General features: G+C 44.2%; 1 protein-coding gene across 2 annotated transcripts; it reads right to left on the bottom strand.

The window, feature by feature from the left end:
- Positions 1 to 71,241: 71,241 nt before the first annotated feature.
- On the bottom strand, positions 71,242 to 195,409 carry TRIM36 (tripartite motif containing 36). Of its 2 annotated transcripts, none has more exons than XM_040421641.1 (10): positions 195,185 to 195,409; positions 127,933 to 128,167; positions 109,860 to 110,185; positions 96,836 to 96,982; positions 93,807 to 93,902; positions 92,069 to 92,322; positions 90,728 to 90,849; positions 84,242 to 84,532; positions 82,270 to 82,567; positions 71,242 to 71,888 (listed from the first exon to the last, which is right to left on the bottom strand). In XM_040421641.1, exons 1-10 carry the CDS (start codon positions 195,254 to 195,256, stop codon positions 71,534 to 71,536), a joined length of 2,196 nt encoding a protein of 731 aa, XP_040277575.1. In that variant the 5' UTR covers positions 195,257 to 195,409; the 3' UTR covers positions 71,242 to 71,533. The 2 variants fall into 2 exon arrangements, with proteins under 2 accessions (XP_040277575.1, XP_040277576.1); XM_040421642.1 differs by lacking the exon at positions 195,185 to 195,409 and adding an exon at positions 152,653 to 152,866.
- Between the last annotated feature and the right edge of the window lie 33,397 nt (positions 195,410 to 228,806).

Consider the following 228,806-nt stretch of genomic DNA (forward strand, 5'->3'; position numbering starts at 1 on the left):
TTACTAATCTATATTCTTCTGGGAAAAAGGCCTGGAGAATGGAATGCCCGATGATTCAATTGGACGAGTTGGATAATATATTGGTGAATGTAAGTGAAAAAGAGGAGTTGTCCAGCCTTTCTTTGTGGAATTCCAAAATCACTTTATTGAATATCAAATATTAAAAACATCCAACACCTTTATAGGAGATTCAGTGTATTTTTAGCGGTCATGAGTAAGGGCTAAAATTGTTTTTCTGCCCGAAAACACATAGACTGATGCAACCTGTACTTGGATGTTTTTAATATTTGATATTTAATAAAGTGCTTTTGGAATTCCACAAAGAAAGGCTGGACAGCTCCTCTTTTTCACTTTTCCTCATTGCTCCCAGTCCGGGTGAGGGAGCGGTTCCGTGCCCTAAAGGTTGGAATTTCCAGGCAGGTGAGAGCTGCTCTAATTATACTTTATTTTTGAAAGGATTGTTCCTAACTCGGTGAGCAATCCTCCTGCACTATAATTTTCCTGCAAACTGGTGATATAATGGCGCATGTGTCTTTGCGTCCCATGGAGGACGAACAAGAAAGATTCCAAAAAATGTATGCTATCTTTGAAAAACCACAGCAGGACATCCAGGACAGCTTGAATTCAAATACACTTATGTCTACACTGGAGAAACTATTACTAAAAGAGCTCCATACATGGTGGGATTACACCTCATTGCAGAAATATATTGAAAAACATATGATCCCAAGGGGCTTACGCTTAAAGAAGAAACCTTCTACAATTTACTCTGATGTGTTTTTAGAAGAATGGGAATCCATCTTATCCAGCTGCTCACTAAAATTGATGGACTTGATGATCCGCAATGAAAGACAAACACTGGAAGATCTCAGAAAGGAGATCAAAATCACACAGGTCTCACTTCTTGATTATGTCAATAGCCCTGAATTCCTAAAGTTTGATGACAAATTAAAAGAGGATCTCAAACAAACTGAAGATGCACTCATCCAAATGAAGCAGTCTAAATTTAACCGTGATCTGCTGGATTATAGCCGCAAAGAAGTTTACACTTGGGCAGAAATGAGAGCACATACACCGCACTCAATATTAAGAGGCTCACGTTCCAAAAAAGCTAATCGCGGCAAGGTTTCCTTCAGCTCTACGGAGGCTGACTCTTTGGAGTCAGAGTGTGATGTGGATCAACCACAGGTGAAGAAAACTATAAATCCCTCTGCACAAGAGCCTATTTCACACAAGCAGACGGCAAAAAACGCAGGGCGGGCCGAAGACACCATAAATCGCCGCTACCCCGCGAGATTCAATAGGGGAAAAATGAATTACAAATAATGAATTTATCTGCTAGCATATTGTCACAACATGAGTTGAATGTATCGGAGGGAGGATTGACATTCTCGTCAACTTTACAGCAACATATTCAATTGTTTTAGATTTAGTATTCACAAATGGGAATTTGGTATATGATATTACTGTAGAGGAAAGCTTGGGATCTAGTGATCACCAGTCAGTGTGGTTTACTATAAGTACCGTGACTGAGTCACACCACACAAAAACAAAAGTTTTAGATTTTAGAAAAACTGACTTTTCTAAATTTAGATTAGTGGTATACGAGGCCCTATCAGATTGGAACAGTTTCATTGGAGTCCAGGAGAAATGGGACTACTTAAAAGTGGCTCTATTGAAGGCAACAGAAAATTGCATTAGGCTTGTCAGTAAAAGCAAAAAAAAAGGAAGAGACCACTGTGGTACTCAGCAGAAGTGGCCAAAATCATTAAAAACAAAAAGATAGCATTTAGGAATTATAAAAAAAAAAAAACAAGGATGACAGGCAAATTTATAAGATTAGGCAGAGAGAGGCCAAACAAGTTATAAGAGCTTCTAAAGCACAGGCAGAAGAGAAATTAGCTCAGTCAGGGAAAAAAGGCGATAAGTAGGGATGAGCGAACCCGGACTGTATAGTTCGGGTTCGTACCGAATTTTGGGGTGTCCGTGACACGGACCCGAACCCGAACATTTTCGTAAAAGTCCGGGTTCGGTGTTCGGCGCTTTCTTGGCGCTTTTTGAAAGGCTGCAAGGCAGCCAATCACCAAGCGTCATACTACTTGCCCCAAGAGGCCATCACAGCCTTGCCTACTATTGGCATGGCTGTGATTGGCCAGTGCAGCATGTGACCCAGCCTCTATATAAGCTTGGGTCACGTAGCGCTGCACGTCACTCTGCTGATTCAAGCATAGGGAGAGGTTGCAGCTGCGACGTTAGGGCGAGATTAGGCAGATTAACTCCTCCAAAAGACTTCATTCTGTGATCGATCTGCAGCTGTGGATCATTGAAGTGCTATTATTGACTTGCTCACTTTTTTGAGGCTGCCCAGAGCGTTTTTAGATCACTTTTTTTCTGGGGTGATCGGCGGCCATTTTGTGACTTGTGGTGCGCCAGCACGAGCTATCACCAAGTGTATTTAACCATCGATAGTGTGGTTATTTTGTGCTATATCCTACATCAGCTGCAGGCTGAGCCTGTGTCACCGAAGTGCATTTAACCATCAACAGTCTGGTTATTTTTTGGCCATATACTACATCAGCTGCAGGCTGAGCCTGTTTCACCCAAGTGCATTTAACCATCAACAGTCTGATTATTTTTTGGCCATATACTACATCAGCTGCAGGCTGAGCCTGTGTCACCCAAGTGCATTTAACCATCAATAGTGTGGTTATTTTTTGGCCATATATTACATCAGGGGCAAGTTGAGCCTGTCACCCAGCGCCTAAAAAATAGACCTGACATTTCTATTCAACCAAATCTGCACAGTTTTAGCTGGTCAAGTTATTTGTAGTGACCGTCAAAGCAGACTTTTTGTTCTGGGTTGAAAAAGCATTCCCAAATTTGCCATTCTGAAAATAACTAGTTTGTGGTATTTCAGGCCTACTTGAAATCTATCCCAAAAAGAAAATCTTACATTGAAGTTATTGATAGTGTCATTCAGAAAAACCTAAGACACACGCTAGCGTGCTGATAGAAGTGTCATTCTGTGATTAAACCTATAACTGTCACACAGCGCAAAAAAAAAACAGGTCTCACATCTCTATTCAACCAAATCTGCACAGTTTTAGCTGGTCAAGTTATTTGTAGTGACCGTCAAAGCAGACTTTTTGTTCTGGGTTGAAAAAGCATTCCCAAATTTGCCATTCTGAAAATAACTAGTTTGTGGTATTTCAGGCCTACTTGAAATCTATCCCAAAAAGAAAATCTTACATTGAAGTTATTGATAGTGTCATTCAGAAAAACCTAAGACACACGCTAGCGTGCTGATAGAAGTGTCATTCTGTGATTAAACCTATAACTGTCACACAGCGAAAAAAAAAACAGGTCTCACATCTCTATTCAACCAAATCTGCACAGTTTTAGCTGGTCAAGTTATTTGTAGTGACCGTCAAAGCAGACTTTTTGTTCTGGGTTGAAAAAGCATTCCCAAATTTGCCATTCTGAAAATAACTAGTTTGTGGTATTTCAGGCCTACTTGAAATCTATCCCAAAAAGAAAATCTTACATTGAAGTTATTGATAGTGTCATTCAGAAAAACCTAAGACACACGCTAGCGTGCTGATAGAAGTGTCATTCTGTGATTAAACCTATAACTGTCACACAGCGCAAAAAAAAACAGGTCTCACATCTCTATTCAACCAAATCTGCACAGTTTTAGCTGGTCAAGTTATTTGTAGTGACCGTCAAATCAGACTTTTTGTTCTGGGTTGAAAAAGCATTCCCAAATTTGCCATTCTGAAAATAACTAGTTTGTGGTATTTCAGGCCTACTTGAAATCTATCCCAAAAAGAAAATCTTACATTGAAGTTATTGATAGTGTCATTCAGAAAAACCTAAGACACACGCTAGCGTGCTGATAGAAGTGTCATTCTGTGATTAAACCTATAACTGTCACACAGCGCAAAAAAAAACAGGTCTCACATCTCTATTCAACCAAATCTGCACAGTTTTAGCTGGTCAAGTTATTTGTAGTGACCGTCAAAGCAGACTTTTTGTTCTGGGTTGAAAAAGCATTCCCAAATTTGCCATTCTGAAAATAACTAGTTTGTGGTATTTCAGGCCTACTTGAAATCTATCCCAAAAAGAAAATCTTACATTGAAGTTATTGATAGTGTCATTCAGAAAAACCTAAGACACTTGCTAGCGTGCTGATAGAAGTGTCATTCTGTGATTAAACCTATAACTGTCACACAGCGCAAAAAAAAACAGGTCTCACATCTCTATTCAACCAAATCTGCACAGTTTTAGCTGGTCAAGTTATTTGTAGTGACCGTCAAAGCAGACTTTTTGTTCTAGGTTGAAAAAGCATTCCCAAATTTGCTATTCTGAAAATAACTAGTTTGTGGTATTTGAGGCCTACTTGAAATCTATCCCAAAAAGAAAATCTTACATTGAAGTTATTGATAGTGTCATTCAGAAAAACCTAAGACACACGCTAGCGTGCTGATAGAAGTGTCATTCTGTGATTAAACCTATAACTCCAAGAGAAGATACAAGCGGCACTTCTGCTTTCAGCGGTGCGGTGCGCGCGTCCCGGGAGGAAGATCCACAGATAATGGTATAGTAAGGACCAGCACTCGCTTCAGTAATAATTTCAAATAGATTTAATGGTCACATACAAATGATAAGTGACGCGTGCGTTTCGGCTACTGTGAGCCTTTGTCAAAACATAGTGTGTACAAGTTACAGACAATTTAAATAGACCGCGATAGAGCAGGAAATGACATCAGGTTACCATGGCAACATTGTAAACAAAGGACACAACAATGCAGAGATAGTGATAGAACAGGTGGATGAGCAGCTGACATTAATTGCTTGATAGGGCACCAGGCTAGGCACTGCTGTAAGCTGTGAATCATATAATGCTGGGGATGTAATATAACATGCTGGATGCTAGTTATTATAACAAACTAATTCAGAGAAAAAAAGAGAAAAAAGAGCATAATTAATTCACAGTACACCATGCTTTACACTGCCACATTTTGCTAAACCTTGTTATATGATGCAAAATACTGAATGCAGCGGTGCTGCTATTATGCGTGGTAAACTTACGCTCTGATCAAGCACTGAATGATATATTTCCAAAGATATAATATAACATGCTGGATGCTAGTTACTATAGCAAACTAATTCAAAAGAAAAAAGAGGAAAAAGAACATAATTAATGCACAGTACACCATGCTTTACACTGCCACATTTTGCTAAACCTTGTGATATAATGCAAAATACTGAATGCAGCGGTGCTGCTATTATGCGTGGTACACTTACGCCCTGATCAAGCACTAAATGATATAGATTGGAGTCAAGTTCTCTGTGGAAGAAAGAAAGAGGGAACATGTTGAGAGAGTCACTGCACAATAAAGTTTATAAAAAACTGTTTAAGTCATAATCACGATTTAATCCCTTTGGTTCTAGGGTTTGGAGGCGATGGATCCAGAAGGCTTCTCTTTTTTTGAGCATTTTACACCTGTCTCCTCCTCTCCTGGGCAGTGATACGTGCTCTATAATCTGGAAGCGTAGCTGGGAAATGGCATGTCGGTGTTCCTCAAAATGATGTGGGATGGGGAGTAGTAAATTTTTCTTTCTAATAGTAGATTTGTGTTTACAGAAACGGTCTTTCATCCTCATGGAGGTCTCACCGACATACACAAGACCACAGGGACACTTCAGGAGATAGACAACGAAATTACTATTACAAGTAAAGAAGCCATTTATTTTAAATTTTTCCCCTGTGTATGGGTGGGTGAAGTGTTCCCCTTTAATGACACTAGAGCAGTGTATACATTGAAGGCATGGGTATGTCCCATTCTTGGGTGTTGAGAGGGTGGCCTGGCGCTGGGTATGTCTGTCACTACCTACATCAGCCCTGACTAGGATGTCTCGGATGTTTTTGCACCTTTTGTAGCATATCATAGGGGGAGATTGAAATTCCGTGACATTGGGGTAGGCTCTGCTGAGAATACTCCAATGTTTGTTGAGGATAGTCCTGCATTTGTTGACCCAGGGGTGGTATTTCACCACAAAAGGGACCCGTGGCGGTTTAACACTAGTAGTGGTACTGTCTTTAGGCGGTTTCGCCTGTTGTGTATTTAACAGATCTCGCGGATAGCCTCTGTCACGGAATTTGTCTAACATTTCCTCCTGACGCGCCGTTCTCATGTCGGTGTCAGACACTATCCTATTCACTCTCTGTAGTTGTGAATAGGGAAGTGATTTTTTGACTGCAGGTGGATGGTTGCTGGTGAAGTGCAGCAGACTGTTGCGGTCAGTATCCTTGGTGTACAGGTCTGTATGTATCTGTCCCTTCTCATCTTTTATGACCCAAGTGTCAAGGAAATTAATTTTAGACATATCTGAATGCATGGTGAACTGCAGTTCCTTCCACACAGAGTTGATGTAATGCATGAATTGTTCGAGGGTTCGAATGTCGCCCCGCCACACGCAAAATATGTCATCGATAAATCGTCTCCAGAAAATGCAGTGGTCCTTATATAAAGTGTCATCATATATATATTCTTTTTCGAACCATGACATATAACAGTTTGCATAAGGCGGTGCGGCATTCGAACCCATCGCGGTCCCCCGCTGCTGGCGAAAAAAAGTGTCCTGAAATAGGAAGTAATTTTCATGCAGTATGGTGGTGAGCAAACTTAGGAAAAAGTTTTTTTCATTGTCATTATAGGTGGATAATGCCAACAACCATTCAACTGCCCTAATGCCTTTCACATGTTCAATGGATGTATAGAGGCTACATACATCAAATGTAGCCAATATATCACTTTCCAAGAGTTGGAGATCACGTATTTGTCTCAGGAAATCATTGGTGTCAAGTAGATATGATGGTGCTTTTTTGGTAAGTGGAGTAAGTGCTTTTTCTAGAATAATAGCTGGGGCTGACAAGATGGAATCTGTGAGTGCTACAATAGGGCGTCCTGGGGGGCTGGTGAGGGATTTGTGCACCTTTGGTAATGTGTAGAATACAGGTGTGGTGGGGTGTTGATGTATAATGTATTCCCCCATTTTCACATCAATGGTATTGTTTTTAATGTAGTCATTAGTGATTGCCTGTAGCTTAGCTTTAATAGTATATACAGGGTCAGAGGTCAATGACTGATATGTATCAACATCAGATAACTGTTGCAAAATCTCCCCCACATAGTACTCTCTATCCAGCACGACCAGGGCTCCCCCTTTGTCTGCAGGTTTCACTATTATAGATTTATCCTCCAACAATTGTACAAGAGCATCTCTTTCTAGAGGTGATAGATTTTGTGACATATGATAATCCCCTGTCCGGAGACCATGCATATTCTTGGAGATGTCACGTTGTACCAGAGATATAAACGTTTCAATGGGATGGTACGTTTTTGGTGGTTGAAATCTACTTTTGGTCCTTAAACCAAATTGTTGCAAGGATAGTTTTGAAACGTCCATTGTCTCATTGGTACACTGTGATCCTGTCTCAGTAGCAAAGTGCGCTTTGAGCCGCAGGTTACGAAAAAACCTTTGGCAGTCCATTTCCAGTTCAAATGTGTCTAAATGTCCAGTGGGGCTGAAGGATAAACCCTTCTGCAGCACTTGCATTTGAAGTGGACTTAAAATATTAGACGAAATGTTCAGGACTAAAGATGTGTCTGTACCTGTGAGCGCGTGGTCCTCGGTGCGTCGATTCCTCCTATGATGGCGTCCTGCCCTTCTGGTGTTCTTTTTGCTGCTTGGGTTTTCTTTCTCCCTAAAAAAGGAGCGCGGCGGGCACCAGGAGTATAGTCGCTGCCAGATCCAGAAGACTGGGAGTCCCATCGGCGTGTTGTATTCCTTGTAAGTGGTGTTGCGGTTCCAGATAAGTCCTGCCATCTGTAGACCCTTTTGGACTGATAATCTTCAAAGTCCCTGATGAACTTATTGCGTTTGGTCACCTCAATGTCTTTCCTGAGGTCGCCACAGACCTTATCCACTTTGGACTTGATGGCTGTGAGTTCATCAATGGACAAGGTGTCCTTTAATTGGGATTCGATGGAGGAGATCTTCTCTCTGCTTTCCGCTAAAGCCTGGGTCAGATATTCAATAGTCAGGACCATAAGGTCCGCAGAACATTTATTCAGAATGTTCGCAAATTGGGTGCAATAGTTTATATTGTCACAAAAAAATGTTGGTCTGAGGTTTACTCTGAGGCCTCGTGGGATGCGTTGAAGTCTGCAGTATTCAGCCAGCGTAGTAGTGTGCAGCTCCCAAGCTGTCTGTTTCCTTGCTTCCTTCTCCCACTCGCGTCCCTTGTACTCAGCTGATGGTACCTTCAGAAAGTCGGCATTCGCGGTAATCCCGGACACTATTTCTCGTGCCCGTTCTTCGGTGTATGCGAAGTTGGAGGTATTCATCGGGTTAGTATTGCAGGTGCTCGCTCAGTAAAGTAGCGATAGATCCAAGAGAAGATACAAGCGGCACTTCTGCTTTCAGCGGTGCGGTGCGCGCGTCCCGGGAGGAAGATCCACAGATAATGGTATAGTAAGGACCAGCACTCGCTTCAGTAATAATTTCAAATAGATTTAATGGTCACATACAAATGATAAGTGACGCGTGCGTTTCGGCTACTGTGAGCCTTTGTCAAAACATAGTGTGTACAAGTTACAGACAATTTAAATAGACCGCGATAGAGCAGGAAATGACATCAGGTTACCATGGCAACATTGTAAACAAAGGACACAACAATGCAGAGATAGTGATAGAACAGGTGGATGAGCAGCTGACATTAATTGCTTGATAGGGCACCAGGCTAGGCACTGCTGTAAGCTGTGAATCATATAATGCTGGGGATGTAATATAACATGCTGGATGCTAGTTACTATAACTAGCATCCAGCATGTTATATTACATCCCCAGCATTATATGATTCACAGCTTACAGCAGTGCCTAGCCTGGTGCCCTATCAAGCAATTAATGTCAGCTGCTCATCCACCTGTTCTATCACTATCTCTGCATTGTTGTGTCCTTTGTTTACAATGTTGCCATGGTAACCTGATGTCATTTCCTGCTCTATCGCGGTCTATTTAAATTGTCTGTAACTTGTACACACTATGTTTTGACAAAGGCTCACAGTAGCCGAAACGCACGCGTCACTTATCATTTGTATGTGACCATTAAATCTATTTGAAATTATTACTGAAGCGAGTGCTGGTCCTTACTAAACCTATAACTGTCACACAGCGCAAAAAAAAATACGCCTCACATCTCTATTCAACCAAATCTGCACAGTTTTAGCTGGTCAAGTTATTTGTAGTGACCGTCAAAGCAGACTTTTTGTTCTGGGTTGAAAAAGCATTCCCAAATTTGCCATTCTGAAAATAACTAGTTTGTGGTATTTCAGGCCTACTTGAAATCTATCCCAAAAAGAAAATCTTACATTGAAGTTATTGATAGTGTCATTCAGAAAAACCTAAGACACACGCTAGCGTGCTGATAGATGTGTCATTCTGTGATTAAACCTATAACTGTCACACAGCGCAAAAAAAAACACGCCTCACATCTCTATTCAACCAAATCTGCACAGTTTTAGCTGGTCAAGTTATTTGTAGTGACCGTCAAAGCAGACTTTTTGTTCTGGGTTGAAAAAGCATTCCCAAATTTGCCATTCTGAAAATAACTAGTTTGTGGTATTTCAGGCCTACTTGAAATCTATCCCAAAAAGAAAATCTTACATTGAAGTTATTGATAGTGTCATTCAGAAAAACCTAAGACACACGCTAGCGTGCTGATAGATGTGTCATTCTGTGATTAAACCTATAACTGTCACACAGCGCAAAAAAAAACACGCCTCACATCTCTATTCAACCAAATCTGCACAGTTTTAGCTGGTCAAGTTATTTGTAGTGACCGTCAAAGCAGACTTTTTGTTCTGGGTTGAAAAAGCATTCCCAAATTTGCCATTCTGAAAATAACTAGTTTGTGGTATTTCAGGCCTACTTGAAATCTATCCCAAAAAGAAAATCTTACATTGAAGTTATTGATAGTGTCATTCAGAAAAACCTAAGACACACGCTAGCGTGCTGATAGAAGTGTCATTCTGTGATTAAACCTATAACTGTCACACAGCGCAAAAAAAAACAGGTCTCACATCTCTATTCAACCAAATCTGCACTGTTTTAGCTGGTCAAGTTATTTGTAGTGACCGTAAAAGCACACTTTTTTTTCTGGGTTGAAAAAGCATTCCCAAATTTGCCATTCTCAAAATTGTGGTGAACGGGAACAATGAGGAAAACATCTAATAAGGGACGCGGACGTGGACATGGTCGTGGTGGTGTTAGTGGACCCTCTGGTGCTGGGAGAGGACGTGGCCGTTCTGCCACAGCCACACGTCCTAGTGAACCAACTACCTCAGGTCCCAGTAGCCAGCAGAATTTACAGCGATATTTGGTGGGGCCCAATGCCATTCTAAGGATGGTAAGACCTGAGCAGGTACAGGCATTAGTCAATTGGGTGGCCGACAGTGGATCCAGCACGTTCACATTATCTCCCACACAGTCTTCTGCAGAAAGCGCACAGATGGCGCATGAAAACCAAGCCCATCGGTCTGTCACATCACCCCCATGCATATCAGGGAAACTGTCTGAGCCTCAAGTTATGCAGCAGTCTCTTATGCTGTTTGAAGACTCTGCTGCCAGGGTTTCCCAAGGGCATCCACCTAGCCCTTCCCCAGGGGTGGAAGAGATATTATGCACTAACGCACAACCACTTATTTTTCCTGATGATGAGGACATGGGAATACCACCTCAGCACGTCTCTGATGATGACGAAACACAGGTGCCAACTGCTGCGTCTTTCTGCAGTGTGCAGACTGAACAGGAGGTCAGGGATCAAGACTGGGTGGAAGACGATGCAGGGGACGATGAGGTCCTAGACCCCACATGGAATGAAGGTCGTGCCACTGACTTTCACAGTTCGGAGGAAGAGGCAGTGGTGAGACCGAGCCAACAGCGTAGCAAAAGAGGGAGCAGTGGGCAAAATCAGAACACCCGCCGCCAAGAGACTCCGCCTGCTACTGACCGCCGCCATCTGGGACCGAGCACCCCAAAGGCAGCTTCAAGGAGTTCCCTGGCATGGCACTTCTTCAAACAATGTGCTGACGACAAGACCCGAGTGGTTTGCACGCTGTGCCATCAGAGCCTGAAGCGAGGCATTAACGTTCTGAACCTTAGCACAACCTGCATGACCAGGCACCTGCATGCAAAGCATGAACTGCAGTGGAGTAAACACCTTAAAAACAAGGAAGTCACTCAGGCTCCCCCTGCTACCTCTTCTGCTGCTGCCGCCTCGGCCTCTTCTGCTGCTGCTGCCGCCGCCTCGGCCTCTTCCTCTGCCTCTGGAGGAACGTTGGCACCTGCGGCCCAGCAAACATGGGATGTACCACCAACACCACCACCTGCGTCACCAAGCATCTCAACCATGTCACACGGCAGCGTTCAGCTCTCCATCTCACAAACATTTGAGAGAAAGCGTAAATTCCCACCTAGCCACCCTCGATCCCTGGCCCTGAATGCCAGCATTTCTAAACTACTGGCCTATGAAATGCTGTCATTTAGGCTGGTGGACACACACAGCTTCAAACAGCTCATGTCACTTGCTGTCCCACAGTATGTTGTTCCCAGCCGCCACTACTTCTCCAAGAGAGCCGTGCCTTCCCTGCACAAACAAGTGTCCGATAAAATCAAGTGTGCACTGCGCAACGCCATCTGTGGCAAGGTCCACCTAACCACAGATACGTGGACCAGTAAGCACGGCCAGGGACGCTATATCTCCCTAACTGCACACTGGGTAAATGTAGTGGCGGCTGGGCCCCAGGCGGAGAGCTGTTTGGCGCACTTCCTTCCGCCGCCAAGGATCGCAGGGCAACATTCTTTGCCTTCTGTCTCCTCCTCCTCCTACTCAGCTTCCTCCTCCTCTTCTTCCACCTGCTCATCCAGGCAGCCACACACCTTCACCACCAACTTCAGCACAGCACGGGGTAAACGTCAGCAGGCCATTCTGAAACTCATATGTTTGGGGGACAGGCCCCACACCGCACAGGAGTTGTGGCGGGGTATAGAACAACAGACCGACGAGTGGTTGCTGCCGGTGAGCCTCAAGCCCGGCCTGGTGGTGTGCGATAATGGGCGAAATCTCGTTGCAGCTCTTGGCCTACCTGGATTGACGCACATCCCTTGCCTGGCGCATGTGCTGAATTTGGTGGTGCAGAAGTTCATTCGCAACTACCCCGACATGTCAGAGCTGCTGCATAAAGTGCGGGCCGTCTGTTCGCGCTTCCGGCGTTCACACCCTGCCGCTGCTTGCCTGTCTGCGCTACAGCGTAACTTCGGCCTTCCCGCTCACCGCCTCATATGCGACGTACCCACCAGGTGGAACTCCACCTTGCATATGCTGGACAGACTGTGCGAGCAGCAGTAGGCCATAGTGGAATTTCAGCTGCAGCACGCACGGGTCAGTCACACTGCGGATCAGACACACTTCACCACCAATGACTGGACCTGTGTGCCCTGTTGCGTTGTTTCGAGTACTCCACCAACATGGCCAGTGGCGATGACGCCGTTATCAGCGTTACAATACCACTTCTATGTCTCCTTGAGAAAACACTTAGGGCGATGATGGAAGAGGAGGTGGCCCAGGAGGAAGAGGAGGAAGAGGGGTCATTTTTAGCACTTTCAGGCCAGTCTCTTCGATGTGACTCAGAGGGAGTTTTTTTGCAACACCAGAGGCCAGGTACAAATGTGGCCAGACAGGGCCCACTACTGGAGGACGAGGAGGACGAGGATGAGGAGGAGGTGGAGGAGGATGAGGATGAAGCATGTTCACAGCGGGGTGGCACCCAAAGCAGCTCGGGCCCATCACTGGTGCGTGGCTGGGGGGAAACTCAGGACGATGACGATACGCCTCCCACAGAGGACAGCTTGTCCTTACCTCTGGGCAGCCTGGCACACATGAGCGACTACATGCTGCAGTGCCTGTGCAACGACAGCAGAGTTGCCCACATTTTAACGTGTGCAGACTACTGGGTTTCCACCCTGCTGGATCCCCGGTACAAAGACAATGTGCCCACCTTACTTCCTACACTGGAGCGTGATAGGAAGATGCGCGAGTACAAGCGCACGTTGGTAGACGCGCTACTGAGAGCATTCCCAAATGTCACAGGGGAACCAGTGGAAGCCCAAGGCGAAGGCAGAGGAGGAGCAAGAGGTCGCCAACGCAGCTGTGTCACGCCCAGCTCCTCTGAGGGCAGGGTTAGCATGGCAGAGATGTGGAAAAGTTTTGTCAACAAGCCACAGCTAAGTGCACCACCACCTGATACGGAACGTGTTAGCAGGAGGCAACATTTCACTAACATGGTGGAACAGTACCTGTGCACACCCCTCCACGTACTGACTGATGGTTTGGCCCCATTCAACTTCTGGGTCTCCAAATTGTCCACGTGGCCAGAGCTAGCCTTTTATGCCTTGGAGGTGCTGGCCTGCCCGGCGGCCAGCGTTTTGTCTGAACGTGTATTCAGCACGGCAGGGGGCGTCATTACAGACAAACGCAGCCGCCTGTCTACAGCTAATGTGGACAAGTTGACGTTCATAAAAATGAACCAGGCATGGATCCCACAGGACCTGTCCATCCCTTGTGCAGATTAGATATTAACTACCTCCCCTTAACAATATATTATTCTACTCCAGGGCACTTCCTCATTCAATAATATTTTTAATTTCATTTTACCATTATATTGCGGGGCAACCCAAAGTTGAATGAACCTCTCCTCTGTCTGGGTGCCGGGGCCTAAATGTGTGACAGTGGCCTGTTCCAGTGGTGGGTGACGTGAAGCCTGATTCTCTGCTATGACATGAATACAGATTCTGCGCTGACATAAGGCCAGATTCTCTGTTACGGGACCGCTCTCCTCTGTCTGGGTGCCGGGGCCTAAATGTGTGACAGTGGCCTGTTCCAGTGGTGGGTGACGTGAAGCCTGATTCTCTGCTATGACATGAAGACAGATTCTGCGCTGACATAAGGCCAGATTCTCTGTTACGGGACCTCTCTCCTCTGCCTGGGTGCCTGGGCCTAAATGTGTGACAGTGGCCTGTTCCAGTGGTGGGTGACGTGATGCCTGATTCTCTGCTATGACATGAAGACAGATTCTGCGCTGACATAAGGCCAGATTCTCTGTTACGGGACCGCTCTCCTCTGCCTGGGTGCCTGGGCCTAAATGTGTGACAGTGGCCTGTTCCAGTGGTGGCTGACGTGAAGCCTGATTCTCTGCTATGACATGAATACAGATTCTGCGCTGACATAAGGCCAGATTCTCTGTTACGGGACCGCTCTCCTCTGTCTGGGTGCCGGGGCCTAAATGTGTGACAGTGGCCTGTTCCAGTGGTGGGTGACGTGAAGCCTGATTCTCTGCTATGACATGAAGACAGATTCTGCGCTGACATAAGGCCAGATTCTCTGTTACGGGACCTCTCTCCTCTGCCTGGGCCTAAATGTGTGACAGTGGCCTGTTCCAGTGGTGGGTGACGTGATGCCTGATTCTCTGCTATGACATGAAGACAGATTCTGCGCTGACATAAGGCCAGATTCTCTGTTACGGGACCTCTCTCCTCTGCCTGGGTGCCTGGGCCTAAATGTGTGACAGTGGCCTGTTCCAGTGGTGTGTGACGTGATGCCTGATTCTCTGCTATGACATGAAGACAGATTCTGCGCTGACATAAGGCCAGATTCTCTGTTACGGGACCTCTCTCCTCTGCCTGGGTGCCTGGGCCTAAATGTGTGACAGTGGCCTGTTCCAGTGGTGGGTGACGTGAAGCCTGATTCTCTGGTATGACATGAATACAGATTCTGCGCTGACATAAGGCCAGATTCTCTGTTACGGGACCGCTCTCCTCTGTCTGGGTGCCGGGGCCTAAATGTGTGACAGTGGCCTGTTCCAGTGGTGGGTGACGTGAAGCCTGATTCTCTGCTATGACATGAAGACAGATTCTGCGCTGACATAAGGCCAGATTCTCTGTTACGGGACCTCTCTCCTCTGCCTGGGTGCCTGGGCCTAAATGTGTGACAGTGGCCTGTTCCAGTGGTGGGTGACGTGAAGCCTGATTCTCTGCTATGACATGAATACAGATTCTGCGCTGACATAAGGCCAGATTCTCTGTTACGGGACCGCTCTCCTCTGTCTGGGTGCCGGGGCCTAAATGTGTGACAGTGGCCTGTTCCAGTGGTGGGTGACGTGAAGCCTGATTCTCTGCTATGACATGAAGACAGATTCTGCGCTGACATAAGGCCAGATTCTCTGTTACGGGACCTCTCTCCTCTGCCTGGGTGCCTGGGCCTAAATGTGTGACAGTGGCCTGTTCCAGTGGTGGGTGACGTGAAGCCTGATTCTCTGCTATGACATGAATACAGATTCTGCGCTGACATAAGGCCAGATTCTCTGTTACGGGACCTCTCTCCTCTGCCTGGGTCTAAATGTGTGACAGTGGCCTGTTCCAGTGGTGGGTAACGTGATGCCTGATTCTCTGCTATGACATGAAGACAGATTCTGCGCTGACATAAGGCCAGATTCTCTGTTATGGGACCGCTCTCCTCTGTCTGGGTGCCGAGGCCTAAATGTGTGACAGTGGCCTGTTCCAGTGGTGGGTGACGTGAAGCCTGATTCTCTGCTATGACATGAAGACTGATTCTGCACTGACATGAAGCCAGATTCTCTGCTATGGCATGAAGAGACTGATTCTCTGCTGACATGAAGCCAGATTCTTTGCTATGGCATGAAGAGACTGATTCTCTGCTGACGTGAAGCCAGATTCTCTGCTATGGGACCTCTGTCCAATTGATATTGGTTCATTTTTATTTATTTTTTTTTCATTTTAATTCATTTCCCTATCCACATTTGTTTGCAGGGGATTTACCTACATGTTGCTGCCTTTTGCAGCCCTCTAGCTCTTTCCTGGGCTGTTTTACAGCCTTTTTAGTGCCCAAAAGTCCGGGTCCCCATTGACTTCAATGGGGTTCGGGTTCGGGACGAAGTTCGGATCGGGTTCGGATCCCGAACCCGAACATTTCCGGGAAGTTCGGCCGAACTTCTCGAACCCGAACATCCAGGTGTTCGCTCAACTCTAGCGATAAGGCATTCTTCAGATACATAAATGAAAAAAGGAAACTAAAACAAGGAATTACCAAATTAAAAACAAAAGAAGGAAGGTATATGGAAGAAGATAAAGAACTAGCTAACTGACTCAATGAATACTTCTGTTCAGTTTTTACAAAGGAAAATGAAGGAAAAGGACCTCAGTTAGGAAAGAAGACTAATGAATCTTTTGATGCATGTGTCTTTACAGAGGAAGAGGTTCTAAGTCAGCTGTCTAAAATTAATACAAATAAGTCACAGGGGCCTGATGGGATACACCCAAAGCTATTAAAAGAGCTCAGCGGTGAACTAGCAAAACCATTAACAGATGTATTTAACCAATCACTGGCAACAGGAGTCGTCCCAGAAGATTGGAAATTAGCAAATGTTGTGCCCATTCAGAAGAAAGGTAGTAGGGAGGAATCGGGAAACTATAGGCCAGTAAGCCTGACATCAATAGTGGGGAAATTAATGGAAACCATACTTAAGGAGAGGATTGTGGAACATCTAAAATCCCATGGATTGAAAGATGAAAAACAGCATGGGTTTACTTCAGGGAGATCATGTCAAACTAATCTTATCGATTTTTTTGATTGGGTGACTAAAATAATAGATGGAGGAGGTGCCGTAGACATCGCTTATCTAGACTTCAGTAAGGCTTTTGATACTGTCCCACACAGAAGGCTTATCAATAAATTGCAGTCTTTGGGCTTGGACTCCCATAATGTTGAATGGATTAGGCAGTGGCTGAGGGACAGGCAACAGAAGGTTGTAGTCAATGGAGTATATTCAGACCAAGGTCTTGTTACCAGTGGGGTACCTCAGGGATCTGTTCTGGGACCCATATTGTTTAATATCTTTATCAGCAAAATTGCAGAAGGCCTCGATGGTAAGGGGTGTCTTTTTGCTGATGACACAAAGATTTGTAACAGGGTTGATGTTCCTGGAGAGATACACCAAATGGAAAAGGATTTAGGAAAACTAGAGGAATGGTCAAAAATCTGGCAACTAAAATGTAATGTTGATAAGTGCAAGATAATGCACCTGGGGCGTAAAAACCCAAGAGCAGAATATAAAATCAGTGATACAGTCCTAACCTCAGTATCTGAGGAAAGGGATTTAGGGGTCATTATTTCAGAAGACTTAAAGGTAGGCAGACAATGTCATAGAGCAGCAGGAAATGCTAGCAGAATGCTTGGGTGTATAGGGAGAGGAATTACCAGTAGAAAGAGGAAGGTGCTCATGCCGCTGTACAGAGCACTAGTGAGACCTCATTTGGAGTATTGTGCGCAGTACTGGAGACCATATCTCCAGAAGGATATTGATACTTTGGAAAGAGTTCAGAGAAGAGCTACTAAACTGGTACATGGATTGCAGGATAAAACTTACCAGGAAAGATTAAAGGAACTTAACATGTATAGCTTGGAAGAAAGATGAGACAGAGGGGATATGATAGAAACTTTTAAATACATAAAGGGAATCAACAAGGTAAAAGAGGAGAGAATATTTAATAGAAGAAAAACTGCTACAAGAGGACATAGTATAAAATTAGAGGGGCAAAGGTTTAAAAGTAATATCAGGAATTATTACTTTACTGAGAGAGTAGTGGATGCATGGAATAGCCTTCCTGCAGAAGTGGTAGCTGCAAATACAGTGAAGGAGTTTAAGCATGCATGGGATAGGCATAAGGCCATCCTTCATATAAGATAGGGCTGGGGGCTATCCATAGTTTTCAGTATATTGGGCAGACTAGATGGGCCAAATGGTTCTTATCTGCCGACACATTCGATGTTTCTATGTTTAACTCCCATATGGAGAACACAAGTGATGCGGTGATGCGGAGGCCGGCCTGATTGCCTCCAATACAGAAATTAATGTCAGTGATGATAATATGCACAATGCTCTTGCTAATAAGCATGATACAGTGAATATGTCATTTATAGAGATGATACATGTGTATGATTTGCAGAAATTAGAGAATATGAGTTCTCCTCTATATTTGACTCATTGCTCACAGAACTTTAATCCCTCCAACTGGGATTTTTATCCAATCCAGTCAAGATCACTTGAGCTGGACAGGTTCCAAGAATTGGTTGAGAGGGATTTAGTTTTGCTGAACAATAAGATTACTTCCCAGAATAAAGACCCTAGATTTAACAATTTATCCAAAAATGAATCTGCAGCACTTCGTGGATTAGGTGACAGGGCTGACATCGTGGTTAAACAGGCTGATAAGGGGGGAGCGGTGGTTATCCTAGATAGCGAAATATACAGGCTTTTGATTAATCAGATGTTACAAGATGAAAGGATATATAGGGCTCTGCCTGGTAACCCGCTCCCCTCTTTTCAAGCAGAACTTAGGGAATTGCTATTTCGAGGGTTAAATATTGGTGCTCTCAATCAAAAAGAATATGATTACATCTACGCTGAACACCCTGTTATCCCTATTTTACACGCCCTTCCCAAAGTGCACAAACAGACCTTTCCTCCACCACTTAGACCCATTGTATCAGGTATAGGGTCGTATTCTGAGCGCCTATGTCAATGGGTGGACTCATTATTGCAACCACTAATTCCCCTCATTCCAGGTTTCCTGAGGGATACTAAATCAGTTTTACAAGCAGTAAAGGAGTTGGAGTGGTCTGAACAATATTCATGGGTAACGGCAGATGTTATTGCACTATATCCCAGCATTCCACACAGTCTAGTCATTACCTCTTTGATATGGTTTTTGGAAAACTTTGGGAATTTCACTGACCAATTAATAGAATATGTGGTGGCTGTGGTGGACTTCCTCCTTGGGCGGAACTTTTTTATGTTTGATGAAATGCTTTTTCTTTAGACATCGGGGGTGTCGATGGGGGCCAAGTTCTCTCCCTCCATAGCTAATATATTTACGGCATTGTGGGAGAGAAACGTTCTCCTCATCGACACCAACCCGTTTGTAGATAGCATTAGGTGGTAAGGCTGTTACATCGATGACCTGATTTTTATCTGGTCCGATGATGTGGCGGCCATACCCCCTTTCTCCAACTATCTCAACACACGTGTGAACAGTATCCAATTTACTGTTCACCACGATACCTCTAACGTAGTGTTTTTGGATCTCCGCCTAAGGGGGGACTCCTCCACAGCCTCCATATATACAAGTACATATAGGAAACCCACAGCACGTAACACATTACTACATGCCATGTCATGTCATCCTATCCATACAGTTAGAAATTCATTAGAGCCAGGAGAAATTGTAGCCAAAGAGCAACTTATGAAATTGAGGCTCAAGACATTATCAACAGATTGTCTTGTAGAGCATATTCCAAACAGATGATGATAAAACACAATAAAGAGGTTCTAAATATGAATAGGGACAAACTGATCTTAGCTGGCCCCAAGAAAACTAATGTAAAAAGAATGGAGATGAATTGTGATACAAACTACACAAATAAGAATGTCTTTGTTACACAATTCAGCAGTGAGTACACACAGATCTGCAACATTATTAAAAAACATTTTCCAGTGCTAGCATGTGATAAAAACTGGATGGTAGTAGCACAAAATGGTGTAAAATGTGCGGCAGGTAAAGCCCCCACTGTAGTCAACACAGTGGGCCCGAGTCTTTTTCAAAAAAATAAAAAAAACTTTGACATCACAAAGTACTTGGTTATCAACCAAAGGTAACTATAAATGTGGGCACTCTGTGTACTTGCTGCAAATATATGAAAACTTCCAGATCATTTTAATCCTGTGTTAATGGCCAGAGCTTTGTGATGAAATCATTCTTAAATTGTAATACAACTTATGCCAATTATCTGATCACCTGTACCAAGTGTATGTTACAATATGTGGGTTGTACGACGAATGCTATTAAGACACGGATAAGGAAACATATCTCAGATGTGCCACACCATGAAAGCCGCAATATTTCAGCGGCAAGTCTTCACTTCGCGATAGTTCATGGTGGTGACACCACAGATATTACAATGTATTGAAAGGGTCAATAAACCAGCAAGAGGAGGTGACCGCAAAAGGAAACTTTTAAATAGAGAATCCTACTGGATTTTCCAGTTAGAAAGTCACCAACCTCAAGGGTTAAACAAAAGATTACACCTGATCTTACAATACTAACATTTGGTTTCCCATATCTTCAAGCTAGTTATGATGATATTTTAAGCTTGTTTTACCGTCATGCACCTTTGCAGAAGTGATGAGCCACATGACCCTTTGATTGGCCCAGGTGTGGCTTTCTCCTCCTATAAAGGTGAAGATTTAGTGTATTTTTAGCGTTCATGAGTAAGGGCTAAAATAGTTTTTCTGCCCGAAACGCGTAGACTGATGAAGCCTGTACTTGGATGTTTTTAATATTTGATATTCAATAAAGTACTTTTGGAATTCCACAAAGAAAGGCTGGACAACTCCTCTTTTTCACTTATCCTCATTGCTCCCAGTCCGGGTGAGGGAGCGGTTCCGTGCCCTAAAGGTTGGAATTTCCAGGCAGGTGAGAGCTGCTCTAATTATGCTTTATTTTTGAATGGATTGGTGAATGTAGGACTAGTTACTCACAATTTTAATCACATATTCGTTCTGTAACGGGGAGCCTGCGACGCGCGTCCCCTTCGCAGCACCGCTGGCATCCCGTGCTTGTGAGGGAGCGGGGAATCGGTTGGCGTCCTCGTCTCCACAACAACCAGGAGGCGGGGAGGATCCGGCCGCGCACGCCTCGTCAGCGCGGCCGGCCTCCTCCATGCCCTAGGCAATGAACAGCAGGGGATCTGAGTGCCGGTGAAAATGAATCGGCACTCAGCTGTGTGGCGTGCAATGCGAGTCACGTGACGCTGGCCACGTCACGTGACTCACCTGTAGGGGCTATTTACACAGGTTGCATGTGATTGGTCTTTCTACCCTCACCTGCGTAGTTGGATTCCCTATTGTGTTTTGACCTCAGCTAGTTTTTGACCTCGACCTTGCTACTTCCTTGGATTTGACGTTACCTCTTGGCTTCTGACTTTGGATTGTTTTTGACCTTGCTTTGCCTTCTCCCCGTGTACTGCATGACCTCCTGGCCTTGACCCTTGCTTCCTTTACTCTGTTATGTTTTTGCTCTCTTCAGTAGGCCCCTGCACGTACCCAGGCGAGGGAGCGCCGCAAAGTTATACGCCGTCAGTTAGGACGGGCGTACAAGTAGGCAGGGATAGAGGTGTGGGTGGAATTCAGGGCTGCACTCTTCCCTTCCACGTAACAGGTTCAATTTAATATTTTACACAGTATTTATGTTACACCCTTATTGCTTAAAAATCAGGGTCTTAGAAACACTTCTAATTGTCTACGGTGTGATTCTTCTGAGGCTGATCATTTACATATGTTCTGGACTTATGTACAACTTAAAGAATACTGGGGAGCAATACATAATTATGTTGCCCAAAAGCTGAAAGTGGTGATCCCATTCATGGTACGGTCTTGGATCCTAAGTGATCTTACTGAGGTTGGGTGCCATAAGTATAAACAGATTCTTTTGGTTAAAATTATGTTCTTGGCAAGGCTTCTGATTGCACGGGCTTGGTTCTCAGTTAATACTCCAAGTTTGAACACATGGTTGAATCTCGCTAATAAGATTAAAAGGTATGAATTTATTTTATATAAACAAAGAAATTAAGAGGATAAAAGGTTAAAGATATGGGGAGAATGTCATTTTTTCCTGCCTCAACCTTCTCATTAATCCCCTCCCGGCCTTTTGTCGGGGGGGGGGGGGGAGATGCATTGCAACGGGGTGGGAGGTTGGGAGGAACCGGGGGGGTTGAAGGAAATGGTAATCATAATTTTGATCTGTTATTTTTTATGGAAATATTGATGTTTAAATTAAAATTTAAAAAATAAATAAGTATATTGGTGTTTATGGAGAGGGAAAGCCCTATAAAGGACCAAACTGCCCATTGAATGGGATGGAAGTTGCTAGTTTGACCTGCCTCTCTCCCCTTCAAGAAACCTATGGTTGTGAGTGAAAGCATTTACATTAAAAACTCCCCCGGTGGGCCCCTAGTCTCCCACCCCCTGCACAAGTGGCACATAACACAGTAGACTTACTGCACTACATACATGTATTCAATGTACAGCACCTCAATCAGCCCATGTTCGTATAAAAAACTTGATAGATTATTAAAGAAACTCCCCAATTTATTATTATTATAGACACGATGAGAGCTGCGATGACTTCTAGGTATAGAGTAAAGCTGCCAGTGTCCTCTTTTCCCCAGGACCTACCTTCTCAGAGTTGCTGCAGGGACCCCCATATTCAATCATCTGGTAGCATCTTGCTGCTGTTTAGGCAGGTGATATTTGAATGTATCCGTATGGTGGGCCCTAGGCAACCCAGTCCAACACTGAGGGTGAGGGTGTAATAGCAGCCGTTACCAATGTGGTGTACTCTGAATGGGCGCCAAGTAATAATTTTCAATATGGCGAAAATATCTGGCTTTCTGCAGGGTCCCCTGGTGATCTCAGCTGATTTTCATTGCTTTCAACAGCCCCACACACATAAATTATCTGATCAGAAAGGTGCCGTTATTTTCAAAAGGAGAAACATAAAAGATGTTATTGCAGATGCCAACTGTATTTTAATCACAGCATCAATTTATTTTTTTGCTGCCTTTCAGATACATTTATACATACTACAAGCAGCTGACCGTACGCAGACTTATGGGGGGACTTTTATCAATAATAGAGTAATTTGTTTAAAAAAAATACTAATGTTACAAATCAAAAGTGGTGATTTGTTTCACCTCATATATCAAAAGGTAAACGCCACTTTTAAAATAAGACTTTTTTTAAAAATATAAACTTGATTATTCGCCTATTTCTCTTGATTTGTGACATTTTAATGCCAATAGCACTAAAATGCAACTTTTTTTTAACAGAAATGCGCCATTTCAGACAACCCTACCAGACGACACTTGCGACTTTTGAAACATGTCCAGTTGTAAATTGCGACTTTTGTCTAAGACTCGGGGCGTTTTTGTTATTGTTTTGTTTTTGTTGGATGTCAATTTAACCCTGTTGTTTAGCCCATTTACTTTAGATAAAATGCGTCCTGTTTTAATACTTCCGTATCATTTTTTTTTTTCTTTTCATGAGGGTCCATTCACACATCCGTATATGCGAATTGCGGATCCACAAAACACGGACACCGACAATGTGCGTTCCGCATTTTGCAGATCGCACATCGCTGACACTGTCATAGAACGGAAGTGTGGAACGGAAGTGCGTATATGGAAGTGCAGATGCCGACAGCACATTCCAGCCCTATTGAAAATGAATGGGTCCGCACCTGTTCCGCAAAATTGCGGAATGGATGCGGACCCTTTATGCGACTTTTTTTTTTTTACACAAAACACCACCACATATGCTGGCTTAATTGTCCGCAACAATTTGAGCCGTTTCTGCAGATAAGAGAATGATAAATGAGGCGTAATATGCACCAGATTGATGCCCCGTCCACTTTGACATTTATAACTCATTTCTGGTGTGATGCATTCTTTATGGTGAAAATTCTGGAGAAAACAGTTGCTATATTTGGCTCAAATCAAAATGCCATTCTTTATGGTGTATTTTACACCATAATTTTGGCACAACATGCTTAGTATATGTCCCCCATGCTATTACACTCTCAATGGATCAATGGCTCATAATATAAATGTAATGGAAAAAGGGAATCCAGCTTCTTATGGAATAAAAAAGGTTCTTTATTGGCTCATCATATAAAATCCACCAAAGTCACAGGAAAATGACATCAAAGTGACGCGTTTCGGGCTACAAAATCCAGCCCTTCATCAAGACATAACAAATGTATTAAAACCATTCCTTTTATACAGCACAGGGTCCAACCTATTCTAATTAGCAAGGTGTCCGCACCCGGAACCTAGAATGAGAACCATTCCGTGATCCAGGGGAGGAGATCCAGCATCACAGGTGATGCATACATATACATGATAAGAACATCTTAATTGTATTGCAGAGTAAGATCATGTTTTCTGTTTAATCCTTTTCACATGCAGGTATCAAGTGAAAACATCCAGAAAGTTTCCCTGCTAAGGAGTTTTTGTCTGCGATCCCCTCCTCTCATAGGCAATGACACCACTTCAATCTCCTGTGCACAAAACGCAGATGCGTCTCCTTTGTGAACAGTGGCGAAGTGGAAAGTCGCTGCCGATACATTACGAGTCTGAAAATAAGGGATGTCACTAAGATGTTTTCTAATACATATTTTTAACTCTTTCATAGTGCATCCAACATACTGAAGTTTACATATTTTACATGTGATAACATACACAACAAATTCCGTGTTACAATTAATATATTGTTTTAAAGTTTGTCTGTTATTATTCACTGTGGATGTAACCTCCTTAGTAACGTACATATATCGGCAGCATATACATCTCCTACTTCCACATTTATAGTTACCAGTGGTTTTTGGCCAGGAGCATGCCCGAGGGGTAGTGTCAGTAAACAAACTGGGACTAAGTTTTTGTCCCACCGTGGGTGCTTTTTTAGATATACACCTGATGCCTGCAGATACCACATCCCTCCATTCCTCATCATAATTGAGGACAGGGAGATGTTTTCGGATAAATTTGCATATGTGTGGATATTCTCTACTGTAATTAGTGATAAAAGCAGTAGTTTTTTTATCCTCCTGAGCAGAAATTGGTTCTTCACTTTTTTGACATCTATAGGATTTTTTCATAGTCTGAGGAAAGATCAAAGACTCCCTATTTTTTAATCTGGCAAATTTGATGCCTTTATTAATATTTTGAAGTGTGTAGCCTCTATTAAGAAGTCTGTGTGTAATGATCTCTGTTTCTCTTGAGAACAGCCCCTCTTGTGGAGCAATTGCATCTTGCTCTGATCATTTCCCCCTTTGGTATGCTATTTATGACATGCGGTGGGTGGCAGGAGGAATGGTATTCCTAGATGTCTTTTTTCTAAAAGTACAGGTAGTGACCAATCCCTCAGAAATGTCCGATTCCAAATGTAAATCAAGAAAGTCAATTTTAGCTGGATCGCTAACATAAGTAGGTTTAATGGAATCTGTACACACTTCAAAATATTAATAAAGGCATCGAATTTGCCAGATTAAAAAATAGGGAGTCTTTGAAACTTTCCTCAGACTATAAAAAAAATCCTATAGATGTCAAAAATCTCAATAGAGGCTACACACTTCAAAATATTAATAAAGGCATCGAATTTGTCAGATTAAAAAATAGGGAGTCTTTGATTTTCCTCAGACTATTAAAAAAATCCTATAGATGTCAAAAAAGTGAAGAGCCAAATTCTGCCCAGGAGGATAAAAAAAAACTACTGCTTTTATCCCTAATTGCAGTAGAGAATATCCACACATATCAAATTTATCCGAAAACATCTCCCTGTCCTCAATTATGATGAGGAATGGAGGGATGTGGTATCTGCAGGCATCAGGTGTATATCTAAAAAAGCACCCACGGTGGCACAAAAACTTAGTCCCAGTCCGTTTACTGACACTACGCCTCGGGCATGCTCCTGGCCAAAAACCACTGGTAACTATAAATGTGGAAGTAGGAGATGTATATGCTGCCGATATATGTACGTTACTAAGGAGGTTACATCTACAGTGAATAATAACAGACAAACTTTAAAACAATATATTAATTGTAACACAGAATTTGTTGTGTATGTTATCACATGTAAAATATGTAAACTTCAGTATGTTGGATGCACTATGAAAGAGTTAAAAATATGTATTAGAAAACATCTTAGTGACATCTCTTATTTTCAGACTCGTAATGTATCGGCAGCGACTTTCCACTTCGCCACTGTTCACAAAGGAAACGCATCTGCGTTTTGTGCACAGGGGATTGAAGTGGTGTCATTGCCTATGAGAGAGGGGATCGCAGACAAAAACTCCTTAGCAGGGAAACTTTCTGGATGTTTTCACTTGATACCTGCATGCCAAAAGGATTAAACAGAAAACAAGATCTTACTCTGCAATACAATTAAGATGTTCTTATCATGTATATGTATGCATCACCTGTGATGCTGGATCTCCTCCCCTGGATCACGGAATGGTTCTCAATCTAGGTTCCAGGTGCGGACACCTTGCTAATTAGAATAGGTTGGACCCTGTGCTGTATAAAAGGAATGGTTTTAATACATTTGTTATGTCTTGATGAAGGGTTGGATTTTGTAGCCTGAAACGCGTCACTTTGATGTCATTTTCCTGTGACTTTGGTGGATTTTATATGATGAGCCAATAAAGAACCTTTTTTATTCCATGAGAAGCTGGATTCCCTTTTTCCATTGGATATTCTATAAGGTCCAGTTCTGGTCTCTTTTCCGTGCTTCTTGGATTTAAGGTAGAGGTGAGAGCTGCAGCCACGTAAACTATTGTTTGGATAATATAAATGTACTATGCATACTGAATGTAACGGACCGTTTCAGCAGACAAGGGGTTAAAATCCGTTTAGGCGATATGCCCCTTTCTGAGAGACAGGCCCAGCTACTGCAGAACACCAACCTCCCGAACTGGATACAAAATAGCACTCCAAACTGGAACCTCATGAATAGCTGCTAGCAGGCGAACAGGAATCAGTCTCTAACAGCATACAGCGGATCCCCCCAATAACGAGACAAGGCTCCGTGTTGAGGGTCAAGCAGTGGTCTGAGGTGCTGGCACACCCAGCCTGGTTTTTATTACAGTTGTTTGCAAATACAGGGCCGCCCACAGGGAGGTATAAAACAACCAAGCCCATCTGGTGTACACGCCCCTAGGGGACCAGAATGAAGACTGTGACACAGGACAGATATGCAGCACTGTAGGATACACAGAGACAATACATCCCCACAATGCATCATGGTTTCCTCCTCTCTGCCCTGGAGACACCCGAGGCGTAATCCAATTATCTCTCAAGACAAAGAGAAATCACCAATACACATGTGAGAACAACAGGACAGACATCACCATTCAAACACACAATGGGACAATGGCACAATAGAAACACACCCAGCATATTCCTCCCAAGCTGACAAGTTACACTTATTATAAATTGTTACAACTTTGTGAGTTTACATTGGCCATACATATAACTTACATCAATTTAAACAGTATAACTTGGGGACAAACCCATCCAAAATTCACTTGAATAGGTTCAGGGGTTTAAAAGTTAGTATGGGCCATAATCCTGAGGCAAGAGGCTGATAAACAGGCCTCTCCAAAACCTAGTGGTGAGGTTGGTTTCGCCACACATCTCCCCACCCCAGGGAAGACTAACCAGATACCTGACCTCACGCCGGTCGGTACCTGAGTTAGTCTGGCAGCCCACCCACAACCCAATACTGGACCTGTTGCATTTGGTAGCCTGTCTCTGTCCAATGAGTCCACCAAGGTTATGTTGGAAGCTGGTACTCCCGGTCTCTGTGTTGCTCCCTGGCTTAGAGTCTGGTTGTTGGAGGGGGAGACCGACTGTCTCTACCCCCTGTGCTGTAGGTGCAGAGACCACGGTCCCATCTGCACTGTTGTGGGGGTTACTGTCTCCCCCTGGTGCGTTAAGCTGCCGCTGGGGAGAGGGGGTAACAAGCTCCTCTCCCATACATACTTCCAGCCGCTGGGGAGGGCGACCGACCGTCTCCGCTCCCAATACAGTGTCCTGCTGCTGGGGAAAGGAGACTGGGCTCTCTATTCCCTGCTGGACACTCTGCCGCTGGGGAATGGAGACTGGGCTCCCAATTCCCAAAAAATCACTCTGCTGCTGGGGGGCAGGAACAACTACCTCTGCCCCCTGTAACTCAGCCTGCCGCTGGGGAGGGAGGACGCTGCTCTCCTCTCCCTGCATTTCACACTGCCTTCCCGGCATATCACTCTGCTGCTGGGGGGCAGGAACAAATACCTCTGCCCCCTGTAACTCAGCCTGCCGCTGGGGAGGGAGGACGCTGCTCTCCTCTCCCTGCACTTCACACTGCCGCTGGGGAATGGAGACTGGGCTCCCAATTCCCAAAAAATCACTCTGCTGCTGGGGGGCAGGAACAACTACCTCTGCCCCCTGTAACTCAGCCTGCCGCTGGGGAGGGAGGACGCTGCTCTCCTCTCCCTGCATTTCACACTGCCTTCCCGGCATATCACTCTGCTGCTGGGGGGCAGGAACAACTACCTCTGCCCCCTGTAACTCAGCCTGCCGCTGGGGAGGGAGGACGCTGCTCTCCTCTCCCTGCACTTCACACTGCCGCTGGGGAATGGAGACTGGGCTCCCAATTCCCTGCAATTCACACTGCCGCTGGGGAATGGAGACTGGGCTCCCGATTCCCTGCTGGACACTCTGCCGCTGGGGAGGGGAGACTGAGCTCCCTCTGTCCCGCAACTGTAATTTCCGATGGAGGTCCACCCAACGTGGCAGCTGACCGTCACCTTCTGCCCGGGATAGTAGGGTCTTGAACACTAGACTCCTCACGAACTTCACATATTTCTCAGCTGGATTGGGTCTGAAGAAGTTCAGCCGCAACCACATCATACGGTCAAATTCCTCCACAGAGTATCTGTACTCCACTGCTGGTTCCATCCTGGTGCTTTTAGGGTCGCTGTACTGAGACATGCGTTGCCCTTAAGTTATAAAATCCAAAGAAATGGTGTCTCCTGTAGCTGTCCTTCTGGCTGTAGGAACGATCCCGCTGCTTGCCACCAATGTAACGGACCGTTTAAGCAGACAAGGGGTTAAAATCCGTTTAGGCGATATGCCCCTTTCTGAGAGACAGGCCCAGCTACTGCAGAACACCAACCTCCCGAACTGGATACAAAATAGCACTCCAAACTGGAACCTCACGAATAGCTGCTAGCAGGCGAACAGGAATCAGCTTACACTCCTGGCAATCAGTCTCTAACAGCATACAGCGGATCCCCCCAATAATGAGACAAGGCTCCGTGTTGAGGGTCAAGCAGTGGTCTGAGGTGCTGGCACACCCAGCCTGGTTTTTATTACAGTTGTTTGCAAATACAGGGCCGCCCACAGGGAGGCATAAAACAACCAAGCCCATCTGGTGTACACGCCCCTAGGGGACCAGAATGAAGACTGTGACATAGGACAGATATGCAGCACTGTAGGATACACAGAGACAATACATCCCCACAATGCATCATGGTTTCCTCCTCTCTGCCCTGGAGACACCCGAGGCGTGATCCAATTATCTCTCAAGACAAAGAGAAATCACCAATACACATGTGAGAACAACAGGACAGACATCACCATTTAAACACACAATGGGACAATGGCACAATAGAAACACACCCAGCATATTCCTCCCAAGCTGACAAGTTACACTTATTATAAATTGTTACAACTTTGTGAGTTTACATTGGCCATACATATAACTTACATCAATTTAAACAGTATAACTTGGGGACAAACCTATCCAAAATTCACTTGAATAGGTTCAGGGGTTTAAAAGTTAGTATGGGCCATAATCCTGAGGCAAGAGGCTGATAAACAGGCCTCTCCAAAACCCAGTGGCGAGGTTGGTTTCGCCACACTGAAAATAGAACATATTGAACATGGAGAACATGGGACAAAATATTGTATGTAAGGGGTATGTCTTTAGGATTTCAACAGTAGTTGCTCCTCTCATTACTGTTACGGTTTCAATAATGACCCCCAGGTCTACTGCAGATAATAATATAATAAGATCACTCTGGTTGCCATGTTTCCTCTTGATGGCCACGTCCTCAATTTAGCATCATGACTTTTAGCTTTCACACCTTTCTAATGAATACTAATGAAAACATCTCCCAGCTCAAATACCTGCCCAGAAACATTTAAAAGGAACCTGTAACCATGAAAATGCAGAGCAAACTGCAATCTGGCAGACTGTTACAGAGCAGGGGGAGCAGAGCAGATTGAGATATAGTTTTGCAGGAAAAGATTCAGTAAAATGTGTATTCATTTAAACCTTGTGGGCATTCCTAGTCACTGAATAATTCTCTATCAGTCACTGAGCAGGACTGCCCACATGACTCCTAATCATAGAAAGAACAGAGGTTTAAATGAATAAATTACAAATTTTACTGAATCTTTTCCCATAAAACTATATATCAATCTGCTCAGCTCCTCCTGCTCTATAACATGCTACTTGGAGCTCAAACAACTGTTTAACTTTGTTTGGGTAAAAGTTATAGCGTTTACAAACTATGGTACAAAAATGTGAATTTCCGCTTTTTGAAGCAGCTTTGACTTTCTGAGCACCTGTTATGTTTCCTGAGGTTCTACAAGGCCCAGACAGTAGAAAAACCTCACAAATGACCCCATTTCGGAAAGTAGACACCCTAAGGTATTCGCTGATGGGCATAGTGAGTTCATAGAACTTTTTATTTTTTGTCACAAGTTAGTTGAAAATGATGATTTTTTTCTTTTATTTTTTTTTCTTACAAAGTCTCATATTCCACTAACTTGTGACAAAAAATAAAAACTTCCATGAACTCACTATGCCCATCACGAAATACCTGGGGGTGTCTTCTTTCCAAAATGGGGTCACTTGTGGGGTAGTTATACTGCCCTGGCATTCTAGGGGCCCTAATGTGTGGTAAGTAGGTAAATGACCTGTGAAATCCGAAAGGTGCTCTTTGGAATGTGGGCCCCTTTGCCCACCTAGGCTGCAAAAAAGTGTCACACATGTGGTATCGCCGTATTCAGGAGACGTTGGGCAATATGTTTTGGGGTGTCTTTTTACATATACTCATGCTGGGTGAGAGAAATATCTCGGCAAAAGACAACTTTTCCCATTTTGTATACAAAGTTGGCATTTGACCAAGATATTTATCTCACCCAGCATGGGTATATGTAAAATGACACCCCAAAACACATTGCCCAACTTCTCCTGAGTACGGCGATACCAGATGTGTGACACTTTTTTGCAGCCTAGATGCGCAAAGGGGCCCATATTCCTTTTATGAGGGCATTTTTAGACATTTGGATCCCAGACTTCTTCTCACGCTTTAGGGCCCCTAAAATGCCAGGGCAGTATAAATACCCCACATGTGACCCCATTTTGGAAAGAAGACACCCAAAGGTATTCAATGAGGGGCATGGCGAGTTCATAGAATTTTTTTTTTTTTGGCACAAGTTAGCGGAAATTGATTTATTTATTTTTTTTCTCACAAAGTCTCCCTTTCCGCTAACTTGGGACAAAAATTTCAATCTTTCATGGACTCAATATGCCCCTCAGCGAATACCTTGGGGTGTCTTCTTTCCGAAATGGGATCACATGTGGGGTATTTATACTGCCCTGGCATTCTAGGGGCCCTAAAGCGTGAGAAGAAGTCTGGAATATAAATGTCTAAAAAATTTTATGCATTTGGATTCCGTGAGGGGTATGGTGAGTTCATGTGAGATTTTATTTTTTGACACAAGTTAGTGGAATATGAGACTTTGTAAGAATAAAACTAATAATTTCCGCTAACTTGGGCCAAAAAAATGTCTGAATGGAGCCTTACAGGGGGGTGATCAATGACAGGGGGGTGATCAGGGAGTCTATATGGGGTGATCACCCCCTGTCATTTATTACCCCCCTGTAAGGCTCCATTCAGACGTCCATATGTGTTTTGCGGATCCGATCCATGTATCAGTGGATCCGTAAAAATCATACGGACGTCTGAATGGAGCCTTACAAGGGGGTGATCAATGACAGGGGGGTGATCAGGGAGTCTATATGGGGTGATCACCCCCCTGTAAGGCTCCATTCAGACGTCTGCATGTGTTTTGCGGATCCGATCCATGTATCCGTGGATCCGTAAAAAACATACAGACATCTGAATGCAGCCTTACAGGGGGGTGATCAATGACAGGGGGGTGATCAATGACAGGGGGGTGATCAGGGAGTCTATATGGGGTGATCACCCCTGTCATTGATCACCCCCCTGTAAGGCTCCATTCAGACGTCCGTATGTGTTTTGCGGATCCGATCCATGTATCAGTGGATCCGTAAAAATCATACGGACGTCTGAATGGAGCCTTACAGGGGGTGATCAATGACAGGGGGGTGATCAATGACAGGGGGGTGATCAGGGAGTCTATATGGGGTGATCAGGGGTTAATAAGGGGTTAATAAGTGACGGGGGGGTGTAGTGTAGTGTGGTGCTTGGTGCTACTTATTACTGAGCTACCTGTGTCCTCTGGTGGTCGATCCAAACAAAAGGGACCACCAGAGGACCAGGTAGCAGTTATATTAGACGCTGTTATCAAAACAGCGTCTAATATACCTGTTAGGGGTTAAAAAATCGCATCTCCATCCTGCCAGCGAACGATCGCCGCTGGCAGGCTGGAGATCCACTCGCTTACCTTCTGATCCTGTGAACGCGCGCGCCTGTGTGCGCGCGTTCACAGGAAATCTCGCGTCTCGCGAGATGACGCATATATGCGTGACTGTGCGCAGGGCTGCCGCCTCCGGAACGCGATCCTGCGTTAAGCGGTCCGGAGGCGGTTAAACACAAAGGAGGGAAATAAATGAGACAGACTAGGGAAATTGAAGTGTGGAAAAGAGCTGTTAGCAAGGAGGTAGATGTTTTCTTTGTGTGAGTTACTGCTAGGTCAGTCTTACTTGTCGATGAGATAACCAGGGCTCCCATATTACCTGGAATGGTGGTGAGTCTATCATTTATCATAATCCTTCCTAGCTTATTGTTAACCTAAACCAAGGCAACTGAAAGAAATGTCCAGTTCCTGTCTACTGCTGGTTTGGCATCCAGTAAATAGTTTAATGTTCTCCTCCTTTAGGTATTTCTTGGAATGGGATCATTCAAGTAGGCTTGTGTTTCATGAGGTTAGCATTGGTGACAGAAAGCATATGATGTTATATACAAGGATCTAGCATCTACAAATAGTTTGGACTGTCCTACTCAGTATGTTACAATATAGCCCTACTTCCACATCATTTAAAACACATTGGGGAAGCTTCAAGGAACATCTGCAACATTTTGGTGGGAGACAGGTACAACCTAAGTAAAACATTTAAATTTTAATTTTTTTTTGCTGCTGTGAGATCCACCTGCACCAAATCTTAAATCTCTACGCTCGCCCATGTCAACCTTCCAATTACACATGTAAATCAACATGCAAAGATGTAAGATGAGATAGTCATCCAAAGAAGGTACTATACCTGTCCATCCACCATCAGATCTAATTTGGATTCAAATGAGCTTCTTGCTGTAATGCTAATATCATCTGTTTTGACATTTCGATGGTTTTAATTCCAAGTTGATAAAGTAATCTACTCGCCTACTCTTATAAACCCATTATTGATTCACCAACTGAATTGGGTAGGAGGCAGGCCTGGCATTAAGTCAGGATTTCAAAATACGTGGGCAGCTGGTATATCAGTATATTCTAGAGGGTACAGTATCTCACAAAAGTGAGTACAACCCTCACATTTGGAGTGTACTCACTTTTGTTGCCAGTGGTTTAGACATTAATGATTGTGTGTTGAGTTATTTTGAGGGCACACCAAATGTATACTGTTATACAAGCTGTACAATGACTACTTTACATTGTATCAAAAGTGTCATATCTTCAGAATAAAATATTTACAAAAATGTGAGGGGTGTACTCACTTTTGTGAAATACTGTATATAGAATCAATCTATACCATAAAGAAAGAGAGTGAGAAAGTGTGGCGTGCAGGTGAGCCCATCCCCAGAGGCTCTACTAGTTCCAGGATTAGGATGTCAGTGGTGGTGTGGCTATGAGGGGTGTCACGGTGCTCCTACATGACATGGCGCTCCAAGGTCAGGCTGCATAGCAGCTCATACAGAATCACAGAAGCTCTTGGCTCCAGAAGGTATTAGGGACCACTGGCAGGTGAACTGGGTTCTCTCCTCTATTAATGCTGTGCTTAACTCTCCCTCTGGTCTGGTATCTGGTAGAGACCTCTTTCAACTGGGCTACATGCCAATCATGGCAGGCTCAGTGCCCGGTGGGCTTCTGACCGGACTTTGATAGACTGTCGGGTCTCAGTTGCAACTCTTACAACCCCTGGGTTAGGGATGACTTGACTCGGCTGCGGATTGCCTGCAGTGCTCCCTATTGGGTTTCTAGGTCAGGTGTGTACTGCACTACTTCTCTAGGTTCTGGCTAGGACCAACACTCTATAACTCCCAACTCATTCTGAGCAGGCAAGACACGCCTCCCCTTGGAAGATCTGGGCAGGCCCACTCCTCCAAGGAGGAGGAGAGAATGGAATCGTTAGTTCCATTGTACCTATAGCTCACTGCCAGACACACTGCCAACTGCTAGTAAAGCAGGAACAGTGCATAAAATATAATATATAACAGTTACATAGCACTTTCCAAACAGACCTGGAAACAAAAGGCATAGTGGTGTCACACATTGTTTAGGCATCAGAGACAGTAGCAGGGTGTAGGAATGGTAGTGCCCGCTCTGGAGTACTACAAAAGCAGCAGACATCAGATAAGTAGGCATTTCTTGGGTGGAGGTCTATTTGAAAGTTAAGGCATAGGGGAATATGAGATGTTGAGTGGACCTGCCCATGAAATCTTGTCAGATCCAAATTGTCAGGCAGAGGGGTAATAACAACACGCTGAAGTCCAAAAATCCAGATGTCAAATGCAAAATAGCAGGGTATATGGGAATAGACACCTTAAACACATGCAACTGTGGCCAGCAGTTGCCTGTTTAAATAGGGTTATCCACTGATCACATGAGATGTCCAAATCACATAGGCCGTGACGTCATGACACTGGACGTCCTGGCATTACTCCTGATTGGCTGCACTCCAGCACAGTAATGCTGCCGGCAATACTGCTCGCTGGAGGCCGTGCCTGGCGGCTATGTTAGGGATAGAACAGAGTTGCTGCCAGTGCTGCAAGCTTTCAGGATAGGTCAACAGTGTCAGGTCAGTGGGGGTACAACTCCTGGTACCTCCACTGATTATCTGTTTGAAGTGATTGGTGCCCTCTGGCGAGTGCTGCATCCTCTTCCTAAGCCAGTGACATCACTGTCATCTGTCACATGACCTAGGCACAGCTCAGTCCCGTTCAAGTGAATGGAGCTGACTTGCAATACCAAGCACAGCTGCTATACAATGGGCGGTGTTGTGCTTCGTAAGCTGCAAGGAGGCTGCAGCGCTCGCTGGAGAACCACAGCCTCTACAAAGAGCTGATTGTGGGAGTCCCAGGAGTTGGACCCCCACAGATCTGATACTGATGATCTATCCTGAGAAAATTTTATAGAATTCAGCCCCAATCCTGAAATTACTGTTAATTTAAAATAATGTATAGTGTCACACACATAATACCCGATGTTCATCCTGGCCATAGGGCCCTCATTGAATACTTTCAGCAATGAAAAAGAATTTGGGCCAAAGACCCACCTTCGCATGAATTGCTATGTATAAATAAAAAACTATAGCAGTTATTTATGACATGGCTACAGGCTAGGAGGAACCAGTAAAAAAAAAAATTACTTCTCAAAAATGTAATTACAGCAACTACAGTGGCTGTAAATTTCCTGGCTGTGCACATTACTTGAAGAATTATTTTCCTTAAAAATTGAGATCTAATAAAGATAATACAAAGTCTGCACATCTATGAGATGCAATCTTTCAAAGTGGTATCCAAAGTGATATTTTCTTCTGTAGCAAAAAAACAAGTACAGTATATCATTTACAGTCACTGATTAAATTTATAGATGTACATCTACCACAGAGCCTACATTTGAATTATAATGGATCCTCCAAAGCAATATCAATGAAGCAGTAAATGTGTTTGTCTAGCCAGTTATTTGATGACAAGTCATTTCCAATGAAAATATATCCAAGATCATAGGGACCAAATTCTGAAAATTCGGCTCAAGATGCATATGATGTTCATAGAAGTGCTGAATTTCAGCATCGTTCTCTTTTTAAATTGCATATTTTTATTAAACATTTATTGATACAAAATCAAGAAAAGCAACACCCACCCTGCAAAGACATCCTTAACCCTCACACATACAAAAAAAAAAAATTACACTAATTAAATTCAAGTAAGCAAGTCCATGGGTAAAATATGCTTGTCGCTTTGCCATTATGTAGAGTTCTAAAGATCAAGGAGTTAAAGCCACCTGGAGCAAAATGCATTTATAATGGGTAACAATCTATGCAGAGATCAGTAAAATAAGATCCACATTGAAGCATCCATATAGCACCTATTAATATACCCAAAGGTTAGGTTCACACTGCATATGGGCATTATTTTTTGTGGACCATTCATTCCACTGACTATACGCCCCATAAGTACACAATTCCATGCCTGTACAGATGCATACGTCTGCTGTCCAATTGAAGCTCTGCTTTCCAAGCTCATCAGATACACTGAGCAGGTGATAGGTCAGTGAGCTGATTTTACGCTTGCGCAATGGCTATTTTGCCGTTTCCCAAACTACCATTTTTATTTAGTTTCACACTAATGACAAGTACAGTTGCAAGAAAAAGTATGTGAACCCTTTGGAATTATATGGATTTCTGCACAAATTGGTCATAAAACGTGATCTGATCTTCATCTAAGTCACAACAATAGACAATCACAGTCTGCTTAAACTAATAACACACAAAGAATTAAATGTTAACATGTTTTTATTGAACACACCATGTAAACATTTACAGTGCAGGTGGAAAAAGTATGTGAACCCCTAGACTAATGACATCTCCAAGAGCTAATTGGAGTGAGGTGTCAGCCAACTGGAGTCCAATCAATGAGATGAGATTGGAGGTGTTGGTTACAGCTGCCCTGCCCTATAAAAAACACACACCAGTTCTGGGTTTGCTTTTCACAAGAAGCATTGCCTGATGTGAATGATGCCTCACACAAAAGAGCTCTCAGAAGACCTACAATTAAGAATTGTTGACTTGCATAAAACTGGAAAGGGTTATAAAAGTATCTCCAAAAGCCTTCCTGTTCATCAGTCCACGGTAAGAAAAATTGTCTGTAAATAGAGAAAGTTCAGCACTGCTGCTACTCTCCCTAGGAGTGGCCGTCCTGTAAATATGATTGCAAGAGCACAGCTCAGACTGCTCAATAAGGTGAAGAAGAATCCTAGAGTGTCAGCTAAAGACTTACAAAAGTCTCTGGCATATGCTAACATCCCTGTTAGCGAATCTACGATACGTAAAACACTAAACAAGAGTGGATTTCATGGGAGGATACCACAGAGGAAGCCACTGATGTCCAAAAAAAACATTGCTGCCTGTTTACAGTTTGCACAAGAGCACCTGAATGTTCCACAGCAGTACTGGCAAAATATTCTGTGGACAGATGAAACCAAAGTTGAGTTGTTTGGAAGAAACACACAGCACTATGTGTGGAAAAAAAGAGGCACAGCACACCAACATCAAAACCTCATCCCAACTGTGAAGTATGGTGGTGGGGGCATCATGGTTTGGGGCTGCTTTGCTGCATCAGGGCCTGGACGGATTGCTATCATCGAAGGAAAAATGAATTCCCAAATTTCTCAAGACATTTTGCAGGAGAACTTAACCTCTTAAGGACATAGGGCGTACAGGTACGCCCTTGTGCCCTGGTACTTAAGGACTGTGTATTTTCGCCCTGTGTATTTTCGATCACTGCCGTGCGGCTGGCAGTGATCGGAAGCCGGTGCCTGCTCAAATCATTGAGCAGGCACCTAGGCTAAATGCGCGGGGGGGTCCCGTGACCCCCCCATGTCGGCGATCGCGGCAAACCGCAGGTCAATTCAGACCTGCGGTTTGCTGCGATTTCTGCATTTTCTGATCCCCGCGGTCCCTGACCGTGGGGATCAGAAACTTTATATGCCTAAAATAAAGTTTTATTCACCCCCCCCTGCACCCCCGAATGATTTTATGGTGGCGGGAGGTGCAGGGGGAGGGTTGCGGGCGGTGGGGGCGGTGCGGGAGGCGGGCGGCAGGCGGGATCGCGATCCCCCGCCCGCCTCCCCTGGTATAATCGTTGGCTTCTAGTGGGTATACCAGGGTGCCAGCACATTGCTGGCACCCTGGCATAAACGGCTGACATCTGTGATGCGATGTCAGCCGTTTAACCCTTTCCATACAGCGGTCCGTACGGACCGCTGTATGGAAAAGGTTAACAGCGCAGGGAGCTCCCTCCCTCTCCCATCGGGGGGCTGCTGTGCCTTTGCAGCCCCCCGATGGGGAGGGAGAGAGCCCCCAGACAGCCCCCCGACAGATCCCCTCCTTACCCTTCCCCTCCTTACCAGTACTGAGCAGACGGGGAAGGTTCCCATGGCAACAGGACGCCGTCTCAGGCGTCCTGCTGTCCATGGTGCTGAACAGATCTGTGCTAAAAGGCATAGATCTGTTCAAAGTGTAAAATACAGTACAGTACAATATATATTGTACTGTACTGTATTATACAGACATCAGACCCACTGGATCTTCAAGAACCAAGTGGGTCTGGGTCAAAAAAAATGTGAATAAAAGTGAAAAAAAAGTAAAAATCAAAAAACACATTTATCACTGATTAAAAAAGAAAAAAATAAAATTCCCTACACATGTTTGGTATCGCCGCGTCCGTAACGACCTGATCTATAAAACGTTCATGTTACTTTACCCGAACGGTGAACGCCATAAAAATAAAAAATAAAAAACTATGATGAAATTGAAATTTTGCCCACCTTACTTCCCAAAAAAGGTAATAAAAGTGATCAAAAAAGTCGCATGTACGCCAAAATTGTAACAATCAAACCGTCATCTCATCCCGCAAAAATCATACCCTACCCAAGTTAATCGCCCAAAAACTGAAAAAACTATGGTTCTTAGACTATGGAGACACTAAAACATTTTTTTGTTTTAAAAATGAAATCATTGTGTAAAACTTACATAAATAAAAAAAATTGTATACATATTAGGTATCGCCGCGTCCGTGACAACCTGCTCTATAAAATTACCACATGGTCTAACCTGTCAGATGAATGTTGTAAATAACAAAAAAAAAAACGGTGCCAAAAAAGCTATTTCTTGTTACTTTGCCGCAAAAAATGTGTAATATAGAGCAACCAAAAATCATATGTACCCTAAACTAGTACCAACAAAACTGCCAACCTATCCCATAGTTTCTAAAATGGGGTCACTTTTTTGGAGTTTCTACTCTAGGGGTGCATCAGGGGGGCTTCAAATAGGACATGATGTAAAAAACAAAGTCCAGCAAAATCTGCCTTCCAAAAACCGTATGGCATTCCTTTCCTTCTGCGCCCTGCCATGTGCCCGTACAGCAGTTTACGACCACATATGGGGTGTTTCTGTAAACTACAGAATTAGGGCCATAAATAATGAGTTTTGTTTGGCTGTTAACCCTTGCTTTGTAGCTGGAAAAAAAATATTAAAATGGAAAATCTGCCAAAAATGAGAAATTTTGAAATTGTATCTCTATTTTCCATTAAATCTTGTGCAACACCTAAAGGGTTAACAAAGTTTGTAAAATCAGTTTTAAATACCTTGAGGGGTGTAGTTTCTTAGATGGGATCACTTTTATGGAGTTTATAATCTAGGGGTGCATCAAGGGGGCTTCAAATGGGACATGGTGTCAAAAAAACAGTCCAGCAAAATCAGCCCTCCAAAAACCAAACGGCGCACCTTTCCCTCTACACCCCGCTGTGTGGCCGTACAGTAGTTTACGGCCACATATGGGGTGTTTCTGTAAACAGCAGAGTCAGGGCAATAAAGATACAGTCTTGTTTGGCTGTTAACCCTTGCTTTGTTAGTGGAAAAAATGGGTTAAAATGGAAAATTAGGCAAAAAAATGAAATTCTCAAATTTCATCGCCATTTGCCAATAACTCTTGTGCAACACCTAAAGGGTTAACAACGTATGCAAAATCAGTTTTGAATACCTTGAGGGGTGTAGTTTCTTAGATGGGGTCATTTTTGGGTGGTTTCTACTATGTAAGCCTCGCAAAGTGACTTGAGACCTGAACTGGTCCCTAAAAATTGAGTTTTTGTAAATTTCTGAAAAATTTCAAGATTTGCTTCTAAACTTCTAAGCCTTATAACATCCCCAAAAAATAAAATATCATTCCCAAAACAATTCAAACATGAAGTAGACATATGGGGAATGTAAAGTCATCACAATTTTTGGGGGTATTACTATGTATTACAGAAGTAGAGAAACTGAAACTTTGAAATTTGCAAATTTTTCCAAATTTTTGTTAAATTAGGTATTTTTTGGTGCAAAAAAAATAATTTTTTTGACTTCATTTTACCAGTGTCATGAAGTACAATATGTGACGAAAAAACAATCTCAGAACGGCCTGGATAAGTCAAAGCGTTTTAAAGTTATCAGCACTTAAAGGGACTCTGGTCAGATTTGCAAAAAATGGCCTGGTCCTAAGGTGTAAAAAGGCTGTGTCCTTAAGGGGTTAAGGCCATCTGTCCACCAGCTGAAGTTCAACAGAAGATAGGTGTTGCAACAGGACAACGACCCAAATCATAGAAGTAAATCAACAACAGAATGGCTTAAACAGAAGAAAATACACCTTCTGGAGTGGCCCAGTTAGAGTCCTGACCTCAACCCGATAGAGATGCTGTGGCATGACCTCAAGAAAGCGATTCACACCAGACATCCCAAGAATATTGCTGAACTGAAACAGTTCTGTAAAGAGGAATAGTCAAGAATTACTCCTGACCGTTGTGCACGTCTGATCTGCAACTACAGGAAACGTTTGGTTGAAGTTATTGCTGCCAAAGGAGGTTCAACCAGTTATTAAATCCAAGGGTTCACATACTTTTTCCACCTGCACTGTGAATGTTTACATGGTGTGTTCAATAAAAACATGGTAACATTTAATTCTTTGTGTGTTATTAGTTTAAGCAGACTGTGATTGTCTATTGTTGTGACTTAGATGAAGATCAGATCACATTTTATGACCCATTTGTGCAGAAATCCATATCATTCCAAAGAGTTCACATACTTTTTCTTGCAACTGTATGTATTTGGATTGTTAAATGTGCCTAAAGCTGTGATTTCTAAGTGGTTTTTTTTTTGTAAGACAATGTGAAGGGAAGACATGCTACAGGGCTTCAGTAACAGAATTTGGCAGCATATTTTTAGACCACCTTGGAGCTGGTATAGTTTTTAACTGCTAGATGCACCAAAATCTAAGAGTGCAACAAAGAAGGTGCAAAGTAAGACGAGACAAAGGGTTGGTGGAAAAGTTAACTTGCCGGTGGTCATATCTAGCATGTTGCAAATGACATTTGCTGAAGTGAGAAAACCCCTTTACCCCACAGAATTGCCTTTTTTCCAGTTGCTACCTCTTCCAGCTTATTCATCCGCATGCTGGTTAACTTTTATAATAGACAAACAATATAAAAAGACCAATCTTGTTGCCTTCCCGGTAGCTATACAAATCTTGCTTCCCAAATGATCATCAAATTGTCTTGGTCATGAGATACCAGAAGCCCTTAATGAAGGGCAGAATGTATAGCTAGAATGAGTACCAGGGTAAGTACCTAAAAATGAAGGCAGAAGGAAGAGGATATGCATAATCAGGTGAGAAGACAAAAACTGGTTCTCATTTAGGCCAGGTTTACCCCTGAATCACTGAAAAAAGGTGAACCACAATAATATGCGACTGACCATACTGGCTAGACGCTGATGTTAAAAGCTGAGACTTTAGCCAATATCTTTCAGTCAGGAACATATCAGAGCCCTGCGCACCCCGTCAAGGTATCTCAGTGTGGCGTGGGTCCTACCGATAAACTACCTATCGCGTGTGAACACAGTCTGATAGGTGCTAAGGACCCGGTTTACCAGTGGTATTTGGCAATATGTTCTGCAGTGATTTTTGCTGCAGTTTTATTTATTTTTTTGGTGGGGGTGGTGGGATGGCTTTAGTTAAAAGTCTATATTGAAATATAGGAATGTATATACACACATTGTTTTGGCATGTGTTCTGTTAGTAGCAATTGGTCAGTAACATATTGTATTAAATATCATTATGACATTTGGGAAATTACATTTTTCAAATGTTTTTCTCTATAGGCTTCACTATAGAAAACTCTGGAAAAATGCTTTAAACACACAATTTGCAAAGGTGACATTAAAAAAAGAATATATTTTACATCCATTTCCCTCTATGGGCTGTAACATTCACTCATGTACGTGTGAGAGGGGTTCCTCAAAATGGCACCACCTTCCTGAGCAGTCCCTAAATGGGCTCTGCGAGTTTAAAAAAAACTTGTTAAAATTGTAAAAGAAGTTATTCTCATTGGTTCAAGCCTCCTCTGCTCCAGCGCTGCCACTCCAATCCTCCATCTTTTCAAATTTTCAAATTACACCACTGGAAAATGAAAAAGGACACCTAGAAGGAGTTAATATAAAAAGTCTATTTTACAATATGGCAATACTGGAGGGTGTTACATGTAGTGATCAAAGTTCCAAGATCCTTACTTTACATGATGCTCCACAGACTTTTTTGTCTGACATCACTGTTGTTCATCTTCTCCCATACAGGGCTGTTGATTGGGTATTGTTGTAGAAGTGTTCACTCTGCCTACTAGATGAAGGTGTGCACCCTTTGTGCATTTAACAGACTTTGAAAAACGCAGAATAGTGAGACTTCAAGAAGCTAAATGGTCCATCTATTAAATTTCAGAAAGAGTCGGACAGTGGTCATTCACACACATAGAAATGTCTCTGGACAGTCAAGACAGACAGCTACAAGCCAAGATTGCCATGTAAAAAGAGCTGCTTTATCTCAAAGGACAGACATAGCATTACAAATTGGTTCTATAGGGGCCCTACAGTGACTGATCATAAAAAAACTGGCTACTTGAAGCAGTACTGCATTTACACACTCCACTAGCTCATTTGCCACTAACCTTTCATCGTCGCCTTGAGTGCCTGCACTGGTGCTGCCAGAGAGCCCATTAGAGGCATCAATGGCAAACAAGTGTTTAGTGATGAAAGCAAGTTCTGCCTTGGTACTAATGATGGCCGCATCAGTGCTCACAGTAGAGCTGGAGAGCAGCTACTGTCATCATGCATAGTGCTAGACACCTAAGGCCAACACCAGATGTCATGGTGAGTAGGAAACACTGACCAATTTTTGGTATGTCCAGGAGATTGTGGAACCAGTCCAGTCCTGCAGCTTTTTTTGACTATGTGCTGACCCAACAAGACAACACGTTGCCCAAACTACAGAACATACACTTCAGGGTATTCACTAGCTCCCCTGGCCAGCTCAATCACAAGATCTCTCCTTGATCGAGAATGTCTGGGACTAGATGGGGCGACTGATCTCCCATGCACACCAGACAACAATCAGCTTATCTGAACTATGGGTCTAAGTTGAAAGAGCTTGGAATGACATACCACAGGAGGATATAAAGCCTCTGTATGACTGTTACCATGCCAGACTGGCAGTCTGTATCACAGTATGAGAGATACCACCCAGTCTTAATGTGACCCAGCCTCAACATATACCCTGCTGCAGAACCTGAAATAAAGGGTGCACCAACCTAGTTGTGTGATCATTGACCAAGCACCACTGGCAGTTTATGGTTTTCAATCTCAGCTCAATCAAATTAAAGAGAATATGTCACCACGATATTGGACTACTAGGATACAAAAGGAAAAAGAATCCAAAGTTTCTAAGATCCACAACTTTTATTTGAAATCCATAAAATGCAAAAGGGGGCAGGATTAAAAGTCCATAATATCGCTTATGCGTTTCGCACAGAAGTGTCCTTAATCATACTATATGGATACGATGGACAGACCATAAAAGTACAATGGACCAACACACAGACAACAGGACCTCATGATATGTATGCAAATATAAAGTGAAAATAAATCAATTATACAAGTTGTATATATAATTAGCATTATTAATTCCTAATAAAAATGCTTGAGATGATTTCTCCAACTTAATCCCATAGGATGACGGGTATAAAATATGAATCCAAAAAGCCTCTCTTGTAAATAGTGAACGCCACCAGTTCCCACTTATATCAGGTTTGTTAACTCTCTCAATACCGCTGAATAGAAAAAAAAAAGGGCCTTCATACTGTTCTACAAAATGTTTGGCAGCTCCCAAAGCATTGGATTGTTTTTAGTAATATATCCAATATGCATAAACTGTGCGGTTCTTCACTTTCCTTGTAGTACATCCCAGGTATGAAAGATTACATTTAGTACATTCAATGATATATGCAGCATTTGTGGTACTACAATGAATGAAAGATTTTAAAATGTTGCTTTGCTTTGTGATGATAATATGTGGGTGACCCACAAAACTACAGGATTTTAGATTCTGACCCCAAATTCATGATAGTGGACATCATCCGCAGATGTCTCAGGGAAGCTATGGCCGCTGGTGTTATCGATGGGGGTCTTTGTGAGTTTCTTGAGGTAGCACATCCGGTCACTCCTGTGATTTATGTGCTGCCCAAGATTCACAAGACCCTCATCGATCCCCCGGGACGACCCATTGTCTCGGGCTCTGACTCTATCTTCAGCGGCATAGCCATCTTTTTAGATAAAGTCCTGCGAGATTTTTCTACAGGGGGATCTTCCTATATACGAGATACATCTGACTTTCTGGTCAAACTTCAAGATGTTGATTTGACACAGGTGTCTCCAGTTGTACTTGCATCATTTGATGTGACTTCATTATACACATCAATTGTGCATGAAAGGGGTATCAAAGCCGTTGAACGAATGTTGATGACATCAACCTATACTCCTCAAGCCTCTGAATTTATAATTGACTTGCTCAGAATTGTGTTACATTATAACTATTTTCTTTTCAGAGATGTATTTTATTTGCAAGAACGCGGTGTGGCTATGGGGTCTCACGTGGCCCCCACGTACGCAAATATTTTTATGCGGTGCTATGAGGAGGATGTCGTCTATTTGTCCCACCACTTCAGCCATGTGCTGGGGTGGTGGAGATACATCGACGACATCTTCCTCATATGGACAGGTTCAGAGACTGACTTGATGAACTTTCAGGGCTTTCTGAACAGCCATGATCCGGATTTACAATTTACCCTCGTTTATTCTAGAACTGAGATCCAGTTTCTGGATATCCGAGTGATGTTTAATGAGGGCATGTTGTATACTGAACTATACACAAAACCTACCGATACCAACACTTTTCTGTGCTATAACAGCTCCCACCCTAGGAGAATGATCCAGTCGTTGCATTTCTCCCAATTTCTCCGGGTCAAACGTGTTGTATCAGATGAGGCCAAGCTGGATGCGACCCTTGATTCCATGGCCAATAGGTTTCAAGCAAGGGGTTACCCCAAACGACTATTGAGGGAACACATGGACAGGGTTCGCACTTTAGACAGGACTGAGTTGCTGACTCAGCGGAGAACTGTCCGCAACAGGGACAGGATTCCGTTAGTCCCAGTATACACTGAACTCAGCCCCTCTATAAATAGGATCCTCAACAAACATTGGGGTCTGCTTGGCACATGTTTCAAAGATATCCCTGAGTTTTCATGTCCACCTTTATCATCTTACCGTCGATCCAGAAACTTTCGGGATCAATTGGTCAAAGCCGATATTGGCCCCAAGGGATCCCTGAGACAAACCAAGTTGACGCAGTCCGGCCAGGGCTGTTTTCCTTGTCTGAACTGCGTCAACTGCAAGTACATTCGCAAAGGGAGGAATTTTGTACATCCTACCACTGGCGCAACCTACAGTATTTTATTTAATCTAACCTGTGATTCAAACCATGTCGTCTATGTATTATCCTGCCCATGTAATTTGCTTTATGCGGGCGAGACGACAACTGAATTGAAGACTCGCCTCAATAATCACCGCCTCAGTATCCGGAAAAAACGGTTGGATTTGCCGGTATCCAAGCATTTTACTGAGGCCAAACACAGAGAAGGTGATTTGAGGTGCTGGATCCTTGATCACATACCCTAGCCCAGACGGGGTGGTGACAGGTCCAGGATACTCAAGCGTAGAGAGCTCAGCTGGATCCACAAGTTGGACAGCTTGAAACCCAAGGGTTTAAATGTCGATTTTAATTTTGGGGATGTCTTATGAGGGTTGGTTTGCCCCTGATGTCTAGCGGGATGTTGTTCCGCTACTTGTGTACATACTTGGAGAGTTATACAGCTCAATTTATTCTAGCTTTAACATTTTTTTCTTCTTTTTTTAGATCACCTACACTCAGCACCGTGGGGGATGGAACATACGGATGGTGTGCATGCAGTATACCTCAGGAGGGAGCCACTCGACTGTATTTTGTATTTTGTTTTTTTATGATGGCATCTTTTATCTATGTTTTTGCCAGGTATGGCAGGCACCGCAGGATTGGTTTTTGTGGTACAATAGCCCCTGTTGGTGTAATGTGTTCATGATATTCATTTCATTTTATTACCCTGTGGCATCTAAGTACCTAGATGAGGAGATCCCTCTTGGGCTATAAGGTGGCTTGACACCTCTGGTGAGAACCCTGCAGGTACTGCGGATCTCGCAGTTGCGGTGGATCTTTACCTGGGTTGGGCATGCAGGCACCCGATTCTATGGGAGCTTTGTGCCCTTTTCAGGCCACTGATGCCCGATTTTGTTCTAGGTTTGATGTGGTACACAGAGGTACGATCCATGGGCAAGTTTCCAATTACCAAGATGGCGCTTTCTAGCTAGGCCCTTCATTGGACATGCGCATCATTGCGGCTGACTGGAGTGACGTCTGCATGACGTACGGTTGCCGGCCTGCTGTGATGATGTGTCGCGCTTCCTGTATGTCCAATACCTGCTATTGGTGCCTGGCCACGCCTGTGCAATGGGATGTCCACAACGCCGACATGGCGATATTGAATGATCCTCCCTGCTGGTTCGGTATGTCTGCGGCACCACCGCCTTGCTCCTCCCCTTGCATTATTTACACTTATGTATAATCAGTGTGGACGCATTGTCTGATCAAATTTATTGTATTTGATTTACACATTTTGTATCACGTCTTTGATGTATATAGCATGCATGGTCATGCTTCTTAACTTATGATTCATTTAATGCACTATGAGACACTGTATTTATTCAATATATTGTTGTTATGATTTGTAACACACCCACCGGGTGATATGTGATCACATGACTTGTATGTTGATTGATTCCCCTATATAATTGTCACCATTTGAGTTGTATTTTTGCTTGAAGAAGGCTCATGCTTGGAGCCGAAACGTTGCACCACCTGGGTGAATAAAGGGTTCACTTGCTTTTACCTACCGGAGTGCCGCTCTTTTTTCTGGATCCATTTATTGGGGCTATAAGTCTATTCCCCTTGGGACGTGCACCCGTACCTCCTCCTTTGTGCCAGTGGCGTCATTTTTCTTTCTATATATATATATATTTAGCAAATTGACATGCATTGCATCGACTGCCACCACACGGAAAAAATCCTTTAATAGACTACCATGTTTTTTGTTGATGATATAGTTTTGAACTGGCTGGATGACAAAATATTACCCAAACTTTTACCTTTTTTTGCAACACATATGCATCCTTCATCAAGAATAGAACAAAGTTTCTCATTCTGATATAATATGGGTATTTATCAAAAATACTATTAATGTGTTTGAATTGATTACTGTATGCTATGAAAAACACTAATTTAGTGCGTTCCTGAGCATACGTAATTTATTTTCATTAAAAAGAAGGGACTGTCTATAGTCATATGACTGTTTGACAATATACTGTATTTATCCCTATTGAGCATCCAGTGTTTATAGCCTAGTTTCTTCAATCTATTTGAAGTTTCAAAAATTTCATTCTCAAAATTAGATTTAACTGAGCACTTACTTTTTATTCTCATAAGCTCTGCTACCATTACTACTTTAGTGCATTGGGGATGACTTGAGGTTCTTCACACAATTGACTACAAGATTTCTCAAATGCCTTTCCCGCTCTCTGGAACTTATTACCCCAAAACATCAGACTATTCCTCAACATCTGAACCTTCAAAAGTAATCTGAAAACCCACCTCCTCAGGAAATCCTACCACCTGCAATATGCATGCTGCCAACACACAACCAGATGATCAGCTTTTACCCTCACCTCCTGTGCCATTTCCCTTATAGAATTATAAGCTCTTGTGGGCAGTGTCCTCTGTCCCTCTGTACCAGTCTGTTACTAGTTTCTTGTATTGTATTTGTATTTGTTATATTACATATGTGTAATCCTCTTTTGATATACAGCGCCATGAAATTAATGGAGCTTTCAAATAAATAAATAATAATATAGAATGGTATTGTCTGCCTGCAGCTTTCTGTATATTGAAGTGCGAATAAATCCACTCGCTTCATCTCCGGTTAGGGTCAAATCCAGAAAGCATATTTTATTTTCCTGACTGATGTAAAAGTGATGGTACGGGCATCACATCACAACGTCAAATGAATAGCATGTAAACAATGTAGTGCCAGTACCGCACTATACAGTAGCATCACCAAAAGGATTGCACGCAGAAAAAATATATTTATACTCCCAGAATGACGTGGGGAGATTTTCGACCCCACAGGTGTCCCTTCAATTTGAATAAAGAAGACCCCCATCAAGCATAAGAAAGTGACAAATGTTCTTCAGAATATCCTCTACATCTATTAAAATGAGATTATGTGGGATATATGAGTAGAGACTACTTACGGTATTCTGCAGTATTGAGAGAGTTAACAAACCTGATAGAGGTGGGAACTGGCAGCGTTCACCATTTACAAGAGAGGCTTCTTGGATTTATATTTTAAGTACCCGACATCCTATGGGATTCAATTGGAGAAATGATCTGATGTATTTTTATTAGGAATTAATAATGTAGATATGCAGCTTGTATAATTGATCTATTTTCACCTTATATTTGCATACATATCATGAGGTCACTTCCTGTTGTTTTTGTGATTGGTCCATTGTACTTTTAAAATCACAGCCTGTCCGTCGTATCCATATGCTATGATTAGGCACACTTCTGCGTGAAACACGTAAGCTATTATGGACTTTTAACAATGCATCCTTTTGCCTTTTACAGATTTCAAATTAAAGTTGCGGAGTCTGCAATAATAACTATGACCAGTAGGTGGAACCAGAGAATGAAAAATTCACCAGTATTTGTACTCTGCAGATGCCGACCTTTATACTGAGGAGAGGCAGGATTACTGCAGCTCAGCTCCAGTTCAAGACATAACAGTCCAGGACAGATTTTTATTCACTGGAAGAAAACTGTGCAGGTTCCTAAAATGACTGCAAGCACTGGTCTTGAATACTGTAAGGAATTTTTAGAGAAAGGGTCATAGAAAATTGTATAACTTTTTTTAATTTTTCAACAAATAATCTTTATTTGCGGAAATCGGAATTGCCCTTTAAAATATAATATGGAAACCATGTACATGTTAATATTAAAAGCTAGTAATAAGGTCAAGAACAAATGTGAAAAGAGTAAATTTAAAAGGAATAAATAAATCAAAATCTATACTACAGTGACTTGCACACTACGATATGAAAAATTGCATAGGGGCCTATACTGCATCTCTGTGTGCCTCTGATTTCTTATAAAGGAACAGATTGCTTTTTTTTCTTTGGATTCATACATAAAACTGTGGCATGATGCAACTTGTGCAGGTCTTCTTCCTTGAAGCATTTCTGCTAGAGGAGAGTAAGGTGAGGGGGGTCTCCACTTTGTTTGTTGTTGTCGTCCCTGTGTCCCTTTTTCCTCTCTGTGTTTTTTCCTCTCCTGCTGAATACCTGTTTTGACCCTTGTGTTGTTAATGTCTGGCGTATGTAGTGTTGCTGCCAAACCCGCTATTACCACTGGTCACCTGCTTGCCAGAGGAAGTGTCTAGCATCAGCTTGGGCCCATGAAAGGTCTGATGCAGATATGCAGGAAGTGAGATGGCACTGAACATTGCAGAGGCATTGCTGCGTCAGGGGGAACTAATAGGAGGGCATATTAAGTGGAGAAAATATAGAGTGAGTTAGATTGTGGGTGACAGCATGTAGTGTCAGAGGAATCTACTACATGTGCCCCAGAGCAGCAGGCCTATGTGCAGCCACCGGGAGGCAAGCTGGTAGGCTGATGGCAGAGACTGAAGTACATTGGGAGCAACACTACATACTCCTGATCATCTTGGACTGAGAGTAAACTTGGGGACAGTCGATGTGAAAAATGGATAGCCCCAAGGCCTACTGTAGGGTCTAGTAATCCAAGTGTAGTAAAGTGAATGGATTGGTGGGTGAAAGGGGGACTATGACAAGAATACTATTCCTCTGCATGTGCACCACAGTGAAACAATCAAGAGTTAACATTGAATTCTGCAAATATCCTGCATTCTGTGTTCAAGGTTATCGTTATATTATTGCTGCAGTTTCTTTTATTTCAATACAAGCAACAAGCATAGACAAGTATTATTACATTTTTCTTAGTTCCAAACATCTACCCTTTTCCCTTCCACCAACAACCATCTGGACCTGTAGGTGAGAGACCTCACAACATAAAAAAACTGAAACAATAGGAAAAACAGAAAGACAGTGTTCCTAAAGTAAGTTGGGATATTACATATTTTTCCCCATTCCCAGTAGCTTATTGTACCATGGCATCCAGTCTATACTGAGAATTTTTGAGTAGTACTCCACCCAAATAAGTTATTAGTATCCAGTCAGAAAGAAAGGAGAAGCAATTTAAACGTCACCCAAACTTTGACAATTATTTTATTGTGATTATTTTTTTTGTGTCATCTTCCAGAATACATAAAATAGTGCTGGCATGCATTTTTAGATAGCTCTTCTGACTCCTCATATTACTGAATAGGAAAAGGGGAGAAGGCAGCTTATCTCCCCCAAGTAAACAATAGGCTTGGGCATGCTAAAATTCAACAGCCCTATGCTTCTTCAGGACATCCCCACATAAATGAGATGGTTTACGGGTCCAGCCGATGTTAAAGTGTATGAGTGCCTTAAATTGCACTCCATCTATTCTCTACACACTCGAACACATCCTGCCAATTCACCCTACTGGAAAATGAAAAAAAAAAAAAAAAAAAAAAAAAAAAGAACACCAGGAAAACTTAAAAGGGTTTTTATGGGATTTTAATATGGACGTCATATCCACAGAACAGGTCATCAATTTCAGATCGGCTGGGGAGCAGACAGCCGACACCCCAACGACCAGCTGGTGGAAGGGAAGGCACAATCCGTGCGAGCGCCCCATTCATTACTCTGCTAGATTTATATTAAGCTGTCAGCTCAAGAGTGTCTTTTCTGCTGCAGCTCAGGAGGTGTGTCCATGCTCTCCCCATCACAGTGCAGGGGGTTTGTCCATGCTCTCCCTATCACAGCTCAGGAGGTGTGTCCATGCTCTCCCTATCACAGCTCAGGAGGTGTGTCCATGCTCTCCCTATCACAGCTCAGGAGGTGTGTCCATGCTCTCCCTATCACAGCTCAGGAGGTGTGTCCATGCTCTCCCTATCACAGCTCAGGAGGTGTGTCCATGCTCTCCCTATCACAGCTCAGGAGGTGTGTCCATGCTCTCCCTATCCCAGCTCAGGAGGTGTGTCCATGCTCTCCCTATCACAGCTCAGGAGGTGTGTCCATGCTCTCCCTATCACAGCTCAGGAGGTGTGTCCATGCTCTCCCTATCACAGCTCAGGAGGTGTGTCCATGCTCTCCCAATCATAATGATTCTATATAATATGAGTTTCACTTTTTGAACTGAATTACTGAAATAAATGAACTTCAGCATAAGAACAGTGAATCTTGAATTGTCACCTCAGTACGTGGTCACAGCAGCTGACAGTTTTAAAAATGGCAAGAATGAATTCTTAGAACTAAATAACATTACCTCCTTCAGGAATGAGCCTTTTATTCACCTTTGTGACCGTGCCTAATTTTGCAAATCTGACGTGTCATTTTATGTGGTAATAACTTTCGAATGCTTACTTATCCATGCAATGCTGAGTTTGTTTGTTTTTGTGAAAAAAATCACAAAAGTGATAAATTTGGGTTGATATGTTTTACCTTTATTTAACAAATAACTCAGAAAATTTTGAAAAATTAGCAAAAAGACAGAAGATTTATCACAAAGCAGTTATTAATTAACATTCACCATTTGTCTACTTTATGTAGCCATTATTTTGTGTCACTTTATTTTTTTAGGACGTTAAAAGACTTAGCATTTTAGAAGAAAAAATTTGGTCCTGAAGTCTTTGAGGGGCTTATATAATAGAAACCACACATAACTTACCCCATTTTAGAAACTATATCCCTCAAAATATTTAAAACTCATTTTATAAACTTTGTCAAGCCTTTAAGTGTTCCACAAAAATTAAAACCAAATGGAGATGAAATAAAAAAAAAAAATAATTTGTGCATTTTCCATTTTAATACATATGTAGTCAACTACTGCATGGGCACACCGCAGGGCTCAGAAGAAGATTATTATTATATTCATATTACTTATTTTCATTGAGGTACTCCAAGATAGCATCTCTTGGAAAACCGTCAAACTGTTTACCCACTACAGATGTTAAACTTACTGGCCTATAGTTTCCAGGCTCTGTTTTTAGACCCTTTTTTGAATATTGTCACATTTTCTATGCGTCAATCCTATGAAACACTCCCTGCCAGTATAGAGTCCTTAAATATCAGAAATAAGGGTCTGGCTATGACATTACTTAATCTTAGGATACGGGGGTGTATGCCATCTGGTCCTGGCGATTTGTCTATTTTAATCTTTTTAAGACGCCGCTGTACTTCTTCCTGGGTCAGACAGGGTACTTTTAATAGGGAATTTACTTTTACATTCTGCATTTCATCTGACAGTTTATTTTCTTCACTGAATACAGTGGAGAATTTTTTATTTTTTTTTAATAGCTTTGCTTTCTCCTCATTGCTCTCTGCAACTCCCCCTTATTACTCTGTAGAGGGCCGACACCTTCAGATTTATACTTTTTACCATTTATGTAATTGAAGAACATTTTAGGGTTAGTTTTGCTCGTTGGCAATTAATCTCTCGGTCTCTAGTTTGGCTGCTTAGTGTTCAGTTTTCCTTGTGTTCAGTTTTTTTGTTTTTACCCCCATAGACTTTATGTAGAATTTAGTGGAAAGAAGTGAAAAGCTAAATGTTAACTTTTTCACAAATTTGTCATTTAGAGGATATATTTTTTAGATGCAGACCAACAGAGTGGCGAAAAGCACCTCAATATTTATAAATCAAGCTCTCCCGAATTCAGAAATACCCCCAAAGTGGCCCAAATCTGCTTTCTGGACACATGGCAGGGACTGGAATTAAAGTGTCATGAAAGGGTAGGGAACAGGGCAGCCATGTACTCCGCCTGCACCACCTGTCCCTACCTACTTGCACTATCCGTCCTAAGTGACGGCCCACAACTGGACGACAGTCCCTTCTTATCTAAACCAGGACTGGATCAGGATCCAAAATGAGATACAAATACAAAGTGAAACCAGAACACCAGAGACAAAGTCAGCAGGCAAAGGCCAGATCACAAACTAGCAGAGTCAAATACCAAGAGGTCAAGTCAGAGGCAACATCAGTAATCAGAGGCAATATCAAAGTCAGCAGTCAAAGGTCAGTGATCCAAAGTAGCAAACACACAACTAGCTAGTAAGGCTTAGAAAGCCAATCACAGGAACCAGCTGCCTGTTTAAATAGCCCACCTCAGGAGGGATGCGACGCTGGCCAGGGCCTGACTGGTCAAGCATCCCCACTGTCAGCGGGGCTGGTTGCTGTAGCAACAGAACGCTACCTGGTGGCCAGACTCACCATGGGGGCGTAGACAGGTAAGTGCGTGACTTAAAGGAGCAATCTAAGGCTTGTTTCACACGGGCGTTGCGGGAAAATGTGCGGGTGCGTTGTGGGAACACCCGTGATTTGTCCGCGCGAGTGCAAAACATTGTAATGCGTTTTGCATGCGCGTGAGAAAAATCGCGCATGTTTGGTACCCAAACCTGAATTTCTTCACAGAAGTTCGGGCTTGGGATCGGTGTTCTGTAGATTGTATTATTTTCCCTTAGAACATGGTTATAAGGGAAAATAATAGCATTCTGAATACAGAATGCAAAGTAAAACAGCGCTGGAGGGGTTAAAAAAATAATAATAATTTAACTCACCTTAGTCCACTTGATCGCGGCCCGGCATCTCTTGAATAGGACCTGTGGTGAGCATTAAATACAGTTACAGGACCTTTGATGACGTCACTCCGGTCATCACATGATCCATCACCATGGTAAAAGATCATGTGATGACAGGAGTGACGTCATCAAAGGTCCTGTAACTGTATTTAATGCTCACCACAGGTCCTATTCAACAAAGGAAACAGAAGGAAATGCCAGCTACGCGATCAAGTGGACTAAGGTGAGTTAAATTTAATTTATTTTTTAACCCCTTCAGCCCTATTTTACTTTGCATTCTGTATTCAGAATGCTATTATTTTCCCTTATAACCATGTTATAAGGGAAAATAATAATGATCGGGTCTCCATCCCGATCGTCTCCTAGCAACCGTGCGTGAAAATTGCACCGCATCCGCACTTGCTTGCGATTTTCACGCAACCCCATTCACTTCTATGGGGCCTGCATTGTGTGAAAAACGCAGAATATAGAGCATGCTGCGATTTTCACGCAACGCATAAGTGATGCGTGAAAATCACCGCTCATCTGAACAGCCCCATAGAAATGAATGGGTCGGTATTCAGTGCGGGTGCAATGCGTTCACCTCACGCATCGCATCCGCGCGGAATACTCGCCCGTGTGAAAGGGGCCTAAGGTTTTCAAGGCCAATTTTTCCATGGCTAGTTCTACAACGCCATTTAATGCTTGAAGAGGACAAGATACCCCAGAACCATGGAAAATCCCCAGAAGTAACCCCATTTTGGAAACTAAACTCCTTAAAGAATTTATTTAGGTGTGCGATAAGATTTTTGACCCCATAGTATTATGCATTTTGTGGAAAGGAGTGAAAAAAACAAATTTAATATTTTTTTTTTCAAAGGCGTCAATTATAATAGGAGTTCAGAAAACCCCTCAAAGTGGACTAAATCTGTTGCCTGGACACATGGCAATGCCTGAAATTGAGGGAGCAGTCTAAAGCTTTATGTGGCCAATTTTTCCATGGCTAGTTCTAAAACTGGATTTGATGCTTGAAGAGGCCCTGAGCCCTCAAAACCATGTAACAACCCCAGAAGTGACCCCATTTGGGAAGTTACACACCTCAAAGAATTTATTTAGGAGTATGATATTTTTCACCCCATAGTATTTTTGCAGAATTCTGTGGAAAGCAGGAGACGAAAAACTGAAATTAGACTAAGGCCTCATGCACACGACCGTTGTGTGCATCCGTGGCCGTTGTGCCGTTTTCCGTTTTTTTTCGCGGACCCATTGACTTTCAATGGGTCCGTGGAAACAACGGAAAATGCACCGTTTGGCAGCCGCATCCGTGAGCCGTGTTTCCTGGCCGTGAAAAAAATATGACCTGTCCTATTTTTTTCACGGCCAACGGTTCACGGACCCATTCAAGTCAATGGGTCCGTGAAAGAACACGGATGCACACAAGATTGGCATCCGTGTCCGTGATCCGTGGCCGTAGTTTAGTTTTTATACAGACGGATCCGAAGATCCGTCTGCATAAAGCTTTTTCAAAGCTGAGTTTTCACTTCGTGAAAACTCTGAACCGACAGTATATTCTAACACAGAAGCGTTCCCATGGTGATGGGGACGCTTCTAGTTAGAATACACTACAAACTGTGTACAAGACTGCCCCCTGCTGCCTGGCAGCACCCGATCTCTTACAGGGGGCCGTGATCAGCACAATTAACCCCTTCAGGTGCGGCACCTGAAAGGGTTAATTGTACTATCATATCCCCCTGTAAGAGATCAGGGCTGCCAGGCAGCAGGGGGCAGACCCTCCCCCCCCTCCCCAGTTTGAATATCATTGGTGGCCAGTGCGGCCCCCCCCCTCCCTCTATTGTAATAATTCGTTGGTGGCACAGTGTGCCCCCCCCTTCCTCCCTCTATTGTAATAATTCGTTGGTGGCACAGTGTGCGCCCCCCCCCCCTTCCTCCCTCTATTGTAATAAATCGTTGGTGGCACAGTGTGCGCCCCCCCCCCCCTTCCTCCCTCTATTGTAATAAATCGTTGGTGGCACAGTGTGCGCCCCCCATTGCTTCCCCCCCCCTCCCTCTATAGCATTAACAACGTTGGTGGCCAGTGTGCGGCCTCCCATCTCCCCCCCCCCCCCCCATCATTGGTGGCAGCGGAGTTCCGATCGGAGTCCCAGTTTAATCGCTGGGGCTCCGATCGGTAACCATGGCAACCAGGACGCTACTACAGTCCTCGTTGCCATGGTTACTTAGCAATAGTACAATAGTTGAAGAGTCATACTTACCTGCTGCTGCGATGTTCTTGTCCGGCCGGGAGCTCCACCTACTGGTAAGTGACAGTGACAGGTCTGTGCGGCGCATTGCTAAATGAACCGTCACTTACCAGTAGGAGGAGCTCCCGACCGGACACGAACATCACAGCTCCCAGGTAAGTATGAATCTTGTACTATTGCTAGTAACCCGCTGCCACCAATGATCGGGGGGGGGGGGGGGCGCAAGATGGGAGGCCGCACACTGGCCACCAATGTTGTTAATGCTATAGAGGGAGGGGGGCCAATAATTGCCACCAACGATTTATTACAATAGAGGGAGGAAGGGGGGGGGGGGGGCGCACACTGTGCCACCAACGAATTATTACAATAGAGGGAGGAAGGGGGGGGGCACACTGTGCCACCAACGAATTATTACAATAGAGGGAGGAAGGGGGGGGCACACTGTGCCACCAACGAATTATTACAATAGAGGGGGGAAGGGGGGGGGGGGCGCACTGGCCACCAATGATATTCAAACTGGGGGGGGGGGGGGGGGGGTCTGCCCCCTGCTGCCTGGCAGCCCTGATCTCTTACAGGGGGATATGATAGTACAATTAACCCCTTCAGGTGCGGCACCTGAGGGGTTAATTGTGCTGATCACGGCCCCCTGTAAGAGATCGGATGCTGCTAGGCAGCAGGGGGCAGTCATGTACACAGTTTGTACACAGTTTGTAGTATATTCTAACTAGAAGCGTCCCCATCACCATGGGAACGCCTCTGTGTTAGAATATACTGTCGGAAATGAGGTTTCACGATCTAACTCATATCCGACAGTATATTCTAACATAGAGGCGTTCCCATGGTGATGGGGACGCTTCAAGTTAAAATATACCATCGGATTGGAGAAAACTCCGATCTGATGGTATAAAAGGGACTCCGGACTTTACATTGAAAGTCAATGGGGACGGATCCGTTTGAAATGGCACCATATTGTGTCAACGTCAAACGGATCCGTCCCCATTGACTTGCATTGTAATTCAGGACGGATCCGTTTGGCTCCGCACGGCCAGGCGGACACCAAAATGACTTTTTTTTTCATGTCCGTGGATCCGCCAAAAATCAAGGAAGACCCACGGACGAAAAAACGGTCACGGATCACGGACCTACGGACCCTGTTTTTGCGGACCGTGAAAAAAAACGTTCGTGTGCATGAGGCCTAAGGCCTCATGCACACGACCGTTGTGTGCATCCGTGGCCGTTGTGCCGTTTTCCGTTTTTTTTCGCGGACCCATTGACTTTCAATGGGTCCGTGGAAAAAACGGAAAATGCACCGTTTGGCAGCCGCATCCGTGAGCCGTGTTTCCTGGCCGTGAAAAAAATATGACCTGTCCTATTTTTTTCACGGCCAACGGTTCACGGACCCATTCAAGTCAATGGGTCCGTGAAAGAACACGGATGCACACAAGATTGGCATCCGTGTCCGTGATCCGTGGCCGTAGGTTAGTTTTTATACAGACGGATCCGAAGATCCGTCTGCATAAAAGCTTTTTCAAAGCTGAGTTTTCACTTCGTGAAAACTCAGAACCGACAGTATATTCTAACACAGAAGCGTTCCCATGGTGATGGGGACGCTTCTAGTTAGAATACACTACAAACTGTGTACAAGACTGCCCCCTGCTGCCTGGCAGCACCCGATCTCTTACAGGGGGCCGTGATCAGCACAATTAACCCCTTCAGGTGCGGCACCTGAAGGGGTTAATTGTGCTGATCACGGCCCCCTGTAAGAGATCAGGGCTGCCAGGCAGCAGGGGGCAGACCCCCCCCCCCGGGCAGGCCCTCCCCCCCCCCCTCCCCAGTTTGAATATCATTGGTGGCCAGTGCGGCCCCCCCCCCTCCCTCTATTGTAATAATTCGTTGGTGGCACAGTGTGCGCCCCCCCCCCTCCCTCCCGCTATTGTAATAATTCGTTGGTGGCACAGTGTGCGCCCCCCATCGGCCCCCCCCTCCCTCTATAGCATTAACAACATTGGTGGCCAGTGTGCGGCCTCCCATCTCTCCCCCCCCCCCCCCCCCCATCATTGGTGGCAGAGGAGTTCCGATCGGAGACCCAGTTTAATCGCTGGGGCTCCGATCGGTAACCATGGCAACCGGGACGCTACTACAGTCCTGGTTGCCATGGTTACGTAGCAATAGTACAATAGTAGAAGATTCATACTTACCTGCTCCAGGCTGCTGCTGCGATGTTAGTGTCCGGCCGGGAGCTCCACCTACTGGTAAGTGACAGGTCTGTGCGGCGCATTGCTAAATGAACTGTCACTTACTAGTAGGAGGAGCTCCCGGCCGGACACGAACCTCGCAGCTCCCAGGTAAGTATGAATCTTTACTATTGTACTATTGCTAGTAACCCGCTGCCACCAATGATCGGGGGGGGGGGGGGGGGGGGGGGGGGAAGATGGGAGGCCGCACACTAGCCACCAATGTTGTTAATGCTATAGAGGGAGGGGGGGCCAATGGGGGGCGCACACTGTGCCACCAACGATTTATTACAATAGAGGGAGGAAGGGGGGGGGCACACTGTGCCACCAACGAATTATTACAATAGAGGGAGGAGGGGGGGGGGGGGCCGCACTGGCCACCAATGATATTCAAACTGGGGAGGAGGGGGGGGTCTGCCCCCTGCTGCCTGGCAGCCCTGATCTCTTACAGGGGGATATGATAGTACAATTAACCCCTTCAGGTGCGGCACCTAAGGGGTTAATTGTGCTGATCACGGCCCCCTGTAAGAGATCGGATGCTGCTAGGCAGCAGGGGGCAGTCATGTACACAGTTTGTAGTATATTCTAACTAGAAGCGTCCCCATCACCATGGGAACGCCTCTGTGTTAGAATATACTGTCGGAAATGAGGTTTCACGATCTCACTCATATCCGACAGTATATTCTAACATAGAGGCGTTCCCATGGTGATGGGGACGCTTCAAGTTAAAATATACCATCGGATTGGAGAAAACTCCGATCTGATGGTATAAAGGGACTCCAGACTTTACATTGAAAGTCAATGGGGACGGATCCGTTTGAAATGGCACCATATTGTGTCAACGTCAAACGGATCCGTCCCCATTGACTTGCATTGTAATTCAGGACGGATCCGTTTGGCTCCGCACGGCCAGGCGGACACCAAAACGACTTTTTTTTCATGTCCGTGGATCCTCCAAAAATCAAGGAAGACCCACGGACGAAAAAACGGTCACGGATCACGGGAAAACGGAACCCCGTTTTGCGGACCGCAAAAAAATACGGTCGTGTGCATGAGGCCTTACTGGTAATTGTTTCCTTGAATCCACCATGATGGCATACAAGGAGATTGACCTCTGTAGGGGCAGGAACAGAGAATTAAAATTTGCCGCTCCCACTATTTTCAAAATCACTACAGCGAACTGGAGCTAAACAGAATGAGTTCATTTCCTATCATTAGTTTTTTTTTGGGCGGGATTATAAATGATGCGAATTACCAGTAATTCTAATTCCGGTTTTCCATTTCATCCACCATTACGGCATACAAGGAGAACTAACAAGTTACTTATTAACCGCCTCCGGACCGCCTAACGCAAGATTGCGTTCCGGAGGCGGTCGATTCATTCCTCCTGGACGCGCCAGCGCGTCATCTCGCGAGACGCGAGATTACGCTCACAGCCTGCCCGCACATGCGCATCGCGGGCCGGCAAAAGTTAGAGGACAAGTTCGTCATCAGCCTGCCAGCCAATGATCGTCGCTGGCAGGCTGATGATTTTCAAAAAAAAACAAAATCAGAAGCCAGTTAACACATTATATTTAAAAATATAATGTCTTAAATGGCTTCTGTGCTCCTCTTTTCGTCGGTTGGTCCCAGCAGAGGAGCACACATCACTGTGAGTACACACCAACACTACACTTAGCCCCAGATCACCCCAATTAACCCCTTGATCACCCCTGTCAATCACCTAGTGAAAGGGAAAAAAGTGATCAATGTAAACGGTCACTTTTTTTTCCCACTAGTATTGACGTTTAGGTTTAGGATAGTTTAGGCCCCTTTGTTAGGTAGTTAGCGTCGGTTAGCTCCCAGCCCACCGCAGTCACTGATTCGCTGATTAGCGTATCGCTAATCAGCATTGGAACTTTTATAGTATCTGTAAGTGATCAGAACTGATCACAGTCAGATCTATAATAGTATTAGTGTCACCTTAGTTCGCCCTCCACCCAAAACGCCTGATTGGTCGCCCACACGTGCGTTCACCCACGCCCGCCCCGCCGCAGTGACAATTTTTTTATTTTTTTTGATCACTGCACAATCACTTTACAAGCACTGCGGCGATAAAAAAAATCAGTTTTGATATTTTTTATCAATCGCAGCGGCTTCCGGTACTTCGCTAGCCTCCCATTTGTAAGACAGGCTTGCTTTTTTTCTTGGGTAGTCTCAGGGAATACCCCCTAAATTTAGTTGACCAAATGGCAAACAAGGGGTATTCTTCTGAATAGGCCTACAGGATTCTGACCCAGTCGGATGAGGAATGGGAACCCTCATCTGACTAATCCAGCGGGTCAGAATACGAACCTGTAGAAAGCAGTGGCAGTCTGACCCAAAGTTTGGACGAGGAGGTTGAGGTCCCTGATACCACCAGGCGTACCCGGCCCCATGTTGCTAGACCACAGGTTGCGCAGGATCCGCTTCAATGGCAGCAGAGTGGGGCTGGCGCTGTCGGATTACGTGGTGAGGCATACACCAGCAGCGCAGCCCATCCTGGACCTAGTACCAGCACTGCCGTACAACATGGTGAAGTGGCGAGCACCAGAAGGGCAGTTGAAGCTGGTACGGTGGCACGTGCATTAGTTCCCCTATCGCAGCCACCGCACAGACAGGCCTGTAGAGCCCCTGAGGTGCTGGCAAACCCTGATTGGCAGCCCCCAACTTCAGCCGCACCTGTAGTTCCCCCTTTCACCGCCCAGTCTGGAGTTCGGGTTGAGACAGCTCAGATCGGATCTGGGGTTTTTTGAGCGGTTCTTGACTGCGGAGCTCTTGGACTAAGGCCTCTTTCACACTTGCGTTGTCTGGATCCGTCGTGTACTCCATTTGCCGGAAGTGCCCGCCGTATCCGTAACACCGCAAGTGAACTGAAAGCATTTGAAGACTGATCAGTCTTCAAAATGCGTTCAGTGTTAGTATGGCAGCCAGGACGCTATTAAAGTTCTGGTTGCCATAGTAGTAGTGGGGAGCGGGGGAGCAGTATACTTACCGTCCGTGCGGCTCCCGGGGCCCTCCAGAATGACGTCAGAGCGCCCCATGCGCATGGATCGCCCTGACGTCACTCTGAAGCGCCCCGGGAGCCGCACGGACGGTAAGTATACTGCTCCCCACTACACTTTACCATTGGCAAACAGGACTTTAGCGTCCTGGCAGCCATGGTAACCATTTAGAAAAAAATAAACGTCGGATCCGGTAATGCGCCGAAACAACGTTTAGCTTAAGGCCGGATCCGGATTAATGCCTTTCAATGGGCATTAATTCCGGATCCGGCCTTGCGGCAAGTGTTCAGGATTTTTGACCGGAGCAAAAAGCGCAGCATGCTGCAGTATTTTCTCCGGCCAAAAAACGTTTGAACTGAAGACATCCTGAACTGATTTCTCTCCATTCAGAATGCATGGGGATAATCCTGATGAGGATTCTTCCAGCATAGAGCCCCGACGACGGAACTCTATGCCGGAACAGAACAACGCAAGTGTGAAAGAGCCCTTAGTCGTGGCAGAAACAAATCGGTATGCCTCTCAATTTATAGCCGCCAACCCAGGAAGCTTTTATGCCCAGTCTTTCCGGAGGAAACCCGTCCAAGTTTCCGAATTGAAAACTTTTCTGTCCCTTCTCCTCAACATGGGCCTGACAAAAAAAACTTGAATTGCGGTCATATTGGTCCACGAACCCAATTCATCACATGCCCATGTTCTCTGCTGCCATGTCCAGGACACGATTTGAGACCATCCTGCATTTTCTGCACTTTAGCGACAACAGCACCTCTCGTCCCAGAGGCCACCCAGCTTTTGACCAGCTCCACAAAATTCGGCCCCTCATAGACCACCTTAACACCAAACTTGCAGATTTGTATACCCCTGAGCAAAACATCTGCATAGACTAGTTCCTTATACATTTTACCGGGCGCCTTGGCTTCAAACAATACATCCCAAGCAAGCGCGCCCGGTATGGGGTCAAATTGTATAAGCTCTGTGAAAGGGCCACCGGCTATAGGCACAAATTTCGTGTCTGAGGGTAAAGATCAGACCCTGGAGCCGGTCGGTTGCCCCGACTACCTGGGGAGCAGTGGGAAGACAGTCTGGGACTTGGTGTCACCCTTATTAGGCAAGGGGTACCATCTTTATGTGGACAATTTTTACACAAGTGTGACCCACTTCAGGCATTTGTTCCTAGAACAGATTGGCTGCTGTGGCACCGCGCGACCTAGTCGCCGGGGCTTCCCCCAACGGCTCGTTAACACCTGTCTTGCAAGGGGGGAGAGGGCTGCCTTGTGTAATGAAGAACTGCTCGCGGTGAAATGGAGAGACAAGCGTGACGTTTACATGCTCTCCTCCATTCACGCAGACACGACAATACAAATAGAACGGGCAACCAGTGTCATTGAAAAGCCCCTCAGTCCACGACTATAATTTGCTCATGGGAGGGGTGGACTTCAATGACCAGATGTTGGCTCCTTATTTAGTTTCCAGACGCTGGTACAAGAAGGCGTCTGTATATTTGATTCAATTGGCTGCCTATAATAGTTTTGTTCTCTACAGTAAGGCTGGGAGAACAGGATCCTTCCTCAAATTTCAGGAAGAGATCATCGAGAACCTCCTGTATCCAGGAGGTTCCGTGGCCCCATCCACCAGTGTAGTGAGCCATCTACACGAGCGACATTTCCCCAGTGTCGTTTCTGGTACCTCAACCCAAGCACCACCCTGAAAAAGATGTCGTGTCTGTAGCAGGAGTGGAATAAGGCGTGACACCCGCTATTTCTGTTCTGACTGCCCTGACCACCCTACCCTATGCTTAGGGGAGTGTTTCCAGAAGTACCACACACAGGTACACTTAGCATAGGGATTGCGTTACACAGGACCGGCACACAGGGCTATTAGGGCCCTTTCACTCACAGCTGCTGCAAACCTCTCCTTTCACCTGGGACAAAGTGCATAATGTACTTCGCCACATCTCTGGGCAATTTGCGCTTTGCACATTGTCCCATGGGGAAGGAGAGGGTTTGTCCTATAAAAGGTAAAAAAAAACAAAAAAAAAAATCACCGGTAAGCAAAAAAAAGTTAATGTTCTGTTCAAAAAGTTAAATAAAGTTTATAAAAGTTAATGTTCAAATGTTATATAAAGTTAATGTTAATAAATTTATTGCGTTGCGGCCTGTTTTTTTTTTTTTTTTACCTTCTAGGTGTACCAACCGATGAAAAAGCTGCAGCACTGATGTGCATTCTGACAGAAGCATTGCACTGCTGTCAGATTACACAAAAGTCTGTGTATGCGGCGCTGCAAGACGAGATTTCTCTGCAGTAAAAAAAAAAAGATACGTTTGCCGAGGCATATGAGCTGAGGGGCGGTGTTCATATCCTTTGGCAAACACTTTGTATATTAAAAAAATAAATAAAAAAAATCCTGGCAATGATTTATTCATCCACATCGATTGATTTGAATGGAGAAAATCGGGTTTGCCAGGGCATACGAGCTAAGTGGGTTTGGATGTTGGGCAGAGCTCCTATGTCCTGAAAGACGCCTTACCCCTCTTTTTTTATGCGAATGAAGAAATCTGTGCCATTCATTTTTTCTTTCAGCCCAGAGGCTGAACGGAAAAAAATAAATCTCATTACCCGTATGCTCAATATAAAGAATAGCAGAAACTCCTAATGCTGGCCATAGTTGTAATTATTGCGAAGACCCTCAAATGCCAGGGCAGTACAAACACCCCACAAATGACCCCATTTTGGAAAGAAGACACCCGAAGGTATTCGCTGAGGGGCATATTGAGTCCATGAAAGATTGAAATTTTTGTCCCAAGTTAGCAGAAAGGGAGACTTTGAGGAAGGAAAAAAAAAAATATATAAAAATAAAAAAATTCTGCTAACTTGTGCAAAAAAAATAAATCTTCTATGAACTCACCATGCCCCTCATGGAATACCTTGGGGTGTCTTCTTTCGAAAATGGGGTCACATGGGGGGTATTTATACTGCCCTGGCATTTTAGGGGCCCTAAAGCGTGAGAAGAAGTCTGGAATCCAAATGTCTAAAAATGCCCTCCTAAAAAGGAATTTGGGCCCCTTTGCCCACCTAGGCTGCAAAAAAGTGTCACATGTGGTATCGCCGTACTCAGGAGAAGTAGGGCAATGTGTTTTGGGGTGTCTTTACATATACCCATGCTGGGTGAGAGAAATATCTGTTAAATGACAACTTTGTATAAAGAAAATGGGAAAAGTTGTCTTTTAGAGAGATATTTCTCTCACCCAGCATGGGTATATGTAAAAAGACACCCCAAAACACATTGCCCTACTTCTCCTGAGTACGGCAATACCACATGTGTGACACTTTTTTGCAGCCTAGGTGCGCAAAGGGGCCCAAATTCTAAAGAGCACCTTTAGGATTTCACAGGGCATTTTAACACATTTGGATTTCAAACTACTTCTCACGCATTAGGGCCCCTAAAATGCCAGGGCAGTATAACTACCCAACAATTGACCCCATTTTGGAAAGAAGACACCAAGGTATTTCGTGATGGGCATAGTGAGTTCATGGAAGTTTTTATTTTTTGTCACAAGTTAGAGGAATGAGACTTTGTAAGAAAAATTTTTAAAAAAAAAACATCATTTTCCACTAACTTGTGACAAAAAATAAAAAGTTCTATGAACTCACCATGCCCATCAGCAAATACCTTAGGGTGTCTACTTTCCAAAATGGGGTCATTTGTGGGGTTTTTCTACTGTCTGGGCATTGTAGAACCTCAGGAAACATGACAGGTGCTCAGAAAGTCAGAGCTGCTTCAAAATGCAGAAATTCACATTTTTGTACCATAGTTTGTAAACGCTATAACTTTTACCCAAACCAATAAATATACACTTATTGCATTTTTTTTTAATCAAAAACATGTAGAACAATAAATTTAGAGAAAAATGTATATAGAAATGTAGTTTTTAAAAAAAAAAATTTACAACTGAAAGTGAAAAAAGGTCATTTTTTTTGCAAAAATTTCGGTAAATTTCGATTAATAAACAAAAAAAAGTTAAAATGTCAGCAGCAATGAAATACCACCAAATGAAAGCTATTAGTGAGAAGAAAAGGAGGTAAAATTCATTTGGGTGGTAAGTTGTATGACCGCGCAATAAACCGTGAAAGTAGTGTAGTGCAGAATTGTATAAAGTGGTCTGGTCATTAAGGGTGTTTAAGCTAGGGGAGCTGAGGTGGTTAAGGGCTAATTGCTTGCAGAACCTTGTGCCCAAATTTTAGGTCTGCGTAAGTCGACAAATCTATTCTATAATGTCTCACAAAAAGTATTAATCTTCGACCATTTGGCTGCTATGCAAATTTGATGAGAAGCACCCGCTTTTTCCACCCAAGAAGATACTATTGCACGGGTGGAACATCTACTGATGGATGCTTTAGATGGAAGATACTATCTGTTGTGGCCTGAAAACTAAATCAAAAGCTTATCATCTTTCTTGAAATTCCTGGTGACCTTTACCTACTGTAGAATGGCCCTTCTCACATCGAGGGAATGGAATTCTTCCTCTGAGGTTTTTTGGGTTGTTACAAAAATTAGGGTAACACTATGGCTGCTTTCAGACAAGCTAGTTGCACACTCCAGACTCAGAGCATGAGTATAAGACAGCTCCCGTTCTGAACTCCAAGCACTGCTGGGGTCGCGTAGCATTATATTAATTTATGATGCTATGCAACCCTTGCAGTTCTGGAATGTACTGGCTAACACTGACAGCCTTATGTCAGTTACCCAATACATTCCAGGCCTCTAAGGGTTACATAGCATCCCTAATCTTGTATTTCTCCCAACCTTGTGGTTGATGTAACGGCTATGAGAAAAGCAGCCTTGTAAGATACGTGCTTCAGTGATTAATCTAGGATAGGTTCCAATGGGGCTTTTGAAATTCCTTTGAGCACTGTATTCCTCCCACAAGATTTAATAGATGGTCTCAATTTAGATGCTGCCTTTATATCCATAGGTGACCTGCAAAATTGGCGTCATAAAAACACTAAGAGGGAGGGGATTTGTGAAAACTGATGCAAAAACTGGTTTAGTCACCCATAGCAGATTTCACCTTTTGTTTTTTAAGAGCTCCTTTCTAAAATGAAAAGGTGGAATCTGAGACAGCATTCATTTACACCAGTTTTGATAGATCCACCCTTAAAAGGAGTTCTCCGGGAACTAAAAAGATAAAAATACTTAAATATTACTTTAGTATAAATATATTCCCAAATACATTTCATTAGTTATAATGGCTCATTTTGTCTAGGGAGCAATCATTAGGATAAATAAAATAGCCGCTGTTCTATTAGTACACACAAAACCTGTCCTAATCACACAGGAGGACAAGTTACTTCACGACACTAAGCTAAAGAGCTGCCTCCTCCTCCTCCCTGCTCGGCTTGTCAGGGATTATGATCCTGAATACAGATAAGATCTTCAGCTGAATCTCTGTAGGAACGGAGTTCATAAGGAGATGTGAAGTACAGAGAGGACAGAATGTGGGGCTGTGGTAATGGAGACTGCATACAAGAGCTGCTGCTCATTATCTACACTCCTACTTCCTCTCTGTACTTCATGTCTCCTCCATTCCTACAGAGATTCATCTGAAGAGCATATTAAACTGTATTCAAGATTATAATCCTTGACAAGTGAGAGGAAGATGGTGCAGCTCTTTAACTTGTCCTTCTGTGCTATTAGGACGGCGGCCATTTTATTTCTCCTAACTATTGCTCCCCAGACAAAACAAGCCATTATAACTAATGAAGGGTATTTGGTAATATATTTATAATGAAGTAATATTTTAATTTTCTTAATTCCCAGAGAGCCCCTTTGAAGAGGTTATCCCATGATTAATGTAAAGAATTAAATCAGACATCATGACAATTTATAAAAAAAAAAAAAAAAAGCTAGAACCAGCCCTGTACCTCACATGGATCCAGAGATCTCCCAATTCATTGCTGTGCTAGATTTATATCAAGCTGGTAGCTCAAAGGGAGTGTTCTTTCTGCTGCAGCTCAGGGGAGCAAAAGATGCAAGGCCACGTTTGTGTGTAGCACATGGATCTCGGGTGCAATAGATGTAAACGGCTCAGTGAACAATTTCAAAATTGAAACCCGAATCTAAATTTGCTTTTTTGCTATGATTCCTGAAGTTTTTTTTTTTTTAAACAAAAGTTCATATGCCTACAGTGACTAAACCAATGAGGATTTCCAGAATTTAGACCTTATAGAATCTTGATCTTTTTAGCACATGGAACAAAGAGGGCCTTCCAGACACTTCAATAACCCTTTCAAAAACTAACCCAGTTAGTTGCACCTCTCTTGGTACATTCTGTGAAGAGTCATTCCCACATCAGTGATTTCCAGCCAAAAGCAGGGTTGGAGCCTCCACAAACATAAGGTCTAAGGCAGGGATGGGAAAACTGTGGCTCTCCAGCTGTTTTAAAACTAAAAATTCCATCATGCCCTGCTGTAGGCTGATAGCAGTGGTCAGACTGGGCATACTGGGATTTGTAGTTTTACAACAGCTGGAGAGCCGCAGTTTGCCCATCCCTGGTCTAAGGGAAAGATCTGCACCTGGTTTTGGCAAAAAAATATAAATAAAAATCACTGATGGAAATCACTGACTAAAAACACTGACTGTGTGAAGGAGGCATTCGGCTGGATTGTCCACGTAGCAGGCATACAAAAAAGGCTTCACCTGTACCGAGAGACCACAGCAATTCATGATAAACTATTCATGCTATTTTGCCACAGAACACTACCACTTTCTTGGCGGTGTCACTGAAGGTCTGTCCAGGCTGGCCCCCTTTAGGAGGTATTTTATGGTGTTGGTGCATCAATATTAGTATAATTTTTTTTATTCTTTAACACATTGTAATGAAATGAAATTTTACTGTTGGACCTGACAGTGAATATAGCTCAGGTGTTCACGCTAACCACCCATTTCTTGAGAAAAGAGTTTACTTTTTCATTCCGATAGCATCTTTTACCAGAAACCCAATTAAAGCCTAAAGAGAACACAGACACCAAAAACAGCTACATAAAGCATTGCACCTCTACACATGGGGACAAGACAATTGCACAGTCTCATAATAAATTACCAGGATGTCAATCTGATTGGTGAGAACTCTGCTGTGTATTTATCAAAATGACAGCTTTCTGACACTCGCAAAACCGGCACAATAACGTTATAAATGAGCGAGACAATACACTTAAAAAAGCAGTTTTTAATACTTTACTTAAAAACACGAGAAACATTTTGTTTAATTTCTTTCTCAGAGGTCTTAACAGTAAAAGCTCTCGTGAGGAAATCAAGAGCTACATAATGTATATATTATTCCTTTACAATAGTACCCAAAGTCTAGCAGCATAATTGCACGTCTACCGTTGCATAGTACACAGAAAAACCTATGCTATAAAGTGCCTTTAACCAAGGAAATCAGCTACCCCAACTACATGCATTTAACAGTTAGCTGGCAATGCAGACATCCAACCCATACATTGCATGTGATGTTTGGTTGTGTACAGCTTCCGTGCAAGTCAGCATTCACAAATCCATTTAATCACTTTACTTTAATCCTAGTAATAAACAATATGTGAACAATTATACAGTAATATGTGGAATAAGAGTGTAGATCAGTGCACAAGAGTGAAAACAGAGCTAAGGCAAGACAGATGAGCAATTTCAGTGAGGGAAACTCGCTGCGTGTGGTGGTGCCATTTCCCGTTCTGACCTCTGCCCAGACAGGATCACACAGCGTTATAATGATTTATAAGGGTAAGTCTTCATGCACACGAACGGAGCGGACAGCCATTAATATAACTGCCTATTCTTGTCCGTTTTTTTGCGGACCATGGAACAGAGCAACGGATGCGGATAGCACATGGAGTGCGGTCCGCTTCTTTTGAGGCCCCATTGAAGTGAATGGGTTCGCAAAGCTGCAAATACTGCCAAAATCATGATAATGCTGTGCGATCCTGTCAGAGGAGCAGAGGTCAGAACGGGAATTCGCACCTCCACACGCAGTGAGTTTCTCACATTGAACTTGCTCGTCTGTGTCTGGCTTAAACATAAAAAGGCCAAAAAGGTTAGTGTTAAATACCCCTACAAGGAGTTCACATGTAGTTTTAGAGAACCACCAAGGCAACCATAGGGATGTATTAAGGCTTATTTGTAACGTAGTGCAAAGGAAAGGAAAAATCAACTAGTGTCCCACAGGAAGCAAATCGATGACTATCCTTTCAATGTTGTTAGAGAGACTGGCTGAAGATGTTGCCCATTGCAATCATGCATTTGAAGGTGTTACAAGAAATTTGGTAACCCTGTGGTTATTGTAAGCTTTACTACATGTCCACATCTCTCCAATCTGTCATTTGGAAAATGCTATGAAAGGCACTGTATCAGATCAGAAAATGCGCTATTGCAGCCAGGTGCCCATCCTCATCGATGGGCTCTGCATCTCGACAGAGGTAAGGTTTTTCCTGAACCACAATGGCAACCTCAAACTTCAGTAGTTCTCATTTAAACCTCAGGAAACTACATTTTTCACAGTTTTGTACTCAACCTTAAAAGCCTTTTACTTTGACAAAATGCAACTTGTAAGATGGGGTCAATATTCAATGTAAAGAAATATAGCCCCTTTACTTAAAGGGTAGCTTTGTGGATCTAACCGAGTATAACAACATATATCCTATTTTGTAAGTACAGTGATAGGATGGTGTTCAGTGTGTGTTTAGTGACTAATTCTACATAAAAGACATTCACATCATAAATAGAATATAAAACAAGACAGTGCGTTTCCGGAAACATTCTAGTGAGTAGCGTTCAAGTCAGTAATTCCCTGCACACTAAAAACAGTGAAATAAATACAACACATTCATCGCACCTGCAGATCCCCACCAGCGAATACTTAGAAAACCCCTTCTGTCGATGAGGGCGCATCTTCTGAATGCACATATAGATTATATATAATAAAACATGCAATATTGGCTACAGACACTTGAAAATGGTTCCCATTAAGAGCATTTTTTTCAATAATTCATGTAAAATATTCTAGAATCAAATCTATTCAAGATATTAAAATCTGATATTTCATTCTTAGAAAAAGCGCCCTTTAAGGGGAGTCATTTTAAAAAGGGACAAACACTAAGGTCTCTTTCACGCGAGCGAGTTTACCACGCGGGTGCAATGCGTGATGTGAACGCATAGCACCAGCACTGAATCCGGACACATTCATTTTAATGGGTCTGTGTAAGAGTTATTTTTTTTTTCACGCATCAGTTCTGCATTGCGTCAAATGCAGCATGTTCTATATTCTAGCAGGTGTGGATGCAGTGCGTTATTCACTGATGGTTGCTAAGAGATGTTGCTTGTAAACCATCAGTTTATCACGCGCGTGAAAAACGCATGGAAACGCATTGCACCTGCACGGAAAAAAAATGAACGCAATCGCAGACAAAACTGACTGAATTTGCAAAATGGTGCGAGTTTCACTGAACGCAGCCTGAAAGCATCCAGAGCCAATCCGTCACGCTCGTGTGAAAGAAGCCTAAGAAACATATATACCGGGTTTGAAGGCCTATTCCAGAGGCATTCAAGTAAAACACAGACAGTAGAATGACATTTAAAATGATCAGCATGAGGTGCGCACAATGCACCAGTATAACCTTTGCGTCTGAGAAATCGGCTGCATAATAAATGAATGACAATTGGTTTCTCAGTCATTATATTTCGTTAGAATACTCCAAGTGTTTTGCAGTAAATACTTCCTCCAAACTAACTGCTCCACCGCCCATCAATGCAAAGGCTGGATACATTGTCCCGATGCAGTCCACTTCTCTCTCATAGAGACATCTCATGGTGTTGGCATCGTAGAACCCCACTATGCCTTTTTCATAGTCCAGACAAATGCCTAAGCGGGACGGGAGAGGGAGGACACGCTCTCCACAAGTGGTGGAAATATTAGATGCCTTGGGGATGAAAAATTTTCTCATTCCTATGGTAGCCAAGGTGAAAGGCTGCGATGAATCAAAGGCAACATCTTCACTTCCACTGTCATGACCACTGTCTTGATCATATCTGGAAAAGAACACATTAGATACATAAATACATAAAAGGGCATAAACGCTTCCATTATTAAGAACATGCTGTCACCATCTGTAAATAGTAGTTTTCAGTTGCATCAATAGCAGTTGTCGATCAAACATTGGTGGCACCTCCCAGTCAGCCGTTTAGAGGTGCCACAACACCTTGGTTTACCAGGCACAGGTGATAAGTACTTTTAGTACCGGCTGGATTGCAGCTTAGACCTGGCATGGGATAAAACTGCAATACCAGGGACAGCCACTACTAAAAGTATGGAGCTACGTATGTAGTGTTCACCAGAGCTGTAGTTGAGAGCAAGACCCACCTCCCCTCATGGATATAATATGATGGGCCACAAATTTTATAGATTTTCTGGTACCTAAAGGGGCATAATATTTGCAAAGACAGGTGCACTTTGCGGTCTTACTAACCCTCATACTGATGTTAAAATTGAGAGATTAGCCAACATATCCTACTGTGGAGGACATGTCTGAGCCCGAGCACCGCGCCAAGGTTTCTCAAGTAGCTCTGTCCTCCACAGTAAGATATGTTGGCCAATGTCTCAATATTAACATGAGTATGGGGGTTAGTAAGTCCACAGAGTGCACCTGTCTTTGCAAATATTATATTGCTATATTGGTTATCACATCCACATAATTGCCATCTTGTGTAGAATGTTTATTGTGGTACTTGTGGTCCGCTGCAGGCATCCTCCACTGTATGCATTTTTTGCTAGGGATCACAATTAGCAACAGGCCACAAGTGCAGGATTTGCTCCCCTGCATATGGGTTTGAGCACTTCCTGCCTGTTTACCACCACACCATTTTTTATTTTATTTGTTTGTACCTAAAGTGGTAGCCTGCGTTCATTATATTTATGACCTATCTTCCTAGCACCCCATGTTTGAAGAGGGTCGTGGCACCTGTGCAAGCACTTTGTCCCCTTCAGTATTTACCTTCATTCCATATACTTTTTAGCATCGGTGTATGGTAATTACAGCTTACTTTCCCATTAAAGTGAATGGGACAAAAAGTTGTAATCCTCTTTCACGGCCACCACACTATAGAACGCATGCAGCTCACTGAAGAGGACGCAGTGCTCGAACAAGCACGCAACCCATTCAAACATCTTCGTTAGGGGAGTATCCGGACACCCACTTTAAATATTGATCAGTATCAGCTGTTTTAAGGGGCCGTAACGCTTGGGTAAGCCATTATATTTATCAGTCACGTGGCCTTCATGCAGCTCAGTCACATGTGAATGGGATTACGCTGCAATACGAGGCACAGCAGCTATAGTGTACAGAGCTGTGCCATGTATACAATGAAGAGGTCGCTTGTCACAGTCCCTTCAAACAGCTGATCAAGGAGGGTGCTAGGGTACTTATCCTAAAAATGGTAATCAATCTCAAAGTGTACCTGCAGTTTCAAATAATCTTTTCGAAAAAGTAAATTAGCAATAACATCTTTTCTGTCCATTATATAAATTGCATCTGGCATATTTTACCAGTTTGCTCCTCTGCAATCTGTCTGCAAGGGGGCATTCTCAACCGTATTTTCGGTCCGCATCCGATGCACATTTTTTGCGGATCGAATGTGAACCTACTCATTTTAATCTGGCCGCAAAAGAAGCAAACGCCACACAGTGCGCTGTTAACATCAGTTTGCTCATTCAATGGCCCCGCAAAAAGAAAAAATAGAAAATAGAACGTACCCTATTCTTGTCCGTTTGCGGACAAGAATAAGCATTTCTAAGAAAGGGCGAGACATGCTATTCCACATAATGTGGAATGTACACGACCGGTATCCACGTTCTGTAGATTCTGCAATTTTTTTTAAATTCCATTTCCTGAATGTTATTATGGGGGTGGCCATCTTTTCTGAGCGGATACTCAAAAGGTATCTGTCAGCAGATTTGTACCTATGACACTGGCTGACCTGTTACATGGGCTCTTGGCAGCTGAAGGCATCTGTGTTGGTCCCATGTTCAGATGTGCCGCATTACTGAGAAAAATTGTGTTTTAATATATGTAAATGAGCCTCTAGGAGCAACGGGGGCGTTACCATTACACCTACAGGCTCTGCTCTCTCTGCAACTGCTGCACCCTCTGCACTTTGACAGGGCCAGGGAGTGTAATTGTGAACACGCGGCCAACACAGATGCCTTCAGACGCCAAGTGCACATGTAACAGGTCAGCCAGTTTCATAGGTACAAATCTGCTGACAGATGCCCTTTAACAGCATTTCTAGATCTGCTTTACAGCAGCCACCATGGTACATAGTCAAAATGGACAAGCGGGGACCTCACAGATTTTTATGGGAGTGTTTTCTAGTTTTTATGGGACTGCATTAGACCCGCAGAGGGTCAGCCAGATAATAGCTAACAAGCATTCGTAGGAACGCTCGTTAGTGATAGTCTGTGAAAAAATGTCGCCGATTTCCAGATGAACTAGCAAATCTTGGGGACTATCACCTCGACTTGAGATGGAACCAATTTGGATTTTAATAGAATTGCAATCGCGAAAAAAGGAGATTTTTGTGAAACTCACCTGTAAAATCTTTTTCTCGTAATTTCCATTGGGGGACACAGACCATGGGTATAGCTTAGAGATAATACTAGGAGGGACACTATGCAAAAAAAGAAGCTCCTCCTCCTCGGGCTATACCCCCAGGCACCTCCAGGAGAACTTCAGTCGTTGCAAAAGCAGTAGGAGAAGGAGAACGGAAACAAAACACTATGGAAACCATCACACAGCACACCATAAGGCGTAAACCAAAAAAGGGGCGGGAGCTGTGTCCCCCAATGGAAATTACGAGAAAAAGATTTTACAGGTGAGTTTCACAAAAATCTCCTTTTCTCGTTCATTCCATTGGGGGACACAGACCATGGGACGTCCCAAAGCAGTCCATGGGGTGGGAAAAAAGAACAAATCCAACACCGCCAGGAATAAACGTCCAGTAGTCAAACCGGAACCACAGCCTGCAATACCCTGCGCCCAAGAGCAGCATCAGCCGAGGCCAGAGGGTGTAACTGATAAAACTTTGTGAAAGTATGTAAGGGCGACCAAGTGGCCGCCTTACACAACTGGGAAACGGATGCGCGATTGCGTCTAGCCCAGGAAGCTCCCATTGCCCTTGTGGAGTGAGCGGTAATCCGCGACGGCGGACCATGGCCACGAGCGCGATATGCCGCAGCAATAGCGGAACGGATCCACCGCGCCACGGTGACCTTGGAAGCCGCCAGGCCCTTACGGGACCCTTCAGGAATCACAAAGAGAGAGTCTGAACGCCGGAAGGAAGCGGAAGCCCCCAGGTACACCTTCAGGGCCCTGACGACGTCCAGGGAGTGGAGAGCGCATTGCTTGGGGTTCACCGGAGAAGGACAAAAAGAGGGCAGGACAAGATCCTCGTTAAGGTGGAAGGGAGAAACCACCTTGGGCAAAAAAGAAGGCACCGGTCTGAGGACCACCTTATCCTGGTGAAAGACCAGAAAAGGTTCCCGGCAGGAAAGTGCGGCCAGCTCCGAAACGCGCCTGATGGAGGTTATGGCCACCAGAAAAACTACCTTTCAGGTGAGTAAAACCAGAGAGACCTCCCTCAGAGGTTCAAAAGGCGCCGCCTGAAGGGCGCGCAGAACCAAGTTGAGATCCCAGGGGGGCAAGGGAGGCACATACGGGGGAACAGAATGCGCCACCCCCTGCAGGAAGGTTTTTACAGGTCTCAAAAAGGCAATGGACCTCTGAAAAAAGATAGCCAAAGCAGAAACCTGACCCTTCAAAGAACTGAGCGACAGACCCATGTCGAGGCCGGACTGGAGAAAGGACAGCACCACTGGGACAGAGAAACGTGGGGGCGAGTAGCCCGATTTCTCACAAAAAACCAGGAAGGCCTTCCAGGTGCGATAATAGATTCGTGAAGAAGCCGGCTTCCGAGCCCTGATCATGGTTCTCACCACCGCATCAGAGAAGCCTCTCTTCCTCAGGATGGCGGTCTCAACAGCCACGCCGTTAAACGCAGCTGCCGTGAATTCTGGTGGAAGAGCGGCCCCTGAGACAAGAGATCCTCTCTGTCGGGCAGAGGCCACGGAACGTCCGCCAACATACGAGCGACGCTGGAGAACCAGGCGCGGCGCGGCCAATCCGGAGCGACGAGAATGGTTGGTATCCCCTCCGCCTCGATCTTGCGCAGCACCTTCGGCAACAGAGGAATCGGAGGGAAGACGTAAAGGGGGCTGAACCGCTGCCATGGAAATACCAGCGCGTCCACCCCGCCCGCCCGTGGGTCTCGAGCGCGGGCAAGATACACCGGCACCTTGTGGTTGAGCCGGGAAGCCATCAAATCTACGTCCGGACGGCCCCATCGGTGGCAGATGTCCTCGAACACCTCCGGATGGAGAGACCACTCTCCCGGATCCACCTTGGTGCGACTCAGAAAATCCACCGTCCAATTGTCGACTCCCGGGATGTACACTGCCGACAATACTGGAACATGAGACTCCGCCCATAAGAGGATCCTCGCTACTTCCCGCATTACTGCCCGACTGCGAGTCCCGCCCTGATGGTTGACATAAGCCACAGCCGTGGCATTGTCCGACTGAACCCGCACCGGGCGAGTCGCAAGGAGAGGAGTCCAATGGGAGAGGGAGTGGAAAATCGCCCTCAATTCCAAAACGTTTATCGGGAGACGGGATTCCTCCGTCGACCAGACACCCTGAACTGTGAGGTTCCGGAGAACACCTCCCCAACAGATGAGGCTGGCGTCGGTGGTGACTATCGTCCAGGAGAACGGAAGGAAGGACTTTCCTGACGATAGGTTCAGGGGAGACTGCCACCAAGGGAGAGACGCTCGAACTTGCCGGGACAGACGTACAGGAGTGTCTAGACCCCGAGGGTTCTTGTTCCAGAGGGCAAGGATCATCTGTTGTAGCGGACGAGTGTGAAATTGGGCGTACGGAATCGCCTCGAAAGAGGAAACCATAAGGCCCAGCACCCGCATGCACTCCCGAATGGTGGGACGTGGAGAGCGTAGAAGGAGCACCACTGCCAGACGAATCTGGGAAGCCTTGGAATCTGGAAGAAACACCCGAGAAATCGAGGTGTCCAAGATCATCCCCAGGAACGAGAGTCTCTGGGAGGGGTGCAGAGAGGACTTGGGGAGATTGATCAGCCATCCGAACCATTCCAGGGATTGAACAGTGATTCGGACGCTGTCCTCGGCCTGTGGAAGAGACGGAGCTTTTATCAAGATGTCGTCTGGGTATGGTAACAAAGAGATGCCCCTGGTGCGAAGAAAGGCCATGAGAGGCGCCAGAATCTTCGTAAAAACTCGAGGGGCGGTTGCCAACCCAAAAGGTAGGGCGACGAACTGGTAATGACGCCCCCCTATGGCAAAGCGCAGAAAGCGATGGTGGGACTCTGCAATAGGGACGTGCAAGTAGGCGTCTTGAATGTCCACAGACGCGAGAAATTCTCCTGGAAGCAGAGAAGCAATAACGGAGCGAAGGGACTCCATGCGAAACTTCCGCACCCGTAGAAACTTGTTGAGAAGTTTTAGATCCAAGATTGGACGCACTGACCCCTCCTTCTTTGGAACAACGAACAGGTTTGAGTAAAAACCTGTCCCTTGCTCTTCTGAGGGAACGGGGGAAATGACACCACGGTCCAGAAGAGAGGAGACCGCAAAAAAGAGGTCCGAGGCCCTGGCTGGATCCCCCGGAACGCGAGAAGGGAAAAAACGTTCCGGCGGGCTGGACGCGAACTCCAACTTGTAGCCGGACGTCACCACTTCCAGAGCCCAGGCGTCCTGAACGTGAGCCCTCCAGACCTGTTGAAAGGAGAGCAGACGGCCCCCCACCACGAGCGATGGGGGCAGTCCTTCATGCGGAGGGTTGCTTGGGAGCAGGAGGACGGGCTGACTGCGCCCGAGGCCGCCAAGAGGGCTGGGGCTTGAAGAAAGGCTTCTTGCGGGAGTCCTGGGATCCCCCTGCTGATGAGAGAAGCGACGAAAGGACTGGCCCCGGAAACCTGAAGGCCGAGACCGAAAGGGACGCTTGGTCCTGGGCTGGGGTAGATGAGTGCTCTTGCCCCCTGTTGAGGCAGAAATGAATTCATCTAGTTGAGCCCCAAAGAGCCTGGGCCCTTCAAAGGGAAGGTTAGCGAGGGAACGCTTGGATGAGGCATCAGCATCCCACACCTTCAGCCAGACCTCCCTGCGCTGAATGACAGAGAGGGCCGAAATACGGGCAAAGAGGGAGCCGATGTCCATTGAAGCCTCACAGAGATATTTTGACGCTTGAGACATCTGGATGATAAAATCCAGAGTATCTGCAGAGGCGCCCTGCTCTGACAGATCCTAGTGGTGACGCTGCAACCACGTTGTAAGGGCTCTGGCGACCCAAGCCGACGCAAAGGCCGGTCGCAGGGAAGCGCCCGCCAGCGAGAAGATGGACTTGGAAAGTGAATCCAAACGTCTGTCCACCGCATCCTGCAGAGAGGAACCGTCTAGGACGGGAAGGGCCGTGTTCTTGGCTAACCTGGCCACCGGAGGATCTACCTTAGGGGAAGAAGTCCACTTTTCCACTGTGTCAGCTGGAAAAGGATAAAGCGTATCCATACGCTTGGTGGCCGAAAATTTTTGATTAGGTCGATCCAAAGCTTTTGATAGGACCGCAGTGAATTCCTCATGAATAGGGAACACGGCGGACTCCTGTTTCTTGGGTGGAAAAAGGGAGAACTCCCGACTAGTGGAGGGAGGAGAATCCCCTTGTATATTAAAAGTGTCATGGACAGCTGCCACCAACTCGGTTACCATGGTGGAAAGCTTAGGCAGGGGTTCCCGCTCCGTGACTTCGTCCGATCCGGACAATTCCCCATCGGATTTGCGCTCCCTGCGAGGGGGAGAGTCAACCGGGCATGCCTCAAGGCGAGGGGGAGAAGCGGAGTCATCCGAGGAGGAATGCTGCCGCTCACGCTGCCTTTTAGAAGTCAGACGCCCTCTGTGAGAGTCACTGAGAGGGGATGGAGTGGTGGATGCCACTGGAGTAGTAGCCGCCATGCGCTCCATGAAGGACATGGCTGCCTTGGCAACTAAGGCCAGATCAGCTGCCGCATTAGACATGGCGGAGGCCCAGGCGGGTACCGCTGGATCCGCAGGGGCAGAGGGAGGACCGGGCTGAGCAAGAGAAGGAGGCTGATCCTGTCCAGGAGCAGGGCATGAGTCACAGGAACCAGTGACAGAAAAAGGCCTAAGGCATATTTTACATGACTCCAGTGGAGCCTGAGATGAAGCCTTGGAAGGCTTAGGGGCCCCAGGTTTAGGCATGATGGTATTCCAAAAAAGATTTCCTACCAGGTTGCTGCAATTCCTACCACCCAGGCAACAGCAGAAGTCTCCGGTCACCGAGAACTGAGGAGCTGCACGGCCGCAATCCAGCAGAGTCTCCGGCGTAGGGAGAGACAGAGCTGGACGCCGAGGCTCCGCCCCCTTGGACGCGTCATTGCGGCGTGAAATAAGCGCGCGCATATCAAAATACACCCCTTCGCCAGATACGGCGCAACGGGGGTTAATATCGGGAGGAGCAGGCCGGCGGGAGCTGCAGAGAGCGCAGCGGCCATAAAATAAAATACACTCCTTCAGTGCCAAGATTGCCGCCGATGCGGCCATAGTCTGAGCTGCAGGCAGGTAGGGAAACGCAACCTGTTCCCAGAGTCAGTGTAATCACCAGCCCTCCCCAGAAGGCCCCCTCCCAACGGGAAAAAATGCCCCCAGCCGGTCCTTCTCTAGCTCACCTCAGGTCACAGAGCGCCAGACAGACGACATGAATGGGTTGGGGGGAGGGGGGGAAGGAGGGAGATTGAAGCAGGCAATACTTATCTGCACAGCATGCTCCCTCGATGTCCAGACCAGCAGGGATTCACCTCTTCAGATGTCTGACTCCAATCAAGGAGAGCAGTGCTCTGGTGGAGGGTAGGCAGCAGGTGTCCCAGCAGCTGGTGGGATGCCAGAGCTAACATGTCGAGCCTGGATCCACTTTTCTTCTGTGGGGGAATGGGAGGTAGCCAGGAACCTTCAGAAGACCGTGGCAGACCCTCCACAGGGGCCAGGAAAGCGCAATGCTGACCTGCGTCCCCATCTGAAACCAGAAAAAAATAAACAGGAGAAGAATAAATGTCAACCTCCTTGAACGGACACTAAGCAAAGACTGAAGTTCTCCTGGAGGTGCCTGGGGGTATAGCCCGAGGAGGAGGAGCTTCTTTTTTTGCATAGTGTCCCTCCTAGTAATATCTCTAAACTATACCCATGGTCTGTGTCCCCCAATGGAATGAACGAGAAATAATAATCTGAGCGCTCCAACATGAAAGTTCATATAATCAGTGATTGATCGCGTCACTGCCTTTGCCCTTTTCCCGGTTCAACTACATCCCGGTCACGTGTGTAGGATATTTGGTGAAGACCGCGTATACCAATGGCACCCTCTAATACAGGCGAAGCGCACTCCCAGACTCCACGTAGGACGCCGAGGCCTAGTCCGGGTAAGGCTATAATCGATCTACAACTGCAAGAGCTACGTAGGGGAGAACAAAAAAGAGGCAAGCGATTTTTAGGTGCCGAATAGGTCACAGGATGCCGCGTTAAGGCACAAACTACCCGAAAACTTTCACCCTGCATGCAAGTTCTCTGACAGACTCCCTCTGACACAGTATTAATCTACCGGAGGGTTCTCTGTATTTTTAATCGAACATTTTAATCTTTATACTAGTATCTACTAGTGTTTGTTATTGGAACTATAAATTCGGATCAGCTACAACACGAAAATTTGCTAGCGAATGTCATGTCAATCGAGATTATATCACTTTCCTCAATAAAAGGTCTATGTGCTAGATTGATTTACATAGAATTATTTGCCAGCAGCAGAGCGCGATTATATAAATCATTTTGCCTGCATAAAAAAAATGCGATTGGGGATGAAAGTTTTCTTGAAAGTTTTCTTGAAAATAGTTACTGGATGGCTCCACCGGGTGCGTACTATTTTGTACACTACTTTTCTGCTAATTATTGGACACCTAGAGCTTCTTCCTTTTCCATTTGAGATTGCTTATATTCATTTTATTTATTGGTTTTATATTGTCGTACTAATTTGCATATTTTTATCCTGTGATTTTACTAATGATATATCCAATACATTGATAATCCTTCATTATCTGTGTCCATTATTTTAAGCATTATATGACTCCAAATGAGAGAGTGCCTGCTATTATATTTGTCAAGATTTCTTATTATTGACTGGGTGAGTCATAGCAGCTGCACCTCAAGCCACTGTGGTACCCGGTGGAGCCGTCCAATAACTAATTTCATGAACGAGCAAACGTTCATCCCCAATCGCACTTTTTTTATGCAGGCAAAAAAATGTATATAATCACACTCTGCTGCTGGCAAATAATTCTGTATGGGGACGAGCGATGGCATTAGTGATCGCTCCTCCACATACTGTGGAGGTGATCAGTGCATGTAATAGCAGCTGTCTCCTTCACTGACGAGCAGGCGGTTGTCAGGAAGAAAGGTTTCCTTTCTGATAGACCTGCAGATGATGAGGCCGACTATTAACACAGCTCATACTCTGACCAGTGCAGAGGTCAGGAGGGATCAGATTAGCTGTGATATCACCTACTGTAAATGGAAGATGCTGTGTTATCTATAAATATAGAGGTGATAAATCTAAGCCAGTCTGTAATAAGGGGATAACTGCAGTAAAATGATGTGTACAGACCAAAAAGCAGAGCCTACTATTAAGTTAAGGCTTTCACATTAACGGTTTGAATTTTAAATCCATCTCTAACTTAAAAACCTGATTTAAACAATGTCATTTTCTGACGACACATTTTCTTTAAAGGGAACCTGTCACATTAAATACAGTATGTCTAAGCTGCAGGCAGCATGTTAGAGCAGGAGGAGCTGAGCAGATTGATGTATAGTTTTATGGGAAAGATTCAGTATTTGTATTTCATTAATTTACATTTCTGCTCCGAGGTTTGAAGTCCAAGAGGCGTCCTATCAGTGATTGACAGCTATCTCTGTATACACAGTCATAGAGGGGAGGCTGTCATCACTGATAGGATCGTCAGAATGAGCAGGGATATAAATGAATAAATTAAGTTTTACTATATCTTTTCCCATAAAACTATCACTCTGCTCCTCCTGCTCTATAACATGCTGTCTGCAGCTTACATTGCATTTTCATGGAGACAGGTTCCCTTTAATACTCATAAAACAAAAGCTTAAAATATTTTTTGAATGACCATCAAATCGATGCTAAAAGAATCCATTGGCTAAAATAAAAAACACAAAAATTAGCATTTGGCACTGTCTTCTATGTTACCTTGGACTACTAATGTCTCGAGGGTTATGGAGCCATTCTTGCAGCTTGATATCCGATGCAACTCCAACTTTCACCATGTAGGAATAGGATTCGACAGAGAAAGCCCAGAAATGCCTGCCCTTTGTGATGCCAGCATCACCAATTATGTAATCCAGGCACGTGTAACATCCTACTTGAACACGCTCTGCCCCGAGCAGCAGGGAATGGCCAGCTACACTTTCCACAATGTTCTTTTTGCTGTTAAGCATGAGATGCTCCTTGTTAAATCCACACTTCTCATCAAACAGAAAGCTAAACACTGCAAGAAAAGCAAAGGAATGGGCCGGTCACAAAGCATACAGGTTTAAGGAGGAGAAGCAGGCCCGAAAATCATTTCTGCTGGGCTCGTGTCAAGGTAAACAACATTTATCACAGAAGAAAAGCATCCCATGAAGAGAAAGACTAATACTGTATTAAACAGCAAAATTTCTTCCTAATTCTTATGTAAGGTCATACTGAGACGTGATAGATTTCTTATTTTATTTTTTCCAGTGCGGAATGCAAAAAGCAAAATCTGCAACAAAATCCACATGTAATACATATTTGCCTCAAACTTTATATGGATGTGTCACCATTTATGACCAGGCATCGGAATGGCTACATTTACATTGCTATTTAATCACTTCATTACTGGGAAATTTCCTCATTTTTTACTCCTGGTATTTCCAGAGCCAGAACTTTATTTTTCCATTCACATACCTGTATAAAGGCTTGCTATTTTGCTGGTTAACGCTGTACTTTTAACGGCACCATTTAACCCCTTCCCGACATCCACCATACATGTACGGCGGATGCCGGGTCTTTAAAGATGGTACCCGCTCCAGAGCAGAGCAAGCGCCATAGCCACCAGATGGCTGCTGTTTCATACAACAGACACCAGCAGCTAATGTCCAGGATCAGCAGTTATGCCGACCGCGGACATTTAACCCCTCAGATGAGATGCTGTGGTCAAATGTGACCACGGTATCAGAGTGCTACAACCCGGAAGCACATGCTTCTAGGTCAGGGACGCTTCCCCCCCCCCCCCCCCCCAAGAGAGATCATGGAAAGCATCTTTAGCTAATAATGAGCCTGTACTTACCAAGGTTTGAAATAAAAAGAAAAAATTATACAAATTCTAGATTGCCTCCCTTTCCCCAAAATAAAGATAATAAACAATTTAAAACAACATCATACTATTAAAACTTAAATAGGAGTTTAAGCATTTATGGGATAGGCATAAGGCCATCCTTCATATAAGATCTTTCAGCGCGGGTGCAATGCGTTTTGATTAGTTTTTCCAAGCGCATGATAAAACAATGAAGGTTTACAAACCTCTCCTAGCAACCATCAGTGAATAACGCATCACATCCGCACTTGCTTCCGGATGCAATGCATATTTCACTGAAGCCCTATTCACTTCTATGGGGCCAGGGCTGCGTGAAAAACACAGAATAAAGAACATGATGCGATTCTCATGCAACGCAGAACTGATGCGTGAAAGAAAATGCTCATGTACACAGACCCATTGAAATGAATGGGTCAGGATTCAGTGCGGGTGCAATGTGTTCACATCACGCATCGCACCCGCGCAGAAAACTCGCTTGTGTGAAAGGGGCCTAACTATTGAACAACAGCTGCAATCCACAAGAACTGAAAACATTTATTTGGGCTGCAGCTGTAGTTCAATAGTCAAAATCAGTCGTGCTACAAAACGTCAGTGTAGCCCTAGCCGAATAGATCAGGGTACTGAACAGAGGATCTCCTCTGACATCCACATGCCCCAAAAGATCACCCAGAAAGGGGTCCTTCATAAATGTGAAGCCACATCCAGACGTGCGCTACAATAAATAACTAAATCTCCTACAGGAAGAAGTTTTTGATTAAAATCTTTTTCATGCTCTACCGTACAATACTTCTGTATACCTATGCTTTGAGAAAACACATGGGTTACCTGGGGCAGGGGGTGTCTGGAGAATGACTTCTTTGCTATGGGAGCTGCACATAGAGCCCTTAAGGCTCTGTACCCGGAAACAGTAGGAGCTGTTGAGGTCTAGATCAGGGATTATTTTACTAGTACTTGCTGCTTCGATTTCATTCCATGAAGGATCTTCATTTTTGTCAAGCTTCCGGTACTCAAGAATATAGCTATCCGCAAGCCCGGAATCGTTGGGCTGATTCCAACTAATCTTTGCACTGTTATATACCTTGCTCTGATCCATATTAATTTCAGGTACATCTAGAGCTAAGTATATAGAGAGACAAAAGTTAATATATGGGACAAAGGATAAAAGTAACAATTCTGATTATATTAATGAAAAAAAGAGCATTATTTCCACATATTACAGAAACCAATTACTAATATGGACCACATTCATTACTATCAGGGATCTTGAGTTAGACTAGAAAAAATAAAAATCATTGGTGAACTATTGTGGTGATTGATATAAAGCATGTGCTGCTTTACAACAGTTGTAAGATTAAAACAATGCAGTGGTGTAGAACACTGTGCCTTGAGTAACATGCATAGGAAGTCTGCTGGGGTAGTGAAATAATACTGCGAATCCGTATGACAAGCACATGACAGGCGTCTTTCTTAGAATCACTGCACACTTCACTTATTTGGGAAGTCACGGGGCCAACAGAGTTGTTGCAATACCAAATTTTTGATTCGATTTAGAGACCATTAAAAAAGTATTGCGATACTCTATACCATGCGAAAAAATAAAACAAAAAAGGCACGTGCATTCCGCATTTTTAAAAAAAATGGCGAATCGCGCAGTTTATTTTTTCTGTTCCGGCGTTCACCGCATAGATTTTTTAAAATATTTTTATAGTTTGGACTTTTCGGTCGTGGCGATGTCATATGTTTATATATTTTATATGTGAAATTGGGAAAGGGGACGATTCATACTTAATATTTTGGTGTTTTTTGTTTTTTTTTACACTTTTTATTTAATAACCATTTCCCCCCTTAGGGGCTAGAACCTGGGACCTTTTCATCCCTCGTCCTATTCACCCTGATAGAGCTTTATTAGGGTGAATAGGATATCACACTGTCCATGCTGTCCTGTGCTTTGTGCACATGGAGCAGACTATGGCAGCCAGGGCTTCACCAAGGAAAAGTCCCATCATTGGTGGCGTAGTGTGCCCTCCCCTCCTCCGCCCCTCTCTCCGTTCATTGGTGGCAGCGGCACAGGGGGGGAGGGAGAGACTGCTTCCTTCTCCCCTGTGCTGCTGAGAACATGAGCGCACTGTTTGGCTGCCCAGTAGTCCAGCGGATCTTCAATGTGGGGTGGCAGGGTACTGTTCAAGTATGCCACCACCTGCTGGTTTAGGTCCTGCTCCAGGTCTAGCTGCTGCTGGTGAGCGGTTTCTTCACTAGGCGGGTGAAAAAAACTCTAGACTCAAGTTGCTGCTGATGGAGCCGATGGAGCCACAGCAGCCATGCCAGAGGAACGCGAGCGCAGAGGGCCCCCCCGGTCAGACCTGTGAGAGGATGGACGATGGCGCAGATAGGCAGCGGCCAACTCACTACATAGTATGTCTCTATAGTAGTTCAGATTGTCCTCCCTCTCAGCGTGTGTAAAAAAGGCCACCATTTTGGATCGGTAGCAAGGCTCCAACAAGGTGTAGAGCCAGAAGTCATCCCTCTTCCGAATGGTGACAATTCGGCTGTCACTGCGCAAGAGAGCATGCAGCAGGCCATTTGTGCAAGTGACTCGGAGGGACTCCCTGCCTCCATCTCCACTGCATACTGCCACAGTGTGTCTGGGTCCTCTGCCTAGTCTTTCTCATCGCCCTGTAGCTCCTCTGACTGCTGCTTCTCTCCTGTCACCAGTGTGTAAAAACCACCCATTTCGCTACACATTGCTTGTGCTCCAATGTCGTCCTCCTCCAGTTCAGCCTCCACAGGGCTCATGTGGCCGTGAGATCTAAGCGCCACGTCTCCAGTCCCCCGACCAGCCAGATTTACCAGAATCTGTTCCAGGACATGAAGCAGTGGAATGACGTTCATCCCATAGTCCTGACAAATAACGTGGCCTCCTCAAAGGGCCTGAGCAAACGGCAGGCGTCACGCATGAGCTGCCACTGGCTGACTTCAATGATCCACTTGGATCACCAATATAGTTTATGGACTGCTCGTATAGTCAGTCCAACATATGGAGTGTGGAATTCCAACGGTTGGAAACGTCACATATCAGCCTATGTTGGTGGATGCCGTCCTGCAGCTGAAGGAGGGTGTGCTTTGCAGTGTACAAGTGGCTGAAGTGCATGCAAATTTTCCTAGCTATTTTTAGGATGTCTTGCAGATGGGTGGAAGACTTCAGGAACCGCTTGACAATCAGATTGAACATGTGTGCCATGCAGGGCGCATGGCTCAGCCCTCCGACACCATGTTCTTCCCGTTGTCTGTCACCATGGTTCAGATTTTGAGTTGTCGTGGAGAAAGCCAGGATTCGATTTCTTGATGGACATGGAGCAGTTCCTCCCCTGCGTGACTCAGTTCGCCCAGGCAAACGAGGTGCAGAACAGAGTGACACCGCTGTGCCCTGCACATGTGGTATGCTGGAGGGGCACTGAATTGTCCCTGCAGTGGAGGCTGAGGAGGCACAGGTGAACACAGTGGCAGGACCAACGGCGTGACAACGTGGAAGCGGCGTCACCTGGCCAAGTTGCTGGTGTGGCTGTGCAGGAACCACATTCACTCAGTGGGCCGTAAAGGACATGTATTGTCCCTGACCGTAGTTACAGCTCCACACGTCGGCGCTGCCGTGCACTTTGGCAGACAGACAGGCTCAAGGACTGGCCCACCTTCTGTTCTACATGTGGGTGCAGGGCTGGTACTGCCTTTTTGGCAAAGAAATGACGTCTTGGGACTCTCCACCGCAGCTCTGCACAAGCCATCAGTTCTCTAAAAGTTGCAGAATCCACCACTTGGAGAGGGAGGGACTGCAGCACCAGCAACTTGGCCAGGAGCACATTCAGCTTCTGTGCCGTTGGAGGAGTGCATGCATACTGTTTTTTGGAAATTGCTTGGGTGATCGATTGCTGACAGAATGACTGATGAGGAATAGGAGCATCAGCAGATGATGGGAAGGACAGACAGTTCCCTTCAGATGAGGTGGTGGAGCCTTGACTACCTGAAACCAGGTGTGTGCCACTGGGTGATGCAGCGGTTGCTGCGGCAGGCTGGACCACCACATCGGAGCCACGGTTCTCCCAGGCCACTTTATGGTGACACTGCATATGTTGATGCAGGGCTGTGGTGCCAACATTGGCACCCTGGCCACGCTTCACCTTCTGCCCACAGATTCTACATATGTCCATGTTCACATCCTCCGGCTGCTTAAAACACTTCCACACCACTGAGTTAGGGATTTTACCCCCAACACTACGCACTGACTGCTACCGCCACTGATTCCGTGAACCCGTGCACCGCTACTTTCGGGGCAGGTAGGCTCCTGCGAAGCGGGTGGTCTGCTCCGGGCACGTTTGGCTATCGACCTCCTACTGCTGCCATCCTGCCGACTCCCGGCCATGCTAGCGACTTGCTGGCTCCGCCGCTGCCTCACGGGCAAGCTGCCACCCTCTTCTCCCGATAAAGCCCCCAATTCACCCGGCTCCCAAGTGCGATCAGCTACATCATCATCAAATATTGTCTGCACGTCACTGAGGTCTTCCTCAACGGTCTCTGGGTCAGAATCTCACCGCTCGCAACACCAGCTCCCACTCCAATCACCTCATCACCGCTTGCCCGCCTAGCGGAGGAAGCGGCGGATGTCTCCTCCAGATCTTTGCTGGGCAGTAGCTGCTGACTGTCCTCAAGTAGCTCATCCTCTCTGTATAGTGGAGCTGAGCCCACAGAAAAGGACAGAGGCAGGTTGAGGACAGGTGAGGGCACAGGGCCTGCTCCTGGGCCATGCCAACTAAGGGTTGTGTCTGACGAACCCACGACTTTTGGCTTGGGGTGTCTGATGTCACGGGATGAAGTGGATGACTGACTCAACCATTTAAGAAACGCTGGGTTGCTGGTCAAGACACGACCACTAGATGACACTGCGCGCTCAGGCCTCACTGCGACTCCTGCTGCCACACCCCCTTACTCTGCTGCGACCTGTGCCAGAAACATTTAGACCTCTACCATTGTGCTGGGCCTGGCACTTCTGTCTGACATACTGTTAGATCAAATAAATAAAAAGAAAAATTAACAACCCAAAAAGTCTGTAATTTTCTTACTTCACCACACAACGGCAAATACTTTTTTTGTGCCACTAATACATGCAAAAAAAGGGCTTTAGAACATATAACTGCACCGCTGACCAGCAAATAGACTCTTATATATTTTTTTCCACTTATACATGACACTAAACGCTTTAGAACACAACTTCACCGCTGAACGGCAAATAAAAAAAAGGTTTGTGCCACTAATACACACCAGAAAAGGGCTGTAATTTTCACACTTAACCACACAAAGGCTTATAAGCCTTTTTTTCCCCCCACTAATTCAAGCCAAAAAATCCTGAACATATAAACTGCACAAGGGCAAATAAGACAAATATTTCCTTGTAATAAACCCTGGTAATGACTGTATCAAACAGCACTTGCACCCTAATAAGAACGGTTTGCTGAAATTACTCAGCTGTATAATGGCAAATTGAATCCCCAGTCAGTGCAGCAAGGTGTAATAGGATTGTTCCTATTACCCAGGCTGTAACCTTTCCTACTGAACCCTGTTCTACATAAATGCTGTGGAATGATTCCTCCCTTTCCTTTCCCTACACCTTGAATAATCTTTCCCTGAACTTGTAAGTCGTCTTTTTTTGCACAATGAAGTCTTTTCTAACACTGTCCCTAGCGCCTGCTAACGTCTCTCCCTAAACTAAGTACACTGGAAAATGGCAGAATCCAAGATGGCTGAGGCTATTTATAGGGCTGTGACATTACAGGGCTGGCTGGCGATTGGCTGCATGCATGGCATTATGGGTGATCCCGCTTTCCCAGAGTTCCTTGCTCCATGTCCTCACACGTGCAGCAGCCATTTTAGGGAAAAATGCAATTGGTTACCACGAAGCGTGAGGAAATTCAGAGCGAATCAAATTTTTTCTGAAATTTGCATTAAATTCCACTTCGTCAACTTCAATTCGCTCATCTCTAGTTAAACCATCCCGTAATTAAACACAGACTTGATATTTAAGCATTTTTAAGGAGTCTAAATGCAAGATATTCCAGGAATTACAATAAATTTGTGCCACCTGCTGATTCCATTGAACAGCCTTTCTGGGTCCACCTCAGAAAATGTGCCATGGTGGTCACACAGGCTCCGCCTTGCCCCCATCTCTGCTTTCTGTATGTGTAAAGATTTCAGTTCTGGTGAGCCAGCGTCTTAACAGTTTCTCAGACTCCATGCTAAGGAAGTACAATTAAGGCTACTTTCACACTAGCGTTCGGGGCTCCGCTTGTGAGCTCCGTTTGAAGAGGCTCACAAGCGGCACCGAACGCATCCGTACTGCCCTAATGCATTCTGAGTGGACGCGGATCCTCTCAGAATGCATCAGTCTGGCAGCGTTCAGCCTCTGCTCAGCAAGCGGACACCTGAACGCTGCTTGCAGCGTGCGGAGGCAAGCGGATCCGTCCAGACTTACAATGTAAGTCAATGGGGACGGATCCGTTTGAAGTTGACACAGTATGGCTTAAATTTTCAAACGGATCCGTCCCCTATTGACTTTCAATGTAAAGTCTGGACGGATCCGTCTGAAGCTACTTTCACACTTAGAATTTTTTCTACAATATAATGCAGATGGATCCGTTCTGAACGGATCCCAAGTCTGCATTATATGAGCGGATGCGTCTGGGCAGACATCAGACGGACCCGCTCTGAACGGTAGAGTGAAAGTAGCCTAAACCAACGCCGTCTCACTCTTTCTTGGGCTGTATTCAAAAAACTTCATAAAAAATGTAGCAGTTTTTGCTGTAATTATGGGAATCGAGTGAAACACGCAATGTGTGAACACAGCCAGAGAAAGTAGGACAGTATTACTGTAATTATGCTTGCTCAGAATCTTCTGAGAAGAGACGATGCTGCAGTGTCAGAAGCAGCTGGCTCACCACTCCCGGACCCCTCTGCATTCCTCAAGGAGCAGAGAGCAAAAAAAACTTTAAGCATGTATTCCTCATTGTCAGCCATCTCTTTTAGAATAGCCTTGTCACAGCTTGGTGCTCATTTGTGCCATGTTTCATAGAATCCTCGTTCTGTCCTCCAAAATGAGCCCCCAAAATGTTCGCAGCTAAACGTCGTGCAAGGAAGATACTTGCCTGTGAAGGCAAGCCATGCAGACATTTCTTACTATAGCGGCTTGCATCTTAAAAATATAATGGCATATACCTTCCAGATGCAAGCTTTAGTTAAAAGCTTCTCTCGGAAACTCAGAAGAATTACCTTTGGAGAAGGACAGGTCAGTCAATAAACTTTCTTCCTTGGAGACATCAACAAAATAGTCTTCAAAGCTGGAATCTGCAGCCGGGCAGAAGGTTTTCAAAGACTCAGAAGCTTTCTGGATCCTGCAAAACAAAAATCCATGTCATATAATATATACATACATAACCGAATGGCTGACATTCTACAACTGCGGGGAAATCATTGTAATATAGAAATAGTTCTAAATACAATCAACTACGTGTATAAAGTGCGCAAAAGACACCAACAACAGTCATCCAGGAACGATCTAGAGCTGCCTTCATTCTGCCTTTATTAGAGGAAAGGCCTATATAATTATTTAAAGGTAACAGTCAGCAAATTCTCTCTGCCCTTACTACGGGCATCATGAAATAGTGACAGGCTCCCCCATTCAGAAAGCTACATTTCACACTGCACAGGGAGGGATTAGTGTCTGCTGGGCACCTACCCTATAGACTCAAACATGTCGAGTAAAGTGGGGAGACTTTTCCCTGTGCCCAGCTCTTTTCTAACCAGTTTTCTCTAAAAATAACAGAGCGTCTAAACGCAAAATGAAGCTTTCTGTAAATGGAACAAGTCAGGATTTCCCGTTGCCCATGGTTAGTGCAGAATAAATATCCCAATAGGTTCGCTTCAAGAGGACAGATCATTGAAAAGTTCTCTATCGGAAACCTGATTTGATAAAGCACAGTCAATTATAATTTAGTGTGAGCTTACACAAGCAGTAGTCAGTCAGCATTATGGCAGTATAGTACTGTACCATGGGCTATCTATGAATAAGAGACATACAGGTACAGATAGTTGCCATCTGGAAAAAAAACACTGGGGATCTTTTACTCAGAAGGTTACACCATTTTTTGGCGTAAAACAAACAGTCACAAGACCCCATTTTGGGACTTTTTAAAAACCACCATGCAGGTGGGAGCAGACCAACAGCCCCGTAAAATTGGCCGCTTTCAGACGAGCGAGTTGCATACTGTAGACTTGCAGTACGAGTATAAGACCACTCCCGTCCTGACCCCTCAGCACTGCCGGGGTCGCATAGCATTATAATGATTTAGGATGCTATGTAACCCTTACAGTTCTTGAATGCATTGGATAACACTGACCTAATGCGGTCAGTGTTATCCAATACATTCCAGACCTCTAAGGGCTACATAGCATAATAAAATCAATATAATGCTATGCGACCCCGGCAGTGCTGGAAGTTCAGGACGGGAGCTGCCGCAGACACATGTTGCGAGTCGGCAGTATGCAACTCGCTCGTCTGAAAGCAGCTATTCACTAACATTTTGTATAAAATGTGTAAAAGAAAATAACTACCTGGTGTGTAGCTGCTTGGCAGTTTGCACAAAACAAGAATGATCCGTTTCCTTCAAGACTTCTTGTGCATACCCCACAAGTCCATTATTCTCCAAAAGGCCCTGATATTCATCCATCTGACTCTGCAGCTTTTCTAATCTAGAAGACTGGGAACTCTTTATAGACTGCAGCACAAACGCCTTCCTGTCTTCCAAGATATTAAACAATTTATCAAAGTTGTACGTAGCCTCTTCTACGGCTTGATCACCATTGGTCTATAAGAAAGTATGATTGCAGAAGTAATATATACAGTATAGAGATTGAACTGACAATGTGATCCAAGAAAATAAAAAAGGCTTTCCAACCCATAAAAAAAAATAAAAAATATATATCTATCCTGCAGTAACAGCAAGAGGTAGGCAAGCCTTTCAGCACAATTCCCAAACAAGGTCACTAAAACCACAAATCACAGAAAACGTGGTGGGAAATTGAACTACACACATGCTAGATGGGAGTAGAGATAAAGCCTAGTTGGTGCATGAACAGTCAGAAATTAGGATTATCAAGGGCCGACACAGAAAATTGAGGGCCCATATGCAAAAACAGCTTGTAAGCCTCCTTCTGCCAGCATACCTGCTGCCTACACCTGCTCATATTTAATCAATGACTGCAATAATCTTATTGGGAGGATAATCTTTATTTTACATGCAGCCCCCCTTACATTGCCTGAACACCGGGCAGATTATTGCTGACAAGCGTTCCTGCAAACACTCTTTAGCAATGATCTTCCGTTGTAAAAGGTGCCGCCGATTACCTGATGAACAAGCGAAACACTGGTTCATTGGGTAACAGGATCGTTCATGTGGTCACCACAATCATTTGCAGGCAGCGGATCGTGTCATCCAAAACACTCTGCTGCCGACAAACAATGACTGTATGGGGACGAACGATGGAATTAGTCAAATAGCTATCTTGTGTAGGAATACAGGTTTACAATGGCATTAGTGATCCCTCCTCTGCATACTGTGGAGGAGATCTCTGCATGTAAATTCAGTGGTCTCTTTCACTGACAAGCAGGCAATTGTTAGGAAGAACGCTTCCTTCCTGACAATAGCCTGCTTAACTGAGCAGGTCTCCCAGGTCTAGGGTAGTGAAAAAGTTAATGGTTACATCACTGCTGCTATAGTAAAGGCAGTAATGCTAAAAGTCAAAGTGGACTAGGATAATGAATGTTAGAGGGGTTATCCGAGCCCTGAAATGCCCCCCCCCCCCATATGCCCAGGCCCCTCACAGACACAATGTACTTACCTCGCTTCCTGTCACCCGCAGCGCTTCTGAAGGCCAAAAGGCCGCCGCTGCATCTCCCCGTTGCGCGGATGAAAACATCCGGCATTCAGCCAATGGCAGGCGGAGATGGGAACAAACCCCCCACTGACAGTATGAGCAATGCATGAGGACCCTCTGAGCCCATGAGCAACTGAAATGGCTATAAGTCAACCCCTGCATTGCACAAGAGCCATCTAAGCATGTTCAAAAGCAAGCAGAGAGCCGTAATGAGCCATCTATGGGGGTGGAGGCTGACACATCAGTGGCATGCTTGATACCAATGACTCTTTTCTACCACAAAGGATGAATTACTGGATGTGGAAAACAGCACAAGCTCAATTTCACCGAGAAGCAACTGAACAGTTCTAATACTAATTATATAATTATTTAATCCAGAAAACCTATTAAATAAATCCATTCCTACAGCACATACCTCAGTTCTTCTTATTAAAATCTCCAGTTCTGTTATCTGTGTCTTCACTTGACTTTCTTTGCTGATAAGATAACTGATTCCCTTTGTAAGCTTCTCCTGTGGAGGACAAGAAGTGAAGATTATTGCCGAGTGTCCAACAAGATGCCTTATGGAAATCCACATTACAAAGTTTGGAAACCGCTGCATCAGATGCCTTCCATGTGAGCACCTTTTTCCTCACGCCCATCAATAGAAAGGGCTACTCCTATCCACATATACAGACAGGAATATAACCTGCACTGAGATTTGCAGATCAAGCACATAAATCCGTGAAAAAAAACAAAAACAAATGTGTTCATGGCCCTATAGTGTGCCATCCATGAAGAGAGGAGGAAGAAAACAGACATAGCACACTGAAGAAAAATAAAGCAGTGTGCAAGAGCCCCTGAAGTACATTTTAGAGTTGTTATGCCTTAGAGCACGAGACCGGATCATAAAGAACTCTGAAATGAGAACCCATGCGTCATGAACTATTCCCTTTGGCCCTGCAATAGGCATCTATTTTGTTTACACTTATTTTAGATCAGGCATGCCCAACCTGCAGCCCTCCAGCTGTTGCAAAACTACAACTCCCATCATTCCCGGACAGCCTACAGAAGGGCATAGTTGGAGTTGTAGTTTTACAACAGCTAGAGGGCCGCAGGTTGAGCATCCCTGCTTTAAATCAATGGTCATGCATCCTTAGGTCAGTTTCACATGATTGTGTTGGGTCCAGGAAACCTACTACGTGTGATTTTCGGGACCAAGCAGTACTCCTCTGACCGAAGTCGGAGTGTCAGTTATGATGCAGTGATTTCCGGTCTGACTGTGGGTGGTAATGTACTCACATAATACCGTACAATAGACATCTTGTTGAAGACAGACAGGAACAGCCAGTCATTAAGATGCTCTGAGTTTGAGGACAGGAGCCATGATCAGTCCCGGAAGTGCCGTCAAAGAGTGTTTGCTGAACTAAAAATGCTCAGGTGAAACTGGCTCTATAGTGCCATTTCAAGTATTGGTTATCTGACCACTTACCAGGACATCAGACCAAAGAGCAAAAATCAAATATAAATTTGGGCACCTATGGCACTTTAAAATCTTAGGATGTAAATGATAATTTTTTTGGTTGCCAAAAAAATAAAATAAAAAATTATAATGTAAAATTCTGGACAGACTGACAGAAGGGTTTACTAGAAACATGTTCTATGTACTGTCTGCTGGCACCTGCCACTAGAGGGAGTTTAAGAGCTTACACTTACAAAACTGAGGTCCATAATAAAACCGTAAACTCCCTCTAGTGGCAGCAAAAGGCAGCCAGAATGTTAGGTTTTAAAGGGAGTCTGTCACCTCCATACAACCATATACAGTGGTTACATGGCTCTGTAGCACACCTATACTTGAATGTAATGGTACGTTTGTTCTTTTCCTTAGACTTGCACAAGCAGGAGAAACTAAGTTTAATTCATATGCAAATGAGCACTCGCAAGTGCCCAGGGGCGGCGTTCAGTGTGTAGGTGCTTAGGCTGCTCTGCCTTCTTTTAACTTTACTCCTCCCAGCCTCTTCCTTTGCCCGCCCTCCAAGTCCTTTACGTCATCACTAGGTCCGGTGGTCCGTTAAATTATTGTACCTGTTAAAATCTGGTACCCTTGTCACTTCCGCTATGACGTACCGCTTGAAAAGGAGGTGTGATTGTTGAAGTCGGCACCAGAATGGCTGAAAAGAAGGAGTATTGGCGCCTGCGCACAACCAACCTGGGTACCATAATTTCACATTCAGCACCTGTGAACGCGCAGAGGGAGGGAGGGAGATCGGAACAATCTGGGTACCGTAATTTTACTTTCAGCACCTGTGAATGCGCGGAGAGAGGGAACTGTCGATTTACGGGCCACTGCGCGTTCACAGGCGCTGGATGTAAGCGTTCAAAATGCAATCTGGTTCGCGCATGTAAATAGATGGTACCCTCCCTCCGCGTTCACAGGCGCTGAAAGTAAAATTATGGTACTCAGGTTGGTTGTGCGCAGGCGCCAACACGCCTTTTCAGCCAATCTGGTGCCGACTTCAACGATCACACCTCCTTTTCAAGCGGTACGTCATAGCGGAAGTGACGAGGGTACCAGATTTTAACAGGTACCATAATTTAACGGAACACCGGCCAAGATCCCACGCCTGTGCACGGTGATGCCCATTGTGAAACTGCATCGCTTCACCTAGTGCGCATGCCCTCGACCGGACCCATCGATGAGGCATGAGACTTGGAGGGCGGGCAAAGGCAGAGACTGGGGAGGAGTAAAGTGAAAAGGCAGATAAGCCCGGGCACCTACACACTGAACGCTGCCCCTGGGCACTTGCGAGCACTCATTTGCATATGAATTAAACTTCATTTTTCCTGCATGTGCAAGTCTAAAGAAAAGAACAACGGTACCGTTACAATCCTGTATAGGTGTACTACAGAGCCATGCAAGCACTGTATATGGCCATATGGAGGTGACAGACTCCCTTTAAATGTATGTGGCAGGGTTGAAAAGGTTTCCCAGTATTAGAAAAACATGGCTGGCTGCTTAACTCCAAAACCAGTACTACACACTTCCATAGGTTGTGAGTGGTATTCATGGATCTGAGCTGCAGTACACAACCAAAGTGCAGTGCCGTTTCTGCAGCTTCCCCTTCCTACACCCAGCTCCTTAGTGTAAAATGTAGGACCCACATTTTCTTTTTCCTCATCTAGAGCCTTGCTTACAGTGTAGTGCCAAGTATGTAAGCTCATAAGTAATAGTTCTTTACAAGCACACAGGGAAGGCTAGACATGAAGGTGTCTACACCTACTTCGAGAAAGGTTTTTTGTTCCAGAAACCACTCCCTGAGTACTGATGTATAGGTCATATACTCTTACCACAAGTCACAGCACTAAGGTCCTGTCAACATTACATCACTGAATATGGAGTCTTATGTTATTGTAAGATCAGTCTTCGTGGATTCACCTCCACTGCCACCACGTTGCCAGGCTTACCTTTAGAGTTCTGTAGGCGTTGCTCATTGTGGTCACTCTGTGGTTTGCATGTGCACCTGCCAGTTTACACAAATGACAAACCGGTCTCCTGCAGATTTCACAATACATATTCACCTTCTCCGTCTCGTGTTCAGGACACATGAGTACCTGGAAATACAGCATATCGTGAGCATACACAGCGCTCCCAATATAGACAGACAGTGTACCCTGTTTACAAAGAAATATTCTGCTTCTGTTGGATCATGAGAAGCTTGTTTAATGGGGTCTACCACAGCCAGAAAGAAGCAGATCACTACCATAACTTACCTTCACACATTATACAGTATAGAAGGCACTGCAAGTCTGCAACCTACTTAAAGCGGTCCATGTATTCAACAGGTGGTGGAAAAGGAGTGCGCCAGGTAGACCATGTTACGGTGGTGTTCTCATCAGTGTTGTAGGCTCAGACTGAGAAGAGCACCATGTGCAGAACTATTATGTCCAGCAAGATTTCAAACATTGCAAAAACACAAGGGCTCCCGTTTCCGTCATTCGGATCCATGGTGTCTGTGGTTTTCGTTGTTCTGCACTCATGACATCGCAAAGCAGAAAAACAGATGTGAACAGAGCCTAACAGATCGCCTTTACCAACACAATGGGCAATTCAGACGACACGTATTAGTAGAGTTGATTTTATATATATATATATATATATATATATATATATGTATATATATATATATAGATATAGTAGTATTAGTCAGGTCCATAAATATTGGGACATCGACACAATTCTAACATTTTTGGCTCTATACACCACCACAATGGATTTGAAATGAAACGAACAAGATGTGCTTTAGCTGCAGACTGTCAGCTTTATTATGAGGGTATTTACATCAGAATCAGGTGAACGGTGTAGGAATTACAACAGTTTCCATATGTGCCTCCTACTTGTTAGGGGACCAAAAGTAATGGGACAGAATAATCATAAATCAAACTTTCACTTTTTGATACTTGGTTGCAAATCCTTTGCAGTCAATTACAGCCTGAAGTCTGGAACGCATAGACATCACCAGACGCTGGGTTTCATCCCTGGTGATGCTCTGCCAGGCCTCTACTGCAACTGTCTTCAGATCCTGCTTGTTCTTGGGGCATTTTCCCTTCAGTTTTGTCTTCAGCAAGTGAAATGCATGCTCAATCGGATTCAGGTAGGTGATTGACTTGGCCATTGCATAACATTCCACTTCTTTCCCTTAACCACCTCAGCCCCCCTAGCTTAAACCCCCTTAAAGACCAGGCCACTTTTTACACTTCTGACCTACACTACTTTCACCGTTTATTGCTCGGTCATGCAACTTACCACCCAAATGAATTTTACCTCCTTTTCTTCTCACTAATAGAGCTTTCATTTGGTGGTATTTCATTGCTGCTGACATTTTTACTTTTTTTGTTATTAATCGAAATTTAACGAAATTTGTGCAAAAAAATGACATTTTTCACTTTCAGTTGTAAATTTTACAAAAAAACATCTATATATAAATTTTTCTCAAAATTTATTGTTCTACATGTCTGATAAAAAAAAAAATGTTTGGGTAAAAAAAAAAAAAATGGTTTGGGTAAAAGTTATAGCGTTTACAAACTATGGTACAAAAATGTAAATTTCCGCTTTTTGAAGCAGCTCTGACTTTGAGCACCTGTCATGTTTCCTGAGGTTCTACAATGCCCAGACAGTAGAAAAACCCCACAAATAACCCCATTTCGGAAAGTAGACACCCTAAGGTATTCGCTGATGGGCATAGTGAGTTCATAGAACTTTTTATTTTTTGTCACAAGTTAGCGGAAAATGAACTTTTTTATATATTTTTTTCCTTACAAAGTCTCATATTCCACTAACTTGTGACAAAAAATAAAAACTTCCATGAACTCACTATGCCCATCATGAAATACCTTGGGGTGTCTTCTTTCCAAAATGGGGTCACTTGTGCGAAGTAGTTTGAAATCAAAATCTGTAAAAAAAAAAAAAAAAGGCTGGTGAAATCCGAAAGGTGCTCTTTGGAATCTGGGCCCCTTTGCCCACCTAGGCTGCAAAAAAAGTGTCACATGTGGTAACGCAGTACTCAGGAGAAGTTGGGCAATGTGTTTTGGGGTGTCATTTTACATATACCCATGCTGGGTGAGAGAAATCTCTCGGTAAAAGACAACTTTTCCCATTTTTTTATACAAAGTTGGCATTTGACCAAGATATTTATCTCACCCAGCATGGGTATATGTAAAATGACACCCCAAAACACATTGCCCAACTTCTCCTGAGTACAGCGATACCACATGTGACACTTTTTTGCAGCCTAGATGCGCAAAGGGGCCCAAATTCCTTTTAGGAGGGCATTTTTAGACATTTGGATCCCAGACTTCTTCTCACGCTTTAGGGTCCCTAAAATGCCAGGGCAGTATAAATACCCCACATGTGACCCCATTTTGGAAAGACACCCCAAGGTATTCAATGAGGGGCATGGCGAGTTCATATAATTTTTTATTTTTTTTTGGCACAAGTTAGCGGAAATAGATTTTTTTGTTTTTTCTCACAAAGTCTCCCTTTCCGCTAACTTGGGACAAAAATTTCAATCTTTCATGGACTTAATATGCCCCTCAGCGAATACCTTGGGGTGTCTTCTTTCCGAAATGGGGTCACATGTGGAGTATTTATACTGCCCTGGCATTTTAGGGGCCCTAAAGCGTGAGAAGAAGTCTGGAATATAAATGTCAAAAAAAAATTACGCATTTGGATTCGTGAGGGGTATGGTGAGTTCATGTGAGATTTTATTTTTTGACACAAGTTAGTGGAATGAGACTCTGTAAGAAAAATATAAACAAAAAAAATATATAAAATGAATCAATTTCCACTAACTTGTGCCAAAAAAATGTCTGAATGGAGCCTTACAGGGGGGTGATCAATGACAGGGGGGTGATCAGGGAGTCTATATGGGGTGATCACCCCCCTGTCATTGATCACCCCCCTGTAAGGCTCCATTCAGACGTCCGTATGTGTTTTGCGGATCCGATCATGTATCCGTGGATCCGTAAAACACATGCGGACATCTGAATGGAGCCTTACAGGGGGGTGATCAATGACAGGGGGGTGATTAGGGAGTCTATATGGGGTGATCAGGGGTTCATAAGTTACGGGGGGGGGGGGGTAGTGTAGTGTGGTGCTACTTATTACAGAGCTGCCTGTGTCCTCTGGTGGTCGATCCAAGCAAAAAGGGACCACCAGAGGACCAGGTAGCAGGTATATTAGACACTTATCAAAACAGCGTCTAATATACCTGTTTGGGGTTAAAAAAAAAAAAAACGCATCTACAGCCTGCCAGCGAACGATCGCCGCTGGCAGGCTGCAGATCCACTCTCTTACCTTCCGATCCTGTGTGCGCGCGTTCACAGGAAATCTCGTGTCTCGCGAGATGACGCACAGATGCGTCCAGGAGGAATGAATCGACCGCCGCCAGGACGCATCCATGCGTTAGGCGGTCCTGAAGCAGTTAAAAAAACTCTGGTTGCTTTTGCAGTATGCTTTGGGTCATTGTCCACCTGCACTTTGAGGCGCCGTCTAATGAGTTCTGAAGCATTTGGCTGAATATGAGCAGATAATATTGCCCGAAACACTTCAGAATTCATCCTGCTGCTTTTGTCAGCAGTCACATCATCAATAAATACAAGAGAACCAGTTCCATTGGCAGCCATACATGCCCATGCCATGACACTACCACCACCATGCTTCACTGATGAGGTTGTATGCTTAGGATAATGAGCAGTTCCTTTCATTCTCCATACTCTTCTCTTCCCATCACTCTGGTACAAGTTGATCTTGGTCTTATCTGTCCATAGGATGTTGTTCCAGAACTGTGATGGCTTTTTTTAGATGTCGTTTGGCAAACTCTAATCTCGCCTTCCTGTTTTTGAGGCTCACCAATGGTTTACATCTTGTGGTGAACCCTCTGTATTCACTCTGGTGAAGTCTTCTCTTGATTGTTGACTTTGACACACATACACCTACCTCCTGGAGAGTGTTCTTGATCTGGCCAACTGTTGTGAAGGGTGTTTTCTTCACCAGGGAAAGAATTCTTCGGTCATCCACCACAGTGGAATTTTAATAAACAGCAAACTAAGCAGCAAAAACCAGTGTCAGGCAGCTGCTGCCAAGGCCAACAAGATAATGGGTTGCATCAAAAGGGGCATAGATTCCCGTGATATGAACATAGTCCTACCACTTTACAAATCGCTAGTCAGACCACACATGGAGTACTGTGTACAGTTCTGGGCTCCTGTAAACAAGGCAGACATAGCAGAGCTAGAGAGGGTTCAGAGGAGGGCAACTAAAGTAATAACTGGAATGGGGCAACTACAGTACCCTGAAAGATTATCAAAATTAGGGTTATTCACTTTAGAAAAAAAGACGACTGAGGGGAGATCTAATTAATATGTATAAATATATCAGGGGTCAGTACAGAGATCTATCCCATCAGCTATTTACCCCCAGGACTGTGACTGACGAGAGGACATCCTCTGCGTCTGGAGGAAAGAAGGTTTGTACACAAACATAGAAGAGGATTCTTTACGGTAAGAGCAGTGAGACTATGGAACTCTCTGCCTGAGGAGGTGGTGATGGTGAGTACAATAAAGGAATTCAAGAGGGGCCTGGACGTATTTCTGGAGCTTAATAATATTACAGGCTATAGCAACTAGAGAGGGATCGTTGATCCAGGGAGTTATTCTGATTGCATGATTGGAGTCGGGAAGGAATTTTTTATTCCCCTAAAGTGGAGAAAATTGGCTTCTACCTCACAGGGTTTTTTGCCTTCCTCTGGATCAACTTGCAGGATAACAGGCCGAACTGGATGGACAAATGTCTTTTTTCGGCCTTATGTACTATGTTACAGTTGTTTTCTGTGGTCTTCCAGGTCTTTTGGAGTTGCTGAGCTCACCGATGCGTTCCTTTTTAAGAATGTTCCAGTTTTGCCCACGCCTAATGTTTTTGCTATCTCTCCGATGGGTTTGTTTTGTTTTTTCAGCCTAATGATGGCTTGCTTCACTGATAGTGACAGCTCTTTGGATCTCATCTTCAGAGTTGACAGCAACAGATTCCAAATGCAAATAGCACACTTGAAATGACCTCTGGACCTTTTATCTGCTCATTGTAATTGGGATACTGAGAGAATAACACACCTGGCCATGGAACAGCTGAGAAGCCAATTGTCCCATTACTTTTGGTCCCTTAACAAGTGGGAGGCACATATGCAAACTGTTGTAATTCCTACACCGTTCACCTGATTTGGATGTAAATACCCTCAAATTAAAAGCTGACAGTCTGCAGGTAAGGCTACTATCACACTTCCGGCAGGCCGGATCTGACAAGCTATTCACCATGTCGGATCCTTCCTTCCGCAATTTCACCGTGCCGCCGCTCCTTCCCCATTGACTATAATGTGGGCGGAGTTCAAGCGCAGCACGGCGAAAGCCGCCGGACTAAAAAGTCCTGCATGTCCGACTTTTTAGTCCGTCGGCTATCGCCGTGCTGCGCCGGAGATCCGCCCCCATTATAGTCAATGGGGACGGAGCGGCGTTCCGGCGGCACGGCGAAATAGCGAAAGGACGGATGCGACATGGTGAACAGCCTGTCGGATCCGTCCTCCCGCAAGTGTGAAAGTACCCTAAAGCACATCTTGTTCGTTGCATTTCAAATCCATTGTGGTGGTGTAGAGACAAAAGTGTTGTGTCGATGTCCCAATATTTATGGACCTGACTATAGATGTTTAAAGAAGTTTAAAGAAGTCAGATGCTTTCTGTTCATTTCCACACAAGCAAAGCCTATTTGGGCGGGAAGGGGGTGGTTGGGGTAGAAAAGGAATAAGTCAAACCAGCAACCAGAAACCTAAAAAAAAAGTGGCTTTCTAAAACATGGCACAGGTACAACATGTGGCTTGCTGCCTCTTCCTGGCTGACTTAAAGGGCTTGTCCACTTATTTTATATTGATGGTCTAGCCTCATGGTATGTCATCAATATCTGATTGGTGGGGTCCAAAACACTACACTCCCACCAATCGTGTTCTACAGTAGCTCTGGCTGTGTAGTAGATGGAGCGGGTTACTGCAGCGACATTCCTACTGAAGTGGATGGAAGCAGCGCTGCAGTAACCAGCTCCACACACTATACAATGGACAGAGCTACTGCAGACCTTCAAATGATCAGATACTGATGGTCTATCTTGAGGATAGGCCATCAATATAGAAGTGCCAAAAACCCCTTTGAAGGGGTTGTACAAGCATAAAGGGGGAGGGGCCACTTGTCTGGGCCTGTAAAAGGGAAGCTTACTTAAAATCGCTTTCCAGTGCCGGCTCCCTGCTCCTCCTCCCGGCCTGCGATGCTCTGCTGGGCTCCTTCACTGTAAAGGCTCATTCACATGACTGTATGAATGGGTCAGCATCCGTTCCGCAATTTTGAGGAATGGGTGCAGACCCATTCATTTCAATGATGCGGACAGCACACCATGTGCTGTCTGAATCAGTTGTTCCGTTCCACGGCCCCGCAGAGAAAAAAAAAAAAAAAGAGCATGTCCTATTCTTGTCAGTTTCGCAAATTGCGGAATGCACACAGGCGGCATTAAAGTTCTGCAGATCTGCAATTAGCGTACCGCAAAACGCGGCGGGATCGTCTGAATGTGCCCTAAACATCTGTTTTGACATCTCTTGCAGCCAATCACTGGCCATGTCGGTAACCAGTTACCCTTATGTCATGACAAATGGTCACATGATACAAGGGAGATCTGGTCTACACTGGGGCCAGTGATTGGATGCAGGTGTAGTGAAACTGCACATGCCCCATTCTTGCAGTCCCCTTGAAGACTTAAATTTGACCATTTAATATTTGAAAACTACTGGTTCACTGCTAATAGCATGACATAAGGCAAAGGGTTTAAATATAAAACAGAAAAAAAATATAATAATAATATTATACATATATACACATACACACAGAAGACCTTCTGGTGACTAAAGAACCCATATAAGGTTCGACAACACTACATTACTCATCATACATGTCTCAAGCCTCAACGGAAACCCTTCTAAAATTAGCAGTACTTTACGTATCTGTCTGCAGAACACAGGGCTGGAAAGGAAAAGGGCAAGCCTTATACCTTATTCCATAGAACACTGTATATATGATCTAGATTTTACTAGTTGCCTTACAACATGCTGCAGCCTTGAGGACTATATCCACGTATTGCACATTAGTTACACAGAGGTACAGTCATTAGACAGCACATCTCATCCATGTTACTAGAGCTTGTAAGTATTTTATACCTTCAGAGACCAGTAATAAATCCTTCTATACAACCAGAATTGCATCAAGGACCTGCAGATGTGTAAGACAGTCCTGTACTCAATCACCAGACCCACAGAGGAGTAATTAAAGCGCCATTAAAGAGAAGAAAAAAAAAAAGCCTAAGGAGCTGCATCTTTAATGAAAGGGGATCTGAAAAGGAAAAGGAAACTTTGGTATAAATGACCTCTAAAGAATCACCGGCTCAGTGATTAAACCATATACTGTACATATTAATCCTCAGAAGACAGATGGGGCTTTATTCACATGGAAACCTAATATCCCAACAACTGGCAGTGACTTCACATCCACACCAATGAAAATATAACGTGCCATATGCTAAAGCTACATCAGCACTTTGCTTTTTAATAATGATGATTAATTGAGCACAAATCAGTTTCTTTTAGATCAACTGCTACTCACGGCTAGTACGTTATATAAGATATTTCAGATGGTCGAGGTGAAGTGTAAAAGTCACAGATGTGCATCAGCCCATTTTAAAGGGAACCTGTCACTTGGTTTTCCTCTACTAAACCACCACCAACATGTTATTCAGCTTGTTAAAGGGGTTGTCCAGTTTCTTGATATTGATGATCTGTCATAACATCCCCTGGCAGAGAGTTCCATAGTCTCACTGCTCTTACCGTAAATAATCCTCTTCTATGTTTGTGTACAAACCTTCTTTCCTCCAGACGCAGAGGATGTCCCCTCGTCACAGTCCTGGGGATAAATAGATGATGGGATAGATCTCTGTACTGACCCCTGATATATTTATACATAGTAATTGGATCTCCCCTCAGTGATGTTTCCTCTAAACCAGGGACACCCAACCTGCGGCCCTCCAGCTGTTGCAAAACTACAACTCCCAGCATGCCTGGACAGCCTACAGCTAGTAGGGCATGCTGGGGGTTCTAGTTTTGCAACAGCTGGAGGGCCGCAGGTTGAGCATCCCTGCTCTATACTAAATCTTTCTGGGTACTGTAGTCCACCCATATAAAAACGTACAGCTACAATAAACTGAATAAAGTGTTTCTGGTGGTTTACTTGGGGAAAACCAACTGAACATTTCTCTTTAAAAGGGAACCCGTCATCAACTTTATGCTGACCGTACTGAGGGCAGTATAAAGTAGTGACAGAAATGCTTTTTTCAGCGATGTGTCACTCATGAGCTAAAAGTGGTTGCCGAGAACCAGAATCATAATCATTGCAGTCCAGGCCTGGAAAAGAGTCAAATCTACCCGAGAAGAGTCCTGGTTATCCATAATCTCCTGCTCTCTCCGTTCATCTGCTGATGACTGGCAGTTCTCTCCTAGAGAGGAAGGGAGAAATCTAGGTAGAAGACTGTCAGTCATCAGCAGGAGAGCAGGAATTCATGAATAACCAGGACTCTTCTCAGGTAGATTTGACTCTTCAAGGCCTGTGCTGCAATTATTATGATGCTGGTTCTCGGCAACCACTTTTAGCTCATGAATGACACATTGCTGAAATCAGCATTTCTGTCACTATTTTATGCTGCCCTCAGTGAGGTCAGCATAAAGTTGACGACAGGTTCCCTTTAACCTCTTCAGGACACAGGGCGTACAGGTACGCCCTTATGTCCTGGTACTTAGACACAGGGCGTACCTGTACGCCTTGTGTATTTCTGATAATCGGCGGGCGGTGATCGGAAGCCGGTGCCTGCTCAAATCATTGAGCAGGCACCTCGGCTAAGTGCGCGGGGGGGTTCCGTGAGGGGGGGGTACATATTAGGTATCGCCGCGTCCGTATCGACCGGCTCTATAAAACATAACACATGACCTAACCCCTCAGATGAACAACGTAAAAAATAAAAACTGCTAAACACTTTTTTTGTCACCTTACATCACAAAAAGTGTAATAGCAAGCGATCAAAAAGTCATCTCATCCCGCAAATATCCTACCCAAGGTAATCGCCCAAAAACTGAAAAAAATTATGGCTCTCAGACTATGGAAACACTAAAACATGATTTTTGCTGCTTCAAAAATGAAATCATTGTGTAAAACTTACATAAATAAAAAAAAAAAAAAAAAGTATACATATTAGGTATCGCCACATCCGTGACAACCTGGTCAAAATACCACATGATCTAACCTGTGAGATGAATGTTGTAAATAACAAAAAAACTGTGCCAAAACAGCTATTTCTTGTTACCTTGTCTCACAAAAAGTGAAATATAGAGCAACCAAAAATCATATGTAACCTAAACTAGTACCAACAAAACTTCCACCCTATTCTGTAAATTCTAAAATGGGGTCACTTTTCTGGAGTTTCTACTCTAGGGGTGCATCAGGGGGGCTTCAAATGGGACATGGTGTAAAAAAAAAAAAAGTCCAGCAAAATCTGCCTTCCAAAAACTGTATGGCATTCCTTTCCTTCTGCGCCCTGCTGTGTGCCCGTACAGCAGTTTACGACCACATATGGGGAGTTTCTGTAAACTACAGAATCAGGGCCATAAATATTGAGTTTGGTTTGGCTGTTAACCCTTGCTTTGTAACTGGAAAAAAACAAAGCAAAATCTGCCAAAAAAGTGACATTTTGAAATTGTATCTCCATTTTCCATTAATTCTTGTGGAACACCTAAAGGGTTAACAGAGTTTGTAAAAATCAGTTTGGAATACCTTGAGGGGTGTAGTTTATAGAATGGTCATTTTTGGGTGGTTTCTATTATGTAAGCCTCGCAAAGTGACTTCAGACCTGAACTGGTCCCTAAAAATTGGGTTTTTGAAAATTTGAGAAAAATTTCAAGATTTGCTTCTAAACTTCTAAGCCTTGTAACATCCCCCAAAAAATAAAATATTCCCAAAATGATCCAAACATGAAGTAGACATATGGGGAATGTAAAGTAATAACTATTTTTGTAGGTATTACTATGTATTATAGAAGTAGAGAAATTGAAACTTAGAAATCTGCAATTTACAAATTTTTGGTAAGTGATTTTTTAAATAAATTTTTTATTTTTTTACTTCATTTTACCAGTGTCATGAAGTACAATATGTGATGGAAAAAAAAAAACACTATCTCAGAATGGCCTGGATAAGTCAAAGCGTTTTAAAGTTATCACCACTTAAAGTGACAATGGTCAGATTTGCAAAAAATGGCCTGGTCCTTAAGGTGAAATAAGGCTGTGTCCTTAAGGAGTTAATAATGCCTATTACTAGCTGCACTAATGTCATGGTGAATGTGAGGCAGACACTTGTACGTGCGCCTCCTGTGCCCTTCCCCACTACGGTCTCCTCAGTTTCAGTCCAGGCTGTTATGTTATGTTGCCAAGTAACAGTCAGCAGAGCCATTACACGCAGTGGCCTCAGAATGTGCCGGCAGTGCCCTGTGCTCCTCCTCACCGAGGCTCCCGGCTGGACACAAATGCAGCCAAGGACAATTCAAATCACATATTAAAAAGCACTTCATTCTAAACTTCTTTCATCTTAATCTTATTACGTTTACTTGAGCATTTGTAGAATAAAAACAGCACTGATGATCAAGTACTGCTGATAGTTCATCCCTATGTGTACACAAAAGGTGGTACGAAAGAAACCCGCGGTGCACCCCGATGCAGCAGAAACCGCGCCAACATGTAGATCTGCACAGACAGATCCGCACTGATAATACAACCGTCTGCATCCGTTCAGAACGGATCAGTTTGTATTAGCTTTAACATTGCCAAAACTGATCCCTCTTGAACACCATTGAAAGTCAATAGGGGGCGGATCAGTTTTCTATTGCGTCAGTGAAAACGGATCAGTCCTGACACACAATAAGTCAATGGGGACAGATCCGTTTCACTGCAAGCAGCGTTTTGGTGTCTGCCTTCAGAGTGGAACGGAGGCAAACTGATGCATTCGGAGCGGATTTTTTTCCATTCAGAATGCATACGGATCCATTTTGGACCGCTTGTGAGAGCCCTGAACGGATCTCACAAACGGAAAGCCAAAACGCCAGTGTGAAAGTAGCCCAAATCCCTGCTATTTTGTATTAACAGCCATCTTTGAAAACTATGGCATCTTTCAGACAAGCGCGTCTAGTGCACAAACCATACCCGCGTGTCAGCGTGATCTCCACTACAGACTTCGCTCCTTTCATAGGATCGCACATAGAAGCAAGGTCTTACAGACGCAACGCAGTGTAAATTAGAATGCTGTGCGGTCCTGTGAAACGAGCAGTGTACGGAACAAGAAATCGCACTCCCACGTGGGCATGTCTATCAGGACACACTAGTCTAAGAGGCCTTACACAGAGACTTCTATCATCGATAACACCTCCATGTGAACAATGAAGTGAGAAAAAGCAGAGATATAAATGTATAAATGACAAGTTTTACTGAACCTCCTCCTGCTCTATTACATGCTGCCTGACAACTGCATTTTGTGGCGACAGGTTCTTTTAACAATGAAAGTGCTGGAACAATCCAACCACTGCAACCTTATAAAGATGACCTATCCCAAGAATAGGCTCTATAGCACTATTGTCCTATAATTTAAAAAAAAAGTAAAATTATGATCTTTTGTTGTATAGACCGTGATCCTCATGGAGGAAACTACTAAATCTCTGCCTTCTCTTTAGGGTACCCGGTTGTCTCCGATACCCAACTGATGGCTGCACAATATTCGATACAGCCGTTAAACAGCATCTTTATTGTACTATATGGCCAGTTATCTTCAGAAGACTTTTGGTAGATACAAAGGGTGCAGTGTACACTATTTTACCAGTGGACCATTCATTGGGAGGAGAGCCTTGTCAATCAGCAGCTGTCTGGAGCCTGGCAGAGAGGTGACCACTCCGTAATACAGCACCCACAGAAACTTACGAGCCCATCCCATCAGTTTTTTTTCAGGCGATAAAAAAAAAAAAAAAAAAGACAAAATGTAATCAATGTTAATGAAAAATAATGTGCCATATGGAGGACTTATGGCAGCAAGCAGAGCTATGTGAAACCAAACTGTAGAGACCCCACCTGCTGCCGTACAGGCTCCGCACACGGCTTCAAATCGCATGTTCTTTTTAGTAATAGAAGAAACTGGAAAGTGCTGTAGGCTCCATGCATACCTTGCTAAAAATACCAAAGATGCTTACTTTCATACCTTAGCACCACAAACAGGATGAGTTCACAAGACCAGAGCAGTCACTACATTTAAAGAAACAGATATCCCTACAACCCAGGAATCTAAGCAGTCCATGACTTCAAATCATCCAAATATCCTATAGTCCAATCCTAATGAATCCTTTCAATGATCTTAGGCCTCTTCCAGACAAACGCGTGTCACGTTGCGAGTCCGCAGCGCAGCTCCCGGCCTGACCCCCCCAGCACTGCCGGGGTCACATAGCATTATATTGATCTATGATACTATGTAACTCTTACAGTTCTGGAATGTATTGGATAACACTAGCAGCAGTATGTCAGTGTCATCTAATACATTCCAGAACTGTAAGGGTTACATAGCATCATAAATCTATATAATGCTAGGTGACCCCGGCAATGCTGGGGGTCAGGCTGGGAGCTGCACCGCGGACTCGCAGCACGACATTCATCTGCAAGGGGCCTTAGACTACCAGATACTGGATGACAGATGTTTACCAGTCACATCCAATATCAGCAGCTGATGGAAACTGACCTAAATATAGAGAAATTAAAGAGGATAGAAGCTGAGAACTCACTTTAGGTCTGAAGCTGGATGTAGGTGGCCCATACTCATGCTGGGCTTTGATAGTTCCCCATGGATGGTTAATCTTGAAGCACTCGTTGCAGAAGCTGGCACTGCAATCCATGCAGCTTTTGGTGGATTCTTGGACTGGAGGTTTGCAAAAGTCACACATGATGGCAGTGGCAGCCCGCGCTGCCTGTCTGTAGCGCTCTACTATAGTCTCCAAAGTAAAGTTCCGAAAAAGGCCGTTAATGCCTCGCTCTCCAAGGTCCACATCACGTAAACAGCCGGGACATGACAATGAAGTAATTCTGGGAGTTAAAGAATTGCGCTTAGATCCTACAAAGATAACAATTTGGTCAGTTAAGAGAATTAAAGAACGCAAATCAAGCACCTACCAAGCAATATACAGTGCATTCAGAAAGTCTTCAGACTTTTTTTTTCCTACATTTTGTGGCCTAGGGGTTAAAAATAAAATTAAAATTCTTCACTCAATACCCCATAATGACAAAATGAAAACAATGTTTAAAATCTGCCAATTTATTGAAAATGAAAACCTAAAACCCTGCATTGATGCAAGTATTCAGACTCCGCTATTCCAGCCTCCAGTCCAGTGGATGCGATGCCACAAGATCTGTACATCTGGATTTGGGGATTTTTTGCCATTCTTCTCTGCACATCCTATAAAGCTCTGTCAGGCTGGATGGCGACTGTTGGTGGTCAGCCATTTCAAGCCTCTCCAGGGATTATCAATTAGTCAGGGCTCTGGCTGGGCCACTCAAGGATATTCACAGAGTTGTCCTTAACCCCTCAGTGACCACCCATACACCTTTTTACTGCAGTCACTAAGGGGCCTTAGGCTGGGCCGCCGCTTTTTTACGGCAGCCCAATCTAAGCGCTGCACGGGTCCCCTGCTCTCACATGAGAGCTGCGGCCCTGGTCTAACAGCCCGGATCGGCAGGAGTGCCGATGTGGGCTGTTTAACACTTTACATGCCGCGGGCAATGGCGCCCGCCGCATGTAAAATGCTGACAGGGGGAGTGGACTTCATTCTGGCTACTCTGCCATAAAGCCCATATTAGTGGAGTGCTGCAGTGACAGCTGATCTTCTGGAAGTTTCTCCCATCTGCACAGCGGTTCTCTGGAGCTCAGCCAGAGTGACTCATTGGGATGTCAGTCACCTCTTACCAAGGGTCTTCTCGCCAATTACTTAGGTGGGGCGGCAGGCTCTAGGAAGAGTTCTGGTTGTTCAAAACTTCTTCCATGTAAGAATTATGGAGACCACTGTGCTCTTGGGAACTTTCAGTGTAGCAGACATTTTCTGTGCCCTTCTCCAGATTTGTAACTTAGCTCTGTGGGTTCTTCTAGGTTCTTGCCTCCTCATGGCTTGCTTTTTGCTTCAATATGCATTGCCAGCTGTGAGACCTTATATAGAGAGCAGTTTATCACAGGGGAAATAAAATTAAAAAAGTGCAGAAACATCTCTAAGATGGTCAACAAAAATTAGGAGGCCCCCAGAGCTAAATTTTAAGTGTCATAGCAAAAGGGTCTGAGTACTTGCAAAAGTTTAGATTTCCTTTTTTAATAAAATTTTCAAACGGTCTAAAATTTTGTTTTCACTTTCTCATTGTGAAGTATTGAGTGCAGAAGGATGGAGAAAAACTATATATTTTTAGCACAAGGCCACAACATAACAAAACGTTAAAAAGATCTGATGACTTAACAAATGCAGTTTGTCGTCTAATTTTGCACTGCAAAACTGCATTGGAAAGAAGTACAGACTGCATGCAATTATCCACAAGACCAACTGCCGTCCACCTGTGCTTGACCATTCCAGAAAAGTCAAAGGGCAAGTAAATTGTGTGAGTGAGGTCTGCAGAAATCATGAAGAAACTACTTGTATAGGGAATTCCATTCCTGAACCCGCATTACATATTTGACAAACATATGCAGATTTCATTAAACTAGAGCAGGAATAACCATTTACAGTGTAAATGTACATTAAGGATATTTCACCTGTTCTATTTAAATACAATATGTATATTACATTGAAAAGGGAAGTTGTCCACAGGTAAGACATTCCTGTCCCCGTCCTATCAAAATAGATCCATTACAATCACTCTGCCCATCTCTTGAGCTGGACGGGGCTGTAGGACTGTGCCTTATGTGCCAAGTATGTTTGAGAGAGCCACGGGGTTTAGGCAGCAAGTGCTTTCTCAACCCTTTGTTTAGTAAAGGTGCCCAAACACGGTGGTGCAAAGTTGGCTGAATGGGCCGGCTAAATATGTTATGGGGGTGTACTAAATTTATTAATATTGACATTTGTTATGCCAGTCTTTATAAAAAGACAAAAAGCTGGTGTATGATGTGCCAAAATTAAGAGGCGCAGGCATCAATAATTTTAGAGCATCTTTAGTAGGTCAGTCTGCCAGAAAATGAAATCTACACCAGCAAGGAGCCAACACCGGCGTCTGGTGTAAAGTGTGCCAGTGTCGGACTGCAAATGTCCCACCCACACACAGCTGTCAGGAAGTAAAGTTGCACCCCGCTAGAATCCAACCAGCCTTTTTAGGGGAACCAAATGTAGTCTTTTATGAATACTTAATTGGCAGCCTAGGAGGAGGACAGTTTACCCCAAGCTTTGGCGAGGGCTCACCACTTGTCCTTGATGCCAAGGACATCAGGCTCAAAGGGCTAGGGAATAGGTCAAGGACCCATTTTTCTTTCAGAGAAGGCGTGTGTAGACAGCATCCTAGCAAACTTCACTTTTTTTTACAACAGAGTTAAATGCTTTAAGGCCTCTTGCCCACGACCGTATGCCCTCCAAGATATACGTTCCGTGGGGGCGGGCAGTATATCTCGGAGGGCATACGGTCGTGGGAAAGAGGCATTCCGTTTTGATCCATCATAATAGAAATCTATGGCCAAGCATAACGGATCCATATGGTTTGTTATGCAGGATGGAAAACAAAGTCCTGAATAACGGAAACTAGACGGATCCATTATGCTTGATCATAGACTTCTATTATGATGGATCAAAATGGAAATGCCTCGTAAAGGCTTTCGTTTTGCATTCCGTCTATGAATTCGGTTATAACGGAATCCCTACACTACCCGAACACTGAACCTGTAAAGTTCGGGTTCACTCATCCCTAGTCTAGACCAATGTATGCAATAGTCTAAAGTATCCGAAACAATTAGTGACAATTATCAATTGGTAGCAGTGATTTACAGTAAAACCGTGGATATACCCACGGAAAATTACATCGAAAAATGGTGTTCACAGATTGCTTTTTCTACTAGAAGGCTGTCTTTGTATATGAATAATACAGCACAAGAAACTCAGGTCTGGCAGTATAACAGCATCTCCTCAATAACTGATGCAGTTGGATCAGCTGTCCTCACACTTTGTAGTCCAAGACAGGTCTAATTTGCCACCCTGGGTGAATGGTCCAAGCCAAAAGCCAGACATGTGTAGAATTCCTTGGATTCCTCCTGCTTGATGCTGGACAAGAATATCCAAGGCAACTGCAGCAGACTGACAAAACGTCTCTTCCCTTAACGTTCTGTGCCGCTGCCGTCATCACCCAGCTCTAAAAGGCTTGCCCTGAGATGTCTTCAAAGGTTATTTACTGGGAGGGGACACAGGTGCCAACTTCAAAAGGTGCAAGAGAATATTCATGTCAGAACCAAACCCTGCAGACCTTTGTGTGTCAATGTTTGTGTTGTTGAGCCCTTCTTAAAGAGGCTTCACTACAAAACCACAAGAAAGGCCTATTCCCAAAAGGAGGAACTTGTCACATTGAAGCTGCAGGAGGCATGTTCTAGAGTCAAAGGAATTGGACAGATTGAGAGGCGATATAGTGGGAACCAGTGAGCAGCTCTACTCAGTAATGGGCAACCTGCCCTGTATAAAACTGGGCATACAGAGATAGCTGTCAATTTTTTTTTCTCCTTCTTTCTCCCCCTTTTGGTCCTTCCTTCCCCTTGCTCTCATCCCCCTCCCCGGACCGCTGCCCTCCGGGGGTTCTGGGGTGCCCTATCGATGGGTAGGATTAAGAACATAAAGGAAAATTTATGAGAATCCTTACATGGAATATAAGGGGGTTGAGTAGAGGCATAAAGAGAGTGGCAATCTTCAACGCAATACATAGGTCACTTCCCGCTATTGTCTGCCTATAGAAGACACACTTGACAGGAGAGACAATGGTTGGGGTGGGTAGACTATGGATGCAACATGCTTTTCATTCAGCAAATGCAAGAGGAGTAAGTATACTAATACATCGGGATATAGATATAAAAATACTGAATGTAATTACAGATAGCAACCTTCCCTATGTCCTGATAGATTGTATATTAGAAGGAAGGGCATGGTTAATAGCAAGCGTGTATATACCGCCACCCTTTAAAATCGACGTCCTATTAAAAATTTATTACACTTAATGCAGGGGATAAATCACTATTGGTGGTGGGGGACCTTAATGTAATTGATGCAAGTCTAGATAGATGTAAAACAGGGAATATTCAAGGTTCCTGTACAGGATCTAAATTAAAGAATGTCACTAAAGAGGTGGGATGGATTGATATTTGGAGGGTTATGCACCCTAACTTACGGAAATACTCATGATTATCAAAAACTCAGAGGCTTATCACAGATTGACTTAGCCTTCACAAATGATAAAGGTTCACTAGAAATAGAAGGGGTGAAATACGGGCGACGGGGAATTTCGGATCACAATCCAATTAATATTAAAATTAGAACACAAATAATTAAAAAAAGAAAGATGAATATAAATATAGGATGGATAAATATGTTGGATATACACAGCAAGATTTTGGGAGAGATAATAGAATTCTTTGAGATGAATGATGGATCATCAACGGTTAATACGATATTGGAAACTGCCAAGGACTTTATTAGAGGGATTATTACAAAATATACAGCAATATATAAGAAAGGAGCAAGAGAGAAAATAAAAAAAATGGGAAAAGGAGACAGAAAAAAAAAAGGTGAGGAAAAGTATATTGAAAACCCCAGAGCAAAACTATACTGCTTGGATAGAAAAGGCCTCTGAACTAAAGGAGGAATTGTTAAAGATGGCAGAACAGCAAAAAGAAAATCAAGTAAGAGATAATTTTATATATGCACATATACCCGGGAAAAAACAGGCGGCCCTGGCAGCGACCCAAACAAACAAGAACAAGTATATCCACTGTTTAATGGACGAATTGGGACATAAAAATACAGAACAAACTACTAAAATAGAATTACTCCAAAAATACTTTGCTGATATATACAGTAGTAAAATAAATAAAAATTTTGAGCGAATACAAAACTTTCTGGATGAAATTACCATCTCTAAGTTAACACTAGATCAAAGTAAGTCTTTGGAAGACCCCTTAACCCCTCTAGAAGTGAAGAATATGTTAAAAGCGACAGCAAAGAATAAGACCCCAGGAATAGACGGAATCCCGTTTGAGGTGTATGTCCAATATAAAGAAATACTAATTCCCAAACTGCTTAGGATGTGGGAGACCACGAAACAGTTAGGGAAGTGGCCAGATTCCATGCGTGAGGCCTTAATTACACTTGTTCCGAAGCCGGGCAAGGATCCAGCCTTAAAGGGATTCTGTCACCTCTCATAAACCAAATTCGGATTTTAAACCAGTCATGCTCCACAGCTTACCTTGAATCGGCTGTGCTGTTCTATATTGTAATCAGTCCAGTAGTTTTGCAGAAAAACGACTTTTATAATTATGCAAATTAACCCTGAAGGTGCCCAGAGGGGCGTTATGTTCCCCTTTGTGTGCCCAAAACACCTTCTTCCAGAATCCCTAACCGCCCACAGCGTCTCATCCCTCTCCTCCCCCTCCCTGACGGCCGAGCGAAGTCTCACGCAGACACAGTACCCACTGAGGGCTGCGCCAGTGCGATTTGCTGGAGACTGATGGAAGAGCGAGCATCGGACGTCACTGGGCTCGGCGCATGCCCAGTGACGACGACGAAGCTCCTGCCCTCAGTCTCCAGCAAATCGCACTGGCGCAGCCCTCAGTGGGTACTGCGTCTGCGTGAGACTTCCCTCGGCCGTCAGGGAGGGGGAGGAGAGGGATGAGACGCTGTGGGCGGTTAGGGATTCTTGAAGAAGGCGTTTGGGGCACACAAAAGGGAACATAACGCCCCTCTGGGCTCCTTCAGGGCTAATTTGCATAATTATAAAAGTCGTTTTTCTGCAAAACTACTGGACGGATTACAATATAGAACAGCACAGCCGATTCAAGGTAAGCTGTGGAGCATGACTGGCTTAAAATCTGAATTTGTGTTATGAGAGGTGACAGAATCCCTTTAATGGAATCTTACCGTCCTATATCACCGATTACCACTGATAATAAAATTCTAGCCAAAATCCTGGCAACTAGACTTAGGAGTGTGATTTCAGTGCTCGTTCATGAGGATCAATCGGGGTTTATGTCAGGGAAAACCACTACAGAGAATATTATGAGATACTTTGTGAATACCCAGTTTGAACCTACAAATTGTGAAGAACGGCTGATTGTAACTATAGACGCCTCAAAAGCGTTCGATACGGTAGAATGGCCCTTTCTGTTTAATGTGATGAAGAAGATGGGACTAGGGGACCAATTTGTTGCATGGGTAAAGCTATTGTACACTGAAATTTCGGCGAGGGTGATAGTAAATGGAGAACATTCGGATAGCATACCAATTGGCGGGGGGGTTAGGCAGGGATGCCCCCTTTCTCCTCTGCTATTTGCTATAGCTGTCGAACCGCTTGCAGATATGATCAGGCAAGACCCGCGAATTGTGGGGTTCAGATATGGTACACATAAGGAAAAAATTGCTCTATATGCGGATGACATCATGCTATTTGTGGATTCACACGGATCACTTACAAGGATTTTTCAAGTATTTGAACAATACGGCAAATATGCTGGACTTAGTATAAACTGGTCTAAGTCAGCTTGTATCCCGATTGATCCTCTGAACGAGTTTAGCCCTGGAATGCTGGAAAGAAAATTAACGAACCGGTCAAATATTTGGGAATTCAGATAACCCCAGACCCCAATGATTATGTTCGATTGAATGTGATTCCGAAAATTCAGGAACGTAGGAAAAAACTATACCTGTCTATGGCAGGACGCATCTCAATGTTAAAGATGTGCCCATTACCGGCACTGAATTATATCTTGTGGAATACACCAGTGATGATCCCTAAAAAATATTTTTTTTAAATCACCAGTTTACTAACCGATTTAATATGGCGAGGATAAAGGTACAGATATTATGCACCCATGAAAAGGAGGGTGGACGGTGTGTACCAGATTTGGAACTCTATTTTATTTCAGGGACTAACTATAAAAAATATGATAACGTGGAGCAACACGCAAAGCTATAAGAAAATAATAGTAGGGATAAATAAAAGACTCGGAAAATGTAACATCTTTCAAATTATGGAGACAGGTATTTTGTCCCAACAGGGCTGTAAATATACACCTTTAACCGTGTTGATGGCTAAAAACTGGAAGACGGCAAAAGAATAGTGGCCCCAAACTGGATTTCATTCTGACACCATACTTTGGGACAATACTAGCCTCACAGAATTAAAGGCAATTGAACAGAGGGTCTGGTGGAAGCATGGAATATATACATTAGGCCAGGTATGGGAAGAGGGGGATATTATCTCCTATGAAGAGCTAAAAAGGAAATACCAATGGGAAAATACAGAGCTGAGTTTTTTTACTTCCAATTAAAACACGCACTTTATAAGATGATAGGGAAAGGTACACAAATTACTATCTTACCACAGCCTTTGGACTATATAACTAAGCTAATAGCTGGTAAGAAACTGGTCAAGAATACATCAATGTGTCACACCGCAAAAATAACAGAAGAGCAGTTGAAAATTTGACCCATAAATGGCAGGGAGTCTTGAACCCCACGCGGGAAGACTTTTGGGAGTCGGCTATAAAAGGCGAAGAATAAGGTTTCGAGGAATTTTTCTTATAGAATAACCCAATTTAATATATTGTATCGTCTACTACTCTGACAAGAAGTTAATGAAGTATTATAAGACCAAAGTGTTTAGTTGTCAGAAATGTGGAGAGATAGCGGTGGACGATATACATATATTATGGTCATGTGTAAAAATTCAAGATTATTGGGTAAAGATTATTGATAAAATAGAGGAATACCACCAGTTTATAGTGCCTAGACACTGAGGAATGCATTTTAGGGGTGATGGACGGAGTGCAAGCCCCACAACAGAGAGGTAGCAACCCAACTATTGTTTCAGGCTAGGAAGTGTATAGTCGGACATTGGGGGGGGGGGGGGGGGGGGGGAATGTGGTTCTCACAGTTAAAGAATGGGAGAATTCCACTAGGCTGTTCGCTTATCAGAGAACAATTCCATCTGGTCGGGTTCAAGAAAAAAAACTTAGATTTGGCAGATTATGGCAGAAATGGCTAAATGAACACTGATCTTAGTGGGGTGCGGCCGGGGATGTAGGGGGGGCTGCGGGAGAAGGAGAGAAAAAAAATCCCTTTTTTTTCTCAGCAACTAATTGGTTGAGGGTGGGGAAGATATGTAATGTATGAAAAAAAGATGATGGTTTGAATATTCATGTAAATTTAAAAAACTGTAAAAGATTTATATAGAAGAAAAAAAAAAAAAAAAAAAGAGAACACTGTCTAAGCTGCAGGAGGCATGTTCTAGAGTCAAAGGAATTGGACAGATTGAGAGGTGATATAGTGGGAACCAGTGAGCAGCTCTACTCAGTAATAGACAACCTGCCCTGTATAAAACTGGGCATACAGAGATAGCTGTCAATCACCGATGAGGACCGCCCACTAGATACCCATTCTAGAAAGAGTAAAGAGTTAAAAAGGAGTTTTCTGTGACAAGGAACCCTTTTTCATATGGTCAAGCAGGGTTTAAATGGCATCTGTCACCACATACCTTAATGTCAAACGGTTGGCAGATGTCCATCCACGCATGTAAGCAGATTCCCATGATGTCTCTGGCATCTCCATATGCTTCTCCAGTATGCCGGAAAAAAAAGACTTTATAATATGCAAGTTACCCCATAGGTGCAAAGAGGACAGTGATATTGCACCTAGAGTCTCCCCTCCCTTTCTTCTATGTCACGCCTCCACCGCGGTGATGGACAGGCAGTCTCATGGGATCGCATTTTATACATGCGCAGAATTGGGGTAGAGATTGCCTATCTGACCAGCAGTCTATATGGAGATGCTGAAGACATCATACAACCCAATTCACCTGTTAATGCAATGTAACCTTCATCTTCAGTCACCACCGGACTTGGTGTGACATGCTGTCTAAATGCGTGCCACAGCTGCCGGCCAATTAACCAATCAATGGCCTCAGTGGTGACATATAGAAGTACACAGCATGACACTAGCTGGCAGTGATGACATGCGTGTAGATGGCAGGTCACGTTTTCAAACCAGTAGGTACAAGAAGAGGAGGAGGAGGAGGAGGAGGAGGAGGAGGAGGAGGAGAAGGGGCCACGGAACTGACAACTTTTGAGGCCCCATTGAAATAAATGGGTCTATCTGATCCACAGAAAAAATGCGGATCAGTTGCGGACAGAAAATACAGCTGTGTGCATAAGACCTTAAATGGTAGAGCAGTGTCGGAAAACCTCTTCAGGACCAGTCCAGTTTTTGCTTCTTCCTCCTAGTTTCAAAACGGTCACAACTTTTTCACTTACATACCCATATGAGAGCTTGTGTTTTGCAGAACAAGCTTTGCCATCTTCTATTAAAAACCCCTTTGTGGGGTGAAATATAAAAATAAAACTGTAGTCCCACCATTGTTTTTCGGCTTACTGCATTCTCTGGTCAGTAAAAATGACATGACGACCTTATTCAAGGATTTTTTCATAAGACACATTCCCTCAAGTGAATGGGTTTGGGAGAGGACAGACATCAGTCAGATGCCAATGGCGTGCAACTCTAATCCATGTTTCCCAGCCAGAACACAGACAAGTGCAACATGTCTGAATTCACCACAAGTGTACCTACACATCAGTGCCGGTGTCGAGAGAAATTCCACAGATTCCTGCAGATTTCTCAGTATTTCAGCACCAAATCCTCATCTGTTACTTGCAGTTTTGTTGCAATGCATGGGGTAAAATCTGCACCAAAAAAAAAAAAAAAAAAAAGTACACAAGATGTCAAGTTCCATTCTCTTTGCTTGTACTGTAGTACGACTTTTCTCCCGCACATAATCCACAACGTACGGTATGTGGATGGATACATCTGTCTTTCTCATCTATGCTCACTCTGTATACAAAACTATGTGTGATTCTAGCCACACCTACAACGATGAGGATAGTCAACATGTTGCAATCTTCATGGATATCTCATCATATCATGCAGAAGCAAAAATGAGTCAAGCAACTATAAAAACTGCATGCCAGACGAAAACAAGATTGCAGCAGTCCAACAGCAATAAAAGTACAAGGGGCAGAGAGCAATCCAGACACTGTGTACCATACATTGCACTACGTGCTCCAATAGCAGTAAAAGGTCTGGCCTACATCCTGATGATGGCGTCGCATCTTTTGCTCGATTCATTTTAAACTTCTAAGCAATATGAGATTTCAGGATAATACACTGAATATTAATTGTGGCAACTCCTCTTTGTAGATGTGGATGTATCTGGGAGCGACTGGATTTTTTTTTCTGTTTCATGTCTGCTTTGAACCACATAATTGCCATGATTTTGGAAAAGCTAAGCATCATGCCCACAACGTGACTAAACCCTAAGAAGTAGTTTTACAACTTTCTCTGGGCTGAGCGGTTATATAGGACCATTTCCCTTCTGCAAACTATTTTTAAAAAAGTTCACAGCAAATTAGTCAACATTTCTCATTAATATAGGGTTTAAAATGATTCAGAAAATAATAAGAAAAAAAACAAAACACACACACCACACATAAAACACTTGCATAGACCAAAATGAAGTATGGAAAGGTGGAGCACACAGTAAAGACTTCACCAGTCACTGCAATACAGCTGCAGACTTTCATTCTGTTGGAAGTAACATGAATTAGGACACAAGACAATTCGGTAAATGCTAGGATGCGATGACATTCTTACAGACCGTCCTAAAACAGCCGCATCTGCTTCCTTCATTAAGAAAGCAATAGAAGTGTTCGGGGAAAGACATGCATGATATTATATGATATTAGTCCGAGCATGGTTTTGGATGTCACGTACATTAGTTTTTTTGAGCTAGTAATGAGGGAAAGCCTTCACATTAAAAACCACGTTGACATCACTGGCTGCTTATGCGATAGGCAGATTGGACTTTACTCGCAATGCAGCTTCAAGTAACAGGCAATGTGGCGTATGACGTGTGAAACCACTGATGAACATGAAAAAAGAAAAAAAAAAAAAAAAAACACACCTCAGTTAGGGTGCTGTGCGGGTGAAGACATCACACGAATGAGTGCGCTGTATCTAGTTCTACTGCCTTGCCGTAAAGAACACCTGTAGCAGAATCAACCTTACTGACCCAGGCTTACTGTGTGGTAGGGTTAAGGCTCCATTCACACGTCCGCAAAATGGGTCCGCATCCTTTCCGCAATTTTGCGGAATGGGTGCGGACCCATTCATTCTCTATGGGGACGGAATGGATGCGGACAGCACACAGTGTGCTGTCTGCAGCCGCAATTGCAGAGCGCAGCCCCGATTTTGGGTCCGCAGCTCCGCAAAAAGATAGAGCATGTCCTATTCTTGACCGCAGCTTGCGGACAAGAATAGGCATTTCTATGGGGGTGACGGGCTGGTGTGTTGCGGACCCGTAATTTGCAGGTCCGCAGCACACCACGGACGTGTGAATGTAGCCTTAAGCCTGCTGAGATGCTTGTAATACCCTCAGTGCACCCCAGCTTTCCAATGCTGGCCAAGGAATAAAATTTATTGTATTTATTGAATAAATAATGGTTTTCACAAGGTAGGCATCACTTTAAAATCTCTATCCTATAAACTATGAGGTGCTAAGGAAAAGTGGGGCCATTGTCCATAGCAGCCAGTCAGCTTCCAGCTCTCATTTTTGCAGAAGCCTTTTTCGAAATGAAAGCTGCATCCACAGAGTTTACCATAAACCACCAGCTCACATCGTTCTCCCCACAGGAGTCCAGATACAGCCTGGCCGTCCAATGTTGGTTAGCTGAATGCAAGTCTCCATTACCATCTGTGGGCATACTGAAAATCTATACAATATTTGCACATATGCTTCCCTTGACAAGTCCCGCGGGGTGGGGGGGGGGGGGGGATTTAAAAACCCACTTAGAAGTTAGACAACCCCTTTAAACAGAGGCAAAATAAAAATAAAAAAAATTAAAGATTTTATTTTAGAGGGTAGAAAAATATTATTTAGACTCAACATTTAAAGTGACTGGATTTCAGATACATACATTATACCAATGTATATCTATAGTTAAAAGGATTGTGATAGGAACAATGTGGCACTTTCAGCACTAATGACCCATCTGGCAATCATGGTGCACATTTAGGCCCCTTTCACACGAACTATAGGAATTGTGTCCGGATCTGTTAGAGGTTGTCCGGGCTTCTACTATTGATGAACCAGCCTCAGAATAGGTCAAAGTCAGATCGGCGAGGGTCCGACACCCCCTCTAATCAGACCATAGACCGCAGCAGCGGACAGAAAAAAAATAAAAGAAAAAATAATAAAGTGGTCAGCGATTGCGTTTAGTTTTGATGCGTTTTTCACGCGCATGAAAAAAATATAAAAAATAACTGAACAACCTACATCTCTTAGCAACCATCTGGGTGCAATGCGTTTTTCACAGAAGTCCCATTCACTTCTATGGGACCAGGGCTGCTTGAAAAATGCAGAATATAGAACATGCTGCAATTGAATGGATCAGGTGTCACTGTGGGTGCTATGCATTCAATTCACACATTGCACCCATACAGAAAACTTGCTCGTGAAAGGGGCCTTAGGCTAGGATTCCGGTATTCTGTTCCAAAATTGCGGGAGAATACTGGCGCTGTATGGTTTATTTTTCCATAATGGAGGCTCCTCAGGTGCAGATGTGAACCTAGCCTAAGGCTCCATTCACACGTCCGCAAATGGGTGCGCATTCATTGCGCAATTTTGCCGGAACGGGTGCGGACCCATTCATTTTCTATGGGGACTGAATGGATGCGGACAGCACACAGTGTGCTGTCAGCATCCGCATTTGCGGAGCGTGGCCCCGATTTTCAGGTCCGCAAAAGATAGAACACGTCCTATTCTTGTCCGCAGCTTGCGGACAAGAATAGGCATTTCTATAGGGGTGCCGGGCGGGTGTGTTGCGGATCTGCAATTTGCAGGTCCGCAACACACCACGGACGTGTGAATGGAGCCTTAGTCTCCAGCTAGCTTCTTCCCCTCAGACAGAACGTTATTTGTGACGTACCCACATTTGGATCCCCTTGTAATTTGCACAGTTGGATGGCAGCTTCTACAAACACATGAACAGGTTTTTGATATTGCAATACACTAAAGCCAGTGTTGCACCTGCCGATTTTTCAGCAGATCGCTAATGAGAGTTTGTAGTAATGCTCATTAGCGATCATCTGGCAGTATAATTCTGCCGCCGATTGCCCGATCCAAATCCTTTGACTGGTTTAAAAAAATATATAATAAATGTATTAAAAAAAAAAAAAATCTTTTGCAGACGGCAGATTGTGGTGTCTAATCACGATCTGCTGCCAGCAATGATTCAGTATAGGGAAGAGCGATGGTATAACGAGCGCTCCCCCCTACACTGAGGAGGAGATTGCTGCATGTAATAGCAGCAGTCACCTCCACCAGTGAGCAGACAACTGTCGGGGAGGAACGCTTACTTTCCCGACAATCGTCTGTTAAATCAGGCTGTCTAAAACACCCTAAAGAACCGGTTAGGTGTGTTAAAGAAAAAATAAATAAAAAGTTAAATCATTTTGGGGTTCTCTCAATTATTAATCACAAAACATATGGGGTGAGGCGAGCCCTTTAAAGAACTATCCGCACTATTAGACAACGGGCACGTCATGTCCACCAGCACACTTTGCATTTATGTTTGCATTTTATAGACAGAATGTCGTGGCTCCATTATGGTCTACCTCTCCAACAGAATGAAACCGCAGAAAAATAGGAGTAAAGCCAATACACAAAGAAGCACAGAGCCTATTAAAGCCAGAGAATGTCACCTCTACTTCTTAGTGCAAAAGAGCTCCGGTGTGATGCTGCAAAATATTAACATTTATAAGAGTAAGACATTTCAGTAGTTGCAGCAAGTTCACATTCATGCCATTGAAATATTCAAAAGCAGCAAAAAAAAAATAAAAAAATAAAAGTTGCTCTTTGCTGGATACATTAAATGAGTTTTCGGGGCTTCAATGGTCACTAACTTTTTCTCATACTTTGTATTAATCAATATTGCAGGTGAATAAAATTAAAGGGGTACTTCCAACTCAGAAAATGATGGCATATCACCTCTAGAACCCACTCCCATTTCTACAACAGTGCCCCCAAAATGAAGAGAACACCACGAGCGAGATAGGAGCAAGTCCCAGAGGTAGAATCAGCACCTATCGGACATTGACGGCATATTCTAGCGATATGTCATCAATGTCTTCAATGGGTATACCCCTTTAAACTTGTTAAGACATCTTAGGGAAAATGCCCTTTTCTCCTTCTAGAAGCTCACTTCACCTATGGATTCATGCAACATTTGTTCAAAAGCGAGTGAACACAAATACTTCTGACCTAGCCTAAGGATGATCAGCTGATTGAAGGGGCTGCAGCACTTCATGTTATACCAAGCACAGCACTGTACACTAAACATTTTCTTGGTTTTAGGAATAACAGCAGGGTAGGAGATTGAACATGGCAGATCAGATTGTGGAGATTTGGGAGTAGTCTTTAGACGCAACATGTAGGCTGTACCACAGCAAAGTGTAGATGTAGAAACGAGTACACAGTAAGGCCTCATGCACACGACCGTTGTTGTGTTCCGTAAAATGGGGTTCCGTTGTTCTGTGATCAGTTTTTGTTTCCGTGTCTCTTCCTTTATTTTTGGAGGATCACCAGACATGAAGGAAAGTAAAAAAAAAGTCTAAGTCAAGTTTGCCATGCAAATGATAGGGGAAAAAAAACGGACGCGGACGACAATCTTGTCTGCCTCCGCGTTTTTTCACGGTCCCATTGACTTGAATGGGTCCGCGAACCGTTTTCCTTGAGAAAAAAAAAATAGGACAGGTTATATTTTGACGGACTGGAACCACGGATCACGGATGCGGATGACAAACGGTGCATTAGCAGAGTTTTCAACAGACCCATTGAAAGTCAATGGGTCTGCAGAAAATCACGAAAAACGGAACAACGGACACGGAACACAACAACGGTCGTGTGCATGAGGCCTAAGGAGAGGGAAAACCTAAAATCACAGAGTCTCCTGCATCAATGACTAAGTGCAAATGAGACGAGAGCCTTAGGCCTCTTTCACACTTGCGTTGTCTGGATCCGTCGTGTACTCCATTTGCCGGAAGCGCCCGCCGGATCCTTAACACCGCAAGTGAACTGAAAGCATTTGAAGACTGATCCGTCTTCAAAATGCGTTCATTGTTACTATGGCACCCAGGACACTATTAAAGTCCTGGTTGCCATAGTAGTGGGGAGCAGTATACTTACAGTCCATGCGGCTCCCGGGGCGCTCCAGAATGAAGTCAGAGCGCCCTTTGCGCATGGATGACGTGATCCATGCGCGTGGGGCGCCCCGACGTCACTCTGAAGTGACCCGGGAGCCGCACGGACGGTAAGTATGCTGCTCCCCCGCTCCCCACTACACTTTACCATGGCAAACAGGACTTTAGCGTCCTGGAAGCCATGGTAACCATTCAGAAAAAGCTAAACGTCGGATCCGGTAATGCGCCGAAACGACGTTTAGCTTAAGGCCGGATCCGGATTAATGCCTTTCACTGGGCATTAATTCCGGATCCGGCCTTGCAGCAAGTGTTGAGGATTTTTGACCGGAGCAAAAAGCGCAGCATGCTGCGGTATTTTCTCCGGCCAAAAAAGTTCCGTTACTGAAGACATCCTGATGCATCCTGAATGGATTTCTCTCCATTCAGAATGCATGGGGATAATCCTGATCAGGATTCTTCCGGCATAGAGCTCCGGCGACGGAACTCTATGCCGGAACAGAACAACGCAAGTGTGAAAGAGCCCTTAGTAAGCTGTAGAATGGGAAATCTTTAAAAGGGCCCATGCACACGACTGTATGCCCTCCGAGACATACGGTCCATATGTCTCAGAGCGGCATACATCGTGCATACAGGAGCGCACAGTCATAGGTTACTATGAAGCTGTGCGCATCTGGCTGCCCGTGGGACAATATGATATTATGAGTGCGGGACAATAGCCCCACATGCGGCCCGATGCGCACAGCATCATAGTAACCTATGATGCTGTGCGCCGCTCCGGGATATATGGCCCGCTCATACAGTCGTGTGCATGAGTCCCAAGAATGAAGTTATGCTGTCACATGAGAGCGAGTGAAGGCAGCAGCATCCTGAACACACAAAGCACACACATCCAGGATGCATTACCAACAGGGATAAAGCCACTGAATTAGGCTACATTCACACAAACGTATTTTGTTTCAGTGTCTGTTCAGTTTTTATGCAGATAGGACGCAGACCATATGACATAAAAATGCAGACAGCACACCGTGTGCCATCTGCATCAGTTCTGTAGCCCTGGAAAAAATAAAAATAAATAGATCATATTCTTGTCCGTTTTGCAGACAAAAACAGGCATTATTACAATGGATCCGCAAAAAAAAAAAAAAATATATATATATATATATATACACACGGACGTGTGAATGTAGCCTAAAGGTCTAAAACTAGGAGCAGGCTGCAAACTGGATTTCAGGAGTCTAAAATGGATGAAAGCATGGAGATTACAGCCTGAAACTTGAAGCAAAAGAAAAGGAATTGCGTTTGTGAGACAGCTCCTTCAAAAAGGTTGTATTATTAGGACATCATGGAAGGGATCTCCTGTTCGAACGTCCCTATCAAATCAGAAGGCTGCCCTGTAGGATCAGTTCCCATTCTGGTTAGCGAGCCATCTGAATGGCCACTATGTAATAGAACATATAACTGCAGTGGTTGTTGCAGGAGAAATGCATGGCGGCTCTCAGCTTACCTTCACATAATCAGCAATTGTCTATGGTAACACCTCGAAGGGGCAGTGCAGAATTTTCATATTTATGGCCTATAATCAGGATATCAGATCTGTGGGAGTCTGACAACCTGCTGTTACATTGTAGCTCTGATGCTGGAAATCGGCACCAGAACAACGTAGCTCCAGCCTTCGTGTAGTGGACAAAGCTGTTAAAGGGGTTTTCCCAGTTTTTAATACTGATGACTTGTTCTCAGGACAGGTAATCAGTATCTGATCAGTGGGGGTCCGACACCCAGGACCCAGGCTGATCAGCTGTCTGGGAAAGCAGTGGCGCTCAGCCTTCTCACAGTTTTTCCAAGGCCACTGATGGCATTTTCATTAGTCACATGGCCTAGGCACAGCTTAGCCCCATTCAAGTGAATGGGGCTGAGCGTGCTACCAAGCATAGCCGCTATACAATTTACAGCGCTGTGCTTGGTAAACTGTGAGAAGGCCGCAGCACTCAAAGGAACACCGATGTCTTCTCAAAACAGCTGATAGTCAGGGTCCTGGAAAGCAGTTTTAACTGCAGTGCTGCTCCCATTGAAGTGAATGGGAGCACTGTTCCAGTTACCAGCTCCTTACACTACATAATGGACGGCCCTACAATGTTAAAAATATACACAGCAAAAGGTGTCCACGTCCTGGTCATTAAGCGATTCACATGGAAGTTTTTGTTCAGCCAAACATTAAATCAACTTTCTCACAAGGGTGAAACATCCCAGAAGGAAGTGAATTCACATACGTTGGTATAGTACAGCACCCCTCGCAGCCTGGCCATAAACCAGTGATGGTAAATCCAGCTAACCTATAACAAACCTGATCTAAGAAGTCTGTCGATTCTTTCAATGCTGGGTGACTGGATGCGGACCCGGGGGCTTCCAGGTGTTGAAGCTTCTGAACTCACGTCTGTGGAGTCTTCCAAAGTCATGAAGAGCAGCTCCTTCACACATTTGTGACAGATGCTGTGCTGACATGGTAAAATCAGTGGATGTGTGTACAACTCCTTACAGGCAGGACATATGAGCTCACGCTCAATATTTCTGATGGCAACCTAGAGAAAAAAATAAATGCCAAAATTAAAATCACCTCTGCGAAATGCAATAAACTGTATCTAAATAGGGAATGAAATATAATATTCTCATACCAAAGAGCCAAGAGAAAAAATAAATAAATCAAACGTTAACTGACTGGTGTCTATGGACAAAGGCCACTTTTCCCCCCAAGACAGTTGACACAGGGCGCCCACTATGTCCTGCCCATTTAGTCGTGGACGCTGGCTGCCAGGAGACATTAAAGGGGTTGTCCCACGAAAAATATTCTAGTTTTCAAACCAGCACCTGGATCTGAAAGCTTTTGTAATTGCATGTAATTAAATTTAGCATAGCCACTTAGTTTATTCAATAAAAGTTCTCTGTATAGCGCCACTTTCTCTTTGTTATTTTTCCTATTTCTTTGTCCTGCTCACCAAGATGGTCGCACATGCTCAGTTTCATCCTTCAACTGCCTCCTGAGGTGTGATAGGCAGAGCCGAGACACGCCCCTTGAGCTGTGATACGCAGAGCCGAGACACGCCCCTTGAGCTGTGATACGCAGAGCCGAGACACGCCCCTTGAGCTGCCAGCGTGATATAAATCTAGCAGAGCAATGAATGAGCAGATCACTGGATCCATGTGAGGTACAGGGCTGGTTCTAGAGATTGCCATGTACTGTATGATGTTTGATCTTTATGTTAGTCATGGAATAACCCCTTTAAATGGAAAGTCCATCGACGCCCGTGTTCACCCCTTTGGTATGCGAGCTTAGATTACTATGAGAATAACCCTGTAAGGTGTTATGTTAGAGGGGTTGTCCCACTACAAACACATATCCCCTATTCACAGACCAGGGTAAATGCTTTTCATCAGCAGGGGTCTGACCACTGGGACCCCACCCCCACAAGATTGGGTACTTGTGCTCACCCATCTCTGGCAGTCCCACTACAAAAATGACTAGGCCTGTGCCTCAGCATAAATTACATGCATCCTCCAGCAGTGCAGGCCCCATCAAGCCCAGCATAGCACATGGCATTCTTGATAAATGAGGGCCTTAGTGTGTATTAGAGTACTTTAGACTTCAATTGTGAACTGAACTAGCCAATCTGGTCAGGACAAGGCCATAAATGAATTAGCAATTGAGGTCCAGATGGGTGTCATAAGTTGGGGGGTTACTAAACAGTAACACCATTTTGGACCTTTACTGCAGGCCGCTAACAATTCATTCTAGAAGGAATAGAATAATGGCACATCAAAGTCATAGGACTAGATGCCACAAAACTGGAGAATGAAAGTAGTTGCTAAAACCGACAGGAGAGGTTGCAGGTCCTTTCAAAAGGGGTTCTTCAGGCTTTTAATATTGATGACCTATCCTCAGTACAAGTCATCAAACTCAGATCGGTGGGGGTCCAACACCCACCGAACAGCTGTATGAAGGGAAGGCGCGCGCAGTGTCCATGTGCACAGACATAGCAGCAGTGAGCAGGAAGACAGCACATGAACACTGCGCGCGCCTGCCCCCTCCGATCTGAGGATAGGTCATCAATATTAAAAGCCCGGAGAGACCCTTTAAGAAACATATGTATGTAACAAGAAGCCAAAGTATCTTTTTAAAAACATTCTTATACTAAATGACACTCCAGCTCCTCACTAGGAAACCATGAATGAGGCTTCCTACACAAGTGTGGATGTGGGTTATGAAGACTGAAACCCAGCTGTGGGAGGTGGAGATCACAAGTGTGTGTGGGGAAGAGACTGCACCTGTAAAGTCAGGGAACGGCCAAGGTCACACTTATGGACTTACCCCACCATCACCAGTTTTTTGGGGCGTGGGATGTTTGCCACCCTCTGATTATGGAAGATCAGATGAATTGACTCAAGGCTAATACAGTACTTTGCTGGAAACTTCCACTGACGCATCGATTTTCTCTGATCGCGGAGGGGCTCATTTTACTGCAGTAGAGCAATTTTGGACAATAAAAGTGAATTTTAAGTTAGCACGGGAGCTGCCAACCACATCTAGTCAGAGGAAAGAACAAGTTGGATTTTTACCATCACCCTTTTCTTTTCACCTCGAGATAAAATGAAACAGGAGTCCAATTCATTTTCAGAGCCAACCAGACAGGTTAATCAGGTTTTCAGAGATCATGTAACTCATGATCTATCCTCTAGGTTATCAGTATCTAATTGGTGGGGGTTCGATACCCAGGACCCCTGCCGATCAGCTGTTTTAGAAGGCACCGGTTTGTGCTTCTGGTGAGCACTGCAGCCTCCTCACAACATACCAAGCACAGCGCTGTACATTGTATAGAGGCTGTACTTGGTACTGCAGCGCAAACCCATTCACTTGAATGCAACTGATCTTCAAATAGGCCAAGTGACCAATGAGCATGACATCACTAGCTCAAGAAGAGGCTGTGGCACTCACTGGAGCACCCCAGCCTCTTCAAATAGCTGATCTATGGGGGGGGGGCAGACCACTGATAACCTATCCTGAGGATTGGCCATCAATATCTAACTCAGACTAAAAAAATAAATCTTTAAAGTGGTCGACTTGACTTTATATTTAGCGGCATCTGGTGTGGGACTGTGGATCAGGAAAACATAGAACTGCCCTTGCTTTATTAGGCTGAGGCTCTAGGTGTACTTTGATAGGATTGTTCTAAGTGACCTTATTACATTAACCCCTTAAGTACTCAGCCCTATTTCACCTTAAGGACTTGGCCATTTTTTGCAAATCTGACTAGTGTCACTTTAAGTGCTGATAACTTTAACCTCTTCCGGACACAGGGCGTAACTGTACGCCCTGTGTATTTTCAATCGCCGCCGTGCGGTGATCGGAACCCGATGCGCCAAAAGGTCCTGTGACAGCCCCCCTTCCGTGTAGGCGATCGCTTCAAACCGAAGGTCAGTTCAGACCTGCGTTTTGCTGCGTTTCCGGGTTATTCGGGTCTTTGAGTTTACCCCACCAATCACCATCCTGCGATCCTGAGGAGTGGTGATTGTGACATCACCTCTCAGGATCGCCTCTGATTGGTAGGAGGGCAGGCCGGCAGGAGATTCAAATGATAGCAGCGCTCCTCTCCTCCTTTTGTGTCCGGAGCCCGAGGAGAGCTGCCCTCACGTGTGGAGTATCACCCCATCTGTGCCCCAGCATCCATCCTTGCCCCCAGGACCCGATCTGTGCCCCAGCACCCCCATCTGATCAGCAGGTAATTAGGGAAAGTATAGGGAAAGGTTGGGCTAGGCAAGGATAATAAAGGGAAAGCTAGTGTGAAAAAAAAGTTTTATTGCATCACCCTAAGTAGGGTGTCTGGGGTCCACAGCACAGCTGTGTGACCTTAGACCCCCCCCGGGGTGCTGCCGCTTGCCCCCCTCCCCAAAACTTTTTTGGGGCGCATTTTGTGCATACGCCGACTGTGGCCGGCACTCTTAGCGTCCGGCCACTTAGCGCATCGCACACCCCACCGCTGATCAACTTCGGACGGTTGATTTTTTTATTTTAGTTTTAGGGATAAGTCCGCGAACACCCGTGCCCCCACACACACCAAATAAAGATTTACACGCGCACACACACACACTCCCCTATGGCCCGCCGGATGTTCTGGGCCGAAGAGGCATACGCCCAGCTTGCCTCCGAGTCCGAGAGTCCTAGCGAGGACGAGGATGACCCCACTTTCCTGTTGTCATCCGCATCATCTAGCGATGATGATGAGCCCCCAAGGCGGAGCAAGGGGACCGCCATGCTAGGGACCCTGTGACCCACCCTAGTACGAGCAGCTCTGGGGCTCGTACTAGTTTTCAGGCCCACCAGTTAAATCCACCGGAGCCCCCTGCCGGTGAACTTGTCTGGTGTACCCCAGAGCGATTTGACCCCGTGATTCCTGATTTTGTAGGCCAACCAGGAATCCAGATTTCCACAGTGGGCTTCACTGAATATGACTTTAGTCATTTTTTCAGTGACCAACTGGTAAATCTAATGGTGGAGCAAACAAACTTGTACACCCAACAGTTCGTTGCTCAACACCCGGGCTCCTTTTTGGCTAGGCCCGGTGGCTGGACCCCGGTCAGTGCAGCCGATATGAGGACATTTTGGGGCCTCGTGTTGCACATGGGCCTAGTCAAGAAACCTAGTGTCAGGCATTACTGGAGAGGGGACATCCTCTACCAGGCCCCACTTTACAGTACAGCCATGACATGCTCCCTGTTTGAGGCCATCCGGAAATGCCTGCATTATTCAGATAATGCAGCATGGCCCCCCCAAGGTGATCCTGCCTATGACCGTCTGTATAAGATACGGCCGGTCATCGATCACTTTGGGGCCAAATTTGTACAGGCCTATGTACCTGGAAGGGAGGTCGCGGTTGATGAGTCTCTCATTGCGTTCAAGGCGAGACTCATTTTCTGCCAGTATGTTCCCTCAAAGGGGGAGAGGTATGGCGTGAAGCTGTACAAACTTTGTGAGTACCTCAGGGTACACTTACAAGTTTCGTGTGTACGAGAGGCGAGATTCCCGTATTCAAACCCCAGAATGTCCCCCCACTCTGGGTGTTAGCAGGAAACTTGTGTGGGACTTTATGCACCCACTGCTAGATAAAGGTTATCACCTGTACGTGGATAGCTTTTATACTAGTATCCCCTTGATCCAGTCCCTCGCCGCCAGATCCACGTTCGCTTGTGGGACCGTGCGGAAAAATCAACGCGGCCTCCCTGCCCACCCCCTCCAGTAACCTATCCCCATGGGTGAGACCTGTGCCCTTACCACTGGAAACTTTGTGCTGGTCAGATATAAGGACAAGAGGGATGTCCTTGTACTGTCCACAATTCATGGAAACTGCATCACCCCTGTCCCTGTGTGAGGTCCTCAAGCCCGATTGTATCGTCGACTACAAATCGGTATATGGGAGGAGTTGATCTCTCTGATCAAGACCTCAAGCCATATAACGCCATGCGCGAAAGCCGGGCATGGTACAAAAAAGTTGCGGTCTACTTGGTGCAGGTTGCCATGTACAACTCTTTTGTGCTGTCCTGGAGCGCTGGCAACACAGGGACATTCCTTCAGTTCTATGAGGCAGTCCTCAAGGCCCTGATCTTTTCGGACCTGGAAAGAGCAGGCCTGAGTACCTCGGGAACTGGAGGCGCCCGGATCGTCCCTGGCCAACACTTTCCAGGTGTGGTCCCCCATACTGGAAAGAAGGGACGAACCCAAAAAAAGTGCAGAGAGTGTCGCAGGATGGGGATACGGAAGGACACCACTACTGCGACACGTGCCCCGATCATCCGGGCCTCTGCATTGACGGTTGCTTAAGGGAGTACCACACTTCCATGGAGTACTAAATTTATATCCCAATTTAGCCACTGACAATCAGATAAAAAATGTTAAAACTTAAATTAAAAAAAAAAGTATACAAGTTAGGTATCGCCGCGTCGGTAATAATCTCCTCTATAAAAATACCCCATGACCTAACCACCCAGATTAACACTGACCAAAAAAAAAAAAAAAGTGCCAAAACAGCTATTTTTGCCACTTTTCCATTTCAATCAATTTTTTCCGATAACAAAGCAAGGGTTAACAGCCAAAGAAAACTTAATATTTATTACCCTGATACTGCAGTTTGCAGAAACGCCACATTTGTGGTCGTAAACTGCTGTATCACTAAAAGGCAGGGCGCAAAAGGAAAAGGACCGACATGGTTTCTAGGAGGCCGATTTTGCTTGACTGGTTTATTTACACCATGTCCCATTTGAAGCCCCCCTGGAGAAGAAAATCCATAAAAGTGACCCTATCTAAGAAACTACACCCCTCAAGGTATTCAAAACTGATTTTACAAACTTTATTAACCCTTTAGGTGTTCCTCAACAGTTAGTGGCAAATGGAGATTAAATTTCAGTATTTCAATTTTTGGTAACCTTACCTCACAAAAATGTAATATAGAGCAACCAAAAAGCATATGTACCCTAAAAATAGTCCCAACAAAACCGCCACCTTATCCTGTAGTTTCCAAAATGGGGTCACTTTTAGGGAGTTTCTACTCCAGGGGTGCATTAGGGGGTTTAAACAGGACACTAAGTAAACCGATCCATAAAAATCAGCCCGCCAAAAGCCACACGGCGCTCCTTTCCCTCTACGCCCCGCCGTGTGGCCGTACAGTAGTGTACGGCCACATATGGGGTGTTTCTGTAAACGGCAGAGTCAGGGCAATAAAGATAGTCTTGTTTGGCTGTTAACCCTTGCTTTGTTAGTGGAAAAAATGGGTTACAAAATATGAAATTCTCAAATTTCATCCCCATTTGCAAATAACTCTTGTGCAACACCTGAAGGGTTAACAAAGTTTGTAAAAATCAGACTACCTTGAGGGGTGTAGTTTCTTAGATGGGGTCACTTTTATGGAGTTTCTACTCCAGGGGTGCATCAGGGGGGCTTCAAATGGGACATGGTGTAAATAAACCAGTCCAGCAAAATCTGCCTTCCGAAAACCATATGGTGCACCTTTCCCTCTACGCCCTACTGTGTTTATGGCCACATATGGGGTGTTTCTGCAAACTACAGAATCGGGGCAATAAATATTGAGTTTTGTTTGGCTGTTAACCCTTGCTTTGTTAGTGGAAAAAAATAGATAAAAATGGAAAATTAGCCAAGAAACTTGGAAATTAGCAATTTTTTACAAATTTTTGGTAAATTTGGTATTTTTTATAAATAAAAATAAAAAATTTTGACTTCATTTTACCAGTGTCATTAAGTACAATATGTGACGAAAAAACAATCTCAGAATGGCCTGGATAAGTCAAAGCGTTTTAAAGTTATCACCACTTAAAGTGACACTGGTCAGATTTGCAAAAAATGGCCTGGTCATTAAGGTGAAATAAGGCTGTGTCCTTAAGGAGTTAAAACTGACTTATCCAGGCCATTCTGAGACTGTTTTTTCGTCACATATTGTACTTCATGACACTGGTAAAATGAAGTTAAAAAAAACTAATTTTTATTTATAAAAAAAGACCAAATTTACCAAAAATTTGTAAAAAATTGCAAATTTCCAAGTTTCAATTTCTCTACTTCTATAATACATAGTAATACCTCCAAAAATAGTTATTACTTTACATTCCCCATATGTCTACTTCATGTTTGGATCACTTTGGGAATTATATTTTATTTCTTGGGGATGTTACAAGGCTTAGAAGTTTAGAAGCAAATCTTGAAATTTTTCAGAAACTTTAAAAAACTCAATTTTTAGGGACCAGTTCAGGTCTGAAGTCACTTTGTGAGGCTTACATAATAGAAACCACCCAAAAATGACCCCATTCTATAAACTACACCCCTCAAGGTATTCAAAAACTGATTTTACAAACTTTGTTAACCCTTTAGGTGTTCCACAAGAATTAATGGAAAATAGAGATACAATTTCAGAATTTCACTTTTTTGGCCGATTTTCCATTTTAATAATTTTTTTCCAGTTACAAAGCAAGGGTTAACAGCAGGGTGGATAAAAATCAATGATTTTAAAAAAAAAAAAATTTTTTTTTTTATTTAAATCGGATTTTTCTTTATATAAAATGTTTTTTGAGGAAAATATATTACCATCCAAAGGTTATTCCATCATGAAATAAAGATTCGTTTTTTAATTATGTAGAATAAGGCTGTACGTAGACTCCTATATTGTTGAATGGATTAGGCAGTGGCTGAGGGACAGACAACAGAGGTTGTAGTCAATGGAGTATATTCAGACCATGGTCTTGTTACCAGTGGGGTACCTCAGGGATCTGTTCTGGGACCCATATTGTTTAATATAAATTGCAGAAGACCTCGATGGTAAGGTGTCTTTTTTCTGATGACACAAAGATTTGTAACAGGGTTGATGTTCCTGGAGGGATACACCAAATGGAAAAGGATTTAGGAAAACTAGAGGAATGGTCAAAAATCTGGCAACTAAAATTTAATGTTAAGTGCAAGATAATGCACCTGGGGCGTAAAAACCCAAGAGCAGAATCTAAAATCAGTGATACAGTCCTAACCTCAGTATCTGAGGAAAGGGATTTAGGGGTCATTATTTCAGAAGACTTAAAAGGTAGGCAGACAATGTCATAGAGCAGCAGGAAATGCTAGCTGAATGCTTGGGTGTATAGGGAGAGGAATTACCAGTAGAAAGAGGGAGGTGCTCATGTCGCTCTACAGAGCACTAGTGAGACCTCATTTGGAGTATTGTGCGCAGTACTGGAGACCATATCTCCAGAAGGATATTGATACTTTGGAGAGAGTTCAGAGAAGAGCTACTAAACTGGTACATGGATTGCAGGATAAAACTTACCAGGAAAGATTAAAGGACCTTAACATGTATAGCTTGGAAGAAAGGCAGGACAGAGGGGATGTGATCGAAACTGTTAAATACATAAAGGGAATCAACAAGGTAAAAGAGAGAATATTTAAAAAGAAGAAAAACTGCTACAAGAGGACAGAGTTTTAAATTAGAGGGGCAAAGGTTTAAAAGTAATATCAGGAAGTATTACTTTACTGAGAGAGTAGTGGATGCATGGAATAGCCTTCCTGCAGAAGTGGTAGCTGCAAATACAGTTAAAGAGTTTAAGCATGCATGGGATAGGCATAAGGCCATCCTTCATATAAGATAGGGCCAGGGGCTATCCATAGTATTCAGTATATTGGGCAGACTAGATGGGCTAAATGGTTCTTATCTGCCGACACATTCTATGTTTCTATATGTGTAATTTTTTTGGTAAATAAATTCCATTAATCCATTCACAATGTCATGCTCTTCCAGAGGTTTTTGTAAGATTATTGGGCAGTTTCTCTGCCTACAAGATATTATCACAGATGCTTGGTTTACTTTTGACTCAGCAGAGATCACATGCCTCTTCACAGCAAAAATGTTATAACATGAACAGAGTTGAGAAAAATACTTTAATCCTAACTTCTACAAACCTATGAATGCAGAATCAACCTAATATGAAAAGTTGTTTAAATCTTCATCTACTTGCATATTATAAGTTATACCAGCAAGAATTAGTCTTTAGGTAGAAAACTATGATTTAAATCAAGCCTTACTGACTAGTGATTTAAATCGTGATTTAAATCAAATCCACCCTGGTTAACAGCCAAACCAAACAATATTTATGGCCCCGATTCTGTAGTTTACAGAAACACCCCATATGTGGTCGTAAACAGCTGTACGAGCACACGGTAGGGCGCAGAAGGAAAGGAATGCCATACGGTTTTTGGAAGGCAGGTTTTGCTGGACTGGTTTTTTTGACACCATGTCCCATTTGAAGCCCCCCTGATGCACCCCTAGAGTAGAAACTCCATAAAAGTGACCCCATTTTAGAAACTACGGGATAGGGTGGCAGTATTGTTAGTACATATGATTTTTGGTTGCTCTATATTACACTTTTTGTGAGGCAAGGTAACAAGAAATAGCTGTTTTGGCACCGTTTATATTTTTTGTTATTTACAACATTCGTCTGACAGGTTAGATCATGTGATATTTTTATAGAGCCGGTCGATACGGACGCGGCGATACCTAATATGTATACTTTTTTTTTATTTATGTAAGTTTTACACAAAAATATCATTTTTGAAACAAAAAAAATAAAAATCATGATTTAGTGTCTCCATAGTCTGAGAGCCATAGTTTTTTCAGTTTTTGGGCGATTATCTTAGGTAGGGTCTTATTTTTTGCGGGGTGAGATGACGGTTTGATTGGTACTATTTTGAGGTGCATATGACTTTGATCGCTTGCTATTACACTTTTTGTGATGTAGGGGGACAAAAAATGGTTCATTTAGCACAGTTTTTATTTTTTACAGTGTTAGGCCTCATGCACACGACCGTTGTGTGCATCCGTGGCCGTTGTGCCGTTTTACGTTTTTTTTCGGACCCATTGACTTTCAATGGGTCCGTGGAAAAATCGGAAAATGCACCGTTTTGCAGCCGAGACCGTGATCAGTGTATCCTGTCCGTCAAAAAAAATATGACCTGTCCTATTTTTTTGACGGACAACGGTTCACGGACCCATTCAAGTCAATGGGTCCGTGAAAGAACACGGATGCACACAAGATTGGCATCCGTGATCCGTGGCCGTAGGTTAGTTTTTATACAGACGGATCCGAAGATCCGCCTGCATAAAAGCTTTTTCATAGCTGAGTTTTCTCTTCGTGAAAACTCAGAACCGACAGTATATTCTAACAGAGGCATTCCCATGGTGATGGGGACGCTTCAGGTTAGAATATACTAAAAGAACTGTGTACATGACTGCCCCCTGCTGCCTGGCAGGTGCTGCCAGGCAGCAGGGGGCAGCCCCCCCCCTTGTAGTTAACACATTGGTGGCCAGTGGGCCCCCCCCTCCCTCCCCTGTAGTTAACTCGTTGGTGGCCAGTGGGCCTTCTCCCCTCCCTCCCCCTCCTAATTAAAATCTCCCCCCTATCATTGGTGGCAGCGGAGTGTACCGATCGGAGTCCCAGTTTAATCGCTGGGGCTCCGATCGGTAACCATGGCAACAAGGACGCTACTGCAGTCCCGGTTGCCATGGTTACTTAGCAATTTGTAGAACCATTATACTTACCTGCTAGCTGCGATGTCTGCATCCGGCCGGGAGCTCCTCCTACTGGTAAATGACATGACCTGTCCCTTAGGGGGCGGCCCACTGGCCACCGAGTTAACTACAGGGGAGGGAGGGGGGGACCGCCGAACTGGCCACCAATGAGTTAACTACAGGGGGGCAGTCATGTACACAGTTCTTTTAGTATATTCTAACCTGAAGCGTCCCCATCACCATGGGAACGCCTCTGTGTTAGAATATACTGTCGGATTTGAGTTTCACGATATAACTCAAATCCGCCGGTATATTCTAACAGAGGCGTTCCCATGGTGATGGGGACGCTTCAAGTTAAAATATACCATCGGATTGGAGAAAACTCAGATACGATGGTATATTAACTCCCGACTTTACATTGAAAGTCAATGGGGGACGGATCCGTTTGAAATTGCACCATATTGTGTCAACGTCAAACGGATCCGTCCCCATTGACTTGCACTGTAATTCAGGACGGATCCGTTTGGCTCCACACGGCCAGGCGGACACCAAAACGACTTTTTTTTCATGTCCGTGAATCCTCCAAAAATCAAGGAAGACCCACGGACGAAAAAACGGTCACGGAAAAACGGAACCCCGTTTTGCGGACCGCAAAAAAATACGGTCGTGTGCATGAGGCCTTAATCTGAAGGGTTAGGTCATGTGATATGTTTAGAGCCGGTTGATACGGACACGGCGATACCTAATATGTATCTTTTTTTACCAATTTTTTTTTAACTTTATTTGGGGAAAATGGCGTTTTTGTTTATTTTTACTTGAAACTAAATTTTTTGGGGGGAAAACTTTATTTTTCAACTTTATTTCTTTGTCTCACTTTGGGATTTGAACTTTTGAGGGTCTAATCCCCTTTACAATGCATTCCAATACTTCTGTATTGGAATGCATTGGCTGTATGAGTAATACTGTGTGTATTACTCATACAGCTTCCGGCCTGTGAGATCCAGGGGGCTGGATCTCACAGGCTCGTCACCGGAAGGAAGCGCTGATGCCTAAGGAAGGCATCGTGCTGCCTTCCATGCCATCGGATCCCCCCTACAGCCGCATGGGGACCCAATGGCACCGCCGATCACTGCCGCAAACCTCAGGTAAAGCCGCAGGTCTGAATTGCTGCGATAGCCGATGGGGGGGGGTCATGACCCCCCCCCCCCTCCCGGCGTTGTGAGATGATGCCCACTGAATGATTTCAGCGGACATCCTGTTCCGATTAACCCCCACCGCAATGTAGTTTTAAAGTTAGGACATACCGGTACGTCATGTGTCCTTAAGGACTCGGCAAACATGGCGTACCGGTACGTCCTAAGTCCTTAAGGGTTTAAGGCTACATGCACACGGCCGTATGAGTTTTGCAGTCCGCAAAAAATACGGATGACATCTGTATGCCATCCATTTTTTTTTTTTTTTTTTTGTGGATCCATTTTAACAATGCCTAAAACAGAGAAGAATAGGACATGTTCTATTTTTTGTGGGGCTACAGAACGGACATACGGATGCAGATAGCAGCACTTAACTCATTTGCAGAAGGTACTGGTTCTCCTTGTGGAGATCCAGCTGGTGTATGAAGCCTTACAGGCAATGCATCCAGGAAAAAAGTATGAAAACTCAATGGACCAGACCCAGTCCTTCTCCCTCAGACATCTGTTGGGGAAGAATCATTAGATTGTTGGTCGGTTCAGTCGACAACAGCTTAACCCCTTAAGGACCGGGCTCATTTTCACCTTAAGGACCAGGCCATTTTTTGGAAATCTGACCATTGTCACTTTAAGTGCTAATAACTTTAAAACGCTTTGACTTATCCAGGCCGTTCTGAGATTGTTTTTTTCGTCACATATTGTACTTCATGACACTGGTAAAATGAAGTCAAAAAAATTATTTTTTTTTGCACAAAAAAATACCTAATTTACCAAAAATTTGGAAAAATTTGCAAATTTCAAAGTTTCAGTTTCTCTACTTCTGTAATACATAGTAATACCCCAAAAAATTGTGATGACTTTACATTCCCCATATGTCTACTTCATGTTTGAATTGTTTTGGGAATGATATTTTATTTTTTGGGGATGTTATAAGGCTTAGAAGTTTAGAAGCAAATCTTGAAATTTTTCAGAAATTTACAAAAACTCAATTTTTAGGGACCAGTTCAGGTCTGAAGTCGATTTGCGAGGCTTACATAATAGAAACCACCCAAAAATGACCCCATCTAAGAAACTACACCCCTCAAGGTATTCAAAACTGATTTTGCATACATTATTAACCCTTTAGGTGTTGCACAAGAGTTATTGGCAAATGGGGAGGAAATTTGAGAATTTAATTTTGTCAAATTTTTCATTTTAACACATTTTTTCCACTAACAAAGCAAGGGTTAACAGCCAAACAAGATTGTATCTTTATTGCCCTGACTGCCATTTACAGAAACACCCCATATGTGGCCGTAAACTACTGTACGGGCACACAGTAGGGCGTAGAGTGAAAGGTGCGCCGTTTTGTTTTTGGAGGGCTGATTTTTATGGACTGGTTTTTTGACACCATGTCCCATTTGAAGCCCCCTGATGCACCCCTAGAGGAGAAACTCCCTAAAAGTGACCCCATCTAAGAAACTACACCCCTCAAGGTATTCAAAACTGATTTTACATACGTCGTTAACCCTTTAGGTGTTGCACAAGAGTTATTGGCAAATGGGGATGAAATTTGAGAATTTCATTTTTTTGCCTAATGTTCAATTTTAACCCATTTTTTCCACTAACAAAGCAAGGGTTAACAGCCAAACAAGACTGTATCTTTATTGCCCTGACTCTGCTGTTTACATAAACACCCCATATGTGGCCGTAAACTACTGTACGGCCACACAGCGGGGCGCAGAGTGAAAGGTGCGCCGTTTGGTTTTTGGAAGGCTGATTTTGCTGGACTGTTTTTTTGACACCATGTCCCATTTGAAGCCCCCCTGATGCACCCCTAGAGTAGAAACTCCATAAAAGTGACCCCATCTAAGAAACTACACCCTTCAAGGTATTCAAAACTGATTTTACAAACGTTGTTAACCCTTTAGGTGTTGCACAAGATTTAATGGAAAATAGAGACACAATTTAAAAATTTCAAATTTTTGGCAGATTTTCCATTTTAATATTTTTTTTCCAGTTACAAAGTAAGGGTTAACAGCCAAACAAAACTCATTATTTATGGCCCTGATTCTGTAGTTTACAGAAACACCCCATATGTGTTCGTAAACCGCTGTACGGGCACACGGCAGGGCGCAGAAGGAAAGGAATGCCATACGGTTTTTGGAAGGCAGGTTTTGCTGGACTGTTTTTTTGACACCATGTCCCATTTGAAGCCCCCCTGATGCACCCCTAGAGTGGAAACTCCAAAAAAGTGACTCCATTTTAGAAACTACGGGATAGGGTGGCAGTTTTGTTGGTACTAGTTTAGGGTACATATGATTTTTGGTTGCTCTATATTACACTTTTTGTGCAGCAAGGTAACAAGAAATAGCTTTTTTGGCACGTTTTTTTTTTTGTTATTTACAACATTCATCTGACAGGTTAGATCATGTGGTAATTTTATAGACCAGGTTGTCACGGATGCGGCGGTACCTAATATGTATACATTTTTTTTATTTATGTAAGTTTTATACAATAACTTCATTTTTAAAACCAAAAAAATGTTTTAGTGTCTCCATAGTCTAAGAGCCATAGTTTTTTCAGTTTTTGGGCTATTATCTTGAGTAGGGTCTCATTTTTTGCGGGATGAGATGACGGTTTGATTGGCACTATTTTGGGGTGCATATGACTTTTTGATCGCTTGCTATTACACTTTTTGTGACATAAGATGGCAAAAAATGGCTTTTTTTTACACTGTTTTTATTTTTATTTTTTTACGGTGGTCATCTGAGGGGTTAGGTCATGTGATATTTTTATAGAGCCGGTCGATACGGACGCGGCGATATCTAATATGTATACTTTTTTTTTATTTATGTAAGTTTTACACAATGATTTCATTTTTGAAACAAAAAAATCATGTTTTAGTGTTTCCATAGTCTAAGAGCCATAGTTTTTTCAGCTTTTGGGCGATTATCTTGAGTAGGGTCTCATTTTTTGCGGGATGAGATGACGGTTTGATTGGTACTATTTTGGCGTACATGCGACTTTTTTGAGCACTTTTATTACCTTTTTTGGGAAGTAAGGTGGGCAAAATTTCAATTTTCTCATAGTTTTTATTTTTTTATTTTTATGGCGTTCACCGTGCGGGGAAAGTAACATGACCATTTTATAGATCAGGTCGTTACGGACGCGGCGATACCTAATATGTGTAGTTTATTTAATTTTTTTAATTTTTATTCAGTGATAAATGTTATTTTTTTTTATCTTAACTTTTTTCACTTTTTTTTACATTTTTTTGACCCAGACCCGCTTGGTTCTTGAAGATCCAGTGGGTCTGATGTCTGTATAATACAGTACAGTACAATATATATTGTTCTGTACTGTATTTTACTTACACTGAACAGATCTATGCTTTCAGCATAGATCTGTTCAGCACCATGGACAGCAGGACGCCTGAGCAGGCGTCCTGTTGCCATGGGAACCCTCCCCGTCTGCTCAGAACTTCGCAGACGGGGAAGGGTAAGCACGGGGCTGAGGGGGGCTCTCTGGGGGCTCTCTCCCTCTCCATCGGGGGGCTGCAAAGGCACAGCAGCCCCCCGATGGAGAGGGAGGGAGCTCCCTGACCGATGACAGTTAACTTTTTCCATACAGCGGTCCGTACGGACCGCGGTATGGAAAGGGTTAAACGGCTGACATCTGCACAGATGTCAGCCGTTTATACCAGGGTGCCAGCAATGTGCTGGCACCCTGGTATACCCACTAGAAGCCAACGATCATTCATGGGGAGGCGGGCGGGGGATCGCGATCCCGCCTGCCGCACCGCCCGCCTCCCGCAACGCCCCCACCGCATGCGACACCCCCCCCGCACCACCCGCCGGCATCAAATCATGCAGGGGTGCAGGGGGGGGTGAAAAATATAGATTTTAGCCACTCTAAAGTTTCTGATCGCCGCGGTCAGGGACCGCGGGGATCAGAAACTGCAAAAAGCGCAGCAAACCGCAGGTCTGAATTGACCTGCGGTTTGCTGCGATCGCCGACACGGGGGGGTCACATGACCCCCCCTGGCGTTGTCACAGGATGCCGGCTGAAGGATTTCAGCCGAAATCCCGTTCCGTTTAAACCCTCGGGCGCCGGAATACAGATTTTAAGTCAGGACGTACCGGTACGTCCTGTGTCCTTAAGGACTCGGGAAATAGGGCGTACCGGTACGTCCTATGTCCTTAAGGGGTTAATGTGTATGGGCACCTTCACATTAGAAAAACAAGAGTATACTGAAAGATCACCTGATGGGTGGTGCTATAGAGCCTTCCATCAAGGACTGCATGGCCAACGGTCTGAGTAAATGACATTTGGTGGCTGCAGGACAAGGATCTGTCCCCTCTAATTACACAGATGCATGGCTCACAGTGAATTACAATGCGGCTGAGCGAATTAGGAGAAAGCTCCGGCCGTCAGTTAATCATTTGGAAGGGGAGTTTTGTCTGCTCATTCCAGATTTCTGTGGGAAAAGAAGTAAAGGAGCACAGATTGTAGAGGCCACGCTCATCTCAGCTACACCAGACGCCTGAGGCCGAGTTCACACGAAAATGTGTGACCCGTGCCTGTGCTGCGGCCCGCAAATAGCGGGCCGCAATGCACGATCGCCGGCCGTAGGTCAGCCGCATCGGATCGCGGACCCATTCACTTTTAGCGGGACGGCTGGATCGCGGACCCATTAAAGATAGGACTTGTTCTATCTTTTTGCGGAACGGAAGTACGGGACGTAACCCCACGGAGGCACTCCGTAGTGCTTCCGAGGGGTCCCGCCCCGTGCGGCCGTTCCGGATTTGCGGACCCATTGAAGTGAATGGGTCCGCATCCGTGATGCGGAATTCACACGGAACTGTGGCCGTGTATTGCGGCCCGCAATACGGAAACGGATCACACGTTCGTACCTGACAAAGCAGAGCTAAGGGTACAACTACACTGCAACATTTTTTGTAATGATAGCACAGGTCTGCTACTAAAAAGCTGTTTGATTATTTTCATCTAATTTCCATGTATTTTGGTGTGCTGAAAAATAAAAAAGAGAAAAAAAAACTCCTAGACGTCAAGATTTGCCACAAAATGGTCTTCAAATTTATAAATTTTAAGTTTGGTATTTTTTTATATTATGGGTTTTTAACAAAATTAAAAGGCCAAAATTACTAGTCATGAATTCACATAAGTGCATTTAAGAAATAAAATGCCCAAACTTAAAGGGGTTGTACGAGTTATGTAAAAATCGGATCAAGGCTGAAAAGCAGGAATATATTGTTGCCAGGAGTTCAGACATTGTGAAAGGAGTTCGTTCCTTACTTCGCCCAGGAAGACAAGTTGGTTTATTGCATAGATGTCGAAGGTCTGATGAGTCAATTTTAAATCCAATATGATTCAGAGCAATAGCGTATTTTTATAGATTCTTCAAAAAGAAGTCTCAAAGCAGTTTTACTCCACAACGGTGGTTTTTACGCTTCCCTGTAGGTCATTCCGAACACTTGAAGGAAACCTACGAGAACTTGGAATTGGTTCTTCACTTTGTTTTAACTGATGATCTATCTTCTGATCGGCGGGGGTCCGACACCTGGGACCCCCACCAATAAGCTGTTTGAGAAGGCAGCGGTGCTCGCAGCCTTCTCACTGTTTACCGCTGGCCCAGTGACATCACGACTAGCATCACTGGCCTGGGCGGGGCCAAGCTCCATTCAAGTGAACAGAGCTTAGCCCCACCCAGGCCAGTGATACTAGTCGTGATGTCACTGGGCCAGCGGTAAACCGTGAGAAGGCCGGCGAGCACCGCTGCCTTCTCAAACAGCTTATTGGCGGGGGTACCAGGTGTCGGACCCCCGTCGATCAGTTTAAACCAGGCATGCTCAACCTGCTGCCATCCAGCTGTTGCAAAACTACAACTCCCAGCATGCCTGAATAGCCTACAGCAGGGCATGGTGGGAGTTCTAGTTCTAGAACAGCTAGAGGGCTGCAGGTTGAGCGTTCCTGGTTTAAAAAAAATGCAGAACCCCTTTAAATATGAAGACCATGGTTGGCAAGTGTGTGGGGACTAGAAGGTCTTATGCATGTTGCTCGGGCAACAAGCTGGGTATACCAAATACCCTGGTTTTCTGTGTCTATGGGACAGTCGAGACTGACAAAAATAAATAAATCACTGGACCAAGAAGAGTTGGCAGCCGAGGGTGGTACCTTCCCATAAAGTTCTTCTACCACCTCTCCACATAAAATTGGGATTGATGAAGCAATTCGTAAAATCACTTCCAAGAGATTGAGAATGCTTCAAATACTTGGTCACCAAGTTTCCAGGCCTGTCGGAGGCAAAATTGAAGTAAGGTGTGTTCGTCTGACCAGACATTAGAAGGCTTATAGTTGATCAAGAGTTTGTCAATACCATGACTGATCCTCAAAAAGGGTGGATTGCATTTAAAGAAGTCGTACAGAAATTTTTAGGCAATAAAAAAAAAAGATCGTCGGACGAATGCTGAAAGCAGTTTGAAAGTGCATTTCCTCCAGTCCCACCTTGACTACTTTCCTGAAAATTTGGGCGCTGTGCATGAGGAACAAGGTGAACGATTCCACCAAGACATTAAAGAGATGGAAAGGAGATACCAGGGAAAAGGGAGCATTACAATGATGGCAGGCTACTGTTGGATGCTTCAGAGAGACATTCCAGATGCTACTCATGAGTGTAAATGCACCAAGAGGAGCCTCACAGGGAAGAAGAATCGAGTTTAGTGTGTAGATGACCTCATTTCAGTTCAAAAAATTGTTTATGAAAAAATTTTTTAAAAAAATTGTAATAAAACTTAATTTTATAAGTCTATTTCCATTTATTTTGAGGTATTGCCTTATTTAACAGTTACCCAAATTGTCAGGAAACGTGATGTCCTATGACAAAATGGAGGTCATTTTCGGATTCATCGCACCAAGAAACATGAAGATTACGTTGAATAACCCCAAAAAAAAATTTGCAGACCTGTGTATAGTCAATAGTGTCGTGCTGCAACCGCACAAAAATACAATCCATTGACTATCATTACAAAAAATAAAAAAATATGTCACATGTACCCTTTTTGCTATGGGACAAGTACCTCCTTGTAGCCACAGCCTAAGGCGGAAAAAGCAGTAACAGCACAAAGTGCAAGATGATTATATTCCCTGTATGGAGACCGTTACTAAACTAACACTGAGTTTTTGGAGCATTTCTGCCTCAAAATGCGCTCCAAAGACGCCTCAAAATAGCATCCCATTCATTTCAATGAGAAGCAGCACTTATTTTTTTATTTTTTTTTAACACATGAACAAAACAGCCCCATCCTTACTTTTTGGCACAAATCCACATCAAAAACCTCAAGCTGAAATCGCAGCTTTGTACTGAAGTGAACATGTAGTGTCCCACTAGGTAAAGGTGGGCACTACTCAAGGGTCAATTGGGTCATGTTGTTCACCTCCTGTAGAACACGGTCATGGTATTTTAATATTGTATTGTAATGCATACGTTCATGTAAATTCCTGTGTACCAGGCCTGTTAGGGGTGTAGTTTCTCCTCCCAAGCTGTAGAGGGAGCTAGGGAACCCCCTAGTACATATAGACAGGTCAAGTCCAGGGAAAGTGTGTGTTTCAGAAGCCAAGATTCACTTCAGCCAGGCAGGAGCTGAGGTCCAGCTTCTAACATGCAGCTAGATAGCCCAGGTTCCTAACCTGCTTCTAGGAGAAGAAATTTCCTCCTGAAGTTATTCTGCATCTAGCAAAGTACAGAGCAGTGCTAATTGTATCCAGCCAAGTAAAAAGCTGAAGGGCAGAAGTTTATTGTACAGCAAGTGGATTTATGCCAGAGGAAGGTTTCGCTACCCAAGGATAAAGCCAGCTATTAGGCATCCGGGCCTTGGAGAAAGTCAGACAGGATTCTGCAGAAAGTACAGCCTGATCTGTGAGTTTATTCCCTCTGAGTTATCTTGCTAGGATTCTACCTGCCATTAATGTAAAGCCTGCCTGTTACCAAATCTACTTCATATGGAACTGTCTGAAGCCTGTATATAGTTGAACTGTTCAGTAAAGAGGAGTTCTAGTTCACCATAAACGTGTGTACCTCAATTATTCCTCCAACAAATCGGTGTGCCACCGTTACCGGCACTGGCTTCACAAACTGTAAGGGATCTTGTCACCGGCACGCTAAACTTCCAACACCCAGGGCACCTCACCTACCACCCGGCCTGGTCCCTATATTCAGAGAGTGCCCCAGAGGATCTAGGTGCCAGCCTCTCCATCACTGCTGTACGCCTGCCCAGGGTCTTCTACAAATTGTGAGTACCAAGAATAACCCTCGGTCTGCTAACTGACCCCCGTGACCTCACATTCGCTCCCCCTGAAGGACTGGCGTACTGCAAACACCCTTTGTATAAAAAAATAAAAAAAAAAGAGAGAAAAGGACTAATAGGCATTTTTGTCACACTGAAAACATGCGGATTCCGTGCTGACTTTTTAAGCGTCTTTAGTGTGAACTGGCCCTTACTCACTCAGATTCATTTAAAAGATAATCTGTCACAAGAGACTTCCCTTTCAGCTCTTTGTACAGACAGAGCTGTGGGTCACCCAATTAAAAGGGCTCATGCATGCAAATGTATTTGCTTTCTGCTTCAGTTCCGTTTTTTTGTGGTCCGTATGCGGAACTATTCACTTCAATGGGTACGCAAAAACAACGGAAAGTACTCAGTGTGCATTCAGTTTCCGTATTTCCGTTACGCAGAAAAGTAGTGCATGCACTATTAGGGCTCATGCACACGACCATTTGCGGTCCGTTTTTCACAGATCCATTCTGTATCTAAGGTTTTTTTTATTTTATTTTTTTTATTTAAGTCCTCTTCCGTTCTTCCACAAAACAAATCCGTACGGGATCCGTTTTTTGCGGATCAGAAACGGAAACAGTAACTTATAAGGCTACTTTCACACTTGCGGCAGAGTGATCCAGCAAGCAGTCCGTCGCCGGATCCAGCATGCAAACGTACAGCATTTGTAGACTGATCTATCTTACAAATGCATTGCAAGAACAGATCAGTCTCTCCGTTTGTCATACGGACAAATGAATCAGTTTCTATTTTTCACATTGCAGTATTTTTAATGTCGGATCCGGCACTAATACATTTGTATGTAAATTAATGCCAGATCCGGAATTTTGGACAGAAAGAATACCGCAGCATGCTGCGGTATTTTCTCCGTCCAAAACGCCATTCAGTGACTAAACTGAAGACATCCTGAACGGATTACTCTCCATTCAGAATGCATGGGGATAAAACCAATCAGTTCTTTTCCGGTATTGAGCCCCTAGGACGGAACTCAGTGCAGGAAAAGAATAACGTAAGTGTGAAAGTACCCTTAATCACCAAACACATTAGCTGGGCATAGCATTTCAACAGTATGGATCCGCAAAATACGGATGTGTTCTGTGTGAGTTTTATTTTTTACGGAACCATTGACTTGAATGGGGCCTAGGACAGTGATTTGCGGACAATAGGACATGCACTACTCTGTGCATTCCATTTCTGTAGAGTACAATCCGTTGTTTTTGCGGACCCATTGATGTGAATGGTTCCGCATACGGTCTGCAAAAAATTGGAACGGAAGCGAAGAGTATATACTTGGGTCAATGGGCCCGCAAAAAATACGGAACGCACATGGAACATATCCGTATTTTGCGGATCCATACTGTAGAAATGCTGTGCCCAGCCCATATTGCTCAGGTGTTTGGTAATTAATAAGTTACTGTTTCCATTCCACAAAAAAAAAAAAAACACGGATCAAATACGGAAACCATACGGATATGTTTTGTGCAATAACGGAACGGAAGAGGACTTAAATCAGAAGAAAAAAAAAAAAAAAAAGCTCAGATATGAAACTAATCCGTGAAAAACAGACCGCAAAACAACAACGGTCGTGTGCGTGAGCCCTAACACTGATTTTCTTTTGTTGATCTGTGGCTCCATTCCCGCGTTATACTTTTTCTAAATACAAGTTAGAACCTTTAGTGCAATAAGGGCGTCACCATTGCTCTCATTGCACCCAAGCTCCACTCTTCCAGCTTTAACACTGCCTTCTGTCAATGACTGATAACTGTAGTTGCTGAAAAACCTCCGAAAAGTACACGTCTGGAGAACTTTTTTAGTTTTCTACTACGTCACTTCTGTTTAATGAGATGGAAAGGCTGCTTTCACATGAGCGATATGCAAGAGCTCTGGCAGTGAAAAACTGACATTTTCCCTTATTTTTCAGCGTTTTCTGCAAATATTGTGAAAAAATAATAAATCACTGAACAGCAACCATCAGAGCAGAAGGACTGTGCACAGACGCCGTCTATGTGGTTGGGGTTTTCACAGATCCATTGACTGGACCAGTTCTGAGTGAAGAACAGATGAAGATGGAACACGCTGCCATTTTGTCCTGTAAGGATCTTTTTATAACAAATGGGGATCCAGCTACGTCGGACACATGGGGATCCAGCAGTCTCCACCGCCGACGTAAATCTGGCCTTAGGGTACTTTCACACTAGCATTTTTCTTTTCCGGCACTGAGTTCCGTCACAGGAGCTTAATACCGGAAAAGAACTGATCAGTTTTATCCTAATGCATTCTGAATGGAGAGCAATCCGTTCAGGATGTATCAGTTCAGTCTTTTTGACTTCTCAGGACGGAGATAATACCGCAGCATGCTGCGGTTTTATCTCCAGCCAGAATTCTGGAACACAGGATCCGGCATTTTTTCCCACTGAAATGCATTAATGCCCAGAGTGCTCTGGCAAAACGGATCCGTCCTTCCAGTCTGCGCATGCTCAGACCGCAAAAAATGTGAAAAATAAATCAATGCCAGATCCGTTTTTGCAGATGACACCGGAGAGAGGGATGCGACATTTCAATGCATTTGTCATATGGATCAGGATCCTGATCCGTCTGACAAATGCCATCAGTTTGCATGCGTTTTGACGGATCCGGCAGGCAATTCCAGCGACGGAACTGCCTGCCGGAATCCTCTGCCGCAAGTTTGAAAGTACCCTTACCAGCAAGTTCAGACAAGGCAATCTTTGGTGTGCTGGAGTCAGACAGTAGGTCTGAGAAAGGGTGCAGCGAGTGCTCTGCAGACAGGCGTTGTTATCCAAGTACTAAATGCACACAATCAGGATTGAGCGCAGAAAATCCGCACCGTCGGTCTTGTACATTGTATTCTAGGAGAATTTTTAATTCTCAATGCACACAATGCAGATTTTTTCTGCACAGATTTTAAAATCCGCAGCATGTCGATTTTATTTTTCCTGACCGGATTTTCTACATTCACTTAGTAAAATCCGCATGTGGAAAATCCACACACAAATCCGCACCAATTGATGCAGATTGACCGCACGGATTTGCCTGCGAACACCTGCGGATTTCAGTGCGGATTCTCCACACAGGAATCCTGAACGTGTGCATGTACCCGGGAGTCTGCCAGCAAGGGTTTGCATATAAAACCTATGATAGTGGCTGGAACAGACGGCTAATACAGCACCTGTGTTACGGTAATCCATGGCTGTGTGCAGCAGAAAAGCAGTTTGTTCTGACACGTTAATCAGCTGTTCGGTGCACTGAGGGCAGGCCCCAGCCCCTTGGTGCACCCATTGTCCCTCCGTGTCCATAAAGGCCCATCTGTCCTTAGGAAAGGCTGGTTCTCCTCTCCCAGGCAGGAACCAGATGCAAGCTTAGGAAAGGAGGAGCCTCGAAGACAGGAACGGACAAAGAGTGCACCGAGGAGCTAGGGCCCGCCCTCAGTGCACCAAACAGCTGATTCACATATCAGGGAAAATGCAGCAAGAGATTACCGTAGGACAGGTACATCTGCAGCATGTGCCTTTCTGCCGCAGGTTTTTATCAGTTTTCTACCTGAAAATCTGCACTGCGTGGAGAGTTTTTCTCTGCTGCAGATAATCTGCAACATGTGAACATACCCTATAGGTACATGGCAGATTGGGTCCTGTTCCATTCATCTGAATGAGGCGTGCGCTGTAGAAACAAGTCCATTTAGATAGAAGAAAGATTTCCAATAGCCGAAATTTCTTCAAAAGAAACCTGCCAGGTGTGACCATCCACTACACATGGGCTTCAGCCCTGCCATCTGCATGGAGGCGGCACACATGATGTCTTCCATGACTGTACAATCCTGTGTGGGGCACAGGTGGGAACATGGGCACTGGTGTAAGAATAGGAAGCGGTCCACGCCGGAGCACTACCGGACAGGAACGTGCACGCTCGCCCAATGTCACACAAGATGCTGCCGGCTCCAGGAGCCGCCCCTGGTTTCCTGCAGCTGATGGTGCTGCATGTATGGGTGGAGCTGGACCAGAACCTGCAGTGAAGACGGCGAAAGCCCAATACACAAAAACTGCATAATAATCACAACGCGGCACACTACACACAAGAAATGGCAGCCTGTCATTTGTCCGCTGTACAACTTACCCCTTAAAGAGACCCCAATACTCCTATAGGGCACAATGCTCTTTATCCCCCCCATGTTACCAGTATAAAGAGATGTAAGACATGAACTAACCACCTGTAGGCGGAAGACACATTATATATATCCATATATACACACACACACACACACGATGAAACGCTGCTGCCCCAGCTGACAGGAGACGCACACGGTGCAGCCGCATCCCTCACACCGGACGAGCCCTCCGTGCAGTCACGTGACCCGCCTAGCCTCACAGGGCTGCGCTCCCCTGAGTCCCCTCACATACGGTACCTATCTCGCTCCTCAGTCACGCACCTGGCTGTCCCCCGCTTCCGGCACCGGCTGGATCTCCATCCTCGGAGCGGTCACCACACGTTCAGCCCCAGAGACAGAACGGGGCGCGACCAAGAACTTCCAGAGCCCCGTGTTCTAATTGTTCAGTGACTCAACAATAGAGGAGCGCACGTAAAGCACACGCTTCTGCAATCCGCACCGAGACTCGCACTCTCTGTCTCTGACTGACCAGTGTCTGACTGACTCTGCCCGGAACCCTCACTCATTTACATAGGAGGCGTGGACTGCTGAATGGAAATATTGCTATTGGATGATCCGATAAGGGGGCGTTCCTAAAGGCCTCGTGGATTGGGCGGGATTTTCTAATATTCTCTCAGCTGGGGGACTGTAACGGTTCTCCTATATTTCTCCGGGTTATCCCAATTGCCAGTGGGGAAGGGGGGGGAGAGCAAGGAGATGCTGCATAATGAGACCAGACCATCGCAGGCTGTGCGGTGGGGATTTGTCAGAGACTTAGAACTACAACTCTCATCATACTCACTGAAATTTACCCAGCCTTCAGTAAGCACACCAGTCCGCCGAATATATTCTTTACACCTATCACCAAGCTATTAGGCACCATAGACTTGACCTATACATTTAGTCATGTGACCCCTCTGCTCTATTAGTGATTTTGGTGGTCGACCAAAGATGGCAGAGCTGCCATAGGAATGAATAGAGGGCAACGCCACCCGCACGTTTGCTGCAAACACAATACGTGAATCGCAAAAAAAATCCAGCAATGTTGGATTTTATGCGATTCGTGTTTTACAGTCGCAGTTGTCCTTAACCCTGTCCATGCCTATGACACTGTGACCTTTGATCGCGTGACAGCTGTCGTGGCCAAAATCACCAAGTAGCCGGCGGAGCTCTACCGCCTCCGTTGCATATTTCGTCAAAAAATTCACGCTATGCTATTTTGTCACATGACAGCATGGGGAGAAGCGGCCACTATGCCATCGCTCGTCCCCATACTGTTCTGGTTTGCCAGCGGCAGGTCACTATTAGACACCATGATCTGCCGCCGGCAAGCGCTGGTTTTTAAGCATGCTTAAAAACCAGAATTGCACGATGAACGAGCAGTATTACACTGCCAGATCATCGCTAACGAGCGCTCATCAGTCGTAATATCAGCCAGTGTAATACAGCATCAACCGATCTGAGGACAGGTCATCAGTAATATACCACTGAAAAACCCCAATAAAATCCCTTATGCAAGCAATGCATAGTTGCCAACAGTCCCTCATTTTCAAAGACGGTCTCAGCAAATTTGAGCTGTCCCGGGCCAAAAATGAATGGGGCTTATCTCAGCCATGCTGATAAGTGGGTGGCCCTGCCATGTTTGGAGTGTTTTCTGGACGGGGCTTAAACACCCCATATCTTCCAAGAACAATGTTGTAAGTGCGGCAATGGAGTCCTCTTAGTTCTTGCATCCAGAGTCCGCCTATTTATAAGCTACCAGTGAGAACATATGCACGCTCGGATGGTGAGAACACATGCACACTTGGATGGTGAGAACACATGCACGCTCGGATGGTGAGAACACATGCACGCTCGGATGGTGAGAACACATGCACGCTCGGATGGTGAGAACATATGCACGCTCGGATGGTGAGAACATATGCACGCTCGGATGGTGAGAACACATGCACGCTCGGATGGTGAGAACATATGCACACTTGGATGGTGAGAACACATGCACGCTCGGATGGTGAGAACACATGCACGCTCGGATGGTGAGAACATATGCACGCTCGGATGGTGAGAACATATGCACGCTCGGATGGTGAGAACATATGCACGCTCGGATGGTGAGAACATATGCACGCTCGGATGGTGAGAACACATGCACACTCGGATGACCAAGTATTTGGCGGACAGCTATCTATGGTTTATGGCCAGCCAGGTTGTTTACTGGTGACCAAACCGCAAGATGTACAACCTACATTGGTTGTTTTCTGCTGGACCATAGGATCCTATTATTGCATCAGAGCCACACCAGAGGATCTTTTGATGCTTAGCTGGTGTCGCGGGTCCGTGGGGGGGGTGGGGTCGGCAGGGACAGATTTCACTGGATTCCGCAGGCTAAAGGTCCAAACAATGCTTTATTCTGGTCCAACTGACACAGTGGCATCAATGTTCAGCAGTCACTTTGAGTACTCCACAGACATTGCCTCATAAACTACAAAAGAAAATACCTGGCCCATGTGGGCACCTACTAAGCAAAGTTGTCACCTCACCTAAGTAATTTCATCAAACTCAAGGAGATCAGGCTTCATACCGGCACCAGGGCAACCAGCTTTCAGGCTCTGACCCTGAATGAGCACTTCAGCCCTGTATTTATCGCCACAGTAATAAGCCCAGCATGTACACCTGGGATCACCTCCGGCTGGGGAACATGTTTTACTGGAGTGGGGTAGGGAATGACAGGTCTATCTACCAACCTACCCACATACAATACAGGCCCATAAAACTCTTTAACGAAAAGTGCCTCACCAAACTACAGTACACTTTGCTGAAACCACCCAGCTTTCTTGGATTTTTTTACATCACCCATCTGGGCATTCTGAATGAGATATAAACCCCCTTCAGTACTTTGCCAGCCGCCATGTTACACTGGCCATACACATCAGATGTCAAGGGAGAGAAGGGTTGAACATGTTGCATTCAACATGCTCAATCACTTTGTTCTGGAGGAGATAAGCCGCCCACTAGGGGTGTCTGGCGCAGCTTTTACATCTCTCCCATTGACAATACATGCATGCATAGTCTTAGGAGATTGTGAGAGACAGCTGCTGGATGAAGAAACATTTGGCTGAATTATATGTATAGCCACTTTTTGGTTGCAAAGAAAAGATAAGGGTTAGTCAGTACATCCCAGTGCGCAGGTGCACGTTTCCATGGCAAGCACAAAAGCAAAAACAAACACAATGCAACAGCACTCTGCAAACACCAATAATAAAGTAAATATTATAGTGCCATACTCACTACAGACAATGCACTAATGCTAATGCTACATTATGTGAGATTCTTGGCAAATACATTTTGTACAAAATTATTTGTGCCCGTCCACCAACGGCAAGGCGATCTCTTTAGGACAGGAACCTACACGAAATGCTACCTCCTCTGGTGCTATACTGGCCTCCATTAAATTCAGGGAATGCAGGTTCCACATGCATGCTGATCCCACACTATATTATACCTCTTTTGGTGCCACAATGGCCTCCATTAAATTCAAAGAATGCAGGTTCCATATGCATGCTGATCTCACTCTATATTTTACCTCTCCTGGTGCCAAATGGCCTCCAATAAATGCAGGGAAAGCAGACTTCAACTTTATATTTGCACTAAATAAAATCAGACTGACTAAAACCCCCATTTTTTATCTTTGCAGTCTGCATTGGAGGTGTGGCTGACTCCATTGGTCGTGCACTCCTAACTAACCTGTCTGTCCCCTTCCTGCATTTATTGGAGGCCATGTGGCACCAGGAGAGGTATGTTGGTACCTGTATTCCCTGAACATAATGGAGGCCAGTGTGGCATCAAAAGAGGTATAATACAGTGTGGGCTCAGCATGCACGCGGAACCTGCATTCCCTAAATTTAATGGAGGCCAGTATTGCACCAGTGGAAGTATTATTTAGTGTAGGTTCTTGTCCTAAAGAGGTCACCTTGTTGTTGGCAGACAGGCACAAATAATTTTGTACAAGATGTATTTGCCAAGGATCTCACATTTATAATGTAGCATTAGTGCAATGTGCATGGTCTATAGTGAGTGCGGCACTATTGTATCTACTTTATTATTTGGGTTTGCAGAGTGCTGTTACGTTGTGTTTGTTTTAGCCACTTTTTGGTGGGCCAAACCCTCAGAGGTTTGAGGATATTTATGAAGATCCTGATACATGACTGGATCACTGTTCAGTAATGTTAGCAGTGAAGGGAGGGGCTGTGACAACTTCATAACAAAGCACATGGGTGTCACAACTAAGGAAATAGTATAGCAGAAATAGTATAGAATTCCTTTAACAGTATGGTAGGTCTCATTCATTCATTTGTAATGGTAGCATGGGTAAACCATGCATAATCAAAGCAGAGGGGGGTTATTTTGGGTGGGGTTACCTTTCACAAATGTACACAGGCTGCTTTTCTGTACATCACTGCACATAAAATAGCTGACAGCGATCCCCCACCTCCCCTATAGACATGTATGCTTGGATCAGACTGGCATGAAAGTATGTTGGATTAGGTAGAGAGGGATACGCAGCTGGCACTTGTCACATCAGCTTATAGGGAGCAAGGGTTAACATGCTGAAATCCAACATGCCCAATCCTTATTTCCCCCGATACACTCCACATTGCTGATCATGTCTCTAATGATATAAGTACGGTATATCATTATATGTTAATGTAAAATACCAGAAATGTTGTCATCCTGTTGATTAGTTTTGTCATTTTTCCCCATCCTATCAGAAATATCAGAGCATGAACACATAAGGCCTCTTTCACACTTCTGTATCCGTGAAGATGGTCGGTGGTTTATCTGTGAAGATGTCCGTAATGAATCCATGTTTGGTCCATGTGTCATCTGTATGGACACTGCTAGGCTGAAAATTCATTTCTAGAGCATCTCTTAGCAAGAATCTGTGAAAACCATGGATTAAACACGGTTGGCATCCATGATGTGTCCATGGTTTTCACCGACCCATAAACTATAATATGTGTGAGGGGTCCAAAATCATGAACAAAAATAGGGCATGCTTCCATGGTGGAAAACCACTGCTGTGTGAATACACACGTTAAAGGCTCCATTCATTTCTATGGGGCCGCACGATGTGCTGCCCGGAATCGGAAATGCGGACCCGCACTTCCGGGTCCGCAATTCCGATCCCGAAAAAAATATAACATATCCTATTCTTGTCCGCAATTGTGGACAAGATTAGGCATTTTCTATTAAGTGCCGGCGATGTGCGGTCTGCAAAATGCGGAATGCACATTGCCGGTGTCCATGTTTCGTGGATCCGCAAAACACACACAGATGTGTGAATGGACTCAAAGTCTGTGGAAATATGAGCGATCCATGGAGACCATGGACAGCACGTGTCTGTGAGTCACTTATGTGTGAAAGATGCCTAACTCTAAGGCCCCATTCACACGTCCGCAATTTCGTTCCGCATTTTGTGGAACGGAATTGCGGACCCATTCATTTCTGAGGGGCAGCACAATGTGCTGCCCGGATACGGAATTGCGAACCCACACTTCCTGGTCCGCAATTCCGTTCCCGAAAAAAATAGAACATGTCCTATTCTTGTCCGCAATTGCAGACAAGAATAGGCATATTCTATTAGTGTCGGCGATGTGCGGTTCGCAAAATGCGGAACGCACATTGCCGCGGATCCGCAAAACACATTACGGACGTGTGAATGGAGCCTTAGACTAGTTTCACAGTAGCAGTAAGAGGTCCCACAGGCTGTTCCGGGCCAGAGCACTCTGGATCCAGCATTGCCCGACGGTATCCGAATGCCCACCGGCCCCATTAACTTTAATGGGGTCCGGTGGAGATCCGGCAAATATACCGGTTCTTGGAACAACCTACTGGATCTCTCACTGCTAGTGTGAAACTAGTGTAACAGTAAGAAGAAAACTACAAGGCATATGCTTCTCCTGTACTTGCAGAGAATCAGCAGTGATTCGCCATAAACTACTGCTTGGCCACATGGTACACTGACAATCGCAAGAAGCATCAATAATCAAGTGGAAAGTTGGCATACAAAAATGGTGGTTTTTGACACAAGCCTTAGTTCCACAAAAACGTGCAACTTCCACTCTTGCCACTGAAAAGTGGGGGTGGCTTAGCAGGAGGGCCGTGACCTTTATAAAGCCAAGTTCGCTCTTCGGTTATTTGATCAGTTATTTCCATTAGTTATTGTGAGCCAAAACCAGGTTCGGGTCAAAAACATAGACTATGAGCACATTTTTCCATTATACCTGATCTCTGTGGAGGCTTCACTACTGGTTTTGGCTCACAATAACTGATGGAAATAACTGATCAAATAACTGAAGTGTGAACTTGGCCTAAGTTACGCCAGAAACCAGTGTAAATTCTAGCACAAATCTATGCCAGCTCATAACTGGTGTGGAGCTCATTCTCCAGCGCACAGACAGGCAAAGATGTGATACCTTTATTTAAGGTTGCATCTTACTCCAGCGCACTTCGGACTAAAGACAGCATATGAAATGCCGGTCTTAGTCAATTCGCCTCAAAGAGTTTAGGGCTCATGCACACAAACGTATTTCCTTTACGTGTCCGTTCAGGTTTTTTTTTGCGGACCGTATACGGAACCATTCATTTCAATGGGCCCGCAAGAAAAACGGAAGGTACTCCGTGTGCATTCCGTTTCTGTATGTCCATATTTCTGTTTCGCAAAAAGACAGAACATGTCCTATTATTGTCCTCATTACGAGCAAGGATAGTACTGTTCTACTAGGGGCCAGCGGTTCCGTTCCGCAAAATACGGAATGCACACGGACGTCATCCGTATTTTGTGTGGACCGCAAAATACATACGGTCGTGTGCATGAGGCCTTAAAGGGGTGCTGCCAAATTTTAACATTATCCCCTATCCTCAGCTATGTGCAGCAGTCCCATAGAGAGTGACCTCAACCTGTTGCTCCATCAGGATGGGGGTTGAGACCCCCATTCTTGGGATCAGTGGGAGTCCCAGCAGGTATTCCCTTTTCTGTCAATAGGATATATATATTTTTTTTTAAACTTGGCACAACTCTGAAGTTCTCACTGCCTGCAGCCGCCACTGGAGGGAGCTTTTGAGATTGATGCCTTCTGAAATGGCATGTTCATGGTGCTGTTGGCTAATTGTGAGCAATCTTTTGCTACTTACCATTTGATATTTCGCCTACAACTGTGCTCATGTACTTGAGAACGGGCAATAGTCCAATTACGGTACAATCTGTTGACTTTACTGTAATGTGTATGTCCAGCTGTAGATATGAACCATCACCACAATTTGCTTACAATATCGCTGTTGAAGTGCAGTTTAGAGCATTTGACATTTTGATGGCATCCATCTACACTACTGCAGTTTATGAAGACCATGACTAGCAGTTATCACTGAGGATAGTGATGCCACTATACGTTTCAGGCATGTAAACTGCTTAGCTTAATATTTTTCATTTCATGTTAATATAGTGTATACTGAATCACAAAAAAACCCTGTATAATTAATAATATATAAGGTGTTCTGACATATAATACTGCTCATAAGTTCAAACGATCTACGAAGTGTGCTACTGCAGCATGTAATTACATACTGCTCAGTGCTCCTGGGAACATAATACTACCCCATGCATGAATGAGCAGCTCCACTCCTCACCAGTCCAGTCATCTTTGGTAGGTTCCTTTTAGACTGTCCTAGAACGAGGGCAAATCGACGATATAACAAGTCATTTAGGACTTAAAGGACTCTTTAATGAGGCGAAGCATACTGAAATGGGGGATGAATGATCGTTAGTACGATTGTTTGTCCCCATTCAGTTTGCATATTGTTGTAAGCAAATCGCTGGTTTACACAGGTAGATGTGCTGCTAACCAGCAATCATTTTTACAGTATGCTCGCTTAAAAGATCGGACCACCAGACAAGCATTTGCTCGACTCTCTGCCGATTGCGGTCATATTTACAATGGGCAATGATCAGGAATGAGCGTTCTCATCGCCTGAACAAAGCAATCCCTCTGGAAAGTAAAATAAAGACAGGGATGAGGTTGTCCCTATACGGATATGTTAACACGGGCCCAGATGCACCATTTAATGAAACATTAATGAGCCCTCATAATGAAAGCTGATAGGAATGTCATAATGAAGTAATAGGTGGAAGTCTGACCACTGAGAACCTCACTGATCCTGCAAACGCATTTAATGGAATGACATCCTTTCTTTGGCTCTTTGGAATCCCAATACCACATGTTTATGGCGTGTATGGCCAATATGCTATAAGAATGTTTTCTGGAGTACCCTATTAGGGCATCTACAAAGGACGCCTTTCTCTGGAGGATCCAGCATGTCTTACAGGGTCACTTGTGGTGGCTCTGTGGGGAAATTGAACACTTGCTGCTCTATTCCTTTACAGATACCAGATTGTAAATGAATGATCCATCAGTTAGACACTTAAAATAAGCTAGCTTTGAGTGGAGAATGATAATCCAAACATGTCTCCACCAAGTACTAAAACATACACTGATCAGCTGTTCGGGTGTAGCATTGGAATCTGGCATCAGAATGGCACAACACCGTCAGCCTAGTAGTAGATCAGTGGAGGTGCAGGGTGTCGGACCCCCGCCAATCAGCTACTGGTGGCCTATCTTGAGGATAGGTCATCACTTAGTAAAAGCTGGACAACACTTTAAGTTTCCACGTCCAGGTTTTCTGATGCATTTTTTAGAGCCAAAACCAGTAGTGCTTTCAAAAAACAGGAAATATAGTATCTGTCCTTCATACCTACTCCCCCTTTATGATCCTGTCACCGCCAGCCCTGGGAGAGATCTTAGAAGTTCAAATAGATAGAAGACTCAGGAGTCTATTTGACAGATCTCTTGTTTTCATTGTTGCTGACAGGTTTCCACCCCTTCGCAGATGCTGCTCATTATCAGTCAGGTGGCTCTTTATATGTTCCGCCTCTCACTTGTTTCCTTGCGGCTGATAGCTCTTCTGTGGAGTGTTCAGGGAGACACAAGCTCCTTCAGTTTGGAAGGAGCCGGTTGCCTCTTTCCCTGTTCCCTAAGCTGAGGGTTTGGTGCAGTGTTTCAGCAGTCTCAGGTTCCGGTGCATGTGCATTTCTACCATTGAGATTTGCACATGTTGTTAGCAGCTTAGGGAGAGTGTCAGGGAATGCTAGGAGGTGACCTCTTTATTACCTAGGTTTGGGGCCCGGTCTTGTCTTTCCTTCCCCGTACTACCCGTGACAGATCCACATCTGGGTTTAGCTTAAAAAAATGCATCAGAAAATCTGTACGTGGAACCTTCGCCTAAAAGCACTGACCGGTGAAGTGAATAACATGAATTATCTTATTACAATGGCACCTGTCAACAGCTGGGATGTAGGCATAAAAACAAGCAGATGGCACTGGCCATAAACCTTTTTGGCGTAAATTAAGATGCATTATCTGCCCTGGCAATGCCCTTGCTCCACGCTCGCCACGCCCACCTTTTGGCAGATTCGGCGAGGTTCACATAAAATGCTGATTGGGACTAGAAAAGACACAAATGCATTGAAAAATTTTACTACGCCAAAAAGACGCGTAAAGGGAATGATCATTTTCCCGCATGGAGTGCCTACTGACCCGTAGCCACCACTTGTGCCACAGGGTACATGCACACAACATTGCTACACTATGTGCTGGAGCCCTTATACTCAACTTGAAATAAGTTGTCCTTGTACTCTGGTTCGCACTCGCGTTTAGTTAACATGATAATAATTGCCTCACAAATTATTGATCAACCCATAAAATATTACACTGCTGTAAAGCCTTTCTGGGATTTTGTGGCTTCATCTAAAGTGATCTGTAGAGAGAAAAGTTACAAAACAGGCCTGTACATCTGGTAATTTAGCTTGATCGAAGGAATCATTTCCATTAGCTGTGTACTTCTGATCGTACAGTAAAAAGCAAACAATTAGATTTCATTCCATTAACTGGAAAATGGCAGCAACTGGTGTATGATGAGGCAGTAGACAGCCTGGCAGGTAACAAGCTCTTTATACAATATGTATATAATGCAGCAATTGTAAGCCAATAGAATCATCGGGATTCTTCACCTTAGACTAGTCTTTGGCAGAACCCACATTTGCTGCATTATCAGCTTTAAAAGGGTTTTCCCATGATTAATGTAAAACAAATAAAGATCAGACATCATATAGTACATGACAATCTCTTTCTATCAAAGCTAGAACCAGCCCTGCACCTCACATGGATCCAGAGATCTCCACATTCATTGCTCCAATTCATCTGCTTCATTTATTTCAAGATGGCTGTTTATGGGGCATGTCCTTTCAGCTGTAGATCTCTCTCTCTGTAACTGTCACAGCTTCTAGCAGTAGATACGGGTGGTGACAGTTGTGGGATGGAACTGAGCATGTGTGACCACCTCAGTGATGTTACTGAGGTGGACAGAGAAATATTGTGCAAATACTTTTTATTGAATAACAAGTGCAATACTAAATTTCTAATTACATTTAGTTACAAAAATATTCAGGGTCAGGTGCTGGTTTGAAAAATGTAGAATATATTTTTGAGGCAATCCCTTCTCTTCCGATGACTGCCAGTTTTTCTCACTGTTTGCGCACTTACAGGCAGAGCTGGCTCTTCAGATCGCTTAGATGATGCCTTTGAACTGCAATTGTCCAACTTTTAATTGGATTGAGATCTAGCGGATTGGGTCGAGGTTCGTCTAATGTGTATGGACACATTTAGTTTTGATAGTCAGTCATATCTAGTCATGTCTATAACTTCATATTTCCTTAGAATAGTTTTTGCTCTTCAAAGTCAAAGCTCCAGATTTAGTCTTAACCGGTTGGTGCTGTAAACTATTAAAAAATGGCTTGTTTTTGTTTTTTCCTCCCTACCTTCCAAAAACATAACTTTTAGAATTTTCTGTTCACATATGAGCCATAGGAAGACAAGTTGTACTTTCTTTAATACTGGGAAGCTGGAACAAATTATTATTGGAGTAGAATTAGGAAAAATTCAAATTTTGCCATTGTTTTATGGGTTTTTTCTTTACGGAGTTTACTTGAAAAAACTGACCCTATACCTTTATTCTGTAGGTCAGTACAATCAGTACAATTACAGCGATATCAAATTTATATAGTTTTCATGACATTTTAATACAAAAACTTTTTTGCATCGCCATATTCTGACACCCATAACTTATAGATATTTCTGTCTATGAAGCTGTATAAGCACTCTTTTTTATGTTTAAAATGGGGAAAGGAGGTTGGATGGCATTTGCAATTTTTAAAAACATTTTTTATAGATTTTATTTTTAACACCCTTAGGGGACTTGCGATCATGTGATCATTTGATTCCTTACACCTTGCAATAAGATACTACTGCAGTTTATGGCAATATCTAATGAGGCAAGGCTTAAAACCTGCGCGAGTGCGCATGCAATTTCAGTCAGTTTTGCATTGCGTTGTTCAGTTTTTTCTGCGCGAGTGCAATGCATTTTGCACGTGCGTGATAAAAAACTGAATGTGGTACCCAGACCCAAACTTCTTCACTGAAGTTCGGGTTTGGGTTCCGTGCTGTGTAGATTTTATTATTTTCCCTTATAACATGGTTATAAGGGAAAATAAAAGCATTCTTAATACAGAATGCATAGTATAATGTCAATTGAGGGTTAAAAAAAATAAAAAAATAACTCACCTCATCCACTTGATCGCGCAGTCGGCATCGTCTTCTTTCTTCTTGTTTCAGGACCTGCAAAAGGACCTTTGATGACGCAATCACGCTCACCACGTGGTGAACGCGGTGACGTCAGCGCAGGTCCTGCTGAATGAAGATAGAAGGATCTTCTATCTTCATTCAGAAGGACTTGCGCTGACGTCACCGCACTCACCACGTGTGGTGAAGACTTATGCAAGTGGCATTTTTCAACTTTTCATTTTATTTTTTAAAAATTGCGGTACTTTAAAATTATTCTGGGTTGCAAAATAAATAATGGCTGAAACAATCCATGTCCCTTAACTTAAAGGGAATATCTTATTAGACAACGACGTATTGTTTGAATCAAGCTTTTATGTTAAATGTATTTTAAAAGAATTTTAATGGGTGATATTGTATTTAATTCTCCATGACATTATATTAAAAAGAATACAAAAATTCTTCACACCAGACACTAAACCTAATAATAGGTGCCACTTTTCAGTAGTCACCTCATTATCACAGAAAGGATTACAATGACAGACATCACCTATACATAGATAGTACAGGATCCACCATTCACAATAGGTGATATCATAGCTTATTTACTCCCTCCTGACCCCTGCACAGGTCACAGAGCATGCCTAGAAAGCTTTCCCATGGAAGTCCATGTCCGCTCCAGTTCATTGTGTATATGGTGGCTGCTGTAAAGCATATTTCTACAGCTCAGGCAAGATGGCTGCCCCCTTAATCATGTATAGGAAATATAATTTTAAAAAATCCACAATCATAAAGTAAAAACAGATTAGATAAAAAGGATATGTGTCACTATTTGGTTTGAACTGGCAGAAAAAAAAATGATAGGTTAAATATTCCCTTTAAAGGGAGGTTGAAAGCAAAGCATAGCCTCTGCTGTATTTCTATAGTAACAAACACGGTAATCGTGTCATTTATTCCTGTTTTGTCACATAAACATAAAGACGGATGATACACAGTAAGACTCTGGGCAGCTTCTAAGTAAATTTGGTTTTACATATGACGTCTTTGAGAAGAGGAAGTGAAAGTTCCTTAACATAGGGCTCTTTCACTGAGGAATGGAACAGAAAGAGGAACGAATCACTCGGAAAATATGGAGGCAGACTTGTAGGGAACAGACCTTAACTGCTCGACTGTGAACATGATGTCATTGCCAGCAATTAAGGAAAACTTATCATCATGACAGCCTCCTCTAGTCTGTGGACTCATGTGAACTCATGAGCACCCACTTACAGATAGGAAATGCAGCGATGGAGTATGTGCAAATGTGGCCGCTATACAGTACTGCTGGCTTTCTAGAACTACAGTGACCAGCACAACCCATGCCCCCAGTATTCTTGGCATGCTCAGTGCAGGCAGATCATAACTTCCTTATTTACCATCTCTCTGGTGCTAGTATATAATAGGTTTGTTTTTGGCAATGATATCCATATGGATTATCAGCAATTCCTTGATATTTTCCCATTCAGTCAGCAGTAGCTAAAACAAATGCAAGGTACCACAAATACCCATTGTGAACCTGGCTTAAGACCCTCATACACATTAGTGTATTGTCGACCGAACCCGCCAAGAACGGTCTAATGTGTATGGGGACAGATGATGTCAGGCTAGAGAAGGATGGGGCAAAGTGAATATTTTGCTCTCCCAGGAAATAAATATGTCTGACCATGACCTTCTCCTCTCTCTCATTGATAATATATCTACGCTGGATCAAACCAAACGTGTAAGTGAATGGTGGAGTTGGTGGAGATAGCTGTCGGTCAATATGTACTGAATGTGTCTGGCCAGCCTCAGCTTATTTGGTATTTGACTCATAAACTGAAGGCGAACATATCTGTAATGGTAAATATTGGTTAGATGATGCTGACAAAAGTTCCAGGGCACATTAAAGGGAACCTGTCATCAACTTGATGCTGACCTCACTGAGGGCAGCATAAAATAGTGACAGAAATGCTGATTTCAGAGGGGTGTCACTTATGAGCTAAAAGTAAGTGGTTGCTGAGAACCAGCATCATAATCACTGCAGCCCAGGCCTTGAAAAGAGTCAAATCTACCTGAGAAGAGTCCTGGTTATCCATAATCTCCTGCTCTCCTGCCCATTTGCTGATGATTGGCAGTTCTCTCCTAGAGAGGAAGGGAGAAAACTAGGTAGAAGACTGTCAGTCATCAGCAGGTGGGCAGGAGATCCGGAATTCATGAATAACCAGGACTGTTCTCAGGTGGCCGGGACTCTTTTCCAGGTCCAGTCTGCAATGATTGTGATGTTGATTCTCGGCAACCACTTATTTTTTACTTATAAATGACAGACCCCTGAAATCAACTCGCCTGTCTCTACTTTATTCTGCTGTTAGTATGGGCAGCACAAAGTTGATGACAGGTTCCCTTTAATGAGCGCACAGTTAACGCTGTTCACTTCATGAGCACCTATGATCTGGTTTAAAAATGGTTAAAAATGTTATGACTGTTATTTTTAAGCGTTTTTTAAAAAGTCAGTGGGGTTTAGCATGAGGAGGAGGCCAACGAATTTACTATAATTTTTGCGGAAAACTGTAAAAGTAGTATTACATGGTGCCCATTCAGATAAATAGCTGTCCATGTAGCACAAGGATGGCTTGAGTACTCCAGAAACTAAACTAGTAATATATGGTGCCCATTCAGATAAATGTACAGTCGTGGCCAAAAGTTTTGAGAATTACATAAATATTGGAAAAGTTGCTGCTTAAGTTTTTATAATAGCAATTTGCATATACTCCAGAATGTTATGAAGAGTGATCAGATGAATTGCATAGTCCTTCTTTGCCATGAAAATTAACTTAATCCCAAAAAAAACCTTTCCACTGCATTTCATTGCTGTCATTAAAGGACCTGCTGAGATCATTTCAGTAATCGTCTTGTTAACTAAGGTAAGAATGTTGATGAGCACAAGGCTGGAGATCATTATGTCAGGCTTATTGGCTTAAAATGGCAGACTTGACATGTTAAAAGGAGGGTGATGCTTGAAATCAGTGTTCTTCCATTGTTAACCATGGTGACCTGCAAAGAAACGCGTGCAGCTATCATTGCGTTGCATAAAAATGGCTTCACAGGCAAGGATATTGTGGCTACTAAGATTGCACCTCAATCAACAATTTATAGGATCATCAAGAACTTCAAGAAAAGAGGCTAAATTCTTGTTAAGAAGGCTTCAGGGCGTCCAAGAAAGTCCAGCAACCGTCAGGATCGTCTCCTAAAGAGGATTCAGCTGCGGGATCAGAGTGCCACCAGTGCAGAGCTTGCTCAGGAATGGCAGCAGGCAGGTGTGAGCGCATCTGCACGCACAGTGAGGCGAAGACTTTTGGAAGATGGCCTGGTGTCAAGAAAGGCAGCAAAGAAGCCACTTCTCTCCAAAAAAAAACACCAGGGACAGATTGATCTTCTGCAGAAAGTATGGTGAATGGACTGCTGAGGACTGGGGCAAAGTCATATTCTCCGATGAAGCCTCTTTCCGATTGTTTGGGGCATCTGGAAAAAGGCTTGTCCGGAGAAGAAAAGGTGAGCGCTACCATCAGTCCTGTGTCATGGCAACAGTAAAGCATCCTGAGACCATTCATGTGTGGGGTTGCTTCTCATCCAAGGGAGTGGTCTCACTCACAATTTTGCCCAAAAACACAACCATGAATAAAGAATGGTACCAAAACACCCTCCAACAGCAACTTCTTTCAGCAATCCAACAACAGTTTGGTGAAGAACAATGCATTTTCCAGCACGATGGAGCACCGTGCCATAAGGCAAAAGTGATAACTAAGTGGCTCGGGGACCAAAACGTTGACATTTTGGGTCCATGGCCTGGAAACTCAGCAGATCTTAATCCCATTGAGAACTTGTGGTCAATCCTCAAGAGGCGGGTGGACAAACAAAAACCCACTAATTCTGACAAACTCCAAGAAGTGATTATGTAAGAATGGTATCAGTCAGGAATTGGCCCAGAAGTTGATTGAGAGCATGCCCAGTCGAATTGCAGAGGTGCTGAAAAAGAAGGGCCAACACTGCAAATATGGACTCTTTGCATAAATGTCATGTAATTGTCGATAAAAGCCTTTGAAACGTATGAAGTGCGTGTAATTATATTTCACTACATCACAGAAACAACTGAAACAAAGATCTAAAAGCAGTTTAGCAGCAAACTTTGTGAAAACGAATATTTGTGTCATTCTCAAAACTTTTGGCCACGACTGTACACAAGGACGGCTTGGGTCCTTCAGAAGGGAGCCACTCGTATAGAGCTGTTTTGATTCATAGATGCAGATTTCGAGTGGACTTTATTCAGGCATTGCTATCTTTAACCCTTTCCCTGACAAATATGTATGTCATATGTCTTTGCAGAGTAGCAATTCAGTAGCCAAGGAGGTACCTCGTACTTCCTTGTTACTGATGGCTGAATTGCAGGCTGTGTAATACCCCCAGATACTGAAGCTGAAAATCCCAGCTTTAAAACAGGTCCAGAAGCACATTTTTAAAACTAGTTCAGTTATAAAGTCATTTTGTGGGGCTTACATAGTAGAATCCACCCATAAATTCCCCCATTTTAGAAACTACACCCTTCAATATGTTGAAAACTGATTTTAAAAAAACTTTGTTAACCCTTTAGGTGTTCCACAAGAATGAAAGGAAAATGGAGGTGAAACTTCAAAATTTCACTTTTTTTGGCCTATTTTCCATTTTAGTTTATTTTTCCTGTAACACAGCAAGGGTTAACAGCCAAACAAAACTTAATATTTATTACCCTGATTCTGTAGTTTACAGAAACACCCCATATGTGGTCGTAAATTGCTGTATGGGCACAAGGCAGGGCGCAGAAGGGAAGGAGCACCATACGGGTTTTGGAAAGCAGATGTCACTGGGATAATTTTAAGTTGCCATGTCGCTTCAGAAGATCCCTTGATGCACCCCTACTGTAGAAACTCCCAAAATGTAACCTCGTTTTGGAAACTACAGGATGAGGTGACATGAGGACATATGGACACAGAATGCACACTGAGTCATTTTCCTTTTTTTGCAGTCCCATTAAAGTGAATGGTTCCACATACAGGCCGCAAAAACAGAACGGACAAAAAATAAGTTTGTGTGCATGAGCCCTAGAAGTGATATGTATAAATCTAACATGTTGAATGTTTATCTTTAAGAGGTGTGGCGCATTTAACTTTCTGCTTGGGTTAGTTTTACCCACTAACATCAACTTTTATGCAATTTTTATGAAAAATTACACTTTAACACAAAGTTGCATGAAAGGTGTCTGTGTGTACAAAGTGCTTAGTAGCATTTTGACAATGCGCCGGGTATCTGTTTCTTAAAAAATATATAGGAATCAGGGTCAGTATGTTTTATTATTTTGTAATTTAGGTTTTATTTGTACATGTCAAAACTGCAAAAATTGCCCTGGCTACCAGAGGTGCAAAATGTCCAAATACCCCTGGCAGTGAAAGGGTTAATGAATAAACCATTTGATTGGCCATTTAATATAGGAACACATACAATCTTCCTTTCTGTGGACTGTATGTATAAGTAGAAGTGACAATATCTGTGCAGCAAAAAAAATCATATTTACACATCCATCAAAGTCACTAAGTGTTGACCCACACAGGGCTCTTTGATAGGCATAAAGCCGATACTGTCTGTTAAATATGGATATTTAGCAACCAATCGATTACCATTACCCAATCAATGTACAAGGCCAAGTTAAACTCTACTCCTCACCCAACACATAGGTATAAGCTGTGATATGCAATATACATTGATCTAAATAGTGACAACTATAGACAAATAATGTAGGAACCATTGTAAATGTGCCATGAAAATGTATGTCATAATTAGCACATAGCCCACAGCTTATTGCAGGCGTTACCAAGTCACAAGCTGCATTGAACATGTGGCCTTGCCACCAATGCTCTTTAAAGGGCAACTCCAATAATAGAGCTGGGTGGTGCCAGGAAAATCAAAATTTCCCACTGCAGGCACAATGAACAGTATTCTGTGAATGGCATTCATTTTTATGCATAAATCTGGTGGGAAAAGTGACAGCATATGTGACCTTCCATTCACCAAATCCAGGGTGTTATAAATGGTCTGTATTACACAGATGGTACCTGCAGGGAAGCATTAAAGGCATTTGAATGTATTATCTGAATTTCTGTTGCTTGTAAAGTAGGTTATTTCAATTATATCAGATCATTTCTCAGAATAATGCAATTATGAACTATTTTTTTGTAGTAATTTTCACAATGGCAACAAAATCGCAGCCTTTTCTTTACTAGAATGTAAAAGAAATCACAAGCAATAAAGATTTGTACATACATCCTTAGGCCACGTACAATTGGTGGATTTTCCATGTTTATTTCGCATTTCCCACACGAAAATCTGTGCAGAATTTGTCTCAGTCGCCTCCAATCATTTTCAATAGAAATCTTTAGTGTAGTTCATATGGAGTGTTTTTTCTCCATGTGTGGACTGAAAAAAGCAACATATTCATTTCTGGTTGTAATTTTTAAAATTCACACGAAAAACCACAACAGTTTGGAAAGCGCATGGAATTATTATGCGGAGTTTGTGCTAATACAACTGTGTGATCATACAATTAGGCTAGGGTACAAAGTGGATCATGGTCAAATTACAGCATGACCGTCAATGTTTCTCCTATGGCACATTTATCAAATGCCACTTTTATGGCGCCAAATGGTTGTAAATTTTTGCACAACCCCCACTTGCAGAAAAATGTGCAACATTTTTTAGCGGAATGCGCTGCCCTCCCACTTTTGAAAATATTGGGCTGCACAGTGGGGGGAGTGGGCAGAGCAGGGCCAGGCCTAGATTGCCCAAAACATTTGTTATAATTTATGAAAGTGTAAATTATACCAGAAATCTATGCAAGTACCTTGCTAGGCATACATTTTAATTATGGCACAGATCTGCTGAGATCTGACACCACCAGGGCATGTAAAACACCAGTCTTAATAAATGTCTCCATAGGTTGCCGGTGACTAGTGTCGGGCGAGCATGCTCAGCCGAACACTAATTTTACTTGAGCATCACGATGCTCGGCACATCGCGGTGTTCGGCCGAATACCGCGTGTGCTCAAGCGCGATGCTCGAATCTCCTCCCCACACGTTTATTGGCTGCTACGCAGCCAATAAACGTGCAGGTACGTACTGCCATTCACTGTAATGCCATAGCCATGTTGGCTACTGGCATTACAGTGATTGGCTGGCCGGAACGCGTCATCGGGTGCTTTATGCTGTGCTGAAGAAGGGACAGATAATGTAGGGAGTGAAATACTAATATATTTATTGAAAAAACTTGTTAGAGACCCAAAAGTCCTTTTAAGGACTATTGTTGTATCTGGCAGCAATATATATTTTTAGCGCAACCTGCACTAAATAGCTTGCAATTGTTTGGCTGCTGTAGATAGCGATATTATCTGCACTACATCTCCTGTGTAACGTGTGTGCAGCCTAAAAATATCTGTGACATCCAGTGTACTTTTTCTGTACACGGTGTCCGCTGCGGACAGTTACATTACTTGCTCTACTTCTCCTGTATAACGTTTGCGTATCTGAAATATCAGTGACATTCAGTCTAATTTTTTTGCTGCTGGTGGCAGCGACATTACCTGCGCTACATCTCCTGTATAACATTTGCGCATCCTAAATATCAGTGACATGGATTCAGTGTAATTTTTTATTAGCCGCTGGTGACAGCGACATTACTTGCAATATACCTCCTGTTTAACGTGAGCGCATCCTAAAAATATGTGACATTCTGTGTACTTTATTTGTGCATACACTTACAAAACCTGCGCTACTGTACGTGTGACATACTTGCAAGCATATATACCATTTAATATGCGCAAGGCGAGCAGTAAGGGATGGGGAAGTGGCCATGCTGCTGATGGTGCACGCAGAAGCCGTGGCCCTGGGCGCGGTGAAACTGTGCCTGCTGCCAGAGCACAAGAAACACACTCATCTACGATACCTAGCTTCATGTCCCAGTTTGCAGGGCAGCGCAGGACACCACTCTCGAAGTCAGACCAGTGCGACCAGATGGTCGGTTGGATTGCAGCAGATAATGTTTCCAGTTGGTTAAGCACCACCCTGTCTTCCACAAAGTCCAGTCTCAGTAGCCAAGAGTATGGTCAACAGAATCCTCACCCTGATTCTCCTTCTTCCCACCATGGAGAGTCTTGGCAAACAAGTTATCCCACACTCGGATATTCCGAGGAGCTCTTTTCATTGCCATTCGCCCGCTTGAAGAGGGACATGGGGAGAGGGGGAGATATTGTGCCCTGATTCCCAAACTCTTGAGAATCCACGGTCACAAGAAGATGACGGTGGGGAATCGCAATTACTGTTTCACGAGGTGGATGATGATGATGAGACACAGTTGCCAATAAGTCAATAGCAATTAGTGTCTCAAGAGGTTGATAATGAGGATGAGACACAGTTGTCAATAAATGAGGTTCATGTTAGGTCAACAAGTCAGGAGGATGACCAGAGTGAGGAAATGGAAGAGGAGATGGTGGACGATGAAATCCCTGACCCAACCTGGGAAGGTGGCAAGCAGTACAGAGGGGGAGGGATCCGCAGCACCGCAACAGGCTAGAAGAGGCAGTGGGGTGGCAAAAGGGAGAAAGCGGGCCACACCAAACAGGCCCGCAACTGTTCCACGGGGCACCCTCTTTCGGCAATCCCCCTTGCCAAGGGTTAGATGTTCTGCAGTCTGGCACTTTTTTGAGGAAATCTATGCAAGTACCTTGCTAGGCATACATTTCAATGATGGCACAGATCTGCTGAGATCTGACACCACCAGGGCATGTAAAACACCAGTCTTAATAAATGTCTCCCTAGGTTGCTGGTGACTAGTGTCGGGCGAGTATGCTCAGCTGAACACTAATTTTACTTGAGCAGCGCGATGCTCGGTACATCACGGTGTTCAGCCGAATACTGCGTGTGCTCAAGCGCGATGCTCGAATCTCCTCCCCACACGTTTGTTGGCTGCTACGCAGCCAATAAACGTGCAGGTGAATACTGCCATTTACTGTAATGCCATAGCCATGTTGGCTACTGGCATTACAGTGATTGGCTGTCCGGAACGTGTCATCGGGTGCTATAGAAGATGACGGTGGGGAACAGCAATTAGTGTTTCACGAGGTGGATGATGATGATGAGACACAGTTGCCAATAAGTCAATGGCAATTAGTGTCTCAAGAGTTTGATGATGAGGATAAGACACAGTTGTTAATAAATGAGGTTCATGTTAGGTCAACAAGTCAGGAGGATGACCAGAGGGAGGAAGTGGAAGAGGAGGTGGTGGACAATGAAATCCCTGACCCAACCTGGAAAGGTGGCAAGCAGTACAAAGGGGGAGGGATCCGCAGCACCGCAACAGGCTGGAAGAGGCAGTGGGGTGGCAAAAGGGAGAAGGTGGGCCACACCAAACAGGCCCGCAACTGTTCCCCGGAGCACCCTCTTTCGGCAATCTCCCTTGCCAAGGGGTAGGTGTTCTGCAGTCTGGCACTTTTTTAAGGAAATCTATGCAAGTACCTTGCTAGGCATACATTTCAATTATGGCACAGATCTGCTGAGATCTGACACCACCAGGGCATGTAAAACACCAGTCTTAGGGTTCATTCACACATCCGTGTGTGTTTTGCGAATCCGCGGATCCGCAAAACACGGACAGCGGCAATGTGCGTTCCGCATTTTGCGGACCGCACATTGCCAGCACTAAGAGAATATGCCTATTCTTGTCCGCTATTGCGGACAAGAATAGGACATGTTCTATTTTTTTCAGGATCGGAATTGCGGACCCGGAAGTGCGGGTCCGCAACTCCGATCTGGGCCGCACGTTGTGCGGCCCCATAGAAATGTATGCGTCCGCAATTCCGTTCCGCAAAATGCAGAATGGAATTGCGGATGTGTGAATGGACTGTTAATAAATGTCTCCCTAGGTAGCGGGTGACTAGTGTCGGGCGAGCATACTCACCAGTGCAGCGGAGACCAGGGCTCGACTCTTACACGAGAGCCGCGCTCCTGCTCTAACCCCTTAGGGCTATTTCACACGAGTGGATGCCGTGTGTGTCATCCACAGCGTAAAGTGGAATTCGATCCGAATTTCAGGATAAATTCGATTCGCCTCGAAGCCGAATTTCCTCGTGCTTCATGTTAGCGAATTGATTTAACCTGAAATCGTGAAAAAAACTATAAAATTCATACTTGCCTCCTCCATTTGCTCACGACGGCTGCCAGCCGCCATCTTGATTGAAGATCTCGGCCGAAATCCCGTGCGTGGTGATATATACTTACAAAAAAAGTTATTAGTCACGAAGCAAATTTTTTGGTAAAATTTGGCGAATCAGCTTTTCAAAATTCTCTCATCTCTAGTGGTAACTAAGGGGTTAAGGTCTTCATGCATATGGCCATGTCAATACTTCAGTCCGTAAAAAATGGATCCGAAAAATGCATTCTGCATTTTTCTCTCTCCCATCAACAGAAAGGACTATTCTTGTCTGCAATATGGACCAGAATAAGACATGTTCTATTACTTGTGGGACGGCCACATGAATCAGCAAAAAATATGAAAGTGTGCATGAACCCATAGAAATGAATGGATCAGTATGCTATCTGCAAAAAATGTGGATAGCTCATGGATGGTACACATGGTCGTGTGCATGAGGCCTAATGCTGTGTTCCATTCCACCTTTTCAAGGACAATGCACAGCACCGCAGGCACACAATATTAACCTTCCTTTAAAGAGCATCTGTCAATCAAAGTACAGAGGGCGCAGCAGTTGCAGAGAAAGCAGAGCCTCTAGGTGTAACAGTAACGCCCCTGTTGCTCCTAGAGGCTCATTTGCATATAGTAAAACATAATTTTTCTCAGCAATGCGGACACATATGAACATGGGACCAACACAGATGCCTTCAGCTACCAAGGACACATGTAACAGGTCAGCCAGTGTCATAGGTACAATTCTGCTGACAGATGCCCTTTATGATATAATTGCCATGTGCAATCAACAAAAAGCTTTGCCCAAGTTCCAGTAATTACCCTACATGTTTTCATTATGAGAGCAACCAGACAGTGCAGATACTAAGAATCGATGAAACTATCTTGCTATGATATTTAATACAGAAGAAGTTCTACTGGTTATAGATGTTACTAGTTTTTAATAAGGCCTTATTCACACATGACAATATTGTCCTGGTTCTTTTGCCACAACTTTTGCTAAATCAGTTTTTTTATTATGTCAAAAAAGCAACAAAACTGGCATGTGTTCATGAGCCCATACTATCTGCGAACATGACCTCTGTCTAACAATGTTTAAGACAAATGGATCGGCTTTTCCAAATCCATAATGAATCATATTGTTACCATAACCATAGACCCATGGGCTATAAGCAGGAAATAGCACATTCCAGGTGGTATTCGGACAAGTCATCGATGTATCGTTGCCAGTCCTTAGGCTGTGTAGATACTTACCTTCATATAGTGAACCCACTGCTGCCTCTCTGGTGGCCCAGTGCCATGGATCTCTATGGAGAGCAGAGGCCTGCACTAGAAAAAGTGCTTGTTTTCAATACAGCAACTTTGCGGTCCGCAGCATGGGCCCGGCCGGCACACGTTCGTGTGCATGTGCTCTAAGGGGAAAATCTACATAGAGTTTGCATTTTCTACATGTTTACATGGGGATATTCCAGCTTTCAGTCATAATGATGGTTTATGTTGCACAAATTGGTTGGACTGAAAATCAGTTCCATTCATCGGAGGTCTCTTGCACGTTCCGTTTTTTGCGTTCCGTATACGGACCGTATACAGAACCATTCATTTCAATGGATCCGCAAAATCCGTATGCCTTCCGTTTCCGTATTTCCATTTTTCCGTTCCGTTCAAAGATAGAACATGTCCTATTATTGTCCGCATAACGAACAAGGATAGTTCTGTTCTATCAGGGGCCAGCTGTTCTGTTCCGCAAAAAAACTGAATGCACACGGACGTCATCCGTATTTTTTGCGGATCAGTTTTTTGCGGACCGCAAAATACTGAAAAAGCCATACGGTTGTGTGCAAGAGGCCTGAATGTGGCTTGCAGAGATCCATGTGCTCGCTGCCAAAACAACCTCATTCAGATAAAAGGAACTGATTCCGTTTGTGTGAAGACACCCTAATTAATCTTTTGCAAAATTGGCCCTAGTGTTAGTGCTGCAGATCGAACGACTTGGCGCTGTATTAGCATTGGGATATACTTTGTTGCATGCAGCGCACTTTTCCCCTGCGAGTACCGGATAGACACAGACGCGCTGTTTACTTAGATGGGCGTGCTGCCGTGCAGGTTGTTTGTTCTTCCCTTTGTGACCTCATTACAATATTCCGTGTATGTTTGAGCCCTTCTTAATTATGTGCACTGCACTATATATTTATAGAAGGATATCTCCTCTGGTAGGAGCAGATTTTTGAGATTGTAACCCTTTGGAGCTTAGATGCTATGTGAGTGGGGGATGGAAGGCATCTGCCCATGTCCTATTCACAGAACAACTTTCCCATTGGTAATCAATGTGAGAAAATGTTCCATGAATGGAATCAAGCTCTGACGATAGACAAAGGGTGTGAATATGGTGAAGGGGTGACCCTGCCGTCAGGGCATTCCAATGCTTAAAACAAGGTTTTTACCAAAATTGCTCTTTGAGTTCAGTATTATAAACATTTAAATTGTACCTTTGGTTTATAATTGCTTTATTACTTCAGAATATTGGGTACAGCCACATGGGGTGAGGATTTTGCCATAGATTTTCATTGTGCATTGCAAAGGATGAAATTAGTGGTGGAATAAATTGACATGCTGCAGATTTTAAATCCGTACCGCAGGTCAGTTTGCGCTTTTCTGCAGCATGTGGATGAGATATCTTAAAATGTCATCCACTTTGCTGGTATTGTACATCTCTGTGGATTTGCAGCACAGAAATCCACAGTGTAAGGCCTCATGCACACGACAGTATTTTTTCACGGTCCGCAAAACGGGGTTCCGATGGTCCGTGATCTGTGACCGTTTTTTCGTCCGTGGGTCTTCCTTAATTTTTGGAGGATCCACGGACATGAAATAAATGTCGTTTTGGTGTCCGCCTGGCCGTGCGGAGCCAAACGGATCCGTCCTGAATTACAATGCAAGTCAATGGGGACGGATCCGTTTGACATTGACACAATATGGTGCAATTGCAAACGGATCCGTCCCCCATTGACTTTCAATGTAAAGTCAGGAGTTAATATACCATAGGATCAGAGTTTTCTCCAATCCGATGGTATATTTTAACTAGAAGCGTCCCCATCACCATGGGAACGCCTCTATGTTAGAATATACCATCGGATTTGAGTTACATCGTGAAACTCATATCCGACAGTATATTCCAACACAGAGGCGTTCCCATGGTGATGGGGACACTTCAAGTTAGAATATACGACGAACTGTGTACAGTCGTGGCCAAAAGTTTTGAGAATTACATAAATATTGGAAATTGGAAAAGTTGCTGCTTAAGTTTTTATAATAGCAATTTGGATATACTCCAGAATGTTATGAAGAGTGATCAGATGAATTACATAGTCCTTCTTTGCCATGAAAATTAACTTAATCCCCAAAAAACTTTCCACTGCATTTCATTGCTGTCATTAAAGGACCTGCTGAAATCATTTCAGTAATCTTCTTGTTAACTCAGGTGAGAATGTTGACGAGCACAAGGCTGGAGATCATTATGTCAGGCTGATTGGGTTAAAATGGCAGACTTGACATGTTAAAAGGAGGGTGATGCTTGAAATCATTGTTCTTCCATTGTTAACCATGGTGATCTGCAAAGAAACGCGTGCAGCCATCATTGTGTTGCATAAAAATGGCTTCACAGGCAAGGATATTGTGGCTACTAAGATTGCACCTCAATCAACAATTTATAGGATCATCAAGAACTTCAAGGAAAGAGGTTCAATTCTTGTTAAGAAGGCTTCAGGGCGTCCAAGAAAGTCCAGCAAGCGCCAGGATCGTCTCCTAAAGAGGATTCAGCTGCGGGATCGGAGTGCCACCCGTGCAGAGCTTGCTCAGGAATGGCAGCAGGCAGGTGTGAGCGCATCTGCACGCACAGTGAGGCGAAGACTTTTGGAAGATGGCCTGGTGTCAAGAAGGGCAGCAAAGAAGCCACTTCTCTCCAAAAAAAACATCAGGAACAGATTGATCTTCTGCAGAAAGTATGGTGAATGGCCTGCTGAGGACTGGGGCAAAGTCATATTCTCCGATGAAGCCTCTTTCCGATTGTTTGGGGCATCTGGAAAAAGGCTTGTCCGGAGAAGAAAAGGTGAGCGCTACCATCAGTCCTGTGTCATGCCAACAGTAAAGCATCCTGAGACCATTCATGTGTGGGGTTGCTTCTCATCCAAGGGAGTGGGCTCACGCACAATTTTGCCCAAAAACACAGCCATGAATAAAGAATGGTACCAAAACACCCTCCAACAGCAACTTCTTCCAACAATCCAACAACAGCTTGGTGAAGAACAATGCATTTTCCAGCACGATGGAGCACCGTGCCATAAGGCAAAAGTGATAACTAAGTGACTCAGGGACCAAAACGTTGACATTTTGGGTCCATCGCCTGGAAACTCCCCAGATCTTAATCCCATTGAGAACTTGTGGTCAATCCTCAAAAGGCGGGTGGACAAACAAAAACCCACTAATTCCGACAAACTCCAAGAATTGATTATGATAGAATGGGTTGCTTTCAGTCAGGAATTGGCCCAGAAGTTGATTGAGAGCATGCCCAGTCGAATTGCACAGTTCCTGAAAAAGAAGGGCCAACACTGCAAATACTGACTCTTTGCATAAATGTCATGTAATTGTCGATAAAAGCCTTTGAAACGTATGAAGTGCATGTAATTATATTTCACTACATCACAGAAACAACTGAAACAAAGATCTAAAAGCAGTTTAGCAGCAAACTTTGTAAAAAAGAATATTTGTGTCATTCTCAAAACTTTTGGCCACGACTGTACATGACTGCCCCCTGCTGCCTGGCAGCCCCTGATCTCTTACAGGGGGCTTTGATCCGCACAATTAACCCCTCAGGCAGACCCCCCTCCCGCCCCAGTTTGAATATCATTGGTGACCAGTGTGCGGGCCCCCCCGGCCCCCCCTCCATTGTATTATCATTGGTGGCCAGTGTGCGCCCCCCCGTCCCCCCTCTATTGTATTAATATCATTGGTGGCCAGTGCGGCCCCCCCTGGCCCTCCCTCCCTCTATTGTATTATCATTGGTGGCCAGTGTGCGCCCCCCCCCCGGACCCCCTCTATTGTATTAATATCATTGGTGGCCAGTGTGCGGCCTCCCCTCTCCCCCCCCCCCCCCCCGATCATTGGTGGCAGCGGAGAGTTCCGATCGGAGTCCCAATTTAATCGCTGGGGCTCCGATCGGTAACCATGGCAACCAGGACGCTACTGCAGTCCTGGTTGCCATGGTTACTTAGCAATATTAGAAGCATCATACTTACCTGCTGCGCTGTCTGTGACCGGCCGGGAGCTCCTCCTACTGGTAAGTGACAAGTCTGTGCGGCGCATTGCTTAATGATCTGTCACTTACGAGTAGGAGGAGCTCCTGGCCACACACTGGCCACCAATGATAATACAATAGAGGGAGGGGGGGGGGGCGGGGGGCCGCACACTGGCTACCAATGATAATACAATAAAGGGAGGGAGGGGGGGCCGGGGGGCCGGCCGCAGTGGCCACCAATGAAATTAAAACTGGGGAGGGAGGGGGGGGGGGTGTGCCCCCTGCTGCCTGGCAGCCCCTGATCTCTTACAGGGGGCTATGATACGCACAATTAACCCATTCAGGTGCGGCACCTGAGGGGTTAATTGTGCGGATCACAGCCCCCTGTAAGAGATCGGGTGCCGCCAGGCAGCAGGGGGCAGTCATGTACACAGTTCGTAGTATATTCTAACTAGAAGCGTCCCCATCACTCTGTGTTAGAATATACTGTCGGATTTGAGTTTTCACAAAGTGAAAACTCAGCTCTGAAAAAGCTTTTATGCAGACGAATCTTCGGATCCGTCTGTATGAAAGTAGCCTATGGACATGGATCACGGACATGGATGTTAGTTAATCTTGTGTGCATCCGTGTTTTTTCACGGACCCATTTACTTGAATGGGTCCGTGAACCGTTGTCCGTCAAAAAAATAGGACAGGTCATATTTTTTGGACGGACAGGATACACGGATCACGGAGGCGGATGACAAACGGTGCATTTTCCGAGTTTTCAACGGACCCATTGAAAGTCAATGGGTCCGCAGAAAATAACGGAAAATTGAACAACGGCCACGGGTGCACACAACGGTCGTGTGCATGAGGCCTAAGGGCTTGTTCACAGGAGCCCGTGCCCGTGCTGTGGACTGCAAATTGCAGTCTGCTAAGCACAGGCACCTGCCGTGTGGCAGCCGCATAAGGATTGCGGCCCCATTCACTTGAATGGGTCCGCAATGCCTCTGTTCCGCAAAAAGATAGAGCAAGCTCTATCTTTTTGCAGTGCGGAAGCACGGAACCTCAGAAAGCACTCCGTAGTGCTTCCGTAGTGTTCCGTTACGTGGTTCCTTTCCGCATCTCCGGATTTGCGGACCCATTGAAATGAATGGGTCCGCATCTGTGATGCGGAATGGCCACGGAACGGGACCCGTGTATTGCAGATCCGCAAATGTGGTCCGCAATACAGGCACGGGCTTCACACGGTCATGTGAACGAGCCCTAAAGACTGGTTTCACATATAGGATTTTATTGTTTGTTTTTGAAGCATTTTTTAGCAGCATTTTTAGGGTATGTTCACACGGCTAAAATCCGCAGCAGAAAAAACAATAGCAGATCAGTAGCTGAAATCAAGTCATTTTTGGCTGCCGGTTTCTAATTTTGTGGTTGTTTTAGAGGAGTTTTTGGTTGAGGTTTTTCTGCTTCCCCATGGACTTCTATGGAATCCATAATCAATCTGCTTCAAAGAAGTAACATGTCTCTTCTCAGGCTAACTCCATACAGAGGATTTTGTGAGCTGAAAAAAACTATTGGAAAATCTGCAGTTTTTGGCGCGTTTTCAGCGATGATCTTCACTCCTGCCCATTTTAAATGGAAATTCTGGACTCAGAATATGCGTCAAGAATGGACAAGACTCTTCTTTGCATGCATGATAAACGGGTGCAGGTGAACGCACATAAGATCGGCATGAATTTCTGTGTGGATTTATGTGCGTTTCTGCAGCATATCTGTACCAAAATCCGCAATGTCTAATAGCGGTTTCTGGCGCGGATTTGATGTGGTTTTGTCACAGATCTCAACCTTCCATTTAGGCCTCATGCACACGACCGTTTTTGTGTTCTGTGTCCATTGTTCCATTTTCCGTGATTTTCTGCGGACCCATTGACTTTCAATGGGTCTGTTGAAAACTCGGATAATGCACCGTTTGTCATCCGCGTCCGTGATCCGTGTTTCCAGTCTGTCAAAAAAATAGGACCTGTCCTATTTTTTTTTACGGACAATGGTTCGTGGACCCATTCAAGTTAATGGGTCCGTGAAAAAACACGGAGGCACACAAGATTGTCATCCGCGTCCGTGATCCGTGTCCGTTTTTTTCCTATCATTTGTAAGGCAAACTTGACTTAGATTTTTTTTTCACTTTTCATGTCTGGTGATCCTCCAAAAATCAAGAAAGACACACGGAAACGGATCACGGAACAAAATGCGGACCGTGAAAAAATACTGTCGTGTGCATGAGACCTTAAAAAGGAGAAATCCACAGCGAAAACTGCAACATAATTGGCATACTGCAGATTTTGAAATACGCATGACAGATTAATTTCCACATGGAATAAATATGCAACATGTACGTGAGATTTGTGTAATCTCATACAATTTGCTGGTACTGTAATATGCTGAGTTTTTTCTGCACAGAAATCTGCGCGGAAAAAAACGCACGTGTTCCGCAACATGTGCTGGTGGCCTTAACATGCAGAATCCCGAATGAAATCAATGGTGAAGCTCTGCATGCTTTTTGGCGTGGAATCCAAGCCAAAATCCATGCCCGAAAATGTGCGAAACCAGCCTCAAGCATTTTGTATTAAATGAGGAGGTCAATGATGAATTTTAGAGTTTTGAATGTGGATTTAGTAGTTGTAAACACCCGTTTCCACTGCAGAATCAGTGGCAGATTTCAGCACATTTATTAAGCTTGCCTTTTTTAGGAGTAAAAAAAGACTGGCTTATACGAAATGCCTGTCTTTGAATTATACATAATACAGGCATGGCCAACCTGAGGCTCTCCAGCTGTTGTAAAACTACAACTCCCACCATGCCCTGCTGATAGCTGTAGGCAGTCTAAGCATGCTGGGAGTTGTGGTTTTGCAACAGCTGGAGAGCCTCAGGTTGGCTATGCCTGCGCATAATATAACAACTTAAAGGAGTTCTGTCACCCCCCATTTAGCAATTTTCAGTATCAGACATTAGCTATTTGCTAATGTCAGTTGAGTCCATATATATCACTCTTACCTCTCTCTGAGCTGTAATTTCTTTAAAAATCGTACTTTTATAATATGCTAATTACTTCACTACCAGCAAGTTGGGCGGTTACTTGCTGGTAGCTGCCGCATCCTCTAACTATAAACACGCCCCCTCCGCCACTTGATAGACAGGGCCAGCGAGCGCTCTCCTCCTCCCGCTGGCCCTGTCTGCCCATGAAATCCCGCGCCTGTGCGGTACCGGTCCTCATTCGGCGCAGGTGCACTGAGGAAGGAGCGGGCAAGCGAGCGTCCTTCTCTCAGAGAGCCTGCACCGAATGAGGACCTGTACTGCGCAGGCGCTGGATTTCATGGGCAGACAGGGCCAGCGGGAGGAGGAGAGCGCTCGCTGGCCCTGTCTATTAAGTGGAGGAGGGGGCGTGTTTATAGTCAGAGGATGCGGCGGCTACCAGCAAGTAACCACCCAACTTGCTGGTAGTGAAGTAATTAGCATATTATAAAAGTACGATTTTTAAAGAAATTACAGCACAGAGAGAGGTAAGAGTGATATATATGGACTCAACTGACATTAGCAAATAGCTAATGTCCAATATTGAAAATTGCTAAATGGGGGGTGACAGAAGCCCTTTAATCGTATTTGGTTTAAGTCTGACCTCTAGTGGTTGTTTTCTTGTAAGACAGGTTCATATTCACTAAGACTTGTCTCACTGGTTTGCACATGAAAAAAGTGCACAAATAACTGGGAAAAAAGTCATAACTCTATCTCTTTCAATGCAAAAAATCCCTTCAAAAGAGATAAAAGCACCTCTAAAATTTGTTTCAAAATAAGAATTAGATGAACAAGGCACAAATTACTCCTAAACAGCCAGAAAACTGTCATAAATTACACCTGCAATCTCCGTCAGCTACCAATCCTCCCATGGTGCTGCATGGCTTAAAGGTTACATTTCGTCCCCTTATATTTACACAATGAAGTAGGTTTAATGTGACTTTTCATCAAGACCACTGGGATCCAGAAGGAAGAAGGGTTAAAGTGTTCGATGCCAAAACATCATGCACGCACATTTCATTTCTCCCAGGACAACGCAGACTTTAAATATTAATGAGGAAAATAACATCAGTATATGCTGGAACGATCAATGGCAGGAAGACAGGATCAAAACCCAACCCATGAGCTTTTTTAAAATGGTTAGTAATGTCATAACCGCCATTCTCCTTGTAACATGTACACAGGTTAGCAGCATATGTATTCTTACAATATATACATATATTGATATTAGGAGGATACTACAACGGGCCTTAGACATGAGATGTAAAGCAGCCATCTGACGCCTTTCATAACATTTATTTGCACTCGATGGCCCAGGTTACCATAAGCTTTAGGTCAAGACCTAAAAAATTGTCAATTGACTACTAGCAAATTGCTAAATCTGCTGTGTAACCATCAGATCGGAGGGATAAGATATTAGTTTAGAGCAGGAATGGCCAACCTGAGGCTCTCCAGCTGTTGCAAAACTACACCTCCCATCATGCCCGGACAGTCTACAGCTATCAGCCTACAGCAGGGCATGGTGGGAGTTGTAGTTTTACAACAGCTGGAGAGCCGCAGGTTGGCCATGCCTGGTTTAGAGTAAAGGTGCATTTACCCGCACAAACTGAGCAGGCAATTATTGGGGAGTAACTATTCCTTCCTGATAATTGCCTGCTCATCAGAGGAGGTAAGAGCTGTCACCTCCACTGTATTGGGGATGAGCGATGGCTACTGATACAGATTTATTGTTTTTTGGGCAGCAGATCCCTATTTACACAGTATAATCTGCTGCCCAGAAATGATGATATATGGAGGCTTCACACATGGCAGATTCTGTTGCAGAAAATTTCAGCGATTGAGAATCAGTTCCATTCATCTAAAGGGGGTTGTTTTGGTGGAAAGAACATTTCTGGATTTCTGCAATGCCCATTATCGGGGATGAGCATTGATATAAACACTTATTCCCGGTTATCCTATGTAAAACTTGCCGGTGATCACCTGATGCATCTGACCATGTAAAGGGGTCCGCATAAACAATGAATTCCCCTGATGATAGGCAGCTCCTTTACACGAGGCAATTATTGGGTACAAGCATTCATGTGAATGTTCGTTCCTGATAATAGTCCAATGTCAATGTGCCTTAGCCTACATGCACACGAACGTGGTTTGGTTCCGCATCCGAGCCACATTTTTTGAGGCTTGGGTGTGGACCCATTCTCTTCAATGGGGTCGCAAAAGATGCGGACAGCACTCCGTGTGCTGTCCGCATCCGCTGCTCCGTTCCGTGGCCCCACAAAAAAAAAATAGAACATGTCCTATTCTTGTCCGTTTTGCGAACAAGGATAGGCATTGTTACAATGGATCCGCAAAAAAACGGATGCCATCCGTTTTTTTTTGGGCGGATCCGCAATTTGTGGACCGCAAAACACATACGGTCGTGTGCATTTTGGCTTAAGAAGTAAATGACAAGGCAGACCCCTTTAAATCTGTAAGATGCCCCAGTAAAACCTAGCTAGTGAATGACAGGGGGTGATAAAATAAATGTTCCATTAATGCTAACGCATTTCCTACCTCTCATTGTGCCATCTTAGCCAGGGAGGAAGCACTCCATAGCCTCTTTAGCAACATACTGTAAATGGCTCTAATGTCTATGGGTAGGAGAAATGCCAACACGAAGCTCACTGTAGGGCGAGGCACTACACTGGGAAATACTGCATGGCCTGCTTCACTTTACTGATGGGGCATTTTCATACTTCAGTATCTCAAACATAGCCATTCTTTGCAAAAAGTCAGTGAGCTCAATGACTACTTTTCAAGCTTGTATGATATCACTAGAAAATCAATGAAGCTTTTCAAGAACTGGTATCTCAGCTTGAAGAATACAGTTTCCAAAGACGACGAGATCTGACAACCACCTCTTTAGTGCCATTGATATTAATGTACAGAGTGTATAAAATCAATGGTGCTACTGAAGAAGCAATGTTACAGAGAAGACGACTTACGGAAAACTCCAACCAGAGCCCAGGGACTTGAGTTACCTCACTAAGCACCATAGGAGCTTTCATTGTAGGGAAAGGTGGAGGTCTCAGCTCATGACCGATGCTATAGTTATAACTAGATGTAGATTCAAGGAGAAACCAACTTTATATGAGAGAACCTGTTTTGTGATAGATTCTAATTTTGCATACAAAGCATTCACAAATAATTCCTCTGGAATGCATACACAAATACATGCATTTTTCATAAGTTAAAAAAACGCAGAGCTCTCGAGGAGAATAAGACAGGTCTAACCAAATGCATATTCATGAAAATGTATAATTTATTGAGCTTGATGGATTCAATTGCTTGTTTGAATTCAGATTTTCTAACTGAAAGCTGCCTACGGTAATGATGTTTAAAGGGGTTTTCTGAGATTCCTCAATGGGGCCGAGCTGCGCCTAGGCCATGTGATCGATGAACGTGATGTCACATGGCCTAGGCAAAGCTGCGAGATGGCCACAACGCTACTGCAAGTGCTGATGGCTTATCAAACAGCTGAGTCTCAGGTGTCGGACCCCCACCAATCAGATATTGTTCTGAAAACCCTTTTAATCACAGAATGAATAGGATTTTGAAATTACGTGAATTAAACCATTAGACTGAATTCACACCTGCCATTTACATGCAGGAATCATCCCCTCTAGATGAGCGATAGCTACGGCGACTGCTTGTCCCTATACAGATTCATTGTTTCTGGGCAGCAGATGCTCTCACCCAATTAGGGAGCAAACATACGATGATTCGTTCCCTTTACTCATCCCATGTAAAGGAGCCTTTGGACGTTGGTAACATCTGCATTGTGGTTTCCACTTTTAATGGAAACTGGCACACACTGGCAGATCATTTGTACAACAGATACCATACATACGCCAACAGACACTTAATGATTTTTAATAGGGTCCATAAGGTTCAGTTGTGGTGTCCAAGAATTTATGATGCAGGCTCTAAAGCATATGTGAACATAGCTATAGGTCGGGTTTCACTCAGTCAAATATTAGAACCCTATGTTGGCCTAACTAGAGATTTTGGATGGCTTAAAACACCAGTTTAAACCATTTTCTGTACCTTTTTGTGACGTGAACAAGCACGGATGACTGTTGGCAGTTATCGGAGGAAAATTTGGTCTGCTGTGTTGGATTTTTTTCAGTCTTTGCAAGGGGCTGTAGTTAAAAAGTTGTTCATGTCGACAGACTAGGCCATAGAGAGCGAGAGAGCTTAATCAGTGATTTGTGGTTTTAACTTATGGCACAGCCATCCAAGATGTCAACTAGTAACATAGTAACATAGTACATAAGGCCGAAAAAAGACATTTGTCCATCCAGTTCGGCCTGTTATCCTGCAAGTTGATCCAGAGGAAGGCAAAAAATAAACTGTGAGGTAGAAGTCAATTTTCCCCACTTTAGGGGAATAAAAAATTCCTTCCTGATTCCAATCATGCAATCAGACTAACTCCCTGGATCAACGACCCCCCTCTAGTAGCTATAGCCTGTAATATTATTACACTCCAGAAATACATCCAGGCCCCTCTTGAATTCCTTTATTGTACTCACCATCACCACCTCCTCAGGCAGAGAGTTCCATAGTCTCACTGCTCTTACCGTAAAGAATCCTTTTCTATGATTGTGTACAAACCTTCTTTCCTCCAGACGCAGAGGATGTCCCCTCGTCACAGTCACAGTCCTGGGGATAAATAGATGATGGGATAGATCTCTGTACTGACCCCTGATATACACTCACCTAAAGAATTATTAGGAACACCTGTTCTATTTCTCATTAATGCAATTATCTAGTCAACCAATCACATGGCAGTTGCTTCAATGCATTTAGGGGGGTGGTCCTGGTCAAGACAATCTCCTGAACTCCAAACTGAATGTCAGAATGGGAAAGAAAGGTGATTTAAGCAATTTTGAGCGTGGCATGGTTGTTGGTGCCAGACGGGCCGGTCTGAGTATTTCACAATCTGCTCAGTTACTGGGATTTTCACGCACAACCATTTTAGGGTTTACAAAGAATGGTGTGAAAAGGGAAAAACATCCAGTATGCGGCAGTCCTGTGGGCAAAAATGCCATGTGGATGCTAGAGGTCAGAGGAGAATGGGCCGACTGATTCAAGCTGATAGAAGAGCAACGTTGACTGAAATAACCACTCGTTACAACCGAGGTATGCAGCAAAGCATTTGTGAAGCCACAACACGCACAACCTTGAGGCGGATGGGCTACAACAGCAGAAGACCCCACCGGGTACCACTCATCTCCACTACAAATAGGAAAAAGAGGCTACAATTTGCATGAGCTCACCAAAATTGGACTGTTGAAGACTGGGAAAAATGTTGCCTGGACTGATGAGTCTCGATTTCTGTTGAGACATTCAAATGGTAGAGTCCGAATTTGGCGTAAACAGAATGAGAACATGCATCCATCCTCTGATGGCTACCTCCAGCAGGATAATGCACCATGTCACAAAGCTCAAATCATTTCAAATTGGTTTCTTGAACATGACAATGAGTTCACTGTACTAAAATGGCCCCCACAGTCACCAGATCTCAACCCAATAGAGCATCTTTGGGATGTGGTGGAACGGGAGCTTCGTGCCCTGGATGTGCATCCCTCAAATCTCCATCAACTGCAAGATGCTATCCTATCAATATGGGCCAACATTTCTAAAGAATGCTATCAGCACCTTGTTGAATCAATGCCACGTAGAATTAAGGCAGTTCTGAAGGCAAAAGGGGGTCCAACACCGTATTAGTATGGTGTTCCTAATAATTCTTTAGGTGAGTGTATTTATACATAGTAATAAATCTCCCCTCAGTCGTCTTTTTTCTAAAGTGAATAACCCTAATTTTGATAATCTTTCAGGGTACTGTAGTTGCCCCATTCCAGTTATTACTTTAGTTGCCCTCCTCTGGACCCTCTCCAGCTCTGCTATGTCTGCCTTGTTTACAGGAGCCCAGAACTGTACACAGTACTCCATGTGTGGTCTGACTAGCGATTTGTAAAGTGGTAGGAGTATCTTCTTATCATGGGCAGCTATGCCCCTTCTGATGCAACCCATTATCTTATTGGACTTGGCAGCAACGGCCTGACACTGGTTTTTGCAGCTTGGTTTACTGTTTATTAAAATTCCTAGATCCTTTTCCATGTCAGTGTTACCGAGTGTTTTACCATTTAGTATGTACGGGTGACTTGCATTTTTCCTTCCCATGTGCATAACTTTACATTTGTTAGTGTTAAACCTCATCTGCCACTTTTCTGCCCAAGCCTCCAATCTATCCAGATCCCTCTGTAGTAGTATACTGTCCTCTTCAGTGTTAATTACTTTACACAGTTTAGTGTCATCAGCAAAAATTGATACTTTACTATGCAAGCCTTCTACAAGATCATTAATAAATATATTGAAGAGAATAGGGCCCAATACTGACCCCTGAGGTACTCCACTAGTGACAGTGACCCAATCTGAGTATGTACCGTTAATAACCACCCTCTGTTTTCTATCATTGAGCCAGTTACTTACCCACATACAGATGTTTTCTCCCAGTCCGAGCATTCTCATTTTATATACTAACCTTTTATGTGGTACAGTGTCAAATGCTTTGGAGAAGGTCCAGATATACGACATCCATTGATTCGCCGCTGTCAAGTCTAGAACTTACCTCCTCACAAATCCATGCTGATATGGCGTTATTTGCTTATTTCCGTTGAGATGCTCTAAGATAGTGATGGACGAACATCGTGTTATATACCAATAAGTATATTATTGGTATATAACACCCCGCTTCAATCAGTTTTTTGGGGGGGCGACTGGTATATCACCGCTCACCACTGCTGCACAATACAAATGCACTATAATATGCTTTTTATGTTAGAAAGTATATTACACCCCTCTGTACTGCACACCTATCAATAGTACACCTATACCAGTCCTTAAAAGGACTTTTTGTGGACCTATTTGATAGCACAGCAACCTTTCCCTACACTGACAAAAGACTAAATGTAAAATGGCGGCCAGATTTGGTGTATTTATAAGGTAGGGGTATGTCCATGGGCTGAAACTTTTCAGATGTCTGTCCTGCACCACCTGATGGATGTGTCATGGTTTAAAGTTCTTCACAATGTAAAAGAATATGGCGGGCGCGAATATCACCATATGTTCGAATGTTCGGCGAATCGCGAACGAGAAAAGTTTGCCGCGAACCGACCGCCGGGCGAACCGCAAGGCCATCACTAATGTCAACCTTCACAGAGCAACCATGAAGGGGAAATTGTACAGAATCTGTACATTCCTAAAGTATGGCCAGTCTTACAAGGCTTTGCCATGATTGGCATTACATTTCTGCTCTTCACATGTTATAATATCTTCCATGTGACGCATGTGTTTCAAAGTGAATATGGCTTCTCACACTTGACATTCACAGAACTTCTTGAATTCTGTGATAATATTTTCTTTTGGCTATATATTTTTTTAATAGTTAATGTCCAATGGCACATGGCACAATATATAGCATGAGTAATAATAATGATAACTAATAATAATAATGAGCAAAATAAAAATGCACTTATGCTAAAACACATAGACGGTCATTTATCAAACAGAAATACACCTAAATTAGGCAAATTTCTGGTGCAGAGATCAGCGCAAAGGATCTTTGCGCCGCAATTTGCGACTTCTCCCCGCTCACGTGAGGTTTAAATAAGTGGGTGTGGCGGGGAAGGGGATGGGCCAGTAGGCCTGTCTCATTTATCATTTTCTATGCCTGTTTTAGGCAGAGGATCGACCGAAATTATGTAGAGGGCAGCGCTTCTTTGGCGAATCCACCGCCAGGTATAGAGGTTATTAAGAACAGCATCTAAAACACCGGTCTTAATACATTTTCCCCAAATATTGCATCAGTAAAAGTCTGTACCAAACAACATGTGACTTAGGCATTGTTGACACTAGGTAGGGGCTGGGGAGAGCAGGAAAAACATTGGCATTTTCATCAGGAGTAGTGTGAATATGAACTTTTATTCTGCCAGATTCTGCTCCTGTAAGTTCCCTGAAGATAGAACTCCACTTGGAAGTGTTTTCTGCATTGAGCTGCTTCACAACCTGTCTGCTCTGACAGCTATAGCATCCAACGAGGGGGCCACTACAGATGTCACTCAGAACAGAGGGATGGGGCTGTAAAACAGCTCAATGCGTTAAACATTTCCTAGTAAACTCCACCTCCAGTGCACTTGCAGGAGCAAAATCTGGCAGAATACAAGTTCAATTTCTCATTACTTCTGACCATAAAAGCTCCTAAAAAGTTATATTTGTCCTGCCCTCCCCAGCCTCTACCTAGTGCAATTGGCAGTTTAGCAGGTTCAAAACTACTGACAGACTCCCTTTAAACTCCATTATTTTGCACCACAAATATACATCTGTTTTGGCTGTTTGCAAAACTTGTACGTTGTGTGTAAAAGGGGCTAAATGTTAATAAATTCGTTTTGTAGGTTTGGTAGTGCTATAGTAGTACAGGTCTTGACTACTATGCTAAGGTGTCATTTCGTGCCCCAGCTTTTTATACTTCACATTTTGGATACAAAAGTAGAACATCACTTTTAAAAGTAAACTTTTTTTTTTTTTCAAGAGGTATATATACTGAACAAAATATAAACGCAGCACTTTCGGTTTTGCTCCCATTTTGCATGAGCTGAACTCAAAGATCTGTAACATTTTCTACATACACAAAAGACCCATTACTCTCAAATATTGTTCCCAAATCTGTCTAAATCTGTGTTAGTGAGTGCTTCTTCTTTGCCAAGATAATCCATCCCACTTCACAGGTGTGGCATATCAAGGTGCTGATTAGACAGCATGAATATTTCACAGGTGTGCCTTAGACTGCCCACAATAAAAGCCACTCTGAAATGTGCAGTTTGATCACACAGCACAATGCCACATATGTCGCAACGTTTGAGGGAGCATGCAATTATCATACTGACTGCAGGAATGTCTACCAGAGCTGTTGCCCGTGCAATGAATGTTCATTTCTCTATCATAAGCCGTCTCCAAAGGCGTTTCAGAGAATTTGGCAGTACATCCAACCGACCTCACAACTGCAGACCATGTGTAACACACCAGCCCAGGACCTCCACATCCAGCATGTTCACCTCCGTGATCATCTGAGACCAGATACCCAGACAGCTGCAGCAACAATTGGTTTGCATAACCAATGAATTTCTGCGCAAACTGTCAGAAACCGTCTCAGGAAAGCTCATCTGCATGCTTGTCGTCCTCATCGGGGTCTGGACCTGACTGCAGTTCATCGTCATAACCGACTTGAGTGGGCAAATGCTCACATTCAATGGCGTCTGGTATGTTGGAGAGGCGTTCTGTTCACGGATGAGTCCCGGTTTTCACTGTTCAGGGCACATGGCAGACAGCGTGTGTAGGTGAGCGGTTTGCTGACGTTAACGTTGTAGATCGAGTGGCCCATGGTGGCCGTGGGGTTATGGTATGGGCAGGCGTAAGTTATGGACAACAAACACAGGTGCATTTTATTGATGGCATTGAATGCACAGAGATACCGTGACGAGATTCTGAGGCCCATTGTTGTGCCATTCATCCACGACCATCACCTCATGTTGCAGCATGATAATGCACGACCCCATATTGCAAGGATCTGTACTCAATTTGTGGAAGGTGAAAACATCCCAGTTCTTGCATGGCCAGCATACTCACCGGACATGTCACCCATTGAGCATGTTTGGGATGCTCTGGATTGGCGTATACGACCGCGTTTCCCAGTTCCTGCCAATATTCTGCAACTTCGCACAGCTATTGGAAGAGGAGTGGACCAACATTCCACAGGCCACAATCAACAACCTGATCAACTCTATGCGACGGAGATGTGAGGCAAATGGTGGCCACACCAGATACTGTCTGGTTTTATGACCCCCCAGAAGGCATAACTGAACATATTTCAGAGTGTCCTTTTATTGTGGGCAGTCTAAGGCTACTTTCACACTAGCGTTCGGGGCTCCGCTTGTGAGTTCCGTTTGAAGGCTCTCACAAGCGGCCCCGAACTGATCCGTCCAGCCCTAATGCATTCTGAGTGGATGCGGATCCGCTCAGAATGCATCAGTTTGGCACCGTTTGTCCTCCACTCCGCTCAGCAGGCGGACCCCTGAACGCTGCTTGCAGCGTTCGTGTGTCCGCCTGGCCGTGCGGAGGCAAACGGATCCGTCCAGACTTACAATGTAAGTCAATGGGAACGGATCCGTTTGAAGTTGACACAATATGGCTCAGTTTTCAAACGGATCCGTCCCCCATTGACTTTCAATGTAAAGTCAAAACGGATCCGTTTGCATTATCATGAACAAAAAATAAAAAAAATTAAAAAAATTTTTTTAATTTTATTTTATTTTTTTTTGTTCATGGTAATGCAAACGGATCCGTTCTGAACGGATCTAAGCGTTTGCATTATAGGTGCGGATCCGTCTGTGCAGATACCAGACGGACCCGCTCTGAACGCAGGTGTGAAAGTAGCCTAAGGCACACCTGTGCAATATTCATGCTGTCTAATCAGCACCTTGATATGCCACACCTGTGAGGTGGGATGGATGATCTCGGCAAAGGAGCAGTGCTCACTAACACAGATTTAGACAGATTTGTGAACAATATTTGAGAGTAATGGGTCTTTTGTGTATGTAGAAAACGTTTCAGATCTTTGAGTTCAGCTCATGCAAAATGGGAGCAAAACCGAAAGTGTTGCGTTTCTAGTTTTGTTCAGTGTATATACAGTACCTCTATAACATTTCTTTCCTAGCAGTGAGTGAACTGGAAGCAGAGAGTTACCAGTTGTCAGACAAGCTGGAGAGGCGATGATCCAGGATGTATGAGCACATGTGTGATCGTATCTGTCAACTGACACAACACCAGTAGAAAAAATTATCCCAAGCATTGCTGTTAGAGTACTAACCAAGTGTGTTGGCTATGCAACATATTATAGCAGTGTGTGCAATTTACAAATCGTATACAAGTATTATTTCTGAGAAGTGAAAATGATGCGGCTAAAGTGCCCTGCTACTGCAAGCATTAGCACTGTGGACAAACAACTTGTTATCAGTGATTTCAAGACTCAGGATGATGTGACACTTGGCACAGAGATCCCCTCAGTTCGTACAAAGATCCCATTCTCTGTGCAGTACTTAGCTCACATTGTGCACGTGATATGCAACCACAATCACTATCATCCCTTAAGACCTTATTGCCACTTATAACGACAGTGCAACAATAGTTTGTTGCATTTTTATGTTATCCTTGCCACTTGGGAGTGGCAGGGGTGTGGCAGGGGCCGGAAAAACGGCCTGGCAAATTTACTAACATTTACGTCTGGAAACAGGCATAAAGGTTGGTGAAAAACTACACTCAGGGAGCGGAGTAATTTTTCACTCCAAGACTGCTGTAGATCTAAGGGATGCATGCCTTGTAATAAATTATGCCCAGAAGCACAAGAGGGACTAAAAAACCGGAGTAAAAATTGATAAGATGTCCACCATAAGGGGCATTGTCTTTTCTTCCCTCTCCTGTCACAACACACATGCTTGCCCGAGCCGAGTATGCATATGTACATTGAGTATTGAAAGATGACAATTATTTAATGTTCATGGGGCCCACACACATTAGAAGTATGTTGGCTATAATTGCTATTTTCATCTGGATCAGCCAACCATCTAGTGTGTATGGGGGCCTCCTGACTTTCATCCCATGGCAGAGGTTGAGGGAGAGAAGGGTCGGGCATGTTGGATTTCAACAAGTGGCATTCTGTCCGCCAGAAGTAAATGGCATCAGCTTTAGATTGTGAGCTCACCTGGAAGCGAGAGAAAGATTACACGAGGAGGGGGCCAATTTATGAATCAGGCTCATAAAAATTGCCACAGGTGACTTGCAGCATATCACTGTGGTCCTAGGTTCAAATCTGACCACGGGCAACATCTGCACAGACTTTATATGTCCTTCCTGTACCCTGACTTTCTGTGAAATTAATAGCTAAGACTTTTGTTTGCTAAAAAACCCACAATTCTTCATATTGTTGCCATTTAAACAGGGTGTGGCAAGGGTCTGGTTTTTGTGCAACTGTGAATGGTTCCTATCAATCTACAACATTAGGGTACGGCCGTATAGTCATGTTTCCTGATGCAGTTTTAGAAGCCAAAATCAGGAGAGAAAGTATAAAGGACATATACTACTTCTCCACTTTTTTGGATTCTCTCCTGGTTTTTGCTCTCCAAACTGCATGCAGAAACCTGACAGTGTGGTCATAGCCTTAGGAATATTTATCATGAGCTTTGAGACATTGTAAAGATTATGATGGGCGCAGTGCTGTGGAATATGTTGGTTCTACACAAATAATGAGCGTAGCAAATACTTCTATACATGGTAACAATGTCCCTTAACTCTTACCTGGCTCGAGGAGATTGTATCCACTATAAAGCCAAACTGATGGATTTCTTCCGACCCATTCATTGTCACCATCAGCTTGCAGATTCCCTTCAGTCTTCAGCACATGAATGCTTGGAACAGCTGCAGCCAAGTTTGAGAAGAGATACTGAGCCCAACAAAGAACTTGCTTTGGTTGTGAACTGAAGAAGGCTTGATGTTACTGAGAAGAAGAGCTCATGGAAAAATCAGAAGAAGAAATCTGATAGGCTCTGTTTGTGTTGTGAAAATTTAATGAGAGATGCTGAAGCTATGCAAAGAATAACACCGCCCATCACACAGCAGTCCTCCTCCTCCACAGGCAGCAGCACGTTACACCTACAAGAGTGACGCTCTGTGCACTGACCACAGTCAGGAGGGAGAAGAAAACACCCCAGATGGGTCCATGGGCTGCACTCTTACTACAGTTATCACATATTAGATAAATGAACACAAAAAGAAAGTATTTACTTCTGCAGAAGCATTTCAAACATAGAAGCCACATTTATCATTTTAATATATGAGTGAAATAAAAATCTCATTTAACACTTCTGTATTATTTGGGAGGATACATTACAATAATGTATTAGCTCCTTCCTGATGCAGCCATTTTTTGTTTTTTCATTGTCAATTTATACTCCTTTTGTCTTTACTTCATTTTATTGGGGCAGCAAGCAATGGATTTCTGCAAGCCCCATTTAGGTGAATCGATCTGATTTTCAGTCATGGAACAAAATCTGCAGCATGTGAGAGCACCTTAAGACTTTTTGATCACTTTTTATAAATTTTTTAGGGGAAGTGAGACAACCAAAAATGGCAAATAGTTTTTATATTACGCTGTTCACCATACGGAAAATTACTTATATTTTTTTTAAAGTTGGATACCAATGATCTTTATTTTTAATTGTTTATTTTTTGATTTGTAAAATGGGGAAAGGAGGTGATTTTAATTTTTTTTAGGCTACTTTCACATATGCAATTTCCTATCCGGTTTTGAGATCCAGGAAAACGCTTCAGTTTTGTCCCCATTCATTGTCAATGGGGACAAAACTGAACAAACCAGAGCGGAATGCATTCCATTCCGGTTTGTTGCATTCTGTGACTGGACGCAAAACCGCAGCAAAACTGCGGTTTTGTATCCGGTTTGCGAAACTGAACAAGCTGGATCCGGCACTAAAACAATGTAAGTCAATGATGCCAGATCCGTTTGTTCACTTTCGGTTTAATACAACCACATCCGAAAGGAATGGATGCAGCCGTTTGTATTAAATCAAACTGAAGCATTTTTCTCCGGTTTTGAGATCCTTGACCGAATCGCAAAACCAGAAAGGAAATCACATATGTGAAAGTAGCCTTACATTTATTTTACTTTAACATCCAATTATCTGTTTGACTCTACCATGGACTACAATGATTTACCATTGCAGTCTATGGGAAAATTGCTACGTTTCTATTAAGCCCTGCCACAAGCAGGGCTTGATATGAACTTTGCTATGGCAGACATCAGAGCCTTCAGAAGGCCCCAGGGTGCCATAGTATCTGGATGGCTCCCACTATCTTGCAAATAACCATGGCATCTTAGGAGTTGTCTTTGATCATGGAGTTCGCCACCGGGTGTCTAAAGACCTGACATCTGCCATACATGTAGGGGTTAAAATCCACTGCAAAAATCCATAGCTGACACTCACATTTCTGCCACAGATGTGTTGCAGGTTTGCAGCAGATTCACATTTGGATTAGCACTGTCATTCAATTAAACTAATCTTTGGCGTTTCCATTTGAAATGGGTAACATTCTACTTATTTAGGTGGCGTAAATTTTCCGTAGCATGCAAACATGTTTGCGGAAACCTCAATCACATGCATGGGATATGGCTTCCTATCAGATTTGGCAGCTGGCAACATACTCATAGTTCTGCTCCGATTACTTCAACTATGTGCACTATGTGGGGTTTAAAAAACGTAGGCGCAGATTTACTATTGAAAATGTGCCAGTTTATTGTGCTATTACATGCTTTGCCCTGCATTTATCAAGTGTTTTAGACAATTTTCTAACCTTTTTACTCCTTCCTCAAAACGGGGGTGTGGTTTAGCGGAAAGGAGGCATTGTTTAATGTGAAAGGGAGGTGGCTTAACCCCTTAAGGACCCTGCCATTTTTCACCTTAAAGAGGACCTTTCACTAGAATAGAAAATCTAAACTAACTATACAGACATGTAGAGCGGCGCCCAGGGATCTCCCTGCACTTACTGTTATCCCTGGGCGCCGCTCCGTTCGCCCGGTATAGCCTCCGGTATCTTCATAGTTAGGCTCCACCCAGGGGAACCTGCCGGCGTCTCTTTCTCCCATGCTGTAGCGCTGGCCAATCGCAGCGCTCAGCTCATAGCCTGAGAGGCTTTTTTTTCTCTCAGGCTATGAGCTGAGCGCTGCGATTGGCCAGCGCTACAGCATGGGAGAAGGAGACGCCGGCAGGCTCAACTGGGTGGAGCCGAACATATGAAGATACCGGAGGCTATAACGGGACAACGGAGCGGCGCCCGGGGATAACAGTAAGTGCAGGGAGATTCCTGGGTGCCGCTCTCCATGTCTGTATGCTTAGTTTAGATGTTTTATTCTAGTGAAAGGTCCTCTTTAAGGACCAGGCCATTTTTTGCAAATCTGACCAGTGTCACTTTATATGGTAATAACTTTGGAACGTTTTTACTTATCCAGGCCATTCTGAGATTGTTTTCTCGTCACACATTGTACTTCATGACACTGGTAAATTTGAGTTAAAATATTTCATTTTTATTTATAAAGAAATACCAAATTTACAAAAAATTGGGAAAAATTTGTAATTTTCTACATTTCTATTTCTCTGCTTTTAAAACAGATAGTGATACCTCCTAAAATAGTTTACTTTACATTCCCCATATGTCTACTTCATGTTTGGATCATTTTGTAAATGACATTCACTGGTCACACAGCTCCCCAAACATAGCACTAAGGAAAGGCTATGGATGTGTGAGGAGTACTGAAGGGGTTAACTCTGCAGCTGAGGAGGAAGGGCAGGCTAATCCACAGCTTTGATCTCCTCAGCATGACGCTGCGTTCAGACCTGAGCGTACGGGATGGAGCGCTCTGTATGCGCGATTTTATGCGCGTTTATAGACGCGGCTCCGGAACAAGCGAACGCCCGTTGTCGCGCGTTCCCAGAAGTCTATGTACGGGAACGCGCGACAAGACGCCCCAAAGAAGCTCCTGTACTTCTTTGGGCGTCGGGCGTTTTACAGCGCGATCATACGCGCTGTGAAACGCTCAGGTGAGAACCATTCCCATAGGGAAACATTGGTTCTTGCCTGTTGAGCGTTTTACAGCACGTAGGAACGCGCTGTAAAACGCTCAGGTGTGAACCCAGCCTTAGAGAAGGAGAATTACAAGTAGCTCTGTTCTTATCAACTGTGTGTTTACTCACAGTGACAGTTTTACTGCAGGACGAGATTGTTCGTCCTAGTGCGTAAGTACCTGCAAGTTAGGATGAGCATTCTCGTCCAAGGTCCTGAACGTGTTAAATGTGTCACTGTGCGCCAAAAATGAACATTTTTGAAGTAGAATGAATCCAACAAATAGGTGGTGTAAAGTTAGACTAGAAGAAGCCGGACTGAGGGCGTAGCATAGGGGGAGGCGAACATGACAGGGGGTGGTTTAAGGAGACCCCTCCCTGGTCATGGTTAGGGATTGGTAGGTTTGAGTTGGTGGGAGGGGGACAAAGGGGTTAAGAGGGGATGTGTGGCAGAAGACAGGGGCCATTTTGTGCGTTCTGACCGCCATCCAGACGCGCAATGGAGGTGCTCATATCTCAACTTCGGGCAGCGGCGGTGGAGAAGGGCGAGGACTGGCTGCAGGGTCGGATCCAGGAGCTGCTGCAGGGGGTGGCAGGGGCGCCCGCTTTGCCTCTGCCTCAGACGTCCCGGCCGCGGCGGTCCGTACCGCCGGCGCGCCTTAGTCAGGAGATGGCGGCCCCTAGGGCTCAGCGCCGAAAAAGGAGCCCCTCAAGGGACCCTTCACGCCTGGGGCAGTCGGTACCTGTGCCTCCACGGACGCCCAGGCGTGGGAGGAATCCTGGTAAGCGGCGGAGCTCGGCTGCAGGCTGTGCCAGGCCTGCCCGGCGTGATGGACGGCGGTTGGAGGCAGGACCCGGTTCGGCAGGCCCAGTCCATGGAGCGGTGGCTGGGGCCTCTCAGCGTGGGAGAGGAGGACAGAATGGCGGAGCTGCTGCAGGCCAGGAGGCAGGAGGCAGCAGGCTCCCGGCGGTGACGTCCAGCAGAAGAGAGGGGGAGGGGCCGGCCCTCCTTGAAGAAATTGCCTGTAGCAGTGGATCCTCGTCTAGTGGAGGGGTGCGACTCTTGGAAGAAGATGCCCCTGGAGGATCTGCGCAGAGATCGGCTCTTCTGGATGCAGGACCTGCGGCTGGTGGGGTCACAGCACCCACGCAGCCAGGTGAGACACCTTGGGGACCGTTAGTTCAGCTGGGGGCTAGTTTGGCTGGGGCTGGGGGTGGGGGAGCCCACCTTGATTTGAGCAGAGGTTTAGGTCAGTTACTGGGGGGTTTGGCGGGGCTGGCGGCTAGCTGGGGGGCTGGGGGCCTGTCACCGTTGCCAGTTTGGGGGGCGTCGGGGGGTCCCTGTGAGGTACAGAGTGGTGGGGGTACGGTTGCGGAGGTGCGGGCTTCTAGCGTGTCAGTGCAGACGCAGGCCGGTGGAGTGGGGGAGGGGGGTGAGTCGCGGTTAGATGACCGGGCAAAGGGTAAAGTTTATGTTTGCTTTGAGGGGCCGCTGGGGGCCCATTTGAAGCAGGAGGTGAGGGATCGGATCTGGAAGGGGGAGTATGTGGATATTTTTTCGCTGCTCCCTCTTGAGAAGTTTAACCTGGATAGGGTGAGGAAGGATGAGGGGAAAAGGGAGGAGGAGGAGAAGAGGAGGCATAGGTTAATACCGCGTACGTTTGCAAACTGGTTGCAGGTGTTCGCGATACTGGCTAGTGTTATAGGGGAAAAGGAGCCGGAATGTTGTTCCGCTCTTTTTTGTTATCTGGACGCTATAGGGGAGGCCTATCGGGTGTATGGGGGGCTGGCCTGGCTGCGCTACGATGAGCAGTTTCGGCAGCGGAAGGCGGTGCGGCAGGGTATCCGGTGGGACCACAAGGATATCGCGTTGTGGTTAAAGGTTACGGCGCCGGTTAGGGGGGGTCAGTCCTTTCTAGGGGAGGTGGGGGGAGGAGGCCAGTCAGGTTTTGCGTCAGCATCCGCGAAAGGGCTGTGTTTCCTGTTTAATGAGGGGGGATGCAAGTTCGGGGCAAAGTGCAAATTCAAGCACGAGTGCTCAACTTGCGGGGGGGCACATGGAGCGGCGAGGTGCTTTAAAGGGGGGAAGCATTAGGGAGGGGATAATTTTGGAAAAGGGGGAGACGCCGGTGCGGCTAGCAAGGATGGTCCCGTACCTCGATAGGTACCCAGATAGGGGAGCGGCGGATTTGTTAAAAAATGGGTTTGCGTTTGGTTTTCGGATTCCGTTTGTTCCGTCCGAAGCGGTTTTGGTTAGGAAGAACTTGCGGTCGGCTAGGGAGCACCCGGAGGTAGTCACGGAAAAACTGGAAAAAGAGGTTAGGTTGGGTAGGATGGCTGGCCCCTTTTTGGAGCCTCCTTTAGCGGCGCTGCGTTTGTCGCCCTTGGGGGTGGTGCCAAAGAAGGAGGTTAATAAATTCAGGCTGATTCACCATCTGTCCTTCCCTAAGGGAACGTCGGTCAATGATGGTATTGACCCGGCGATGTGTTCCGTGGTCTATACTTCATTTGATGCGGCAGTGGCATTGGTGAATGGGTATGGGCAGGGAGCCTTAATGGCAAAGACCGACATTGAGGCGGCTTTTAGGCTGTTGCCAGTACATCCAGATAGCCTGCATCTGTTGGGGTGTTTTTGGAACGGGGGTTTTTTCGTGGACCGTTGTTTACCAATGGGGTGCTCCTTATCGTGTGCTTACTTTGAGGCGTTTAGTTCTTTTTTAGAGTGGGCAGTTCGGGATGCGTCAGGGTGCGAGTCGGTCATCCATTATCTGGATGATTTCCTTTGTGTGGGTCCGGCTCAGTCCCGGGTGTGTTCAGTTTTGTTGAACACGTTGTTTGCGTTGTTTGAGGCGTTTGGGGTTCCGTTGGCGGGGGAAAAGACGGTGGGTCCGGTTACGGAATTGAGCTTCCTAGGGATAGTAATAGACTCTGGGAGGATGGAGTGCAGGTTGCCATTGGATAAGGTGGAGGACCTTAGGCAAGAAGTGGCTAGGGCGGGGAGATTGGAAAAAATCAAATTGAGGGATTTGCAGTCTCTTTTGGGGAAGCTCAATTTTGCATGCCGGGTAATGCCGATGGGGAGGATTTTCTGTAGGAGGCTGGCGGGGGCCACGGGGGGAGGTTCATGCCCCTCATCATTTTGTACGGTTGGGTCGGGAGCTGAAGGCTGATCTGAGAGTTTGGGGTATGTTTTTGGATCAATATAATGGGCGTTCTTTGTTCATGGAGGAGATTAGTTCGTTTGATTTTGACTTGTTTTCTGATGCGGCGGGGGGTTGCGGTTTTGGGGTCTATTTGGGGGGCCAGTGGTGCGCGGGCAGGTGGCCGGACAGTTGGGTTAGTAAGGGATGGGTGCGCAACCTAGCGTTATTAGAGCTGTTTCCGATTGTCGTTGCGGTGTTGTTGTGGGGGGACCTTTTTCGTAATAGGACGGTTCGGTTCCACTGCGACAATTTGGGGGTAGTGCAAGCAATTAATAGTTTGTCGGCTTCTTCACCATTGGTTGTGCGGCTGCTACAGAAATTGGTGTTGGAATGCCTGCTACTCAATGCGTGGGTCGTGGCGGTTCACATGCCCGGTGTGGATAATTGTATTGCTGATGCCCTCTCTCGTTCGCAGTGGGACCATTAAAGGGGTGGCGTAGGGATGGTACGGGGAAGGATTCTCGCCGCCCGGTGTCATTTTTGATGTTGTTGCAGTTAGGTAGGACGTTGGCGGATGTGTGAACATCGCCATGGGAGGTGCGTTTGTTTCGCTTAGCGTTTTCATTGTAATTTTTCGGGGCATTGAGAGTGGGGGAGCTGGTCTGCCCGGCAACGGATAGGTTGGGGGGCCTGTTGTGTGACGATGTGGATGTTTTTCCGGACCGGATGGAGATAGTTTTGCGGCGGTCCAAGACAGATGTGGAGGGTAGAGGCAGGCGGCTGGTGTTGTTTAGTGTCCCGGATTGTGAAATGTGTCCTGTTTGCTGTTGGCGGGATTACGGTTGTGAAAGGGGTAGGGTGGCCACCCCCCTGTTGGTGAATGCGGATGGGGCCTTTTTGTCTAGGTTCCAGTTCACGGCAGTTTTCAGACGGTGCTTGGTTCAGTTGGGTCTGGGGGATGCGGGTTATGCTAGTCATTCTTTTCGGATAGGTGCGGCGACAGAGGCGGCCAGGTGGGGTTTGGGGGAGGAGGTCATCAAGAAGATCGGGAGATGGGAGTCAGTGCGGTTCAGGTCTTATGTGCGCCTGGAGGGGCTTGGGGGGTGGTGACTTGTAGTGAAGTGAGTTGTTTAGGATGTGGGGAGTTGGCCAATAGATTTTGGTTCTGTTATGTTTTTCGTTTCTTTGCAGGTTCCGGTCCGGCGTTGGTTTGGGTGCTAGGGCACTCCTACGTTTTCTGGGGAGCTCTCCGGGCGGCAGTTCGGCCTGATGGCCAGCAGCTCGGTTTGGCGCGGGACGTGGCAGTGGTAAGGTGGATAGGCAGGCGGGGCATGATGTGGAAGGGTATGTTGCCGGAATTTCACCAGTTTGTAAAGCAGGATAGGGCTCCGGATGTGCTTGTATTGCATGTGGGGGGCAATTATCTGTGTGCGCGTCCTTCACGGGAGTTGGTGAGGGATGTTAAATTTGACCTGCTTAGATTGTGGTCCCTTTACCCGGGCATGGTGACGGTCTGGTCAGACATGGTGCCACGGACGGTTTGGAGGGGGGCTCGCTCAGTGGAGGGTGTGAACAGGGCGAGGGTGAAGGCAAACAGGGCAATAGGTAGGTTCATGGTTCGGAATGGGGCATTGGCGGTCAGGCACCGTGAGCTGGAGAAGGGTGTTGGTGGCTATTGGCGCAGTGATGAGGTTCATTTGAATGCGCTGGGTATAGACATGTGGTGTTTAGTTTTGCAGGAAGGCATCGAGGTTGCAGTGCGGGTGTGGAGGGACGCCAAGGCTTAAGAGGTCAAGCCTTGGCTTCTGTGGCGGTGGGAGGTCCTTGGAGTCGGTGGGTTTATCAGAGGACGAGAATGGGAGGGCCCCACGGTGGGGGCTGGACTCCCATGGTTGCTTGGCGGCTGTGGCGGGATTGTTGGGGTGTGTCAACCGTGGTGCTTCCGAGCTAAGGTGCAACGGCTGGAGGTAAGGTTGGCCACCCCGGCATGGTTTCCAAGGTTCCGGGCTTCAAGGACCTCCCCCTGGGTTAGGTTAATGTGGGGACAACTATATATGTATGTTTTGTTTAATAAAAGGCTGCTGTGGCCAATTTATCCATCCAGGTGTCGGTGTTTTATTTGAAGGGAGGAAGGTTGGAGGTGAAGTAGAGGAGGGATGGCGTGGAGGGCAGCCTGAAGAAGGGGTCGAGTGTAAGTAACCAGTACCCTGTCAAGAAGAAGCCGGACTGAGGGCGTAGCATAGGGGGAGGCGAACATGACAGGGGGTGGTTTAAGGAGACCCCTCCCTGGTCATGGTTAGGGATTGGTAGGTTTGAGTTGGTGGGAGGGGGACAAAGGGGTTAAGAGGGGATGTGTGGCAGAAGACAGGGGCCATTTTGTGCGTTCTGACCCCCGCCCACCCACCCTTGTTTTGGGGGGGGGGAGAGGGGATGGGCCCCCCTTGGGAAATAGCTGTCGGTATGGGTTGGGGTTGCGTGCTGTCTGCATAATGAGGGTTCTATAAAAAAAAAAAGGGGGAAGGATAAAGAAAGGAAGAAGAAAAGGCGAAGAATGAAGAAGGAAGAAGAAGGAAGGTTATTGTCGCGGCGGCTTAGATTGGCGGTGGGAGGTCCTTGGAGTCGGTGGGTTTATCAGAGGACGAGGATGGGAGGGCCCCACGGTGGGGGCTGGACTCCCATGGTTGCTTGGCGGCTGTGGCGGGATTGTTGGGGTGTGTCAACCGTGGTGCTTCCGAGCTAAGGTGCAACGGCTGGAGGTAAGGTTGGCCACCCCGGCATGGTTTCCAAGGTTCCGGGCTTCAAGGACCTCCCCCTGGGTTAGGTTAATGTGGGGACAACTATATATGTATGTTTTGTTTAATAAAAGGCTGCTGTGGCCAATTTATCCATCCAGGTGTCGGTGTTTTATTTGAAGGGAGGAAGGTTGGAGGTGAAGTAGAGGAGGGATGGCGTGGAAGGCAGCCTGAAGAAGGGGTCGAGTGTAAGTAACCAGTACCCTGTCAAGACAATCTATAGGTGCTCCAGATTTATTATCCAGCATCAGCCAGTGTGATAAATCTGGAGCCAATTAAGACTGTTAAGTCTAAGTTTAGACAGCATTAGTAGTGATAGTGACCCACAATTCTGAATGCTGTCTAACAGTGTAAGCTTAGACTAGGCAGTCACAAAATGTGCAACCTTTTCATAATGGTGCTTGCCGTGTGATGCCAGTAATAAATCTGGCATGTTTTACGACTCAACAGAACCTTGCCTCCTTTCTTCACTCATCAGTTTGTTTGTTTTTGGTGCATATCAGTAATACATTTGTCTAAAACCGATTTGTGCCAAAAGGGAGACACAACCTAGAATTCTGGCACAAGGACCTTAGTAAATGTTAACCATTACCAAAACACAAAGGGGGAGAAGAGGTGCAAAGTGAAACTGGCTTAGTTGCCCATAGCAGCCAATCAGATTCCACCTTTCATATTCCAAAGTAGCTGTGAAAAATGAAAGGTGGAATCTGATTAGTTGCTATGGGCAACTAGGCTACTTTTCCTTTACACCAGTTTGATAAATCTCCCTCACAGATTCTGGCTGCTGACTGGCTAATGGAGCTTCATGGTTACTATCTTGTTCTTTAAACCAGATGGCCGGACCTGTTGTACAAAACAACCTCTTTTTCCTCCTGTGTCACCTTAATTCCTCAGGGATTGTAGGCTCTTGCGAGCGGGGCCCTCATTCCTGTTGTTTGAATTGATTCATTACTTACTCTGTAATGTCTGATAGTTTTACAGTGCTTTGGAATATATTGGCGCTATACCAATCAAGATTATTATTATTATTGATAAAACCCCACCTACAGGCAGGAGCAGAGTGGGAACTTAAAGTGGCCCTGGAAAAAAAAAAAGTGGCCCCATTTTGTAGTCGGGTCCAAACGGACAGAAGGCAGGGCCAAAAGAAGTAGACGGGTCCAACAATATTATATTTTGGCACATTATACCATCCCAACAGAGTCAAATACAACAGTGCATCACAAAATACATCCCCAAAACTGTCACTGGCCGGCCGTGAGGAGGGCTCAGGTGGCCCATGGGACATCAGCCCACCGGGAAGTTTCCCTGTTTGGTCTATGGCCAGTCTGCCCCTGCCCACAGTTATTGTACTTGTAAATTGCAGTGCAAATTCTGCCACTTCTGGACCTCACCTTTCACAGTTCCCATTGAAATCAATGGGCTGACCATATAATGCATGGACTTGTGGAGGCTCTTTGTAGCCCCTCTCCCCATTGAATGGGAGATCACCTCTTTCTTAAAGGGGTTTCCCATGAGTACAATAATGATGGTCTATCCTCACCATAGGTCATCAGTATCTGGTGGGAGTCTGGCTGTTTGAAGAGGTGAGTCTCCTCACAGCATACCATACACAGCACTGTTCATTGCATCGCGGCTGTACTTGGTACTTGAATGGGACTGAGCTGCGTCTAGCCAACGTGACTGATGAACGTGGCCTAGGAAGAGGCTGCAGTGCTCACCACAGCTGATCAGCAATGTGATAATGCAACAGGACTCTGCAAACTGCTATATTGATTATAAATGTTACTAATGCTAGGGTGCAACCCATCTTTCCAATGTTGTTTTACTTTCCCTGGATTCATTTTAGGTCAATAGACACAAGGAGAGGTAGGTCATTTTAGAGTACCATCTGTAAGAGTTCACCTGAAATTTTATGATTAGCTTTAGGTAACTGAATATATTTAGTGACAGAAACTAGGATTATTTCGCTTGCTATGTTAATACAGTGTATTTGATGAAAGCTAATATTATGTACCACTGACAATGGGAAAAACAATGCTATCAGTTCGGCTAATCCATGCGTCTACACGACTCACATATGTATGCAGGGAGGAGAGCAAAGGTGAATTAAAATAAATAAATAAATAAAAAACTAATTCCAAAATGTTACTCACTTAAAAAATAAAAGCTACCTTTCTTTTTGGAATGTATAATTACATAATTAGAAGCAAGTTTCTTAAACCCAGTACTAAAAATTAATTTGAGTAGAAGTGTCTCTGATCCAACTACAGTTCACACAAGGATAATATACAGTGGATATAAAAAGTCTACACACCCCTGTTAAAATGTCAGGTTTCTGTGATGCAAAAAAATGAGACAAAGATAAATAATTTCAGAACTTTTTCCACCTTTAATGTGACCTATAAACTGTACAACTCAATTGAAAAACAAACTGAAAACTTTTAGGTAGAGGGAAGAAAAAATATAAAAATAAAATAATATGGTTGGATAAGTGTGCACACCCTTCGGCTCCATTAACACGTCCGTGGTGTGTTGCGGACCTGCAAATTGCGGATCCGCAACACACCCGCCCGGCACCCCTATAGAAATGTCTATTCTTGTCCGCAAGCTGCGGACAAGAATAGGACATGTTCTATCTTTTGCGGAGCTGCGGACCCGAAGACTAGGGCCGCGCTCCGCAAATGCGGATGCGGACAGCACACTGTGTGCTGTCCGCATCCATTCCGTCCCCATAGAAAATGAATGGGTCCACACCCGTTCCGCAAAATTGCGGAACGGATGCGGACCCATTTGCGGACGTGTGAATGGAGCCTTAAACTAATACTTTGTTGAAGCACCTTTTGATTTTATTACAGAACTCAGTCTTTTTGGGTATGAGTCTATCAGCATGGCACATTTTGACATGGCAAGATTTGCCCTTTCTTCTTTGCAAAAACACTCCAAATCTGTCAGATTGCGAGGGCATCTCCTGCGCACAGCCCTCTTCCGATCACCCCACAGATTGTCAATTGGATTCAGGTCTGGGCTCTGGCTGGGCCATCCAAAACTTTAATCTTCTTCTGGTGAAGCCATTCCTTTGTTGATTTGGATGTATGCTTTGGGTCGTTGTCATGCTGAAAAATGAAGTTCCTCTTCATGTTCAGCTTTCTAGCAGAAGCCTGAAGGCTTTGTGCCAATATTGACTGGTATTTCGAACTGTTCATAATTCCCTCTAGCTTAACTAAGGCCCCAGTTCCAACAGAAGAAAAACAGCCCCAAAGCATGATGCTGCCACCACCATGCTTCACTGTGGGTATGCTGTTCTTTTGGTGATGTTCAGTGTTGTTTTTGCCCCAAACATATCTTTTGGAATTATGGCCAAAAAGTTCAACCTTGGTTTCATCAGACCATAACACCTTTTCCCACATGCATTTGGGAGACTTCAGATGTGTTTTTGAAAAATGTAGCCTGGCTTAGGTGTTTTTCTTCGTATGAAAAGGCTTTCGTCTTGCCACTCAACCCCATAGCCCAGACATATGAAGAATACGGGAGATTGCTGTCACATGTACCACACAACCAGTACTTGCCAGATATTCCTGCAGCTCCTTTAATGTTGCTGTAGGCCTCTTGGTAGCCTCCCAGACCAGTTTTCTTCTCGTATTTTCATCAATTTTGGAGGGTTGTCCAGTTCTTGGTAATGTCACTGTTGGGCCATATTTTCTCCACTTGATGATGACTGTCTTCACTGTGTTCCATGGAATATCTAATGCCTTGGAAATTCTTTTGTAGCCTTCTCCTGACTGATACCTTTTAACAATGAGATCCCTCTGATGCTTTGGAAGCTCTCTGTGGACAATGGCTTTTGCTGTGGGATGCGACTAAGAAAATTTCAGGAAAGACCAACTAGAGCAGCTGAACTTTATTTGGGGTTAATCAGAGGCACTTTAAATGATGGCAGGTGTATGCTGACTCCTATGTAACATAATTTTGAATGGGATTGCTTAATTCTGAACACAGCTACATCCCCAGTTATAAGAGGGTGTGCACACTTATGCAACCACATTATTTTAGTTTTTTTTAGTTTTCTTCTCTCCACCCAAAATATTTGAGTTTGTTTTTTAATTGAGTTTTGTAAAGTTTATAGGTCACATTAAAGGTAGAAAAAGTTCTGAAATGATTTAGCTTTGTCTCATTTTTTATAAGCACAGAAACCTGACATTTTAACAGGGGCGTGTAGACTTTTTATATCCACTGTATATATAGGTGTCTTGTATTTAGAGCCAAACACCTGATAAAAAAACACTTCCCAAAACAACTGAGGAAGTTTTGTTGCATTCACATGGTAATTAATACATGGTTCTTGCTCAGAGTTGAATTATGCTTGTCCTACAGCAGCTCAAGCTCCCTCTTATTTTGTATGAAGAAGTCATTGCTTGATGAAGAAAATGAAATGTCAGAAACCTCCAGCTATTTGCTCTCATACGCCCCCGGGCAGTGTATATTTTATGTGGCAATGTTGTGCGCTTTTTTCCAGTACTGAAAATTGCAGAGAAACGACACATTACACATATGCCTCTGTACAGTATAATTCCTGCTGAAATGCTTTTCAAATAGTGGGAAGATCAGCTGGGATTTTATTTTTAACATAAAAAGTTTTTAAAAAATTGTCGTTTTTTGAAAATACATTGGGGGCAGGGCTGGACTGTGACTGAAATTCAGCCCAGCCATTTTAAAACAGACAGACTCACTTACTGTGTGGTGAGTGTTTGTGCACCGTTGTGTACATTGTATTCAGTACTACCAAACATACAGGAGAATACAGTACCACATTCCTAGTATATCCAGTGATGTCTCCTCTAAGGTAGATGTTCTCTTTCCTCATCTTCTCCATTGGGAACAAACTGCTAAGATGACATCTTTCAGCCATGTCTCGTCTCTGCAGAGTTTGTCACACAGACATTTTAGTTTCCTCACTTTTCCATCCTCCTCCCTCTCCTGGTGCCACAACATTGTCACCCCAATGCTGTCCTTGTTGTACTTCACAATGGCCCCAGAAACTACACTGAAGCAATCACAGAACCATAGAGATTGTCCCACACATACTAATAATGCTTTCAAAAGTCCCACCAATTATAATTCTCTCCCAGAGTGCCCTCATTAGTAATAGTGCCTCCTACAGTCATAATGCTCCTTGAGAATGCCCCAATTAGTGGTAGTGCCCTGCATATTGTGGCCAATAATGATGCCCCCGCAGAACCCCCAGTGGTAATAATGCCCCAGTATTGATAAAGCACCCTAAAGTGCACCTAGTTGTAACAAAGTCCCTCCATAAGGCCCGATCTTAAGCACCCAGTAGTAATAAGACCCATCTATAGTGCCCTCAGTAGTTATAATGCCCCTGTAGTGCCCCCAGTAGTTATAATGCCCCTGTAGTGCCCTCAGTAGTTATAAGGCACCCTGTAGTGCCCCCAGTAGTTATAAGGCACCCTGTAGTGCCCTCAGTAGTTATAATGCCCCCACTGTAGTGTCCCCACCAGGCGGTCATGATGATGTTGAGTGTCTAGTGGCCTGTGGCCAATAAAACTGAAAGGAAACTGGAAACCATTGGTTTGCATGTCCAACCACACTATTCAACTGTATCGCCTTTCTGAATATGGCAATATAAATGTGCAGCGCCCACTATATTTAGGGCCCTGAGCAAAACATCTGGAACCCAAGCCCTGCATATATCGGCCTAGCCTGAGGCAGCCCACTCCATCACCGGCCCATCTGGCATTTGCCAGAATTGCCAGAATGGCAGTCTAGGCCTTTGGGGGGGGGGGGGGGGGGATTTATCCAAGCTGTACACCAGTTTTGTATAAAAGAAAGTCACAATTATTTGCACAAGCGGTACTTTGCACATAAATTTGCAACTTTTTGATCCATTTTAAGCCATTCATGGCACTATTTTAAAAAGTGGTGGGGCCTTTTCTGTTCTACATATTTATCATCATTTATGGTAGAAAGCATGTATAAATTATTTCTGAAGTCTACAGAAGCCCGACAGCTGGCATAGATTTCAGCTTGTGGCACACAAACAGACGAAGATTTGACACATTTATTAAGACGTCTGGGTATGAAATAAATCTGCTGGTATTTTGAAAGTAACCATGGAGGCCACATTCAAATATTTTAACAATTTACTATCACTATGGGGCAGTTAGTATTATTGACTGTTCCTCATGTGCTTTCTGTGATGTTTCCAGTGACCTCTCCTGTTTTATCTCCTCCTGCATTGAGCTGAGATCTACTCTTGTCTGGAAAACCTAACTAAAATGAGTCATCGGTAGAATCGGAGCCGCCTGTCATAATTCCAGCCTGGCTGGTTCTTTTCCTCTTATAATATCATTGATGTCCCTGTGGAGATAAATGAGAATCTATGTTAAAGTAGCATTCATAAATCATACCAGCTTTATAGTCCTCCAGATTACTTTGGCATGCATTTATTCCAAATCCATTGGATATTTCTGTTATACAGGGCACATTCTTAGAGTTCTAAAAAATCTTGTGTAGACATCATTCCCTTCAGCTGTTCCTCTATTTTTTGCACTCCCAATTTAGATATGTTTAGCTTAAAGGGGTTGTGCAAGAATGATGTTTTTTTTTTTGCAAACCTCCCACTTGGCTGGACCTGTAAAGGGAGCCAGCACCATGCTCTGCTGGGCTCCTTCACTGGAAACATCTGGTTTGACGTCACCTGCAGCCAATCACTGACCGTAGCAGTGACCGGATTCCCTTGCGTCAAATGGCCATCTGTCATGATTTAAGGAAGGCCCATCACTGCCGCGGCCAGTAATTGGCTGCAGGCGATGTCAAACAGGATGTTTTCAGTGAGGGAGCCCAGTGGAGCACTGCAGGTCGGGAGGAAAAGGAGAGGGGAGCCAGTGCCAGGAAGCAGGTAAGTAAGCTTCCCTTTACCGGTCCAGCCCCTTATTGCACAAAAATGATGCAATTTAAAAAGAAAATATCTGATATATCATGAATACAAGTCAGAACTTTTGATCAGCGTGATAGGGGTGTGATGAGAGGACAGATAGAAGGGAGTCAGGATCCGATTTCATAAGGTTTGTGTGTAGTCTGTAACTATGACACGAAAGCATTCCTATGAGCTGCAGATCGATCAGTTATAATAATAAAACCACCTGCCTAATATTGAGTAGCTCCCCTTTGTGCCTCCAAAGCAGCTCTGACCTGTCAAGGCATGGACTCCACAAGACCTCTGATGCTGTCTGGTAGTAGCTGGCATAAAGACATTGGCACCAAATCTTTTAAGAGCTATAGGTTGTGAGGAGGGGCCTCCATGAATCTAGGGAATATGGAAGCCAAGTTCACGCTTTACATTCTTTGCAAAAATAGTTCAGGAATGTCACAGTGTGGCAAGGTGCATTATTCTGTTGAACATGGCACTGTCTGAAGAGAATATCATAGCCATGGAGGGGGAGACTTTGCCTACAACAATGTTTAGGAAAGTGCTACATGTTAAACTTACATGCACATAAATGCCAGGCCCCACCTTGTCCCAGAGTATCCCATTGTCTCTGCTTGCCTACTTTCTTCCCATAGTTCATCCTTGTATCATCTTTTCCCCATATAAAGGACACACATGCACCTGGCTATCCACAAGATGTAAGAGAAAACAGGTGTCATGGTCCATTTCTGAAGCTCATTTGTCCATTACACATAGTTTTAGCACTGGACAGGACCTTATCGTAGCCAGCTATAACTATTTTCATAAACTTGTGCTACAAAAGCTTTTCTGTGTGATCGGATCGCATGGGCTAGCCTTCACTCTCCATGTGCATCAATGAGCTTTGGGTGCTCATGACCTTGTTGCTGATACACCAGTTGTCCATCCATGCACCACTTTTGGTAGGTAGTAACCACTAGGAACACCCCACATGACCTACCATTTTGGAGATGCTTACCCAGTCGTCTACCATCACAAATAGTTCTCATCAATGTCATTTAGATTCTTACGCTTGCCCATTCTTCCTGCTTCCACCTCATCAACTTCAAGAACTGACTGCTCACTTGATGCATCTCCTACCCACTGACAGGTGCCATAGACACAACATAATCATTGATATTCCCTTCATCTGAATTTCATTGGTTTATCCCAACACCTGCAGTAGACATAATGCCCCCATAGTGGCCCCCATTGTAAATATCATGGCTGTATACACTACAAATTAAGGATCCTTATAAACGGCCTGATTCCTGATCATAGAGAGCTGCAATTGATGTTTAAAACCAGAAAATTTGCACTAATTTGAGACCTCTACACATGTATAGATAGAAAGCATATGGAGCCTGGGTACCACTGCTAGTCATGTGCCCCCTAACATTAAAACCCTGAATTGGGCATCAGTAAAGTCTATGGATGCTTTTTATACTTCCACTGTCTCCTATGTGGAAGGAAACAGTTGCATGAAGGTACGTATGGTGACATGTATACTCTGGACTGGGTGGGGCACAAAGACGTTCTGCAGTGGTGTCCACTCCTTTTCATGTCCTTTGATAAGAGACACATCTTCCCTCACACAAATTCTTCTCATGGATCAGTTAATGTCATCACGATTGGCTTCCTACATGTGGTATATTTACTGGCTCTTCTACAGTAGAAACTAGATAAGTTTAGATAAATCTGAAACAAAAGCAGTCACGTTATACTGCTCAATTGTATCTTGTAACAAACAAAAAGGGATATCTGCTAACATGTCCTACTTCTTCACAAAAAGAGATCCAGTTTCGCATTATGCAGTGATGAGGGAGGTCCAGATGATGTTTCTTCACTGTAATGTAGAGGAAGGAACAGTGTCAGATAAGTGAGACAGTCAAAAGAAGACTGCACAATAAAGGGGCAGCATTTCAGCAGAAATAGGATTAGCATTTGCCTGAATGTTTCTGCAAAAATACAGTGCTTTATCTGACCGTAACAGTAAGATTGATTCATTCACTGGAAATAGAAGAACTCGAGCTGTTGTCCTGGGTCAAGTCTAGAGAAATAATATCCAGCCGTTCCAAAGTTCTTTTAGTCTTGACGAGTGATAATCACAGTAACAGGAGTCATCTCCTAGCTTTCTGCAGACAGTAGGTGACATACTGAAATACTGATATTTGCACAATTTTGCTTTTCATGACAATTACACTTGACGTGTCCATAAGGCCCCATGCATATGACCATATCCGCTTTGTGGTCTACAAATCGAGGATCCACTAAACACGGATAACCGGCCGCGTGCTTCCAACACTTTACAGTTCCGCACATCCTGAACTATTGTAAAAAGGCCTATTTTTGACTGCAAGAATAGGACAGGTTCCATCTTTTTTGCGGAACAGACATATGGATGCGGAAAGCACATGGTGCGGCCACTTTGAAATGAATGAATCGGATGCAGACCAAAAATATAGTCGTGTGCATGAGGCCTTTAAAGGGTTTCTATCACTTCGTATCACATATTTAGGTGTCAGACACTAGCGATCCGCTAGTGTCTGCTCTAACAAACCATCCTAATATGATAGGTTTTGGGGCAGCCGTTTCGCTAAAATAAGAACTTATATCTATATGCTAATGAGCCTCTGGGTGCTATGGGGGCGTCATTAGCACCTAGAGGCTCCGTCTACCTTCATAAACTGCCGCCGCCCAGCGCGTCCCTCCAGCCCGCCCATCTCCTGCCAAATGCGATCCTCCCCGTGCGCGTCTCTGTTCGGCGCATGCGCAGTGCATGTCTGACCGCTTCCCTGCTCAGACATCTCCACTCCGCCTGCGCCGATGACATCATAGTGCTCCGAGGAACAGGCGCAGTGGAGATGTCTGTGCAGGGAAGCGGTCAGACATTCACTGCGCATGCGCCGAACAGAGACGTGCACGGGGAGGGTCGCATTCAGCAGGAGATGGGCGGGCTGGAGGGACGCGCTGGGCGGCGGCAGTTTATGAAGGTAGACGGAGCCTCTAGGTGCTAATGACGCCCCCATAGCACCTAGAGGCTCATTAGCATATAGATATAAGTTCTTATTTTAGCGAAACGGCTGCCCCAAAACCTATCATATTATGATGGTTTGTTAGAGCAGACACTAGCGGATCGCTAGTGTCCGACACCTAAATATGTGAAACGAAGTGATAGAAACCCTTTAAAAGAGGAGTTGTAGATGTGTCACTTCTCCCAACTATATCATATAGAATTAATAAGGTCGGTTCAAGGGTACATTTATGGGGAGATGGGTCTAGCAGTGGCTTTTCCTCCATTAGTCAAGCCAAACTGGCTCAATGTCTCTTGTCCTCAAGGGCACAGGAGGAACAGAGCCGTCACTGCTTTCACCTCAGCTCCATGGCTACAGATGTATCTGCATCCAGGGCAGAGGATATAGTCCTGACAGCTAGAACTCAACCGCCCATCTGAGCGGTAGGACCAACCGGTTATTATCCTGGTGCCGCCGAGCATCTTACATTTTTGTATATTTGGTTCTGGCACTATCTACATCTGTTTGGTAAACCGCCGTGGTGCTCCGCTTGTGTATAATTATATAAATTGTCTATATCTCATATCTTGGGACCTATTTTTCTAAATATCTTAATTAAACGTTAAGTTTTATTCTGACCACTTACCATATAATTCTTCTGTTTGACTCAGGTGGTCACCCTTATTATCTAAATTGTCAGTTTGAAATACTTTGTTCTTTACATAGTTGAATGTGCTGACACCAAAATCACACAAAAAAAACATATGGAAATCAAATTTTTTAACCCATGGAGGTCTGGATTTGGAGTCACCCTCAAAATTAAAGTGGAAAAACACACTACAGGCTGATCCAACTTTGATGTAATGTCCTTAAAACAAGTCAAAATGAGGCTCAATAGTGTGTGTGGCCTCCACGTGCCTGTATGACCTCCCTACAACGCCTGTGCATGCTCCTGATGAGGTGACAGACGGTCTCCTGAGGGATCTCTTCCCAGACCTGGACTAAAGCATCTGCCAACTCCTGGACAGTCTGTGGTGCAACGTGACATTGGTGGATAGAGCGAGACATGATGTCCCAGATGTGCTCAATTGGATTCAGGTCTGGGGAACTGGCGGGCCAGTCCATAGCATCAATGCCTTCGTCTTGCAGGAACTGCTAACACACTCCAGCCACATGAGGTCTAGCATTGTCTTGCATTAGGAGGAACCCAGGGCCAACCGCACCAGCATATGGTCTCACAAGGGGTCTGAGGATCTCATCTCGGTACCTAATGGCAGTCAGGCTACCTCTGGCGAGCACATGGAGGTCTGTGCGGCCCTCCAAAGAAATGCCACCCCACACCATTACTGACCCAATGCCAAACCGGTCATGCTGGAGGATGTTGTAGGCAGCAGAACGTTCTCCACGGCGTCTCCAGACTATGTCACGTCTGTCACATGTGCTCAGTGTGAACCTGCTTTCATCTGTGAAGAGCACAGGGCGCCAGTGGCAAATTTGCCAATCTTGGTGTTTTCTGGCAAATGCCAAACGTCCTGCACGGTGTTAGGCTGTAAGCACAACCCCCACCTGTGGACGTCGGGCCCTCATATCACCCTCATGGAGTCTGTTTCTGACCGTTTGAGCAGACACATGCACATTTGTGGCCTGCTGGAGGTCATTTTGCAGGGCTCTGGCAGTGCTCCTCCTGTTCCTCCTTGCACAAAGGCAGAAATAGCGGTCCTGCTGATGGGTTGTTGCCCTCCTACGGCCTCCTCCACGTCTCCTGATGTACTGGCCTGTCTCCTGGTAGCGCCTCCATGCTCTGGACACTACGCTGACAGACACAGCAAACCTTCTTGCCACAGCTCGCATTGATGTGCCATCCTGGATAAGCTGCACTGCCTGAGCCACTTGTGTGGGTTGTAGACTCCGTCTCATGCTACCACTAGAGTGAAAGCATCGGCAGCATTCAAAAGTGACCAAAACATCAGCTAGGAAGCATGGGAACTGAGAAGTGGTCAGGTCACCACCTGCAGAACCACTCCTTTATTGGGGGTGTCTTGCTAATTGCCTATAATTTCCACCTGTTGTCTATCCCATTTGCACAACAGCATGTGAAATTGATTGTCACTCAGTGTTGCTTCCTAAGTGGACAGTTTGATTTCACAGAAGTGTGATTGACTTGGAGTTACATTGTGTTGTTTAAGTGTTCCCTTTATTTTTTTTGAGCAGTGTATATACCGTATATATATATGTAAAGATAAAGGATTGGTTGGAGGGCACTCAGCTATCTTGCACTGTATGTATAATTAATAGTCAGCTGGTATAGAAATATATACAGATTTATTATAAACATAAAGTGCACATACAAATATCTGGATGTGTGACTAATCTCCCTGAAACATTAGGGTTAATCCTATCAGACATCAACTATATATAGAGACAATATATCACATAAGCATTGTTTGCTGTAGTTGATCAACTTCAAAAATAGAATATAAAAATAAGGGTAAAAAATAAGGATAAAAATAGAAACTGTAAAAATATTTTTCTTTTTTTAAAGTGAAAGTCACTTATGTGATTGCCAGTTTGGTAGTCCAGAATATAAGAGGATAATAGTTCAGATGATATTGCTCCTGGTATTATTAGTTTTGTGCCAATATATATTGGTAATGTATAAACCAGACTAATGTCCTGTTGACCATATCCTGGACATCAAAATGACTTCTCTATCTTCGATGAAATGACACCTGAGGTGCTGTTGTTACTATGGTATCACAGTTGGCCAGGGATGTCATAAGACCACTCCTGTGAAGATGCTTGCAGTGATGCATGCTGGGATTTTTACTTTCACTTTGCAGCTGCTCCGCCCACACAGCCTCTCATCTATGGGAGCATACTATGCTGAACACATTAGAAAAATTATATATACACAGCATATCTCTCAATATACTAATACCTCTTGGCTTTCGTTATTATCTGGGGACATTTCTTTTTTTTTTTATGTGTATGGTGGCCAACCCCTTTAAATGAAATCCATTAGTTTCCAGCAATTTGATAATGTGCAGACAAGTATTTACAGACTTCAGAACATCTGCCTATCTTCCCATGCTCTTAGCGTAGCATCTTTTTATTAACAGAACATGTTCCATCAGGCAGCTAAAAAAGCTTCATCAACCATGTAACCAAATGTGCTTCACATCAACCTCGTTTAACATCTTAACAATTTCATAATATTTTTAAAGCAATCACCTTACAACGCAAACAACATGAACACAAATTAGCATCAGAGTTACTGAAAACAAGAAAAGATGGGCCTGAACTTTTCCTATATCATGGTAACAACAGGATTGCTTTTACATAAGCATATTCTCTTTATTATAGTATTGTCATCTATTCCTGCCTTCAAATACCATCATGGCTGAAAATGATGATTTCAGTGGGACCAGAAGATCATCTAATGTGCATGGAGGCCTCTGGACTCTCCCTGGACAGCAAACATCAGGGGAGATAAGGAATGGGTGAGTTTAAGAGCCAGATCCTATTGTTCTCGGGGAGATGTCACTGTCAGTGAAGTCTAGCAATGGCTTTCTCCACTCTCCCTGTTCAGGACACATGTACACCCAGCCAAGCTAAGCAGGCATGTATAGGGGAAGAGGTGCATGGAGATAGCTGATGGCTGGCCTAAAGCTAGCCGTAGGGCACAAGATGGTAGCTGTATATATACAAACTGCTTAAAATGCCACATCTTTAAATTAATGGGGTTGTCTCACCTCCAACATTGGTGCCATATTGCTAGAGTATGCCACAAATTTCAGATAGGTGCGAATCTTAAGGGTGTATTAGATGGGCAGATTTTCTGCACAATAATCGCTAACGAGCGTTCATATGAATGCTCGTTAGTGATCATCTTGCAGTGTAAGGCCTCTTGCACATGGGCGTTGCGTGTGAGGGCCGGATAGAAAGCGGGTGCGTCGCGGGAAAATGCTCGATTTTTCTGCGCAAGTGCAAAGCGTTTTAATGCGTTTTGCACGCGCGTGAGAAAAATCGGCATGTTTGTTACCCAGACCCGAACCTGGACTTCTTCACAGAAGTTCGGGTTTGGGTTAGATGTTGTGTAGATTTTATTATTTTCCCTTATAACATGGTTATAAGGGAAAATAATAGCATTCTTAATACAGAATGCATAGTAAAATCGGGATGGAGGGGTTAAAAAAACAATAATAATAATTTAACTCACCTCATCCACTTGTTCACGCAGCCGGCTTCTCTTCTGTCTTCTTCTTTGATGCCCAGTAGGAAAAGAACCTGTGGTGACGTCACTGCGCTCATCACATGGTCCGTCACATGATCCATCACCATGGTGATGGATCATGTGATGTGGTGATGGATCATGTGATGAGCGCAGCGACGTCACCACTGGTTCTTTTCCTCCTCGGCATCAAAGAAGAATACAGAAGAGAAGCCGGGCTGCGCGATCAAGTGGATGAGGTGAGTTAAATTATATATTTATTTTTTTAACCCCTCCATCCCTATTTTACTTTGCATTCTGTATTCAGAATGCTATTATTTTCCCTTATAACCATGTTATAAGGGAAAATAATAATGATCGGGTCCCCATCCCAATCGTCTCCTAGCAACCATGCGTGAAAATCACACCGCATCCGCACATGCTTGCGATTTTCACGCAGCCCCATTTACTTCTATGGGGCCTGCATTGCGTAAAAAACTCACAATATAAAGCATGCTGCGATTTTCACGCAACGCACAAGTGATGCGTGAAAATCACTGCTCATCTGCACAGCCCCATAGAAATGAATGGGTCCGGATTCAGTGCGGGTGCAATGCGTTCACCTCACGCATTGTATCCGCACGGAAATATCGCCCGTGTGAAAGAGGCCTAATACTGCCGCCGATTGCACAATGAACGAGCAAGTTTTCACTATTGAGCTGAGTTTGCCTTATTGTAGTTATTTAAAACATAACTTTTATTTCATCTAATTTTAGAATATTGTGACACTATACAAAAACAATGCTGACGTTGCACTGCTTTATTGGAAGTATGTCAGATATGGCTGGCAGCTCTAGTCCCATTGGTCAAGCGGCAGTATGTCAGAGGGGTCGCTTTCAACAAGGTATTTCTGCGGATTACTCGGCCTAGATTCTATCCCTAAATAAGCTAGTCGTGGAGAGCTGGGAGAACCCTAACAGGCTGTATTCCGGGCACCCGCCCTTAAAAGGGCGACCCACAGCCGCTGGAACCTCGGATCTATTGCTGCTAAGCCCTAACAGAATTATTCTTCCTCAAAGATGTCCGGACATCTTTGAGGAAGAATATTTCTGTTAGGGCTTAGCAGCAATAAATCCGAGGTTAGGGCTTAGCAGCAATAGATCCGAGGTTAGGGCTTAGCAGCAATAGATCCGATCCGATGAAATAAAAGTTTTGTTTTAAATAACTACAATAAGGCAAACTCAGCTCAATATCGAAAACTAACCACACCTCTGAGTAACCATACACTGGGCCACGACTATTGACCTCCTGACCCTGAGTATTTATTCATTAATGAACAAGCAAGCACTCATTCATCGAGCAATCCAGATCTTTTAGCATGCTGAAAGATCAGGATCTGCCACCGGCAAACCACTGTACAGGACGGGGACGAGCGATGGCATAGGGATCGCTCCTCCCCATGTTGCTGAGGAGATTGCTGCATGTAATAGCAACAGTCTCCTCTGCTAGCAAACAGACGATTGCCAGGAGGGAACGCTTCCCTCCCGACATTTGTCTGCGTGATCGGGGTGTCTAATACACCCTATAACCTCTGGGACTGGACCTGTCTCTAGAACAAAGTGTCCAAAGTAAAAGAGACAGTACCACTCTCCATTCAATAATGTGGGCGTGCCAAAAATAGCCAAGTGCCATGGTCAGCTATTTTCAGAGTGCACTGTGCAAGAGTTACCACTGCTCCATTCACCCAGTTATTCAGAAATAACCGAGCCAGCGCCATTTTCGGCACTCTCATAGAAATCAATGGAGGGCGACCGTGCATGCGCAGTGCGCTCCTGTTCACTTTGGGGGGGGGGGGGTTCCTGCATTAGTGCCATATCTTAGCGATACGCCACCAGACAACCCCTTTAACATTATCCCAAGGGGTGAATTAATACTTGCCAGCTACTCAGTGTCTGTATTGCCACCTAAGACAAGTTTATGAAACAAGATTATGAAATTTGTATCAATAATGCTGTAAGACAGGCTATGAGGCTGATCACCGGGGCACAGGAGCCAATAGTTCCCATCCCTGCCGATTAACTCCGCGTCCCTGCAGCCCGGTACCAGATGATCCGTGGGGCGTTGTTTGGGGACTGCGGCTATATTTTCTAGAAACTGCAGCGTGCTCTTTGAAAACCAGGCAATTTTTGCCAACATTCTGTGAATGAAATTTGGAAATATCCAGATGTGCTAAAATACTGCAAAAGCTAAAAAAAAAAAAAAAAAAAAAAAAAAAAAAAAAAAAAGCTTGTATGAGCCAAACCTTGATAATTAAAAAAAAGCTTATTGTTTACTCTAAATCCATTATAATTCAGCATCCGTTTGGCTGAACCACGTCTGATGTAGCAGATAGTATACTCAAAAATGTGCTGAAATTCATCTAAAAAATGATTGGAGGATGTGAGAAGACATTTGATAGCACAGAGGAAGACAACTATATGACACAGCATGCAGCAGGAAGCTGAAGTCACTCATCCTGTCACTGATCGCAACGCCATCCTTCACAGTAGACCGTTCATGATGATAAAACACAACTGCTGCATCTTTTCTGATGACACATTCCCTTTAACCTCTTAAAGAAGACCTGTCCGTTTAGCAGAATATAACAAGTCGGCAGCTTTCTTTGTTAGAACTCTGTTTTTCTGTTCTTCCACTTATTCCTGCCACAAATCTATGATTAAATTGCCAACTGGGTGTTGCCAAAAGTACTGCCAGTATTGTACTGTGTAGGGATTCACCCCTATAGCAAGAGAAATTGTAACAGTTGGCAATTTATTCATACATTTCTAGGAGGAATAACAAAGGAATAGCACAAAGCAAAGCACCAAGAAAAGATACTCCAGAATTTTTATTTTATGGGGAATATGAGTATATACTAAAACCGACTTTTTTTTTAATGGTCCTGTAGAATGATTCCTCCATGAGAGTCTCTGATCTTGGATGTTTAACTCTAAGATTGGTATGGTCAAGACTAACCATGATCACAGTGGACCCTTCACTAATTGGGGGATGGGAACCTGAGTGTCTTAAAAAGGACCCTACAGCTGTCTGTGCACTCAGTCTGCAGACAGGGCACACTAAGTGTTGCCCGACCAACAGCCTGCGTCTTAGGGCATAACGCATTTGCATGTAGGCGTATTCCAGCACAGTGTAAGTTTACAATAAATATATAAAATAGTAATGCTTTTGGCAAGCTCACGTGGCGTTTTTTTCCCCAGACTGCTCTACAGAGGAAGTGACGCAACAGGAGGGGTACATACTTTCCTACAAAATAAAGAAACATAAAGACATACAAAAAATGGCATTAACCCCTTCCCGACATCCGCCGTCTTTAAAGATAGCGCACGCTCCAGAGCGAAAAAAGCGCCATAGCTACTGGGTGCCTTCTGTTTCACACAGCAGACACCTGGGGCTAATGTAAAGAAGAGGACCGGCACCGCGAGTGCCGGTCCTCTTCTTTACATTGTTTGCTGGGACGCCGACCTCTTGACACGTGCACCGCAGCCATCACAAGGCAGTGCCGACCCTTATCTTCAATAACCTGGGGCTAATGTCTGCGATCAGCAGTAATGCAGATCACGGATATTTAGTGCCTTAGATGCTGTGGTCAAATGTGTACAAAGGCAAAAAACCCAGAAGCGCTCGGTTCCCAGTAAGTCATGAACGCCTCCCCCTGGTTGAGATCAGGGAAGGCGTTGCATTGCAGTGATAGGTCAGATCCTGTAACAGGCTTTTAGGCTTATTACTGGTATATTATCATTGTGGCCTGCAGGTGGCAGCAAAGTAAAAGTAAAAAAATAAATAATATATATATTAGTATAAAAACAAAAATCATAGGCATCCAAAAAAATGCTTGTACTATTGGCGAATTTGGCTTTTTTTCTTTTTTCAATTCTTCAACAAAATGGAATAAAAAACATTGGCATCAATAAAAAATACAGATCATCCTTCAAAAAAAAATTAGCCCTCACACCGCTCCATAGACGTAACTGTAACAAAAGTTTATGGGGGTCAGAACATGGTGATGAAAAAGAAAAGATTCTATTTTTCAGTATTAAAATACAAGAAAAACTATATAAATGTGGTATCAATGTAATTGTACTGACCTGGAGAAGGAATGTAATAGGTCAGTTTACCGCATAGTGAATGCTGTAAAAACAAAACCCATAAAACTGAAGGAATTGCATTTTTTCCCCCAATTCTACCAAATTTGGTATTTTTTCCAGCTTCCCACTACATCAGGCATGGCCAACCTGCGGCTCTCCAGCTGTTGTAAAACTACAACTCCCACCATGCCCTGCTGTAGAATAATAGATGTAGGCAGTCTGGGAGTTGTAGTTTTGCAACAGCTGGAGAGTCTCAGGCTGGCCATCCCTGCACTATATTATATGCAATATTAAATGATGGCATTAGAAAGCTCAACTTGTAAAAAAGAAGCCCTCACAATTATGGGAGTCAAAAAATATAAAAAAGTTATGGCTGTGGGAAGGCAGAGAGTAAAAAACAAAAAAATTAATAAAATGACATGTCAGGAAGGGGTTAAAGAAAGAACGTCAAGTGGTAACACATACACTTAAAAAAACAAAAAGCTGAACAAGTTAGGCGTTTATTTTGCCCCCTTCCCCCCCCCCACCCAAAAAAAAAAAAAAAAAAAAAAAAAAAAGCATAACGAAAAACTGTGTGCCAGCACCTTAAAGAGGTTTCCAGGATTAGAGAGAGCGAGAGAGAGAGAGAGAGAAAAAATAAATAATAAAAAAAAAACAGCACTATAGTCCGCTTACTGTAAGATGAGCATTTCCATTGCCATCTCCTTCATCGGCCCCTTGTGTCGACAGCCGGTTCCTGTGTGAACAAAATGATCCTTCCCTCAACATGGCTGGTCATGAATAAGGGTCAATACTACAGGATCCGAAAAGCATAGACATGGATTGTCTTTGGTTTTTAATGCACTGAATCAATAAAGTTACCATGAATATTTGGAAGCTGGACTCCTTCCCTTTTCAATTTGGATATCTGCCTCCACATCTAGGTTACCGGTTTTGTCCGTGCTTCCTCCTATTACAGCCAGGTGAGCGCACCACCCCTGTTTTCTTTCCTCAACATGGCTGCAGTTGGAGGGTCACATGACTAGACATGTTCCTCAGTGGCTTCCACAGAGTAAAGCCATATTCACATGTCAGTGATTTCCATCAGTGATTGTGAGCCAGAGCCAGGAATGGAGGCTACACAGAGACAAGGTATAAGGGAAAGATCTGCACCTGTTCTGTGTTTAGAGCGGAACCTGGTTTAGGCTCAAAATCACTGATGGAGGAACACTGACTGTGTGAATAAGGTCTAACACTGCGCAATGCTTGGGTACCTAGCACATGCGCAGTACCATGCACAGTGTTAGGGCTCATGCACACAAGCATGTGCCAGTCGTGCCGGTATTGCGGCCAGCAAACATTCACTTGAATGAGTCCGCAATCCAGAAGACACGGAGTGGAGGCATGGAGCACAGGGCCACGGAACCACTACTGCTCTTACAGCATTTCGGTCCATACAAAAAAAAACAGTTGCAAGAAAAAGTATGTGAACCCTTTGGAATGATATGGATTTCTGCAGAAATTGGTCATAAAATGTGATCTGATCTTCATCTAAGTCACAACAATAGACAATCACAGTCTGCTTAAACTAATAACACACAAAGAATTTTATGTTACCATGTTTTTATTGAGCACACCATGTAAACATTCACAGTGCAGGTGGAAAAAGTATGTGAACCCTTGGATTTAATAACTGGTTAAACCTCCTTTGGCAGCAATAACTTCAACCAAACGTTTCCTGTAGTTGCAGATCAGCCATGCACAACGGTCAGGAGTAATTCTTGACCATTCCTCTTTACAGAACTGTTTCAGTTCAGCAATATTCTTGGGATGTCTGGTGTGAATCGCTTTCTTGAGGTCATGCCACAGCATCTCAATCGGGTTGAGGTCAGGACTCTGACTGGGCCACTCCAGAAGGCGTATTTTCTTCTGTTTAAGCCATTCTGTTGTTGATTTACTTCTATGCTTTGGGTCGTTGTCCTGTTGCAACACCCATCTTCTGTTGAGCTTCAGCTGCTGGACAGATGACCTTAAAGGGATTCTGTCATCAGAATTTAGGCCTATAACCTAAACATATGGCGAGGTCCCTACTAATACACAGAATCCTAAAGTGACCTTATCAAATGCGCCTGTGGCTCTATAATCATATAAAACAGGTTTATATAACCTGTCACTGTCAAAATGTGTCCAAGGGGATGTCTCACGACGCAGGGTGCCCGGCTGCAGCCATCTCCTTTCGGTGCCCAGCGCCGCCCTCTGAATTGAAATCTCTGCCCTCCCTTCCATTAGAGCCGCCTACCTCAGTTCATTGTTCACTCCTGGCAGCGGCCGCGTTATGCGAAGTGCGCATGCGCCGGCCGGCGCACTTAGGTAGAACCTGCCTTGGCCGCCCGATTTCAATTCAGAGGGCGGCGCTGGGCACCGAAAGGAGATGGCTGCAGCCGGGCACCCTGCATCGTGAGACATCCCCTTGGACACATTTTGACGTGAGTGACAGGTTATATAAACCTGTTTTATATGATTATAGAGCCACAGGCGCATTTGATAAGGTCACTTTAGGATTCTGTGTATTAGTAGGGACCTCGCCATATGTTTAGGTTATAGGCCTAAATTCTGATGACAGAATCCCTTTAAGTTCTCCCGCAAAATGTCTTGATAAACTTGGGATTTCATTTTTCCTTCGATGATAGCAATCCATCCAGGCCCTGATGCAGCAAAGCAGCCCCAAACCATGATGCCCCCACCACCATACTTCACAGTTGGGATGAGGTTTTGATGTTGGTGCGCTGTGCCTTTTTCTCCATACATAGTGTTGTGTGTTTCTTCCAAACAACTCAACTTTGGTTTCATCTGTCCACAGAATATTTTGCCAGTACTGCTGTGGAACATCCAGGTGCTCTTGTGCAAACTGTAAACGTGCAGCAATGTTTTTTTTGGACAGCAGTGGCTTCCTCTGTGGTATCCTCCCATGAAATCCATTCTTGTTTAGTGTTTTATGTATCGTAGATTCGCTAACAGGGATGTTAACATATGCCAGAGACTTTTGTAAGTCTTTAGCCGACACTCTAGGATTCTTCTTCACCTCATTGAGCAGTCTGCGCTGTGCTCTTGCAGTCATCTTTACAGGACGGCCACTCCTAGGGAGAGTAGCAGCAGTGCTGAACAATTTGTCTTACCGTGGACTGATGAACTGCAAGGCTTTTGGAGATACTTTTATAGCCCTTTCCAGCTTTATGCAAGTCAACAATTCTTAATCGTAGGTCTTCTGAGAGCTCTTTTGTGCGAGGCATCATTCACATCAGGCAATGCTTCTTGTGAAAAGCAAACCCAGAACTGGTGTGTGTTTTTTATAGGGCAGGGCAGCTGTAACCAACACCTCCAATCTCATCTCATTGATTGGACTCCAGTTGGCTGACACCTCACTCCAATTAGCTCTTGGAGATGTCATTAGTCTAGGGGTTCACAAACTTTTTCCACCTGCATTGTGAATGTTTACATGGTGTGTTCAATAAAAACATGGTAACATTTAATTCTTTGTGTGTTATTAGTTTAAGCAGACTGTGATTGTCTATTGTTGTGACTTAGATGAAGATCAGATCACATTTTATGACCAATTTGTGCAGAAATCCATATCATTCCAAAGGGTTCACATACTTTTTCTTGCAACTGTAGAACATACTCAATTTGAATGGTATGCATCCATCAGCGCAGGCCACACGGGTGGTACCCATGCATTGGGGACCGCAATTTGCAGTCCCCAATGCACGGCACACATTTGTGTGCATGAGGCTCTAGTCATGTTCCCCTCTGTCAGCTACTATGTTGGGGAATGGATCTTTATTAGGGCGCATACAGACGGCCACAATGGGTCCACAATCTGGAAGGTGCAGAGCGGAGGGACGGAACCCCACGGAAGCACTATGGAGTGCATCCGTGAGGTTTCTCTCCATAACTCTGCACCGCAAAAAAATATAACTATTTTTCTGCGGTGCAGATGGATCATGGACCTATTCAAGTTGAATAGGTCTGGATCCGTCTGCGGAATCCACACTGATGTTGCCCGTGCAATGCAGTCCCCAATACACGGAAGGGCCGTCTGCATGAGCCCTTACACAGCAATGAAAATGTCCTTACAGCCTATTAGTAGGTGGATAAAGGACTGTTTCCAGAGCACATTTCTAAAAGTCACCATAAACCGGCCAACTCCTTTAACAACTGGGAACCACTTAGTATAAAAAATAAAATATATACACATCCAATGCCGAAAATGTTTTGAGGAAACCATGAGACACTACTTTGTGATGGACCACCCATTGGTTAGAATACAGACCACCTTTAATTGAACAAAAACAAGTATTCAAAGAAAGCAGCTGTACAATTATATTTATTTTATTGTATAAAATGTAGAAATTGTTACCACAGACTTATTTGCTTGATTAAATAATGTTCCTGTAGTAAACTGCAGCGCATCGCACACATTCTGTGGTCAATACTTGGCAATATTGTGCAATAAAGCCGAGAAGGATGCATTTTATAGTCACTCATAAAAATATCACTATGTGAGACATGCCAAACATCGGGATTTCTTTTCCTGTACAACGGATGGTCGAAATTAACCTGTTATTTAACACAACTAAAACATATACGGTATGTATTTTCTTCTACAGATATTTCCTCAAATTTTTTTTTTAATATATATTATATATACACACACAGATATATAGATCCACTAATTAGACATTGTACATTTCTGTGATGATTGGTCATTAATTTCTAAAATGCTTGCAAAGATTTTATACAGAGTGGTCCACGAAAAAGTAGCCCACCTCCAATATCTCCAAATCAAACTGCCTAATAGTAAATCTGTCTTAGTTGCCCATAGCAACCAATCCGAGCTCAGCTTTCAGTCCTACAGGGCTCTGAAAAAAATGAAAACTGAGCTCTGATTGCTTGTTATAGACAACCAAGACAGATTTACTATTAGGCAGTTTGATTTGGAGATATTGGAGGTGGGCTACTTTTTCGTGGGCCACCCTATACATTAAAGGGGCTGTCTGACCTGCAATAAAGCAGGCAAACAAATAGCAGAACACACATGTATGAAACGATTAACAGAAGAAAAAAAAGTCTTTGTTGCAGCAACAATTAGTATTTCATATTCTACTCTCGAAAAATAAAAGCCGTGCTTTGATTGGCTGCAATTGGCAACAGTTTTCCTTTTAGACAGTTTTCTGCCCCATTACGTTCACCCTTTTCCTCACAGGCTTCTTTATGCCGTACTAAATCGCGTCTCTTAATGACATGAGCCCAATGGGACTGGCTGCAGAGGTGACTATACTATCTTCTGTTATTTTCACTCCTAAAGGCAGGGCCAATTAATTTTTTTCCATTTTCATTTTTGTCTCTCCAAAAATTTTCCATTCACATCGCCATATGACAGCGTATTTTTTGCGAGACAAGTTGAATTTTTTTAATGGCACCATTTAATTTAAAAGGAGTCCGTCCCCTCCATATAGCCATATACAGTGGTTACATGGCTCTGTAGCACACCTATACATGAAGGTAACGGTACCCTTGTTATTTTCTTTAGACTTGCAGAAGCAGGAAAAACAACTTTTAATTCAGGGGCGGCGTGCAGTGTGTAGGTGCCCAGGCTGCTCTGCCTTTTTTCATGGTTACTCCTCCCCAGCCTCTGCCTTTGCCCGCACAGAAAATAAAGGTACCATTACATTCATGTATAGGTGTGCTACAGGACAATGTAAGTTCCTATAGTGGTGACAGACTACCTTTAACATAACTTGTATTGGAAAAACTCTTAGTCAGGTGAAATTAATAAAAAGCTTACATTTGTTTTCTTGGATTGCCATAGTCTGACAGTCATAACGTTTATTTTTCCATCTACAGAGCTGGCTGTGGGGCTAGCTTGTAGTTTTTTTAATGGTACCATTTTGGGTGGGTTACATACAACTTGCAAACACAATAAATAGTGTTATATTTTATTAGGTTGGACATAGTAATATCTATTATGTTTATTTTTTTA

Source organism: Bufo bufo, chromosome 2 (genome assembly GCF_905171765.1).
Source record: "Bufo bufo chromosome 2, aBufBuf1.1, whole genome shotgun sequence".
Taxonomy (NCBI): domain Eukaryota; kingdom Metazoa; phylum Chordata; class Amphibia; order Anura; family Bufonidae; genus Bufo; species Bufo bufo.

Bases quoted from the DNA above. Each gene is read 5' to 3' on its own strand.
- TRIM36 (XM_040421641.1), bottom strand. From the start codon at position 195,256: ATGGTGACAATGAATGGGTCGGAAGAAATCCATCAGTTTGGCTTTATA. The intron at 96,983-109,859 runs GTGAGTTCTCAG...CTGTATTTCCAG, and splicing joins CATCCAGCTTCAGACCTAAA to GTACTCATGTGTCCTGAACA. The intron at 92,323-93,806 runs GTATGTGCTGTA...ACTTTCTTATAG, and splicing joins TTTTAATAAGAAGAACTGAG to ACCAATGGTGATCAAGCCGT.